Source organism: Dermacentor variabilis, chromosome 1 (genome assembly GCF_050947875.1).
Source record: "Dermacentor variabilis isolate Ectoservices chromosome 1, ASM5094787v1, whole genome shotgun sequence".
Classification (NCBI taxonomy): Eukaryota; Metazoa; Arthropoda; class Arachnida; order Ixodida; family Ixodidae; genus Dermacentor; species Dermacentor variabilis.
In genome coordinates, this window is record NC_134568.1 from 254,899,198 (window position 1) to 255,187,555 (window position 288,358).

General features: G+C 49.4%; 1 protein-coding gene across 2 annotated transcripts; it reads left to right on the plus strand.

The window, feature by feature from the left end:
* Positions 1 to 88,850: 88,850 nt before the first annotated feature.
* On the plus strand, positions 88,851 to 206,339 carry twz (BTB/POZ domain-containing protein twz). 2 transcript variants are annotated; one of them, XM_075673472.1, is made up of 4 exons: positions 88,851 to 89,438; positions 178,922 to 179,008; positions 195,328 to 195,492; positions 205,304 to 206,339. In XM_075673472.1, the coding sequence occupies exons 1-4, from the start codon at positions 89,362 to 89,364 to the stop codon at positions 206,031 to 206,033; spliced, it is 1,059 nt and encodes a 352-aa protein (XP_075529587.1). In that variant the 5' UTR covers positions 88,851 to 89,361; the 3' UTR covers positions 206,034 to 206,339. The 2 variants fall into 2 exon arrangements, with proteins under 2 accessions (XP_075529587.1, XP_075529586.1); XM_075673471.1 differs by lacking the exon at positions 88,851 to 89,438 and adding an exon at positions 131,828 to 131,958.
* Positions 206,340 to 288,358: the final 82,019 nt, after the last annotated feature.

Consider the following 288,358-nt stretch of genomic DNA (forward strand, 5'->3'; position numbering starts at 1 on the left):
AAAAAACCTTTAAAAATTCAGCATTGCGCACGTCGTGCAGAAATATATGCGACGGAAAGTCGACGACGCCAAGCCCAACGCCGATTTGTTTACGACACGCGCGCCTTCACCTTTTTCGTTCACGGTCGTCCCGTGAAATGACCGTGAACAATCCCAACCGATGACACATATTGCGAAGTAGTAGGTTACAAAGGTGAGAACACCCCCCCCCCCCCCTCCGCTTTTTTTTTTTTTAACACCGTGCTCAGATGTCAGAAGCAGCATCTGCATGTACGTTGACAAAGTAACTGTCTCCTCTTGCTTTTTGGGGAAAAGTCGCTTTTCTTTGCCTAAATGCACAGGCTACTATATCACTGCTACATCTTGTATCTTCGTGTCATCTCGGGGCATTGGAAGCGCTCTTCACGGCTGTGTTTCGTCGTCTAGGACGAAACAACGATTTAAATTAAAATTATGGGGTTTTACGTGCCAAAACCACTTTCTGATTATGAGGCACGCCGTAGTGAAGGACTCCTGAAATTTCGACCACTTGGGGATCTTTAACGTGCACCTAAAGCTAAGTACACGGGTGTTTTCGCATTTCGCCCCCATCGAAATACGGCCGCCATGGCCAGGATTCGATCCCGCGACCTCGTGCTCAGCATCCCAACACCACAGCCACTGAGCAACCACGGTGGGTAACGATTTAAATCAAATTTTGTCAACTTTCTCGGAAGGTGACGGCAGGGATATGATTATAAACACTTTCCGTGCAGTTACACGTTCATGTGATTTTTTATCTCTGAAATAAATGTGGCGTAATCGCTTTCGAGTTAACGTTGATAAATTTTATAAAACACACTTTGATGGTTTTCAATACTTGTTCTTTCCTTCGTGTATTAATATATGGAATGGCCTTCCGGACTGCACTATATCAGCACAAAATGTTAAAGAATTTCATACTCAACTAGAATTGTATTACAGGCAACGGGATAATTAGGAATTGATCATGCTTACTGTTATTCTGTGTATACTGTGTATATTTTTCATCCTCCCTGTAAATTGTGTTTGACAATGCTGTATATCGTTGTATTGTCGGTGCTGAAATTTATCTTTTTATTTTGACAATTCCTCTCCTGTAATGGCCCTCAAGTGAGGGCTACAGTACTCCTAAATAAATAGAAAGTAAATTTTGAATACAACGTTCGGTATACCAGAGGTCTTAGGGGATTGTATTGACGTGGGGTGTCGCAAATCTGCAAATCAGGTTTCAGCTCCTTTTCTTGATGCCACGAATGGTGGTGGTGACATTCGTGGAGGGCGTAGACCCCACTGTGGCGAGGACGTACTTGATGCAGCCGCGAAGGACGACAGCGAATATGCATGGTATCCGGCGGCAAGGTGCTAAAACAAGGTTGGAAAACGTGACACCCGCATGTTACCTACCTGATCCTCATAATAATTTAGTCATGCCACCCTTCGAACCAATTATAACATATTGTTGTGATCTGTTCGCCGAACACAGCGCACGTGAATATCATATATATAGCCCTAACCTCAACGGGAGCGTCACGCCCATGCGCTAACACGGTCAAGCTCCAGACACGCATGAGGGCGAAATGTCTGTAAAAGAAACAAGAGCGTACCTAATAAAGTTCCTATAGAGCGTCGACAGTATACATACACCTGCCCACAAAACTTCTCTCTCTGTTAATTTAACTCTTTTCCTGGTTAACTTACTAAGCTTCACATTCAAGCGTAAAATGTCCGAATAATTGCCTAGAGAATTCTTTGCGGCTGCAAAATAGTTCCACTTCTTGCATGGCGACCACCAGAATATTGGAACGCTTGTATGCCGGTGCACTATATCAACATAAATTAAAGAGCGAGCTAGAAAGCGACTAGAATGCGTTATTAAGTTTACGCGTTCGCTTGCGATCGTAACAGTGGCTTCATTCTGGCTCAAGATCGTACACGTGCCTAAACGGTGCTTGAAAATTGGTTAGGGAACGACTTCCCTTGGCGCTCCTATATGAAATCATGCACGGCAGATGGTCTGGCTATTTCTTTTTTTTTTTAAACCAGAAGCTGCAACTTATTATTACGTTTCCCCACAGACTTCCGGAATCAGAATTAAACAGAAATTTCATGATCCGGATGAACATTGCGGGTCCCATCCGCTGATGATGATGATGGTTCATTGGCATCCGCTTAAAAACGGGTCGGTGAAAAATAGTCACCTAGCCTGCTTGAGTTAATCAGCTATACTATACATTCTTTTCAATCTAGCAATTTTCGTATGCATCTCCTTAATCTTTTTTCCCTTCCTCAAAACTTCTCTACCTCGCTCTGCTACCTAGGCCTGTAACGGATCCGCTCCGTATCAATTCTTCTTCCTTCTTCAAGCTCTCCCTTACTTTTTTCCACCAATACTCTGAACGTCTATTGCTTATCTCGACTGCTGACCGGTTGGTGCTTCCGTCCACTCTAAGCACTTCTGGAATGTGTACGTTACCTACGGTTCTCACTGGGTCAATCCCTTCGCATTCCAGCCTGAATAGAGTCACTGTATATGCTCCCTCGGAGCGTGTACAGTGACTTTAAGCCTGAATGCTTTGGAGCGCCTCTCGACGGCTGCTGTGAGAACTACTGCCCGAGGCGCGCGGCACCGGTCCGAGCTCTGGGGCGCTATTCTGGACATTCCGCCATTTTCCTCGATGCATGACGTAGGCGCGACGCAAACAAAATGGCGCTGGTGGCCCCGTTTTGCTTACGTAACGTGACGCCAACTTGACGTTTCGCCTAAGAAATTGAAATGAAGGCACTGAATATAGCGTTATCGGTAAAGCAAAACAGTTTTCCTCCGCAGTAAAAATAAAGCAGCTATCTCAAAGCGTATGATTATTCCGTCTAAAACGCTTCTCGCTTCCGTCGTCTGCTGCGTGCAAGCCATCCTCTGCTTCAATAGCTGGGATGCGTGTCCCCGGAAAATGGAATGAGTCATCGCATGTTCGCGCCAACGCGCTTGTTTTCTTGCTTGAGACAACATACGCGACCTACCAGTGGTGATGCGCGCACGTTCTAGGCCACGTTATCGCTATCTCGTGAAACGCAAGTGACTCATCCCGACTAGGCTGGCTGAGATACGGCCGAATATCACCGATAGCGTTGCGCGCGCCAGAGATATCCACTAGAGCGACGCAAGCGCCGGCGCTGCCATCTCCTGTTCGTTTCGCTGGTTACTCGCACCGAGGGAGGAAACTTCAAGGCGCCGTCTTGCGTACATTTCTTTTTATAAATTAGAAAGAGGCCGTTGTCATAACTTTTTATTGTGCGAAAAGGCATTAATCTTGATTACAATACAAATGCAGCAGGGAAAAGTGGACAACATTGTCGAAAGTTTGCTATGTTCAACCAATATTATTTCGTATAAACGCGTTCTTTTAAAGAATGATGGCCCCAAACACAAATGCCAACACCACCCGAGAGCGATGCAAATACTATGAGCACGCGTTGTGAACAAAAGATTTTCGTTGTGCCAAACGACGGGGAAAATGTGGCGATGCGCATTCCTCTCGGCTGCCATTGCATATGGCTGTCCATTAGCATAATTCGTGCGGCTCGTCGCAGCAAAAATTATGGCGGAAAATGTCAGCGATGGCGGCCCAGGGCAACGTCACGCATCGTCAAGATGAAGTTTACGAAACAGCCCTTCCTGTGACGCTCCTCATGAGATATTCCTTCAGCCAATCAGCAAGCTGGCATGGCGCATATCTCGGATCGCCACCACATATTCGCGCAATTGCAGATGCATTACACTGGCTTCTGCACGCTACCGCTCACATTCTTTTTGAAGCGCTAACATCACAATATATCTGCCAAGGACCAAAAAAATGTATTAGTCCATAAAATTTGCAGCTCCACGTCACGCTTCGTGTCATCTTGATGAAAACGAAAAATGACATTTCGCAAAACTTCCGTTTCCCGGCACAAATTTTAAGGCACGTGAGCTCTCCACAGCCAATCAGAGAGTAAACATGGTGGATAATGGCGGCCGTGCAGCCGCCATGCGTGTCGAGAATAACACCCCTGGTGCACGTGCTCAGAATGCCCCAGCTGAGATCTGTGGCGCTATAATTTAAAGCTATTCCAATCCGTTTTTATTCCGATCTCCTGACGTCAAATCTACGTAACCGCCGACGCAAGCATCGGGCGGTGACCCGCAGCGTTGCCGGAACGGCCCAATCAAACCCTCTTCTCGTCTATAGAAGGTCACTTTGGTTTACTTTCAAAACGAATAACACTGCCTACATTGAACGGTTTTTCTTATCTAATTGGCTGTCAAGAGGCGATGAGCACGCTCAAGTGGAGAGGGATTAGATGGGGCCGAGCCAGCGCAGTGAAAATAGATAACCGGATGAAGAGGCAGGTGCCGGCGTCTGCGATTGGTCCGCTTACCCTTACTTAGCTTGCGGTGGCTTGTCTAAAATCGCGGCGGCGTGCAACGGACAGTTAAAAATGCCGCTAAAACGGATCCTGAGCAAGGACGAGTTGGCAGGGTGATGTCGTAGATGTGCAGAAAGGACTCGATAACGTTATACAGCTACGCAAAAAGTTTTATTACACGCAAATAAACCGATACTCTCCGCCAGGTGCGAATAGCCAGTGCCTGAGCGATCGGCGGGCAGCCATCTTTTATTCCTTTAGGAAAGGGGCAGACTCCAGCTATTCAGATAAAAATCCAGTTCGGCATATTAATGCATCTTTAACGCGTATACACGTCACTTTGACGCAGTGAGTTTTCGTGGTTTTGTGACGTCGGGTGACAGACAGGTGAAGTGCGTGCAGCCAGAAACCTTTTGACCAATTGCAGAGGGTTAATGGCGAAAAAGGCGTCAAATCACAGAAATAATTATTTTTCTTTTTTCCGGTCGAATCATGCATAATCAGTGTGTACACGTCAAGTCAGATGGGGAGCTGTCGCGGTTTTCGTGATGTCGCGTGACAGACAGGCGAAATGGGGGTGGTCGAAAACAGTTTTTGAACAATCGGGGAGGGCCGGATTGCAGAATTGGATTAGAAAAGCTTGGAATGGCTTTACGTTACAGCGCCCCTGGCCTGGTTTCGCTGGAAGATAAAACCTTGTCTGATCGTGGTCTCATTGTCTTTCTTCAAGGCCAGGTCGAGCCCGAGAACAGAGGTCCCCACTACGATGAAGGCCAAATGCGCAGCAGTTTCTGCACCATTTGTTCCCTTTACGGAAAGTGAATGGTTGTGTAAACTTTCGTTTCCCTTCATCTCACTTCGGCAGCAAAGTTAGGTCGTTACGTCGGCGATCTTAAGAAGAATGGTTCTCGATAACGAAGAATGAAGGCCTATAGCGACCAAGGTGGACACGCAGGCGGCTCACCACGTCATTGGCCTGGGCTGGCGTGGCTTCGCTCGTGACAGCTCGCACCTGGAAACGAACGCGCACATAAACGCTCGAAGCTGTCGTAACACCGAAAGACTAAGGCATGTATAACGCATGAACAATTATCACCCTTTCGGCTTTCCTACGCTCGCGAGAGCGTGTGCCTTGAGGCGAATGAAGTTCTCGTTGACGCTCGGAAACACACGAACGCGTCCAAACGTTTCTATGAAACTTTCTCGACTCCAAGCGGTGAGTGACAAACTGGCACGGTTCCATCCGGTGGGAACGCTGCGTCGAGCGCGAGGACCGATGGAAGCATGCGAGAGTTCTCTGTCTGAGTTTTAGCAGTGTTTCACGACAAATAACACGCGCCGAGTTCGGTTGCACCGCCAGATGAAAAATGCATGTGAGGAGAGTATCTTATAGGGCTCTCAATACGAGCAACAAATGCTGTGACCGCACTTGTGGCGTAGACTGGGCCAATCGCTGACCACGTGCTGCGTGCACACCTCTTTGTGACTTTACTTTCACTGTTCCTGTAGCAGTAACGAGTCTGTAGTTTGTGCGGTCATATTACTTGGCTCAGAAATCAAACAGCTGTGATTAGTCGTTGGTTGCGTTTGATTTGTGTTTCATTTGATGCTGATGGTACATATATATGCACTGGATGTCGCTACCCAAGGTCGAAGTGATAGCTTATCATGAGGAGTAGCTTACCTAAGGGGCTGCCGTTTCGTGGATGGCTTTCGCCAGCTGTGGCCGTCGGGAACCATGGGCGGAATTCACTAAGCTGCGCTATTCATGCGCAATTTTTTTAGCAAGGAAGTCCTTGCGCTATGATAAGGGTGCAACCGAAGTGGCCGCGCATTGAACTTACGGCGTCGTATGAGAGCGAGGTGGAAGCAAAGCTTGGATTAAATGCAGAGAAATGAAAAGAAGTGCTGTCAGTTAATAGCATGATCGCACATCATGCATATGTAGTTGAGGCTATATTATTACGGCAAATCATTGCCCGTCCCCTATTCGACAGTTTCCATTTCCGGGAGTCTGCTACGGTGCCGACAAGCGCACCCGCGCTCCCCCGTTGACCGTATCGCCATATATCGCCGTTAAAAGAATGGTAGTGAAAGCGTTAAGCATTCTTCTCACATTTCTGCAAGAGGCAGTGCCGATGGACACATGGTGACATATTTGGCGAAGAAAGAGACGCTCAGTCAGAGCAGTTGCCGGCCAGCTGTGCCATGCCAACCCCGCCTTGTATCATCATTCGAATGTACACATTTTTGCAGGTTCAGGCGGCCGCATTCCGACAGAAGCGAAATGCACATAGGCGCATGCACTTCAATTTTGGAGAACGGTAATAAATCATAGGATTGTGATGTCAGGGCCTGGAACCCCTATAGCCAAAGTGGCACCTCATAGAAGTAAAGGCTAATCAGTCAACATCACCGCAGTGATGAGCGCCAACGTTTCCATGCATTTACCAGCCTCATAAAAACACACGTTCAAGTGCATGTCAGAATACTGCGCAGAACCGTAGACGAAGCACATAGTGGTTCAACATTCCAGCTGGTTTCGAATTAAATTGGTTCAAGTCGTCGATCTTGCCACACTGACGCACTTTGTTCGCAGTAGTCACTGTGCATATAGTACGAGGACAAGGTAGGAGTGGTGGTATCCAAGCGGCACCCGACGCCGTTCTGTAAATATGCGAATGCGGCTTCGCAATATGGCGCGAACTTCGGCTCAAGAGCAACAGTCCGTTAAAATTGCGGACAAATTTTGGATGTTGCAAAACGTCATCAGTGTATTTTTATGTTCACTGCAGGATGGAAGCCTCTCCCCGCGATCTCTTATATTGCCCCTTTATTTGCGCTAGTTGACTCCGAGTTATGCCTGCGAATTTCCTGATTTCATTACCCCACCTAATTTTCTGCCGTCCTCGACAGGGTTTCATTTCCCCTATAGCACCCACTCTGTATTTCTAATGCACCACCGGTTATCGGCCCTATGAATTACGCGGCCTGCCCAGCTCATATATTTTCAATCGGATCCACACCGCTCTCTTCCTCTCTCTCAGGATTAGGCCCAACATTTTTCGTTCCGTCGCTTGTTTGACCGGTCCTTAACTTATTCTGCAGCCTCATTCTAAACCTCCAAATTTCTTCTCCATATAATAGTACTTGAAGAAAGGGATGATTGCGCACTTTTCTTTTCAAAGGCAGCGCTGATCTCCCAGTCAAGATTTGGTAATGCCGGCCGTATGCACTCCGACCCATTTTCATTTTTCGGTGAATTTCCGTCCATTGTCAGGGTTCCCTGTGAGTAATTTACCCAGATAATCTTACTCCTGTACGCACTCTAGAGACTGACTGCCGATCATAAATTCTTGTTCGCTTGACAGACGAGAAGAAAGGGAACGGATAACTGAGGGGCCCGATATTTATTAATCATATGATTAATAAATATCTGGCCCCTCTGTTAACCCCCTTTCTTCTTGTCTATTACATAACGAGGGTCTATAATCCGACAACATTGATGCCTTGAGGTAGCATGAGTGCGTTTATTGACCTGGTACACCCAAATAGATCACGTACACGTGACGCCTGCGGCAGAAAGGATGTCCCACATCCGCCGCCAAGGTTTGTCAGGGGTGGCGCTGGCTAACACTCCCAGGGTTATAGTAGGAAACATAAATACCCAGTAAAGGGGATGGGGAAAGAGCGCCGCGGTATCTCAATTGGTTTGAGCATCACACGCGTAATGCGAAGACGTGGGATCGTTCCCCACCTGTGGCAAGTTGTTTTTTTCATACGCTTTCATTTCCATTAATTTATCATTTCTTTAATTCATTTAGTAAGTGCAAGTAGTTTCCTCTGTGTTGTCCTTGGTCTCAACGTTTGTTGGCTCCTTATGTTCGCTTGACAGGTTAATCAACATTACCTTTGGCTTCTGCATATTATTATTCTGCATATCATTCTCCCAGTCTCTCTCCCAGTCTCCCAGTCTCCCAGTCTGCATATCTCTCTCCCAGTCTGCTTTATGCTCAGTAGAAGATCTTTGGCAATACTTTAAAGATCTTGTGTTGCAATGCGTGAATAACTTCGTACCGACTAAAGTAATCACTGTCCGCAAAACCCGTCCATGGATAACAAAAGAAATTGTACGCTTGGAACGCAAGGCGAAGAAGACAAGAAAACAACTGCGGAAGCACCCCTCTGAAAGTCGCATGCGCAAACTTTCAGCGCTGAGCACTCATTTAAGCCAAAACATTAAAAAAGCAAAAGACTACTACCACAATGTCACTATGAAACAATTTCTCCTTTCGTCCCCTGCAAAATTCTGGCGGCATTTTTCTTCAAAATCAAAAACCATGCCCACCCTCTGCATTAATGGTGAAACAGTATCGGAGAAATTACAAGTTGCAGAATCGCTCAACAACTTTTTCTGTTCCGTATTTACAGTTGATAACGGTGAAAAACCCATATTTTCGACATTGCAAAGCGTTCCACCTATTAGTAATATTATAATAACGGAAGAAGGTGTTCTAAAGCTTCTACTTAACATTGATACAAAAAAATCTTCTGGCGTCGATGCTATACCCAACACATTCCTATTCCGGTATGCCGAGTGGTGCTCTAAATTCTTATGTGTGATTTTTAATAAGTCGTTACAACTATCCGAGTTGCCTCATGACTGGAAGTTTGGAAAGATTGTTCCAGTGCCAAAAGGAGGAGACCCATCGCTGCTTTCTTCCTATCGACCCATTTCTATACTCTGCACATGTTCCAAACTTCTTGAACACATTATATTTAAACATCTAACAGCTTATCTTGAGCTTCATGGTTTTCTTGACCCCAGGCAGCATGGATTTCGTAAAGGGCTTTCAACTACTACTCAGCTTATAGAAACCATTCATGATTTCGCCGCTATTCTGGATGAGCAAGGGCAAGTTGATATTATTTTTCTAGATTTCGAGAAAGCGTTTGACCGGGTATCACATACCAAACTCATGATAAAATTGAAACCTATACTTAAAAATGAGTCCCTTCTTTCTTGGATTCAAGCATACCTTACTTCGAGACGACAAACTGTAAACATAGACGGAACACATTCACGTTCAAGACCTGTACTATCCGGAATCCCACAGGGATCAGTGCTTGGGCCCTTATTTTTCTTAATTTTCATCAATGATATTGCACAGGAATTGCCAGTTAAAATAAAATTGTTTGCTGACGATTGCGTTTTATATAAAGAAATCCGTAGTCCCGCTGACCAATCGCTGTTAAATACCTCGCTGTCTACAGTGCAATCATGGTGCAGCACATGGCAAATGAAAATCAATGCGAAAAAAACTGTAGCGATGACCGTGACGCGGAAACGACACCCTTTAAACAACCGGTATTCGATCGATGGGCAAATTTTAGACCGCGTGACAAGCTATAAATATTTGGGTGTAGTTATCAGCTCGGATTTAAAATGGAATGAGCACGTGTCATACATAGAAAAGAAAGCCATGCAGAAGCTTGGTTACTTGAGGCGTTGCTTAAGAAATTCACCCCATGAGATAAAGCTACTAGCTTACAAAACTTTCGTCCGCCCGATCCTTGAGTATGGGTCTGTCGTCTGGGATCCACATAGCGATATTAACATAAAAAAGGTGGAAAAAATTCAGAGAAAGGCGATCAGATTTGTATTCAATTCCTTCAGCCGGTATGCATCACCAAGTGCTATGCTCGAAACAGCAGAACTGGTTACCCTGCAAAAACGGCGATTTAAAGAACGATTAAAGTACATGTATCTGCTCTATCATGGAAAATTGGGCATCGACAAGGACACGTATACCGAGCCTCTAACTCGTCGATCAACTCGGTCTAGCCGCGCTAAGCAGCTTAAAGATTACTACTGCAAAGCAGAAGCTTTTAGAAATTCATTTTCCCCGAACCATTAGGGAATGGAATGTACTTCCTGCTGCGGTGGTTGCCTGCGACACCATCGAATCATTCTTAAAGCTGCTCAAAGAAATTGTGTAAATGACCGGGGTACATCCCTGCCCTCCTTTCCTTTTTTTTTCTTTTCTTTTCTGCTTGTCCTTCCACATAGCTGAACGCACGTGTTTTCTGATGCTTCTGCCACGGCTACACATTTTTACACACTACCACATTATATTTGTCTGACAGGATGTATGTTCTGTAATCGTTTACCACGCATGGTATGCTTATATTATTCTAGTTTAGTTTTTCTGTCTCTTAAGTGTTTGTGAACTTGGCGCTAAGAGCAATTTACATTTTCTTCTGGAATAATTTCACATTTTTAGCGCTAATTGCTACGTTTTCGCAAATGTCACGCTGCTTATATTTTCAAATTCAGTGCTATTTCATTTTGCTCACGCTTCACACCTTGTACTCAGTCTTGTTCGTCATGTATGTAACCACTCCTGCTTAAAGCCTCTAACCAGAGGCTGGCAGTAATCTTGAAATAACCTACTCTTACACTTTCTCAGTTAATTAAGGTCCTTATTCAATTGTTTCAATGTGTCCCTAGCGTTGCTGAACAGGCGAATGTCATCGGCAAGCTGAAGGTTGTTGAGATATGTGCCGTTAGTGATTGCTCTTAGTCCTTCTAAGTCTAATAGCCTGACTACTTCTTCTAAGCATACAGTGAATATAATCGGAGAGGTTGTGTCTCGTTGACTCGCCACTTTCTTGATAAGCATGTTTCCACTAGTGGATTATTAAAAGATGTGAAGAGGGAATTATCATTGAGGCAGAGTCGAAGCCTGAGAAGTTGCTGATACGCGCGCTGTGGCTGAACGTATAAGAGTAAATGGGTAAGTTTCACATAAATAAAATAATTATTGAGTTGTCAGCCGTATGCTGCAAGCACCGCGACCTTGACGTGAAGTTCGTTCAGTCCTTCAGTACGATCCATACGATATGCGCTTACACCGCTAATTACACATACATGTCGTACCTTCGTCCTAACGCACCGAATTAAGTGATCGAACTGTGCGCCGCCGGGAGAGCGCACAAGACAGCATAATTCGAGCGACGTAAATGCTGATCTCGCTGATACGACATATTTTAGCGACAGCGCTTAGCGTCGCGCACGCTTCATATTGTTCATTTCGCGATACCAGGCCACCGTGACCGGCTCTTTCATGCCGTCATGTTGACCGGACTACTGCGCACCCGGAGCGGAGCCCCTTAAGACTGTCGCCGGCTGGAAGAAAATGCCTATGAAGGGTTTCTTAGGCGATAGGAGGAAACTGTAGAAAGAACATCGCACGAAGCGACTGAAAAACATGAGTGACGTCATTTCAACCAGCACTGATGTTAGTCTGGGGTTCAGAACAATCATCTACAGCCGAGGATGACCGTTGTCTGTTGTCGCTTTTCTTTGTCGTTTGGTCTTCCGATGGCCTGTTTGTTGCATGTTACTGGCACCCGCCGTGGCTTCTTAGTGGCTATAGTACTGGGCTGCTAAGCACGAGCTCGCGGGATCGAGTCCCGGCCTCGGTGGCCGCGTTTCGATGGGGGTGGAAACACCCGTGCACTTAGATTTAAGTGCACGTTAAAAATCTCCCTCTGGTCCAACTTATTCCGGAGCCCCCCCACTACGATGGGCCTCATAATCAGATCGTGGTTTTGGCACGCAAAACCCCGTAATCTCTCTCTCAGTTACTGGCTTTGCGCATGCAAAACAAAAACATAGTGACGTCTTTAGGAGCATTATACTGCACGCTTTTTACCAAAAACGGAGTGTCTCCATTGACACTTGTCAGTGTGGTTATATATATAAACCTGTATGCATGCGTGTGTGTGTGCACTCATGCAGCATTTCTTCGCATCGTTCGTGAGGCGTGTTTTATTTTACAGCATTACTCTTCTAGCAGTCCACATGATTTTCGTGTGAATTGTGGTACGTGATTTTGTTCGCCATTTTTTTTATATGTCATCGTATTGACGTCCCGCTTCATTGACAGGATTTCCATCCGTCGTACGCATACGTTCGTTTACACCGCAGGCCACAGAATGAGCAAAACCGTGTGCACAGACACTACGTCGCTTCGACTTGTTGCTGAATCGAAACTATGAGTTATGTGATAGAAGGCTGAGGCTAACAACACGGAAGACGACAGCGAATTGTGCTACAGCAATAAGTTTTGATAATTAGAAACGTTTAGGCGTTTTTCGATTGTTTCATCTTGCATGGAGAATTGTAGCCTCAAAGCGTCAGGAAAAATAATCATCTGCCGCTCTATGAGCGAGCGAAAGCTCGAACTAGAAAAAAAAAAGATAGGAGTGCTTGAAACACATCAATGAAAAACTGGACGATTGTAAGGGATGGACGCCAGACTTTTGCTACCACCCAGCAGAGTGTCACGGGGAGTATGAAGAATTCGGCTATTGGCGTGCATAAAGGAACACAGCCTAACAGACATTAAGCAGGAGTTTGCAGCACAGCATTAATGTTCCACAGCAGCGCACGCCCAATACAATTCTGCACTATAACAGCTCAATGCACTTTGAAATGACAAATCAGAGCACGCCACAAATATATATAAGCACGCGCAATCATCGGCTATCTATTGTCACCCCTGGGCAGTCAGCCGCAGCAGCGCGTTCCAGCGCTTATACCGGCGTCAGCTCGAGCTGCGCAGACAGACATAATTATGTTCGTAAGACTGCTACACCGCTATCGTACAAATCTCTTCTTATGTCGTCATCTGCGATGGCTCTTTTAAGCCTTGTGAATCGACTTAGGAAGCGGCGATAGCCCTCACGCTAGCCACCACGGACGCCATGGTGATAATGAGCGACTCGCAGGCAGCGATACGCAACTATGCTAGCGGCCGGATCTCCCGGGAAGCGGCCCGCATTCTCCAAATTCAAGACAGCAATATTTGCCGCAAAAAACGGCAGTTTCCTCGTATGGACCCCCGCCCACACTGACCCTCCGCTCCCGGGCAACGAGACGGCCCACGCCGCAGTTCGAGGACTTACATGCCAAACCGCGGCGCTCGCCGGCAATCCCGACGTCTCGCCCACCGCGAGAGCGATGCAGGACTGGACGTGGGGGGATTGCATGACCCCTTTCAGAGACATCACGCAACACTACAGATTGAACAGATGTAAATACGCACCACCGCACGCCAAACTAAAAAAGAAGCAAGCGGTAGCCTGGAGGCGACTGCAGACACACACATATCCGAACCCGGCGACCATTAAAGAACCTCTGCTACCCCGACATTTATGCATCCGACGAGTGTAAAGCGTGGGGAGCCAGAGCGACGCTGCAGCACATGCTGTGGGCATGCATAGGTAGCGAGCAGCAGGAGCCCTCGACGAACCGGGTTTAGACATGGCAGTCTCGAACCGAGGGCCGCGTTGGGAGGCGGCCCTGCTCAGCCACGACCTCGCCGATCAACTGTGGGCCGTCCGGCACGCCGAGGAAGCCGGCCGTGTCCAAGGACTCGAGGCCGTCGCCTAGGCTGAGTAGCTTGTGGCCCCACTCCGCCCAAATCGCCGGACATTTCGAATAAAGTTTTCACTCACTCGACTTAACGCTTGCTAATGGCGGAAGCAACGAAGTTCGCACCTGTGCTACCTTCACATATAGGTCTTTTTTCGACTGCAGCACTCGTCTTTGCAGCGGCGGGCGTCGCAAGCTTGCTGATCTTAGGAACAGTTTTAGCTTTGTGAATACTTTTTTTTTCGTAAGATTTTTCTTACGCCAAAATTTGTTCGTAAGTTCCCTAAGTGAATTCCGCCCCAGATTCAAACGAACGAAGAAAAAAATTAAAACGTTAATGTTGCATATTGAAACAAGGAAACAACTTGCACATGACATCACGTTCGTGGTCTACACCGACCAAGGTCGATCCAAATAGGTCGCGAAGCTTCGGGCGAAAAGCGGTTCAGTACAGATTGTCACCGAAATCAGCAAGTGGGGTTATGGGAGCAGCGATTGAAGCGCGACTATGTTTGGAGGGAACAAACATGGGGAAAGCAAAGAGCGTTTTTTAATTCAAGCGAGACACAGTTAGATTCACTCAACGAAAATAAAATTCCTGGTCAATTTTATATATTCGTGACGAGTTAAGGAAATACAAGCTTATTCAATTTTGTTATTAATAATAAATGCATTTATTTTCTGCGCCCATCGTTACAGGGGGCGTTCTCGCCACTATCACTCGCAATGCAATGCACGTCTTGAAATGGGCAGAAAGGCGCACTCGTATAGTTCACTTGTTGAAATACGCCCCCTTCACAGTTTGTGCTTTCTTGCTTGTCGAAGTTTGTCTGAATTTGGTGGCGCGGGTAGCTTCATCGCTTTTTAATCTGTTCAGTCAAAAGTAGTGCGTTACGACCGCCAGATAATTGTGTAGTTGTTTTCGCGCGACTGCACCGGCCGACGAGCTTGGCGTCCGACGATAGGATCAGCACTCAACACCTAAAGGCTGTTTCACATGCTGCGACTGCAACGACGAAAATCGGTGCTGTCACACGCGTCGCAATGCGATTTTTAGAGGGCTCATTTCACATGATTGCGATTTCAACAATGCGACTGGTGCGACGCCCAGGGTTGCTAACTGCCAGGTTTCGTGGCACACGCTGCATAATTCTTTTATTGTAGTGAATAAAACGTTTACACTATAATATTATTGACTTCTCTTGATTAAAGGCAAATAATATGCACGTTTACTAATTTAAAAACGTTAGTTAAGATTTGTCTTGGGGTGCGCGACGGCGGTTTCTGTAGTTCAGTGCGACATCGCGCACGTAAACAGCTGTTCGCAGGTGGTTCAGCGCTGTGTCTTGTCTTATCTGCCTTCTATGACCGTTTCGTTCTGCATGCGCTACAACAATCTACAAGAAGACCTATCGACAAGCTCATATAGCTACCCTCACCGTATATGCAGTATTCGGAATGCGGCTGCCACGAAGTTGTCGTGTCAGCCCAACAAGATCCTCGCGCTACCCGTGCTCGGCGTCAGCTTCTGGAGAAATGATGCGTGTATATTGCCCGTCATTGCGCATATGTGGTGCCTGCTCCTAGCCATATTCTTACGCCAAACGCAACAAGAAGCACCAACCCGAACGCCCGCGTGTGCCCCTGAAGGAAGCCTCAAACGATCTGTGTGATTACGACGTGGAATGAAAATTGTGTCGTGAAATTCAACCTTAGCGCTAGCCTGGTTCGTCCATCGCCGTGCTTGCGCTGCGAATATATATATGGGAGCCCCCTCTAAATACTTCTAAAGGCGCAAAAGCCGACGCATCAAATGTTTCGAGCAGTTACCGTCACTTTTGTAGAAGCCTGTACTTTGTAACATAGCATTCTAAAAGACACGCTTCTCGTCCACTTTGTTGTCCCGTGTCTCGCGCTGGTAGTATACTCGGAACTTCTAACAAGAAGACCATATCAGTACGCGCTATTCATAATGCAGGATCGTAGGCCCACGGCAGGCGCACTTGCCGCAGAATTTTTCAGCTTTCTGCTCAGCCTCGCACGCCTCTCACGGTTAGCCTGTTTTGCGGAAATAAATATTATTATGATATTATTAATGTTACTAGATATTATAGTTTCTTCACTGTAATTTATAGCAATCCAGATTTCTTAAGCTAGTCATGCATTTAACCTGTATTAGGTCAACATTGTTACGACATGCTTATGAGAGTCATTTCAAGCTAGATTGCTCAGCCAGAGAAAGTACAAATGCAAGCCTCAATGTTTATTCCAATTTGGTATTCCTAAACAGATTATATTGGCAGAATTTTATGCCTGCTTGCATTTCCTGCAATTCAATGTTCAGAGCTGGAAAAACTGATTCCTTTTCTTGCTGTCGAAAAGCTGCTTCAATGTCGATAGCAAGCTATAATTGTTCGTTTCGAAAGTGTTAAGCAATGACTATATGTCTAAGCTTATCAATGCGTTTTTGTTCCACGAACAAAATGAATGAATGACGTGCTTATGTACTTAATTTATATACCTCGCAGGCTACAAGGTTGGAGTATTATGCAAAGGGGAATAAAAAAGTTGTTACAAAAGGAAGAAGGGCACAACATTAAGAAAAAAACCAGCAAAAAAAAGCAGTACCAATACATTGCATCAACTAGCCCGTGTTTTACTGGCACAACATTATACAATACTTAACAAACAATAACAGAAAAAGTTACTGTCCATGCACCCTGTACAGACGGTAAACCAGCGAAGCTGAAATGTGCAGCCCCGGTGTTTATCACTGGGTTAATTCCAATGGTTTATTCAAGTCTTTCTATATTATTGGTTATGTCTGTGTCTTAATGAGGTTATGCACATGTTTGGCTTGGGTTTATCACATTGTTTATTTGGAATGCCACACATTGCACTTTGCAAGATCACCATCATGGAAAGTGAAATGAGTGGTTCATTGTGTTAATGCTGCGGGTCCATCAAAGTCTTTCTGAATTATGTTACGCACTTATGTTTTGTAATGCGTTAATCATAATGTTTATGACTCAGTTATGCACTGTAGTTACGAAGTGACACACCGGGGCTGCACATTTCATTTAATTAAATACAGGGACACATTTTCAAACCTATTGGGAAGTCTGAGAGAGACTGCTGCATGTGCGCTCTGCTGCTAGAGAGAAACGACGTCACTATCGGCCTAGCCATTGGCCCACCACACCTTGGCTATGAGATAATAATGACATCATGATCTTGTCTTAACCGCATCCCCCTCTGTGTTCCTTCCCTGCAATAATACGCAGATAAACGTATGTTTGAAATGCATAAGCATTTCTGTGTCTACCCAGCAAGAAATGTCTCCGTCCATCATGCAAGACGAATGCAATGGCTCACACCCCCTTAAACAATGGCTCATACCCCTACACTAGGGTTTTTGGGATCGGACCATGAGTGTTTCGCCTAGGCATATACAGCTTCACTGTAAAAAGAATGAACACCTTTCTGCTAGAGACCAAGACAATCATGAGGTGTATTAACAAATGAAAGCTTATTGAACATGCCGAGTAAATGCTGTTCGACAAGCAATAAATTGAATTTACACAAAAAGTAGAAGCAAGATCTGATGTGTGTCCATACAGATCCCAACAGGAAACGCATCCATCTCTGAAAGTGTAACAGCGGCCATGCTTACACAAGATTCTCCCAGTGTATTTGCATCTACAGCATCCATAATTTCTCTAGGCAGCCGATCTCCACAGAATACTAGCTTCTTCCTCTACAATGCACTCTCCACATCTGAGCGTGCATTGTAGAGGAAGAAGCTAGCATTCTGTGCAGATCGGCTGCCTAGAGAAATTACGGAAGCTGTAGATCTAAAGATGCTGTGTTAATCTTGTCAGCACGGCCTCCGTTAGAAATGGATGCATTTCCTGTCAGGAAACGCACATGAATTTTTGCTTCTCCTTTTTGTGTATGTTCAGTTTATTGCTTGTCAGCGAGCATTTACTCAGTGTGCACATTAAACTTTTGATTGTTAAGATCATCTCGGTCTTCTTGTTTGTCCTATCTGTTCTCTGGTGCCATTTGCAACCAGGCTATTCGTTTTTTTTTTTTAGACTGCAACAAGTCACTGTAATGGCCCTCATGATACCTTATAAAATCCTTTATTTGGCCAATGTAGCAAGAATGTATAGTGTGAAGCAGTAAGAACACGGTACGCTAACTCCTAGTTAAAAGGTTTATTGTGAAAATGCAGTGATCTATAAAGGTTACCGGAAAGTAGTACAGCAAGAGAGAGAGAAGAATACAGGAAGGCAGGGATGTTAACCAGTCAATAGTCTGGTTGGCTACCCTACACTGGGGGAAGGGAGAAGGGGAAGAGAAAGAAGGGAGAGAGAATGTGTAGATACGTGTACGGACAGCACTTCAGTTAAAGTCGCTCGAGCAAACCAGAAGTTCTGAGAAAACACAAAAGTGCCTTCACTGCCTTCTGAGCCGATGATTGGTCGGGACGGTGCTCTAATATTGTCTGTTCACTCAGAGGACGATCATCTAATTTCCTCAATGAGTTGGACAAAGATTGTCTTTGTGCTTGAAATTGAGGACAATGGCACAATATGTGGTCAATGTTCTCCTCGCATGCGCAAACATCACATGCAGGACTATCAGCCATTCCAATTAGTGCTGAGTAGGCATTCGTGAAGGCCACTCCAAGCCATAACCGACACAGAAGAGACGCTTCACGCCGGTGCACACCGGCTGGAGGTCTGAGTTGAAGTGACGGGTTTAGTCGGTGCAGTCTTGTGCGCCTTGTATGTACGGTATTCCACTCTGCTAAGGAGATCGTGCGTGCCAGAATGCCAAGTTGTCTCGCGGCGTCGGTCCTTGAGAGCGGAATGGGGACGCAGCGGTCTTCTTGGTTCGACGTCCGAGCTGCCTTATCGGCGTCATCATTACCAATGATACCGCAATGACCTGGTATCCACTGAAAAGAGATATCGTGGCCTTTTTCTCTTAAGTGATGGACAAGTTCCGCGATTTCGCACGTGAGCTGATCGTGAGTTTCATGTCGGAGAAATGAATGCACACATTGCAAGGCCGGCCTTGAATCGCAGAAGACTGCCCATTTTCTAGGACTTTCAGTATTTATCACTTGAAGCGCGTCGCGGAGAGCCGCGAGCTCTGCAACTGTAGACGTAGTGACATGGGAAGTCTTGAACCGCTTGGTTATTCTCATTGCTGGTATAACTACAGCGCCGCCGGAACTGGTTGATGTAGTTGATCCATCAGTGTAGACGTGTGTGCAGTCGCTGTATTTCTCGTACAAGAGAAGTTAAGTTAGTTGCTTGAGCGCTGATGATGGCAAGTCCGATTTTTTCTGAAGTCCTGGGACTGTAAGGTTCACTTGAGTACGGCGCATACACCATGGAGGAATAGAAGGCCTTGCCGCAGGTGTGTACAGCAGTAAAACCTGATAAAGACTAGTGCTTGATGAAACCAAACATAAAAGCGGGAAAGGCAGAAAATACATATAGATATACAAGTCCAAGGGAAAAAAAACATTATGATCACCAAGTGTGCATGTGGCTGCATTCCAGGAAACTCATTTTTTTTCCAATGGCATGGAACTGGAAGAATGTGCTTGCATAAGCAAGCTGTCAGTCTGTCTCCTGGAATAACAACAGTGTTTGTTGAAAGGTGCTGGCATGCAGGATTGGCAATTGTAATGATTCTTTTCCGGCACTTGGAATTTTTCTGTATTTTCTTTCTGTATTTTATTCTGTATTTTTATTTATGTTTGGCTGCATCAAGCACCAATTTTTATCTATCCTTCAAAGATGTCTTTCTTTTTCTGGGGAAAACACAGCGAAGGCGGAAGATGGAAATTCAAGACGATGAGCAACACAAGAACAAGGTGAAAGTAGGAGCCAACGTTTCCACACGTGGACCTTGAAGAAGACAAGTCCACTTGTCGAAACGTTGGCTCCTGCTTTCACCTTGTTCTCGTTTTGCTCATTGTCCTTTTTTTTCTGGTAATTTATATAACTCTCCACATTTTTACAAATGAACCTCAGCTGAAAGTTCGCCCTCATCCATATCTAGTGTCATCCTGTTGATACTGCTTCATGCTATGCACTCTTGCAACATTTGTGTGTGTGTGTGTGCGCACGCGTGGATTTGGATGTGAGATTGGGCCCTTGGGCAGAGTTATCATTCTTCTCCTGTGCAGCCTTATGAATTCATTAGCTATAGTGCAACAGAAATGCAATGGACAGGAACGAAGTGAACACACAGAGCGCTTCGTTCTTGTCTGTTGTGTATCTGTTGCACTTTAGTTAATAATGAATACACACAAACTCATCTAGTTTTCAGTTATTATGTCGGGCTTATAAGCCTGCTTGTGTCCTGAAATATCTGCATGGCTATGTATCCTGTAATTTAATTTCCGGCCATGTGCTTACAAGCCGCGTGTCAATCTCCTGATTTTCCTGACAATCTTGCATGATGTGCAGGCCCAGACAGTTTCTGGTGAAGCCATGCAGGGTGTTTTGCAGGGTGTAATCTGCACTACAAGTGCTGCTTTGATTGCTTTCAGTTCAGCTTTTCTAGGTGTAGGATGACCTGGAATTGTACTCACTTATATGGGGTTTAGTTTTATGTAGTGTCGTACTACTGTTACACTGCTATTGCCAGATCAGTGTACTATATGTGCCTTATGTTTGCTTGCATCTTCATGATTAGCAACCTCCTCTGTGTGTTTGGCAGTTGCATATAGTCTCCTGGCCTAATTGTTTGCCCCCATATTGCACGGTATGGGCCTGTTGTGTTTCAAGTTCAGGTACTCCCGAGGTTGTGTTTCTGAAGGGAGGGGTAGTCGTCTTTGCATCTCATATGCTAGCTGGCATAGTATCTTGGGACGAGGTTCTGAGCTCTTGAGACAAAGAATTTGTGCTGCAGGCTGCAACTCTACTCTGTCTAGGTACTTGTTCGTTAGCTCTTTCTCATAGAGGTCTTCAAGCATGGTACAGTTGGAAAGACCTGTTATTACTACCCGATGCCTGTATTCGATGAGTTGTCTTTTTTGTGTGCTGCTGGTAATTCACACCGTACCATACCTTGGACACAAGCACAGCATCTGCGATTTTCTATAGTATCCACTCGTCCACCCCCATTATTTCGAGATTATTCTTTTCACCAGGTGTGGAAGTTGCGTCCAGGCATTGCATAATTGTTTCACCCACGTGCTGGCTCTGCCGTCATGGGCTTACACTAGCTGAGGATTTGTGGATGTTGACTTGCGGGAATATTTGTCCAGCTATGTGGATCACAATGTGCAGTCTGGGGTAGTTCTTGATTCTAGTCTTTCTTTTTTTTCTGACGTAGATATGAGCTGACTTATCAGAACGCGAGAGGCCAGACTGGCCAAGAAAGTCTGCAGTGTTGTCGAGGGCTTGTTGCTTCATTCTTGATTTCTGTATAACATAGCTTTCCCATAGACTGTAATACACCATAGGCTGTAGTGTTTCTTGTAGTATGCCCGTGTTGTTGGTGTGTGTGGGCCAAATGTACCTCCAACTCTCACCTGGAATTTTCTGTCTTTCAGAAAGTTACTGTTTAAGTGCTCTACCAGAAATGTTTTTGCTCATCGTTCCTCTTATTAGAGCAGCATGAGGTACTGCTGTTAAAAGCCTCTTCACTCTCTTCATTCTTTCATAAGCGGTATTACACAATGTCCTGCAATAAAGTTTCTGCTGCTTATGGACCACTCGTATCTGCCAGAAGGGACAACTCTTGAAAAAGGTTTTCTTTGTGCTATGTGTGCGACGTAGTATGAGCATTCATGCCTTTTATACATCTGTAGAACCAGCTTCCTGACAGAGTACTTGTTATACCTGATCATGCTTATTTGTGCAGTGCTGTAGAACAATACATATTGATGCAATGAATATTTACACACTCGAATTATCACGAAAGATGGTTGTTTTACAATTCTGCCCTTTGCCTTCTATTGGTGTTAGATTTTGCATAAGCATGCCCCCCTATGCAATAGTATTTTGAAGTGTAAGAGTTCAATAAAAGGTGATCAACTAAATCTAAGTGCAAGAGCTTTTTTTCTCACCTATGACTCCCATCGAAATGCGACTTCCATAGCTGGCAAATCAACCCCTCGCCTTGTGTTAGCAGCAGAATGCTATAGCCACAGTGGCAGGTGAACAAATTGAAGAACAATATTTCTGTCTATATTTTTTTTTCTTGCCTGTATGTAAGTAAAGTTTGGAATAAGTTTGTCATTACAAAAAAGCCCAGTTTGTGGTCGTTTATTGAATAAACCACATATTGTGTATAGTTGAAATGCAGAAATTTGTTCTAAAATCCTCAGGTGATACATGTTCTTGCAAGTAGCATGGTATTTCATTACTTATAAAGATAATAATCGCAGCGGATATCGTTATATGGGTTTACACACTAATATATGTGATCACAAACTTATTAGAAACTTACTAGAAACATGTAAGGCATGAATGTTTCTGCACACTTGATCCGCTGTGAACGTGCAAGAACTGCTTGTACTGGCTGACTTCACTGCACAGTTTTGATTTACTTTTCTTCAGCGTGTCGTTTTATACTGTTTTATCCCCACAAGAACAGGCCGTTTGCCTGCTTTTCGCATTGTTGCACGAGTTCTACATAATTGTGCAGGAGGGTACGTTGTCACTTTGCCGCTATAGCAAGCAATTTACTTAATCTACTAGCTCATGAGTTAATTACCTTTCAAAGCAAGTGTTAATACAGATGCAGTAAGGATACAAAGTCCGCAACATAGCCAATGTTTATTGGTTTCTGTGCAAGAAAAAAAAATTCTCCAGAGAAGAGGTACAACTTAACGTGCATGTAATATTTTATTCAAGCCACGGATTTAATGCTATTGTAGCAAATTCATTACGATAGCCTACACTTTTGCTCTGTCAAATTTAATAAGAGGCAAGATAAGCTTTCAAGATGCATCGGGAAATTCATGCTTGAAAACCGACAAGAAAATGCAACTGAACGGTACCGCGTTCAGCGCAACGTTGAAACTTCGGGTACTTTGCTGTCTTGTCATTTGCCCTTGCCGAGGTTGAAATAATTCAAGCTGCTCCGTAAGCGCGATTTTTGCATGCTACTCAACAAAAGAAAATTGTGACGACCTCGTCGTCTGCTGGGGATCGAACACCTCCTAGCACTGACAACTCGCAAAGGCGCACGAAGTAAACGTGAAAATGCACTTCATTTGCTGTGTAGCGTGTCAACAAACGCATAGCAATAGGAGAATGCAATCTGTACAAGTTTTTTATTCTCCCTTCGCGTACGTACCGAATTCGATGATCCACGTCTCCGCGATTGCACTTGTCGTGCGAGACGCCATTTTCCAAAACAAACCGGCGAAATAGCTCCGTTGACAGCTCTCCGCGCAATTTCGACGGAAAATCGCAGCGATCGGTGCGACGGTGCGACTGTGCGACCAACCGGTTGGTCGCAGCCGAAAATCGGGGGGACGGCACTGCGACTGCGATTTTCATCGCAAACGACGGAAATCGCACTTCCGGTGCGACGAAAATCGCATCATGTGAAACAGGCTATAAGCTTTCGTCGGCCTCCAAAGAAAGTATGTTATGTGCAGGGGTGCGATTTTGACAGCTGACAGCTGGCTTTTCCTGCATCGCTTTCCGCGCTGAAAGCTCTAAACGCCCGTCAAGTCGAATGGCGGGGCATTTGAATTTATAGCTCCAAAAGAAGGCCAACAAAGCAAATTTCGCGCCTTCAAAAACAAAATGACGTCACTTCTGCTTTTAACGGATATGGCGTCACATTGTTTTTTTTTTCGCCGGAAGTGTTCCCACCACATACAGATGGCGCTAAGCCCCATGAACCACCGACGGAACGCCATGTTTTGAACGTATGGGCTCCTATGGAAGCTTCGCTACCAGGTATATTTACCTTGCACCGACCGTCTTATATTGCTCGGTACAACGTTTGGATCGCTTGCGCATTATCTGTTAAGTGCAACGCGTTTGTGACAGGGGTGTACGACTGTACACCCCTGTCAAGCGTGGCGATGTCGAAAGGCAAGTGTTCGGCGTTTTGCTCTGCGTACTACGATGGTGTTGTCGGCTCTACGCGGGCACGATACGAAACGAAGACCAAACTCTGTGACGGCGTGGGCCCTTAAACACTCAGAGTCGGCGTGGATGCGACTGTAGATGGGGAGTTACTGCCAGCTACAACGCAGGTGGACATAATCAATTACCTCGTTTTCTCGACCAGCTACGTTACCTTGCAGCAGATGAAGGCGTATAAATCGCTCGATGCACGTAACTATTTCACCAGCGGCTGCAGCTGCAGAATATCGCAGCAATGCGACTCCATACAGTCGGAACGCGTCATCGTATTCCGCGAGGTAAGGCAACAACGAACGAAAACACATTCTTGCAGACCAGGAAGCGTAAACGACAACGACATATATATCGTTTTTTTATCTACGGTTCCGTTAAGACGTAGCCGATTTGCCGCGCGAGCGGATGTTGCTGTTCAGTCTTTCTAATAAACCTGTGCACAGAGCATTGTTAAATGTAAACGGGGCGCCAACCTTGCTTACCTATACCAACAGTAAAATTCAGATTGCATGGTTAGATGCCGCAACTGTTGTACGCGGTAATATAAAGCTTCGCGATGAGGTCATTAACCAAATGCAACTTGCGAAAACTAATTCCAAGTAACATTTCTGTTTTTCAGGTCAGCCATTCTCAGCGGCTTCGGGAGCCAGACCTAAAAAGGTGGTGCTTAGCTAACACAGATGGCAGCAACATAACAGCTCGAGTTCACCTGCATGACAGATGCAGGGGAAGCATGCTTGTACATTGGTGCTGTACTATTTGCTGTAAAAGCAACAGTGCGCTTAAGGGAAACGAGAACGTGCACAAGAAGAAAGAATACATGGCTCCCAGCCAAATGCCCTGGCACACAGCCAAAGCGCCTAAAAGATTTCATTTCTCGTCATGCAAGAAGAGAGTGAAACTGTGTAATCCTACGTTTGGTTCATTGCAGTTGGGCTTCTTAGCCATCTTGCTTCCTGTTCGGCAACCATTATTGCGCATATAGACATTTTTGGGAACGAAACAACGAATGCGGAAAGACGCGTACACAGCCGCCCGTGCGGCTGCCAGATCGGTTGCCACCCGGCAGTGGTGGACGCGGTCACGGAAGCCGCCAGAAGCGATGCGTGTGCAAGTTGTGAAAGTGAAGTGACTAACACGATTCTTCGTTAGACAACGGCAAGTGATATGGATATGCCAAACTAAAGGAACAGAACACTCGATAATACGTACCTGCACCAAATGGGGCTGCATGCATTTTTTATGCCTTTTGTTAATGTTTGGTACCACATATGATATGCCGCAAGTTCCCAAATGAAAAAAAAAAATAAAAGAAAGGGATCTCAGTAAACACTATGTTACGAGGAAACAACATAATAAAAGTACCCCCCCCCCCCCTTCAATTTAGAGTCCGCAGTCAGTGAAATCGAATTAGGGGTATAAACCGGGGCGCGGCAACGGTCCTTCCACAACGACGCAGCTTCGGTATAACGATCGTAGATGGCTTTCCGTGGAGGCTGGCGGTGTTCGTTGTCGGGACGCAATGTCGGCTGCGGAGTATTCCCCGGTGGATGCTCGGCGATTATCACGCACTTGGTAAGGCCCGCCGTCCTAGGACAGCGTCTCGGCGGCAAAGACCCGCAGGCTTCCGCTTGACGCTTCAGTCTGCGAAGCCCTAAATACCTCCAAGTGGTGAATCACAAATCTGTTTCGGTTCGACGGTCGACCCGTGCGGGGTGCACGTGCGGCGAGGTCGTGGAGGAATGACAGAAACTCAAGGCGGACACGGGTATTTGCATGTTCTAGAACAGAGAAAGGTATTTATTTAAAACAACAGAGTGAGATTATACAAACAAAGAAAGAGATCAGGACACGCGACAGGAAAAACAAAATAACATAAGTACTTAGAAATACGCTCTACACTAGAGACCGAAAAAAAAGAGACTGAAATATTCTACGAAATGGAAGACAATGAATTACATGTATGGCAAAGAAAAAGTCGTGGCCTTATAGGAGGGGGAAAAGAAGGAAGGGAAGGTAGTCAGGTCGACCAGACGCACGTCCGGTTCGCTACCCTACACGGGGGAAGGGGTCGAAGGGTTGAAAAGAAAGCAAGGAGAGGGAGGGAGGAGAGCACACCCAGTGTGAACACGTACGGCTGTCCATCACTTCACGACTATAATCAGTCAATGAAGCCAGTCGATTGCATGAATCGTAGCAATGCCCACGTCGCTCTTTAAGCCGGTGACGCGCGGGGCCACGGTCCGAGAATCTTGGTCCCTGAAAATGGTCTGCTGTCGCGTTCGGATGAACGTTGCGTTCAATGTCATAGAGATTGCAGAAACAAAACATGTGCTCGATTGTCTCTTCACAGTTGCATGAGTCACAGATCGGTGTGTCAGACATTCCAATAAGGAATGAGTAGTCTTTCGTAAAAGCCGCCCCTGACCAGAGGTGGCACAGTAATGTTGCATCGCGGTGGGAGAAGTTCGATGGAATCTGCAACTTCAATGTAGGATCCGGCCGGTGGAGACGGCAGTTGGAGAAAATCGGGGTGTTCTACAAAGTTTCAGTCTTAGTTTGAGCTAATAAGCGAAGACCCCTCACAGCGTCTGCCCTTGGTGAGGGTACAGGAAGTGTCAGGGTTTCTTTATGAGCTGACCGGGTGGCATAATCAGCAAGGTCATTTTCGACGATGTCACAGTGCCCCGGAAGCCATTGGAAGATGATGTTATGTCCGTTTATGAGGGCTTGATGGAGAACCTCTCTGCTCCAAAACGCGAATTTTTCATGGGTCTTACGTCGTGAGGCTGACTGTAGACTCTGAAGGACTGCCTTGGAGTCACAAAAAAACGACCCACTTTCGAGGTTTTGCTTGTACGATGTAATTATCAGCAACACGTAGGGCGGAAAGTTTTGTTGCCGTAGAGGTCGTTCTGTGGGACATCTGAACTTAATTATGACTTGTAAGGCCGGGATGATAACAGCGAATGGGGATCTGGTGGCCGAGACAGAGTCATCGGTGTAAATGTGCGTTCTTTGTTCGTATGCCTCGTTCAGCAATTATAGCGTCAACTGTCGTAGAGCAACCATTTAACGACGGGTCTTCTTCGTAATTCCCGGAATCGTGAGGCGTACTGGTGGCTGTCATAGGCACCACAGGGCTAACAGTGGTCTTGCTGCTGGTGTAAAGCCCGACGAAAGGTAGCCCTGACGTGTCGGAACAAGGAACTTCATTATATATGAACAATCGAAATTAGCCTCAACCTCAGCTAGATGCAGTGGGGGCTCCATAAAATGTCCCTGTAAATAATCACACCTAAGAAGGGGTGAGACTTCTGGAATGTGAAAGCCTGGGCGTTGAGAGAAACAGGGTACGTTGTCATGTGTTTGCGCGTAAACGCGATTAACGCGCATTTTTCGATGGACACAATAAAGCCTTGTTTGCGGAGATACGGACAAGTTAAGGTGGCTCTTCACTGTAACCTTGCGCGCAATTTAAGACTAGTCGCCGCAGCAGACCAAGGACAAATATTATCAGCGTACATTAATAGGTGAATTGTCTTGGGTAATATTTTAACAAGACCAACCAAAGTTCTTGGCGGCAAGATCTGTTTCTGGATTAGCAGCTACCTGCAAAAGAGATGCTTTTACATTGTTAAGCTGTATATAGCTACCCTCCCGTGGTGGTCGATGTCCGTCCGTCTACGCGTCGCGCCGACACGAAAAAAATGTCGCCTCCAGCTTCTGGCGAATGCTCTGTAGCTGTCAACCTAATCTACGTATCTTGGAAAAGGTCATACTAATTGGCCGCTAAGATGACTCTGTCATTACGCCGAGTTTCATTTACTTGTCATAATTAGTTAGTTCACAGTGAAGTTGTAAACGTTACAGAATTCCCGTATGCTGTCAATACATGGCCGTCTATGGACGGAGTATGGTTAAACAAAACGGCTGTGACTCTTGTTTTACCGAAACTATCCCGAAACAAATTAGATGACAATTAGTCGCTAAGAATACTTTAACGTTACACCGAGTTTCATTTGCTTTTCATGATTACGTAGTTCGCAGTGAAGTTGTAAATATTATGGAATTCCCGTCTGATGCCTGTACATGGGCTTTACGGGAGGGAAACGGACAGCCCCAATGCTTGTAATAATAATAATAATAATAATAATAATAATAATAATAATAATAATAATAATAATAATAATAATAATAATGCCTATATATACGCAGATGCGTCGACTGAACTAAAATACGCCACAGCTACGCTGCTCATCCTTCTTCACAGAGTGGAAGGGCTGATGAATTTTTTTCCTACTGAGGATGGCCCAACCTCCCAGCATTACAGTAACCGTGGGGTCCCTTAGGGCGGACGGAATACGGAGCCCAATGCTCTTCAATCTAATATTCATTCGACCCTTCCATGAACCGTTAGGCTCTCCATCTAGCCGACGACATTTGTATTTGGACGTCGTGTGTTACGTGACTTCAGCTTCGCGTGCGGCTTCACAAAGGTAAACGCCTTAACATCCTCCTCCTACCTTCCAGAACAAGAACTACAGATATCATGGGAAAATTGTGCAGCGGGGGCATTTACCCGGAAACCAAAGTCTCCATACGTGATATCCGTCGACGGACAGCTGATCTCCTACAGCACAAGTCACAGATTTTTGGGGGTGGTCATTGGCTGAAATCCCATCTGGAACGCTCATGTAAATTATGTGAGAAAACGTCTGACGGGAATTTGCCATATGTTTAAGTTCCTAGCAGGAAAGATCTGGAGAGTGCCAATACAATCTATGCTGCAAATGTAAAGGGTCTTCTGTACAGGATTCCTGCGGTACAGCCTACCCGTCGTCTCCAACAGCTGCAGAACTAACTTGAATGCAATCCTAGGCATCCAGGCCCAAGCCTTCAAGATATGCCTTGGTTTACCGCGGAGTGCGCCGACGACTGAAGTTATTGCAGTCGCTCAAGTTTACACTATAAGAACTAACATTATTATTGAAACAATGCGTGTGCCCATAAGACACTTCGCCCGGACCCCTACCCACCACCTTGCAAGTCTCTCTGTAAAAAGGCCCCACATAACAGTCAGTGCAACTGTGTTCGCGCACCGTGTCTCTCTCAGGTAAGGTTACGTACCTGCGTCAAGACTTTCGATTCATACATGGTGTGTCAGACGTACTCAAGTAAACCTAACAATCCCAGGACTTCAGAAAAAGTCGCACTTACCACCATCTACGCTCAAGCAACTTAGTTTACTCCTCCTGTACGAGAAATATAGTGACGGCACACACGTCTTAACTGATGGCTCAACTACACCAACCAGTTCCAGTGGCACTGTAGTTATACCAACAATCGGAATGGCCCAGCGGTTCAAGACTTCCCATGTCACTACATCTAGAGCTTTAGAGCTCGCGGCTTTCCACCACGCGCTTCATGTGATAAATACTTAAAGTCCACAAAAATTGGCAGTCTTCTGCGATTTGAGGCCGGCTTTAGAATGTGTATAGTCGTTTCTCCGACATGGAACTCACGATTGGCTGACGTGCGAAATCGTAGAACTTGTCCATCAATTGAGAGAAAAAGGCGATGATATTTCTTTTCAATGGATACGAGGCCATTGCGCGTGGTGTCCTTGGAAATGATGACGCAGATAAGGCAGCTCGGACGTCAAACAAAGAAGACCGCTGCGTCCCCATTCCTTTCTCAAGGACCGGCGCTGCGAGAGAACTTCGCACTCTAGCACGCACGCTCTCCATAGCAGAGTGGAATACCGCACATGCAAGGCACACCAGACTCCACGGCCTAAACCCTTCGCTGCAACTCAGACCTCCTGCCGGACTGCACCGATGCGAAGCGTCTAATCTGTGTCGGTTGTGTCTAGGCGTTGGCTTCACGTAAGCTTATTCAGCACTAATTGGAATGGCTGATAGTGCCGCATGTGATTTTTGCGGATGCGAGGAGGATATTGACTACTTATTGTGTCACTGTCCTCAATTTGAAGCACAAAGACAATCTATTTCCAACACATTCAGGGAGCTAGAGGATCATCCTATGGGTGAACAAACAGTACTAGAACACCGTCCCCACCGTTCATCAGCTCTGAAGGCAGTGAAGGCACTTTTATGCTTTCTGAGAACGTCTGGTTTGTACGAGCGGTTTTGAATCTAGTACTGTCCGTGCACGTCTCTGTACCCCGTCTCTCCGCCCTTCTCCATCTTTCCCATCTCCCTTCCCCCAGCGCAGGGTAGCCAACCGAACTCTTGACCGGTTAACATCCCTGCCTGCCTTACATCACTCTATCTCTCTCTCTCTCTCTCTCTCTGTCGCAACCATAGTTAGGATAAAGAGAACAGGGCTCAATACTCCGCCCTGCGGGACGCCACCGTATCTATAACAGTTGGAAGTCATCTTCGGTCTGCACAAAGAAGGACCTTCTGGTCAAATAGTCGCAGATCTACTGAAACAGGCCACTGATTCTAACAGCCTCCAATATTGCTGAATGCCTGTCATGGGGTCAGGATATACATTGTGGCGTTCAAGATACCATTCTAGTCGTGTAATAATTATGTTTACCATTACTTTCCCTATGCAGCTTGCCAGGGCAATCAGGCGATATGAAGTAAGGTCGAAAGGCGACTTTCCTTGTTTGAACAGCGGTATGAGCCTACTAATCTTACATTGCTGAGGAACAATGCCGTCATGCCATGAGCGGTCGTAGTATTTCAACAGCTCTTGCCGGCCCTCTTGTCCAAGATTGGCAAGGGCTGCATAGGTGATGCCGTCTGGCCATGGTAAAGATGAACTTCGAGAAGCAGCCAAAGAGGTGTCCAGTTCTTCTATAGTAAATTAAATTTCCATTTACGGAACATGAGACACAGGGACGACATTCACGTCTTCGGCGTTGTGGGTGGCACACACGCCAGCGATCCGCGCACAAAAATCATTCGCCACCTTAAGTTGCGTCTGGCGGCGGTGTAGGGCTGTGACCATGAAAGGATGCCACTGTTGTGGAAGAGAGCGCAGGCCATGAACAGTCCTCCATATGTATGAAAGTTGTCTACGAGGATCCAGTGATTTACAAAAGGACGTCCAACGTTGTTTCTGCAATTTGTCCAAACGGCGCTGGCTTTTCTTCTGTGTTCTCCTCACCATTCTCAGGTCACAAACTGCCTTCATGCGCTTCTATCTCCTTTCATCTCGTCGTCGAAGTGCAGTTAGACTCTCCAGTTCTACGTGGAAAAGGGAACGGTTTGCTGTCAACGTTAGGAAGCATGAAGCCTCTCCCATTGTCGCTGTAGTGGTATCCTTCAGGCTATAGCCAAGGTCTTCTCTGCATGCACTTTTCACGTGTAGCTTAAATTTATTCCAGCCGATTCTTCATACTGCATTCAACGATGAGGAATTGTTCAGCGCCCTTATCCGCAAGTATGCAGGAATATGGTCCCTTCCATGTGTTTTATATGTCTGAAAACGACTGAACTTGTGAACTGAAGCATCGTGATACCGTCAAATCTAGGCAACCGCTGTACTTAAGGCCCCGCAGATATGTAGGACTACCATTATTCATGAAAGAAAATTTGGTGATCAGAGGCGAACGACACCAGGGCCGGTATTTTGTAGCGATGCCTTTTCCCATTCTATGCTTTTTCGGGAATTTCGCGCTTGGCCAGTGGTTAGAGCGACGGTCTGCCCACATTATCAACGGGGTCAGGCGGCCGTGTGTGGTGGATGATAAGAATAGCATAGAATAAGGCATAAGGCATCACTACAAAATAGCGGCCCAGATTCCTGCCTCTGGAATTGATTGTCGACCTAACCGACACTAAGTGATGTGCGTTGAAATCTCCCGTTATAATCTAAGAACTGCTGGTCTTTAACAATATGACTCGAGTCTACCGTGTTCAAATCGTCCTGACGGGGATATGTAGACACCAGTGAGTGTGAATGACACTTGACACATATGTAGGCCAACATATTTATTGTTATGATATGGTTGTACTGCATGGTGGGCATACGTAAAATCCGTGCGTATGTGCACAACTTCGATGCTCTCCTCGCACGTCGACGAAAGAAATTGCTCGTACCCTGACAATTTCATTGGAATAAGTATGTTGGGTTGGCAAATAACGATTATGGGAATACGATTTGTGAAAATATATTGACAGAAGGATGAGAGGCGGCACCTCAGTCCTTTGGCGTTTCACTGTAAAATCGAAACTTGTCTCACCTCAGTGCGAAATGACAGTATCGGATGAGCCATGGTATCTACTCAAGGCTTCCAAGTACAGGACTTAGAGCATCCAGTACGTGAAGTGTACTCTGACCTAACAATGTTTCTAGCTTGTTAAGGAGCCCGTCAGTGGCGCTCATCGGTGATCGAAGCATTGCGATCACTTGTTTGTCCTCTTCAGGCAGTTTATCGGGGAGGAGGTTCAGGATTCAAGGCTGCGGATCTACACTGTGAATTTGCAGGTAGCACTAGATTTGACCACCTTGGCCAAGCTGCATTAGCCACAGCATTGCTTTTTTCAGCATTCTGGTTCCTATCAGCCGCGACAGGTTTGGGCGGCAAGGGAGATGAAGTAGCAGTGCATGCGACGGACGTGGTAGAGGCACCGACTTTCTTTAACGAATGTCGACGACGATATCGCCACTTTCTGATGGTTTTAACAGCCTCCCGATGAGACGAATGGTGTCTCGCCATTTGTTTCAAGACTGCATACTCCTTTTTAATGTTTGGGCAATCCTTTGACGAAGCTTCATGGGACACATGGCAACTCGAACATTTAATAACAATGGTCCTGCAATCTTCCGAGGAGTGGGTTTCAGCGCAGAGACACCGCACTCCTGTATTTTTGCATACGCTTCCCACGTGACCCAGCTTCTTGCAGTTGAGGCATTGTACGAAAGGTCGTATAGGATGTCGAAAGTGGTCCACCTTTGCATATGAAGGCAGAGAGTTTCCCTTGAATACTATCTTCAGACAACATGAGTTGCCCAGGCGGGTAACACTAGCAATGACAGCAACTTCACTGGCTCGTTTTACAAGAACTTCTAAGTCGGAGCTGGGAATGGCGGCATCTGCATCCTAGATGACACAAGTGACGGCTTCAGAGCCCAGCGGGATGTGGGAACCGACCTTCATTCCGTCCAGGTCGATGACGTTGCGCAGGGTATTCAGCGCGGCCACATGAGTGACATAAATCGCCAGGATGTTCTTAAGTGTATTCACTCTGATGTCTATAATTTCATTCAGCACCAATCCCTCCAGCAGCACCGAAACAGTTTGCCTGTTGAGGCCTTATAGAAGTTTAAGAACGGGTTGTTCGCACCATGTGGAGAAGGCGGACTAGGCTTACCTATGGTGCGACACAGCGCGCACTATTTTAGTGAAATTATACGTACATGAAAAACAGAAGGCAAAAAAGATCTGTACGGGCCACGCAGAGCCGATTCGATGTTGAAGGTGGACTAGTGACTTGGGTCTCGACTACCATGATAAGCCTACTAAAGGTGTGGCCGCAATCCTTGCGGATATCGACCCGCTGCCGTCGCCGCCACGAACACGTGTGCCCCTTCAACGACCGAACCGATTGATGTCCAAAAGTCGACTACCGGCATAACCAAAAAGTTCTTTCACCCTTCCGTACTTACGTCAGCCACCAGCATCCCAATGCATTCCCTAGGCGCAAGTAAAGGGCAACGCCTCGATAGCGCCAGTGTTGCGGACGGGGGGTGGCAGAAAAAGGGGGGGGAAGGTATGCGGCGACAACATTCGTCTGAAAATGGGGCCGTCTGGCGTGTTCTTGACCCAAACGTCTCCCTCGCAGGACGGAGGGCACGCAGGGACGTCACCCGTTTATGACAACGTTCTTTGAATCCTTTCGAAGCACACTGCTGTATAGTGTCGGATGGGTCTAGTTTTAATAACGTTCTCGAGGCGTTGGCGTTCACTTCCATCTTTCTTCCGGTAAACGCACGAAACGTATACACACGCACACTGGTGGCCACTGCTGTTCAAACTCCTGTAGCAGTTACCTGCACTAACGAATAATTTAATTCAAAAGGAGGGATGCTCAATAAGCTCGTGTGCACTTGTAGATCAAAATAAGTGGCTTTCGTGAAACTAAAATAAAAAGTCGCAGTTTCGCCCGAAGGACAAAGCATCGAGCTATACGAAGTAATGATAGTTTTATCGGCCGAATAAACTTGTAAACGTAGGCATACTAACTAAATTAACAAGCATGGTGTCACGCACGCACAAGCAAACATGGACACATATCACTCGATGACCGCGGAAACACGCTGTCAAAACGCTATAGTGTGGAAGCGCGGCAACAGCAGCGAGCGAATTGATTTTTGTAATGCGTCTCGCATCAACGCGAACGTTGATCCAGCGTGCTAACGCTGGATCAACGGAAAGTCCAGCGTGCTAACACATCTAAAATCATACATTCTTCCAGAAGATTTGAACCTCGTTAGTGATCTCGAAGAATAAGCGCTCAGCCTCGCAGACTAACGGCGTTACACATTTGTGTGGTCTAGGGCCGTGACCTTATAAATAAAACAAAGGGTACGCGAAACTTGGTCCCTGCATTACAGAAGGCTTGAACAGCCTCTTGTAAAAGCGATATGCCCAAAGTCATTTTATACGTTGGTGCCAAAGAGATACAACAAGAATGAGTGCGATGTCACGCCCGTAAGGAGAAAAATGCTTTTTCGGCGTTGCCGCGACGTCTCAAACAACTGTACCTTTGTCGTTACTCGTCAAGAAATGGGCTACCAGGCGATTTCAAAAACGCGGAAACCGTCGATACGCGCTAAAGCTAGCACTTTTCCGTACAGGCTGCGAGCGCCCGAACTGATCTCTTCCGCTCCGCTGTACCACGACACGAGAATATACGTCGAAGAGCGTGAACGCCGCGTTGTCTGCTCCTGCTTTAATCCAGGTTCCAAACAAGGGATGGTTGCGCTCTTTCGGTGTCGACACAACAGCGGCCATGCGGAGGAAGGCGTGTCCGTGAAATCCGTGATTCATTTGCCGGAGACCACACGTATCACGGCGTTTTCGCCGCTCGAGTGACCCGCGACGGGGAGAGGTCGGGTCGTCGACTTGAACCACTATTTCAGCCGAGCGCCATTTCGCGGCCACAGCCGAAAGGCGCCAACTATAGAACTCGACGGTGTCCTGCTCTAGCAGTGCAAGACTTAAATAAAATAAAATAATTATAAAAGAAGAAGACCTTCGACCTCCGCGTGCAGATAGCCAAGACTTGCAAGGCACGTGGTGGTTGCTGATGCTCAGCTAGCTCGCATAGGTCTCCCAGTACGACGAGAGGCTTCTGAAATAAATATTTATTTCCCAACCACCAAGCAGCTTCGCCTCCTGCAAACGAAAATAAGCAAATAAGAGTATACACAGAGAGAAGGAAAGGCGCAGCATCATTCGAAAATGATTTCCCGGGGATTCCGATTCCGAGGAAAACAGCAGCCCAGCCCAGCCCAGCCCGCGGGGAGGCCTCAAGAACAAAGGGACACTTGATTATGGACTCCGCCTTGCAAGTTGCGCCACTCCGGAAACAGTCTGAGAAACGCGCCGCGCGCTGCCTCGCCGGAGCCGACAGAAAGCGCGCGCTTCTCTTCGGGCCGTGGCGATGAAGCGCGAGGTCAAAGGTGAAGCCCAACCCTCCCCTCGTGGCAGCTGGTCCGAATTTATTTTATCATTCAGCGGAACTCGTGGCCGCATCTTTTCAGGGAACCCCAGACGGACGCGTTCCGGGAAGCGCGGCGACATCGCACTGGCGGAGGCCCAATTTATTGAGCCCAGAAGCTCAGTCCGCCCATCACTGCCACCTACTACCCCCCGCTCACCCCCCAAACGTTGCGCGCGACACACACACACACGCGCGCGGGCGCGCGCAAGCACACTCCACACCTTGAACAGCCCCCCTTCCGCGCTCAAGATAGGGCGCTGCCGGAAGCGTGCACAAGGCTTGCTCGATGCGATTGCGAACGCTACAAGCTCGCTGGCGGTGATGCCCTGAGCAGCGGCACATTGGGAAAAGCGCGCTCGCTGCGCGGAAACGTAATGACATGCGGGTGCTGCGATGCGGCCGTCTTGCACCGGCCACTTGACAGATACCCAGGCTACTCGCAGCCGCACCCTGCCCCCAGCGACCCGGTCGCGCGCGGGACCTGCATGCAGTGAGTCTAGCCAGGACTTCTGAGTTCTGGTTACTGTTATACTGCGCAAACGGGACAGCTCCACCTGGGCAGCTTTAATAGCGGGACGTTGTGCTTCCTCACTTAGCCACGTCCCCACTCATTTTGCATGCATGCCAAAACTCTAGCAGCGCCTTCAGGGTAGACTTGTTCCTTCGGAAGCATCTTTCATTGTCTTAGCGTATAGCTAGGTTGGCCACTTGAACGTTTTATTTTTGCTGTCCTCAAGACGCTTCTTGTCAGATTTCTCACTCTGTTAAAATGTAGAGGTAGCAAAACGCGTCAGATGAACGATCAGTCACCACTGTTGTATCGCGGAAAATTCCATTTTTACCGGTATTGTCTTTTGGCTAAGGCAAAAGCATTCTTTTTTTTAATGTGTGTGCTTGTCTCCTAATCTTGAGTAGTAACGTTCCATAAGTAGCTTTCAAAGTTAAAGTTCTAGCAACAAAATCACAAGAACCTTGAAAGCGTTACTTGCGCTTGTTGATAATATACGTTCTGAATTCGTGCAACACCGCAGAAACGGACAAAGACAAGCGCTGACAAGCAATGATAGTTAAGTGTTCATGTGTCTCTAACAGGTTCTGCGTTGTTATTACATCCAAAAGAACCTTGTGGCAGGGCGACAAGCTTCAAATGAAGCAAAACCACTGAAATACATACTTTAATCTCTGTTTCATTGTCATCTTGGTCAAGCGTATGCTCATCACAGCCGTTTTGATTATCAATAAGTGCTCTTTATTCGATAAACATATATAAAAGTAAAGGAGAAAGCTGTTATTGTGGACAAGGATGATCGCACATATATGTCAACATGATTCAGTTCACAACAGCCCTTTGTTTTGTTGCTCTCACGTACTAACAGTCGACGTTGATATTCGAAAGAAGAAAAAATATTAGAATACCTCTACGAGCGTTTAGACTAGTACAGTGCGGCCTAAGTGCGTCGCCTGACACTGAACCTGGCATAGACTCGAAACTCCGCATCTAATTTTGAATCCCGCCACCATCACACAAAAAAAAAACGCTACATTCCGATTTTTTTTTTTCGTTTGTTGGGGTTTCATTTCTTACCGGGAACACAAGGGCATGAAAGATGCCACCGGACACATGTACCAACCCATTTTGAACCACCACTCTCAAGTTAACGGCTTCAAACGTATTTGACTTCTTTTTTTTTCGGCCTTACTGGCATTTTCGTCCAACAGAGCCACTGTACTTACCTTGAGGACTAGAACTGCGATGTTATCCCTATTATTTTTTAAACATATGTACATTTAACAGGAAAGGGAAAGCGAGGAGCAGCCTGGCAACTGCCACCGGAAGGGGCACCACGCCTGGCTGCTCTTCAGAAGGGAGGGGACAGAAACACAGAAATGCAAGATAGGAAGAAGGGGAGTAAAGAAGAAAGAAAGAGCAACAGGACAAATCTAAAACAACAAAGTAGAACGCACATTATCGCCGGTTATTGAAGGTTACGCTACTACAGAATGTTAAATAGAAGAAGTAGTATCGACGCTACAAACGTGAACCTAAGTTATTTCCCAGTTGAAAAAGACAACAGGAATTCCTGTCGCAACTACAGAAATTTCTGTTGTACAACAGGATTTTTCTGTAGTAACTACAGATTCCTGATGGAGCCACAGACTTTTCTGATGTACAACAGACATTTCTTGTTGTGATTACAGAAGTATACTCTGTCGTATGTCTGTTGTTACAACAGAAAGCTGAAGTTCTACAACAGATTTTTGTAGTACTACAGAAAAATTTGTCATCACGAGAGGCACCCTGTTGTCTCAACAGAAATGTTCCTGAAGTAGCTCGACAAACTTCTGTAGTGCTACAGAGAGCTGTTGAAATACTACAGAAACCTATCGTGGCAACAGGCCCCCAATTGTCACAACAGAAGTGTTCCTGAAGTAACGCGACAAACTTCTGTTGTACTACAGATAACTGTTGGTGCACGACAGAAACCTATCTTTGCATTCATTCTAGAAAAGTAAATAGAGTGCGATGATCCTGATCGCGTCGAGACGCACAACCACTGGGGTACAAACATTGGTCGAGTGTCGTACACCGCAGGCCACGGAAACGACAATCCCTCACTAACGATATGCGCTGCGCACTGAAAGCGGGACACTGCAATATCAGGGGCTGAAGTGTCTCGCAGCAGCCGCAAGACGTACACGATGGACTGGCCACACGTCCTTGTCTGTATAAACGTTCACGTACGTTCACGTAGCCGATCCTCAGCTTGAGTAGCTGGGCTCTAGCGCGACGAGGCAAGCCTCGACCTCGAACACGGGGCGGGCACGTTCCATTTGTGACGCGCTGGTCTGGCTGCTGCTTGAGTAGGTGGCGATGAATCAGCCGACGAGCATCATCAAGCCTGCACAAAATTCCATCCATTCCATCCATCCAAAATTCCATCCAAACACACATCCATAGGAAAAGAAGCAGTATATAATGTTTCTATTTGTAGAAGCCGACAGACAAAAGTAATTGACAGTGATTAGATTCGAACTATGAGCACACAGCTTAACACCGGTAGAAGCAATTAGAAGCTAAGTACAAAAAGTCAAGGTGTCAAGAACACAATCCAGTCACAAAGCGGCCACAAAAAGTCAGAGCTAAAGCCAAAGCGTAAACTTTCTTTCCGCTTTCACGGAATGTTGCTGGGTGTTAAGTAAATGCCACGCATTCATATATTTTGCCATCGAAGTCTGCTTTTCGGTTGTACAGTAGGCTAAAGTTGAAGTTCGAAGTGCTGCAGCACATTTTTGGTAAAAGATACCTTCCAACAATCATTAATCTTAATCATTAATCTTAAGTTTTTATCGGGCGATCCTGTGCCCACAAAAGCAAGTGCTGCACAAGCATCGCAGTCGATCGGTATACAGCGCACGATCCGTCCACTGGCTAAGTGGGCCTGATTGCTACGTGTGGGCAATCCGTTGGGCACTGTTCTATGCGCAGCGTTTCCTACAATAGATAGTAGAGGGAACTCTGGATCTGCGATTGCTCAGTCACCATAGGAATGATGGGAAGTACGTGGATTTGTCTGATCTTCGGGTCTGTGGCTTCAGACGTTCTTGTGGCCTAAATTTCAAAGCAATCTGTGTGCGTGCGTGCGTGCGTGTGCGCGTGCGTGTATGTGTGTGTGTGTGTGTGTGCAGAAGGCAATAAGACTCTGCGAACACGCATAATAGCAGGTAATTCCAGCAGTTCCGCTTGTCCATGCGTCCTAGGCGTAATGCTTTCAATATCGGCCTTTTGTGTTATAAGTCCTGCTTTCGAATCTTGCCGTCGGGCAACTTTAATAATCTTTACTGGGTTATTTATAACGCAGTACTTTCTTGCAAATGATCAGTTCGCAAAGTCGCGAAGCAGCTTATAGCCAGGAGGACGAAGTTCAGGTAAATCCGTTTACTAATGTACCATCATTGCCATGCTATAGCTGAACCGCCTTGCTTGCAGCTCCCGTAGACACTAGCGCCACAGCTCCGTCAGTAATTGTATGAAGCTCTTGTATATTTTTTATTGCGTGAACATTATGTCTTAAAGACAAGCTGTTGAAGCAAAATGAAATCCGAAAATACAGTTTTATTCTCTGCATCTCCTTGTGAATAATAATAATAATAATATTAATAATAATAATAATAATAATAATAATAATAATTGGGGTTTTACGTGCCAAAACCACTTTCTGATTATGAGGCACGCCGTAGTGGAGGACTCCGGAAATTTTGACCACCTGGGGTTCTTTAACGTGCACCTAAATCTAAGTACACGGGTGTTTTCGCATTTCGCCCCCATCGAAATGCGGCCGCCGTGTCTCCTTGTGAAACCGCCCCCCCCCCCCCCGTAAGAAACCATGCCACGAAAGACGAAGCGAGCACCGTGGTTGTACGTATATGTTACCATGCCGTCAGACTTGTCCTCCCGTGAAAAAGAAGTCTGACTGCATAGAAACGTATACGCCTGCGCAATCGTATTTGAAGTTGTTGACAAAAGCATCGCATTTTTTTTTTAGAGTCGTTATAATAAACTTCAGAGATGAAGTCATGGCGCCGTATCTTAGAAATTATACACGACGTTAATTTCTAGCCTCTATTACCCATCCTGCAGCTCTTTATCCTTCGTGTAAGCCAAATTTGCCTACAAGACATATACACATACGCTGAAGAGGAAGTGCCTTTTCAGAGCTATATATATTCTTCTAGTTTCCGACTTACCGCACGAATTTTACTCAGTAAAAATTCAGTATCAGCGATTGTCGTGCAAGATATACATATAGTGCGCAGGGTGTGGACTTTGGCGCGACCAATGTGAGTTTGTGATTATACGTTTTCTGAGTTCTGCACTCGATCCAGGCGCACCCAAAAGAGCATACCTGATTCGGCGAGTGCGCCGGACTCGGGACATCCAACACTCTTTTACTCTTTTGGCTCGGACCCGGAAGTGTACCTTTGTATCAGACGGGAGGAATGCAAATCACGACCGTAGCTCGACAACGATGCTCGAATTGTTCACGCTCCGCTAAGAATGTTCTGTAAGGCTGATCTAGTGCGAAAAAAAAAAGTAATATATATAGCACGTGGCATCGCGCCATATCACTGTCACTTCTCTGCACTTCTGAATAATGACTTTTGTCGCATTGTCTATTTTGCTTTTCTGCTAGTTGCTGCAGTGTGAAAACAAACGAAGAATCGCATATAGCAACCGGAATTAAAAGGACCTCAGCCCGCCCACCGCATGCATAATTAAATACCGCTAGCTAACCAATCAATTCTACCCCTATGTTCTTTCTCAGATCTGGCAGCCATACACTCCCTGTAAGATGCCTCGCTGCAGGGCTACAGTTGCTGCTGCGTATACCCAGCTAACTAATAACCCGAACACACGCGCAGCGATTGAGATTCAAATGCGCATACAGTGATCTGCGTGACCTTGGGTGACGAGGAGAGAGGGAGCCAAATGGCCGGGCACTCCGCGGGATGCTCCGCAGCACCAGCAGCTCTCGTGGCAAGGCGCCAGCAACCGCGCGACCTTGGCAGACCTGGGCTGTCGTATTGCGCTACCGTTCGCGGCCGCCACCTGCAGTCACGACTCGCCTCCCACCGGCGCCGTGCGCTGGCCGAAGGCGGTCCTCGCAGCCCGCCTTAAACCTTCGAGGTCCGAGAACTCGGACGGCGCAAAGGATCGGAATCCCTTCGGCCACATCACGGCCAGAGAGATTGGGAGATATCAGGGGCTCGCTGAGCGGGCGGTGCACCTCGTCTATACCGCCGTCATGGAGAAAGGAGATGTAAGACAATGGAATTTGCTAAAATAAACCCGGCGCAACAGCGTTTCCTAAGAACGGCGTCCGACCAATGGGGAACGGGATGACAGCGACGGTACCGATCAGTGACAGTCCTTACGAGCTAAAAGCTTCGTGAATCCAACTATCAGGCATCTTTCTCTCTCTCTCTCTCTATCCGGCTATGCCACGCAGGCTAATAGTAAGCAGTAATTAAAATGTTTTTTTTCTTGGAATATGACATTATTTCATAAGTGAAACAAAGTAAAAGAAAGCCATATGCAGAGGTCATGGGTCCGGTCTCTACCGGTGCGCTTGTGCGCCATGTTTTCTTCTACTGCGTTCATCCTAGATACAGTTTTAGCTCTAACTAATGTTTCCCTACCAATAAAACGCTCATTTAGAAATAACGGTGATTGTTTAGCGGATGCCATCGTTCTTGCCTACAAAATATTCCAAACGGCATCTTGTAGTGCGCATGCGCAGCGCAGCCGACGCCATTTCTTGGTTATGATAAAACTCCCACCAATCCACTTCTGTCCGCTGGTTATAAAGCTCTCCAATTTCCTAGCTTCATCTTCCACGGTGGTTCTAACAATAATGGCATCGTGCCGACCGCTAAGTTTACTCAGAACTAGGCTTAAGAAAGACGTTTCGGTTTCGAGCAGTAAACAGCGCTGAACAACAGGACGAAGGGAGGGACACAGACCACAGCGCTGACTAACAACCAACTGTCTTTATTCTTTCAGTCAGCACATATATACTCTACCGCTATCTCAAAGCACAGAAGCAAGAGAATTCAGCATGCGCAATAAATTGCAATCAATGAGATAGGAAGGATATCTCCTTCGGAAGGGGAGAAATGGAGGGGAGGCTTACACATGCTTCGCCGCTATTATGAATGTGCAAGGCTTCTGAAGTAAGACTTGCGCGGTCATCGCGTTATTTTGACAAATAGGTCACATCTTTTTTTAAAATATGGCTTGCAGCCGCATTCATTGCAATGCCGTGATAACTGACTCAATTGTCACTGCATTACAATGAATGCGGCTCATGAACCATGAACCAAGCAGCCCAAACGCGCACTCTTCCGCAGTTTTGGTTTCAGCACGAGAGCTACGTTGGCGTTGCTTAATAATGGCCGTACACGCCTGCTGAAAGTGGATGATGTGGGTACTTTGACTGAACTTCCACGGTCAGGCAGATGCGAGTGATGGTATTCAGGGGGTGGCGTTCTCCAGTGGGAAGCCTTTACAGCTCTCAATATTAAAGCAAGCCTGATAACCAAATATTACTACGCAAATGCCCAACTTGGAGACTGATTCGTGAAATCATTTCAGGTGCAAGCATTTTGAGTCGACGACTCTGGGGCTGTCGTATGGCGCTCTCCATGGTTGACGCGGTTGCTAAAGTGCCTTTGTCTGCGAATAGAACCCATGGAGGTTTGGTCTCAGACTGGTCTGAAAGTCGAATTCCTGATTTGATAGATTTGTGCGCACCGGTTTTTACCGGCATTTTTCGGTAAGATGCCTTCAGGTGTTCGAGCTCACTCACATCTGGGAGAAAGAACTCCAATTATGCAGCTTATTCTAGCTTTGCGGAACTAATTTAAATATATATATATAGCACGCAGTATTGTTTTCTTTACTTTCTTAGTTTTGAAATTCTCAAGAAAATCGTGTTAAGGTTCGTTCTCTCTTGGGGGTAGGGAAGGGGTGGGGGCGAGACGAAGGGAGGGAGGTGGATGGGGGGGGGGTGAGGGGCCAGCTTACCGTCGAGGAGTTCTGTGCCTTACCTTCCAGTTATGTGTGTCATTCTGAACATCGGCGAACAATACTATTTTGATAAAAAAGAAAGTGTGAGTGTGTCATTGGAAAGCATGAAATGCTTTTAGCTCCCGTTGGCGTCGACCTAGGCAGGATTCCGTAAACGCTACTCAACAATAGACGGTATTCACACTATCAATCAGGTGATAGGGAAATGTGCGGAATATAATCAACCCTTATCTATAGTTTTCATTGATTACGAGAAAGCGTTTGATTCAGTCGAAACCACAGCATTCATTTAGGCATGATGGAATCAGGGTGTAGACGAGCCGTATGTAAAAAGACAAAGATATCTATGCGGCTCCACAGCCACCATAGTCCTCCATAAAGAGAGCAACAAAATCCCAATAAAGAAAGGCGTCAGGCAGGGAGATACAATCTCTCCAATGCTATTCACAGCATGTTTACAGGAGGTATTCAGAGACCTGGATCGGGAAGAACTGGGGATAAGAGCTAATGGAGAATACCTTAGCAACTTGCGATTCGCTGATGATGTTGCCTTGCTTAGTAACTCAGGGGACCAACTGCAATGCATGCTCACTGACCTGGAGAGGCAAATCAGAAGGGTGGGTCTGAAAATTAATCTGCAGAAAACTAAAGTAATGTTTAACAGTCTCGGAAGAGAACAGCAGTTTAGGATAGGTAGCGAGGTACTGGAAGTGGTAAGGGAATACATCTATTTAGGGCAGGTAGTAACCACAAATCCGGATCATGAGACTGATATAATCAGAAGAATAAGAATGGGCTGGGGTGCGTTTGGCAGGCATTCTCAGATCACGAACAGCAGGTTGCCATTATCCCTCAAGAGAAAAGTGTATAACAGCTGTGTCTCACCAGTACTCACGTACGGGGCAGTAACCTGGAGGCTTACGAAAAGGGTTCTACTTAAATTGAGGACAACGCAACGAGCTATGGAAAGAATGATGGGTGTAACTTAAGGGATAAGAAAGAGCAGATTGGGTGAGGGAACAAATGCGAGTTAATGACATCTTAGTTGAAATCAAGAAAAAGAAATGAGGGGCATGGGCAGGACATGTAATGAGGAGGGAAGATAACCGAATGGTCATTAAGGGTTACGGAGTGGATTCCAAGGGAAGGGAAGCGTAGCAGGGGGCGGTGGAAAGTTAGGTGGGCGGATGAGATTGAGAAGTTTGCAGGGACAACATGGCCACAATTAGTACATGACCGGGGTAGTTGGAGAAGTACGGGAGAGGCATTTGCCCTGCAGTGGGCGTAACCTGGCTAATGATGATGATGATGATGTCAGCGACCTTGAAGTGCCCTTGAGCTAAAAGCCAGAGCCGTTATCCGGGCACTCAAACGAGAACATACGGGCAACCTGTTAGGACCGCATTACGTGCGCTAGTTACTTCCCAAACAAGTTACAAAAACTATTGCTTCCGAGTTCTTCCAAAAATCTGTTTACAATATCACTCAAGCTGTAACTTCTAGTACGCTGAAGTCTTATTTGTAATTTCCAATAGGGACGTTCAAAAGGCAGGTACTGGGCACTATACACTTGGTTGTTATCTCTTGGCGTTGAGACGGAGTTGCCTGTGCTCTTTTCAACGCCAGCGATTTGTGAGGTCCGCGGCGCGTCTTCTACGCCGGCAGCGTCCGGCGCACCGTGGCTGTTTGACGGGGACGAGACTCGCAATGAAAGCTGCGTGGAGATTTCTTCCGAGATGCCATCTTACATCGACGACAAAAGTTTACGGGACGCGGGATTCGCGGAAAAACTGAATTCCGCGAATAGGCACATAACCTCGGCGAACTCAAAGCTTCCATACCCGTAATATCGGTCTTGAAGCCTACCAAGTTGTCTACTAAAATAGAAGCACCATGCTTTAACAGAACGGAGCTTAATATTTGTGTAAAGTCCGCGTATACGTAAACTTTTGTGGCCCACCGTGCTTCCCCTTTATTTTTCTCTTCCCCCCTTGCATAGGCTCCAAAGTAGCATCCGTGCAAGCCCTAAGATTCCGATAATTCACGGTTGTCACCATGTCCATCGCTGACACTGAGAAGACTACAGGCACCCTGCAATGCAGTTTGCCAGCGACCCGTGCGTCAGCTATTACACTTGTACCGGTACTCTAAGAGGGCTGGCGGCCGTTTGTCTATATAAGCAAACGAACGCGAGCATGTCCTTTTGCATGCATGGCGCAATGTAAGTTCAAGACATTGGTCTTCCAGAAATACAACAGTGCTGCGTCTTCGCGGGACGTAATTCCTCGTGAACAAGGCGATGTTGTGGTCGTACCGCTGGTACGAGTTGTTGGGAACTCGGCGCTGACGCCCGTTGTTGCACCTGGGTCGCAAGCCCCAAGGGTAGCGTTGGCCTAGCGGCCTGGGGTACAACTGGAAGCATCCGAAGGTCCCGGCAAAGCATGAGTCGACTGGTAACAACAAAACAACTTGTTTATTCTAACATCGCAAAGAGTTGGCGGTCAGGTTGACCGAAGTAGAGAGACGGGAGAGCACGTTACTCAACAGAAGAAATCAGAGCCCTCCCTTTGGCGTCCGGGGGCAGCTGTTTTTATACTCTCGCAGTTGAGGGCAAGAAGGAACCCCTCTATAGACGAGCACGTGACTGTACAATGGGAGAAGGTGACTCACACTGTCGTATCGCCGCCGGTCGGGCACAATGGGGAGGAGAAGGTGACTCACACTGTCGTATCGCCGCCGGTCGGGCACAATGGGGAGGAGAAGGTGACTCCTACTGTCGTATCGCCGCCGGTCGGGCACAATGGGGAGGAGAGGGTGACTCACACTGTCGTACCGCCGCCGGTCGGGCACAATGGCACATACACTCACACACGCACATGAAGACACGTGGCATCGGAACATGCCTGGACGCGCTTGGCGGGGAGCGTAGCGGCGACGCCGAACGGGCCAAAATGTCTGCCGCTTTGTTGCAGTCGCGCCGGCTAAACCGCGCGTCGTAGGCGAAACCTAAGAGACCGCCCCGCCGGGGGAAGGAGATCCCGATGGACAGGGGACTGCATCCGCTGTCCGGAGGGATGTCGCTCGATGATGCTCATAACCGAAGTCGGGCGTCCCTCGACGTTTCTTGAGCGCAGCGCACAGAGAAGGCCTCGTTCTCTCGTTCAGGTTCGCACAGGACACTGCAAAGTGACTTCGGGAGAGTTCACATTTTTGTTCTCGTTCCCGGCAAGCGTTAGAACTACGCTGAAACTCAACCGCTCAGTCAGCAAGCACGGCACAACCCTCACTAAGCCCTGCCAGGCTCTTTCCCCTTCTATACCACTGCCTAGTTCCTTACAGTAGTCTAGCAGCACTTAGAACGCGTCCACAAATTGGAAAATTGCACTAGAAAGCATGTCATCACTTTGAAACACTAAACAAAAGCAATATGTTAAAAATCCTGCCTCAGGAAAAAAAACATCAGTAACAAACAATTTTGAGGCTGATTCCTACGTTAGGGGCTTCGACTTAAGCCATCGGCGTTACCGTTGAGACTCCCCTTTTTGTAACGCACCTCAAAGGAATATTGTTGCAAAGCGAGGCTCCAGCGCAGGAGGCGGCCATTTTTGGGAGAGATGGTCTGCAGCCATTGGAGAGGGCAGTGATCCGTCTCAATGATAAACCTCGAGCCGGCTAGATAGCATGACAATTTCTGAACGGCCCACACGAGACATGCACACTCTTTCTCGGTGGCGCTATACGCCTGCTCACGACTGGTCAGCTTACGACCAGCATACAGGACGGGGTGTTCTACTTCTCCATTTTCCCGTTGGCACAGTACAACGCCCATGCCTCGCTCACTAGCATCGCACTGAACAACGAACCCTTTTGTATAGTCTGGCGATCGTAGCACAGGCTGGCTTGTTAGGGCACTCTTTAGGGCGCTAAAAGCTCTTTCCTTTGTCTCGTCCCAGACGACTGTTTGAGGCTCTGTCTTTCTTAGAGCATCCGTCAGGGGAGCCGCGATATCAGAGTACCTGGGGATGTACCTCTGATAGTAGCCGGCGACACCTAAGAACGACCGAATATCGGTCTTCGTGCGCGGTTGCGGGAAGTCTCGCACAGCGGCCACCTTTATTTCAGAGGGGCGGCGACGACCCTGACCAATCACGTGACCGAGGTAGACAACCTCGGCCTGTGCTAACTGGCACTTAGGAGCCTTGACTGTCAAGCCCGCTTCGCGCAGGCGGGTTAGCACTGCCCGCAAGTGTGCCATATGCTCAGACCAGGATGCGGAGAATATCGCTACGTCGTCTAGATACGGTAAAGCGAATTCTTGCTGTCCCCGCAACACTTTATCCATGAGGCTTGAAAAACAGTATGGCGCGTTCTTCAAACCAAAACTCAACACTTTAGGACGGAATGTTCCCATTGGGGAAATGAACGCCGCATACCTACTAGCCTCTTCTGTAAGTGGAACCTGCCAATAACCCCTGACAAGATCTAGGGTGGAAATAAACTGAGCGCTACTAACTTTCTCAAGGCGCTCCTCGATGTTAGGGATCGGATAAATTTGATCCTTAGTGATGGAATTAAGCCTGCGGTAGTCGACGCAAGGACGAGGTTCCTTGCCCGGTACCTCAACTAAAATCAAAGGGGAGGTATAATCACTCTCACCTGCTTCAATAACACCGAGCTGAAGCATTTTCTTTACCTCAGCCTCCATAATATCGCTCTGGCGGGGTGACACCCGGTACGCCTTGGATCGTACTGGCTCTGGGGAGGTAAGTTCTATGTCATGAGTAAGGACAGAAGTCCTACCAGGCCTCTCAGAGAACAGACCTTGAAACTCTTGTAAGAGCTGGTGTAGTTCGGTTTTCTGCTCACGCGACAGCGATGCTCCACTGACTAAGTCACTAATGACTTGACCGGTGTCTTCCCTGTTCGTCACTGAGCCTAGTCCCGGAAGCTCGACCGGAAGCTCTTCAGGAACGTTTACCACCATGCACACCACTGCTTCCCTTTGTCTATAAGGTTTGAGCAGATTACAGTGGTAAACTTGCTGTGCTTTCCGCTTTCCTGGCAGACTTACCACGTAGTTAACGTCCGACAGTTTCTGAACAATTCGTGCTGGGCCCTCCCACTGCACGTCTAGTTTGTTGTTTAGCGATGTGCGCAATATCATGACCTCATCGCCCACCTCAAAACGACGGGCCCTGGCTGTCCGATCATAATAAAACTTGGCCCTCTGCTGGGCCTTTGCCATTGCTTCACCTGACAACTCCTGTGCCCTTCTTAAGCGTTCGAGGAGCTTAAGCACGTACTCCACCACGACTGGGTCGTCGCCCCTGCCTTCCCAAGATTCTCGAAGCATGCGAAGCGGAGACCGAAGCGAGCGACCGTACACCAGTTCAGCTGGCGAAAACCCCGTAGCTGCATGCGGCGCGGTCCTTAATGCAAACATCACCCCAGGCAGACACAGCTCCCAGTCAGTTCGATGTTCAAAACACAATGCTCTCAACACGCGCTTCATGACGGAGTGGAGCTTCTCAACGGAATTCGACTGTGGGTGGTACACTGAGCTGTGTAGCAGCTTTACCCCACACCTTTCGAGAAAAGTTGTCGTCAAAGCGCTAGTAAACACTGTGCCCTGATCTGATTGGATTTCCGCAGGAAAACCAACTCGCGCAAATATGGACAGTAGTGCATTGACTATCTCAACTGAGCTGAGTTCTTTAAGCGGCACTGCTTCAGGGAACTTTGTCGCTGGGCAGATCACAGTCAAAATGTGTCTGTACCCCGTGGCTGTTACCGGCAGAGGTCCCACTGTATCAATAACGAGCCGTCTAAAAGGCTCCGTAATGATAGGTACCAATCTCAACGGCGCCCTCGATTTGTCCCCTGGTTTGCCCACCCGCTGACAGGTGTCACATGACCTTACGAAATGGTCTGCGTCCCGAAAACACCCTGGCCAATAGTACTCTTGCAAGAGACGGTCCTTAGTTTTCTTAACTCCTAGGTGTCCGGAGCACGAACCCCCGTGCGACAAGCGCAACAGATCCCGACGATAGCATTGAGGAACGATCAGCTGATCGAACTCCACTCCTCTGCGGTCTAGATACTTCCGGTACAGGACTCCACCTCTTTCCACAAAACGCGCATTTTTCCTGGCGATACCTTCCTTGACATTGCAGCGTATGTTTTCTAGGCTACCATCCTTCTTTTGCTCGGCTATCAAAGCCGACCGGCTGACTTTTAGCAACCTATCAAGTCCGTCTGACGTAGGCGCGATGAGCAAATCTGCAGATAGCTCTTCTAACTTTCCCTTATCGGGCATTTCTTCTCCAGTATCTGGCGCCTTCAACGCTACAGGCTCAATTTTATTCAGTTCGTCAGCTTGCTGCACCTCTGACCCTTTTTCATTGTTCGATAACGTCGGCCCCGCAACTACCGCCTTTGCAGCGAGCTCCCGAACCTTCGATCTGGTTAAGGCCTGAACGCTAGCCTCACCAAACAAAAGCCCCTTCTCGCGCAGGAGGTGATCGGACCTGTTTGAAAATAGGTACGGGTACTGGGGGGGCAGCATAGATGACACTGCCGCCTCCGTCTCAAGCGCTCCGAAAGGTCCTTCATTAAGCACCTTTGCTACTGGCAGACACACGCTATGAGCTTCCACGGCTTGCTTGATCCATGCGCACTCGCCCGTGAACATATGGGGTTCTACGTAAGAGGGGTGAACTACATCCATCGTAGCTGCGGAATCGCGAAGCACTCGGCACTCTTTCCCGTTCACGAGGAGGTCTCGCATGTAAGGCTCGAGAAGCTTCATGTTCTCGTCAGTGCTGCATAATGAAAAAAACACAACTTTTGGTGTTGTTTCCGGACACTGCGCCGAAAAGTGACCCGGCTTCTGGCACGTATAACAAACGCGCGCTTGCCTCATCTCGAACCGCTTTCTGCGTTCGGCTTCGGCTGCCGCCATCTCCTTAGGTTCGGTCGCACTGCTTTCACTCGCATCCGCACTACGTGTGTTCCCCTTTGCTCTCATGGGTGTGAACTTCGGCCTCTCAAACTTCGAGCCAAATTCACCCTTTTGACCGTCCTTAGCTCCGCGAGCCCGACGCGTCACAAACTCCTCGGCTAGCTCAGCGGCTTTAGCCACCGTACAAACGTCTGGCCTATCCAAGACCCAGTACCTCACGTTCTCAGGTAACCGACTATAAAACTGTTCCAGCCCGAAACACTGCAGAACTTTATCGTGGTCACCAAACGCTTTCTCTTCTTTGAGCCACTCCTGCATGTTTGACATAAGCCTGTACGCAAACTCTGTATATGACTCACTTTTGCCTTTCTCACTCTCCCGAAACTTCCGACGGAACGCCTCTGCTGACAGCCTGTACTTCTTTAGCAGACTCGATTTCACTTTGTCGAAATCCTCTGCCTCCTCTCTATCCAAGCGAGCGACTACGTCGGCCGCCTCGCCGGGTAACAAAGTGAGCAAGCGCTGTGGCCACGTTTCCCGGGAGAACCCCTGCTTCTCGCACGTTCGCTCAAAGTTAACCAGCAACAAACCAATGTCCTCTCCAAGCTTAAACGGCCGCATCAGGTCAGTCATTTTGAACAATACGCGTTCTCCTGCACCGTGTGTCTGACTTCCATTACGAGCGCGTTCCATCTCTACCTCGAGACGCTTCATTTCCAAAGCGTGTTCGCGCTCTTCTTTTTCTTTCTGTTCTTTAAGTTCGCGCTCCTGTTTCTCTTTTTGCTTTCTAAGTTCGCGCTCCTGTCCTTTTGACCTCTCCTCAATAGTCTCAAGGCATTCCGACAGCTCGTCATCCTCAGCCTCTAACTCAAGAATAGCCTTTAGCAGTTCTGGTTTTCTGAGTTTGTCCGAGACATCCAGACCCAACTCTCTTGCAAGCTCCAGCAATTTCGGTTTGCGCAACGACTTCAAATCCATGGCTGCTCTGAATGCTGCTTTCTCTACTGCTTACTATTGTCTTGCCGCAAACTAACCCGGCAGCAACGACAACCACAATTACCAGCTCTGTTTCTGACACTAACAAAAGCCTGGCAAAGCTCAGAAGAAGAAAGTCCCGCACTCACCAAACCTCGCAGCCAAGAGTTCAGCGCAGTCGTTCCGCTGCAGGCAACCAGTCATCACACAGGGCTCGTTGCACTGCTCCCGGATCGTCGTTGAGCTGCTCAGCATACAGTCAACTGCATATCTTCGCTGCTGGCCTCCGTTGTCGCGATCTCACCGCTGGCAGACAGTTGTTGTGGTCGTACCGCTGGTACGAGTTGTTGGGAACTCGGCGCTGACGCCCGTTGTTGCACCTGGGTCGCAAGCCCCAAGGGTAGCGTTGGCCTAGCGGCCTGGGGTACAACTGGAAGCATCCGAAGGTCCCGGCAAAGCATGAGTCGACTGGTAACAACAAAACAACTTGTTTATTCTAACATCGCAAAGAGTTGGCGGTCAGGTTGACCGAAGTAGAGAGACGGGAGAGCACGTTACTCAACAGAAGAAATCGGAGCCCTCCCTTTGGCGTCCGGGGGCAGCTGTTTTTATACTCTCGCAGTTGAGGGCAAGAAGGAACCCCTCTATAGACGAGCACGTGACTGTACAATGGGAGAAGGTGACTCACACTGTCGTATCGCCGCCGGTCGGGCACAATGGGGAGGAGAAGGTGACTCACACTGTCGTATCGCCGCCGGTCGGGCACAATGGGGAGGAGAAGGTGACTCACACTGTCGTATCGCCGCCGGTCGGGCACAATGGGGAGGAGAAGGTGACTCCTACTGTCGTATCGCCGCCGGTCGGGCACAATGGGGAGGAGAGGGTGACTCACACTGTCGTACCGCCGCCGGTCGGGCACAATGGCACATACACTCACACACGCACATGAAGACACGTGGCATCGGAACATGCCTGGACGCGCTTGGCGGGGAGCGTAGCGGCGACGCCGAACGGGCCAAAATGTCTGCCGCTTTGTTGCAGTCGCGCCGGCTAAACCGCGCGTCGTAGGCGAAACGTAACAGCGAACTATCTTGAAAAAAAAAGATGTGCAGGTGGTCGCGTTGGTGCGAAAATGTTTGATAGCAACGCGAAATGCTTGTGTCATGCTAAGCTCAGGAAGTTTTGTCCTCAGTGCTTGCCATGGGCATTTTGTAATGCCCTTGCCCGATTTGGTGCGAGTTCAGATGACACTTGTCTGCTCTCTCTTGCAGATCAATATATATATATATATATATATATATATATATATATATATATATACATCATAAAAAGCCAACAAACACTGACACCAAGGACAACATAGGGGAAATTACTTGTGGTTAATTAATGAAATAAAGAAACGATAAATTATTGGAAATTAAAGTGGATGAATATGCGAAGGTTGTGGGTTCTGTTCCCACCTGCGGCAAGTTGTTTTTTCATCTACTTTAATTTCCACTAATTTATCGTTGCTTTATTTGATTTATTAACCACAAGTAATTTCCCCTATATTGTCCTTGGTGTCAGTGTTTGTTGGCTTCTTATGATATGACTAATAAAAATCGGGCCCCTCGGTTACACCCCCTTTCTTCTCATTTATATATATATATATATATATATATATATATATATATATATATATATATATATATATATATATATATATATATATATATATATATATATATATGTGTGTGTGTGTGTGTGTGTGTGTGTGTGTGTGTTACAATACTGCCGCTCTCTGCCGAGCCTAGCAGACGGGCATGAACACTTTCTTTTCCGTACATAAACACACGTGCCAGCTACACAAAGAATGAAAAAGCAATGATATTCAACAAAATACAAAAGGTAAGGTAAATAAGGTATACAAAATAGAACACTAAACAACGCAGAATGAAATGAACAACAACCGGGGCACTTCATAGCCAAAACAAAAACGTGAAATATTTGGGAACAAACAAGTGTATACAATTTTTTTCTTCTAAGTACTGTCAGTTTGTCAAGGCTTGGTGGTAAGCTAGTCGCACTCTCCGAACCGGAGGGAATGGGGCGACAACAAACCCACCCCACGTGCGTTATATGAGGGTTCGACTGCTGACCGGCGATAAGGTCCACGCCTGATCGACCGTGAACCAGAGGCATGAGACGGGAGGCGACGTAGAAACACACACTCAATTTAATAAAGTAAAATCATGCTCGAGACATCATTAAAAAAAGAACACACAAACTACAAGCAGTGGGTCCTAGCTCGCGGAAGGCGTGCGGGTCACACAGCACACGCCCTGACGCCACTCGCGCGACACTAAGCCCACCACGTGGGAACTCCTAACACTCGCGAAATAACAAAAAAATACGCGACACAAATCAAAAATACACGCGACAATAAACGCGGCAAACACTACACTAGTAGAACATACAAGAATTAACACGCGATGAATAATTAAATGAAAGATTAAACGCGATTTAAAAAAATACGGTCCGGCGGAAAGTTCTGAGAGTGGGCTGGAACCCTAGGCTTATCTGTGGCGTGCTCGCCGAGATCCCGATCTGAAGAGCGTCGGGCTGCTGGAACCTCGCTGCCGAAGATCTGACGGACTTGCACCGTCTGTCGATCGACCGGCGAAGACTTCGGCCTGGAGATTTCAGCCTGCGGACCACATCTTCAGTTGTCTCCCGGTGCACGGCCACGCTGCTCCGTCTCCCAAACCACTCTGCCCGCTCCCCGAGCCGCCTCGTCCCTCGTCACGCTCTGGCGACCCACGTGACAAATCGTTCCGGCACGCTCGGGAACAATGGGGAGCCTTCTTCCCCATCGCCGTGCAAGCGGCGTTGCAGTTGCGGCGGCAATGGCGGCCATCTCGAGAGGGGCGCGGGCACGCACTTTGTGACACAGTTTTACATAAAGAAAATAGGGAACAAACGTTAGAAGTCGTTAATAATCTCTTGTGATGAGCTCCAGCTGTGAGACGAACAGCGATAAAGAGTTTGTCGCTGTTAATGACGAGTTAAGTTCATTCCATTCTCTGATTACCCGAGGAAAGAATGAGTACCTCAATGCGTCATTAGAAAAGGAATACTCGGTCAGCGTATGCTCGTGTTGATGCCGTGTTATTCTAGATTGCGAATATGAAATGTACTGGGTGATATCAATTTTATACTGACGATGCAGAATTTGAAACAGGGCTTTTAGTCGACCTTGTTTTGCTCTCGTCGATAATGTGTTGAGGCCTGAGGAGGCTAAGAGACGTGAAGGTGAGTCAGTAGAATGATATTTGCTATGAATGAACCTTGTGGCTTTTCTTTGTACAGCTTCAAGTTTAGCTATGTTAGTTGCTGTGTAAGGAAACCAAATTTTGTTAGCGTATTCTAAAATAGGTCTCACAAATGTTTTGTAGGCCAAAAGCTCAATGTTCGTTGGAGCGATCTTTAGGCGTTTTTTTAGATAAAATAGCTTTCGCAATGCAGTAGTTGTAATATTAGTTATGTGTGTTTCCCAATTGAGGTTTGATGTCAGTGTTATCCCTAAATATTTCTGTTGCTCAACCTTCGAAAGAGGCGTGCCATTAACGATATAGGTGAAATGAGAGGGTTGCTTTTTTCTTGTTACTATCATTGCCACTGATTTATTGACGTTAATAGACATTTGCCACTGGGAGCACCACTCGGCTAGCGTGTTAAGGGAATCAGAAAGATCGAGATGGTCGTTATAGTTGTTAATTTCTTAATATATCACGCAATAATCCGCGAAGAGTTTGATTTTGCACGCTATATTATTGGTTATATCGTTAATAAAGATCAGAAATAACAGCGGCGCGAGCACCGAGCCTTGTGGTACTCCAGATGTGACAGGAACGACATCAGATGGCATGTGGTCAAACATAACAAATTGTGAGCGGTGTGTTAGAAAAGCTGTTATCCAAGCAAAAACTTCTCCCTTCCCGATGGCTTGCTCCACTTTTGCAATTAGCTTAGTGTGACTCACGCAATCAAAAGCTTTAGATAAGTCAAGTAAAATCATGTCAATTTGAGAGCGATTATTAATACTGAGATCAAGGTCATGAACTGCCTCTGTTAGTTGAATGATGGTGGATAAGCGAGATCGAAAACCGTGCTGGTGAGGCGATAGGATATTTTCGCGTTCTAGAAACACTGTCATGCGTTTTAGAATGATGTGTTCTAGTATTTTGCATGAAGTGCTGGTGAGAGATATGGGTCTGAAATTGGCAGCATTATTTTTGTCTCCTTTCTTGTGGATCGGTATTATTTTAGCCTTTTTCCAGTCGTGTGGTAGATTAGTAGTTGCTAGTGACTTACGAAAAATCTGTCCCAGATATCTACTGCACCACTCAGCATATTTCTTTAGGAATTCGTTTGGAATTTCGTCAGGGCCGTTAGCTTTCTTAGGGTTAATGTTGAGGAGAAGATTGCGGATTCCGGCATCCGTTATTATTAAGGGATCAAGCACTGAGGTACAGGATGGTGGAAGAGAGCTCATACATGACGCGATTGGGCTGTGGCAATACTCTACATTGCCTGAATGCTTATCGCATTAACGTCGACTGTCATCGTCAGATCTGCTCTGTGGGAATCTTTTTTTCCTTCAACATTTTAGTACCTTGACCAATACATGTTTTCTGTGAATGTCTTACACTTCTTGCACTTTGAAACGGCAATGACTTAGTGCCATCTTCTCTCGTGCGTGAAAATTCCGCAATCGCCAGTCCTGTACCGCTCCGGAAAGAACGATCATCATGTAAACAACCGTTTTAACCAGCGCGACACAAGACACAGCAAGCAAAAAAAAAAAAAAAAACAGGGGACAGAGCGCTGACCAAATGCTTTATTTCCAGTGGCAGGGTTGTCAGCTTGCTTTTTTTTCCCTCTTTCAGGCCCTCCTTCCTATCTTCCATATATGTTTTTCTGTCCCCCCTTTCTGAAGTAGGCAGGCGCTGTGCTCCTTCCGGTGGCAGTTGCCAGCCTGCTCCTCGCTTTCCCTTTCCTGTGTAATGTATACATGTTTCCAAAACAAATAACAATAATAATAATAATAATAATGAGTCAAGAGTCCGGTTGGGTTCCCTACACTGCGGAAAGGGAATAGAGGAACAGAAGGGCGAGGAGAAAGAGAAAATAATGCGGCACATGTGATCACATGCACGGACAGCACTACGTGGTCAAAGGCGCTCGCACAGGTCAGTCGTTTTCAGAAAGCACAAAAATGTCTGCTATGCCTTCTGAGCTGATGATCGGTAGAGACGGTGTTCCAGTATTGTCTGTGCACTGGTGGACTATCATCTATAATCTTCTCCATGCGTTGGATATAGATTGTCTTTGTGTTTCAAATTGAGAACAGTGGCACAATAGGTGGTCAATGTTCTCCTCGCATCCGCAAACGTCACATGCGGGACTGTCAGCCATTTCAATTAGGGCTGAATAAGCTTTCGTGAAGGCAGCTCCTAACCACAACTGACACAGAAGAGACGCGTCGCGTGGGCGCAGTCCGGCCTGAGGCCCGAGTTGCAGCGAAGGGTTGAGTCTGTGCACTCTGGAACGGCTTGTATGGGTGGTGTTCCACCCCGATAACGGGAGTGTGCGTTTCAGGATGCGAAGCTCTCGCGCAGCGTCTGTCCTTGAGAAAGGAAATGGGACGCAGCGGTCTTTTTTGTTTGACGTCCGAGCTGCAGCTTATCTGCGTCGTCCTTTCCAATGATACCGCTATGGCTTGGTATCCACTGAAGAGAAATATCACGGCCTTTTCATCTGAAGTGATTTTCATCTGAAGTGAAGATAGTTGCACTGAATGTCGTGCGGGGCCTTTCTACTGCAAGGCTTGCGAAGTGGTGGGTAAGGGTCCAGGCGAAGTGTCTTTCGTGCACACGCATTGTTTCAGTGGCGATTTACGTTTCGATTGCGTAATCTTGAGCGATTGCAATAGCTTCTGCCGCGCTCCGCGGTAGACCAAGGTACCTCCTGGGGGCTTGGGCTTGGACAGTTTGGAATGTATTAAGACTAGTTCTGCAAGTGTTTGAGATGATCCGTCGGCTGTAACGCAAAAGGACCCTGTACAGTTGCAGCATGCAGTGTATTGAAGCTCCCTATAGTCTTTCTTGCAAGAAACCTAAACATATAGCAGATTCCCGTCAAATGTTCTTAACGTAATTCCCATGGGGGACCTAGGGGAGAGTTCTGTCAATAACCACCCCTAAATATATGTGACGTGTTGTATGAGATGAGCTGTCCATCGATGGATATCACGTGTGGAGACATGTTTCCTGGTAAATGCCACCACTGCACACTTTTCCCATGATATTTGAAGTCTTTGTTCACGAAGGTAGGATGACGATAAAGTGACTGCTTTTTGAAGCCGCGCACGAAGCTGAAGTCACGTCACACCTGATGTCCGAATGCAAATGTCGTCGGCATTGACGGAGAGCACAACGGTGCATGGAAGGATATCGGTGAGTCCAATTAGTGTTAGATTGGAAACCGTTTGGCTCAGCAGTCCACCCTGACGCGGACCCCATGGTTATTGTAATTCTGGGTGGTTGGGCCATATTCGGTAAGCTTGAAAAAGGATCTCGTATGTAGGCTGCTAAATATCCACAAATAGAGCTTGCCGCCAAGCCCTCCTTCTTTTAACGTGCTGGGGATCGCTTTGTGAGTTAGGCCATCATAGGCTCCTTTAATATCCAGAAACAAGGCATGCAGATAATCTTTTTGGGAACTTCTGGTGCTCGAAGTACGTTACCATGCAAATCGACAACGTCGTCTACAGAGCACCGGCCACTCCTGAATCTGGCCATTGCGTCTGGATATACCTTGTAATGTCCTATATATCATCCTAATAGTGCTAGAATCATCCTCTTCACTAGATTTCCGACGCAGCTGGCAAGCGCAATCGGCCGGTATGATGGAATATCTACAGACCACTTGCCAGGCTTGAGCAGCGGAACCAAGCGATTAGTCTTCCATTCCTGGGGAACCGTGCTTGTTTGCCAGGAGTTGTTGAACAAGAGTAGGAGTACTGTCCGAGCCTCTTCGCCCTTACATAGAGCACGGTAGGTTATGCCATCGAGTCCTGGCACTAATGAACAAGGCAAGACACAAGGCAAGTGCAGCTTCGAGTTCGTCCATAGACAAGGGGCTGTCTATGTGGGGGTCGCGTGAAATTGTTGAGTGGTCGAGCATCGATGTTCCAGCAGAATTAATTTCACCAGCAGTCCTCTTCCATCAATCGTCAACGAACAGTTCCCTATATGTGACACAAAGGTTTTCTCGGATCTGAAAACTCGCAGAACTACATCCATCTTTTTGACGTGCGTTTGGGCATGCGACGCTCAATTTTCTTTTGAGTCCGTCTGGCCAACCTTAAGTCATGTACGGACTTTGTACACCTATCTTCGCCCCACAATGCGACAAATCGCACGAAGCTTCTCCAACTAAATGCAGTAGTTGTTGCTTGAAAACGATCTCGAAAGCGAATGTGTGGCAGCGTTTAAAGCACCTTTTATAGCGTCCTCTCGGTTAGAGCCATCCTCTAGCCATGACGACAACCCTCTTTCCACAATTGATTTGAGCATCTGCCATCGATAAATTGGATGACGCCGGGTAAAAGTGAAGCCTGTCAGCCATTCCATTCTAAGATAAATGGGGAAGTGGTCACTTCCCAACGTTTCAATATCCGAAAAGCGCCTAACCTTGCTGGTGAAGGAGTGTAAAACAAAGGTGAGGACTAGGCAGCTACTGTAGACAGTCTCACGCAGACAGATAGGGCTTCTACCATTTAACAAACACTGCTCTTGTTCGGAAGCAAATGACATTAATCTTCTGCCGTTCGAGTTCATCTTAGAGCTTCCCCAGAGATAGAGGCGGGCATTAAAATCTGTAGTCATCCCCAAGGCTGTGAAATCCCTGTGATGATTCGCCGTAAACGGTCGCTGTTCAGCCAACGTAATTGAAGCCAATATATAAGCTCCAACCACTGTGAAATTAACTTGCTCTTCATCACTGTCAGACACACGTACTGGTTTTCATGGTCAGGTGGCACTGGATGGTGGACATACGTAAAATCACGTCGTATGAAAACAATAATCTTGCTGTATTCTCCGTGTGTGGCGGACACAAAGCACTCATACCCAGACAGTCTGATGTGAGCTGATAGGCTGGGCTCGCAGATGACGATAATGGGCAACTGATTCCTGAACACAAACTACCGAAAGTCAGACATGCGTGACTTAAGTTCTCTGGCGTTCCACTGAAATATGTACGTGTTCCAGACCTCGTCATAAAATGACCCCAGTCTGCCGAGCCATGATTTCAACCAAGGGGCGCAAGCACTGCACTCAAAATGTCGAGCACCTATACCGCTCTTTGCGCAGACGAAGTTTTTATATTGTTCAGTATTACGCGAACGGCATTCATGAGAAACTGCAAAATGTTGATGACTTGGCGATCATCAGCCAACGTCGCTTCAACAGTTGCTGCAGGCGTCGAGGTCGGTGCGTTTACAGGTGGCTCATCAGAACGTTGTTTTCTCGCTAACTCAGGCCATCCTTCGAGATGCGCGAGTCTTCTCGTTTTGTTTTCCTTCTATCCGCATTGGTGGTGCTATGCGTTGAGGCGGCAACCCCTGTGACGGAAGATGGCGTGTCATTATCTGCAACTGCGTTTTTTTTTCTTTTTTTGTGAACGTCGTCGTTGTCGATGCCGACGTCGCCGAAGAGCAGCAGCAGCCTCTCGATGCATTGAATCGCCCCGCATCATTCGTTTGAGGGTCGCGAATTTCTTCTGCACCCGCGGGCAATCCTTTGATGCAGCCTTGTGCGCACCACTTCAGTTAGGGCACTTTAGAACATCTGTGCAGCCGGCGTCTTCTGAATGGGACTCAGAACATCGTGGGCACACAATGTTGTTCACACAAACACCCTTTACGTGGCCGATCTTGCAACACTTGAAGCACTGTATAGCGCTTCGGTACGAGTGGTCGTATTAGATCGCGGGCATGTCCTACTTTGACGTGGAAAAGAAAGATGTCTCCTTCAAACAAAACCTTCACGCGACGTATGTTTCCAAGTCTAGAAATCTTCGTAATGAAAGTGCGATCTGTCGCTAGTTTGATTAGCATTGGCAAGTCGTCATTCGGGATGACAATGTCGACATCATAAATGACGTCCGCAGTGCCACCACTGCCTGTAGGGATCATTGATCCTCCATTGCATTATCGATCTCAGTGATAATACGTATACGTCACTTGCTGTAGGACATTTTTCCGCGAGCTTATTCTCACGTCTTAAATATGATTTCTGAGATTTTCTCGAGCAACAAAGAGAGGACATGCCTGTTTCAGGGCCTCATATTGGTCTTCGGGTCCACGGGCGTGAAGAACGCAGTGTGCAGCCGGCGCTGCGGTGCGCTCTTCGTGGTAAAACACTTGCCGACGATGACACCTGCAGCAGCTTTCTTTTTGCTGTTCTACTCATCAAGACTTTGAAGACGTCCGAGCATAACTCGGTGGCCTCGTTGTCTATCGCTTGACGCTCTTCGACGTTTCCTGGACGTTTTCCGACGTGACGGCTCTTCATTCCTTGCCACAAGAAGAGAGCGGCAGCTCCCAGACTCGAGACAACGCGAAAAATTAGAGACAAAGGTGCAGCGTTCTACTAAAGAATACACATGAAAAAAGAAAAAAGAAAGCCATCAGCACGGCAGGTACTATACACATTTCTTTGCTCGATAGGCAGAGGGTCGGAGAATTGACATACGTGTCGCCGCGTGTTGAAGATTGGGAAGGCTTCAAAGATCTCGCGTGCGAGACGTTCGCGGTACTTCTTGACTATTTTGCATTTTTGATGCGAAAGCAGCAAAAGCCCGTCGAGCGAGAAAGCTGGCGTCTGTAGCAGCAAAATGGCACTTAAATTTCCATTGGCTGCAACGCCACGTCTCATGCGCGTCTCGACGGAACAGAGCGGGCGAAAGGGTAAACTGCTGGCGCGACAGATGTCGCGACGTCACCTTCGCTCTTGGAAGCCTGTGTTATCCGCGCGTTCTTTGTTCGCGCAAGCTCTCGCCTGCGTTCTAATTTCGCCTCAGTAATCTCTATAAAGAGATTAATGTATAAAAGAACAGAATAAGTTCGAAAAGAAACACGAGCTTCGAACCTACGACCCCAGGCTCAGCGTCTTACCCACTGGGCTAAACCAGCGCCTGCTATATAGAGCAGGCCTGTGCACTCCGCTTTATGACATCATGCTACTTGTACCAAAATTTCCGTTGCCATGCACGGTGTGACTAAAGCGGTGACGTCAAAGTCACCGCGGCTTACTCGGGAGCTTCCCCACTAGATTCTATGGCAGTCGGGCAAGGTGGCATGACGTCACGGATCGAAGTGCACCGGCCTTGTGCTATTTAGGCGACGTTGGCCAAGCGTCTCTACACGCTCGCTTGCCCGCGACGAGTTCACAACTCGAAGGACCGCTCAGCGACGTTCAATTCGACATTAATGGTTTCGCATTCACAGCGCACAAGAAGGGCTTAGGTATCCTCGATTTTTTTCCTTTTTTTTTCGAAGATAGGGGAGAACCCACCCTTCTGGCAATGGGTGCCCAGATTGCTCTACGGCGAGCCTTTGAGTCAAGCCGCATGTTCACGTATAGGTTGTCATTAACACATATCCCTGGGCCGTTTGACCAACGTAACAGCGATTGCACGGGAGCGGAATGTCGCAGACAACCCGCGTGTGACACTCGCCAAAGCGACGGGCATGCCTCTTCGAGCAAGACTGTTTTGCATTTTGTTCATGATTCACTCTTCTATACACAATGTACAAAGCTTATTAGGGGCGCTAAATACAACCTTCACTTCAGCTTCACCGCTGTCTTCATTATGTTGTAGGACTCGCGGTGTGTACATAGGGGATAACTGCAATGCTTGAGTGCTGTGATGGTTGTTTCCGCTTTGTACCGTTTTTCATTTCATTGACTAACGTTACTGCAACGCTGCGCAGGGCGTTGTTCGGATAGTTAGCACATCTTATAGCTTGTCGAGAGAGAGAGAAAGCAAGGACAGGAAAGGCAGGGAGGTCAACCAGAAGAGCACCTGGTTTGCTACCCTACACTGGGGGTGGGGGAAAGGGGAATAGAAAGAGGAAAAAGGGAGAGAGTAAGCACTGAATGCGTGTGGGAGGGACACCATACAGAGGGACACTATAAACGACCTCTTAAGCAGGTGCACTTCAAGTATTGCATTAGTACACGAATCGCTTTTCGTGCCAGTGACGGGTGTGGCCACGGTCCGAGTATCTTTGACTCAGTGAACGGTCTTGAGTCCAGTCAGTGCAAAGTCGCCGCAGAGAGAGGCGTTATACATCGTAGCGAGGGCAGCTACGCAATAGGTGCTCGATGGTTTCCTCGCACCCACAGGAGTCGCACATCGGGCTCTCGGCCATTCCCAAACGATAGGAGCATGCGTTCAAGAACGCCACTCCCAGCCACAAACGGCACAAGGTTGTTTCGCCGCGGGAAAGGCTAGATGGCAGTTGTAGCCGTAACGTGGGGTCCAGTTTACGCAATTGGCAATTGAAGGCACTTGAAATCCAGAGATCTTGTGACTTTTTGCGTGCAAGTAGGCGAAGTTCCCTGGAAGCGTCCGACCTCACCAACGGTGTTGGACGCGTCTGGGTATCTTCGTGGGCAGATCGAGCAGCCTTGTCAGTTATAGGTTGTTGCCGACGATGCCACAGTGAGCAGGAATCCACTGAAATATGATGTTGTGCCCTCTTTCCAGAGCATGATGGTGCACTTCCCTGATGTCAGATATCATCTGCCCGTAAGTTCCACGTCTAATTCAGACTTGCTACTGTGAAGAGCTGCCTTATATATGTATAAAATCACAAAATACAACCCATTTCTCTGTTGGCTCTTCGGTGACATACGTCATAGCGGCATGGAGAGCTGCAAGTCCTGCCGACGTAGATGTAGTCGTGTGTGACAATATTAATCTAACTGTAACCTGCTTAGCTGGAACGACGAATGCGGCAGTTGAGCTGGTAGGTGAGGTCGAACCATTGGTATATATATGTATGAGGTCATGATACGCCTGGTGCAGTAATAGGAGCGTAAGTTGCTTCAGAACCGGCGATGGATGATTCGACTTTTTTGTAATTCCAGGAATAGTAAAATTCACTTGAGGATGTCGCAGGCACCACAGTGGAGATGAAGGCTTCGCCGCCGGTGTAAAAGATGACGGTATGCCTAATTGATAAGCCTTAATCACTCTTGAAAAGGTCGCTTGAGGTCTCCGGCTGGTAAGGAGGTCAAATGATGGTCGGGGATCCTTGACAGATGTCGAATGTGCGCTCTGAGAGAGTCGACAGCTACATGTGTCTGGATCACATGGTCTCCCGCGATGGCAATTGTTGCTGGTGTTGAGGTGCACCGAGGCAGCCCTAAACACGTGCGTAGGGCTTGACCTTGTATGCTCTCCAAAGCGCGAAAGTTGGTCTTGCATGCATTTGACAACACTGGTAGTCTGTAACGTAGGAGTCCGAGAAACTGTACCCTGTACAGCTGCATCATCGAATGAACTGGTGTACCCCAGTTTTTCCTGCAGAGAAATTTGAAGACATGTGCAATGGCAGCTAACTTCTTCAGATAGACGCAGTGAAGGCTCCACGAGAGGTTGCGGTCAATGATTACACCCAGAAAGCGATGCGTCTTAACATAGGATATAGCCTGACCATTGATTGAAACAGGATACAATGACAGCTGTTTGCGCGTAAAGCCAACCAATGCGCACTTTTCAGGAGACACACTGAGGCCTTGTTCTCGGAGAAAGGACGCCGTCATGGTTGCCGCCCGCTGAAGTCTGGCTCGTACCTGAGGGCGAGTCACCGCAGAGGCCCAGATGCAAATGTTGTCTGCGTATATTGAGGCATGAACTGTCTGCGGTAGGCACTCCTCTAGTCCTACCAGGACGAGGTTGAACAAAATAGGGCTCAACACTCCACCCTGCGGCACACCACGGCAGATGTAATGTTCCGAAGTTGGGCCGTCTTCGGTCTGTAGGAAAAAGCACCTCTCTGTCATATAGTCCCGAAGCCACTGGTACATCCGGCCACCAACTCCAACAGTCCCAAATGAGTTCAGTATGGTCTCATGGGTGACGTTGTCGTATGCTCCTTCTATATCTAGAAAAAGTGCCACTGATAGGCGCTTGAGGCTTCTTTGTTTTTGGACCCAGGTTACGATGTCAATGACGTTGTCGATGGACGAACGACCTCGACGAAAGCCCGTCATGGCGTCCGGATAGATGTTGAATCGCTCTAGGTACCATTCCAAGCGGGCAAGAATCATTCTTTCCATCACTTTGGCCACGCAGCTCGAAAGCGCAGTCGGACGATATGATGAGAGCTCAAATGGAGACTTTCCAGGCGTGCGTCTTGTCCAAGGTGGTATAGGACAGCATGCGTGATGTCATCAGGTCCTGGTGACGAAGAACGCCTGCAGGTCGCCAACGCAGCATCGAGCTCTTCGAGTGAGAATAGCACGTTCATTTCTGGTACACGTGCCTCAGGGATGTCATTCAGTGCTGCGTCGGTAATGATGACCACGGACCCAGCAGCCCGTGCACAGAACTCTTCAGCCACTTGAAGTTCCGAGCGGAGTTGGTAGAGGGCCAGAGCAGCAAAGGGCTTCCTTTGATACGGAAATGAGCGAAGACCCCTAACCGTTCTCCATATGTGCGAGAGTGATTTTCTGGGATCAAGCGACTGACAGAAATTTTTCCAATGCCTTCCTTCCAATTTATCCATACGACGCTGGACTTTCTTTTGTATGCGTCGTGAAGCCCTCCGATCCAAGACGGACTTCGTGCGCCGATACCTCCTCTCCGCCTGTCGGCGTGCCGCACGCAGCCTCTCCAGTTCCATGTCCAAGTCTGTTCGCCTTGCTGATTTTGTAATTGAGCAGATGGATGTTTTCAATGCCTCTGCGATTGCATCTGCGATAGTGTGTGAGAGGCCTTCCCGACAAGCGTCATCCATATTCTTTCTAAACTTTGACCAATCAACTGTACGCAAAACAGTAGAAGAGCGCTGCTCAACTCCTCTAATCTTTATATATGACGTAGTAGTTCTGCGGAAACCGGCAAAGTGGAGAGAAGTAATGAATAAAGGGAAAATCAGACATCCACCCGTTCGTAGCGATTGCTACAAAGGAAACCTGATTTTCCCTGATTTTCCCTTTTATTCATTACTTCTCTCCACCTTGCGGGTTTCCGCAGAACCACTACGTCAAACTCTTGCCTTTGCTTCGTGTTGTCGACAAATTCGACTTCGCCCTGCCATCTGCTAGCAGCCTGGTTAGCTCAGATGGGAGAGCGGCTGCCCCGGAAAGGCGGTGGTCCCGGGTTCGAGTCCCGGACCAGGACGAATTTTCCTTCAACTCTGAGGCTTTTCTTCCGAGGAACCCGTATGGGTTTCCTTTGTAGCAGTTGCTACGAACGAGTGGATGTCTGATTTTCCCTTTATTCAGTATTTATATATGTTGGAATATAGTCGCTTCCATGTGTTTCTATGTCCGTAAACCACTGGACGCTCGAGGCAAAGCGCCGTGACACTTAAGTCCGAGCAGCTACTGTAGGACGTGCCTCGCAGAAATGTAGGGCTGCCGTCATTCACACCGCACAAATCATGGTCGGCAGCAAAGGAGGCAGGACTCCTGCCTTTGGAGTCAATTTTAGTGCTTCCTTATAGCTGGTGATGCGCGTTGAAGTCACCTGTGATAACCCAGGGGCCATTGTTCATTAGTAATATTTTATTAAGTCGTTCGCCGTCGAAGTGACCCGCTGGGTATATGTAGGCTCCAATTAGAGTAAATGACACATTCAGGCAGACATATTGGTTGTCGTCATGAAGCTCTACCGCGTTAGCGACATATGGAAAGTCCGTGCGGATGTTGATGATTACTTTCGTGCTCGCACTGCATGTGGACGAGACGAAAGATTCATAACTGGAGAGTCTGAGTGGAGTTGATGCATTTGGTTCGCAAATGACCAGTATGGGGAAGTGATTTGCAAAAATGAATTGATGAAAGTGTGCTATGCGGGTCCGGAGACCCCTAGCATTCCACTGAAAGATCGACGCACCTTTAACTTCATGCATTGCGGAACGGGACTATAGGTCTAGCCATGATGCTTAAAAGAAGCTAGCAAGCACTGGATTTAGTGCATCCAGTATTTGCAGAGCACTTCAAGCTGCAGGTGTTTCCAGCTTGTTCAGTATGATGCGCATTGTATTAATTAGCGATTGCAGCATATCAGCCACCTGCTTGTCTTGGTCGCACAAATCACCGACAGTAGACGGCGGAGGTTGTCCAGCATAAGTTTGCTGTGAGTCTGTTGGTGGATGCTGTCGTTTCGGTAGAGCCGGCCAAGATTCTGCAGGTGTGGTCTCCTCTGTGGCCTTGTTCTTCGCGGTCCTTTCCACAGTGTCTGGCCTGGGCGGTAGAGGAGGAGATGGTGTTGTAGGAAGTGGCATGTCAACTTGTGCTGAAAGCTTGGATCCACAGAGCGCTCGGAAGAGCGCGTCAGAGCAGCTCGCAAACGTGATTTTGTGATGCCTCGTTTTACGCGCTTAAGAACTTGCCGAAGAATAAAGAAGAAGACCGTTCTTTGAGCGAGGTGCGTAACTCCAGCACATTTGCCCAGGCTTCAAGATTATATAAAATTCTAAAAATCATATCCTGCCATTGACTGTCTGTTCAGAACTTATTTTCATATTTCTTTGAAGGCGTCTAAGAAAGGTTCCAGATTCGGCTACGGGCCGAAGGCTCAGGTATAAATAGTCGGGAACGTAGTGGAACGGTTCTACTGTCGTCCGCTGTCGGCGAGCAATGAAAAGCCTGTCAAATGGCGCGGACGACAGTAAAACAAGTGAACAAGGCAATTATTCAGGCAATTCATTCAAGGCAATTATTTTATTACGCTCTTGAACAATGTGATTGTTGAAGATTGGCTTAGATTCTCGCAAAGATGATTTTTTTTAGTTCTGCTTTATCTGCTGTAAATGTTGTTAGCCACAGAGCACACTAGTTCGCTCTATTTTCATTGTACAAATCACGAAGACATGAAACCAGCTTGCATCACGACCGAATATACGTATATGCGTTTTGTGTAATTGTGCTACCTGCATTTGTGTTCATCTTCAACTTGATGATCACTTCTAAAAATTAATTGTACAGCATGTATTTCAACTACTTGATTTTTTTTCTTTAATTTATGGGTGCGTTCTTACTGCTAAAGCATTTAAAAGCCGGGAACTGGGTTTGCTGTGTCCGTCCTTGGCGTTACGATGTCGTCATGCCATCATCCTTATCATGTCGTTATGGCCACATGGCGCAGAAAAAACAAAACCATGCCCACCACCGTCACTAAGGTCAGAGATCATGCCAATGTGGCAATGTGCACTTGGGATTGGCGTACTATGCATGATGACTCTCATAGCGGTGGCGTGAGAGGAAGAGGAAGACGACGCTGTTCGATCTGTTGCCACCTCATCTCTGTAATTTTTGCATAGGTTTTGCTATTCATTAAGTGAGTTATTTATATCCTTGGAAGACGGCCGCATCTTTAAGGCGCTACTGTCCCTATGGGAAGAGTACTGCTGCTCCGGCGCCGGCATCTTTAAAGGGACAGCGCCATCCGAAAGAAGCCAGCGTGGCGGAGGCGACCATGGCCTCGCAAGGTGTGGAGCTGCCAGACATCAGGGACGATAAGCAGTCCAGTGCGTCATCATCGCTCAGTGGGAACGACACAACTATCGTCGACCCTGACGAGGAAGTGGCTGATAGGGCAGAAGTGGACACCGACGGCTTCAAGGTGGTGAGTCATCGGAAGCAAAGAACGATCGGAATCCCAGTGGTAGTTTTGCCAACAGAGAAAGGTGTTGATTTCAGAGAGCGGAACCCTATCAGGCTCTTCGAAGCCATTAAAGTACTGCTGGGATCTGCCCCGATTCGCAGCCGCTTCACAACGCAAGGTGCTCTTTATTTAGATATCGCAACGGAAGAGCAAGTTCACATTCTTCTCCGGTGCTCTCAGATTGGTGACATAAGAGTTAAAGCCCGGCTGCCCCACTCCTACATGACTAACACATGTGTTATTAGGGGAGTACCAGTGTGGTATTCGGAAAGCGACCTTCTTGACTACTTGAAACCGCAAGGTGTTCTGCACGTGAAACGTCTGATGCGCCGGGTGAAGACTCAAGAAAAAGAATGGGCAGCGAAACCTACTAACTCTGTTGTGATAACATTTGCCCCCAACACCGAGCACCCCGAAAAAATTGACCTCGGTTTTACCAAGCATGCAGTCAAAGAATTCGTTGAACCTCCTCCCCGATGCTTTAGGTGCCAACGCTTTGGGCATGTAGCCAAAGTTTGCATCAAAGCTCAACGTTGCAAACGATGCGGTGGCGCCCACAATTACAAAGCCTGCAAGGCAGATTTTGCTTGCACTAATTGTGGTGGTGACCATCCAGCGAGTTTCGGTGGCTGACCCTTCCGTGTAAGCGCCTTACACCGCCGAGTATCCTCCATTAGCGGTCCCAAACCTCAACCTACTGAGAAGCGGATACCTGGAAGTGACGAGTTCCCGGCGTTAGATTCGGAAGTTGAGTTCCCTGCGTTAGAGTCGGAAGTTCGTAGCGTGGTAACAAGCAACGTCAGTGAGCGACCTGAGCCTAGCAAGACGGCAAAGCCCTCTGTGGGTGAGTCAGTTATTCGATCTGCTGCAGCAAAAAGTGTCCAAGTTTCTCAGCGACCAGATCACAGCCAGACTCGACAACATGGAGGACATTCCCTCGCCTCAAAAGAGATGAAGAAACCAGCTGCAGTGGCCAAGAGTGGATCCCAGTCCGCAACTTTTGTTGAAGTTGTGAGGCAGTGCGTACAGCAAAATAAGGAGCTCAAAAATCAGGACCTGTCCGACCTTCTGCGAGTTTTGTTTGAAGTCCTGCGTTCATATGTTCAAGCGATGCAGACTGGCACCCTGAAGAACTTTCTACAGCTCATTCTTTCCTTTGAGTCCATGATTACCACCTTCGCAGCGACCTTTACCTTATAATATGGCTAGTCTTCTTCAACCTCGTGCAACTAAAAATCACCGAAAAGTGCCGTTTATTATGCAGTGGAACTGCGCTAGGATTATAAGTCGATTAGCAGAACTTAAATTATTTCTGAAAGAAACGTGTGTTCCAGTATTAGCCCTCTCGGAGGCTGGCCTACCAAGCGGGAGATAGTTGACTGGATATGTCGCCCATAAGAGTTGCAGCATAAAGTCATTTCCCGCGGGAAGTGCCGCCCTTTACATACGAAGAGAGATTCCTCATGTGGCTTTGAACGTCACCGATCTTCGCACCGATAGTACTGAGGTAGCGGCTGTGAGGATACGGCTTGGCTTCCGAACTCTTTCTGTTGCATCCGTATACGTGTCTGCGCGGAAGAAGGTAGCAATGGACTTGTTACTCCAGCAGCTTTGTGACCGTTGCCCAGCGCCCCGAATTATCTGCGGGGACTTCAACGCTCATCACTCTGTCTGGGGTGACAGGAACACAGGTTCCCGCGGACGCAAACTTGTATGAGTTATCGACAGTTTGGACCTGTGCGTGGCCAATGACGGAAGTACCACTTTCTTCCGGCCTCCAGCCTCAGCCACATCTATAAACATAACCTTGCATTCATCTGACGTCCGCGTGAAGTGGTCAACTGCACCTGACCGCATGGGAAGTGATCACTATCCAATTTTAGTGTTTACGTACTGCCGACTTCCATATGCGCGGCTCTAAAATTAGCCATGCTGTTAATTGGGACAAATACAGGGAGCAACTTGCATGTGTTTCTGGTGATGTGATAGACAAGATGATTTCTGGTAAGATGGTAAGATGGTAAGGGGTCAAGTTGCCTAATCATTTTCGGACTCCGGATTTAAAACTCGGGAACCTTTGCGCAGCGCGTAGAAGGGCGGAGCGACAACCGATGCGGAAGAAGTACGACAGATCCTTGAAGACGACCTTCAATAGGCTTAACTCTGCCATTCGACGCCATACGAACAAGCTCTGTAGGTCGCAGTGGGCGTCCTTCTGCGCTAGCTTGACGGTTTTCTCACCGATGACGAGAATTTGGCGAGTCGTTGGCAGTCTTGCTGGTGATTCTCGTCCTAGTAAACCTTTCGAAGCGCTTGCACTGCGCAAGCAGAAACCTCTCGTGTGCTTGGCAGAGGAATTTGCAGATGCATTTGTAAGTGCAAGTTCAGGAATTCATCCCTGCGCTCTGCCTGCAACATCTACGTCTGTGATGGACGCCCCGTTTACACTTCGAGAGCTACAGACAGCACTCAGCAGCCTGCGGCGTCGATGCCCTTATAAAAATGAACGTTAACATTCTTTAGAACTCCTACCAACTTTCTATTTACTTTATTGACAGTCTATTTACATTTACATTCTAGTAACATTTGTTCATACACAATCAAAAGACTTCCTTCTTACTTTAGTATAAAGAATATTTTCAATACACCGTTAACAGACTTTCTTCTGACTTTTGTATAAAGAATGTTTTAAATACACCGTTAAAAGACTTTCTTCTGACTTTTGTATAAAGAATATATTAAATACACCGTTAAAAGACTTCCTTCTTACTTTTGTATAAAGAATATATTCAATACACTGTTAACAGACCTTCTTCTTACTTTTGTATAAATAATGTTTTAAATACACCGTTAAAAGACTTCCTTCTTACTTTTGTATAAAGAATATTTTCAATACACAGTTAACAGACTTCCTTCTTACTTTTGTATAAAGAATGTTTTAAATACACCGTTAATAGACTCCCTTCTTACTTTTGTATAAAGAATATTTTTAATACACCGTAAAAGACTTCATTCTTACTTTAGTGGCAGAATATTTTAAGGTCCCCATCAACCTGTATTTTTCTAGCTTTTGTCTCTATAACCACTTTAGTACTGCGAAAAAAGGCTCGTTACTTTTGTGTAAAGAATGTTTTACTATACATCACCGAACTATATATATTTTTTTTGTTTGAAGGACATGTATCCTCAGTACGTCCACAGCTCGTACTGTTTGCCGAAAAATATTTAGAATGGGAAGTAACTTGAAAGTTTTTGATAAATTCTTCTAACACACATTAATGCCTATATATGACATACTCAGGAGTCAAGCCCTTCGTTTTAAATAATAGTCCCAATCCAAGTCGGTAGCCAATTGTTGACGGAGTGCTACTAGAATGTTTAAAGAAATATGTTCGTAAACTGTTAGAACTAACATTTTTAAAGGTTCTACTGGACTACGTGAGCGTGCGGTGACGTCAGCACACTACGAGAAAAAATGCTTGCGCTACACCACCTGACCGGTGTGATAGCGGACTACTATGCAGGCCGCGCACCAGTTGCAGAGCTTTATCCCGACCTTGGTGCTGGTTAATTAAAGGCCGATTTATGCTTGAGCCGTGACGCGTGCGGTCGTGCCAAAAACTGTACATTTCGCCCACGGGTTCACAAATTTTGGCATTCACTGGGCTCGCACATGCAGTGTAAACCGAATTGTGTGTACCAGTCTACGAATGTGCAAATTTTCACCCGACCACATGCGTGCGGGCAGGCGGGTGGTGTGGCGTGGGGCTCGAGCGTAAATTTGCCCTTACCACGCACTGCTATTGCAATGCCACCAATTAGCTTTGCAACGAAATAATCAGGTCAGTGCATTCTGCGATATAAATAGTACGCCCTAAGCTGGAACGTGTCAGCATAGTAGCGTCACGATATTTGTTAAAAAGAAGAAAAAAGCCGAAACTCAGGGTAACACGGCGCTGGAACGTTGCCGCTCAAATGTCCAAAAGGCTGCAAAATACAGCTGCTGCTGAGTGAGAGCGAGTATTGACCTGAGAAGCGCACAGGTCGAATAGAAAGAAAAGCTGAACTTTGTGCAAGTAACACCTTTCTGTGAAAAAATAATTAAATTACCCTTACTGTATAAAAACATGTAGCTTTCTACGCGTTCCCATTCGCACGCTTTCGTCCCTGCCTCCTACCGACGGCCTCTGCACATTAAAGGAAATAGGGCATTGCATCAAAGTGAAGGCAAAGTAACTACGTCAACTGATGTGCTTTATGGCGATGGTAGCTTGCTGTGTGTGAAAACAGATTGAAAAGAAATAATTATGCACTCTTAATATTCAGTGATCTTGCTTCACAACACGGCGACAAAATTTTGAGCTCCGACAAGGGGTCATCATGACATCTGTATCATGACATCTGTAATAATGGCATTCCGTATACCAAGAGCCAGGATGTCAAAGGCCATGCTTCTGCCGTGCTTCGCGCGTCTGAAAACTGCTAACGTCATAGCCGCCACGCTTTGGACGTGTATTTGACTATAAAAATAGTACTACAATGTGCTTCACCGTTGGGCGCCAGAGAGCAAAGTTTTGTCTTCGAAAGCAGCAAGTGCTAAAGGATGCTCTTGCGCAAAATAGAATAAACACATAATATACCCAATATGATTTTATTGTACTATGTTTATTACATTTCGAGAAAAAAGTTGGTTTTCAGAACAATAATTGCCTCGAAAGATAAAACTATGCAGCCCCTAAATGCCCAACAAAATCGAGCCGGCTGTCCGGTCAGTTTTTTTTTTTTCAACCTTGGCCACGAGGGACATTCCTCCCTCTAGGTGCAGTTCCCAGAAAGGGGTGCATACAAAAAGGCCGGCCACAGCTTTCACCGAGAGGCGAAGAATGTCTAGGTGTGAATCAACCATCGCAAGGTAGTGGGGGAGGGGGGGGGGCATGTTTCGGCTTAAAGAGGGGCTTTAGTTCCGCGGTGGTCAAGGCGAAGCAGGTGGATGGAAAGAATGTCTCGTGCCACTCCCGCGCATGCGCACAAATTTTACAGTTGGCCGAGTCGAGGCAAAGAGGGAGACCATCACAATCGCCATCAGTTGCTTTGCGACACCGGCATGGCACGGTCGGAGCGATGTAGGTTTCGTGGCGTATTGTAGCAGAAATCTAGCTATTTTTGCTTCTATTTATTCTTATGCTGTGTTGTGGCTAATTGATCGATGCAAGCCAACCAGCAAGGTGTTTGCGAAGCCCACGGTGCTTTCTTCGTTCCGTGATGTGAGCGTTTCTGGAACTTCTCTGCCAGCTGCGATGCAGTGTCGTGTGAAGTGATTTAATATTGGCACTGTCCGTGTTTTAAACTGCGCAAATAGCGAACAGCTGTTCCTCAAGACTGCTATGCACCGAAGTTTTCTCTATCTCCAAACTCTAATAAAAGGTGTGTTCTTTTCCATCATTTTTCATAAACATATTATTTTGATGTTATTTTATTTCTGTTTCTTACGCCGCATTTTGGCAGGTTATTATAGCGCGAACTGTAACGACGTGAAATGTTTTAAGAACGATTGTCTTACATTTTCCAGCTGCCCCGCGTCATGCGGTTCGCTTGAAGTTGCTATAAACAAGAAGCGTGCGAATACTTCGTTTTCACAGCGTTCGCAATGACTTAATGTGTTAAATATTGTCTGATATTAAAATCATTCTTTGCTCTTTCCTACTCTGGCTGCACTTAGTGAGAGATAGTAAAATATTGAGCGCATAGTTTCACGGTTCCCCGCAGGGGCGTCTGCGTCAGCAGGCGTTTGGTGTGTGGCGACACCACGTACGCGAGCACACGAGGGTTGGACCCTCCTGCGTGTCGCCGTGCGCGGCTTAGCCGTGTCTGGGGAAAGGGGGATCCTGGAGGTTGAGCCGATGCCGGGTGTTTGGACCTTTAAGGCCCCCCGGCGGAGGCAACACGCCTCTTTGGCCTCTGCTTCACATAGACGGCACCTCCAGGCTGACCCACCTGGAGGAAATCGGCAGTCACCTTTTCCTGTCCTTCTCTTCAATCTTCGTCTTTCTCTCTCACTTTCAATCTTTCCTGTCTTCTCTTCGCTTCTTTTTACTTCCAGACTTCCAGGTGGCGAGGGTTAACCTGGTGTAGTTATCCAACCTTGGGTATCGTATATTAGGTTATAGTGACTATGTACAGCTGGCGTCTTCGTAGCTTTTCGGCTTCGCAGCGTCCCCTTGTTGGGCTCGGTGGTGGGCGGCTGGCATAGCTACCGAAGTGATATTTATTTTGATGGCTTTTTCATCATTCCCCCGACTCCCTGAAACTTTTTGGCCAGACCAAAGAAATTTATCCAAAGTACCATGTCTTAAGTTGTGGAAACCCTGATAAAACAGCAAGAACCCTATCACCATTTGTTGTCGCAAAGTCTCTTACTGAGAATCTAGGTCCCGGCTACAAGGTCACGAAAATGGCCAGCGGTGATCTGTTGCTCGAAGTTAGTGACAAGAAACAGTACGAGAATCTATCTGGACTTGTTGAAATTAATAGTACCCCTGTCTCGATAAATCCGCATCGTTCATTGAACAGTACACGTGGAGTCGTATCTGAACAAGATCTCCTTGATTTGAGTGAAACTGAGCTGCTTGAAGGCTGGAAGGAACAGCACGTGACAAATGTCCAAAGGATAAAGATCAGGCGGGATGACAAAGAGGTCCCCACTAAACACCTAATTTTGACATTCTGCACAAGCACTTTACCAGAGTATATTGAAACAGGCTATATGAAAATAAAACTAAGACCCTACATTCCGAACCCGCGCCGCTGCTTTAAGTGTCAGCGATTTGGTCACGGCTCTCAGAGCTGCCGGGGCCGTACTACATGTGCAAAGTGCGCTTCAAACGAACATCCTGCCGATAATTGTACCAAGGCACACCGCTGCGCAAACTGCGAGGGTGAGCACCCTGCATACTCTCGGTCATGTCCTTCTTGGAAGAAGGAAAAGGAAATCATCACATTAAAGATCAAGGAGAACATTTCTTTTCAAGAAGCACGAAAGCGTATTTCTTTCCTCCGTACCGCAGGGTATGCTGGTGCGGCGCGTAGGGGGGCAGCACCGCAGCAGACTGGGGCATCAGCCCGGCCCACAAAGAGTGTGGCCACGGCAGTGTCCTCAGCCCCCCAGGCGACAGTAGCGAGCGCTGCTGCGCCGTCTCTAAAGGAGGGCCCATCGACCTCTGGGTTGGTGGCCTCCAAGGCTCTGCTTTTCGAGGCAAGGCCTACCCTGAAAACACCCCGCTCTAGTGAGCGGAAGTCCAGCGGCTCCCAGGAGTCGATGGACACAACCCCGAGCCAGAAGGCGCATCCAGCGCCTCGGGAGCAGCGCGAGTCTCGCGACCGCTCCAAAAAAGACAGAACCCGTACCATAATCACGGTGCCTGAAACGGCTCCGTAAGTCATCTCTCTAACTTAACTCCTCTTGACACACAGCATAAAAACACGAACAATATGGCTACACAAATAATACACTGGAACGTTAGAGGTCTTATCCACAACCTCGATGACATTAAAGAACTCTTACACAAACATAACCCAAAGGTGCTGTGTGTTCAGGAGACACATCTTAAATGCACACAAACAAACTTCCTTTGTCAGTACGCCATCTACCGTAAAGACCGCAACGAGGCGAATACCTCGTCTGGCGGTGTTGAAATAGTTGTAGACAAGTCCGTAGCCTGTCACCAGGTCGCCCTTCAGACGCCCCTTAAGGCAGTGTCAATTCGGACAATTCTTTTTAATAAATTGATCACTGTGTGTTGCTTATACATACCCCCCAATTTTCATCTGGAAAAAAGTGATTTTCATAACCTAATCGATCAGCTTCCGGACCCTTACATACTCGCAGGCGATTTTAATGCACACCACACCATGTGGGGAGACTCGCGATGTGACGCGAGAGGCCGTTTGATTGAAAATTTTCTTGTGAACTCCGGTGCATGCCTCTTCAACAAGAAGGAGCCAACTTATTATAATATCCATAACAATTCATATTCATCAATAGACCTGTCTATTGGCTCGGCTTCAATTTTCCCGGACTTGCAATGGCATGTAATAAAAAATCCATATGGAAGTGACCACTTTCCTGTAATGTTAAATTCAATGCCTCAACATGAAATCCCCCTACATACACCCCGGTGGAAACTAGCCTCCGCCGAATGGAATGATTTTAAGGAAGCAACTTACTTATCACGAGATTTTATCACCGATTTTAACATAGACAATGCTGTAGCATATTTTACTTCTTTTATATTAGACGCAGCTGAAAAGTTCATTCCCCAAACACAAGGTCTCTCTTGTAAAAGACGGGTACCCTGGTGGAATGAAGAGTGCAGACTGGCACGAAAGAAACAAAACAAGGCGTGGGGTTTGCTGCGTCGCTCCCCGACTGCAGAAAACCTTATTGAATTTAAACTGGCAAAGTCGCAAGGGAGGCGCACGCGGAGACAGGCAAGGAGAGCTAGCTGGGAGAGGTTTCTCTCGGGCATCACATCCTACACTCAAGAATCTAAAGTTTGGAATGGTGTAAGAAAGATAAAGGGGCAACAAATCCACCCTCTGCCCTTAGTGGACGACCAAGGGACTACCTTGGAGGACCAGGCGAACACTTCGAACATGTATCAAGCTCCACACATTACACAAAATCATTCCTCAAATATAAACACTTAGCTGAACTTAAGACACTTGATCGTAAATGCCGTCCGGATGAACCTTATAACCGTCCTTTTAACATTGCCGAGCTTAAAGCTGCATTGAGCACATGTAGAAGCTCCGCTCCGGGAGCTGATAGAATCATCTATGACATGATTAAGAACCTACACGAAGACACACAAATGACACTTCTGGCACTTTTCAACTCTATCTGGGCTGCCGGATACCTCCCATCCTCGTGGAAGGAGGCTATAGTTATTCCCGTCTTGAAGCTGGACAAAGACCCTTCCTTGGCGGCAAGTTATCGCCCGATAGCCCTTACAAGTTGTCTTTGTAAGCTATTCGAAAAAATGATTAATCGTAGACTAATACATTTCCTTGAACTGCACAATATGCTTGATCCCTATCAGTGTGGTTTCAGAGAAGGGCGGTCCACGACTGATCATCTTGTACGCATTGAAGCAAATATCCGCGATGCATTTGTACATAAACAGTTCTTCTTATCGATATTCCTCGATATGGAGAAGGCGTACGACACGACGTGGCGATACGGGATCTTACGAGACCTGTCGGGGATGGGCATCCGTGGAAATATGCTAAACATAATAGAAAGCTATCTGTCGAAACGTACCTTCCGCGTGAAAATCGGCAATGTATTGTCGCGACCTTTTATACAAGAAAATGGTGTACCTCAAGGAGGTGTGCTTAGCTGCACACTCTTTATCGTGAAAATGAACACCCTCCGTGCTTCATTACCGCCAGCCATTTTTTATTCTGTTTACGTAGATGATATACAAATAGGATTCAAATCCTGCAACCTTGCAGTGTGTGAGAGGCAAGTACAACAGGGCTTGAATAAAGTATCTAAATGGGCAGACGAAAACGGATTTAAAGTGAACCCGAACAAAAGTTCTTGTGTGCTTTTCACAAGAAAGAGAGGCCTCGTTGCAGATCCCGATATCCAAATGTATGGCCAGCAAATCCCTGTGAACAAAGAGCACAAGTTCCTAGGTGTCATACTTGACTCTAAACTAACATTTATTCGACACATAAAATATCTCAAGGTAAAATGCTTAAAAACAATGAACTTACTGAAAATTTTATCCCATACAGCATGGGCCAGCGACAGAAAATGTTTGATGAATCTTCACAAAAGCCTCATTCGATCACGATTGGACTACGGTGCCGTGATTTATCATTCTGCAGCCCCGAGCGCGCTAAAGATGCTAGATCCGGTTCACCATTTAGGAATCCGACTGGCCACTGGCGCTTTCAGAACAAGTCCTATTGAAAGTTTGTATGTAGAATCAAATGAGTGGTCACTCCATCTTCAAAGAACATACATCAGCCAGACATATTTCCTGAAAGTCCACTCTAATCCTCAACATCCATGTTTCAATACCGTTAATGATATGACATATGATACACTCTTTCGTAATCGTTCCTCTGTAAGACAGCCCTTTTCACTTCGTGTGAGGGAGCTTAGTGTTGAAATGGATGTCCCAATCCTCAAACATCGCCTAATGCCTCCAGCTAAGCTGCTACCTCCTTGGGAGTGGCAAATGATGCAATGCGATATATCTTTCCTACAAGTTAAAAAGGAAGCCCCAGATATCGAAATCCGAATGCATTTCCTGGAACTCCAGTACAAGTACTCCTACACAGAGTTCTACACAGACGCATCGAAGTCACGCGACGGGGTGTCCTATGCAGCCGTCGGTCCATCCTTCTCGGAATCCGATGTACTGCATCCGGAAACTAGTATCTTTACGGCTGAGGCCTACGCACTGTTGTCGGCTGTAAAACATATAAAGAGATCAAAACTCCAGAAATCAGTTATATATTCGGACTCCCTAAGTGCTGTGAAGGCCTTAATGTCATTTTCTAAGCACAAAAATCCAGTAATCAATGAACTATATTCCGTCCTATGTAAAGCGTATATATGCAACCAACATGTCATCATATGCTGGGTGCCGGGTCATAGGGGCATCGAAGGTAACGTTCTGGCGGACCAGATGGCCACATCAATCGCATCGTATTCTGTTAATCCTACCGCTGCAGTCCCTGCCACAGATCTGAGGCCCTTTTTGCGCAGGAAATTGCGAAACTACTGGCAACGCTCGTGGGACATGGAAAGAAATAATAAGTTGCACGTAATAAAGCCACAATTAGGGTTCTGGCCTTCTGCAACAAAATCACGCCGAACGGATGTCCTATTCTGTCGTCTACGAATAGGACACACATTTGGGACCCATCATTTTCTATTAACTGGAGGTGAACCTCCAACCTGTGGTAGATGCGGTGAGAGGCTGACCGTCCTCCATGTCCTCCTGGAGTGTCGGAAAGCCGAACCTGAAAGAAAGAAACATTTTCCGCTTGCATACCGTTATTACATCCCTCTACACCCAGCTAGGCTTCTTGGTAAGGAACCGCTTTTTAACACCAAGGCAGTTCTCGACTTCTTAAAGGATGTAGTCCTACACGTTATAAGTCCATTAAATTCGTAGAGCATCCTCGCTCCAGAGGATGCCGCTGCGATAATTGGTTTGAATAGCACATGCCTCCAGGCCCTTGTGTTTCAAGGGCTCTAAGGAGGCAGTAGTGCTCTAGCATATCTCATATAACCTGATATATTTTTAGACATCGTGCCACTCTCTTTAAATGCGTCTTATTGTTCATAGTACACTTCATAAGTCATCGCCATAATCTTATTATACAGATTTTACGCACCTCAGCGCGACCATTTTTAGGGCCCCTCTACAGCCACGTCACACCAACTTCATAGTACTCATGATTTCACTGCAAACTCATTAACACGGACATGGCGCTCTTTGGCCATACTTGGCCCTTGCGCCATAAAACATCAAATATTCATTCATAGTTTCACGGTTCACAGTGCCATAGGTTGCACTGGTTAGACAAGTGCGAATGTGAAAGAAAATAATTCGCACTTGTTTAACCATTGTAACCAATGTCATTTTGAACCGGTATTTTTTGACACTGATATTTTGTTTTCAAGTAAAAATAAACGATCACGTCAAATTACAGAAGCGTTCCATATAATAAGGCGTGCTTAAATATGCGTCAGTCCGCCATTGGTTGCTATCACTGACAAAGCATTTGTATTCTTGAATACTGCTTCAGGCTCTGTAATCTGCTTATATAAATATGGATGACACGTTTTGCACATGCTCGGTGCAGCTAGCTGGCGCTGTTACGTTCCGTCCTTCCAAAAATAACCAGCTGTGAGTAAGCGCTCGCGTGTCCACCGTCTCTGCGTCCGTGTCTGATGTGCGCGCTACAAGTTTCACCACGAATAAACCATGCAATTTACTTTTTGAGTGAGTAACTCATTTATGCAGATAATTGGTAGAGAAAACATTTTGGACACTTTCCTAATTTTAATAACACGTAGTAAATACAACGCAGCAAAGGATATGCATTGCAAAATGTTCCTCATCCTTGCCATCTCCTCTGTAAGTAAGCAGGGATGACTGTTACAATTTTAGGATTCATGTGAACCCTGTTAAAAAGCTGTTCTGTGTATGTGATATGCTAACCTGAACATGATGTTAACACTGACCATCTTGTTTCTGTGCAGGGTTGGTTCATTCTGCAAACATTCTCAGACATCAGTTCTGAATCTAAAAAATACATTATAATCGATGCTTGCTAGAGACTATGCGACAGCTGCCATGCCGCAATCAACTAAGTCATTATTCATTTATTATTTTTATTAATTTCTCTACTACTTCTCTCACAATTCTGTGTAAATATTTTTGTGTGAATAAAATTATTTCAGTGCAAACTTGCATTTGTTTTCCATGTACATGCATCTTCTAGGTTTCATACTGCCTTTTACCAACATGTTCACGCATACTGACAAATTTTTACACTATGCTACTAGGTCGTATGTGGGACAAATGTTACTAGGGGGATAATAAGACGTCAGTAGTAAGTACACAAGTACATGGAAGTAAAATATTGCCAGAGTGTTACTAAAGAGCCTAAGGACTTGTGTTGGTTGGTGGTTAGTAGAATGTTTACAGACCATCTATGAACATGCTTCAATTGAAGTACGGTAGCCAATTCTTGATGGCATACAATTCTTGATAGGATGTTATACTGGGGTGTTTAAAGACAAATGTTAATAGGTAATTGATAGGAAGTTGGCAGAACGTCTACAAACATTGTTCAATTGGAAGAATGTTAATACGGTGTATAAAGAAAGCTTGTTAATAGGGATTGGTAGGAAGTCAACAGAAAATATATGAAAATTTTTCTTTTGAAAGAATGTTAATATGGTGTATAAAGAAAGCTTGTTAATAGGGGATTGGTAGGAAGTTAACAGAATATATATGAACATTTCTCTTTTGAAAGTATGTTACTAGGGTGTATAAAGACAAATGTTCATAGGAAATTGGTAGGAAGTTTAAAGACATCCTATGAACATGTTTCTATTGGAAGTTGGTGGCCAATTGTTTCTAGGATGTTACTAGAGCGTTGTTAGGATGTATAAAGACAGCTGGTAGGATTTCAATTGACTGTTGGTAGGTTCTAGTAACAAAAGTCTAAAGAGTGTCTAAAAAATGTTGCTAGAAATTTTTATAAGGGTGTGCACCAGGTCCTGACGGCATCACCAACCAGATGATGCAGAACCTACCTCTGGAACACCGGAAGATGCTCTATAAGCTATCTCAATCGAGTGTGGGAGACTGGCGACGTTCCTCCTTGATGGAAGGTGGCTTGTGTTGTCCCAGTGCTGAAGCCCGGCAAAGAAATGACAGACTTGGCCTCATATCGTCCTGTATCACTGACGTCGTGCGTGGCTAAGCTCATGGAGAAGCTGGCAAGTAAGCGTTTATCTTGGTGGCTCGAAGATAGAAGGGCTCTGCCAATATGCATAACTGGATTCCTAACAGGTTTAAGCGTGCAAGATAGCGTCTTGGACTTGATAAGCCATATTGAACATCATAGAGCTTTCGGCCTTTCAACACTAGTTATTTCCTTAGACGTATCAAAGGCTTATGATAGGGTCCTTCAGAGCTCATTACTAAATAGTTTGCAGGTCATATGGGCGTACAGGGCTATCTTCTGCGATTCATTCACTCATTTATCAGTGATCGTAGAATTCAAGTGCGGTTAGGAAGTACCACAAGCACCGAAAGGGCGGTATCGCGAGATGTACCTCAGGGAAGTGTTCTTTCCCCAACGCTCTTTAACGTTGTAATGGCTGGTCTTCTCGCTGAATTGCAAAAACATTGCAGGCATGTCCATATGTCGATATACGCGGACGACATTTGTCTTTGGTTAACCGGATATCAACACAAGCGTTTAGCTCTGATAGCTCGAGAGGCATTACTTTCAGTTCAAAATTACCTTCAAGGTGTTGGGTTGACTCTCTCGGTGGAAACATCTGGCTTCATCATGTTTCCAGGTAGAGGAAGAAGGTATGCGCGGCTGAAGATAGACCTTGATCAATCTTGCCTTCGACAATTGAAACACAAGCGCTTTTTGGGCGTCATTATTGACTACCGTCTACAGTGGCGACGAGCTGTGGACTCGGTTGTGCCATCGATATCTTCGCGTCTCAATGTGATCCGTAGAGTTCCAAGTGAGCAATGGGGAAATCACCCTTCTTCAAGGATCAGGTTGCACGATGCACTAGTGACGAGTCGAATAATGTATCAGCTCCCTTTAATTTCCCCCTCGATATCACAGCTGGAACGACTTGAGGTTCTGCACAGAAAGGGCCTAAGAAGGGCTCTTGGCGTTCCGCAGACTGCTGCTAACAATGCAGTACTTTATGAATCTCTATCGAGGCCTCTTAGCCTAGTCGCTTCACAAAGGTTATTGATGCAAATTGGCCGCCTCAAACAGACGGCAGCCGGCCGAGCCCTTCTACAGCGCCTTCGAAAGAGATCTGAGTCCCGAGCGTATTTGGCACTAAATACTCTTGGTTACCTGGGTCTTGACGCTAGAGGTCGAACTAAGAGGTTTAAACCACCTTGGTCATTCGCGAGCCTCGATTGTTCGTTGACAATTCCTCACGTACGCGCTAAGCGGAGTTCTCCTCTGGCGGCAACGCGTTCGCTGGTACTGGAACATCTTGAGACTGAATACGCACGTCATCTTCAAATCTTTACTGATGGCTCTGTGGACAAGGTCAAAGGATCTAGTGCAGCTGCTTTTCACATTCCCTCTTTGAAGTATGATTGGTCTGTTCGCTTCACTGCAGTCGTGTCCTCCACAACGGCTGAAAGCGTTGCAATTGAGGCAGCTCTAAAGAAAACTACGGTTTTGTACGCCTCAACCTGTTGTCATTCTCACAGATTCAAAATTTGCCCTTCAAAGGTTAGAGCACGGGTTCCCTACTGATGCCTTATGTCTTAGCTCCCTACGCTCGGTGCACAATCTCCATATCAAAGGCTTCTCCATACTTTTCCAATGGGTGCCCTCGCACATAGGTATCAAAGGCAACAAGATGGCGGACAGCCTCGCCTGTCTGGGAATTCATTGAGAAGAGGGCCTCAAGAGGACAAGAGACTTTTCAGAGAAGCGGTGTTGTGCCACTTCAGTTCTCTGTGGAGCTCACCTCACAAGCCATGTGTGATCAAGGGTCTCAAAAGAAACCAAGCCACCTTACTGCTCTGCATTCGCACGGGCTCTGCTCGTACCCCTGCGTTGTTGTATAAGACTGGCCTGGCGTTATCACCATTATGTTCAACGTGTGGTGTGTGCGGTGACATAGAACATTACATAATGTGCTGTACTGTGTATAACGTGGAAAGGAGGGTGTTATTCGGGTCCCTCAAGAAGAGAGGAATTCCTCACAGTTCTCTTCAGGACATTGTTTTCCCGCGCGGGAACCGGTTGTGTAGGAAGGAGGTCTCTCGTCTTCTTTTAAATTACCTACAGGACACGGATTTGGCCTCCATATGGTGAACTGAGGAGTGACAATTTGTAATTGTGAGGTCTGTGTCTGATTATGTGATTTATTTATATTAAGCGTCGCTACGGTGGAGCAATTGCCGGCAGCAACTGCAAGGCTAATCCCACCAGTAGCCTACAACAACTCAACTCAACTCAGCCGTGGCGTCTGTGCACGTATTTTGGAGGTCACAACAAGCAGTAACTGCAGCGAACAAGGTTGTGTGCATATTTTCACGTCGTGTGACGGTGAAGAAAGCAGCAAAACTGGGAATGACGGAACTAGCCTTTCATTGGGCGAACTTCTGCCCTCAAAACAGGGTATATACACTCAAACAACGGCGACAGCGGTGAACACAGTCGGCGATCGTCGAAAATCTGATCAGCGGGTCAAGGGCGTCGGATTTTATACATCATTCATCGAAGGTTCCAGAGTAATCACTGAAGCACGCGTGTCTTCCAGAAAGTTCTACACCATTCGCGTCGCGCGATGAAATCAATTTACACAAGGTTCGGTGACAACAGACAGCGGATAGAACCATCGATAACATTCGAGAAACTTCCGATACATGCAGACGCGTTCTGCGCTGCGCTATGACACTTGTTAGGCGGTGGTGAAACGTGGTCACCCGATAGATATAAACAAGTACACGTGTCACTATCAGGTAGAAGTTCGTTCTTGAGAAGGTAGCAGTGTCCGCCGAGACAGCGTGCTCCTCTCAAAGTTTAAATCGGTGATGTGCAGGGGCGTAGCCGGGGGGGGGGGGGCTGAAGCCCCCCCCCCGAAATTTTTTCGTGCTGTCATACACCGCCGACGAAAGCAACCCCTGGCGCCGGAAATCATAGTGGATTTTGTCTAGAATGTCCTTTTCACACTCGAAAGGACACTTCAGCGCGAACATTGCGAAATCGGGCTAGATTTCGCGACAACGCCCTGCACTTCTAGTCGCAAATGCAAGGAGCCCCATCCGAGCACAAAGTTTCAAGGGCGTTTTGATGGCGAGAGGGGTCGTCGCGGCATCTCGCGCAGGCAGCGGAATCTGCGGAGCGCATGGATTTCAATTCTGAAACTTTATGGGTATGAAGTTCTCAAACTTTTGATCAGAAAGGTGCACTGACATTTCCAAAGTCGTGCTTTAGATTTTCAATTCCGGAACATTGTGTGTTTAATGTTCTTATAAACATCTGACTCCAAAGGTGCATTGACTTTTCTAAAGTCTTACATTGGACCATACAATGAGACAAGTCAAATCAACACACTGTCAGACAAGTTTGCAAAGCACGTAGCGAGGCCCGATGAGACGAAGCCAAACGAAGCGTTGTGGTGGTTCATTTTTGACGTCATGTCACAGAAAGGAATATCAACATTTTTTTCACGTGCGCCAAAGCATCCATGTCAAGACACTAAAGCCAGCAAAGGTAAATACGTTCTGATTTATTTTTCTACTTTGACTTTTATTCGCGAGGACACATTGAACCTCTACACTTTCTTTTTTTTTTCCGCTACCCGCGGGCTGCCGGAGCCAGGCAGAGCGCATGCGCTTTTCTCATGTTGCATCGACCACCACGCGGCGCACTTCGATGAGCGTTCGTATTTCTCTGGCCGAGTGGATTCTCGCCCATGGCAGAGTTTTGGACGCTTTCTGGCTAGCAGACGAGAAAAAGAAACAATGCATAGTCGCTCGCCGCCATCACTGCGGGGACTCGACGGATTGACACGCGTTCGCTTGAGCGCAACCTCTCCGAAAAATTTTGTCTCGCCGGTGTAGTATACGGAGCAGTATGTAGCAGTATGGACCAAGCGTCTCACGTTTTCTTCGATATTCCTTCGGTAGCCACATTAGGTGCCCAAAGTAGGCATTCCATTGTGGCCAACATGCTTTCCTTTGCGCGCGCGCGTGCGTGCGCGCGCGCGCGCACACACACGCACACACGCACGCACACACGCACGCACGCACGCACACAAAAAGACATTGTTTTGGCTCAGCAAATTGTCGCACGGTGAAAGTTCGATCTTGTTACTTATTTTGCGGAAAGTCATGGGCCACGGGATGCTTCAGTTGCCGGATGCTGTTATTGTATATTATTGCGATAGCAACTATATGGACACTGCAGGCGCATTGCTGCCGTCACCGTCGCCCTCATGTTCCGTATAAAGTCCAAGCGCAATAACGTGACCGCGCGCCGCATGCTGTATGTGCGAGTGAAAGCGGAAGGCCGGGGGCGGTGACGTGGGTGAGCCGACGATGGTGGCTCAGTCTTGTGTGCGGCAGGGAGAAACGCGGGGAAGAAGCGCGCCGCCTCCTGTCGCGCGCGATACATCGGGGAAGGAGGGAAGGGGGGCTGTGATCTGTCAATCTGTGGTTGCGCAACATGTTTATTTGTCTTGTTTGACGCTTTATATACAGTGGCTTTTTCTTAGATACGCAGATGTATTGGATAATTATACGTATATTTAAATATCTATTGAACTTTGTTTCCATTAGCACTTTTTTGCTCTTTATCATGCTGTATCTTAGCATTTGTAATGCACGAGGGCGAGTCAAATGAAAGTGAGCCGACCCACCCCGCGTAATAATAGTACGGTTCATTATCTGCGAGGCATGCGCATAGCACACAGGCATCTATCATTTAGAAAAGTGACACGCATGCGTGATAAAGGTTCCTTAATGCTCTCATAGACTGGGTTCAACATGGTTGCGTGACATAATGGGCACTCCAAAAGTTGAACAGCGTGGTGTCGTGAGGTTTTGACAGCTGAAGGTCGCACTCAAATTAAAAAAAAAAATCCGAAATTCCAAGATTCCCAAAAATAAATTAGTCGCTGTATGGCTACCGTGTACGCTGAACAATGCATTTCATAGGCCGCTGTAAAGCGTTGGAGACGCCGGTTCAAGGAAGGACGCTCCAAGACCGAGCCAAAGGCACAGTGCAATCACTCCCAACACAATTGCAAAGGTTGATGAGCTGATTAGACAAGAACGGAGGATAAGCATCGATGAATTGGCAGGGCATGTGAACATCAGTCAAGGTTCGGGTCACCATAGTTCATGAACATCTCGGTTATCGGCTCTTAATTGTGTGCGCAATGAACGTCCAAGATTTTTAACCACCGCCAATATATAGACGGAGAGGTTCGGTGCTGCCTTGACTCACCTCATCAGTTATAACAATGAGGGTAACGACTTTTTGTCTGCAATTGTGAACGGGGACGAATCATGGTGCCACTACGACGACCCTGAAACACGACGCCAAAGCTTACAGTGGAAACATTTGAATTCACCACCCCCAAAGAATGGCAAAGGCCGTCATTTCTGCCGGAATGGTGTTGTTGGCTTTTTTTTTTTTTTTTTCGATCGTCAGGGGCCATTATTGATCGAATTTGCTAAACCTCGAGAGACTACCAATCGCTTCCGATATTGTGAAACGCCGGATCGGCTGTGTGTCGCAATCAAGAGCAAACGACGTGGAAAATTGAGGAATGGGGTCATCTTGCTCCACGACAATGCCCGTCCCCTCGTCAGTGATGTGGTTAATACAAAACTGGCAATGTTCAAGCGGTAAACGCTGCAACAACCGCCACATAGCCCATACCTGTCGCCTTCCACATTTTGGGGCATTTGAAAAAACAGCTCAAGGGAACCAGATTATATAGTGTCGGACGATGACGGGAAAGAGTCAGTTACGGATTTTTTGAAGCAGCAACCCAAGGAGTGTTATGAGACGGGAATCACGCGACTAGTTATAGTGAGTGGGACAAATGTCTAAATGCTCACGGATACTACTTTTAAATAAAGTACCACGTTTGTCATATATTCGCATTGGCTCACTTTCATTTGACTCGCCCTCGTGTATTGTGCAGAACACCTGCTTTTTATATGTGCTCTCTGTTGCGACTATAATTTCGGTGCAATTACTCACAGTACACGACCGGTGATAGCTGCTCTTTCGCAATACATTGTAACAAAGGACAGCGTCATTGAGATTTCTCCGTAGCCATTGCATATGTACGAAAATGTAAACAAGGCTCTTGAATGACCCAGTTTCATTAAAATATTTGTCCTCATCTTGTTCATTTTACGGCCTTTACATTTTTCATATCAACGGCATGCACTGCCTTGCTGGTTTCAACCTGATATACTTCTAAAGTTGGTGTGATGATTTCTTTACTTGTTAAATAGACAGAAAACATGGAAGCATTGATATCAGTTATTTCGGGTAAAATTTTTTGAGAAATACGAGTGTATTCTTTTATGAGAAAATACATATTTTACTTGCCTTGACACTGCGTAGCGTTCAAGAATTCGTTTGCAGCATATTTGGCAATGGCAATGCAGTTATTATTCATGTATTCGATCCCTCGACAAATTCTATGAGGAGGCCGAGCTGCCCCCCAACGTGAGCCCCCCCACTCCGAACGAAATTTCTCGCTACGCCACTGGTGATGTGTGCCGGTTTCATCCCCCACCCCCCCTTAATTCAATGTGTGTAATAATGTTCGAAAACGTGAAGAATACATAAGAGGAGTGCGATTTTTTTTTTTTTAATTACGTGCTGGATCGGTGAAAATGCATTTCACGGTGTCGGTCTCAACTCTCGTAAGGGTGCATTATTAGAGTGCTCGTGAGGTGGCGAATACATATACACCCTTAGGGGTGTTCAACTCTTTCTTCGGTAGCGATCAGCAGTTCCCGATAGTGGATCTTTGGGCCACTTTACAACAGCGCATCATTACACGATGGCAAAAAGGCACGGACGAAAGAGGACAGGAAGTCTTCCTGTGCCCTCTCTTTTTCGCGCTGTTTAATCGGACAACGAGCGGCTGTCAATGCAAGAGGGAGAGACTCCGTGTTGCATTGCAAGGAAGCCGTGCTGCGGCGCCGAGGGAGGCCGGACGGCGTGGCGGACGAAGGCCGTACCCCGGAAGAGGGTGCACGGGCGAGGGGCGCACGTGGCAGAGCGCGCTCCACGTGCCCGCGAGGTGGTGTGCGCAGCGGCGTGGGGGGCGGCGGGAGGAGGAGTCTCTCCCGGGGGGAGGGGGGAGCGCCCCATGGCGGCGGCACCGCCCGCGCCAGTCCCGCTCGGACGGCCGGGCAGTTGCGTGCGGCGTCTCCAGTCGCTCTGCCGGTGTGGTGGCACGACGGCAGCGGATTAGCGGTGGCAGGAGCGGCCCTCCGGCGGCGTGTGCCCACGAGCCCCCGTGTCCGTCGACCTCAACGGTGGAGCCCGCGCTCTGCTACGCGCCGGCGGCGGCTCCGTGGACCTTGCCGGAGCGCGTGCGCGAACCCCTCAGCGTGCAAGTGTGCCACGACCAGGGTCGGTGGACGCCGTGGGAAGCTGTGCTGTTTCCCCGACGGGCCGAGCTGCCGTTGGCGGCCGCGGGCCGCGACGGCGCCGAGCGGCCCCGGAGCGGCAGCGCGGTGCTGCGCGCCGAGCGCCGCCGCACTTCGCCCAGCGCCACGGCGAGCGCCGGCGAGCACGGCGCCGAGACGCTCGACCTGTCGCCTGCCGCCAGCGGGGCCGGCCGCAAGCGCGACGTGAACGGCGCCGCTGCCATGGCCGTGGCCCGCGCAACCGGACAGCCGCCACCGGCGTCGAGCCCCGTGTACGCCGGACGCTTCTCCGTCGCTAGGTGAGCGTGCTCCGCTTAGCGCTGTCCACCAAGCCGGAGCAAAGCCGCACCTTTTACTCCCGCTTGGTCCACCGCCGCGCGCACGTGACGCCCGCGGTCGCGCGTTGACGCGCGCGAATTTCGCGAGGCTGCGCGGCCGCGGGAGAATCGTGGCGTCGGCGCGCGCGTTGCTTCCATCAAAAGTAACCGCGTTGTGCACGCCTTTAAGCACCCGCTCTCTGGTCTGTCACCGACTCGGAAGCGCGGAACCGCGCTGACACGCGATGACGTCCTTGTTTTGTTTTCAAATACCGCGTCGCGCATGTGCATCTCCGACCCGCCGTGGTTGCTCAGTGGCTACGGTGTTGGGCTGCTGAGCACGAGGTCGCGGGATCGAATCCCGGCCACGGCGGCCACATTTCGATGGGGGCGAAATGCGAAAACACCCGTGTGCTTAGATTTAGGTGCACGTTAAAGAACCACAGGTGGTCAAAATTTCCGGAGTCCTCCACTACGGCGTGCCTCATAATCAGAAAGTGGTTTTGGCACGTAAAACCCCAAATATTATTATTATGTGCATCTCCAGCTTCCTGGACACCGCTAGAAAATGTGCGATGACTCGAGAAAGTTAACGATAGTGGATTTGTAGTCATGTGGCTCCTCTTTACATTTCAATAATTGTGATTTACGCTCCCCCTGGCGAGGCTCCTGTCCACATTCGTTCTTTGTGCAATGATGCCGTAATTGATTTCCATATTGTCTGGCGCTGAGAGCATGACACTAAAACCACACCCACATTTATTCCTGTGACATGCGCAGACCGTGGCGCGAGAGAGTGTTCGGCTGCTAAATCTATTTAATGAAGTTGGTTAGTCTCAGCATTGTGAAAAAACAGCGCGAACACGGAGCATGCAATGACACAGCGGCGCTGTCCCTTAGCTCTTGTCTCGTCTTCGCGATATTTCACATGCTTTAAATGTCACCAGCTACCTCATATGTGCATCCTGTTGGTTAGTCTCTTCAGCGTCACCACAATGAAGTGCTGGTTATCCATATGCATTTTGCTCCGATCTGAACGAATAGACTAAAAAGTCCAGCTCGAAATTGTCGCCTCAAATATTTTGGACGCCAGAGAATCACTCCCGCTTGGCATGTCTTTCTTAACGGACCTAGACTTGCATAGCTGAACGTTTTAAAGGAAGGCCGTTTGATCATGGCAAGTGGATCCAGTGTACACGTTGATGACCTTACCCTCTGTACCATGACTGGAATTCATTCCCACGATCTAACTGATCTCCTGCGCGCACATCGTCTGCAAAAGAAAAGCATTTGTAACGGCGTCCATTCGTAACGTGATCCAGATGTTCCTGGCAACAAACAAAACTCGGCCCTAAGACAAGGGACGAAGAGAGCAGTGCACGACAAGAGCGCTGAAGCTGTGGGTTAAAACAACGAATGACGCCTGCTTTATACTATGTGGTGAACTAAGACTGCTAATTCGGCTATAGTTGGATTACATTCGTGGAACCAAACAAATTTCAGCGCTACGACAATTGTCGAAGGGAGAAGTGCACCCAACGCGTGTGTCGTGCACTTCTTCGTCCCTGGTCTTATAGCACTGACTTTTGTTTGGTACCACGAATCGAGTCCTACTATAGACCAAATTGCAGTCTTAACTTTGCAGATGTTCCTGTTTACAACGCGAAATTCCGTTCTTTCAAGAGCAAAAGTCATATCAATGTGGCACTTAGGGCGTGTTTGTTAATTATGTTGCGTAGGTCTTCGCGTTGAACAGGCAGTGTCAAAAGAAAAGACGCAGAACTCTTAAAACGCTGCATCTTCTCTTTTCTCCTTGTCTGTCAGCACTAGAGCTGTTCCAACTAAATGCAACAACGGCTTCCGCGCTTCAATTGCAATAGCATTGAACTGCTTGAGGTATCTCAAATGCTCTGGAGTCCAATTTTCGGGTCACCCGTAGACTTAGTGAACTGCTCGTGTAAATTTAGAGGATGGCGACTATAGGGGAGTGCTTTCAGACATTTGAACTACAGAAGCGTAACCACGGATATGCTGAATCAGCGTGAATCTGTGGTCTCGTGTGCTTTACGAGAATCGTACCGAGGAGACAGAAAAGTAGACTCAACACGACGTCTACCAGCACTTTGGGTATGGGTAAAAGGCACAGTTTACTCCTTTCCGTTACACTCTACTTCAGGAGATATGCAACAAACTGGAAGAGGAAAAAGAATCTTGGCCGTAAAGTAATAAACTCCCGGAGCTCATGCACCAACGAAGCAGCTTCACCACGAAACGTCTAAAAGGCACGTGTTTCTAGATAGAGTTGCTTATAATGACTCTCCCTTTAAGTTTGCTATTTTCGTGTTATCTGCTCATATATATACTCGTTAAGCGCAATGACAATGAGTTTGCTTTCGGTAGGTCGATCAACGAATATTATAGTGATGAGAGCGTGGCGTCTCTACGGTACGTTCCTTGAAACCTCAAAAACGAAAAAACGCTAGTCACTCCTGTTTGGATCGCACCGCTGGTACGATCTGTTGGGAACTCGGCGCTGACGCCCGTGGTTGTACCTGGGTCGCAAGCCCCAAGGGTAGCGTTGGCCTGGCGGCCTGGGGTACAACTGGAAGCATCCGAAGGTCCCGGCAAAGCATGAGTCGACTGGTAACAACGAAACAACTTGTTTATTTTAACATCGCAAAGAGTTGGCGGTCAGGTTTGACCGAAGTAGAGAGACGGGAGAGCACTTTACTCAACAGAAGAAATCGGAGCCCTCCTTTCTGGCGTCCGGGGGCAGCTGTTTTTATACTCTCGCAGTTGAGGGCAAGAAGGAACCCCTCAAAAGACGAGCACGTGAATGTACAATGGGCTAATGGTGACGCACACTGTCGTAGCGATGCCGTAGCACCATGTCGAGCACGATCTCGTAGCACCCTGTCATAGCGCTGCCGTAGCACCATGTCGAGCACGATCTCGTAGCACCCTGTTGTAGCGCTGCCGTAGCACCATGTCGAGCACGATCTCGTAGCACCCTGTTGTAGCGCTGCCGGTCGGGCACAATGACTGTAATGAGGGGATGATCCCTGCTTTCGCATCGCCTGGTTCTGGCACAATGACTGGAATGCGAGGGTGATCCGTTGCGGTCGCATCGCCGCAGTCGCGCCTGGAAACACCTGCCGATGAGCGTTGCGGTGACGACGATCGGGCCAAAATGTCTGCCGCCCCTCCGCAGTCGCGCCGGCAAAACCACGTGTCGCAGGCGAAACGCAACAGACCGCCCCGCCGGGGGAAGGAGATCCCGATGGACAGGGGACTGCATCCGCTGTCCGGAGGGATGTCGCTCGATGATGCTCATAACCGAAGTCGGGCGTCCCTCGACGTTTCTTGAGCGCAGCGCACAGAGAAGGCCTCGTTCTCTTGTTCAGGTTCGCACGGGACACTGCAAAGTGACTTCGGGAGAGTTCACATTTTTGTTCTCGTTCCCGGCAAGCGTTAGAACTACGCTGAAACTCAACCGCTCAGTCAGCAAGCACGGCACAACCCTCACTAAGCCCTGCCAGGCTCTTTCCCCTTTTTATACCACTGCCTAGTTCCTTACAGTAGTCTAGCATCACTCAGAACGCGTCCACAAATTGAAAAATTGCACTAGAAAGCATATCATCACTTTGAAACACTAAACAAAAGCAATATGTTAAAAAAATTCTGCCTCAGGAAGAAAAACATCAGTAACAAACAATTTTGAGGCTGATTCCTACGTTAGGGGCTTCGACTTAAGCCATCGGCGTTACCGTTGAGACTCCCCTTTTTGTAACGCACCTCAAAGGAATATTGTTGTAAAGCGAGGCTCCAGCGCAGGAGGCGGCCATTTTTGGGAGAGATGGTCTGCAGCCATTGGAGAGGGCAGTGATCCGTCTCAATGATAAACCTCGAGCCGGCTAGATAGCAGGACAATTTCTGAACGGCCCACACGAGACATGCACACTCTTTCTCGGTGGCGCTATACGCCTGCTCACGACTGGTCAGCTTACGACTAGCATACAGGACGGGGTGTTCTACTTCTCCATTTTCCCGTTGGCACAGTACAACGCCCATGCCTCGCTCACTAGCATCGCACTGAACAACGAACCCTTTTGTATAGTCTGGCGATCGTAGCACAGGCTGGCTTGTTAGGGCACTCTTTAGGGCGCTAAAAGCTCTTTCCTTTGTCTCGTCCCAGACGACTGTTTGAGGCTCTGTTTTTCTTAGAGCATCCGTCAGGGGAGCCGCGATATCAGAGTACCTAGGGATGTACCTCTGATAGTAGCCGGCGACACCCAAGAACGACCGAATATCGGTCTTTGTGCGCGGTTGCGGAAAGTCTCGCACAGCGGCCACTTTTATTTCCGAGGGGCGGCGACGACCCTGACCAATCACGTGACCGAGGTAGACAACCTCGGCCTGTGCTAACTGGCACTTAGGAGCCTTTACTGTCAAGCCCGCTTCGCGCAGGCGGGTTAGCACTGCCCGCAAGTGTGCCATATGCTCAGACCAGGATGCGGAGAATATCGCTACGTCGTCTAGCTACGGTAAAGCGAATTCTTGCTGTCCCCGCAACACTTTATCCATGAGGCTTGAAAAACAGTATGGCGCGTTCTTCAAACCAAAACTCAACACTTTAGGACGGAATGTTCCCATTGGTGAAATGAACGCCGCATACCTACTAGCCTCTTCTGTAAGTGGAACCTGCCAATAACCCCTGACAAGATCTAGGGTGGAAATAAACTGAGCGCTACTAACTTTCTCAAGGCGCTCCTCGATGTTAGGGATCGGATAAATTTGATCCTTAGTGATGGAATTAAGCCTGCGGTAGTCGACGCAAGGACGAGGTTCCTTGCCCGGTACCTCAACTAAAATCAAAGGGGAGGTATAATCACTCTCACCTGCCTCCATAACACCGAGCTGTAGCATTTTCTTTACCTCAGCCTCCATAATATCGCTCTGGCGGGGTGACACCCGATACGCCTTGGATCGTACTGGCTCTGGGGAGGTAAGTTCTATATCATGAGTAAGTACAGAAGTCCTACCAGGCCTCTCAGAGAACAGACCTTGAAACTCTTGTAATAGCTGGTGTAGTTCGGTTTTCTGCTCGGGCGACAGCGGTGCTTTACTGATAAGGTCACTAATGACTTGACCGGTGTCTTCCCTGTTCGTCACTGAGCCTAGTCCTGGAAGCTCGACCGGAAGCTCTTCAGGAACGTTTACCATCATGCACACCACTGCTTCCCTTTGTCTATAAGGTTTGAGCAGATTACAGTGGTAAACTTGCTGTGCTTTCCGCTTTCCTGGCAGACTTACCACGTAGTTAACGTCCGACAGTTTCTGAACAATTCGTGCTGGGCCCTCCCACTGCACGTCTAGTTTGTTGTTTAGCGATGTGCGCAATATCATGACCTCATCGCCAACCTCAAAACGACGGGCCCTGGCTGTCCGATCATAATAAACCTTGGCCCTCTGCTGGGCCTTTGTCATTGCTTCACCTGACAACTCCTGTGCCCTTCTTAAGCGTTCGAGGAGCTTAAGCACGTACTCCACCACGACTGGGTCGTCGCCCCTACCTTCCCACGATTCTCGAAGCATGCGAAGCGGAGATCGAAGCGAGCGACCGTACACCAGTTCAGCTGGCGAAAACCCCGTAGCCGCATGCGGCGCGGTCCTTAAAGCAAACATCACCCCAGGCAGACACAGCTCCCAGTCAGTTTGATGTTCAAAACACAAGGCTCTCAACACGCGCTTCATGACGGAGTGGAGCTTCTCAACGGAATTCGACTGTGGGTGGTACACTGAGCTGTGTAACAGCTTTACCCCACACCTTTCGAGAAAAGTTGTCGTCAAAGCGCTAGTAAACACTGTGCCCTGATCTGATTGGATTTCCGCAGGGAAACCAACTCGCGCAAATATGGACAGTAGTGCATTAACTATCTCAACTGAGCTGAGTTCTTTAAGCGGCACTGCTTCAGGGAACTTTGTCGCTGGGCAGATCACAGTCAAAATGTGTCTGTACCCCGTGGCTGTTACCGGCAGAGGTCCCACAGTATCAATAACGAGCCGTCTAAAAGGCTCCGTAATGATAGGTACCAATTTCAACGGCGCCCTCGATTTGTCCCCTGGTTTGCCCACCCGCTGACAAGTGTCACATGTCCTCACGAAATGGTCTGCGTCCCGAAAACACCCTGGCCAATAGTACTCTTGCAAGAGACGGTCCTTAGTTTTCTTAACTCCTAGGTGTCCGGACCACGAACCCCCGTGTGACAAGCGCAACAGATCCTGACGATAGCATTGAGGCACGACCAGCTGATCGAACTCCACTCCTCTGTGGTCTAGATACTTCCGGTACAGGACTCCACCCCTTTCCACAAAACGCGCAGTTTTCCTGGCGATACCTTCTTTGACTTTGCAGCGCACGTTTTCCAGGCTGCCATCCTTTTTTTGCTCGGCTATCAAAGCCGACCGGCTGACTTTTAGCAACCTATCAAGTCCGTCTGACGTAGGCGCGATGAGCAAATCAGTAGATAGCTCTTCTAACTTTCCCGTGTCGGGCATTTCCTCTCCAGTATCTGGCGCCTTTAACGTTACAGACTCAAGTTTATTCTGTTCGGGCGTGCTCGGAATACCAGCTTGCTGCGCCTCTGACCCTTTTTCGTTGTTTGATAACGTCGGCCCCGCAACTACCGCCTTTGCAGCGAGCTCCCGAACCTTCGATCTAGTTAAGGCCTGAACACTAGCTTCACCAAACAAAAGCCCCTTCTCGCGCAGGAGGTGATCGGACCTGTTTGAAAATAGGTACGGGTACTGGGGTGGCAGCATAGATGACACTGCCGCCTCTGTCTCAAGCGCTCCGAAAGGTCCTTCAATAAGCACCTTTGCTACTGGCAGACACACGCTATGAGCTTCCACGGCTTGCTTGATCCACGCGCACTCGCCCGTGAACATATGGGGTTCTACGTAAGATGGGTGAACTACATCCATCGTAGCTGCGGAATCGCGAAGCACTCGGCATTCTTTCCCGTTCACGAGGAGGTCTCGCATGTAAGGCTCGAGAAGCTTCATGTTCTCGTCAGTGCTGCCTATTGAAAAAAACACAACTTTTGGTGTTGTTTCCGGACACTGCGCCGAAAAGTGACCCGGCTTCTGGCACGTATAACAAACGCGCGCTTGCCTCATCTCGAACCGCTTTCTGCGTTCGGCTTCGGCTGCCGCCGTCTCCTTAGGTTCGGTCGCACTGCTTCCACTCGCATCCGCACTACGCGTGTTCCCCTTTGCTCTCATGGGTGTGAACTTTGGCCTCTCAAACTTCGAGCCAAATTCACCCTTTTGACCGTCCTTAGCTCCGCGAGCCCGACGCGTCACAAACTCCTCGGCTAGCTCAGCGGCTTTAGCCACCGTACAAACGTCTGGCCTATCCAAGACCCAGTATCGCACGTTCTCCGGTAACCGACTATAAAACTGTTCTAGCCCGAAACACTGCAGAACTTTATCGTGGTCACCAAACGCTTTCTCTTCTTTGAGCCACTCCTGCATGTTCGACATAAGCCTATACGCAAACTCTGTATATGACTCACTTCTGCCTTTCTCATTTTCCCGAAACTTCCGACGGAACGCCTCCGCAGACAGCCGGTACTTTTTTAGAAGACTCGATTTCACTGTGTCGAAATCCTCTGCCTCCTCTCTATCCAAGCGAGCGACTACGTCGGCCGCCTCGCCGGGTAACAAAGTGAGCAAGCGCTGTGGCCACGTTTCCCGAGAGAACCCCTGCTTCTCGCACGTTCGCTCAAAGTTAACCAGGAACAAACCAATGTCCTCTCCAAGCTTAAACGGCCGCATCAGGTCAGTCATTTTGAACAATACGCGTTCTCCTGCACCGTGTGCCTGACTTCCATTACGAGCGCGTTCCATCTCTACCTCAAGACGCTTCATTTCCAAAGCGTGTTGACGGTCACGCTCTTGTTGCTCTCGCTCTTTCTGTTCTTTACGTTCACGCTCTTCTTTTTCTTTCTGTTCTTTACGTTCACGCTCTTCTTTTTCTTTCTGTTCTTTAAGTTCGCGCTCTTCTTTTTCTTTTTGCTCTTTAAGTTCGCGCTCCTGTCTTTTTGCAGTCTCCCTCTCCTCCATGGTCTCAAGGCATTCCGACAGCTCGTCATCCTCAGCCTCTAACTCAAGAATAGCCTTTATCAGTTCTGGTTTTCTGAGTTTGTCCGAGACATCCAGACCCAACTCTCTTGCAAGCTCCAACAATTTCGGTTTGCGCAACGACTTCAAATCCATGGCTGCTCTGAATGCTGCTTTCTCTACTGCTTACTATTGTCTTGCCGCAAACTAACCCGGCAGCAACGACAACCACAATTACCAGCTCTGTTTCTGACACTAACAAAAAGCCTGGCAAAGCTCAGAAGAAGAAAGTCCCGCACTCACCAAACCTCGCAGGCAGGAATTCCGCGCAGTCGTTCCGCTGCAGGCAACCAGTCGTCACACAGGGCTCGTTGCACTGCTCCCGGATCGTCGTTGAGCTGCTTAGCATACCGTCAACTGCATCTCTTCGCTGCTGGCCTCCGTTGTCGCGATCTCACCGCTGGCAGACAGTTGTTTGAAGTCGGAGGCGATCTCACCGCTGCCAACCAGATGTTTGGATCGCACCGCTGGTACGATCTGTTGGGAACTCGGCGCTGACGCCCGTGGTTGTACCTGGGTCGCAAGCCCCAAGGGTAGCGTTGGCCTGGCGGCCTGGGGTACAACTGGAAGCATCCGAAGGTCCCGGCAAAGCATGAGTCGACTGGTAACAACGAAACAACTTGTTTATTTTAACATCGCAAAGAGTTGGCGGTCAGGTTTGACCGAAGTAGAGAGACGGGAGAGCACTTTACTCAACAGAAGAAATCGGAGCCCTCCTTTCTGGCGTCCGGGGGCAGCTGTTTTTATACTCTCGCAGTTGAGGGCAAGAAGGAACCCCTCAAAAGACGAGCACGTGAATGTACAATGGGCTAATGGTGACGCACACTGTCGTAGCGATGCCGTAGCACCATGTCGAGCACGATCTCGTAGCACCCTGTCATAGCGCTGCCGTAGCACCATGTCGAGCACGATCTCGTAGCACCCTGTTGTAGCGCTGCCGTAGCACCATGTCGAGCACGATCTCGTAGCACCCTGTTGTAGCGCTGCCGGTCGGGCACAATGACTGTAATGAGGGGATGATCCCTGCTTTCGCATCGCCTGGTTCTGGCACAATGACTGGAATGCGAGGGTGATCCGTTGCGGTCGCATCGCCGCAGTCGCGCCTGGAAACACCTGCCGATGAGCGTTGCGGTGACGACGATCGGGCCAAAATGTCTGCCGCCCCTCCGCAGTCGCGCCGGCAAAACCACGTGTCGCAGGCGAAACGCAACACTCCCCTTCGCTTTTCCGTATAGAGGAATAGCCTCTGAGTGTAATAATTCGCCCTTCATACGAACGCCGTTGCGTCTTCAGCGCAAACCAAGGGCGACTTTTTAGCCATTTCAAACGCAGTCTTTCTTTTTCTGAATGCTTTATAGTGCCAAAGAGCGAAAGCGTATTGGAACGTATGCGTGTCCATGTCATGTTTAAGTTTGCCTTTCACTCTTATTTGAATCACAGGCTCTAGCTTACAACTGTGAGAGGCGTGCTTTAAGCTTCCATGCTGAGCGATCCTGAAACCGTGCCTTCGTATTAGGATAGGGTTATTTGGCGGATTCGTTTCAATTATTTTGGCGGCACCTCAAGACTGGGTATACATACATACATACATACATACATACATACATACATACATACATACATACATACATACATACATACATACATACATACATACATACATACATACATACATACATACATACATACATACATACATACATACATACATCCGTACAGTCGACACTCTCGTATCATTCAATGCTCATCAGTGAATGTTTGTCAGCCGCATTAGGCACCGTCTGTCTTATTCATTAGGATCTACGGCCTCAAGTGCTTAGCCAGAAGGCTGCCGAATGTCCTCGGTTATTTGCGCAGCAGCACGATGGACTGAGCTTTCCTGCAGCAATCGAGAGACTCGTTGCCACGAAGACACGAATATGTGTATGAGCGCGAACACTGCAGGGGCAGCCTCGGTGGGCGCCGTTGCAGAATCTTCCTTGCGTGACCGCGCACAAAGACGTTGCGTCCCGCCACTCCAACCTGTTCGACCAGAGTATTAGCACCGCGTCGCGTGTCGCCAGACTGGAAAGACTGCGGCGTCGTGTGTAGTAAAAGAAATCAGTGCTGTTGCGTTCTCGAGAAATGCAACGAGCCGCGTCACCAAGTGGCAAATCCCCCGTATACACTCGCAACGCTCGAAGCAAACCGGCATGTGTGCGACAAAAAGGGAACAGAAAAGCATAAGAAAAGGGGCGTCAGCTTCTTTCAGAACCTCTTGTGTGTCCTTAGTTCCGTTTGCCGGAGCGCCCAAACCGGAGAACGCATGTCGTCTTTCTGAGATTATACAAATACAACACCGGCGTTTATCGCCGGTGAGCGCACGGCACGGTGTATCATATAGGAGCCCCATTGTATCCATTGGGGTTAAGAGGAGGGCACCGTAAAGCACGACGATGGTATAGTCACGTCATACAGAGTGGAGCACCGAAGTCGGCACAACAACGTCAGAAAAATAAGAAAATTACAGGGAGCAGCAGTTACGAGGCGCTATCTCGAGGTCCCTTTCGCAGTCCACTTATTTTCGCACTGCTATACAGTGTCGCCTTGGAAGAGCACGCATCCGCTCCCGAGATGCTTCTTTTCGGGATTCCGCCCTTTTGGCCTCGGTCAGTCGACCCGAAGGCCCCAGCTACGGCTTTCCATCCTCCAGTCCCATGGCGAGCGTCTTCTTTTTTTTCCGCGGTACGTACTGCACACATAGCGAGAGTCGGCGCGAATCTTTTTTAATACTATAATCTCTGTCCTCACACCCACCTTTCCGAAGCCCTTTCCTTCCTGCATAATGCGCGCCGCTCTGCATTGGCCGGGGAATCTTACTCAGCTGGGGATGGACACGCTCGGCTAATTTCTTAGCTTATAACGATTAACAACTGATCGCAACAGAAGGTGAATGTGGAGCAGTGGTTATAGCGCACGCTCGGGGCTTATCTATGGCTGCTGACTCGATTCCACGCACCACCACCCACTTGTTTCAGAACCGCATTCATTCCCTGTTCTTGAGTGTCAATTGAAATGACAGACGGGGCTCAAAAAAGCGGGCTGCTTCTTAACCTGGCTACAAGACAATGCGGGGTGCTTTAAAAAAAAGTAATAAGAGGTGCCCCTCCCTGGAGAAGCGGCCTCCTCCTATAAAAGCCGTTGGCCACTCTTCGCCTTGAGTGCGCGTGACAACCAGGTCGTGGTCACAATAAGCTGCAATTAGCCTCGCATGTGGGAAAGAAAGAGAAAACAAAGCGGCGATAAACTTTCCAAGCGCAACTTCATCGGGTGCGTATATAGTATCCATGACGGGACTCGCCGCCCCCAGTTCTCGCAGGGCGCCTCGTTATTCACGGACGCAGCGTAAAAGAGGCGCACCGACCCCCCGCCCCCCTTTTTCTTGTTCTTTGTTTCTTTCGCCGTGTCTTTGTTTCTTGTTAACCGTGACTCTATTTAAGCGTGATTGACAGTTCTAATTACGCCGCGCTTATTTAGCGTCCTTCGCGCGCCCTGCCCACGGTTTCAGCGATGAGTTTTCCGACAAGAGGCCGTCATCTTCACACGTGTTTCGAGGTGAAACGCCGCGGGCCAAGTCGAGCGCGGCCCAGCAGCGTGGTCTCCGGGGCTGAGCAGCCAACATCGGCGCGCTTTACTTCCTCATCGGGCTCGCGATGATGATTCTGTCGGAAGCGTGCGAATCGGCAGAGCTGCCGTCGCCCCCTCGTCAGCGTGAGGCGGTGAACGCATCAGCGCCTATCACAAAACTCGAGGAGGAGGCGAGCGCTCGATAGTTGGCTTTAGCGGAGCCGCTAGCAGAATCGCCTCGTAAGCTTTGAGGAGAAAAAAAAAGAAACCGTTGCTCTTGAAAGCTACACGTATCGTGCATACCCGCAGCGCGAGCGCGCGTAGCCGCCGATTACAGATACGGGAACCCTATTCCGGGCCTCCCCAGCTAGCTGTTGGCATGCTCCCTGCCGTCTGTATACGTGTGTGTATATGTTCGGACCCTCATCTGAATCCCTTTCTCGCCAAAAGCCTCGTAAATGGTGTCCAAGGTAGGAGGGCAAACAAAAAAGTGCATGTATAGCGCGTAGGTATATATACCTTCTCTGCCTTTCGTCGCCCAATTCTTTTCTTCCCCTTCGTTTTCCTTCACTATATAAGACTCATCAGACTGCACCTTCACGAAGCTTAACGAAACCACTGCTAATGGAGTATTTTTGTGTAGGAGCGAAAAACATAGTGCGTAAAAAGCGCACGCATTACAAACGCGTAGGTCTTCCCGGAATCAAGAAGTATAATGAAGCGCGAACAGGGACGCACTGTTTTAGAATGTGGGTCTATATATTATTAGCTTCCCCCACGCGGAAATTATAACTCTAGTAAATGAAGTGCTGTGCTTATTCGCGTTCAGTGGTTACTTGTCAGTATCAATTCTCTGAGGAAGATTATCGGCCGATTCGCAATTTTCGTCTTCCAATACGGACTCGTTCCTGTCTTCGCGATAGCAACGGCCGAACGGCCCTGTTTTAAGTCGACAAGGTTTCAGATTTCATGGAGTTTGGATTCCAAAAACTGAAAAACAGCGATAATTATTGTTGGATCTTTGTGATTTACGGGAGGTGAGAGGAGGCGATCACTTACATTATGATTCGCACCTCACGAACATGTTCAGTTTCTTAGACATCTAGTCAGATTAGGTGCAAACGCGTGAGCCGCCGCTTCGATGGATTCCGCCACGTTGATGCAAAGCTTTGGGGGTCGAGTTGGGGAGGTCCGCTATACAAATAGCGCGCCCAACGCACGCAGCAAACGCCGTTTGCGTGTCGCCCATGCGCAGGCGACACGACTCTTTTCTTTTTCTCCGTGTACAAAGGTGAACACTACACGGAGCTACACTAAACTTGCTTTCTTGGAGCATCAACTCTTCTTCCACGCAAACTATCTCCGACTCTCTGATATCTTATGAATTTATGGTCGTAACTAACCAAAATCGAGCCCCTGGGATCCGCTTATTCTCCTCGCTCAGGGATACTATTTTTTCTCTTGCAATGCATGTATTTAACTAGTCAATGAGAAAATCTTGGAAGCAGTTGAGTTATATTCGGCTTTACATGGGCTTCACGTATTACTGGTGTGATTTCTTGTCGGCAGTGCTATATATCGTTTAAGAAACGCTTTTTTTACTAGACACTGTCGATACTAATACAAGGTGTGATGTATGTTGTTCGTGGTATACCCCTAAACGCACGCATGGAAATTACTCCAGTCTATACAGGCTGCGACAAAGGTGGCGCCGGTCAGTGTGTATACGTGTACGCTCCGCTTGAAAGTATGCAGTCCGGTCATCTGTTAAAGGGAACACGGCATTAATTTTTTTTTCTGGCAAGTACGCACTCGCCCGGCTTTGCAGCAGATGACTTGTGCTTGGTGGTGCCGGCACCTTTCTACGCACTTGCGCAGAACGTTGACGTAAACTGTGCCGGCAGTTGCCGAAGTGAGAGCCACATATTACAGTGAACCCGTTTACAGTGTACCGCACTGCATACGAGTGTGTGTGTGTGTGTGTGTGTGTGTGTGTGTGTGTGTGTGTGTGTGCCGTTCTTGTGCATTGCGTCCCTTCCGCGCTGTTGGTTCAGGAAAGCTGGCGAACTAGTTGAACAGCGAGTTCTCGCACTGATAACGCGTTCTTTTTGGCAAGTGGACGCATGGTGAAATCCTTGCGTAGTTCAGGAAATGAAAGCGCCCAGACTCCCCCTTGCCTGACCTCCTAGCCCCGGCCATTATAGTCCAGTAGGATCGGGGCAAATTTTGAACTGTAGGAACGAAGCAGTTCAGCAACGTCTTTCGCGCGTTCTTTTCTCCGCGCTCATTTATTTCTGTCAAGCGTATCTGCACTAAACGTGGCGGCCGGCAAAGGATCATCGTACAGCATGATACCGTTATTTTCCCGGGCCTCATTATGCTCGTCGCTGCAGAACGTGCGGCTTGGACGGAGCGATGCACGGAGAGACAGGTGCGTGACGCGTGCGCAGCTTCGCTGCGTTCGCCAGCGCCAGCAGTAATTAGCGGCGGTTTCGCTGAAAAGCGTGACGAGTTCCCTCCTCCGGTGAAAAATGAGCGCGCGCGCGCGGGACATCTTCAAGTAGTGGTGCTTTTCAGAGCACGACAAACTCGCGCGCCCGATCGGGGCAGAGCGCGCGCGCTATCGCGCTTCCGCGCCTAACGAGCTCGCCCAAGACAATGAGCGCAATCTGCAGGGCCGCCAACAGCGGGGCACGGAGGGTCCGCAGCGGCCACCGGGCGTTTTGCTGACCGCAGAGCTCGTGATGAGGGGCACCTGTTGCCGCGATAAAGGCGCCACTGCAATTTGTCCCATTGTTCGGGCCACTTTTCGCCCCAAAAGCGGACGCCCCTGCTCAGAGGGGGAAGCATGTGCGGAGGGCAGTCAGTTGGAGAAGGGGTGAGCACGGTCACTGGAGCGAAATGACTGCGCGATCGCTCTCCTGGATGGCTTGGCAAGGGCACGCTCCATTTTGAGCTCTACCCCTCCCGCCCACCCCATTGTGCGCATTCCACGGAGGATCGGCTGCCTGAAAACAATGCACCCGGATGCAAAGTTCAGCACGTGCCAGTAATGGGCGTTAATCTTCGCGACCAATGACCTACGGAAAGCGAGACGCGTCGGCTCAGAGACGAGCGCGAGCCCATTACTCGCGCACACATTTGGTGCAGACCTGCTCGCTGTGTGCTCAAGGTGTCTCCCGCGCCTAAATATAGGCGGCCGTGCGCCCCGCGGAATCTTGGGCACAAAACGTGGTGTCCGCGCGTGACTTCGCCGTGTTCGGAACCAATTTCTGGAGCTGCAGCGCCGAAGGTTGCAATTCCATCCGCTCAACTCGTGCGTGACGACCGCTACCTTGCGGTCCGGGGTGCGTTCATCTTCGTTTGGTCAGAGTCAAAAGTTGCTCGCGGGTCTAGCAGATTGTATAGGTTAGTGCGTAGCACAGGCAATGTTACTACAATTAATACACGGGGGCTGCGATCTGTAATTTCACATCTCCACAGCGTCCTTCCTCACAGTTTGCAGCAATAGCCTCTGTACACAGTGTAGCGGGGCAGTGCGATGGTTGGCAAACGACCGTTTTCTAATCACTCCCCTCCTTTCTTTTGCTAACTATGTACTTCTGACGCCTATGCACCTCATCACAATTCACGGATAAAACTCGTCGCGGACAAATTTCTCGATCTCTGTGTAAGCAGAGGGTAGGTCTTGGAGCGTCGAAACCTGTAGGTTACGGAGTGCACTTTGCTTCTCCTTGTTTTGCATTGGCGCAGCCTGCAAACTGGGGAAGGGCGCTCGTGCGCCGGCTGGTGGGGGACGGGAAAGGGTGGGGGGGGGGTGGTATGTGATGACTCCCACCCGACGGGTTGGCCTTTTGCGGGCCGCGCTATAGAGCCGTGGTCACGGGCGGTCCCGATGGCCTCTTCTCAGCCGTCGGCGGCAGGTGTGAAAAGGCTGGCCAGCGTCGAGCGCGTAATTGCGCTCATCCATCACGGTGGAAGCGCGCACAGCCGCCCAGAGAGTGGGCCGCCCGGGCTCGTTAGCCCGCGCGCGCGGCGGGCTCGCGATCCTGCTGCTGGACTTAAGTCCACCAGCGCGCCAACACCTATGCCCCCCTCCCTCTTGCCCTTCATTGACAGTGCTATGATAGGTGGATGTTGCGTGCCAGTCTAAAAACTTAGGTCGGAAGCGTGGATCGTTTCGGTGCGTGCTCATAGTGGCTGGGCGTTACCTGCGTGTTTAACGGGCAGTCGATTGCGTAAAGACTTTGTATAGTCGCCACTGCGAAGCAGTGGGTGACGAAAAGCGCTCTTTCGTGTACATTATGCTCTCTCTCTGTACAATTTTCCTTATCTGCGAAGCGTTCCATGCTCTTGCGTACAGCGCTTTAGAGCGACATTGTCACCTCACATTGAACGGAGGGAAACGGACAAGGGTGGTTAGAGATGCGACGGGATGAAGGGGGAATAAGACGAGATAAACGCTTTCAGCAAAAGAAGCGATGGAAGGGACTCGTTTGTGGTGGTCATATATTTCTCTTGTCGCGCTTTGTGCCACCTGGAAACGGGAAAACACAGGCAAACGTGGGATGCGGTTGCGCACCACTCGTTGAATTGTCCCTGTGTTCCCGTTTCCTTGTCGTAAAAAGCGCGAGAAAGATGTGCACGTTTTCAGCAACAAAGTTACGCATGGTGTGCCTTGCGATCATGCAGCGGTCTGTTTCGCTATTACCGCGAAACCTCTGCTGCAAGTCCGACGCAGCGCCGGTCTTGGCGCGCGTATTGAGTTGGTTGCGTTAAAGGATAATTTATCATTTATTGCTCATCAGAGCAATCGAGGTCTCCCACCGGGTTCACAGAATTGGTTGCTACCCCACAACGCAAAGAACAGTGAGACACAAGATGGTCGTCTCATTTCTTTCTTGAGAGCGAAAAAAAAAAAGAAAAAAATTGACGACCTGCAAAAACCTGAAAATCAGCTACCCTATTAACCAAGAGCATACAAAACTAACACGAGGGAATGGCTGGACGTACCTGTAAAGTATAGACTGTTTCATCGGGTGAGGAGGATAGGGCGCGCGGAGAGCCTTTCCTCCTCTCTGGCTTGGGCGATCCGGCGCGGCGCTGCTTGAAAGTATTGCTGTCGCGTGCTGCGGAACGATTGCGAGATGTTTTAGGTCTTACTTTGTGAAATTTGCGCCATGTCCGTTCATGTAAGGTCGTCAGGGAAGCCTTTCGGTGCATCGGTAACTACTGTAGGCAGAAATATGCCTTGGGGGCGCAAAAATGTGACGCGCACAATCAGCCGCGGTGTGCGCGCATTATCAGTCGCGGTGCGTGTATGTGTTGTTTACTACTTTGCTTATATCGATTTTAATTCAACAAAGAAAACCGGCGTCTCTGTATTACCAGCATTAAATGGTAAATCAGCTCACTGTCTGATCGATTGGCGTAGGGAGTAAAACGAAACATAAGAGCGCACGCTCGTGCACGGCCAACCTAAGGCAACCATGAAACATCTGAGCGGCAGGCGCTATCAAATATTTGGGATACACTGGCATCGTTCTCACGCATTTCAAGTCTAGTATGCTTGAAATTACCATATGTCTACGCTAGCCTTGCTGCATGAGGTCCATGGCGCTGCTCAACATAGCGATCACTGCGGTTGGGGAGGCAGCACGATACATATATAAGCTGTGGGCTTCGGCATTGCCTTTTTGGCCTGTATACAGCCATAATATATGAGAGGGTTCGCATAAAAAGAATGCGATGGCTATTTTTGAGCACAAAATTTCTGTAATACGTGTGAGTGCGTCGTAGAGAACTGAACGAATACAACCGAAAAAGAAAATTCGGTTATCATCCTCTTTCTCTAAAAAGCAAGAGAAAACGGGCTAACACCGCACAACGATTATAAATATATAACCTCTGATGCCGTATGCGTGGACCATGCGCTATATAGAACAAAGATATCTGTAATCCAGCACCTACTACTGCTTAGGACGCTCGCGCAGTTCGTAAACGGTTGCTTTGCTGGACAAGCTTAATTCAGACTGTAAGGTATGCTGCTATTACTAGCCAAAACTATTTTATTCATGGGTGGAAATCTCATCCATCCAACCAAGTAGTCACGCAATGTAACCTGCAGCGAACAGTTTGAACGCTTGTCAAAGTATAACAGCACAGCTCCTATCGTAGCAGAGCGGTACCCACGCTGTTACGATCGTCGCGTATGTTCCATGGCTTCTAAGCTGCAGCTTAGAAATAGACGATAATACTGCAATAAGGTCACAGTAGTGATTGGAACGTTCAGAAATACACAATTGATCTTCGAGGCTGATTGTAGGCTCAAATATGCGCGCACACATGGCGCTGCGTGTTCCGTCCATCTCAACGCCGGCAGAAATTCCGGCCATGACGCCTTAAACCACTTCAGCACGTCGCACAGAACCGTTTACCACATAGAAGACGCACGTCACACTGAACCGACCGCACGACCGCGAAAACAAACGCCAGAACCTACCGCCGAGCGTATACCTGCCATGCAAAAGACCGCTTTCACCCAAGCCAGTATTTGAGGTGTGTTATCAAATTGCCCTCTCGCACTACAAAACAAACAAAAGAAAAAGATAAGAAAAGAAACGCATGCATATCGCGAGCAGAGGCTTGGCATCAGACAGAAAAGGCATAGGAGGAGACAGGCACGTGGCGACGCCGCCTCTGAGTTCTGGCACCAGCTCGCCGTGACGTCATTGATTCTAACGGCGTCTGCTTGAGTTTCGTTAATTTGTTATCAGAACAGATGGACTGCGCTGTATTCTAAGAGAGCCAAGGACTAAACTTGGCAAGGTTCAAAAACGTTTAGTGAGCCACATGTAGCGGCCCAAATGCGAAAACAAGAAAGATACTTTGTCACAATGACGCATACTGGGAGCTGGGATTTCGGCGCGAAATTCGGACTTTTGTCCTTCATTTCCTCTTTTAATAACTAACCTCGTAACGCTAAATTAACGTAAATTTATTCTTGAACGAACGCTTTTTCTTCCTAATCTTTAGTGTCTAACATCTGATCCGCTCCTGCGCATTTCAGCAAATAAAACAGAACAGCCTGACTCTATTGAGGGTGGTGTAGAGTAGGAGGTGGATGAGGTTGAACGTATATCTTGCATATAGAGGCACCCCGTGTACCCCTGCAGGCGGTCAAAATTATTCCACTACGGCGTGCCTCATGATCATACCATGGTAATGGCGCGTAATACCCCAGAATCTAAATAGAGGCATCGACGAGATCCGCTTGTTCTGAAGGACAAGCGCGGAGTAAAAGTGGAAAGCAATTTAGGGCGTCTTCCTCCGCCCCACAAAGTGATTCCACTGCTCATGTGTTAACCAGCGACTCAGCGCTTGCGCTTTGCTCTGCACCTCGCGCGAGCTGCAGAAATCCTCAGACCAGCACCACTTTCGAGACATTGTGTCCTTAAAATGTGCCAAGAGATATATTGGCGCTCTAGTGAATAGCTTATCGAAAGCGTCTATCTAGGCAAGTCGGCTAGCTCTTTCGATCTATCTAGCAGTCCGCAAGTGGAACGCCAATGCACTTGTTCATCAGATTATGGGGACGGCTGCTAAGCAGACATGACTTCGCTGCAGCTCGGCTTCGATTTCACTGTTGCAAAATGTGCTCTAAAGTGAACAAACGAAAATTTAATTGGTGAATCAATTAATCAGCCGCCAGGACATTGCAATTTGTCAACTAACGTCGCCCCCTTCGAGTAATCCACTTGGACAGGTCAAATGGCAGTATATGATCCGTGCTATATTTAAAAAATCTTTTCCCACTTTACTAGCGCTGCGGGCGTCGAATCCAACCGCAGCCGCCACTGCTGCGACACTGGGAGGGCTACTTCACTGCTGCGCCCGTCGGATAACTGCTTATGCTCTAACATGGAATGCTAACATGACCAAACAGGTGAGAATAATTTACCTTAAATATACCTTTGACGACACAGGCTCTCCGGCCCGTCTTCGTCCGTAAAAATGCGGGGCGAGTGTTGATGTCATTTACACCACATTCCTTTCCTCAATGCGGAACGTTTGCTGGGCTTCCCTGCATCGCTTTACGTGTGGAAAAGTGCTCGTATCCATTCACCACAACGAAGCCGTGCTCCCTAATGTGTTGCAGAAAATAGCTCCTATTCCTCTTTGCAATCACTCTTTCTCCAAGGTGGAGAGGCACAACAGTACAGAAAGACACACCTCGATAATATTTCTACGTCTTCGAAGCTTCCTTCCTTCCATCTCTCTCGCGCTTTTTTGCTGGCCGCTTTTCAAGTTTCAGACCTCGAAGTTTCAAACCTCTAGCAAGGCAAACGTTCAAAGGAAGACTGAAAACTGAAATGACGAGGAATATAGTCAGGAAAGGAATGTCGCTTTAAGGGAACGTTTTCCGCTCGTCGAAACCTTGCCTTAAAGCGACATTCCTTATTCAACTACAGATCATAACCTCAGCGTTAGACAGGTATGATAGCAGTAAAACGAGTCGAGAAGTGATATGCAATTACACTGTTATTAAGCGTTGTCCCAATTCATGAAACAGAGGCAAGGAGTTGTTGCTGTGCATCAGCGGCCTCCGAGATTTCGTTGGTCCGGGGCACCGCAATGCCATCGCTCGTCCTCAGACACGCGGAACGCGCAGCGCACGAGCGTAAATGCACCGAAAAGGCCTAGTTCGTTCTACTGAGTTGAATCTAGAGCGTCGACCTACCTATATGCACATACCACCTGTAAACGTTATACTAACTATACTGCTACGTTCGTCCTCATCAGAATATTGCCGCTACACGGCCTGGTTTTCATATAAGGTGGGTAAACAGGAAATCTATCCGCGGCGAGCTTCAATCCCGCGGCGTCCTGCTCAGCGACATAACAGTGTACAGCCACCGTGGCGGGCACACTTCTTGATCGGTACCCGACCTTGTACGTGACTTAAACCAACCCCCATGTGTCGCAAACGGGAGAGGAAAAAAAAAAATGTAGAAATAAACGTTGCCGACCGCGGTGACATGTAGCGCGTTTCGGCTTTTTTTTTTTTTTTTTTTTTTTTCGCGAGCCACCACGCTTCATAGGGCGCGCGCGCGCCGAATTCCCACGCACCGATTTCGGGCGCCGTCCATGAGAGGGGCGGCGCCTCTTTATCCGCGCCGGGCCGCGGTGGGAAGGAAAACAAGATCGAGCTCGGAAACGCGGTTCGGTCGGTATCGCGGAGCGTGCGGGGACGCCGCAAACGGCACAGCGTGTTTTTTGTACACTCCGCGGGTGATTAAACCTCCATCGATCTGAAAATGGATTAAACGCCGGGGTGAAAGAGAGCCGTCTCGCTCCCTTGCCTCCGACGCCGCCGGTGCCCTTTAGCGCGCCTCTCTGCGCGGTGCCTGCGCAGCGCAGCGCGACAGGCTGCTCGCCGTCTCTTCTTATTCTTCGAGCGCGCCGAGCAATTTGCGCAGAGAAAGAAACATGCGAACTGCACGCCCGAACGGAAGCGCGAAATCTTCCGCGCGTGGCGAGAACCCTTTTTTTTTTTTTTTCCTCTCCCGATTTTTTGTGGCCCACGCGCGTTTTGCGCGTAACCGTTCGGTGTACGCGCGCCAATTTAACGGCACAAAGCCCTTCTAGACTCGCCCGATGTCCTTTCTCTGCAGCGCGGTGTGCGCGTGTGTATACGGGGATTCAGTGAGGCGCATCTTCGATCAGCTCCCGAACGATCTGAAAGTGACAACACCGTGCGCTTGCAGTTCGCTTTACATAATTATAGTACAGAGACGGTTCGAGAACATTACCATTCGCCACCCAGGCGAATCTTGCGCGAAGGAAACTATCTTTCGATTATTGCCATCTCTTTCGCTGCGTTTTTAACGAGAAGGCGGGGAGGTATACGTACAGTATAGGTGACTTCCGTGATTCTGATATATCGTCCATAGAAGTGGCAGCGCTAAAGATGAATGTAAATGTTGGGAGCTCGTGAATTTAATTTGTTTAAAATTTGAAAAAGGCGTCTATGCATGGCTTCGGAATTCAAAAATTGAAGCTCGTTTGAGAGAAAGAAATAAGAAGCACATATTTGGAGTTTTAGCTATAGCATACGTCTTGTTGGTTACTGTGGGGATATCTGTCAGCACACGTTCGCGGTGTGAATCATGACGCTTGTCAAAACGGGGTCCAAGCGCAGCCTGGTTTCGGCGATGAAGCTCGCGGCATTCAGAGGGTAATGGTCAAGTGGTATCATGGAATCGACCCTGCGATCATGCTTCACTCTGCACTTGGCGTCCTCCATAGTAGGCGAAGGCCTCTTAGACGGTCATCTGCTGTGGCTTCTTCAGGGAGAGTAGAGATGGTAACTGTGGTCGAGATGATGGATAGACGATGCGTAAACAACGCTTGGAGTCCTCTGGACATGTTTCAAGGAGGCACTGTGTTGCTTTGTGAGGCTAACGTTGCAGAGTCTGCTGCTGAAAATTCGCAAAATATGGACAGCGCCATAGAGAGCCGCAGATCTAAGTTTGTTTCGCTTGTGGGAGGGTACGTACGTCAAGGTCCGCGCTTATGAGGGCTATAATAATTTCGCGCATACACCGTGTTAGCTAAGGCATGGCTAACGTTCTCTGTCGACATCAAATAAATGTACACGCACACACACACACACACACACACACACATATATATATATATATATATATATATATATCATTCGCACGTTATCTCCGCTGTTTCCGCTGTTAAACGTTATACACGCTAAAATGTAAATTAGAAATTAAAGCCTTGGGTTTTACGTACCAAAAGCACGATATGATTATGAGGATCGCCGTATAGTGGAAGGCTCCGGGTTAATTTTCATCACCTGTGCTTCCTTAACGTGCACTTAATGCACGGGGTTTTTGCATTTCGCCTCCATTCAAATGCGACCGCCGCGGCCGGGATTCGATCCCGCAACCTCGGGCTTCGCAGCGCAACACCAAAGCCACTACGCCATCACGGCGGGTTGATATTTAAATCGAATTCACCGTAAGTTATGCACCCGCCCCCATGACGCACCTGCATATCGCCAATAACTCGTTGCAATAACAGCGAATCTATGAGAAGGTGCAGCTGCTGTGCCTGCGCATTTTTGCTTGCAATTACGCGCGCGCGCATGCTGAGTCAGAGCACGTCCATGATGCACGCGCCTCGCAGATTGAAGCCACGCAGGTGCGAGCCGTGACAAGATACAGCGGCGGCCAATTTCAGCGGATGTTTCGACAGATGCGGCTATGATTTGTCGAGCGGCCCGCGCCAGAAAACCTTCCAGGTGCTTGCGGATTATGGTCCGCCTAATTGGCTGCGACTGGACGAGCGTCACTGAGACGCAGATGGGCATATATTATGCCATGTCCGGCCGCCGTCACGTGATTGGGGAAGGAGGTGTGCAATGTGAACACCACCATCCATTGCGAGCGTAGACCGGCATCTCGTTATTGGTGTGCACATATCGCGCGACGTCTCTGGGGCTTTCAGCAAACGTCACGCGACGTTGAGTAACCGCAATGATGATGATGATGATTTAGTGGCATCCCCTTTGAAACGGGGCGGTGACACATAGTCACCTAGACTGCTTGATTTAATCAGGTATGCTGTACATGTTCTTAAAGCGAAGGTCGCGCACACCCCCGAGGCGGTGTGCGCGACGTGGGTGGCTCAGAGCGTGTATATAGATGACAAGCGCTTGTAAGAGAGGAAATGCGACGGGAGAAACTCGGTTTCACCCCACCGCGTCGAATGTGCACAATGCCCTCTGAAGCTCCCTGGCCGTCGCCACTTTAGCTGCTTGACAACTGTAATTATCCGTGACTCCCCTCAGAAGCATCCCATCAACTGCAGCGCTTTCATTTCTGCTAACGTGCGAGGCCAGAAGGGGCGCAGATAGAACTGTAGAGAGGATAAGAAGGAGAGGAAGGAGAAGAGGCAGTTGCCATATAAGAGAGGGGGGAGGTGACGTGAGAAGGCAAGGAAACCCCACTACTATACGACAGCGGTTGCGGGGAAACAGGATAAGCTTAAGTTCAACGTACAGGATAGTACGCTGGCTGCTATTTCTGACAAATAAGCGCCATGCAAATATGTCAAGCGGGAAACTTACGCAGGGCGTGCAGAAGCAGAGCCGCATTAATTAAAGCGCACCGCAATGTCCAGGTGACACTACGGAAGCGGTCGACCATCAAATCAACACTTGTGTGCCCGCCGCGTTAGCTTTACGGCTATGGTATTGCTAGAGCTCGCGGATTTGATCCCAATCGCAGCAGCCGCATGTCGACGGGGGCGAAATAGAAAACACACGTGCACTTAGATTTTGGGGCACGTTAAACAACATCACGGTGTCAAATTAATCCGGAGTCCGCCACTACGGCTTGCCTCATAATCTGAGTGTGGTTTTGGCACGTACAGCCCCATAATCCAATTCCAGTTTAATACTTCTGGCACAATGCGATGTGCCATGTGAGGAAATGACAACGCTCAACCCTCTCAGAGGTTATAAAATATGGCGCACAAAAACGCCTCAAGCAAGCACCTCCCCCGGTGTGTTCTGTGTACTACGCAGACAAACAGCAGCGGTGCACGCAGGGTAACGTTTAACATCAACTCACCACTCTCGTGTTAGACTAAACGTTGAATAAATTAAGCTTTAGCCGTCACCATCACCGCTAATTATCGTCAATCAAAGCATCCAGCCAGCACGGAATACTTCGGTTACATCGATTCCCACAGTGCGTGGGATCTGCATAATTTTTTTTTATCTAGGATTTTTATATACAATTCCTCAGTCTTTTTTCACCCTTCATATCTACCTTGTACCGCTAGCTACGACTGTAAGAGATCCGGTCGTATCCATCTATTCCCTGCTTTTTTTCCCCCAATACTTTAAAGATCTCTTGCGTATCTCGACCGCTGACCGGTTGACGCTTCCGTCCACTTTAAACCCAAGCGCTTCTGGAAGGTGTAGGTTACCTACGGTTCTCACTGGGTGAATGAATCCCTTCGCATTCCACTAGGATGTGCTTAGTGGTCTTCGGATTTTTGCTGTTCCGAATATTTGCTACGGTATGTTTTTGTCCTCAGGCAACCGGCTCGAGCCTCAAATAGCAAGGCACTGCCCTTTGTGTTATTGTACAGATTTTTCCTTCTAATTTCTTTCTTCTCATTCTTGTAAATTTCCATGGTCTTGTTGTTTCCATTCCTTGCAGCCAGTTAACCGTCTCTGTTTTTCTCACTTGATTTCTGATTACTCCTGGCTGTCTATATTTACGGTTTCAATTACCTTGTACTTGGGTGCCAACTTTCCTGACCTCTTCCTCCATTCTGTATCTGCGCTTTTCACGTACAGAAACTTGTGCACTTTAGCTGCCCATTTATTTTCATCCATGTTCCTGAGCCTTTCTTGAAAAATAATTTTAATCTGCGCTTCTCTGCCTTCAAAAGAGGCCCAACCCATGTCGCCCTGCACTGACTCATTTGCGGTTTTATCGAGGGCTGCCAAAGTCAACCGGCCGACCGATCTTTGGTTAATTTCAAACCCCGACAAGATACCCGATTTTAAGCATAGAATGGCATATTTGCGAACGTTAGCACTGGCACCATTACTCCTTCCCAGATTCCACGCACCACTTCGTACTTACTGTGGCCCCACGGTGCTCTGTGTTTCATTACTGCAGCACTGCGATTTCCCTTTATTTTCGGATTGCCTTGGTGGGTGCTTGAGTGTAAGTCTCTTGCTCCGTTTATGTATATACGCCGAAGTGGTGGCGCCGCCGCTGTTCAAAGGCCCACGCGGCATCCGCCCTTCCTTCTCACCGGCCGACGCTCCGAGCGAAACGTGCCTCAGCAATCAGAGAAACGAGACTCATTTGCGGCTGCGATCCTTTCATTGCGGCGTGCTTCTGCGGCGTCCGCTGACAGCGCGGGGAGGCGGCCTGCCGCGGTGCGGGTGCTCTTCGCGTCGCTCTGGGCGGCTCTCTCCGACCTTTCCCTTTCCGATTGTCCGCGTTGCGGGATGGCGAGGTGAAAGTGTCATGCGATGCGTCATGCCCGAGAGTTCGTCGCTGCAAGCCGTTGCAGTTAACGCTGGTAGGTTCGCCAACCTATAACAGGGTGCTTGTGGTGCCATTTCGGACCAGAAGTACAGGGCAAGCCCAAAAGAAGACAAACATGCGGCACCTTAGTGTTACAAAAACATGCGTGTCTAAAGACGGAAGCCACGTTAGTTCATATTGTTTCCACTGACGTCAGAGGCGGAAGCTTCTGGTATGCGACCGGACGCGGACTCACAGAACGACCTATCTGCTGCGAAAGTACTCGCTTGCCTTCAGAGATATCTTGGCCATTTCCACCTTGCAGACCACTCGTGGCGAGTGTTCGCCCGTGATTACCAAGGGGGCGATCAGTCATGCCGGCGGCCCAGTGTGAAATGACGCGCCAGCGTCTGCGAACAGGACAGCCAGCGAGAGTCGAGGCTCGAGTGCCACCCGAAACGCGGTGGGCCCATATCGTTGCGGCGGCGCACAAAGGGCCAAAAAGAGAACGCTCGTGAGCATTCGTGCTGGGGACCTCTTTATCACGTACGCCTGGAATGGTGGTCGTGTGCTTAATTTCCGTGCAACAGCCGAGTGTCGTGAAGGTCGAAATGACCGCGCGCTGAAGCAGCATTGTACAGCGCTCCTGTTCCTTGTCTGCACCGAACTGGATCTCAATGCCCCGGCACCACCACGCCAACCGTCGCGCGCTGCGGGCGCCACCTGCGCCTTCTGGCGTCCCTGAACGCGGCTGCTCGCGCGCGTCTCGGCCTGCCAGGAGCCCGGCGGCGTCACGACGGCCACCTTTCCCATCTTCCCCTTGAATGGATGGGGCGTGCGTGAAATGGGCCAGGGCACTCGACCCGATGGATGGCGTGAGCGTGCGATACTGACCCCATCCTCTTTTGATTTATGGTGCGACAGCCAATGACCGCGTCTCGAACGCATGGCTGCCGCTAATTGCAGCCGTGTATATAGGCTGCACTCCAGCTAGGGGCAGCGCGAGACTGGCAGGGCGCAGCGGCGCAAGTTCGCTGCTGCGCGATCTTCCGACGGTGGTCTCGATAATAACATACGTATAGCAGCTCACGGCTGTCGCTTGCCCTACCTGTAGCTGTTGCCATCCAATTCTGTCGCGCTTCTGTCAAAACGACGGTGAAAAGGCGCGATACATGGCTTGTCAGGATTTGTTGCTTGAGCTGAATTTCCTGCTTCACGGGCCCGGAATGATGACTGGTTTAGCCTCGCCACCGACGTTATCATGAAGAAGCCGGGAATTCGATATGTTTTCAGCCTTTTAAACGATTTAAAAAATATATTTTTTAAGAGTAGAGCGGTTCAGAACTTATTGTAGAACATTGAGCCCTGTTTGATATTGATTCTTTAATGATGCATCAATCAAGCTCTGTATCATATTGAGCGTCTGCACCGCGCATCGAATGGTCAATCGCTCCTTGATTGTCTGATTCACCGCACATTATCTCGCATGGGAAAAATGGCGGCATTATTTATGAATATCACTACCATTTCTGAACATGCTGCTTCAGATACGTCTCCGCCTCCAAAAGGTATCACGAAACACGTACTCCCCATTTTCCTCACAATCCGTGACATGCACAAAAAGTCTGATATGGCTGTTTCGGCAATATTTCAATTGGCTCAGTTTCACTTGTTCGAAAAGTTTCCAGATTATCTCCAAGTTTTCCCAGATGCATCTGTACACAACGACGGTCAAGGCGCCTCTGCAGCTTTTTACTGCCCTTCAACTCAAGTACGACGTATCTTTCAAATACCTCATCCAACTTCGTCAACAACTGCAGAACTAGCAGCGATTAATGTTGCACTGAAATACGTGCAAGAGGAGTTCATTACATCGAAGATTGTCATCTTTACGGACTCCCGTGCTGCCCTTAGGAGGCTACAACGCAGTGAGCTTGATTGTCCACTTGTGCGCAGCATTAATGACTCTGCGAGCAAAATTACATCACGTGGGGTATCTCTCGTTGCTCAATGGATACCTTCACACGTAGGAATCGCCGGAAATGAAGTGGCTGATCGGCTCGCTTCAAGTTGCGTTCATAACAACTGTGACTGCCCAAAAATTATGTGCAAGCTTGATGACGCTCGTCTGCTGATTCGTCGCCACTTACTCAAGCAGCATCCAGATCAGCGCGTCGCAAATGGAACGCTCCCGCCCCGTGTTCGTGGTCGAGGTTTGCCTCGTCGCGCTAGAGCACAACTGCTCAAGCTGAGGGTTGGTTGCGTGAACGTGCACGAACGTTTATACAGACAAGGGCGTGCGGAAAGTCCATTGTGTACGTCTTGTGGCTGCTACGAGACACTTCAGCACCTTATACTTGAGTGTCCCGCTTTCAGTGCGCAGCGCATGTCGCTACTGAGAAACTATCATCTCCTGGGCCTGCGGTGTGCGACACTCGAGGAATGTTTATACCCCAGTGGCTGTGCATCTAAACGTGATCAGGCCCATCGCGCCCTACTAACCTTTATAGACCTAACTAACTTAGGTTCACGTTCGTAGCATGAACATTCAACATTCTGTAGTAGCGTTACCTTTAGTGACCGGCCCTACTGTGTGTGTGATCAGTACTGTACCCTAACGCTTCTTCCTTCGAAGATGGGAGGTGGCGGGTTCAAACACATTGTAGTATATATTGTGAACCGGTGATTACGTGCAGGTGATTACGTGAAACGGTGATTACGTGCAGCTTTACTTGGCGTCTCAGCGTGGAGAACACAATTAGCCGCATAGCGAACTAGCCATGGATGTGGTTGATAATTGTGGAGGCTGTTCGACGCGGCGTCACTTTAATTCCGGCTGCAGTGTTCTACTTTGGTCTTTAGATTTGTCCTGTTGCTCTCCTTTCCTCTTTCCTTTTTACTCCCCTCCTTCCTATCTTCCATTCCTGTGTTGCTGTCACTTCCCTTCAGAAGAGCAGGCAGGCGTTGTGCCCCTTCCGGTGGCAGTTGCCAGCCTGCTCCTCGCTTTCCCTTTCCTGTTACCTGTGTATATGTGTTCAAAACAAATAATAATAATAATAATAATAATAATAATATCATATCTCTATCTCTCTATCTATCTATCTATCATGTTATTTTATTAATCTTAATCGTTTATCTACGCATGCTGCAACCCTATTATGGGGCTATAGCAGCATTAGGAACAGTAAATTAGCATAAAGAAGGCAAACACACGCAAACAATTTGAAGCATTTAACATAGGCAAGTGAACACAAGGAAACAAAGACAAAAATATAGGTAAAGCAAATTACCTATTCGAAAAGTAATTTTCTATGGCCACTAAAATTAATTTAATGGCAGGGAGCGATCACTATAGGTCAATGAATTTCAGTGTTGTACGCGGAAAAACGAAAATCTATTTGAACGTGTTAGTATGAGCAACAAAAGAAAAGGCATTAGGTTCAAAGCATGTGAACTACCAGTACAATTTTCTTTAGCAAATGTGATATGACTACAGTCACAAAAGCCGGAGTTAGTGACGTGCAGGAACATAGGAAATTCAATTGGATAACACCGCAAGAGTGTTTGAAGGTTAATTTTGGGACTGCAGTGCCTGTATCGGTGAAAAACTGCCACTGTAATTATGGAAGATGAAACGAACAGATTTTCTTGGTACAGATTCAAGTGAACTTATTTCATACTGTTTGTATGGGGGGGGGGGGGGGGTATCAAACCACGCAGGCGCATTCTCTGTCTTGCGTTTTATGTGTTGGCCAACTTGAACACCGCACCGGCTTCAGATGAGCGCTTGCTGAATGTAGCCATCGCACTAAATATAGTTGAAGTCTAGCATACCCTTAAACACAGTTTGACATACTGATTTGTAAGTCGAGCTGCGCTGAAATGCGTTTTTCATCGAGGGCTAAATGTTATAATGCGAACTGGGCCCATTTGATGCGGTAAATTCAAGCGCATCTTCTTTTTGCCCAATGAAATATACGAAGGAGAATCGCCGCGGTTAAACCTTTTTGCCAGGACGGCTGTAGCGTGGTTCCACGTGTGGCAATGCTTTGCTTCGGCTCTCCGGACCTCAACTCTTTCATGGTCCCGCGTACACGAGTCCGCTGCAACTGGGCTTGTTCCTCCGATACGATCGGACCTCCTCGTGGACATCGATCAGCTTCGCATTGCCTGGCGGGCCGCCATTTCAAAGTACGAAAGGAGCCTGGACAAATCGGTATGCATCAGCCCTGCGCACTGACCGTCTCCCGGTTCTCGCTAATCGCCAATGCGTTAGGCGTAGTAAGATGAAAACTATGTGACCTTTGAAAAAGAAAAGCGAGCACGCCAAGAAGTCCGGCGAGGCTCTGATCGCTGGCGAGAACCGGCAACTCGCGAAAGCCTGGTGCCATGGGCACAGAGCCGACGATTCCGTCTCGATTTATTCCCGCCTACCCAATCACTCATCGAGCTGGGACAGAGAGCAATGCGCCTGTAGAGACGCACAGAACAGGCTGCACGTTTTTTTTTTCCTTCGCTAATTCCCGAAATGGATTGATGCCCAACGGAGGTCGCGCATGGCGCGCTCGATCCAGATTTCAGTCACGCATCTGGAATTGATTGGCTCGCTCTCTTTAAGGAGACAGTGGTTGCACAAGTGCCGATAAGGAATTGGCCCTATCGGTTCGTCCACAGCGGCCGCTCAGCTCGTGTCGCAGAAGCCGCACGTGACAATAATAAAACAGCAACCACAACCCAATGTGAGATTTGTGCCCTGCGATCGTACACGATAGGCGTGTATGCGAAGGTTCGCTTGAGCGTAACTTAAGCGGCTGAGAAAAAAAACTATTTCGTCGTCGTCGGCCAGATAGCGAGAGCGATTGGTGTAACAGGACTTGTTACAAGACATTAGCAACTTATACGCACTGCAACTTGCTTTCCTGGGCCATCTAACCACGCTGGGCAATCTTTGTGACGCCCGATCAAAAGAGTGAAATCTCTTTGCCTTTACCCGCAAGCCCAGCCCCTTCTTCTGCGCATGACACCATTCAATCTATTCAAATGCTCATTACAGACCGGATTACTCTATTATGCGGCCCGCAACCTTCCTTAACGCAGCTGGCAAAACGCTTAGTTACGAGTGCTGGCTTGCATGTTCTCGTTCTCTTCGCAACCTCCTCGTCTTACTTCGTTACATTGAGTTGTTTAGTCAGAAGGGCGTGGATACTCTGGTCACTCACGCGCCGTGTTCATAATGACCGCGATCGCCAACTATAACACGAGAGTAGGAAGGGCTCGTTACGCATTCATCACCGAACGAAGTATACCAGAAAGAGAGAGAGAGAAATGCGCCGTTTTACCTTCAGGTCATGTCCGTGTGCTTGGGAGGGGGGGGGGAAGAGGGGAATCTCGGCAGCTTCTAAACGTACCGAAATGAGAAAAGGTTTCGCTGGTACAAAAAATTAACGGGCGCAGATGCATTCTGCGAGTCGTCGGACAGCAGCAGCGCCTGCATAGAATCCGAAACAAAGGACCACGCTCTCTGCACGTGCGTGGCGTGCGTTCAGTCGTGCGGAGAAGGAGAGAGAAACATCCAGTATATATATAGGAACCCTGAAGCCAGGCTCTTTTTCGCAGATAGGCAGTCGGCGTTCTTTTGAGCGCCTCACTGCAGGAGCCTCTCCGTTCGTGCGCCATCGTCATCGTGGAGAATCGCGAGCCCGAGGGACCGAGATGAGCGCCACGCGGCTTATCGCGCCCGTTGTAGCCTCGCGATGCCAGGATCTCATTCGTCCGAGGCAAGTGTGCAAAAGGCCGCCGCGCGTCGTGTCGGCTCTTCCCTTGACCTAGAAGCTTCCGCGCGCTCCTCCGCCGTCGCCGTTTTGTCGGCAGATGCTGGTCAAAGCGGCGCGATGCGCGCGTAGTTTCACGGCCGGCTCCGGTGGGTGCATTGTACGCGCGCGATAGCAGGGACAAGCAAAACAGCCCGCCTCCCGCAGCTGCTCGAGGGGAGATAAGGAGAGAAAGAATAGGGGCAATTCCACGCCGATCGTGAGCCCGGTATAAGCAATTATGTCGTTTGACCGTCTCCTACAGTTCGGGGCAATGACTGAATAAAGCAAGTGCGGCTGTATTTGACTAGTTATTCCAGCGCTGATCTGTCAGCATTTACTGGTCTATCTTCGCTCGCTGGTGTAAAAGAGTTTGCCACCGTACACGTTTCCGGAAGCTGTGCGTGTCGAGATACGTTCAGCGTTCTCTAGGCGATTTGTGTTCCTTTAGAATAAGCTCGCGCGACCAAGTGTTGGACACGTGCAGGGACACGTGTATTTATTGTTAGCGGAACGATAAAAATGCACTCCGTGCTGATGACTGAAAAGTGCGAAGCCGGACCACCTACTCGTTCATTCGATGTCCCTGCATATGACATTGTGGGCTGTAGGCAGTTCAAGAACGACTCGGATTCTATGCAAGGCTTCAACTAAAGTGCAACTAACTGCACGCGCGTGGATATTTAATGTATGCGTCCTTACGAGGAAGCCATTGCTGAATGGAAGGCAATGGTCCTGGCGCATGTTTAGTCGAAAACACGTGCCCCCCTTCCGTACCGACATCATCTTTTCACTGCTGCTCATTACAACAATTGATACTGCACATCGTACGAGCTGCAACCACCGATAGGGCTGTGTTGCATGCTGTGTGAACGGAAAGGAGATGCGTCGGGGGTCCGGCACGGGCCGGGCCGTGCGCAACGCCGGGGCTCATAGCAGACGCAATGAGCGCATTAAAACCCACGCGGGAAGCGGATGCTGTCTGCGTGCACTTTCATGAATACGATCTCGAGCGTGACTGCGCGAAGCGGAACCTGCAGGCCGCGATCTTTTCGCGGGCGTGTTCCCGCTGATCGCTGGGCCGTTTGCTTTTGAACTGGTTCCGGAGATTAATGAATTCCCGGTGGTCGAGCTTCGGCGCATGCGGCCGATGAAACTGCCCATAAGGCATTAAGAACTCAACGCGGCCAATTACGCTCGGGTTGGCTCTTTCTCCATCTTCATCAGCCGACGTGCGAACGGAGGCGTTGGTTTGAGAACCAGGTGTCGGTTCGAAAACGATGCCACTTCAAAGCGGCGGGGGGCTGGTGGACCTTAGGTAAGAGGGAATTATTCACGGCTTCGCGCTCTTTGCCGAGTGACTTTCTCCTCTCCGCATGTGAGCCAAGTGTGCTTTCATTGTGGTGACGCTCGCCGCACGCCTTCTTGGGCGATGGACTGCTTGTTCTGCGCATGCGCGTAGCACGGACCTCGCGCCCGTATCATACACGCTGTTTGGGATCGGACTGCTGGTGCGATCTGTTGGGAACTCGGCGCTGACGCCCGTGGTTGTACCTGGGTCGCAAGCCCCAAGGGTAGCGTTGGCCTGGCGGCCTGGGGTACAACTGGAAGCATCCGAAGGTCCCGGCAAAGCATGAGTCGACTGGTAACAACGAAACAACTTGTTTATTTTAACATCGCAAAGAGTTGGCGGTCAGGTTGACCGAAGTAGAGAGACGGGAGAGCACTTCACTCAACTGAAGAAATCGGAGCCCTCCTTTTGGCGTCCGGGGGCAGCTGTTTTTATACTCTCGCAGTTGAGGGCAAGAAGGAACCCCTCAAAAGACGAGCACGTGAATGTACAATGGGCTAATGGTGACGCACACTGTCGTAGCGATGCCGTAGCACCATGTCGAGCACGATCTCGTAGCACCCTGTCGTGGCGCTGCCGGTCGGACACAATGACTGTAATGAGAGGATGGTCCCTGCTTTGGCATCGCCTGTTTCGGGCACAATGACTGGAACGAGATCCCTGCTTTGGCATCGCCTGTTTCGGGCACAATGACTGGAATGAGATCCCTGCTTTGGCATCGCCTGTTTCGGGCACAATGACTGGAATGCGAGGATGATCCCTAGGCGGTCGCATCGCCGCAGTCGCGCCTGGAAACACCTGGCGATGAGTGTTGCGGCGACGACGATCGGGCCAAAATGTCTGCCGCCCCGCCGCAGTCGCGCCGGCAAAACCACGTGTCGCAGGCGAAACGCAACAGACCGCCCCGCCGGGGGAAGGAGATCCCGATGGACAGGGGACTGCATCCGCTGTCCGGAGGGATGTCGCTCGATGATGCTCATAACCGAAGTCGGGCGTCCCTCGACGTTTCTTGAGCGCAGCGCACAGAGAAGGCCTCGTTCTCTCGTTCAGGTTCGCACGGGACACTGCAAAGTGACTTCGGGAGAGTTCACATTTTTGTTCTCGTTCCCGGCAAGCGTTAGAACTACGCTGAAACTCAACCGCTCAGTCAGCAAGCACGGCACAACCCTCACTAAGCCCTGCCAGGCTCTTTCCCCTTGTTATACCACTGCCTAGTTCCTTACAGTAGTCTAGCATCACTCAGAACGCGTCCACAAATTGAAAAATTGCACTAGAAAGCATATCATCACTTTGAAACACTAAACAAAAGCAATATGTTAAAAAAAAATCCTGCCTCAGGAAGAAAAACATCAGTAACAAACAATTTTGAGGCTGATTCCTACGTTAGGGGCTTCGACTTAAGCCATCGGCGTTACCGTTGAGACTCCCCTTTTTGTAACGCACCTCAAAGGAATATTGTTGTAAAGCGAGGCTCCAGCGCAGGAGGCGGCCATTTTTGGGAGAGATGGTCTGCAGCCATTGGAGAGGGCAGTGATCCGTCTCAATGATAAACCTCGAGCCGGCTAGATAGCATGACAATTTCTGAACGGCCCACACGAGACATGCACACTCTTTCTCGGTGGCGCTATACGCCTGCTCACGACTGGTCAGCTTACGACTAGCATACAGGACGGGGTGTTCTACTTCTCCATTTTCCCGTTGGCACAGTACAACGCCCATGCCTCGCTCACTAGCATCGCACTGAACAATGAACCCTTTTGTATAGTCTGGCGATCGTAGCACAGGCTGGCTTGTTAGGGCACTCTTTAGGGCGCTAAAAGCTCTTTCCTTGGTCTCGTCCCAGACGACTGTTTGAGGCTCTGTCTTTCTTAGAGCATCCGTCAGGGAAGCCGCGATATCAGAGTACCTAGGGATGTACCTCTGATAGTAGCCGGCGACACCCAAGAACGACCGAATATCGGTCTTGGTGCACGGTTGCGGAAAGTCTCGCACAGCGGCCACTTTTATTTCAGAGGGGCGGCGACGACCCTGACCAATCACGTGACCGAGGTAGACAACCTCGGCCTGTGCTATCTGGCACTTAGGAGCCTTGACTGTCAAGCCCGCTTCGCGCAGGCGGGTTAGCACTGCCCGCAAGTGTGTCATATGCTCAGACCAGGATGCGGAGAATATCGCTACGTCGTCTAGATACGGTAAAGCGAATTCTTGCTGTCCCCGCAACACTTTATCCATGAGACTTGAAAAACAGTATGGCGCGTTCTTCAAACCAAAACTCAACACTTTAGGACGGAATGTTCCCATTGGTGAAATGAACGCCGCATACCTACTAGCCTCTTCTGTAAGTGGAACCTGCCAATAACCCCTGACAAGATCTAGGGTGGAAATAAACTGAGCGCTACTAACTTTCTCAAGGCGCTCCTCGATGTTAGGGATCGGATAAATTTGATCCTTAGTGATGGAATTAAGCCTGCGGTAGTCGACGCAAGGACGAGGTTCCTTGCCCGGTACCTCAACTAAAATCAAAGGGGAGGTATAATCACTCTCACCTGCCTCAATAACACCGAGCCGTAGCATTTTCTTTACCTCCGCCTCCATAATATCGCTCTGGCGGGGTGACACCCGATACGCCTTGGATCGTACTGGCTCTGGGGAGGTAAGTTCTATATCATGAGTAAGTACAGAAGTCCTACCAGGCCTCTCAGAGAACAGACCTTGAAACTCTTGTAATAGCTGGTGTAGTTCGGTTTTCTGCTCGGGCGACAGCGGTGCTTTACTGATAAGGTCACTAATGACTTGACCGGTGTCTTCCCTGTTCGTCACTGAGCCTAGTCCTGGAAGCTCGACCGGAAGCTCTTCAGGAACGTTTATCATCATGCACACCACTGCTTCCCTTTGTCTATAAGGTTTGAGCAGATTACAGTGGTAAACTTGCTGTGCTTTCCGCTTTCCTGGCAGACTTACCACGTAGTTAACGTCCGACAGTTTCTGAACAATTCGTGCTGGGCCCTCCCACTGCACGTCTAGTTTGTTGTTTAGCGATGTGCGCAATATCATGACCTCATCGCCAACCTCAAAACGACGGGCCCTGGCTGTCCGATCATAATAAACCTTGGCCCTCTGCTGGGCCTTTGTCATTGCTTCACCTGACAACTCCTGTGCCCTTCTTAAGCGTTCGAGGAGCTTAAGCACGTACTCCACCACGACTGGGTCGTCGCCCCTACCTTCCCACGATTCTCGAAGCATGCGAAGCGGAGATCGAAGCGAGCGACCGTACACCAGTTCAGCTGGCGAAAACCCCGTAGCCGCATGCGGCGCGGTTCTTAACGCAAACATCACCCCAGGCAAACACAGCTCCCAGTCAGTTCGATGTTCAAAACACAACGCTCTCAACACGCGCTTCATGACGGAGTGGAGCTTCTCAACGGAATTCGACTGTGGGTGGTACACTGAGCTGTGTAACAGCTTTACCCCACACCTTTCGAGAAAAGTTGTCGTCAAAGCGCTAGTAAACACTGTGCCCTGATCTGATTGAATTTCTGCAGGAAAACCAACTCGCGCAAATATGGACAGTAGTGCATTGACTATCTCAACTGAGCTGAGTTCTTTAAGCGGCACTGCTTCAGGGAACTTTGTCGCTGGGCAGATCACAGTCAAAATGTGTCTGTACCCCGTGGCTGTTACCGGCAGAGGTCCCACAGTATCAATAACGAGCCGTCTAAAAGGCTCCGTAATGATAGGTACCAATTTCAACGGCGCCCTTGATTTGTCCCCTGGTTTGCCCACCCGCTGACAAGTGTCACATGTCCTCACGAAATGGTCTGCGTCCCGAAAACACCCTGGCCAATAGTACTCTTGCAAGAGACGGTCCTTAGTTTTCTTAACTCCTAGGTGTCCGGACCACGAACCCCCGTGTGACAAGCGCAACAGATCCTGACGATAGCATTGAGGCACGATCAGCTGATCGAACTCCACTCCTCTGCGGTCTAGATACTTCCGGTACAGGACTCCACCTCTTTCCACAAAACGCGCAGTTTTCCTGGCGATACCTTCTTTGACATTGCAGCGCACGTTTTCCAGGCTGCCATCCTTTTTTTGCTCGGCTATCAAAGCCGTCCGGCTGACTTTTAGCAACCTATCAAGTCCGTCTGACGTAGGCGCGATGAGCAAATCAGTAGATAGCTCTTCTAACTTTCCCGAATCGGGATTTTCCTCTCCAGTATCTGGCGCCTTCAACGCTACAGACTCAATTTTATTCAGTTCGGGCGTGCTCTGAATATCAGCTTGCTGCGCCTCTGACCCTTTTTCGTTGTTTGATAACGTCGGCCCCGCAACTACCGCCTTTGCAGCGAGCTCCCGAACCTTCGATCTGGTTAAGGCCTGAACACTAGCTTCACCAAACAAAAGCCCCTTCTCGCGCAGGAGGTGATCGGACCTGTTTGAAAATAGGTACGGGTACTGGGGTGGCAGCATAGATGACACTGCCGCCTCTGTCTCAAGCGCTCCGAAAGGTCCTTCAATAAGCACCTTTGCTACTGGCAGACACACGCTATGAGCTTCCACGGCTTGCTTGATCCACGCGCACTCGCCCGTGAACATATGGGGTTCTACATAAGACGGGTGAACTACATCCATCGTAGCTGCGGAATCGCGAAGCACTCGGCACTCTTTCCCGTTCACGAGGAGGTCTCGCATGTAAGGCTCGAGAAGCTTCATGTTCTCGTCAGTGCTGCCTATTGAAAAAAACACAACTTTTGGTGTTGTTTCCGGACACTGCGCCGAAAAGTGACCCGGCTTCTGGCACGTATAACACAAGCGCGCTCGCCTCATCTCGAACCGCTTTCTGCGTTTGGCTGCCGCCGTCTCTTTACGTTTGGTCGGACTGCTTTCGCTCGCATCCGCACTACGCGTGTCCCCCTTTAATCTCATGGGTGTGAACTTTGGCCTCTCAAACTTCGAGCCAAATTCACCCTTTTGACCGTCCTTAGCTCCGCGAGCTCGACGCGTCACAAACTCCTCGGCTAGCTCCGCGGCTCTAGCCACCGTACTCACGTCTGGCCTATCCAAGACCCAGTATCGCACGTTCTCCGGTAACCGACTATAAAACTGTTCTAGCCCGAAACACTGCAGAAGTTTATCGTGGTCACCAAACGCTTTCTCTTCTTTGAGCCACTCCTGCATGTTCGACATAAGCCTATACGCAAACTCTGTATATGACTCACTTCTGCCTTTCTCATTTTCCCGAAACTTCCGACGGAACGCCTCCGCAGACAGCCGGTACTTTTTTAGCAGACTCGATTTCACTTTGTCGAAATCCTCTGCTTCCTCTCTATCCAAGCGAGCGACTACGTCGGCCGCCTCGCCGGGTAACAAAGTGAGCAAGCGCTGTGGCCACGTTTCCCGAGAGAACCCCTGCTTCTCGCACGTTCGCTCAAAGTTAACCAGGAACAAACCAATGTCCTCTCCAAGCTTAAACGGCCGCATCAGGTCCGTCATTTTGAACAATACGCGTTCTCCTGCACCGTGTGCCTGACTTCCATTACGAGCGCGTTCCATCTCTACCTCAAGACGCTTCATTTCCAAAGCGTGTTGACGGTCACGCTCTTGTTGCTCTCGCTCTTTCTGTTCTTTACGTTCACGCTCTTCTTTTTCTTTCTGTTCTTTAAGTTCGCGCTCTTCTTTTTCTTTTTGCTCTTTAAGTTCGCGCTCCTGTCTTTTTGCAGTCTCTCTCTCTTCAATGGTCTCAAGGCATTCCGACAGCTCGCCATCCTCAGCCTCTAACTCAAGAATAGCCTTTATCAGTTCCGGTTTTCTTAGTTTGTCTGAGACATCCAGACCCAACTCTCTTGCAAGCTCCAACAATTTCGGTTTGCGCAACGACTTCAAATCCATGGCTGCTCTGAATGCTGCTTTCTCTACTGCTTACTATTGTCTTGCCGCAACTAACCCGGCAGCAACGACAACCACAATTACCAGCTCTGTTTCTGACACTTAACAAAAAGCCTGGCAAAGCTCAGAAGAAGAAAGTCCCGCACTCACCAAACCTCGCAGGCAGGAATTCCGCGCAGTCGTTCCGCTGCAGGCAACCAGTCGTCACACAGGGCTCGTTGCACTGCTCCCGGATCGTCGTTGAGCTGCTCAGCATACAGTCAACTGCATCTCTTCGCTGCTGGCCTCCGTTGTCGCGATCTCACCGCTGGCAGACAGTTGTTTGAAGTCGTAGGCGATCTCACCGCTGCCAACCAGATGTTTGGGATCGGACTGCTGGTGCGATCTGTTGGGAACTCGGCGCTGACGCCCGTGGTTGTACCTGGGTCGCAAGCCCCAAGGGTAGCGTTGGCCTGGCGGCCTGGGGTACAACTGGAAGCATCCGAAGGTCCCGGCAAAGCATGAGTCGACTGGTAACAACGAAACAACTTGTTTATTTTAACATCGCAAAGAGTTGGCGGTCAGGTTGACCGAAGTAGAGAGACGGGAGAGCACTTCACTCAACTGAAGAAATCGGAGCCCTCCTTTTGGCGTCCGGGGGCAGCTGTTTTTATACTCTCGCAGTTGAGGGCAAGAAGGAACCCCTCAAAAGACGAGCACGTGAATGTACAATGGGCTAATGGTGACGCACACTGTCGTAGCGATGCCGTAGCACCATGTCGAGCACGATCTCGTAGCACCCTGTCGTGGCGCTGCCGGTCGGACACAATGACTGTAATGAGAGGATGGTCCCTGCTTTGGCATCGCCTGTTTCGGGCACAATGACTGGAACGAGATCCCTGCTTTGGCATCGCCTGTTTCGGGCACAATGACTGGAATGAGATCCCTGCTTTGGCATCGCCTGTTTCGGGCACAATGACTGGAATGCGAGGATGATCCCTAGGCGGTCGCATCGCCGCAGTCGCGCCTGGAAACACCTGGCGATGAGTGTTGCGGCGACGACGATCGGGCCAAAATGTCTGCCGCCCCGCCGCAGTCGCGCCGGCAAAACCACGTGTCGCAGGCGAAACGCAACAACGCGCACGCGAGCACTCGTCATTTCCGGCGTGCGTGTCGAACTCCGCCGGTAGCTGACGGTGGCGCCGACTGCTCCTCATCTTAAGATGCAGACAGACAGCTTTATTGAAATATACAGGTGAGAAGGACGCACGATAATTCCACCGATAGCCTTTGTGGCTATAGTGGTTGGTCCAATGAAGATAGGTTACACGTCATATATGCGTATTGCCCATTGAATGCATCATGTGCATCCTATGCACATGATGCATTCTTTTTTACACTCATGAAAACAAACCATTCGCATATAAGTTGTATGTGAAAGAGCACTACACACTCGACGCATTCTTGCAATTATAAACTACACATTTTTATGATGCATATATGAGAGAAAATCCTAAACAAGAACTAAATGTGGCTCATAAGCGAAATTTTTGAGCAAGCTAGTGCAATTTACATGACAGTCAACTGAAATTGGTGGAAGCCTTTATTTCAGTATGTTTTATTCCACGTTTTACGGCCCACCAATTCAATGCCATTTCAACTTTTTAAAAAATTCTGGAGTTTTACGTGCCAAAACCACGATCTTATTGTGAGGCACACTCCTTCACAGTATACGTTGCGACATGTAGTCAGATAAAATTTCCGTCTGATGCGTGCCTGGTGTTGCGATTAGGCAAATAGAATATACCGATTGAGAAAAGAAAGTTACGATTTCTAATGGTGTGAACTAACGAATAAATTTTATAGTCACTTAGGAATACCAGCAACATTATTCTAAGGCCATTTAGCAAGGCATCAGCTTGACTTTCATATAGTGAAAATGTAATTACTGGCACAGCGCGTCTTTAAAGTTTATGTACTTGTGTTAAGTACGTTTTGAAAGTTGGTCCCCGCGGATTTCGACGCCGTAAATGACTGAACTATCTTGGTAGGTCAGGGTTTTCATTAGAGTCCCACCAAACCTCTGAAATATGCGAGTTGAGCCTACTGCTGATTGCTGCGGTAAGCAGCAATCAGGGCCCGTATAAACGCGGCAGTGTGCAAAACGTTTTTCGTGACAGCAGCTAAGAGCTTTAAAGTTGTTTCGCGGTGTCGATGCATCCCCCCTTTTCGGTGTCGTAGATTTTGTCAGGCCTTGCCTCGCCAACCTCCTCTTCCTGAGCGTCACTTTCACCATATGGCGAATTCAAATAAACTCGTGCGGCAATGTGTAGTTGGGATACGGACGCAGATTCGAGAGTGGCGTGTTATCGTTTTTTACCTTCCTTTTGTCTGTGTCTTGTGTTGCGCTGTTACGAACCTTACGATGAATCCTTATCAGCTGGTCCAATTCACCGTCTTGATCGAGAGCTGGTGTTGCCGTCAGTGCATGTACACTGCAGTGATGGTCACAGTAGGCAATATAGTACAGCGGACAAAGACGACATTGTGTGCATACGCCCACGTAACATATGTTTAACGCTCCAGGTGGCTCGCAACGCGACTTTCAGCGCAGCAGTCATGCTTGTCATTCGTCTAACAAAAACGCCTTTTTGCTGCCTTGTATGTCGGGCAACGAAGTGTCTTCGCAATGTCGCCGTCATCTTTGCTGTATGCAGTTGGGAGACATTGCGTGGGATTTTAGTATTGTTGCACCAAGTTAAAAGCGTTAGAGTGGTAGCGGTGCGGCGGGATGGCTGTTAAATGCTGTCGCATCAAATGAGCTCAAAGTTCGATGAAGCCTGATACCTTTCTTAGCCTTTACTTACTCTCGACGTGCATAAACATGCCACACCCCCCCCCCCCCTCCCCTGACCGCCACTTTGCGAGGTATTGTACGTTGGCTTGAGTTGCACACCGTATGTGGCAGGCTACGCTCGGAACTCTAGCGAGGTTGACACTTCCCGGCGCCTGGCCTTTCTATTAAAGTGTTCATTTTGCTGACTGCCCCCTGCAGGGATAGCTGTTGCAAATCTCCCCCGACGGGAGTCAGCTCCCGGCATCCATCCGTGCACGTGTATGGCCCGCGGCGATGGCGCCCCGCTGCTGCTTGCAGCGCCGACCACCAAAGCCAGGTGGCAAGCAATGACCAAAGTGGCCATCGGGAGACGGCGCAAGCTTGACCTTCAATGGGGAGGGAATACAGCCTATTAGTCCCGGCCGCGCTTGGAGACACCGCCAGAAGCAAAAAGGACTTTTCACTGAAAATCGTTGCCCTAAAAGAGTGCAATGCGACTCTCGCGCATGCGAACAAGCGTCTCCCTCGTCCTGCATGTTCCGGCACATTAGGGGTTCCGCCGTGCCGCGCGCGCCGCGGCGCTGCTTTCTTCGCTTTCGCGAAGGAAGCGCCTCTGCGGGGGAGGAAGGGCAGCATGTTTTTCATTTTTATTGGTCCGCTGTCCGCGACCAGAGTAGTGTAGCTGGTGCGAGCGCGACATGGCCACCGAACGCACCGACAGCGCTGCTGCGTGGAGCACTTGCGAAGATGCCATGTCCTCATCATCCTACTGGTCCAGGTAAGCGGGACGCCCGGTCGTTCTGTCACGATTCTGGTCGCCTGCCTCGTGTGCTGGCGGCCTCGGCTTTTCCGGGCCCCGATTCGAAGAAGTGGAATTCGGGGCTCGCTCGCGGTTCTTTTTCGTTTGGTCTTTGCGCGCTCGTGTACTGAGTATGTATGCGGTACGTCTGGCCGCTTTTTTGGCCGGCGTGCGCGCTTACCCGTGGGATCCAAAAGAGTCGGCGCCTCTACTCGGCCTGTCGTTAACTGCCAAGAGGGCCAACCGTGCTGCGCCCGGATAATCCGATCATGCCGAGCGACGCCGCCGCCTTATCAGAACCGGAAGGTTATTCGGATCCGCGCAGAGCTGGCGACATTGAGGCGTGGATCGTGTCCGATAAGCGTCTTTTCTTTTCTCTCTCGGACCTTCACGCAATTTTATCGACGAGCGATCCGCCCTAATGCATGTCAGAGCCGCCGAAAGGCGGCATTTTGCGTTTATGTATACAACCGTGCTTGTTTGCCTCTGTAAATCTGGATTCGGGGCGCCGCGGCTTCAAGGCTCGCACGCACGCCGAGTCCTGCCCGGTGCATTCCGAAGCTTGCTCTTGTGCGGCTACCGTATCCTCCGGGTGTGTCTCCCGCAGTGCTTTGCCTGCGTACGTGCGCACGCGCGATGGAACCGCTCTTTGTATGCGACCTCTCGGACGACGACACGTGCTTCGACTAAAGTGCTTGAGCCTATTTTCGCAAGGCCTCGGCTGGGAGCTGCTGCACGAGTGCCGACACAGAATACCCGCTCCTACGGCCCTGCCCGGTGAAAGAAAATAAATAGAACGATGACGTCAACCCCCTCCTATGGTCTAGAAAGGACTTCAGAAAAACGGAAGCTATAACGATGTCCGAGCGGTTTGTGGTAAACGTGCTTCACGTTTCGTGGTGTCTTTTTATATTGTTCCCAAGCTTCGTAGCTCGCTAGAGACGCCAGTGGAGCAACTTCGCTCTGAACAGCGTCACGCGCTCGAATTTCCCCAGTCTGAGGCTGTCGCAATTCGTTCGAGTGGTCAACCGGGACTCGGTAGTTGCGCAGCGTAGGCAGGTCAAGTGCACTTGGAAACAGGCACCTGGTGCCCGGGTAACCGTGATCAGTGGCGCGGTGCCCCCAGGTAGAGGCGCGGGCAGCGCTCGTGCTGACCCCTGCTCCAAACTGGGGCAGATGGGGCGTGCAATTTTTGGGAGAATCAACCCTGGTTTGCTTCTGGCAAATTTCGCCGAATGGGGCTGTCGCGTTGGCAACGGAAAAAAAAAGGCTAGAAATAAAAATACTTAGTATATAAAAATTCTACACGATCATACAAAAGCATATATAATACCTATATTATCTTAAGTCGTTCTTGGATATTTTTTTTTCAGTCTGTTCTTCTTGAATGGGGACTAATGGGAAAAAATGGCCCTGTAACAGCGCTGTTCGGTGCCCCTTCTTGCGTTTTTCCCATAACCTGCTGGTAGGCTGCCGTGCAAAGCTTTCAGGTCTCGTCCACAGACCGAGTTCGAAATTTATATTGAGGAACGAAAGGGGCGAACGCCACGTGGCCGCTACAAACGCATCCGCTCCCGAACGAGATCTCTGCCCGTGACTAAGCGAGACAGAGATCAGTCCTTTATTTAAAGGAACAGAGAGGGGTAAGCTCGTTCTGGCGAACAGGTTCTGAATGGCACTTGATCCTGAGACGGAACATAATTTCTGGGCTTAGTAAGCGGGAAAAAGAATAAGCCTGTGTGAAGGCATGATTATAAGGATAGTCAGGTTAACCGACGCCCTTGTGCTCGTGCTTTCCCTGTCATGCGTCCTCTAGGAGCTCGTTATTACACCTTTCCGCATCGCCAACGCAGGGCCTGATTGATTGATTGATTGATATCAACGGAGGCCGCTCCTTTGCCATAGAAGAAAATTTAAACGCGCTCGCAGAGCACCGTCGACATTATAAAGGGACGCACTGCTCTGGTGGCTCAACAGGTGAAGTCCGTGGTCACGATACGTTTTCTTCTGTGAAGGCCCAGTCGTCCAGTCGGTTTAGAGCAGCGCGCAAAGTCTGTATTCCATCGTCAAAGGGACAATAGACGAGCAGATGTACTAGGATGTCTTGCCAATCATGCCAATGCGAAAACAGGCGACGCCCAGCCACAAAGGACACGGTAAGGCTGCGTCGCATCGAGGTAGGCCACACGGTCGTCGAAGGCCCAGTGAATTGAGTGCACGTTAAAAGAATTCAGGTGGTCAAATCAGTCCGGAGTCCTCCACTACGGCGTGCCTCATAATCAGATCGTGGTCGTGGCACGTAAAAGCCAATATTTTAATTTTAAAAAAAGGAGTTACATTTTATTAAAATATGTTCCGTCGTCTTCCTGGCTTGCAGAAGCGGCAGGTGGCACCTACATCATCAAACGTTTGCCTATACCATCTTGCCTTCCAGTGCCCATATCCTGCCTGGAAAAATAAAATAAAATCGCTTTCTTTAGGTGCCAAAAAATCATTTGAAAAAAGATGCGTTTTCTTTAGCCGTCCTGTACATTCATAATGTATACGCTTGTCTTGTATTATAGTGCTCCAGTAAATCCTTTCGGAATTTAATTTCCGGTTTCAAAGGCTACATTTAGATATTACGTGGTGCTACTTGACATCCGTACTGTTTCAATCCCCCCAGTGTTATTTTCTATTATTATTATTATTATTATTATTATTATTATTATTATTATTATTATTATTATTATTATTATTATTATTATTTATTCACGTAAACTTATATGAACACCACATAGAAACAGAAGCGAGCTAGCCGTTTTCTCGTGAAAGGGACGCCAGCCCCCTCGCTTGAAAAGGAGAGGGAAGAGAGAAAGAGCAGAGATAAAGAAAAGAAGAAAAAAAAAAGTAAAAAGGCATCGCACGCAGATTGCGAGCTCTGCAAGCACGAGCTTCGTCCCGCGGGTGAGAATCCTAGCGTATACATCGAGTATCTACACCGCAGCGATGACGCACCGAGACGGAACTCTTGCGCCCTTTGCTTCGCCGCTTACCGCAACCCTTCTTCGTAGTCTATAGCTTCTCGTAGTCTATGCCTCTCGGACTGCTCACCGCCCCATGGCCGTTCGATGGAGACGCAGACCACCCGCCCGTGTCCTTGAATTGATTTGTTGCGCTGTCATGCGTGCCTAAAGTCAAGGGCTACGAAGAGTCGTCTGCTTAGTTTCAAGGCTATAGGATTAGTGACTGGTCTGAGACGCACTACTGTATAGTTGCAAGCGTGAGACCCGGCTACCGTGGCGCCCTTCTACGTTCCGCGCATTGATTCACATTTATTATCACCCCAAATTGGCCTGCGGTTCATGACGGCATGCATTTCCTTTCGCATATTTCTTTTTCTTTACTTCCTCCTTCGGCTTTCGAATGTATTTCTTGCGATCATTTATTCACGCAACCGACGTATCGATATGCCCCGATTACCGCACCATAATCGTGTGAATTTAATTGTACCACATTGTACTACTGTACTACTACTGTACTGTACCACAACACCGGATTTTTTTTTCATGAAATCGTAAGTCTAAAACGTCTGCCCTCTGTACAGAAATGCCGATCAAATTTTGCTGGTTGTTTCTGTTTGTCATTATGGGCCCCGGCAGACGATGCGTGTTCAGCTTGCCTAGTCGTGTACAAAATGTCTCATTTGCAGGTTTCTTTCTGTTCCTGGTGAGTAAATCGTAAATAGCAGTTGTGACAGTGCATAATCGTTGCGGAAGTCTCGTTTCTAATTCTACGCTGGCTATAGACAGTTTCATCGGGCGAAGAGGCTAGGGCGCGCGGAGAGCCTTTCCTCCTCTCTGGCTTGGGCGATCCGGCGCGGCGCTGCTTGAAAGTATTGCTGTCGCGTGCTGCGGAACGATTTCGAGATGTTTTAGATGGTACTTTGTGAAATTTACGCCATATCCGTTCATATAAGGTCGTCAGGGAAACCTTTCGGTGCATAGGTAACTAGAGCAGGCGGAAATATCTTTTGGGGGCGCAAAAACGTGACGCGTTTTATCAGCCGCGGTGTATGCACATTATCAATCGCGGTGTGTGTATGTGTTGTGAACTATTTTGCTTATATCGGTTTTAATTCAACAAAGAAAACCGGTATCTCTCTTTTAGCAGCATGAAATGGTAAATCTGCTCAATATCTGATCGCTTGGCGTAGTGAGTAAAACATAAAGCATAAGGGCGCATGCTCGTGCACGGCCAACCTAAGGCAACCACGAAACATCTAAGCGGCAGGCGCTATCAAATATTTGTGATGCACCGGCATCGCTCTCGCGCATTTCAAGTCTAGTATGCTTGAAATTACAATATGTCTACGCTAGCCTTCCTGCATGAGGCCGATGGCGCTGCTCAACACAGCGATCACTGCGGTTGGTGAACCAGCACGGTACATACGTAAGCTGTGCGCTTCGGCATTGCCTTTTTGGCCTGCATACAGCCATGATATATGAGAGATTGCATAAAAAGAATGCGATGCCTATTTTTGAGGACAAAATTTCCGTAATACGTGTGAGTGCGTCGTAGAGAACGGAACGAACACAACCGAAAAAAAAAAAATTGGTTATCATCCTCTTTCTCCAAAAAGCGAGAGAAAACGGGTTAAAGCCGCAATAGGGCCTCGCATAGTCACGCCGCACAACGTTTATAAATATATAATCGCGGATGCCGTATGCTTGGACCATAGGGTATATAGAACAAAGATATATGTAATCCAGCACTATACCACTACTTAGGACGCTCGCGCAGTTCGTAAACAGTCCCTTTGCTGGACAAGCGTAACTCAGACTGTACGGTATGTTGCTATTACTTGCCAAAACTAATTTTATTCAGGGGCGGAAACTTCATCCATCGAACCGAGTAGTCACGCAATGTAACCTACAGCGAACAGTTTGAACCCTTGTCAAAGTATAACATCACAGCTCCTATCGTGGCAGAACGGTACCCACGCTCACGGTGTTACGATCGTCGCGTATGTTCGCATCCTGTTTCTAAACCGCAGCTTAGAAACAGGATAGTACTGCAATAAGACCACATTAGTGATTGGAACATTCAGATATACACAATTGATCTCCGAGGCTGATTGTAGACTCGAATATGCGCGTACACATCACGCTGCGTGTTCCGTCCACCCCAACGCCAGCAGAAATTCCGGCCATGATGCCTTAAACCACTTCAGCACGTCTCACAGAACCGTTTACCACGTAGAAGACGCACGTCATACTAAACAGACCGCGCGACCGCGAAAACAAACGCCAGAAACTACCGCGGAGCGTATACCTGCCATGCAAAACACCGCTTTCACCCAAGCCAGTATGGCGCTGCTCATAGGCGGCGCCACTGCGTTCACAATATGGCGGCGCCTACGAAAAAACGGCCTATACGCTCGTCATTGCTTTCCGAGGAACTTATGCGATGCTTTCCCTAGACTTCTTCTCATCTGTGGAAGCTTCGTCATCTAAGTGCCTCCGTGCGTCTGTTATGTGCAAAGCCACAAAAGTGCTGCTGCGTTTCTTGAAATGCACCAGTAAAATCTTACCTGTGTGATAGATCGAGAACGCGGCGACTGTTCTACCGTCCGTGCCTGTTTGTGCACGTGTGCGTGTGTGCGCTTATTTCCTGAATCTTCTTGGGAGCCTTGCCGAAAACTTGAGAGGTGGTTTAGTACCCAGCGCTCTTTACCAAGTTATTAGAGAACTCCTACACAAACATAATCCAAAGTTGCCGTGTGTTCAAGAGACATCTAAAACGCACACAAACATTCTTCGCGAGTACACCATCTTCCGAAAGGACCGTGACGAGGCTAACACCTCGTGCGGCGGTGTAGCAATCGTTGCAGACAAGTCTGTAGCCTGCCGCCACGCAGCTTTACATATACCCCTTGAGGCAGTGTCAGTTAGAGGGATTCTTTTCAATAAGTTGGTAACTGTCTGTTACATATATATACCCCCAAACTATCCCCTCCAAAAAACAGATTTCTATAACCTCATAAATCATCTCCTGGAACCCTACATACTTGTGGGTGATTTTAACGCCCACAACGCGTTATGGGGAGACGCGCGATGCAACGCAAGAGGCCGACTCACTGAAAATTTCGTTCTTACATCATCTGGTGCCTGCCTGTTTAATAAGAAGGAGCCAACCTGTTACAGCATCCAGCACAACTCATATTCATCGATAGACATAGCAATAGGCTCTGCTACTCTTCTACCTCATCTGGAATGGAATGTGATCAATAATCATTTTGGAAGGGACCACTTCTCTATAATTTTAAACTTAATAACGCAACAAGGTAATTCTCCCCGTGTTCCCATTTGGAAATTAGCATCGGCTGACTGGAAGCATTTTAAAGAATCAACACATTTATCACCCGATTTTATAAACAATTTTAGTATAGATGATGTTGTCGCATATTTTACCGCTTTTATTATTGATGCTGCTGAAAAGTTTATTCCGCAACCGAATGGTGGTTCGCTTAAAAGACGTGTTCCCTGGTGGAATGAAAACTGTAGAGATGCGCGATAGAGGCAGAATAGGGCATGGTCATATTGCGTAGGTCGCCGAATACAGAAAATCAGGTGAATAGAGAAAGCTGGGTGAGGTTCCTTTCAGGTATAAGTTCTTACACACAGAAGGCTAAAGTTTGGAATGGCGTAAGAAGGCTAAAATGGCAGCAATAAATGCGTTACTTTTGGTGAACAAACAAGGGAATACCTTAGAAGAGCAGGCAGACTCCCTAGGGGAGCACTTTGAGCGTGTGTCAAGCTCAATCCACTACTCACAATCCTTCATGAAGTACATACAAATAGAAGAATGTAAGGCATTTGAGCGTAAATCCCCACAAAACGCACCATATAACCGTCCTTTCAGTATTGCCGAGCTGAGAGCTGCCTTGATCGCATGCAAGAGCTCAGCGCCGGCACCTGATAGAATAATGTACGACATGTTTAAGAACGTACACACTGATATACAATTGACACTACTTGAACTATTCAATACTATTTGGGCTGCCGGGTACCTCCCCCCCGCATGGAAAAAAGCGATTGCAGTCCCCGTTTTGAAGCAAGGTAAAGATCCTTCGTCGGCGGCAAGCTACCGCCCGTTAGCTCTCACGAGTTGCCTTTGTAAGCTATTTGAGAAAATGATTAACCGGCGACTGATACATTTCCTTGAAATGAACAAAATGCTTTATCCCAGTCAGTGTGGCTTCAGAAAGGGTCGGTCCACAACTGATCATCTCGTGCGATGCATTGAGGGAAATATCCGAGAGGCGTTTGTTCATAAACAGTTCTTATCGGTATTCCTCGATATGGAGAAGGCGTGCGACACAACGTGGCGTTACGGGGTCTTGCGAGACTTGTCGGGAATGGGCATCCGTGGAATAAGGCTAGGCATAATAGAAAGCTATTTGTCCAATCGTACCTTCCGCGTAAAAATCGGCAATGTATTGTCGCGTCAATATATACAAGGAAGCTGGTGTACCTTAGGGAGGTGTGCTCAGCTGCACACTCTTTATCGTTAAGATGAACACAATCCGCGCCTCATTACCACCAGTTATATTTTATTCCACCTACGTAGATGACATACACGTAGGCTTGAAATCCTGTAACCTTACAGTGTGCAAGAGACAAGTACAGCAGGGCTTGATCAAGATATCTAAGCGGGCAGAGGAAATGAGTTTAAAGTTAACCCCCACAAAAGTTCATGTGTTCTTTTCACAAAAAAGAGAGGCATGGTTCCAGATCCAAATTAAGAACTGTATGGAGAGGAAATTCTTGTGCACAAAGAACAGAAGTTTTTAGGCGCAATACTCGGTGCGAAACTGACTTTCATACCACACATAACATATGTCAAGGCGAGATGCTTGAGAACAATGAACCTACTAAATATTTTATCACACACAACATGCGGCAGTGACCTAAAGTGTTTAATGAACCTCTACAGGAGCCTCATCCCATCACGACTGGATTACGGTGCCGTGGCATATCACTCTGCCACGCCAAGTGCGTTAATGATGCTAGATTCCGTACACCATCTAGGTATCCGCCTGGCCACTGGCGCCTTCAGAACAAGTCCTATTGAAAGCCTATACGTGCAATCAAATGAGTGGTCACTTATTCTGCAAAGAATATACACAAGCTTCACATAATTTCTAAATGTTTACTGCAACCCCGAACACCCTTGTTATACTACAGTTAATGCTATCTCGTATGCTGTCTCACAATCGACCCTCTGTGAGACAGACTTTCTCACTGCGTGTGAGGGAGCTAAGCGAAGAAATGGACGTCCCACTTCTCGAACATCGTCTATCGCCTCCAGCCAAGCAACTACCGCCTTGGGAGGGGCAGCTGATAGAACGTGATATATCTTTTGTAAGAACTACAAAATATGCACCAGAGCTCGAAATTCGAATGCGTTTCCGTGAACTCCAGTCGAAGTACTCTTGTTCTGAATTCTACACTGATGCATCAAGGTCGCATGCTGGCGTGTCTTACGTGGCTGTTGGTCCCTCTTTCTCTGAATCGGGTGTATTGAACCCCCATACAAATATCTTTACTGCAGAAGCCTATGCAGTACTATCTGCGGTTAAACACATCAAGAAAGTAAAACTAGAGAACGCAATAATATTCACGGACTCGTTAAGTGTTGTAAAAGCACTAATGTCCTTAAGGAAACACAAAAATCCTGTTTTCATTGAGCTCTACTTTTACTTATGCAATGTTTATTCATGTCGTAGACATGTGACAATATGCTGGGTCTCTGACCATAGATGCATCGAGGGTAATGTGACGGCAGACCAAATGGCCACATCAATTACATCACAAGCTATTAATCCTACCGCTGCTATTCCTACGACAGATCTCAAGCCTTTTTTTGCGAATGAAACTGCGAAGCCACTGGCAACGCTTGTGGGACAATGAAACAAGTAATAAGCTCAACTTGATTAAGCCAAAGATAGGTTTCTGGCCCTCCGTTACAAAATCACGAAGAACTGATGTCCTATTCTGTCGACTCAGAATAGGACACACATATGGTACTCACAGTTTTCTGTTGACTGGCAATGAGCCTCCAACCTGTGGTAGATGTGGTAAGAGGCTCACCGTCCTACACCAACACCCTCTAAAGAACCTACACGTCCTCGTGGAGTGTCGGGAAGCCGAAAGGGAAAGAAGGAAATATTTTCCTCTAGCATACCGCTATTGTCTCCCTCTCCATCCCGCTGTTTCTTCGTAACAGGCCCCTTTTTAACGCCAAAGCTGTCCTAGGCTTTTTCAACGATGTGGTCTTGAATATTAATAGCCCAATAGTTTCTATAGCGTATCCTCTCTCCACAGGATGCAGCTGTGACAGTTGTCCTTATAGCACACGCCTTCAGGTCCTTGCGCTTCAAGGGCTCTGTTACGGTAGTAATGCTTCTTGGAATTTTTAGCCTGTGACCAATTCTAGTACATTTTAATTATTTCACAATGCATCTTTCGCGTCCTTGGCACGCTTCATAGTTATTGCCATAGTTTTATTGCATGTCGCTCTCACGCACTATACATCGACCGTCTTTTAGGCCACATTACAGCCCTGTCATATACATTGCTCGTGATTTATCGCTTCACTTTGAAATCATTACCCTTGGCCTGGCGCTCTTTGATCGTAATTGGCCCTTGCGCCACAAAACAGTATATTCATCATTATCATCATCTTTACCAACTTAAAGCGGGCAACAATTGCAGGGAACTCACAACTTCGTAGCTTTTCAATGCGATCAGATTCCGACCGGAGAAACCGTAGGCTATGTGGCCGTATTACAGACCACTATTTTCGGATGTTCCAGCACTTCCGGTGAAGTCACGGTTCTTTGCCGCCTTTATGGCTAGTCTCATCAAAAACGTTTCCACTCGAGTACGCATCACTGCACAAACACAAATTTCGCTCCAGCCATTCCTTTTATCTCGTTTCAGCAGCAGGTGAAAATAAATATGCGCTTATATTTATTTGCTCTCCTTTATGCCTGTACTTTCTTTGAGTATCTTGCATCTGATCTGCGCCGTTTACTGCGGTAAGCTGACGTCACGCCTTACGATTAGTACCAGCAGCCAGAAAAAAACCTGAGTTTGGCGCGCGCGCTGACAAATGAAGCTTTGCGTAACGGTCGCCCACTTAATGTTGCTTGACTTTTTTTTTTCTTCCCGCGTGGGTGTACAGCGCGGTGGCCTTATTGAAATGCGCAGTCTGGCCGGAGCCATACAGGGTGGTTGTCGTCAAGACACCCCGGGGCGCGGCAAACACAACCGTGGAGGCAAACCCCGCGTCTGGCCGCAGCACAGCGGCGAACGCGGTGCCTGCGGCCGCGCGGTTTCTCCGCCGGGATGCCTCCTCGGTCGGGGTTTTCAACCCGCGGGCGTCGGAGCCCCATCCTGGCGGGTCTCCATGGAAACGGCTCAAGTGCCGCCCCGAGCTATTTGTTCACCGGCGCTGCTGGCCTGGCACTCCGAGAGCATCTCTGTCTGCCCCCGGGCAGCCCGTTTCAGTCATTTCCAGCCCCGGCCGAACGCGCGAAGTGTCCGACGTGGGGAGCCCCCTGCCGGCTGCGATAGCGCGCGCAACCAGTTGCTGACCGCTGGCGGAGCACTGACTGGCCTCACCGCGTCGTCTGCGTTCTCCGGTTTGTGGGAAATGCTTCACACACTCCTTTCAAGTCGTTCACGACACGTGAATGCTTCTGGGATAGGCCGTTCAAGCGGCTACAGCCTGCAGCCATCCTAAGTTCGCGCACGGTCACAGCAGATGGGCCGCGCGCGAACTTATTCTCGGCACTGCGCTGCCTTTTTTTTTTTTTTACCTCAATCCTTCATACTTTGTCTTGCTGAACAAAACTGTACAAATTGAATCTGCGCTTTTCTCATGGCCGTTATTAACCCTATGACTGCCACCGGCCCAAAGCGTTAATGGCGCCCGCAGAGTCGCTGATCGTCATTTTGGTGCCCGGGAGAAGATTAACCGAGCAGCGGGGGTCGCCTCCTATTGTTGGAGCCTACCTTCACGACTCTCACGCCGTTGCTGCACGAGAATGCCATCCGTCTGGCTAAAAGGCCTCTTCTTCCTAGACGACAGCGCGGGAGCCGGCCTGGCCCGGTCTAATTCGAATCGACTCTGAGGTCGTGCCCCCGGCGACGACGCTGGTCTGCTGGCCAGCGCGTGAGTTCCTGGGCACGTGACGGGTCGCAGTCCAGGCGGACGATTCGCCACGAGCTGTCCATTCACTGCCATGAAGCCGGGGCAGCGGCATCCTAGCGCGGCCAGCGAAGCACTGACCCAGTTTGCACTGGGAACACCGGCTAGCAGAAGGTACCAAGCAATTAGTCACTGGGCATCTTGCTCCGCGAAGCCAAGTTGAGCGTCGCCTTCTTGACATCGCAGCTCGTCTCGGCTTCTGACGATGACACTGCGCAGCCGTAGCCTAATTCGCCTCACCGGAAAGACAATTCCACTTGTCTTGTGCGCTCATTTTTGAGGACATCAGTCACGATGTAAAGCCCATGGCCAACGTACAAGGAAACTTAAACGGGCGTTCTATCCTCGCGTTAATTGGGCTGTGATGAAGCCGGAGGAGTCATTCGCTGTAACTGGGCAAACACCTATTCCTTAAACTTGCAACAGCGCACTTAGGACGAGACAATAGCGAAACGGATACGCATAGAACACACAAGGTACTCAGTTCAAATGGACGTTTATTTATGCATCCACACACTCGGCCTTCTAGATAAGGCAGTTCTGGTTTGGCTGCAGTCTTGATGATTTTTTAAAGATATATGTATATATCCTGTTGATATTAAATACGTTAGGTATGATTTACCAACTGGCCAATATCCGAACTTCATTATGCGCCTGTTCCATTCCCGTTCACCGGATGCAGCAATGCAGCTAGAAGTCCAACTTCTGCGTGGCTCCTCAGCTGATTGTGCTATGCACGTAACGTTTCATTTTTATTTCTTTAATTGCGCTATATGTTCTTTCGTGAATTGTTTCATTCACGCACGTCCTAGCATGTCTATGACACCTCATCACGCACAGTTGCTGTGCCATAAACGCGCTACCGCGTCCATGCTTCATTCGTTCTTTCAAGGCATGAAACTGTAGATAAAGCTGAAGAGGATATCAACAAAGTAACGAAGAACCTTGACAGAGAGAACGAACCAGGGAAATTACTGCGAAAAAACCGAGTTTTGTTTGTTTACACAACCGCAGTCAAAAACTGGCGACGCGCATCTCCAGCAGTGCGAGATGCGGCCCGTTTTTGTTTGGCCCCCCTCATCTGTGAAAGCGTAACACCCCTATATCGTATAAAGTGTACTTTTAATCGTGGCGTCAGTACGTCTGTGCTACTTAAGACGAGTGACGGCTGCTTTTTATCTGCTTGCCGATAAATATGTCGCACGGTAAGCATTTCATTCAAAACGCGGACGCTCTTTTGCCCTTCATTAAATGAACGCAGCGACGCCGAGCCACGTGACGCCGAGCCACGTGACGCCGAGAATACGTCGGGAATACGTTCCATGTGGTTGGCCCCTTCGTGCATATATACGCGCAGCGCTGCGTGGCTCGCAAACTTTCGCGCAGTGATGGACGCCGCGGACCGCCGGTGCGATGAGTGCTGATCCCATGGCGAAGGAACTGCAGCAGCAAAGCCGGCGGTGACAGCGTCATCGCTATTTCATCCACAGCTGAGCGCGAGAGGTGCGTGTCGTTGAGGCGCGGCGACCTTGGCAGCGGGTCGCGCGCCTGGCTGGCCGGGTCACGGCGACCGTCTCTTGCCGAGATGACAGGCGCCGCGCCTGTTCGCGACGGCTTGAGCGGCGCGCCATGGGGCCGCCACCTGGCCGGCTCTCTGGGGGAGCTGACGTCGTCGCAGGCTGCTGCTGCCTGCGCTCCGATGCGGACTCTTGTGGCGCGCTTCCACGCGCGAGACGGCTATGTTTGCGCACGACCTGCCGAACGCGCTTGAAGACTGAGCATCGCCCGGGAACGCGGCTTTCATTCGCAGCTATACTCGCTTATTTCATTCAGGGCACACCTAAGCTTATAACACGGGACATGAGAAGCATGCTGCGGCACCTCGAAACGCAGCAATTGCCGGTAGGGAGTGGAAACAAATGAAAAGCCGGCGATCACTTATTCGAACACTTCAAATGTATTTGGAGAAAGCTTCTATTTGGCAAATTACTGCTGTCCATGGTAATCTGATTAGCATTGAAGCACTGTAGCTGCGCACCGTGCTGTCACCGTCGAAAAGCGTCATGTGTGAAGCGTGTACGCAGCAGGACGGAGTCGTCTTCCTCTTCGAGCTGCCGCTGCTGCTTGTGACGGCTGCCAATTTGGCCAATGTATACATTGGCCAAATTGCACCAGCTGCACTAAGTGTATACACTTAGTGCAGCTGAGTATAATCGCGTGGACCATTTATAAGGAACAGCGGATGAATGTGATGATGTGTAATGCTAATCGCATTAACGTCGACAGTCATCTTCTTTCTCTACGAGCACCCAATGCTGCTTGGCGTCAAAGTTGGCATCAAAAAGGTTCATTGAGAAGCGGCACATGCCCAGTGTTACATATTCCGCGACCCAAGTCTGTCGGACGGGGGATTTCGAACCCAGTTACCTTGGCGCAGCACCACGATGTTCTACCCATTAGACCATGGACTACCCAGGGACCCAAGTTGGTGGCAAAACGGTTATGCGCGGACAGACAGACATACCGCAAACTGGGTGAAGTTCCCAGATAGTGCTGATCGCATTAAAAATGATACCCTCAAAGTACGCAAATATAAACGTAGCTGAGAAGTCGCATGCGCACACCTTTACGTGAGCAGAGCCAAGGTAACAGAAGGCTTTCGCGCCTTGACTGTGACGCCGGAAAGCCCGTGTTCCCGCTGAAATGCGTTACCTTGAAAGAAAGAATACGCACAAATCGTCGCCCGCCTCTTTAAACGTATATGGCTTTCGTCTTTCCCTCATGATGTCATCGCTCAAAGCGCGCAGGACCGCTACCTAGGAGTTGTTGGTGTGAGCCTATACGTCTAGTCTGTCACTGCCACTCTATGGCTTTAGGATGGAATGCCCGAGACTAGCTGAGAATCTGGCCTCGCGGGCAGTGGCGGGAACGAAATGCGAACGACGCAGTGTTACGGCGGCAAAATGTTTCGCTCACTGTTGACGCCGATGACCGGAATGTGGATGTATATCTTCGTCTGCCTAGGGAGAAACACCGCATTAGCATTCGAGCGCTCATAAGTTTTTCATTTTGAAAGCAAACCCTGCAGTGATCTCTCGCTTCTTACTAATAGCTATCTGCGTTCGGTTCGCTCTTCGTTCGGTTCGTTCTGCGCTCTTTGTTCGCCGTAAAAAGAGTACGTTTTGAGATTATATTGCTGGGGCTCAACCTCGCGTCAGCCACCGTGCCGAGCATGTGGCACACAGCATCCTGCGGGCTGCAAATGTGACATGTTTGGCAGATGGGCATAGTTTTCTGATGCCAAGGTTAATTATTGGCTGAAAATTCCAGCACTGAGAATGGTCACGGGCGCCACAGACAGGGAGACGAGGGCCGCATGTTTGAGACCTCTGCCCTATTGAAGTAACTACCAATGAGCCGTTCCTTACTAGTGTAAACGACGCTGTGCATTTAGCGGTTAGGCACCGCAGCGTAGCCCAATAGCAACTACTTCAAATGTAACTATTGCACATAATCGCCTCTCTAGAGTTTCCGTACTAGCGCTCATATGCATCTCGTCGACTCAAAATTAGCACAGTATCGCCTGCTTCTATACTTTCGCCTTCCACCGCAGTGTCCAGACGCACGCATATCTATGAAAGCCAGTGTCGGCGCTAGAGGAAGCCGAGGGGTTGCCTATACGCCTCCATAATTAAATGAGTGCTACCATCCGTATCGTAAGAACACCCCTTGCTGAACACTGCGTTCTCACATTCCTTTATGCATGTACGGCATATACTAAGCAGGGCGATCGAGCGATCGCATTTTCCAAATGAAGTAATGTTCCCAAACTCGCCCTTTGCGTCTGCGTATGACCGTTGGGAGACATTTACTGGCACAAACTGCATCGCTTGGTGACTAAATTGACGCTGCTTACTAAAGCGCTTGAGCAGTGTGAAGGCGTAGAAAGGGTGCGTCGTTCGTATAGATAGCGGGCACTTCTTTCGTCTTCGTCGGCCCTCCCCTAGTCGTGGTCACTGCATTAGCACGCAACGCTATATATACATAACTGCCGCTAATGTTATGCATACGTGAAAGTGTGCGAAATGATGTGTGCCTTACGCTCTCGTCCATACCAAAGGTATATTCTGTCATTGCTTACGAAATTTCAAGCGATGCCTCGATTGAAATTACGTTCCGCCCCGTTACTGAAAGCTTGGCTATAACGTGTACGCAGCTTAACGAAGCGCACAAGTCCGCCTATCCATCCCCCTCCCCCAACTTCTTCTCCCCCATCTTCTGTCATGACGGCGTCTTGCAGTTTGCAGCCTTCGTGCTTTTCCCACACAATATCGAGCTTTGGGTATACCTCACCGTTGTGCGACTGCAGCGCCCATTCGATGAGACGCACCTGCAGTTGCAAATGTAGTATGTCTGACTGAAATCGAGGCCGTGGGCCAAGGAGCGTCACAACAGGACGAGGTCGACTGAGGATCTGAGCGAGAAAGCGCGCACAATCAGCGGCCGGACGTTCTGAGCGCGCACTCCAGTCCTTCTTCGCCGCCAGCGTCGACCAGCAACTCGAGCCCCGCAGAAGTCGGCGCGCGTGTCGCTTCTGCCAACGCCCTTCTTCCTCCGTCTTGTGGACGGTGTGTGTGCCCGCGGTGAAAAGTCGACTCCCCCTCCTCCCAGGCGACGTGGCGACGCTCCCCGCGTGGCGTTCTTTCTTTCTTTCTCGTTGCCGCCGGCATTTGTGCGGCGGCGATCGAGTTGATGTATGGCGGCGGGTCAGCGGCGAACCACTCGGCGCCGCCGCCGCGCACCCATCCGCCGCCACGCCCGGGTCTGCCTGGCAGCGCGCGCTGAAAAACGCGCCCCGGCGGCGGAAGATGGGCTCGCCGCTGCTCCCGCCGCTGCATCCATAAAGCGCGCACCCCGCTGGCACCTCGTCTCAACGCGCGGCACGCACGCGTCTTCTTGCTTTACGGTTATGCGCCGCATCTGCGAGAAAGGAGGCTGGACCCGCAATCGCGACATTACTTACGTTGACGCGTCAGTCCGCATAAACTATAGGCGCAGGCCGCGCTTATTTTCCGCGCCCTTTGAACGTGATCGGCGCCCCCTGGGAAGACCACCGCGTTATGGACGGGTTTTTGCCGGACCATTTCTTGTTTTCTTGTTTTTTTTCGTTTACGCCGTGAAGCTCGTCCCTGCGGGTTGCGATGAACAGGGTTCTTTAGATTTTTCGGGCGGCTGGCAGGTGTGATAACGGGGGGTGGAAGGTGTGAGCGGTGCTGGTCGCGTGACCTAGTTCTAAATATACGCAGTTTCTAGCACCCTGTCAAGCTGACTATACCCCAGGTCAACCTTATTAATTCGTAGCCCATTTACGTCTCGACGTACACGCGCGTGTATCTCACAACAAGACGACGCTCCCTTCTCTGCGTGTTGCGCCGAGTCCCCTTGCACGCGGATCTTCCTCACTCTGTGGTTTTTTAGGCTCGTTTCACTGCAAAAGCGCCCATAGGCGTCACTTCGACTGCACTTGGTGCGAAAATGCAGGCGGTATGAATCGTGGCTCGCGCCTGGTATTCACACTGCGTACAATCATTCTGCTTCGTCCACTTTCTTCAACGTTTATTGAAAAGCACTGTTCAGTGCCTATATACCATTGCGGGGTGAAATCATATAGGAGAGCGCTCCCCTTCCACCTAAGGCAGCTAATTACTTCTAGTTACCTACTAATAATTTTCACGCGGATCTCATTTCTGTCGTGCAATATGCAAGTGGCTACCGCACATTTGCGTACTCACCGTTGTGCGGCGTCGCAAGGCCTCGCACTAAATGCGTGCGTCCTACAGACGCGCGCGCCACTTGCAGCCATAGTTTGATCTCTGGACAGAAGGCCGTTTTGAATTAAGTTCGCTCTCTCCGTAGTTAAGTCGCATAGCACGAAGCGTGCAGTACTGTCGGAGAAATATTCCTCCCGGTGTCCATCTATAGGGGGAGCAGTGCACGGCTGGCGTGTGGGCAGGGCAGACGACCGGGAAAAAAGCTTTTCGGGGCACGCAGTGGGAGCCTCCCAGGAAGTGGCAGCGCGTGCCCGCAGGCGGGCCTGTCTGCATGACTCCCGCCACGTCTAGCCGGGGCCATCGCGTTTGAAGACACAGTATATATACTATACGCGCTCGCTTCCCTCGGCGCCTCGACGTAATCCGGTGCGGCCGGCATGCGAGAAGCTGTCACGCGCGACAGAACACGCCTGGTGCCCACTCTTCTACACGGCTGCAGCGACAGATTCTCTCTCGGCCGCGCCGTCACGTGCTGAAAACATCACCTGACACATCCCCGGAAACAGCTCGAGTCCTGCAAGGGCCGCCTGGCTGAGGCGGTGCGGAGTGTCGCCGGTCGGAGGACTCCTCCTGCCCAAGTCAGACGGCCCCGCACGGGCCTCGTTTGCGCTATAGCTTTTCGCCCGAAACTTGGAAAGCGCATGTTTTCTTTTGGCCCTGTCGATGGACGGCCGCGCTGTCGTGGTGGGGGCACGCCCGTGCGAGAAGCACGCCCTCCAGCCCCGTCGAGCTGGCCGCGCGTGCCGGCCCAGCCCGCGCGACCACCAACGGCGCCGCAGGGAGCGCGTATTTCAGCGCTCCTGCGGTCCCGGATGTGGGCGCCTCCGCCTCGGGGCTCCCCGCGGGGCCGCCGCCTCGGGTTCTCGCCGGCATCTTTACGGTCGCGGGCTGAGATTGTCATCTGCTGCGCCTAGACCGTGACGCCTTTGGAGTGCCGCCCGCGTTCGCCCTTTATTTACGGTGCGGCCAGGCGTACTCTGTGTTACTCCTGGTGACCCGAGACGAATCCGTGTCCAGCGGGGCCAGCAGAAGCACGGCGTTGTTGCGTGCTCCGCTTTTGGAAGGAAAGCCGACGAAACTATTCTTCCGCGAAACACATGTGTGTCAAGACTATCCGATCTGCCGCACGACGAGTCGTACCAACACTACTAACAAGCTTCCGGCAGTTCGGCCCATCGTCCGACGGATCGGATGTTTTCGGCACACATGTGGTTCCAACGTTAGGCAGTGAACACATAGTACGCGTCATCCCATAATGGCGTGCGAATCGTCGGAAAGTCGGCTGCTGCGACTGTTAGAACCTGATCGAATCTGTCAAAAATTTGCTGGATGCGGTCGCAGGTACCGTGTGCCTTCTGCTTAGTCTTTTTGAGTCTGCACGTGGTCATGAGCAGATAACACTATCGCGATAGCCATGATTATCCGAAGCAAAAATGTTACCGTCTGGAAGGTGCGGGACACGAGCAGTGTTCACCGGCGAAACAGATGGGAGAGCTTGGAAGCCAAGGCGACACCGGTTACTCCCGCAACCGCAGCTCGTCGCGAAGGCGCGGTCGCGTTGCGCTCCTGTTGGGCGTCTTTTGTTCTTCGAATCCTCCGAAGCTCGTTTCGCAGAGGAAGCGACGCCGCAGGCGGCATCGCCGGCCCAGACGCACTCGCGCACTGCCGGAGGCGACCCCGCGGCTTCTCCGCGCCTACATGACCCGGAGCGCCCGCGGCGGTGGTTTAGCTGTATCGACTCGGCGTCTTCTGCGGGCACGCGTGCATGTTTCGCCGCGGAGAAGAGGAAAAACTTTCCAGCGCACCAAATTGTGTCCCGCGGGCAGCTGTCCCGGGGCGGACGTGCATGGCTCCCCCGCCGCCGCCCCGGTAAACTAGCCCAACCTGACATACGGCGCCCGGGGGGTGGCGGGGCACTCTTATCGCGTCGCGCCGCAGCGTCGCCCGCGTTGCCCGAGGCCAGTCGTCAGCACGATCCCCCCGCCACGTTGCGCTGCCCCGCGGGGAGAACACGGCTCGCTAACCCGACGCCGTCCCGTACGCAGCTGTCTTCTTCTTGCGCGCGGCGACGTCTCGCGCTCACTATTTTGTGCCACGATCGCCTGCGGCTCGCCGCAGAATTCCGGAGAAAAGAAAAAGCGAGAGGCGACGCCGCGGCTGAGCCCCCAGGCGTTCGTCGCCGATGGCCCCCGGCGCGTTGGCGGCTAATGGCCGCCGGAGGGGCTGCCCCCTTCGGACGACGCGGCTAATTGCGAGAAATGGCCGCGCGCCGTGTCTCATCCGGGGGAGCGAGCGCTTTAATTGGGAGCGTGTCTCCTTTGTGCGCGTCGCGCGCTCTATACGCTGGCTCCGATCCACGGTTGGATCCTGAGAAAGCGCTCCCTTATCGCTTCGCCCCATCTCGTGTCGCGCTCTTCGCGACTCGGGTCCGACGTTCGTCCGCGTATTAGCATAATCTGTTCATAAGGATCGCCGCCGAGCCCTTCATGGTCCTTTTACTACCCGCCGCGCTCCTTGAGACCGACCGGCGCGCGCTGTATCGGCCCGCATAGCAGACGCTCGCCTCCCGTGCGTCGTCCCAGACGCGGCTGTGTAGTGGAATGTGGCACTCTGGAAAAGTGTCCGCCAGCGTCGCGGTCTCTGCCGGTGGCGCGATTGGTCGAGGCGGCACACCCGCCTCGTGGTGGCCGCCTCGCTGGCCGTGATGCCACGCTGTTCTTAAGAGGGCCATGGTATATATGAAACATATATACGAACCTAATCCAACAGTTTATGAGCTATGCGGGCTCTAATTCACCAGAATCGGTGATTCTAATTGTGAGCTGTGTGCTATTCCCACCGGCGGCATTAATAGTTTAGTATATTGCTTGTGATGTCAAGAACCACATTTCGTTGTTGCATTGTGTGGCCGCGCTAATGCGAGACTTGCGCCTCCATGCTTATGCCGACACATACCCGCAGCGGTGGCTTAGCGGCTATATGCTGTATTGCGCTTCTGTGAGCACGAGGTTGCGGGATCGAATCTCGGCCGCGGCGGCCGCATTTCCATGGGGAGACAAATTCAAGAGTGCCCGTGTCCCGTGCATTGCATGGGGGCACGTCAAGGAACCCCTAATGGTCAAAATTAATCCGGAGTTCCCCCACTATACGCTGTGCCTCATAATAAAATCGTGGTTTTGGCACGTAAAATCCCACAATTCAGTTCAATTATGGTGACACCACGCTGTCGCCAACGAACAGCTGCTCACTAACTAGTATACAGTACCGCTGGTAAGCCAATCTACCGTACTACCGTATCACGCTGAAATGAACGGGAAGTGCATATATATAGCCGCAGTTGGGCCGTCGTCCTCCAGAAGATTGGTCGCTGAGAATGATAACGCTGCTTGTTTCAATGCCTGTATACTTGTATATCATACTTTGATTGTGCTCGAGCTAAAAGGAAACATTATGGGTACTTGTCGACAGCCGTACGTGCGGGCTTTCGCTGATGTCTACTTTGAGCGAAGTTTGTTGGACATAAAGCGCATTCTATTCCTTTTTTTTTTACACGCGCAGGTACACAAACTCGTGCTATTCGTACTAAGCAATTCCAGCGGAGGCAAGTGCCTTTTGGCTTTAGTGTGCGTCATAATGTTCTGAAGTAAATGATTATTGAAGTCGCAGGGACCGCGCGGCATCAAATGACTAACAGTGGACTCTCATTTTTATCGAATATGGTCTTGCGTACTCAAGGACGCTTCTCTGAGTGAGGAGATCGAGTCTAAACAGCTCAGGGTATGTGCACTTATTGCTGACTTGGCTCGCTATTTTCGGCAATGCGATGTTTGTATTTAGGGTCAAGCGTATCAACCCTCGTGAAATACAGAGTTGGGTAGCCAAACATAAGCAGCCTCCGTCTAGACCATAAAATTGACTCATATGTAAGGGTTCTCACTTGTACATACGAAGAACACTATTCACAAGGATCCGTAGACTGTCACGCCACCCCGCGGCCACCGGCGAAAATTTCTTTTTTTTTTTCAAAGATCATAGGAGTAACCGCATTCGGCGCGGCGGTTGTGCATTTGCTTGCCTTCTTCGTGGCGGCCAGTAGGCTTGATTATCTGCTTTTGCAAGATGAAATCAAAAAGCGATCGCACGTGTTGCATGCCGTAATGCACCAACATAGCTGTGGCAAGTGAAGTGAGCCTCCACTCGTTCCCCAGTGATGCGGCATCGAAGAAAGAATGGGTTGTCAAGTTGCGAACTGGCAAGGCGGTCACACCACCGATGAGGGTATCTAGTATGCATTTTGTCGGCAGCGACTTCTTCTGGAGCCACGTAGTTAAGAAAACGAAAGTTATTTGCTTATGTGTATTCTTTCATCTCATTTTCTACGGGCAATCGATGTGTTAGAAAACTAGAGCTTGCGACGGTGTATTGCAGCAGCGCGAACAACGACGTGGCTTTGATCCCGAGTATATGTAGTATGTGGGCGAGTGCCGGAAGTATTCGCTCATGCTTCGGTGCCGGAAGTATTCGCTTGCCGCGGTGTCTTGTTTAGCAAGAAGCGCATGTTTTAGTTCTCGCTGCACCCCGTGCTCCGCCGCGCGGCCAAAGCTCAAGCTGCGCACTTTTGGCCAGCGCGACGAGAACACACGAGCATTTAAGATAAAAACTGTCATGTTTGACGTAATAGTTCTGCGGAAACCAGCAAGGTGGAGAGAAGTAATTACTAAAGGGAAAAGCGAGACCTCCACCCAGTCGCAGCAATTGTTACAAAGGAAACCCATACGGGTTCCTCGAAAGAAAAGAACACGCGCTGACAGCCAGTTCTTTTTTCGTCCATTTTATTTCCCTTTAGCTTATCATTTCTACACTTAAATTATAACAAGAAATATTTTCCCCTGTGCTTTACTTATCTATTGGCTTCATATAGTTGTGACTAACAAAAGTGACGCCGCCTTACCCGCGAAATTCCGCGAAAGGAATTCGCGCTCCTTACTTTAATATGACAGTAATGCCGTACTTATGACATAGCTCCGTGAGGTTGGGCTTCACCGCGGGAGTGCTGACTATTACGACAGGGAACATCGATGGCGCAAAGGGCAAGCATATATTTACAACTTATACAAGCTTGCGACGATTCGGACGTCTCTTTCTGACAATGGGCCTGAATGGTCTTAATGAGGGTCCCGCGGGCAGCCCTGGCTGACTCATCGGCGAATCCATGCTGTTGGGCCAGCCGGTGAATCTCTAAAAAATAGGGAATTTAGCGCCAAGAACACGATCTCAGCGAGTGGAGGACATAAAGACAGTACAAGCCTACTGTGCGGGAGAACGGCATGCAGAAAGGGCTCACTCGCCGCAAGCGTTGCAGGTATGCCCACTTGCAACCCTGGAAAACAGAAATGCTGGGGACGTCTCCCAGTTGAGGGCAATGAACTTGCATTTGAGGAGCGCGGGACAGCCACTGGTCGCGGGCTCACCGAGCTGTGGCAGGTACGACTTGTTAAAGGAACGAGAGTGCCTGCCGTTCACTACAATTACCCTGCCTAAGAAAGGTGTGGGACAATGGCAGCCTCGCCGCTGGCTTCTTGCTTGCCGGCGGCGTCCCATCTTGGCACGCAGAGGAAACTCGTCAGGACGGCCGGTACGGGGAAGCTATGCGTGCGGTGACAGTTGGCGTTGCGAAGCCGAGCTTTGTATCTTGTAGCCTGATCATAAAGACATTGACACGCTTATCACCGCGTTTCAGTATTTCTTTTAAAAAATATTGAAAAGGGGGGTGGTGGGGCACTCTATGGACAGTGGGGCAAGCGGACAGTATGAGGGGATATTGTGTGGTGTGGAAGAGGTGAACATAAGAGACAGGGAAATAAATTAGTATTTGGGTACGCCAGTGCTGTACCCCATTGTTCACACACTGTATCTGGAGCACGCACAAGACATTTCACGTACCCCGCTGAGACTGCGTCACGCATGACGTTACCTGCTCGTTTTTTTTTTTTTTTCCATTCGGCGATTGCACATGCTTGGCCTAAGCAGGTCGGAAACCACAATAGCAACAATGCGCGCTAAGATGCTCTCTAACAACACTTTCGACATTGTGCCTTTTCTCGAAGACATCGGCGTCGTTCGTTCAGGAATGGACCAGTTTGACCTATAATGCATACTGCTCACACGTGTACGACAATGGTACACTGTAAACGATGCCGTTACCAAACGGCACGAACTTATATTTATGTTTGGTTGGGGCAGTCTTGTTTATAATCTGAGCTAGTGTTGACCTGTGTTAATGTCACTGCGGCTTCGTTGTCCTTGTAAGGTAAGGATCGAGCACTAATTTATTTCGCCAAGCAAGTTACAAGTGCGGTGGGGTGCTTCCGTAGATTGCATTTTCGAGCAATGCACAAATGTCATCTTTTTTCGTTCTTATGTTTATTGTGGAACATGTTTATACCTACTCCCAGGAAAATTAATTTTCTTTTGTTAATCCTGTTTGATGAGTCAATTCCGTGCTCTGATGCGCTGAGAAACTTGTCTGAAACGAAGGCTTTTTTTAACATAATTTGTGATAAATCGGCGACGCGAGCGGCTGTGAGTGACCTGCGTAATGGCCATCACTATTATAATGTTAAGAGGTGTATTACACTTCTGCAATACCACACAGATCAGTTTTACCGTAAGCGGAGGCTTGGGAGCCAAAAGAGAAGCAAAAAAAAAACATGGTGGCGAAACCGCTTTGAAATTTCGACGCTTGTCCCGACGACGTCAGTTCTTGACAGCGTCTCCTCTAGACTGCTTAATTACTTATGAAAGATTGCATTTCCATAGGGACGAAATACTCAATCTAGCAATCTTTTAGGACTCGATTGCAGCATAAAAACGGTCCGAATGCGTTGTGAAAGATACTGTGAATACTGTGAAAGATACTATGAAATCCGCGACCACACTTAGGTAATGCACCATTAACTATCTCAACGTTAAGGTTTGGCTTCAGAGAGGAAAGAAAAGTCATTCTCCCCGGCGAGATTGTAACTAATAAACTTCCGTTTGCGAGCCGATTGTTCTCTCCAATGCACCATGACAGTTTTGTTGAAGTGACGGAACAGCCGTAGCATGCTATGCAGCTCGTCGCACCTGAACAAGGCAACGAGGCGCGCCATTTTGTGCTTGCCTCGTAGATGACTAGAATAGTCTGGCGTTCCACGCACTGGAACGCTCTGAGCGACAGTGAAAAAGTCAGATTTCGTTAGTGTTCGTAGAAAGATTCGTCGTCTGATAACTAACAATCCTGACACACTTGGCAGAGACATTGTCAGCGAATGAGCCTTCTCTACACATCAAAATATGGTGTCAACACGTCAACACATTCCAAAAGACGTAATCGTGTTGTGAAGTTCCCTCGTAAACGCATCTGTGTGAGAAAACGTGGGTGCCTCGCGGTTATTGCTACTAGATCACGTTCGCTATCGATTGGTAAGGTCTGTCATAATTTTTATGTGTGGTCCTTTAAACTGCTGCTTCTACATTCAACAATTTATTTTTTCGCGTGTTCGTTCGTTTAGAGGTGGCGCTCTCAACGCCTGAACCTTGTTGCTGCCTGAGCGAGCAGCCAGAATTCGATGCGTGGTCTATCTCCTTCAATTCCAAGTTACAGTCGATGACACTACCGGACTAGAGAACATTGCCGGTGCGCCTCTCATAACACTGTTGGCTAAATTAAGTTATTCTATATAGAGTTCAGCTCAAATGTACCATTTCGGATTTCCTGGTCTGTCGAGTTCCAAGCTTCGACTACCAACAAACAAGGAGACAAATTTGATGTTTACATTATTCATTGTAAGTTAAACCCGCCGTGACGACTTAGTGGCTATAGCGTTCTGCTGCTGAGTGCGGGGTCACGGACCGTTCTATTCCCGGCCACGGGAGTCTCATTTCGATAAATGTGGTATGCAAATAAGAGAGAGAGAGAGAGAAAGGACTGACTGTCCACCTTTATACGACAATCGAAGAATCCCAGGTGGGCAACATCATTCTGGAGCCAACTATGGCTTCTCTCGTACAGCCCCTTTTTTAGCCTCCGGGTCTTTAAGCCGATAAAATCAATCTTATTTGTTACGCGACACAGCGGTGTGCCTGGCTATCCCTTGCCTATGACCAGCGACTGAAAGCTGGCGCAGTATATCCTGTATACTATATCCGCACACCGCAGACTGGTGTATGCGGCGTCTAGTTCGAGAAGTGAACGCCCTGTCTCTCCTCTTTTCTCGCTCCTCTGACACGCACGCGGGGGAGGCGTCACGTGTGCGGTGCTGTGCCAAAGGTGGGATGGGCGGCTGCGGTGGGTCTTTTTCATTACAGCCGTCGGCGGGACGCTTCGTTTGCGAAGCGGAAAACCATCTTCGCAGTCATCGGCTTCCTTTGTACGCGGCCGTCTCATGGTCTACTTTCGCGCGAATAATGGACGCCCTGGGCGACAAAGAGCGCAAACGAGCGAGCGCGCGCGCTGATGAAAGCGTCGTCGTCCTCGTCACCCCCCACCTCGGATCCCCGCTGCCGCCGCCGATTCGCTGATTGCACGCGCCGGACTTTCATTAGCCCTCGCTTGCCAAGGAACGTTGCCCTGCGCTCGAGAATCTTCGTTCGCCGCTCACGTCCACTGTTGTTCTATTTTACTTTACTGTGTGCGTTTTAGTTTTCTCAGCTTACTCGGCACATCGCGTCGTGACGGGAAGGCGGGAGGGGGGGGGGGGATGTGAGAAGTTGACATCTATTGGGTCCACCCTCGAAAAGCCTATTCGAGAGCGTTGCGTCAAAGGGGGGAAGGCGGTCGTTTCGTAAGCGCGGCGCGAAACGCTGTGGAAGCTGAAGCTGTTACGCGCTATGCGCGAGGACGATTTTGCAGGTGGCGCCTCTTTTATCCGCGCACCCCGAGCTCGAGCACGTGCGTTTGCCACACCGTGAGGTGTTTGCTTTCGACGGCTCGAGGCTCTGAAGGTGCGTGCGAGCGCGTGGGCCGTGCCGGCGGCCTTGTTGAAACTTTTCCCGTTCCACAGGGCGCACTGTTAATGCTGAACCGGGACTTCTTCCATAAAAGCACTAATTACTTCTCGCTGTGATTATAGCCAGTCGTGACCTTACCTAACATTGGAGTGCTCAGTGCAAGCACCGGCACTAGGCACCACTAATGCATTTTCGAGTTGAATTCCGCTCCGTTCTGAGAGAGAAATCAATTTTTTTAGCAGGGCGAGTGGCATTGCCAAATAGTAACTTTTTTTTTTCTTTATGGGTGCGGGTGGAGGGGCGGGAGTTGGGGGGGGGGAGGGGTCGTGTGCGCTTTCATGAACCGTTCACCGGCGTCCGGAAGTTGTCAGAATAATTCTTGCTCGAATTTATAACCTCGGTAGTGTTAAAGACATTTACCAGTTCTGAAATATTCCAAAATGTTATTTTTATATTCGCTTTTGCAACTATACCCGCAGGCCTGAATGAAATTCTTGGTGATTTGCATGCACAGTCATGTCTTCTTCCTTTCTTTTTTGTTGTATTTTGTAAAGACAGAAATCGATTAACGAATAGTGAAATTTTACTTGATGATAATGATTATGGATACGACACGTTTATGCATATGCACTGGTCTTGCACGACAGTGTATGGTTTGGAAACGATGTCAATATGGCATTTAGTATAGCTAGGGCTCCGTGTTTGAGGAGTTTATTTTTTTTTAATTCGGAGGGTATATTTCGGAGTTTATTTTTTGGCGGAAATTCGGCGTTTATCGCAGTTTATTTCTCGCAAATCCCCAATTCTTCGAAATTCGGAGTTTAATTTTGAATTATTCTCAATACTCCCAAAGCTTAGATGAAATGATATCTGAACACGAAAACACTAGAACAGGCGAAGCGTATTGTAGTCATCTGGAAGATTTAAACGCACAAACACCTTACACACACGCACAAATACTTGAATACAAGACACTTACGTTTGCGCATATTACAACCTTAAAGCTTGTTGTAATAGACGCAAGCGTACTTTACGAGGCTGCTGTCACTGATAGAAGCGCGCTCCTTTCGATCGACGATTCGCAGCTTTGAAAATGCCCTTTCAACGTTTGCGCTAGAAACTGAGAGAGCCAGAAGACTCAGCGCGCAGCGAGAAAGCACTGGCCACTGCGAAGTCTCCAAAACGACAGGGGTTCAACAGCGCTACCGATTTCATAGCTCCGATAGTTCGCAATATAACTCATGAGCTGGCTCATGTCGTCAGTTTAAAGAAACACTAACTTAAAAAACGGCGCATAGGTTTCGAACGCGCGCGGTAGCTCATGCTTCACATTTGGATTCACAATTTGAACACTGTACCAAAACGATTCACTGGTGCACTGAACTGCATCGCAAAGGTTCCTCTCGACTGTGTGTCTCCACTTTGCAGCGACAGCAGCGTAGTATCCATGAAGGTCTGCGACAGTCGTTGAGCGGTCATTATCGTCAAGGAGATCCAACAGACGTGTGGCATCTGATGTGAAGACCGCAGGTGGGTCACGCCATTGACCGAGGCGCGCGTGCAAACGAACCCCCAATATGGGTAAACCTGGTGCACCAGAGTACTCTCTGCCTCAAGTTACATAATTATAGAGAGCGCAACGTACGAATTCGTCTTAAGAAACCTCAGCTTTATCAGCAAGTTGTGCACAACTTCAGGCGATGAAACAAGAGTTTTGAGCTTCTCACACTCCTCCCCCCTGGCATCGTCGCTTCTCAAGAAAAACAAAATGGCACGCCAACAGTCCAGAACATCTTCTAGGGCTTCATAAAAAGAGAACCACCTAGACGGACATACAGTCTTCGGCGACTAGATGGTCATGCCCATGGTCACGCACAGAAGACCAAACTTACGGCACAGCTCCCGTGACGACTTCAACAGGGCAGGAAAGTGCACAACAAAATCGTGAACTACCTTAAATGAGCTCGTCTTAGTTCCATCCCTCCAGAGCGTTGTTAAGTAGGTGACACGGATCTTTGAAGTGAAGTGCCTTGAAATCGGGGCTCGAGAGTTGCAAGTCCTTGTGAAGCTTCTGCATGTAGGAAGCTGAATCGGAGCACAACACAGCTACATCAACTAAGCCCTTTCCAACCTTCTAAAGAGTGGTTTGTATCAACATGCCGATTGGTACTGCGTTACACTGCTGAACTACTTGCAAGTCCATCATGAGGGTCCTACGTCCAGGAAGCTCATCGCCGTAGAAGGTTGCAAGCACCGCCGCTGCCGGACGTCCTTGGAGTTCCGGCGACTCGTCGATGGTGATGGAAATGGGGCGGTCTTTCATCGAAGAGCTTATCGTTGCAATCTCTTTCACACTGACCTCGTGTAGGTATTTCCGATATAGTTGATCACTGCCTGGCATCATGGGTACCGTCGAACACTCAGTTGCTTCGAATAAGGCTGCCAAGAGGTCCATCAGGCTGGTGCAGTGGAAGCCCAGATTGACGGAGTGCACGGCAAAACTGCCGCGGGATGTCATTCGCGTCTTGTCTGTTGGATTGGGCCCGTGTGATGCATTCTTTCGGCGATAATTGCTGTGACGAGTTGCCTAAGGGATAGGAATAACAACACGATTTGAACAAATCGGGTTGCGACCATGTGAAGTCTGTTTAGACACCTGGCATAGAAGGAAGCGTGCACAATAGACGGAGAAACCGTGTCAGGATGCACGAAGCATGCTACATACACTCTCACATAGCCGTAAATTCAGAGTACCAACAGTTAAAAAAGGACTCACCGGTGTCTATACGGGGCTTCCTCAGCTGGACGTGGCGTTGTGATTGTAAATGCTCGGCAATGCTCAAGGCGCCCTTGCCGTTGGCAATGCTGTCACACGACAAAACTTGCACACAATGACTCCTTCAGATGACGTTGACTCTTCAAAATCACTAAACTCCTTTATGTAATCGCTGGAAAGCTTTCGCTTCCTTCCCATTTTGCTTGCCCAAAATTTATGTTCACGCGCTACAGAAATGCGTCGTGTGAGCATGCCATGCTTTTCGCCAGCAGGCTTTCCGCGCTCGATTCGGCCCCTGGTGTTCGAGTGCCGCCAGGGGCCCGTATATCAAGAAGTCTCGCGCTCCCGGGGGTAGCAAGCCCTTCGTTAAATGTGCGATGGGTGCGGTCTACGAGATATTGCTGACGTGAGGTAAAGTTTGTATCGGCCAAACCGGCCGATGTATCAGTGACCGCTTAGAACATGCCCTTTTTTGAAACGCTTTTGATAAAGAACGAAACAGTCATATTGGCCGTTAAAATCGAAGTTTCTCGGTTAAATTCGAATGGTCAAAAATTTTACCGGCGAATGCTTATCGGATTTTTTCGGATTTATTCGAAAACAGGGAGCCCCATGTATGGCATTGGGCGATAGCACCGTTAAAGTTTAATTGTTATTGAAGAGAACCCGCCAGCTCATAAAGATCATCATCATCAACAACAACAACAACAACATCATCAATCATCTCAAAGTCGGACATGCCCCCCCCCCCACCCCCCGTCCTTAAAGACACCTGGATTCGTGCCTGCTTGCACGTGACTTCGCGGATGCCGTACCGGAACACCGTAGCTTTCAAGGCACTGCTGGAAATACGCATCAAATAGCGGACGTGATGACTCGAACAACGCCATGCTTGCAAAAGGGTTGACGGGCCGGCGCCGCCATGTTAGCGAAAGGGGGGTGGGGTGGCAGTTTGCTTACGGGTACACGTACTGAAACATGCCGATGGGTGTATGTGCACGAGACTTCCGCACGCGGCTGCCGCAGCCGAAGAAGTGATGCCATCAAATTGCCGATAAAAGGAGCAACCGCACGCTCGCACGTCGCGTGCGTCCTGACGAGTGCGCATAGTGTCGCGTGCTGCGCGCGACCTGCGTGCGCCACCGCGCCGCCCGAGCGACGCCGATACACCTCTGCGGTGGTGAAAGGAAAACGCGCCGCTGGCCGGCGGCGTTGGGCCGACCCGAACTGGCCAAAGAAAGGTGCGCCTCGTCGGTCTCCTCGGGCGCGCGCGCTCTGGTGCCGTGAAACACGGTCAGGCACCTCCCTTTCTGTTGGGGAAGCTGCTCCGGAACAGGACGCTGGTCTGGCCGCGGGAGTGGACCACGATGAAATATGGGCGCCGCGGCCGACCGTTCTGCTCTTCGAGGATGTGCCATGCGCGGCGCCTTCGACGCTGCCCCAAGAGGCTGCGCCCGGACGCGTGGCGGACGGGCCTGCGCCGCTGTCCTCCAACGGCCACGCGGATATCGCCAATTTTTTCGGCACCTCCTTCTTTCACATTATTTCTTTTTTGTCTATTCTCAAGATGCTCCCTTACAGCGTGAGATAGGATCGAAGGCACTTGCGGAGTTAAATATTCGCGCGACGGAGTTGGCGTTTTTGCGTCGGCGCGTCACCGCCTGATAGCGGATATATATACAATGGAGTGCGCTGCAATGCTGCCTCGTGGGTAACGGGTCTGGCACGATAACGGGGGTTCTTAACAGGCGTACACCGACGAGCGGTGACGCGCTGTAGTCTAAAGTTGTTCTATATCGTGTTTGGACCTGGACTCTTGTACGATCTGTTGGGAACTCGGCGCTGACGCCCGTGGTTGTACCTGGGTCGCAAGCCCCAAGGGTAGCGTTGGCCTGGCGGCCTGGGGTACAACTCGAAGCATCCGAAGGTCCCGGCAAAGCATGAGTCGACTGGTAACAACGAAACAACTTGTTTATTTTAACATCGCAAAGAGTTGGCGGTCAGGTTTGACCGAAGTAGAGAGACGGGAGAGCACTTCACTCAGCAGAAGAAATCGGAGCCCTCCTCTGGCGTCCGGGGGCAGCTGTTTTTATACTCTCGCAGTTGAGGGCAAGAAGGAACCCCTCAAAAGACGAGCACGTGAATGTACAATGGGCTAATGGTGACGCACACTGTCGTAGCGATGCCGTAGCACCATGTCGTGGCGCTGCGCACGATCTCGTAGCACCTGGTCGTGGCGCTGCGCAGCACACTGTCGTGGCGCTGCCGGTCGGACACAATGACTGTAACGAGAAGATGGTCCCTGCTTTGGCATCGCCTGTTTCGGGCACAATGACTGGAACGAGATCCCTGCTTTGGCATCGCCTGTTTCGGGCCCAATAACTGGAAGGAGATCCCTGCTTTGGCCTCGCCTGTTTCGGGCACAATGACTGGAACGAAATCCCTAGGCGGTCGCATCGCCGCAGACGCGCCTGGAAACACCTGGCGATGAGTGTTGCGGTGACGACGATCGGGCCAAAATGTCCGCCGCCCCGCCGCCGTCGCGCCGGCAAAACCACGTGTCGCAGGCGAAACGCAACAGACCGCCCCGCCGGGGAAAGGAGATCCCGATGGACAGGGGACTGCATCCGCTGTCCGGAGGGATGTCGCTCGATGATGCTCATAACCGAAGTCGGGCGTCCCTTGACGTTTCTTGAGCGCAGCGCACAGAGAAGGCCTCGTTCTCTCGTTCAGGTTCGCACGGGACACTGCAAAGTGACTTCGGGAGAGTTCACATTTTTGTTCTCGTTCCCGGCAAGCGTTAGAACTACGCTGAAAACTCAACCGCTTAGTCAGCAAGCACGGCACAACCCTCACTAAGCCCTGCCAGGCTCTTTCCCCTTTTTATACCACTGCCTAGTTCCTTACAGTAGTCTAGCATCACTCAGAACGCGTCCACAAATTGAAAAATTGCACTAGAAAGCATATCATCACTTTGAAACACTAAACAAAAGCAATATGTTAAAAAAAATCCTGCCTCAGGAAGAAAAACATCAGTAACAAACAATTTTGAGGCTGATTCCTACGTTAGGGGCTTCGACTTAAGCCATCGGCGTTACCGTTGAGACTCCCCTTTTTGTAACGCACCTCAAAGGAATATTGTTGTAAAGCGAGGCTCCAGCGCAGGAGGCGGCCATTTTTGGGAGAGATGGTCTGCAGCCATTGGAGAGGGCAGTGATCTGTCTCAATGATAAACCTCGAGCCGGCTAGATAGCATGACAATTTCTGAACGGCCCACACGAGACATGCACACTCTTTCTCGGTGGCGCTATACGCCTGCTCACGACTGGTCAGCTTACGACTAGCATACAGGACGGGGTGTTCTACTTCTCCATTTTCCCGTTGGCACAGTACAACGCCCATGCCTCGCTCACTAGCATCGCACTGAACAATGAACCCTTTTGTATAGTCTGGCGATCGTAGCACAGGCTGGCTTGTTAGGGCACTCTTTAGGGCGCTAAAAGCTCTTTCCTTTGTCTCGTCCCAGACGACTGTTTGAGGCTCTGTCTTTCTTAGAGCATCCGTCAGGGGAGCCGCGATATCAGAGTACCTAGGGATGTACCTCTGATAGTAGCCGGCGACACCTAAGAACGACCGAATATCGGTCTTTGTGCGCGGTTGCGGAAAGTCTCGCACAGCGGCCACTTTTATTTCAGAGGGGCGGCGACGACCCTGACCAATCACGTGACCGAGGTAGATAACCTCGGCCTGTGCTAACTGGCACTTAGGAGCCTTGACTGTCAAGCCTGCTTCGCGCAGGCGGGTTAGCACTGCCCGCAAGTGTGTCATATGCTCAGACCAGGATGCGGAGAATATCGCTACGTCGTCTAGATACGGTAAAGCGAATTCTTGCTGTCCCCGCAACACTTTATCCATGAGACTTGAAAAACAGTATGGCGCGTTCTTCAAACCAAAACTCAACACTTTAGGACGGAATGTTCCCATTGGTGAAATGAACGCCGCATATCTACTAGCCTCTTCTGTAAGTGGAACCTGCCAATAACCCCTGACAAGATCTAGGGTGGAAATAAACTGAGCGCTACTAACTTTCTCAAGGCGCTCCTCGATGTTAGGGATCGGATAAATTTGATCCTTAGTGATGGAATTAAGCCTGCGGTAGTCGACGCAAGGACGAGGTTCCTTGCCCGGTACCTCAACTAAAATCAAAGGGGAGGTATAATCACTCTCACCTGCCTCAATAACACCGAGCTGTAGCATTTTCTTTACCTCAGCCTCCATAATATCGCTCTGGCGGGGTGACACCCGATACGCCTTGGATCGTACTGGCTCTGTGGAGGTAAGTTCTATATCATGAGTAAGTACCGAAGTCCTACCAGGCCTCTCAGAGAACAGACCTTGAAACTCTTGTAATAGCTGGTGTAGTTCGGTTTTCTGCTCAGGCGACAGCGGTGCTTTACTGATAAGGTCACTAATGACTTGACCGGTGTCTTCCCTGTTCGTCACTGAGCCTAGTCCCGGAAGCTCGACCGGAAGCTCTTCAGGAACGTTTACCATCATGCACACCACTGCTTCCCTTTGTCTATAAGGTTTGAGCAGATTACAGTGGTAAACTTGCTGTGCTTTCCGCTTTCCTGGCAGACTTACCACGTAGTTAACGTCCGACAGTTTCTGAACAATTCGTGCTGGGCCCTCCCACTGCACGTCTAGTTTGTTGTTTAGCGATGTGCGCAATATCATGACCTCATCGCCAACCTCAAAACGACGGGCCCTGGCTGTCCGATCATAATAAACCTTGGCCCTCTGCTGGGCCTTTGTCATTGCTTCACCTGACAACTCCTGTGCTCTTCTTAAGCGTTCGAGGAGCTTAAGCACGTACTCCACCACGACTGGGTCGTCGCCCCTACCTTCCCATGATTCTCGAAGCATGCGAAGCGGAGATCGAAGCGAGCGACCGTACACCAGTTCAGCTGGCGAAAACCCCGTAGCCGCATGCGGCGCGGTCCTTAACGCAAACATCACCCCAGGCAGACACAGCTCCCAGTCAGTTTGATGTTCAAAACACAAGGCTCTCAACACGCGCTTCATGACGGAGTGGAGCTTCTCAACGGAATTCGACTGTGGGTGGTACACTGAGCTGTGTAACAGCTTTACCCCACACCTTTCGAGAAAAGTTGTCGTCAAAGCGCTAGTAAACACTGTGCCCTGATCTGATTGAATTTCTGCAGGAAAACCAACTCGCGCAAATATGGACAGTAGTGCATTAACTATCTCAACTGAGCTGAGTTCTTTAAGCGGCACTGCTTCAGGGAACTTTGTCGCTGGGCAGATCACAGTCAAAATGTGTCTGTACCCCGTGGCTGTTACCGGCAGAGGTCCCACTGTATCAATAACGAGCCGTCTAAAAGGCTCCGTAATGATAGGTACCAATTTCAACGGCGCCCTCGATTTGTCCCCTGGTTTGCCCACCCGCTGACAAGTGTCACATGTCCTCACGAAATGGTCTGCGTCCCGAAAACACCCTGGCCAATAGTACTCTTGCAAGAGACGGTCCTTAGTTTTCTTAACTCCTAGGTGTCCGGACCACGAACCCCCATGTGACAAGCGCAACAGATCCTGACGATAGCATTGAGGCACGACCAGCTGGTCGAACTCCACTCCTCGACGGTCTAGATACTTCCGGTACAGGACTCCACCTCTTTCCACAAAACGCGCAGTTTTCCTGGCGATACCTTCTTTGACATTGCAGCGCACGTTTTCCAGGCTGCCATCCTTTTTTTGCTCGGCTATCAAAGCCGTCCGGCTGACTTTTAGCAACCTATCAAGTCCGTCTGACGTAGGCGCGATGAGCAAATCAGTAGATAGCTCTTCTAACTTTCCCGCGTCGGGATTTTCCTCTCCAGTATCTGGCGCCTTTAACGTTACAGACTCAAGTCTATTCAGTTCGGGCGTGCTCTGAATATCAGCTTGCTGCGCCTCTGACCCTTTTTCGTTGTTTGATAACGTCGGCCCCGCAGCTACCGCCTTTGCAGCGAGCTCCCGAACCTTCGATCTGGTTAAGGCCTGAACACTAGCTTCACCAAACAAAAGCCCCTTCTCGCGCAGGAGGTGATCGGACCTGTTTGAAAATAGGTACTGTTGCGTTTCGCCTGCGACACGTGGTTTTGCCGGCGCGACGGCGGCGGGGCGGCGGACATTTTGGCCCGATCGTCGTCACCGCAACACTCATCGCCAGGTGTTTCCAGGCGCGTCTGCGGCGATGCGACCGCCTAGGGATTTCGTTCCAGTCATTGTGCCCGAAACAGGCGATGCCAAAGCAGGGATCTCATTCCAGTTATTGGGCCCGAAACAGGCGATGCCAAAGCAGGGATCTCGTTCCAGTCATTGTGCCCGAAACAGGCGATGCCAAAGCAGGGACCATCTTCTCGTTACAGTCATTGTGTCCGACCGGCAGCGCCACGACAGTGTGCTGCGCAGCGCCACGACAGTGTGCTGCGCAGCGCCACGACCAGGTGCTACGAGATCGTGCGCAGCGCCACGACATGGTGCTACGGCATCGCTACGACAGTGTGCGTCACCATTAGCCCATTGTACATTCACGTGCTCGTCTTTTGAGGGGTTCCTTCTTGCCCTCAACTGCGAGAGTATAAAAACAGCTGCCCCCGGACGCCAGAGGAGGGCTCCGATTTCTTCCGTTGAGTGAAGTGCTCTCCCGTCTCTCTACTTCGGTCAAACCTGACCGCCAACTCTTTGCGATGTTAAAATAAACAAGTTGTTTCGTTGTTACCTGTCGACTCATGCTTTGCCGGGACCTTCGGATGCTTGCAGTTGTACCCCAGGCCGCCAGGCCAACGCTACCCTTGGGGCTTGCGACCCAGGTACAACCACGGGCGTCAGCGCCGAGTTCCCAACAGATCGTACCAGCAGTCGGATCCAAATATCTGGTTGCCAGCGGTGAGATCGCCTACGACTTCAAACAACTGTCTGCCAGCGGCGAGATCACGACAACGGAGGCCAGCAGCAAAGAGATGCAGTTGACAGTATGCTGAGCAGCTCAACGACGATCCGGGAGCAGTGCAACGAGCCCTGTGTGACGACTGGTTGCCTGCAGCAGAACGACTGCGCGGAATTCCTGCCTGCGAGGTTTGGTGAGTGCGGGACTTTCTTCTTCTGAGCGTTGCCAGGCTTTTTGTTAGTGTCAGAAACAGAGCTGGTAATTGTGGTTGTCGTTGCTGCCGGGTTAGTTTGCGGCAAGACAATAGTAAGCAGTAGAGAAAGCAGCATTCAGAGCAGCCATGGATTTGAAGTCGTTGCGCAAACCGAAATTGTTGGAGCTTGCAAGAGAGTTGGGTCTGGATGTCTCAGACAAACTCAGAAAACCAGAACTGATAAAGGCTATTCTTGAGTTAGAGGCTGAGGATGACGAGCTGTCGGAATGCCTTGAGACTATTGAAGAGAGGGAGACTGCAAAAAGAGAAGAGCGCGAACGTAAAGAACAGAAAGAGCGAGAGCAACAAGAGAAAAAAGAAGAGCGTGACCGTCAACACGCTTTGGAAATGAAGCGTCTCGAGATAGAGATGGAACGCGCTCGTAATGGAAGTCAGGCACACGGTGCAGGAGAACGCGTATTGTTCAAAATGACTGACCTGATGCGGCCGTTTAAGCTTGGAGAGGACATTGGTTTGTTCCTGGTTAACTTTGAGCGAACGTGCGAGAAGCAGGGGTTCTCTCGGGAAACGTGGCCACAGCGCTTGCTCACTTTGTTACCCGGCGAGGCGGCCGACGTAGTCGCTCGCTTGGATAGAGAGGAAGCAGAGGATTTCGACAAAGTAAAATCGAGTCTGCTAAAAAAGTACCGGCTGTCTGCGGAGGCGTTCCGTCGGAAGTTTCGGGAAAATGAGAAAGGCAGAAGTGAGTCATATACAGAGTTTGCGTATAGGCTTATGTCGAACATGCAGGAGTGGCTCAAAGAAGAGAAAGCGTTTGGTGACCACGATAAAGTTCTGCAGTGCTTCGGGCTAGAACAGTTTTATAGTCGGTTACCGGAGAACGTGCGATACTGGGTCTTGGATAGGCCAGACGTGAGTACGGTGGCTAGAGCCGCTGAGCTAGCCGAGGAGTTTGTGACGCGTCGAGCTCGCGGAGCTAAGGACGGTCAAAAGGGTGAATTTGGCTCGAAGTTTGAGAGGCCGAAGTTCACGCCCATGAGATTAAAGGGGGACACGCGTAGTGCGGATGCGAGCGAAAGCAGTCCGACCAAACGTAAAGAGACGGCGGCAGCCAAACGCAGAAAGCGGTTCGAGATGAGGCGAGCGCGCTTGTGTTATACGTGCCAGAAGCCGGGTCACTTTTCGGCGCAGTGTCCGGAAACAAAACCAAAAGTTGTGTTTTTGTCAATATGCAGCACTGACGAGAACATGAAGCTTCTCGAGCCTTACATGCGAGACCTCCTCGTAAACGGGAAAGAGTGCCGAGTGCTTCGCGATTCCGCAGCTACGATGGATGTAGTTCACCCCTCCTACGTAGAACCCGATATGTTCACGGGCGAGTGCGCATGGATCAAGCAAGCCGTGGAAGCTCATAGCGTGTGTCTGCCGGTAGCAAAGGTGCTTATCGAAGGACCTTTCGGAGCGCTTGAGACGGAGGCCGCAGTGTCATCTATGCTGCCCCCCCAGTACCCGTACCTATTTTCGAACAGGTCCGATCACCTCCTGCGCGAGAAGGGGCTTTTGTTTGGTGAGGCTAGCGTTCAGGCCTTAACCAGATCGAAGGTTCGGGAGCTCGCTGCAAAGGCGGTAGTTGCGGGGCCGACGTTATCAAACAACGAAAAAGGGTCAGAGGCGCAGCAAGCTGATATTCAGAGCACGCCCGAACAGAATAAAATTGAGTCTGTAGCGTTGAAGGCGCCAGATACTGGAGAGGAAAATCCCGACGCGGGAAAGTTAGAAGAGCTATCTACTGATTTGCTCATCGCGCCTACGTCAGACGGACTTGATAGGTTGCTAAAAGTCAGCCGGACGGCTTTGATAGCCGAGCAAAAAAAGGATGGCAGCCTGGAAAACGTGCGCTGCAAAGTCAAAGAAGGTATCGCCAGGAAAACTGCGCGTTTTGTGGAAAGAGGTGGAGTCCTGTACCGGAAGTATCTAGACCGCCGAGGAGTGGAGTTCGATCAGCTGGTCGTGCCTCAATGCTATCGTCAGGATCTGTTGCGCTTGTCACATGGGGGTTCGTGGTCCGGACACCTAGGAGTTAAGAAAACTAAGGACCGTCTCTTGCAAGAGTACTATTGGCCAGGGTGTTTTCGGGACGCAGACCATTTCGTGAGGACATGTGACACTTGTCAGCGGGTGGGCAAACCAGGGGACAAATCGAGGGCGCCGTTGAAATTGGTACCTATCATTACGGAGCCTTTTAGACGGCTCGTTATTGATACAGTGGGACCTCTGCCGGTAACAGCCACGGGGTACAGACACATTTTGACTGTGATCTGCCCAGCGACAAAGTTCCCTGAAGCAGTGCCGCTTAAAGAACTCAGCTCAGTTGAGATAGTTAATGCACTACTGTCCATATTTGCGCGAGTTGGTTTTCCTGCAGAAATTCAATCAGATCAGGGCACAGTGTTTACTAGCGCTTTGACGACAACTTTTTTCGAAAGGTGTGGGGTAAAGCTGCTACACAGCTCAGTGTACCACCCACAGTCGAATTCCGTTGAGAAGCTCCACTCCGTCATGAAGCGCGTGTTGAGAGCCTTGTGTTTTGAACATCAAACTGACTGGGAGCTGTGTCTGCCTGGGGTGATGTTTGCTTTAAGGACCGCGCCGCATGCGGCTACGGGGTTTTCGCCAGCTGAACTGGTGTACGGTCGCTCGCTTCGATCTCCGCTTCGCATGCTTCGAGAATCATGGGAAGGTAGGGGCGACGACCCAGTCGTGGTGGAGTACGTGCTTAAGCTCCTCGAACGCTTAAGAAGGGCACAGGAGTTGTCAGGTGAAGCAATGACAAAGGCCCAGCAGAGGGCCAAGGTTTATTATGATCGGACAGCCAGGGCCCGTCGTTTTGAGGTTGGCGATGAGGTCATGATATTGCGCACATCGCTAAACAACAAACTAGACGTGCAGTGGGAGGGCCCAGCACGAATTGTTCAGAAACTGTCGGACGTTAACTACGTGGTAAGTCTGCCAGGAAAGCGGAAAGCACAGCAAGTTTACCACTGTAATCTGCTCAAACCTTATAGACAAAGGGAAGCAGTGGTGTGCATGATGATAAACGTTCCTGAAGAGCTTCCGGTCGAGCTTCCAGGACTAGGCTCAGTGACGAACAGGGAAGACACCGGTCAAGTCATTAGTGACCTTATCAGTAAAGCACCGCTGTCGCCTGAGCAGAAAACCGAACTACACCAGCTATTACAAGAGTTTCAAGGTCTGTTCTCTGAGAGGCCTGGTAGGACTTCTGTACTTACTCATGATATAGAACTTACCTCCCCAGAGCCAGTACGATCCAAGGCGTATCGGGTGTCACCCCGCCAGAGCGATATTATGGAGGCTGAGGTAAAGAAAATGCTACAGCTCGGTGTTATTGAGGCAGGTGAGAGTGATTATACCTCCCCTTTGATTTTAGTTGAGGTACCGGGCAAGGAACCTCGTCCTTGCGTCGACTACCGCAGGCTTAATTCCATCACTAAGGATCAAATTTATCCGATCCCTAACATCGAGGAGCGCCTTGAGAAAGTTAGTAGCGCTCAGTTTATTTCCACCCTAGATCTTGTCAGGGGTTATTGGCAGGTTCCACTTACAGAAGAGGCTAGTAGGTATGCGGCGTTCATTTCACCAATGGGAACATTCCGTCCTAAAGTGTTGAGTTTTGGTTTGAAGAACGCGCCATACTGTTTTTCAAGTCTCATGGATAAAGTGTTGCGGGGACAGCAAGAATTCGCTTTACCGTATCTAGACGACGTAGCGATATTCTCCGCATCCTGGTCTGAGCATATGACACACTTGCGGGCAGTGCTAACCCGCCTGCGCGAAGCAGGCTTGACAGTAAAGGCTCCTAAGTGCCAGTTAGCACAGGCCGAGGTTGTCTACCTCGGTCACGTGATTGGTCAGGGTCGTCGCCGCCCCTCTGAAATAAAAGTGGCCGCTGTGCGAGACTTTCCGCAACCGCGCACAAAGACCGATATTCGGTCGTTCTTAGGTGTCGCCGGCTACTATCAGAGGTACATCCCTAGGTACTCTGATATCGCGGCTCCCCTGACGGATGCTCTAAGAAAGACAGAGCCTCAAACAGTCGTCTGGGACGAGACCAAGGAAAGAGCTTTTAGCGCCCTAAAGAGTGCCCTAACAAGCCAGCCTGTGCTACGATCGCCAGACTATACAAAAGGGTTCATTGTTCAGTGCGATGCTAGTGAGCGAGGCATGGGCGTTGTACTGTGCCAACGGGAAAATGGAGAAGTAGAACACCCCGTCCTGTATGCTAGTCGTAAGCTGACCAGTCGTGAGCAGGCGTATAGCGCCACCGAGAAAGAGTGTGCATGTCTCGTGTGGGCCGTTCAGAAATTGTCATGCTATCTAGCCGGCTCGAGGTTTATCATTGAGACAGATCACTGCCCTCTCCAATGGCTGCAGACCATCTCTCCCAAAAATGGCCGCCTCCTGCGCTGGAGCCTCGCTTTACAACAATATTCCTTTGAGGTGCGTTACAAAAAGGGGAGTCTCAACGGTAACGCCGATGGCTTAAGTCGAAGCCCCTAACGTAGGAATCAGCCTCAAAATTGTTTGTTACTGATGTTTTTCTTCCTGAGGCAGGATTTTTTTTAACATATTGCTTTTGTTTAGTGTTTCAAAGTGATGATATGCTTTCTAGTGCAATTTTTCAATTTGTGGACGCGTTCTGAGTGATGCTAGACTACTGTAAGGAACTAGGCAGTGGTATAAAAAGGGGAAAGAGCCTGGCAGGGCTTAGGGAGGGTTGTGCCGTGCTTGCTGACTGAGCGGTTGAGTTTTCAGCGTAGTTCTAACGCTTGCCGGGAACGAGAACAAAAATGTGAACTCTCCCGAAGTCACTTTGCAGTGTCCCGTGCGAACCTGAACGAGAGAACGAGGCCTTCTCTGTGCGCTGCGCTCAAGAAACGTCAAGGGACGCCCGACTTCGGTTATGAGCATCATCGAGCGACATCCCTCCGGACAGCGGATGCAGTCCCCTGTCCATCGGGATCTCCTTTCCCCGGCGGGGCGGTCTGTTGCGTTTCGCCTGCGACACGTGGTTTTGCCGGCGCGACGGCGGCGGGGCGGCGGACATTTTGGCCCGATCGTCGTCACCGCAACACTCATCGCCAGGTGTTTCCAGGCGCGTCTGCGGCGATGCGACCGCCTAGGGATTTCGTTCCAGTCATTGTGCCCGAAACAGGCGATGCCAAAGCAGGGATCTCATTCCAGTTATTGGGCCCGAAACAGGCGATGCCAAAGCAGGGATCTCGTTCCAGTCATTGTGCCCGAAACAGGCGATGCCAAAGCAGGGACCATCTTCTCGTTACAGTCATTGTGTCCGACCGGCAGCGCCACGACAGTGTGCTGCGCAGCGCCACGACAGTGTGCTGCGCAGCGCCACGACCAGGTGCTACGAGATCGTGCGCAGCGCCACGACATGGTGCTACGGCATCGCTACGACAGTGTGCGTCACCATTAGCCCATTGTACATTCACGTGCTCGTCTTTTGAGGGGTTCCTTCTTGCCCTCAACTGCGAGAGTATAAAAACAGCTGCCCCCGGACGCCAGAGGAGGGCTCCGATTTCTTCCGTTGAGTGAAGTGCTCTCCCGTCTCTCTACTTCGGTCAAACCTGACCGCCAACTCTTTGCGATGTTAAAATAAACAAGTTGTTTCGTTGTTACCTGTCGACTCATGCTTTGCCGGGACCTTCGGATGCTTGCAGTTGTACCCCAGGCCGCCAGGCCAACGCTACCCTTGGGGCTTGCGACCCAGGTACAACCACGGGCGTCAGCGCCGAGTTCCCAACAGATCGTACCAGCAGTCCGATCCAAACAGTACGGGTACTGGGGTGGCAGCATAGATGACACTGCCGCCTCTGTCTCAAGCGCTCCGAAAGGTCCTTCAATAAGCACCTTTGCTACTGGCAGACACACGCTATTAGCTTCCACGGCTTGCTTGATCCATGCGCACTCGCCCGTGAACATATGGGGTTCTACGTAAGACGGGTGAACTACATCCATCGTAGCTGCGGAATCGCGAAGCACTCGGCACTCTTTCCCGTTTACGAGGAGGTCTCGCATGTAAGGCTCGAGAAGCTTCATGTTCTCGTCCGTGCTGCCTATTGAAAAAAACACAACTTTTGGTGTTGTTTCCGGACACTGCGCCGAAAAGTGACCCGGCTTCTGGCACGTATAACAAACGCCCGCTCGCCTCATCTCGAACCGCTTTCTGCGTTCGGCTTCGGCTGCCGTCTCTTTACGTTTGGTCGGATTGCTTTCACTCGCATCCTCACTACGCGTGTCCCCCTTAAATCTCATGGGCGTGAACCTTGGCCTCTCAGACTTGGAGCCAAATTCACCCTTTTGACCGTCCTTAGCTCCGCGAGCTCGACGCGTCACAAACTCCTCGGCTAGCTCGGCGGCTCTAGCCACCGTACTCACGTCTGGCCTATCCAAGACCCAGTATCGCACGTTCTCCGGTAACCGACTATAAAACTGTTCTAGCCCGAAACACTGCAGAACTTTATCGTGGTCACCAAACGCTTTCTCTTCTTTGAGCCACTCCTGCATGTTCGACATAAGCCTATACGCAAACTCTGTATATGACTCACTTTTGCCTTTCTCATTTTCCCGAAACTTCCGACGGAACGCTTCCGCAGACAGCCGGTACTTTTTTAGCAGACTCGATTTTACTTTGTCGAAATCCTCTGCTTCCTCTCTATCCAAGCGAGCGACTACGTCGGCCGCCTCGCCGGGTAACAAAGTGAGCAAGCGCTGTGGCCACGTTTCCCGAGAGAACCCCTGCTTCTCGCACGTTCGCTCAAAGTTAACCAGGAACAAACCAATGTCCTCTCCAAGCTTAAACGGCCGCATCAGGTCAGTCATTTTGACCAATACGCGTTCTCCTGCACCGTGTGCCTGACTTCCATTACGAGCGCGTTCCATCTCTACCTCGAGACGCTTCATTTCCAAAGCGTGTTCGCGCTCTTCTTTTTCTTTCTGCTCTTTAAGTTCGCGCTCCTGTCTTTTTGACCTCTCCTCAATAGTCTCAAGGCATTCCGACAGCTCGTCATCCTCAGCCTCTAACTCAAGAATAGCCGTTATCAGTTCCGGTTTTCTTAGTTTGTCTGAGACATCCAGACCCAACTCTCTTGCAAGCTCCAACAATTTCGGTTTGCGCAACGACTTCAAATCCATGGCTGCTCTGAATGCTGCTTTTTCTACTGCTTACTATTGTCTTGCCGCAAACTAACCCGGCAGCAACGACAACCACAATTACCAGCTCTGTTTCTGACACTAACAAAAGCCTGGCAAAGCTCAGTAGAAGAAAGTCCCGCACTCACCAAACCTCGCAGGCAGGAATTCCGCGCAGTCGTTCCGCTGCAGGCAACCAGTCGTCACACAGGGCTCGTTGCACTGCTCCCGGATCGTCGTTGAGCTGCTCAGCATACAGTCAACTGCCTCTCTTCGCTGCTGGCCTCCGTTGTCGCGATCTCGCCGCTGGCAGACCGTTGTTTGAAGTCGTAGGCGATCTCACCGCTGGCAACCAGATATTTTGATCTGGACTCTTGTACGATCTGTTGGGAACTCGGCGCTGACGCCCGTGGTTGTACCTGGGTCGCAAGCCCCAAGGGTAGCGTTGGCCTGGCGGCCTGGGGTACAACTCGAAGCATCCGAAGGTCCCGGCAAAGCATGAGTCGACTGGTAACAACGAAACAACTTGTTTATTTTAACATCGCAAAGAGTTGGCGGTCAGGTTTGACCGAAGTAGAGAGACGGGAGAGCACTTCACTCAGCAGAAGAAATCGGAGCCCTCCTCTGGCGTCCGGGGGCAGCTGTTTTTATACTCTCGCAGTTGAGGGCAAGAAGGAACCCCTCAAAAGACGAGCACGTGAATGTACAATGGGCTAATGGTGACGCACACTGTCGTAGCGATGCCGTAGCACCATGTCGTGGCGCTGCGCACGATCTCGTAGCACCTGGTCGTGGCGCTGCGCAGCACACTGTCGTGGCGCTGCGCAGCATACTGTCGTGGCGCTGCGCAGCACACTGTCGTGGCGCTGCCGGTCGGACACAATGACTGTAACGAGAAGATGGTCCCTGCTTTGGCATCGCCTGTTTCGGGCACAATGACTGGAACGAGATCCCTGCTTTGGCATCGCCTGTTTCGGGCCCAATAACTGGAAGGAGATCCCTGCTTTGGCCTCGCCTGTTTCGGGCACAATGACTGGAACGAAATCCCTAGGCGGTCGCATCGCCGCAGACGCGCCTGGAAACACCTGGCGATGAGTGTTGCGGTGACGACGATCGGGCCAAAATGTCCGCCGCCCCGCCGCCGTCGCGCCGGCAAAACCACGTGTCGCAGGCGAAACGCAACAATCGGTATGGATGTAGGGCGAAAAAAAAAAACGAAAGTTGTAGGACTATACGCAGGACGGCCGCACATGCGCTTATACGACTGACCAGTGCATTCTCGAACACTTTTCCAAAAGGCATCGGTGGCGCATACAACTGCGGCACGCAGGCCCGACTCGTGCGCAAAAGTTCCTCGGGAGCGTCGATATCTATAGTGCTGGTTGTATACCGGCATTCTCGTGCTCCCCATGTTTAGAGTGCTCACCCACTGCGTGCGTTCGCGTGCTCTCTGATCCGCAGCAGATCTTTCGTCAAGAAAAATGCTTGCTTCGCGCACAATTCGTACGGAAAGAAAGAAAGGGGGCATGACAGAGCCCTTCGTTTCACCGCACATCTTGAAGAGCTCTTTACCCTCTACCTTTGTTCCTGTCAACTACAGAAGACTTGTGACTTGGGATGCACCTGCATTGTTTGTAAATGTGTGCACGTCCAGACTATAGCTTGGCATTCCTCGCTTCACCCTTTCTTCTTTTTTTTTTCTAAGTATGAATGTTCCCCAGTTAGCTGAAAAGTCATTCTATATATATGTTCCCCTTGGAACTGTGGCTGAAGAGCTACAGGAAGCATGCCGTGGTTGAACAAACTGTCGTGCGCTATCTGCGCGGATAGGAGGTCTGGGGTCAACACACTCTCAGGGCACTTAGTCAGCGACGTCCAACCTTTGCTACCTTCATCCTTTGTTTCCTTGCTTTTCTCTATCCCACCTCAGAACCCGGTATACTCCCGGACGACCCATGACAAGCTTATGCGTGACACCTAAGGTGCGCGTTAAAGAGAGTAAAGAAAGTATCAAACTTCGCGAGACAAATGTTTGCAGGTGTTGCTTTGTCGGTAATGTTGCAGCTTTTCTACGTCCTTTATCGGAAAGATAACTTACGAGCTTCAACAAATCCTATTGTAAGGGGTCGACTGCATGTGCACTCCTCTTTGTTTTCTAGTGCACCGAACATCTGTCATCAATAATCGCTCTTGTCATTCATGAAAGGCAGTCTATCATTCTCGAGTGACTTCATTTTGACCTTGCGCTGTCCTTCTGATGGATCATCGTGGGTGCTGTTTTCTCGCACAGTGTGTTCCTATAGCCAGCCGTGGTAACGTTTGCAATATCGCAGCTTCAATGTTCTGTATCTGCTGTTCACAAATACAAGCCCATGGACGCTGGCGCAGAAAAGCTTTTTCGGAAAGAGTTACGACGGGGCTACAAGGGCACGGGGCATCCGGACCTTAAATTATTGGGTTTTACGTGCCAAAACCACGACTTGATCATAAGGCACAACATAGTGGGGGCTCATGAAATTTGGACCACCTAGGGTTCTTTAACGTGCGCCTAGATCTAAGTACACGGGTGTTTTCGCACTTCGCCCCCACCGATATTCGGCCGCCGTGGCCGGGATTCGATCCCACGACCTCGTGCTTAGCAGCCCAACACCATATATCAACTAAGCAACCACGGCGGACATATCCGGACCTTTCGTAATATTCCTGCACGGTGTCGACTCCGAGCAGGCACTCTCTCCCCAAGTTCAGCGGCTCTTCAACCTGTGTGTGTATATATATATATATATATATATATATATATATATATATATATATATATATATATATATATATATATATATATAGTCATCGCGACCTAAAGTTGAACGAATGACGCGCGTATGCCTGTAGTGTCGCCGTGTGGAAGGCTGTCATCGTTTCCATCTTATACTACGAATGGCGGCCGCAGTGTTGTGACAGCCGGCCGTGGCGAAGGGCGCACACAGTGTGCCCCAAGGCCCCGGCCAGCTAGGTGCGTGTGCGCGCGCGGACGTTGTACTATACGTGCATCGGAGGCCTGCCTCTTGTCCTGACAGCTCGGCGATAATCCGCGATGGCAACTGACCTTCGCGCACTTAGTGTCGCCTCTGCGGTGTGTCGATCTGCCTCGCCCGAGTGTGATGCACACGAGGAAGTGCCATGCAAAAGAAGCATTTGTTTGGCAGCCAACAAATCGGGATTCCGTGTAACGCTATACGCAAAACTGCTACTCGCGAAATGGGGTGCGCCGAGTATATCTTCGGATCCCGGTTCGTGGGGATCATTTGGCAGCAATGCCCATATCACATTCCGCAGGCATAATTCGCTGCCAATCTGCCGTGATCTTAATTTGTAAAATACGTGTTGCTGTGTTTGTGTCATTTCGTGCCACGTCGATACGTGTGATGCTTTCTTACCGCGTTTTCCGTGTTTTACGTCGCCGGAGCCGTTGAATAAACTCCTGCTTCGTGTAACTCTAAAACCCTACCGAAAGGCGATTTTCGCCTCTGGTTTGGCTGGTGGAATAGACGGAGCTGATAACGATGTGAGAGATTTGAGGCTGTTTTATAGTGGCGTTGCTCTAAAGGTTGTTTGTATTCGTTGTATTTACCACGGTTATATAGCAGAAATTGGTGGTTGATCCCCGTCTTTCTTTCCATTCTGGTTTTTCGCAGCCCCCTCCAGGACGTTCCTAAAGATGGGCTTACAGACTTCATTCCCAAAAAGAGCCTAAGGAGAAGCGTTGCAAATGAAAGTCCAAGGTAAGCATTTCTCCACATTGCGGGAGACCCGTATACCGAACATTAACTGTATAGACCCTGCAACACTAGATTTCCCTAAACTGCAATGGTTGGTGAATAGCGCGTTCTCTCGGTGCCAAGACTGCAGCAGCAACAATGCTGCGTTTAGTAGATGTACACCAGAGCGCACTCTATCGGTAATCGATGGCGGACAGCACGCGCTGGGCCGCTGTCGAGATTAGCGTCAGCGGTTTTGGCGATAGCGGCCTATATGCAGACAGCCAAGCCCACCCTCAGCTCCATCGTGCGCGCCGCCGCCGACGAGGATGCGTGCATCCTTTCCCGCGGCAGGGACAAACAGCCGCTCCGATATAGCGAACAGCTGGATGAAAATAGCAGGGGCTCGCGATGCCTCGCTGCCCGGTGCGCGAAAGGCGCCGCCCAGCGCCAGGCCCCCTCCGCCCCGAGGTGCGCCGCCGTCGCTGCAGGTGCTAGCGGGAAAGGCTTGACGGAGGACCCGTCCGGAACGAGGAGAGGCGCGCGAGCTGGGCCCGGGGCGACGGTTGGGGGAGGGTGCCGCCGCCTTGAGCGCCCTGCCTGAGCAACTCAGCCCGGGCGCGGCTAATAGACGGTTTCTCGGCGCGTCGTCGTCGTCGTTGCCTCGGTGATCGACCGCGGTGGGGCCGCTTCGCTTTTCGGCGTGGCGGACCCCGCGGAGATCCAGTTCATTAGAGAGAGCGCCCGGCCAAAAATGGCTACGGGCGACTCGGTGCGTCTACACAAACGCCTCTCGTTTATCGGCCATTGCTAAAATTGTGGCTTCCTGCGGCCCTTACGCGGCGCTACAGGAAGAGCGGGACTCTGCGTTAAGACTTGCCCCGCTTAAAGTTCACGGGAGGAAGATGCGTGTCGGTGCGTGTCCTTCGGTTTCGTTTTTTTGCTGCCCGCAAGGAACTCCTCGAGCCACGCCTATAGGGCTCTCGCGGCGCCGTAGGGTCATACATTCCCGTGGCGAACACTATAGTTCTTGTACTGCCGTTACCGCGCAGCATACGCCCCATGTCGTCTGGCAAGATTCTCGTTGGAGCAGTACTTTCCCAAATGGCTACTGCGGCCAGTAAAAGCGCCCTGCTCGTACAAGAACTATAGTCCGTGGCTGGCAGTCGATCCGCGCGCAGCGAACAAGCTTGCGTCTGAACCGCCGAATTGATCCGTCTCCTCTCCGCAGCAGCGCCGCGTCAAACTGAGACAGCCGGCGGCACGACCGCAAATACGTCAAGACGCGACTCACGTCCGGGTGTTTGTCAACAGTTCCGCGGACAGTGGCCAATCCGGGGCGATGGCGCTTCCCCAGTGCGTCGTCGTGGGCGTCGCGTGGCCGTTGCCCGCAAGTGAGCCATCGCGAGGCAGTGTGGGCGGGGTGCTGCGGAGAATACAGATGCGCGTCCGGGCGCCAACCGTTATCGCAGGCCTCCATGGTGCAGCTAGGCGAAGCGCTCACGTTGCGCTGTAAACAGGGCCACGCGCGAGCGAGCACAGCGGCTGACTTTGCACCGCTCCCGATATGCATGCAGCGCCGACCTAAGCAGCATGCAGCCATCGGCGCGAGAGCTGCAGCTGTTCAAAGAGAGGCTGTGATTTCGGTAGCTGGACGGTGTTGTATTCGTTCGGGCTGGTGGGCGTTCGGAAGGCGAAAGCTTTCTCAATGTTCCAGCTGGCCAGACAAGGACGCCTACATTTAGGTCAGGTCTGGTTTCGTTAGGTTGGGTTCAACGAGTAATTGCAACTGCGTGGTACACGCGTTCGTGTGCAGGTCCGTTGGCCAATGGGAAATCGCACAGCGTGCACCGCGTCAATTTCGTAAACTACGCTAGCGGGGTCAGAAAATAGCAGCTCTGAGCATTGCCTCGAAGATTGACTGGTCGCACCAACGTAGTCGCTTGAAGCAAAATTGTCAGCCTCAGGGCCACTGCTTTGAGCGTTCGCGCCCTCCGGGGCAGTTAATACGTGCAGGTTATCCTTATTTATATCTGAGGGAACGTCAGCCGTTTTAGCGCTTCCGATCGACGGATGGGTTCGATCAGCTCGCACTGCTCCTTGTGCGGCCCTCTTCGTCGCCCAAACGCACCTCCTGGGCGCGGCTGCCCACCTCATCCAAAGCACCCGTTGTGCAGGCTATTATGTGCCCCCTTCAGGCGCCAGGTAGTTCTGCCTATCGAAAATTCCTTTGGCGCGTGAATTCCTCGCATTTACCGCGCTATTCGAAGCACGCAGCAGCGGAGCAAGCCTGAGCTGTGACTTAACACATAGACACTGAGTACAAAAATGTGCAGTCCATGATCGAAATCATAAAAATAGTGGGTACGGGGAAAAATCGCCTCCTTCACATTTGGCGTGCGGGGAAAACAACTAGCCGTTTAAAGGATCGGCCTGAAATAACGCATAAACAGCGAAAGTAAAACAGAATCTGGTCACATGACCGTAGACTGAGGCGACCCGGCGACACGCTTTTCTCCAGAACACACTTGTCCCCCGACGCCGAGTTTACTACACTGACTAAAAAACTGACAGGCGCTTCAGAATACGCCAAAGAGGGTGAAGGCGAAAGCCTGCGCGCTCAAGAGACATTCATTAAATTACTTGGCATTCCTATTCGAATGCTTCATCCCTTATAACTTGTTTTCTCCCATCAAAGGTCGACGGGGCGACTCCCACCAAAGGCCGTGAGTTCGAGTGCCCTAATTAACTTCGCCTTAACACCGAAGGTCGTGGGTTCTAGTGCCGGAATGAACTCCATCTTAGTCAACTTAGCACCCCCCCCCCCCTTTTTTTTTGCATGTCGAGTGGCATCAGAGCCAACTGTGGACGAAGACGACGACGAACGCGCGAACAGTGGCACGAGCGCGTGTCTGCGCGAGGCGAGCTCACGTGACTTTCCGTACCGCACGCCTGAATAAGAAGTATATTTAGATGATCTCAACGTATCTTCGAGCATGATTATTTCTTTCGACGTTTGTGATTCTACGGCACAAACATCATGTGTACAACTGCAGGCGCGGCGCCCGAAGGGCCTTTTAGATACGCGGCTTCCGAGAACTCGCGACGTGGAACACCTTCTCGTGCTCCAGGCAGACGTCAGCATCGGCCTAGTTTCTAATTGTTTTCTTTCCGCGGAGGTCGCCGTCTCGGCCGGCGTCTCGCCCGTGCATGTGAAGCAGCGCGATGCCCAGACGACTTCCCGCAGTGGGCGGAAAGGGGGGGTCGTCTGGGGCCGCCGGGGCGCCACGGAGGCGTCCGTGCTGCGCCGATAAGGGGACAACCCGGTGGGACTTGACCTGCGCACGGCGACCAAAGAATGATCGCGGCGCGTATACCGACGGCGCTTCTCGGCTCTTCGTACGCTATTGGCCGATCCAGCGGACGCCCACGATGTGTACAGCCTGGCAGCGCCAGCGACGCCGCCGAGTATAGAGCCACGTATGTGCCGACCGACGACGCGAACCGTTAAGCTGGCGCCGCGGCTGGGCCACATTTATTTATTTATTTTGTTTATTTATTTTGCATTGACGAGAAACAGCGTCAGTGTTTCGTGAGATGCGCGCAATATCACCTCTGCGAACGGCTGCAGTTGCATCATCCGCTACCACTCAGAGCTTTCGTGTGTGTGCTTTCGTCTGCTTTCGTGTGTGTGTGTAAGCCCTTCAAAGTGACTTCCTCTTTGTTTTTTTTTTTTTGTTTTTTAGTTATGTCGTTCGAAATTAACTCACTCGAAAAGACTGCTTTACAAGTCCTTTGAGAATTTGCACAGTTCGTACGGCTTCCAAGGCGAGACGTGCACGAACTGTGCGATGTATTGTATTTTTAGCAATGGAAACAAATAGAGAAAGAAAGCGCACTGCATCGAGGATTCGTACTGCCGTGATAGATGACGATGATGAGGAACTCACGTTGTAAATAGAAGAGAATACGGAAGTGAAATTTTGTTATTATTTACCGACAGAATTTCTCAAACGTACACGTACCTAATGCTCGACAATCGTAGGTTCCCTTCTGATGGTATAGTCTATAATAGAGAATTGCTAGAAATTCACGCGACGCCACTTGGTGCCTTAAATAAGCGGTGCCTACCATGAAATTTGACGATATAAAAAAATAGACATTTATTATGCACTTCATAATACACATTAATGATCGATAGTTGATATGACGAATGAAATAAAAATGGTTGCCTTCCAGCTGATCGCAGTGAAATGCTGCAAAGAGCAATAACTCGGTTTTTCCAGATGCAAATGTCAAAAATGAAAAAAAAAAGCGGGGTGGGGGAAGAAAAAAGGACAGTACTAGAACCCAGTACCTCCATTCGAGAGGGCAGCCACTGTGAATTGTGTCATATGACCTGCAAAGTTTGGAAGGGATCGAGCAACCTAATTTGCTCTTTTTATAGCACCTTGCTTCGGTGGTGGGGTAAGGCAGAAAACTTGTGAAACGCGCTCACTTCCTATAAGATAACCGCCAAACTAGTGCAGCGGTTGAGAATGCTAACTGAAGAAGGATCGTTTCCACAATGCGTTCGCTGTGACCTGTCGCGCGCAGCGAGACCAATATCCAAATTAATCGCGTCTGCGCTATACTAAAGGCGTGAGAAGCTTAAATAAAATTGTGGGGTTTGATGTCCTAAGACCATGATATGATTGAGGCACGCACGCCGTAGAGGGGGACTACGGAATAATTTGGACCACCTGGGCTTCTTTAACGTGCACCTAAATCTAAGCGCAGGGGCATTGTCGCGTTTCGCCCCCGTCGAAACGCGACCGCCGTGGCCGGGCGTGAAAAGCTCTACAAGAGCCCGCGTCTGAACGTTGTCCATTTTAGGACGAACACCGGTAAACTCGTGCAGAGACGTCAAGTGCTCACTTCGTAGATTGACCCCCGTCGTTGAATAAGATGCTGTGTTGCGTGCTAATTCATAGCCGTTGTTTTAACTTTGTTGCGTCTCGAGCCATTCCTGTGCCATGCTAGAAGAGCACAGTGGGGAGACGTCGCTGCCTTCGACTACTGCGGAAGAAACTGTTCAGCTTTCAGGTCTGCTTCACCTGCCCCGCTTCCGCTATAGGTCTCTATGCATCCCCCACACGAGACGGTTGCGCCATTTCGCTTGGGGACCAACAAAAAAAAAGAAAGAAAAAACCGACCGCTTGGAGTGGCGCCCATCGTGCTTCCGACTGATGAAGGATAACGCTGCCAGTAAAAGTGACGTGTTAATTAGAGAGAGCGAGGTTTGTTTCAAGGTAATGAAGAGCAGAGGGCTGTGGGGGTTATAGCCGTCCCCCCAGGGGATTCTCAGTTTAAAAAACCCAGTTGATGCAGCAGGGACTAAGTGAAAGAACGAGGAATGAGAGGCCACGAAGTGGCGGATGGAGGGAGGAGGAGAAGAGAGCGCTTGTCGCAAGCGTGCACAGTTGTGCGCCGTCCTTCTATATTAACGTCCCCGCGTCAGAATCGACGAAGTAGTGCGCGGTTGGACTATTATTGCGATCCCCGCACTCGAGGGGCTCGCGCGGCACTCGTGGATCGCTAAGCGCGTGCAACGCGAATCGGTCTAAAATTCATTCTCGAAAGATTTGGAAGCCACACCAAAGGGCTTCACTGAGTAGCTTGGCCGAGTGTGGGCCCTGAATACACGTCACGTGGCAGCCCGGAGGCACTTATATAAGTACATAATTGCAATAAATCCTTCGGCACTTCCCAGAAGCCGTTGTGCTGGACACTGCGCGTGACCACTGGAGTACTATAGTGACAGTGGCTTTGAACTCTTGAGAGGACTGCTAGGACGTACTATATACAGCAGGCGGAGTATCTAAATATGAAACGCCCTTCTGGTACTTTCTTTTTGTGTGTGTTTGTGTGTGTGTGTGTGTGTGTGTGTGTGTGTGTGTGTGTGTGTGTGTGTGTGTGTGTGTGTGTGTGTGTTCTGGAGCAAGTCGGCTCACAACTAAGAAAGAAAATGTTGCACGAAAAAAAGACAAGGACACGGTTCGCGCGGAAGTCGACGAGCGCTACGCTTCCAACTAAGTGTTTATTAGAAAAGAACGCCACGATTAAACGGCTCTTCAAGCTATTTTTGAACCACCTCTGGGCAGTATAGTTTTCTCGTATTTCTTTCCACCTTCTACCACGCGTAGGATAACTTAAAGCGGAGAACACTTTTAGTTGTCAGCATTTGTGCACACGTGCCTACTGCCAACAATTATGTTAAACGATATTAGGGTTTACTGTTAGTGTGGGCACTGCAACCGTCTCGATTCCGCCACAAACGTGGTCCTGCTAGCGCTCGTCGATTCTCGGTGGTCTCCCACTGAGCGAGCCGAATTTGCTACTTAGCTTTGGTCATGTGACGAGATCCAGCGACATCATTAGGATCATCATTAGCTGCAGCCTATGCTTGTGTCCACTGCAGCACGAAGGCCTCTCCCAGCGATTTCCAATTACCCCTATCTTGTGCTAGCTGATCCAATTTGTGAATGCAAATTTTTCATTTAATGACACCACCTAATTCTCTGGTATCCTCGACTGCGCTTCCCTTCCCTTGGCACCCATTCTGTAACTCCAATGGTCCACCGGCTATCTCCCCTATGCGTTACATGGACTGCCCAGTTCCTTTTCTTCCTCTTAATGCTAACTATAAAATATCGGCTACCCCCGTTTGCACTCTAATCGACACCGCTTTCTTCCTATCTCTTAACGCCTAACATTTCTTTCGTTCCATCGTTCAATTGCGCGGTCACTAACTCCTTCTCAAGCTTTCTTGTTAACCTGCAAGTGTCTGCCCTGTATGTTAGTACTGGTACAATGCAATGATTGTACTTTCCTTTTCAGGAGTAGCGGTGAGCTGCCAGACATGATTGGTTAATGTCAGCCGTATGTGCTCTAATCCATTTCTACGCTTCTGTAAATTCCTGAGAGCCAGCGTCATCAGTATTACATGACCAATGACCCACGAAAAAGTAATGTCTTCCGATCGTCAGCGTTACGTTTCACCCTCCCCCTCCCCCCCCCCTACCGCTTTCTGCATTTTCGCTGTCAATCTCGCGCTGTAGTTCGAGAATCTTTCGTCTCCGCCTTTTTCGACCACTACTTATAACTTGATCGCCGGCCGCTTCTAAGTGCATCAGCATATAGTGTTCGACGTCGACGACAGTCAGGGAAACCCAAAGGTTACAACCTCAGCAAATCATTCTCGTAGACGCTTTTAGTTATGCGTGTCCCTTTTATGCCCACGCGTGTGCAAGTTCCGTGAAGTTTGCTTACGTACTACGCATAGCGCGCACGGAGCACGTGCTGCCTATATATGGGACATCGCATTATTGCGTCATCATCTCCCTCAGTCTGAAGCGTTAGAGCGAGCTACATGCATGAATGTTGATCCGGACCACTCTTTGACCTTTTTATACATTAAACTGGTCAGGTTCTTTCTGCCCATACCTCGCAAAGCACCGCCTTTGCCGTTCTTTCAACTTGGCCCATACCATCGGCGCAGGCTGCCCCGTGGCTGGCGAGACGGGTATATCTTCATCATTCTTTTTTTTTTTTCTTTCTTTTCCTTCGATGCTCTCGTTCCAGCCCGGCCCGCGCACAATTTACGAGAGGGGGGAGGGGGGCAAAAGCAGCCCACGAGCGATGGTGCCCGCACGTCGATTGCGTGGTCGCCCGGGGAAGCCGGCTCGAGAGCGTAAAAGCGAATCTGCCCTCGGGCGGCGACATACGCTTGCATTCCGCGCCGGGGCCGCCCGGGGCGCATTCCGAGTCGGCCGAAGCGAACAAACATGCGCCGCGGCGGCCGATGTGCGCCCCGAGGCGGTGCCGGGCCACTGCACGGGGCAGCCGCCGGCTGTGCCTTCGCGCTAGTGTTTCATTTGCGGGCCGGGCTTGAATAGCGCGTCTCATGTCCGCGGGACCCCTGTGCCCCGGAGGCGCACTTTCTCCCGCCCGAGGGGGAGCTCGACGGTGCAAGGCGCTTGTGCGCGCGCCTGTGCATGAGGGGGCGGCAGCGGGTGAGTTCTTCTTGCCGTATGGGGGTTCGAAACCACTCTCGGCCCCCACGATGACCAGAGCTATGAAGGGCCAGCGAACCCGAGACCACATGCCGTACCCTTTCTCGACGTGGGCGGCTCCCATTCTCGTTATAAGGCGGCGTGGGCGAGCTGTAGAACAGGGAAGCGCCTAACCAGAACCAGCTCTTGACAGAGGTTCGCTTGATAGTAGTATGCGGGTGTGGAGGCAGTAGCTAATAGGATCGCTGTTACACGGGCGACGTCTCTCGCGGTGCTAGCTGGGGAGCAGTGTTTATTATTACGCGGGAAAGTGGTTGTCGGCTGTAGCTGGCGTTTTGCACGCACAACCGTTCGCTCAAAGGTGATACTTGTAACGCCGCGGAAGTGGTTAGAGCAGAGGCCCTACACAGTATACACTTTCATACTTTCGTGACAACACATTGCTGGACGCTGGGCGACTCGTCTCTGTGTCAGCGCGAATTTCGTTTGGACAGAACTGTTGCCGGCCAAGTTTGTCAGGCTACACTTTCATGAACCAGAATAAATTTTAACACATGCGCTAGAGCCCAGTCCGTCACCGAACTTAGAGATAGAGCTGGCCTCATGACTGTCAAGCAGAAAATGCAGCTTAACAAGCTGACATTCTTTTTTCACGTATTAAGCGGAGACTATAAAGTAGACTTAGAAAAACACATCGCATTATAGAGACCTGCTAACCCCAGAACAAAGCATTCAAAACATATTGAACCACTTAATTATAGAACAGGATCATTCAAAAATTCGTTCCTGATTCGAAGCATAGACGATTAGAACAACCTGCCACATGATATAGTACAATGTACTGATTTACACTCTTTTGTAAAGGCTGTTACCAATTATTTGTAAACGGTTGAGAATACGTTTTGTTGTTAGCTGTTTGTCGGTTGCAGTTGTTTTGGCGCATTACTTTTTCGTTAGACCCATGTAGTGCTATAACTTGTTAATTGTAACTCATGTTGTTTATTGCTTCGTAATTGCTTATATGCTGTGCCTTCCTATCCTGATTGCTTTCTATTGAATTGTTTAAACATCTACTATGCCTCGTTTGATGACAGCAACGTAACCGCAACACCTGTCTTGGCTTGTGCTGACAGTATGAATAAATAAAAAAAAATTAGCGACGATTACGTTACTTCCTAATGCGAAATTTGAGCGCAGCAAATAAGCTGTTTCACCTTTTCGATAGATTGAGGCAAAGAAATCGAGCAACACATGTATGCGCTATCACAGAATTTTTTTTTTATTTTTCACACGTATTCCTTTAACAAAGACTCCACTAACAGTTCTTGACAGTCATGAAGGAAGCTTTGTGGTCGGAGAAATAGACTGATATATGTTCGACTTGGTACACCAATGCTTGATTCTCAAAGACGAGATCTATACAAGTGCCTCGCGAGGTTGTCACAGCCGTGGGACGCGTTACGAGCGAGAGGAACGGGATGTTCTCCCGCATAAGTGTTAGGAAATTGCTGTTTGTCTTTATGTCAAGCCGCCACCGACCTGGCTCTCTGATTGCCACCGCACAGGGCGAACGGCAGCGGCAATTTCGGCTCGGGCGGTGCACATATACAGATCCACCGATCTGGCTCTCTGATTGCCACCGCACAGGGGTTGCATTGGAGGAGGAGCGAAGAAAGGAATTAAGTTCGAGCCGGCGCTTTGACAACCGGAGACTCGCAGGAAGAGGGGGGAGGGGGGCGGCGTGTACACCCAGCGGCAAACGATGGGGGCAGAAGCGCGCGCAGCAAGCGGACAACACGATAAAGGGAGGAGGGAAGAGATAGCAGCGACTGACTGATGCAACTGAAGAGCACCCTATCCGCCACACAAAAACAGGGGAGGGGGGGGGGGGGGGACCCTTTCCTCCTCTTTCTGCATGGCGGCGACGGTGTTCTATGCAGTCACGTTATCTTGACTCTCTAGCGGCGACAGCGGCATCCAGCGGTATCAGTCGGTCGCTGCTAGCGCTGGGGGGATGAAAGGGGGGCGGAGCTGGTTACGAGGCCGACGACAACGCCGACGACGACGCGAAACCCAGGAACGGACGCCAAAGAGCTGCGCTCTAAAATGTGCGCTTGGCTACCTCGCAATGAATACGGCAGTAAAGAAGAGAAAGAGAAACGAAGGTGTGATCTTATCGGTGCACACGGCGGTGACGTGGCTAACAACGACGCGCGCACAGACACGCACAGGCGCGCGCACACCAGCCGGTGGCCTTAGAGACACTCAAGCCGACGTCGGTAGGGTCCAAGAATTCTGTTTCCCATGATGGGACGGTTGTCGAGTGCGTATGTGGGACCAAAATCGCCCAGCGCGTTGCGAGAGCGATGTCCTTCGCGCGCTGAAGCGAAGGCAAGCCCGAGACAACATATTTGCCATTAATCAGAAGATGCTTCTCAAAGAGAGCACGCTGGATGAACGGAACATATACCGCAGGGCGCGTAAAGATAGACCGTCCGAAGCTCTGTCGATCAGCTCCGTGTTTACAGACGCGCTTGCCTGTGGCGACGCGTGGGCGGCAGTGTGGCTGGTGGCATATTCGGTTCGTTACGCTCGCTCAGCTCAGCCTCTGTATATCGAAGCTATATATATATACACACACACAACATAAAACAATTTATGCGCCCGATGGAAAGAACCTGCCGCTATATGGAGGTTACTGCGGAAATGTCGCTTGGCTGGCGCAGTCATCAGAAGCGCTGAGTTACCGATCTATTGAGATCTGTAGAGTTGCGAATGGACGTTGCCACTATTCGCGAGCATTTCTCAAACCTAAATCCTTCGCGCTGTCTTTGAACTCAGCGCAGATCTGAAAGTTATCGGTGTCATTTTAGACGACTCACTGAAATGAAGCGCAATAAATTTTGGAGCTCGCGTGCTTTCCTGGGTGAGTCAAGGATTTTCCAAACGAGTAACTTCAGTCCGTCCGCCTCAAGTGCAGTTTTTTTTTGTAACTGCAGTTTAATCGCGGCATCTCGAAAAAAAAAGAACATTTAGTCAAGCGAATCTGCGAGGCTTTCATCATCCATATCTTCCGCAAGCTCTTCGCGATCGTATTTAAAAATTTTAGTCTCAACCTTACGTTTTTCTTTCCGCGTACATAAGTTTCCTACGCTCGCCATTGTCTACTGGATCTTCCCACGCAGTTTTTACTTGCCAGGGACCATAATTATTGGCCTTGCATTTCATTTTCATTCTTCTTGTCTTTTCAGCCATCGCGCGGAGTGACCGTTCGCCATGATAACGGCGGCGCAACGGCTTCCGAGCCAATGACGAAGCGCCAAAAGAACGGGGAAATGAAAATACAAAATGCGGCTCCGGGATTACATTTCTCGCCGTCACACGGACCTACACTGTAACGTTCATGACGAGCTGGTTACCGTCGATATTTGCGAGCTGGTATTGTTGAGCGCGAAAGAAAGATCGGGCGATGTTAAGGAGTACGAGAAGTCACGCGCTAGAGCGTTATAGAGCTCTAGCCTCGCAGAAAGGGGAAAAAAAATAAACACGTATTCTTCTCAGGATAGCGTGCGTGTATCCATTCAGGTGTAAGGCCCAGAGCTGTGTCAATTCCGCAGAACGGAGTGTGTTTACATGTACGCTTCGCTCCCGCCGCAAACTGTAATGATGGACGGGCAAGGAAAAGTGCACATGCTGCATCTGTGTCTCAAGCAAACCCGAACGTTTCTCGCTCCCCCTTTCCCTTCGAAGCAGCGCGCGGTGGTGGCGAACGCAAAAGCGCCTCTCGTCCGTATTCTTCCGTGCCGGATTACGACTGCAGAATGGAGGAGGAGCGCGGGCACGTTTGCGGCGGTGTGTATAAGAAGGCAGAGACTAGTCCTTTCAATTCTGTCGTTCTTCGAACAGTTCGGTTCCGACCGCCTCCTTGCTTGAATCTTCGATGAGTGCTTATCGCTGGCCGTGCTGTGCTCATGCGGAGCACGACGATCGCGACATTTCTCGGAACGAAAGCCAGCACGCTCGAACGCTCTGCTGCCTGCCAGCGCGTATACGCACGCTGCTGCGCGGCGGAGGCCGCCCGGGTTCGTGAGAGCGCCGAGAACGGGGCCGACGGGCGGGACTTTTTTTCTCCTTCTTCGTCGCCCATACTGTACCCTGCGCGATCTCTCGCTGCCAGCCGCACAACGGCAGCAGCACGTTTGAAGGGCTTCGCGGAGTTCCGCGAAACCGCGACATCGGTCAGGCGTGTGTGCAGTTTTTTAGCAACGAAAAAAAAAAAAGTAGAAACGAAAACCTGTTTTCGTCCTCGCGTCTCACCCCCGTCAGTCGCATCCATCTTCGGGCCATTATGCAAACAGAGGGAAAGCCGCGAGTGATCGTCACCGAGGCACAGGCTGTCCTCTCGAGGCGCGTGCGAAATCCCGGCAGCAGCCGTGGCGGCGACGGCCTCGTCGTCGACCGGCTCATTCGTCAAGGCGCCCCCGGCGCGTAGCTATTCTTCGTCATGATTAGCGATACGTTATCGAAAACAAGGCTTCCGCGCGCATGCGAGCCCGGGATGGCGGCTTACGCCTGGCTTGGCATCCGCCTGGCGGCGACCCGGCAGTAAGTAGTCGACGCCGCTGTGTGTAGCGGCTGCGCCGAGACCGACTGCCATGAATCATTTACGCAGACTGTGGCATTGTCAGGCTCGGAATGTCTGTGCGCCGGCTGTCACGCCTGTTTATGTACACGGAACGGGTGCGCGGATTGTCTTCTCATGAAAAGAAACTAAGAAAGCTAGTTTCTCTTCCTAAGCTGTATCGCTTGCGTCGATCCGGTATGACGGTGCATAACGTGCTCTACGCACACTTACAGACGCGCTCACTGTCGCGTAGAGCGTACGAGCCGTCCACCGGAGCTGGCAGCTCGTCCGCTCTACGCAGAAGTGAACTGGTCTGTACAACTTTAGGTGGGGGTGTTAAACGTTGCCGCGCGACAATGGTCGACAACCGCACGAATCTGTTTCGAACGTTAAACTCAACTCGGTTTTATTCTTGTATCACACAACAGAGATAGGCGCGATGCGTTGAATTAGTTTAAACCGACGACAGTAGGGGATGCGACTAAAATGTGCGTTCATGTATGTAAGACACAAGATACTTCTATAATTAGACAAATCAGCCTGAAACGTATACGTAGTACATGTAATCCTTGCCAAATAATGATTTGCGAATGATACGTGCTGCATAAACAACTAGAAACGTCACATAGCCGTCTACAGCAAGCAAATAAAATTATTAAATCGAGAAAGCAATGCAAGTCGTCGAACATCAGGTGTAAGAAGAGATTAAGCTAAAAAAACTAAAGAACAGGTTATCACAAATGAGGTGACGAGAGAATCCACGCTTACCTAAATCGTGCATACATTATTCTCAGCAACGGTCAGTAATATTAGTGTACTTTGTGTTAATCGCTTGCTTGCTCATATCCAGTAATCCACTTGGCTTTGGCGCGCTCTCGCCGTATGTAATTCATGCTGGCGCTGGCTTCATGACAGTGGGATCTGAATAAGTACAGCGGTTAGCGGATACATCTGTAGGTACTTCCAGCGGAGAGGGAGATAAAGAAAATGTTTAGTCTGACCTCAATATGAGGAAAGAAGAAATAACGAAGTGTCGGATACAAAGTATTATACATAAAACTTGGTTGCCCCCGCTTTAATTTAATGAATGTTCTGTTATAACGAATTCGTGTAGGTTATAGCGAAACACACTTTTGCTGGCACTGTATATATAGCGTATTACTGCTAGCTTTTATATATATATATATATATATATATATATATATATACATATAAAAGCTAGCAGTAAAGAATAATAATAATAATAAAGCCTGCAAGAGCAGCTCCTAACTGCTCTGTTGAGTCATCCAATTTACAAAAATTTATATTCGGATGGTTGCGTCATAACGATAACAAACGCGGCTAATCTTGAGCGACAGTTTGATCACTTACTTTGTGACCTCCTATAGCCACAGTGCCGATGCGGCATCACGTTACCTGTTAAAGGAAAAAATCGGCAGCGCCAGCTTATCTTGAGCCCCTTGATTAATGGAGCCATTATTATTAATCGTTAATAGAGTTGCTCGGAAGACCCGCACTGGAAAAACGCGATACTTGCCGGTCGGCCGTTTGTGTCTGAAGACTTGCCACCTCTATCTTATCTGTACTGTATGGCTACGAGTAAAAATCAGTTGTTTAGCGCGCCTATAACCCTGTTTGTATGTTTTGTTCCGTCGTATGTTCTGTTTGGCCGTGTTGAACGAAAACAGACTAGTCCAGCTTCGAACGCTTGTGAAGTGGATGTGCGCGTGGTGCTTTGTTTACGTCTGTGTTTGCTTTCCACGTATTAAAAAATAAGAATTAACAAAATATCCACGTTGTGACCTAGTTGTCAAAGCAGTGGATATTTCAAAGCCATCTTAGCCAGATTGAGACCCTAGGTTGCCCACTGGTAACTTTTTTCTTGTTTACAGCGAATTTTTAATTCCGCGATCCGTCCATTTTCACCAGATATGCCTCACCGTCGGCTCCCTCATCCATTGACCTCATTTCGCTGTCCCTCCCCCGCCGCCTTCTGATGCCGTGCTGCGATTGGTCGGGGCCAGTGCCCTCACGCTCCTTAGTTATTCTCAATTGCTATACTCCACCGGTGTGTAGTAATTGGAATGTAGTGTAGTAGACCGTGGCGTTGGCGCCGCCGCCATATAAACAAACATTAGACTTCTACAGGGCGGCTTAAGAGGGCGTCATAAATGAAATGCCTTTCTTTTTTTCGGCTTCTCCAAGGGGAGTCATTTACTTTTTCAGGCTAGGACTCGGTGATTGAGTACTAAATGCTAAAGGCGAAAGTTTGGCAGTTCTGGTGATATTTGCCGCCGGGAAAATGATGGATGATATCTTAATACATTGTAATTCCCTTCAGCCCCAGTGCACGAGGCAAGCGCATAGGTCCAAATAGGAATTGTATTTAAAAGCTGCCAAGGACGGAGAGAGAGAGAGAGAGAGAGAAAGCAGAGATGTTAACCAGTCAAGAGTTCTTTCGGCTACTCTACACTGAGGGAAAAGAGAATGAGAAGAAAGCGAAAAGAGAGGGTTTATAGAGACATGCACGGACAGTACTAGAGTCAAAGCCGCTCGTACAAGCCAGACATTCTCAGAAACCACAAAAGTGCCTTCGCTGTCTTCTGAACCGATGATTGGTGGGGATGGTATTTTAGATTAATAAACAAGCAGTAGAGCTAGTTAGGAGGAGGCTGAATGATTGACAGAGAAGGATGACAGAATTAATATTTCAGAACATGAATGAAATGTTGGTCTCACAAACGTTCCTTTGTAACAAGGTTACACCTGTCCCCACCCGGATACAGAGCCTCTAAATATATCTCCATCCCCCAAAGCCTCGGCAACTGCTGTCGGAGCAGGTGGGAACTGTCTGTGGAGCTGTTCTTGTTTGCCCCCGCTCGGTGCCAGTAATCTGCCTGGAGGTTGGCTTCACTACTGGAGCAAGAGGTGTGCGGAGAAAGACACACTGCGGGTTCGAACACCGAGGCTGCTGTTGCAGCGCACGTACCCCTCCGATAGAAGCATGCAAGCATGAACAGTTGTGTTCATTGCATGAGAAACTGCGTGTCAAGGACTTAATGCTGCAAGTTGCGCCTTCATACTGCACTGGCAATGCCCCCGACTGCGGGCGGCTCTTGCGTCGAACAAACGTGTAGGCAGGTTGGTCTGACTCTCAGTTAGCGGTTTAGGTGACACATAAATATGGGGGCTAATGTTCTGCAAAGGTCCTGCCGCGATAAGCATGTGCAGTCAGTTAGAACCTTGCAGAGGTGTCGATTTCCTCGCGCTGTTTAACAAACCCAGCTGGCCTGAGTTATATAACAATGTTCGGCCAACTGAAACGCGTATAGGAAGCCTATGCTTGTCTGCATATTTTTTGGCAACGTACAGGTAATTCTGCACAGCTGTTAATTATGGGGCGCTGGTCAGTTTTGCCGCCTGGCAGGTCCCTTTACCACAACTCCGGCGTGCGTTGTACGAAAGTACGCCGTTTCAAATCCATTTGAAGACACCGTCTCTGGAAAAAAGGAAAAAAAAAACGTCAAAAAATTTGTTATCGGAAAACAACAAATTTATAACGCTGTAACATCGCGCGATTATTCTAGTTGCTAATGAGTGCATATGATGGACGTCTGTGCATGCTCCCTTTGTGTGATCAATTTGTGCTTGTCCTCGGCGTGCAGGAGTTGGATGGACCCGAAGCTGATGCTGTCCGCCTCGCCGGACACCAACTTCAGTCCCAAGATCTCCGGCATTCCTTGCGTCGCCGCGGCGTCGCGATACACGGCACCCGTGCACATCGATGTCGGTGGCACAATCTACACCTCGTCGCTGGAGACACTCACCAAGTACGTGCTTTCATACGGGGTGATCATTTTTAGGTTCTATGGAATATTTAAAGGATGGCCTGTTGCGCATTACCTATTTCTAGTCCTTGAGCTGCTTGTTCAGTGAAACGGGCATTCGAAACAAATATGCAACTAATTAACATAAATTCACTAACTGGATTCTTAATTAATTATTCTACGGCACCTATTGTAATTTACGAATTGTAGCCGATAAGTTTGTCAGGAGTATCCGCTTGCAATGAATTTCCCGAATGACACAAGATTCGAGACTTGAGCTGTCAAACTCGCCGTAACAATGCGCTGTTGGGCCACTTACCTTTTTTAACAAAACGCGCTTTTATGCATTGAAGCACAAAAGCAACTGGAACGCCCATGTATTCTGTCCCACATATTGGAAAATTATATCTCGAAAAAAAAAAGGGGGCTCTTGGTTTCAGTTCCTTAAATTACGTCATGCGCAATGTGCTCCCTTTTTTTTTTTTTTCACTGTTTTCCCTTCGGCCTGTCTATCAATCTTCCTCCGTAAATAAGCGAAACAAACAAAGCGTACACACGCACAGGAATGCTATCAGCAAGATCAAATAAACAGTGCAATTGTAACAGCCGTGGCGACAGTCCCAGAAGTGCGAAACGGACAAGAACTGCGAAACGCGTAGAGAGAGAAAGCTATGACAGCTACAGTTCGGGGACACAAAAAACAAAGGCGCAGAACGCAGCCCTCTTTGGAAAGAGAGAGAGAGAGAGATTTTACTGTTTTTGCCTCGTTTTCTACTCCTATGACAGGCAATCGGCGGTTGACGTGGCCACGAGCGTTCGCTGAGGCGCAGGGGAGGGGGGGGGGGGCGAGCCTCTGGTCAGTTTCGTCCCGACAGATGAGTTCGATTACGCGTTCGCGAGGGAGAACGTTTGAGGCGGCTTTGACAAACGAGCGATCATCGGGCAGAGTTCAGCGCCGCCCGAGAATTATCAATGAATAGCTTTGCCGCTGCTGGCCTGAAGCGAAAAAGAAAATGCGAAAGTACCGAACAACGCTTGCCGGCGTTTGGTCGCTCCGGGGCGAACCCGCATGCCGTGTGTGCGGCCACTCTGCGTTAACACGAGGCAAAAAAAAAAAAAAAAAAACGTGAAGAGCGGCGGCAGCCCCTCGAACTCGGCAACCCCCGGGGCGAGCCGCGGAGGCAGGCGGCGACCGCATTCATTAACAGCGGCGCAGCTCGGATGGCCGCAGGCGAGAGCGGCCGTCGCCGGGACCGGATTAGGGGAAGTCTCCGCGGGGCGTCTCCACCGGCGCCGCTGCTTTGATCCCGCGGCGGGCTGGGACCGCGAGGTGCGCGAAACCCCCGGCCCGCGTTTCCTTCCGGCGGACTGTACCGGCGCCACCGTTTCTGGTTGACACCACCATACACGCCGTGCAGTATACCAACGCCGCTGTCACTGGACCGTGCCCTACCGTGGGCACAGCTACCCCCCAGACGTGGTCCGCATTTCACAATGCTTTCACAGAGCCGTCGTAACGACCGGCATCGTTGAACCGTCTGTTCGTAAGAACTTTATTCTTCGTTGTTGTTTTTTTTCTTCTCACCTCTCGCGCAATGCAGTCAAGAAATAAATTTATTGGCAAGAATAATATTCTCCCATTTGGAGTTCTTTTATTACTTTGTTCTTTTTCTGTTTGGTAGGCCTCCGTACCTCGGCATTCTACGTTTCCCTTCACCGCGGTTGTGTTGCGCGCGTCTTGGACGCAAATTATACGCAGTGAAGCGGTCGCTTACGCGATGTAGTCGGCTGCGCTCGTCGACCCCAGGCGCACTGCGTTTTCTGCTAGCTGATTTGGAGTTTGTATAAAGGACGTTAGCGTGAAGGAAAACCTGTACTGCAGAGAAGCTGACCTCGGAACTATGAAAAAGGAGCAAGGAAAGATGGGAGTGCTTTCAGTTCAGCGCGAATATAAAATCTGCGCGTAATATAAATCGGTAACGGGTAAAACGAACATTTGGACACGTTTTAATGAACTAGAAATCACTTGCGAAAGCCAAGGAAATTGGGTGCATTGGAACGTGTTCATCCCTAATAGAAAAGGAAAATCATTTTTATTTATTTACTTAATTAATTTGTCCGAAATTTTTTTGTACCAAACTGACATCGGGGACCGGAGTGAGACAGAAGCTGTTCCGGAATTATTTCAGTCACCTTAGGTCACCTTTCGCCGTATGTTCCGCTCATATTTAGAACACTGCTGGGATCCAGAACACGGCAGTTCTGGTCACACCGTCACGTAGTCGTACGAGGCACCCGGATCTGACTACGCGCCACGTACCAGTGTTGCTATCTCGCCTACAGTGCTCGTCTTAAACTAAACACAGCATGGAGTGCTTCACCATCGCGCAAGGCTCCAACGACAGCTCTAGTGGCGTGCGCAGCCTTTATTCTTGTGACGGCTTGCTGCACGCTCATATGTGGCACCTCCTATCGACCTAAGTACGTAGGACGTACAGTGCAGCGTGTGAAGAAAAAAATGTGCAGAAACCATCGACTATGCTTGTCAGTATAAGCGAATAGCACGAACAGACGAACGAACGTTTTCTTTGCTGAGTACGACCATCGACCACCACCGACCAACCGCAAGAAACGACCAAAAAGAACTAAAGAAAGCCAGTCGTTTTAAAAAAGAAACGCAGGGGGGAAATAATTACGAGACGGCTTTTTTGTAGTGCAACGAAAGGGCAAGTCAGTGTGCACGTGAAAGTTACGCAAACTTAGTTCAGGAGCGGAATCTGGCTGGCCTTCAAACGTTCTCTCTCGTTAAAAAAAGAAGAAAAAGCCATTCTCCTTGGTTCGGATTTTCGCAGGAGTTATTCAGCACAAATCGCGTCGAACGTATTTCCGTCGAATTTCCGTCGTCCCATCGTCGAACGCAGGAAAAGCTCGATTCTACGCTATATGCGCGATCGCCGCGACGCAACCGTTTAGGTCGAATTCGTTTCCCGCGCGATCGCCGATTTATGCGTGCACCCGTGCGGCGCCCACTCCTGGCGCGACATAGCAGCCTCTTTATCACCCATGCGCGAAGTCGACGCGCTGACGCCACGCGCCAGTGCGCGCCAGCGCGCCGAAGAACGCTTGGGAGGCGGGCTCCCACGTGGCTGCTGCTTCGAGCGCGCCGCCGTGGTTCAGTCGTTGCGGATCGAGCGGACGCTGCGTGCCGGGCGCCCGAGCAGCAGTCGCGTGAGCGGCGACCGCCCATCGCTCGAAAGGCTGCAATCAGCCGCGGCGCTCCGAAAGCCTCGTGATCGCTCGCGCGCGTACCGCGTCGCTTCTCCTTCACGCGCCGCCGACATCGCGCGTCCGGTCGCGGGGGCAGTTTGCGTCTCAGCGTGGCAGCCGTGTCCCGGCGGTCGAGCCAGTCGTTGTCCTTCCCCGGATCGCTCCTACTCCGTGCTCCAGAATGGAACTTGCGATGGGACGAAGTAGAGCGCAAATACGCGTTGTGCGTCCAGGAATGATACTTTAAGAAATGGGAGCTGTAGCCTTCATTTTGTTCCGTTAATAATTCACCTCATTGCGCCGAATAAAAACAGCTGGACCTTTCATTTTTTAAAAGAGCAATCTCTTAACTGGCCTATAGTGTTTCTCTTCGGTAGCCTTTTAAAGCTGTATTCGTCGGGCAGACATACATCGTATATTTAGCGTCGTTTTGTCTCCATTCGGTGTCGTTTCGTCTCCACTCGACGTCACTTCAACAGCCCGAACAGCTTTATCCGCTTCGCACATTGCGCGTCCGGGAGGAGGTGCTTAATAGGAGCCGAACTGAGCCCTGGTAAACTCGAAGTGATCTTTCGCGCGGCTTCCCGTAGCCGATATGCACAGCCTTGACATCCTGAGATTCGGGCCAGGCGCCTCGGGCAGGGTCGTGCCAGCGCGGCAATTGAGCGGTTCAAACGATCGACGACGAGGCGCCCGGTCCGCTCTCCAAAGCCGCGAAGGGGCGCGGTCAATCTCTCTCCCATCATCACGCGCTCACGAGCCGTCGCTGCGGGCGCCGGCTGTCGTCCCCGCGCTGCCGCCGTCCTCGCCGTGCGGCAAGCGCAGCTTCGCGTCTCGAAGGCGAGGCCTAAACTAAACTTTGAAAGGGCGCAATTAGTTAAACGTCGACAGACGCGTTTACCACAGAAGAGGCGTTTCGTCAACATCTGCTCTCAATATGTGCTCGCGTGTACCGTGCTCTAGACGCACGCTGAAGAAGCCCAGGTATTCAAGATTGATCCGGAGTCCTACATTACGGCGTACCTCATAATACGATCGCCTTCTTCATTCTTTGGCACGTAAAGCCCCAGAATTTAAAATCTGAAGGAATGTGGGGCGTTTCTTGGCACAAGGACCAGGTATGGCCAAAGAGCGCCAGGTCCGTGGTGATGAGTTCGCATTGTACTTATGAGTTTTATGACGTTGATGTGACGTGTCTGTAAAGGGGCCTTAAAAACAGTCGCTCTAAAGTGCGTAAAATTTATATGTAATAAGATTATGTTGATGGCAAATGACGTGTACTATGATCATTAAAATCCATTGCGAAAGAACGATACAATGTAGAAAACATGTCAGATGATTGAATCGGCTAGAGCACTACTGCCTCGTTAGGGCCCTGGAAACACAAGGGCATGGAGGCATGTGCTATGTAACAAAATTATCACAGTGGCGTCCTCAGGAAACAGGATGCGCTACGAATGTAATGTACTTATAACATGTAGGATAACATCAATAAAAAAACCGAGGACAGCTTTAGTGGTAAAGAGCGGTTCTTGGCCAAGAAACATAGCGGGGTGAAGAGGGACAGATTAGCAATATGCAAGAGGAAAATGTTTTTCTCTCAGCTTCGGCCTCCCTACACTCCAGGAAGGTGTGAAGGACAGAATTTAAAATAGTTCGTCTTGTCGCGCTGCATATATTATACATAGTTTTGTCCCAACTAACAGGGCAAGAAGCGTTACGGTGAGAAATTGTATTAATAAAATGCGATTCAACCAAAGTCGACGCGAAGAAAGACAACGTCGGCGTATACACGGTATGTGTATCTATATGTACAGAAATCGAGGCTTTAAATGTGATGCAATGTTGCATAATTGCGTCATGTTCTTGCATTATTCGCATTATTTTCTTCGTCCCGTGATCAGACCTTAATTTTCTTGCCGGACCCTCTATTTTTTTTTCTTATTTGTATTCATGTTGAGTGTTTCCGTTCTTCCTTTCTTTCTTTCTTTCTTTTACATGCATTTACGTGCACGTTGAATCCTTTCGCATCAACTTTTCTTTACATACTTTCTTTTTTCTTCTTTTTCTCAGCCGACCAAGAGGCCAGATGAGCTGATTACTGGAATAGTGAACTCTGTGGTGCAGTGTGGTTAATTCGTTACCATATTGGTGCTAATCGCGCCCTTACCGTTCATGTCATCAACCCTGCGACTCATTCTCGCCTCTTGTCTTGTTGAGACCTACGTATGCGACTCACTGTGCGGTGCTCTGGAGACACGAAGGGGCCGTTTCTTTTTCTTTTCTTTTTTCTACCAAGGGGATTAGATAGATACTCAGATGCCACGTACGCCAAGCCCGTCTGAAGTCGCCAAAGAAGACCTCCTCCATCCCCACTCCTTTCTTCAATCTAGTGAACATGAAGTTAGCGCGTGCTGTCGACCTGCATGCAAAAGTAACGAATCAAATTTTGAGTTCCGCGCCTGCGTACAGTGACCAATTTCGCTTATCGGGTACAGTAAGTTGCTTTCATCGGCTAGTTGTAGTTTCATAAGTACCTCTATACTGAGCCGTCTCACACGCCATTGCGTCGGTGCTTATCCCTACCACCCGACTCAATGAACTGCCTTCGTACGTGGTGTCGCAGTCACTGCAACAGGTGACTTCGTTCGCCAGCGTTGGCTGACACACGCATTCTTCTGGCCATTGCGGCGCAGGCACAAAGCTGTGTCGAAAGTATAGGCGATATTTGCATCGCGTTGTATATAGTCCTGCCAAAAAAAAAAAGAAACAGAGGAGCTCCGTCTAAACAAATCGATGCATTGTTGGCGTGCGAAGAGGCCGTGACCGTGTTGGACGACAATGGTGCGCAGTGACAACGCTGTTGCGTATTCCCGCTGGAAGCGACTGTTTCTGTTTTGGGGGTGGGGTGGGGGGGGGGGGGGGGGCATCGTTGCGAAGTAAATATCCTAGTTGAAGTTTGACGCTTGTCCCTTGTGTAACTCGTTTCGTCCCGTCTAAATCTCGCGCCGATATAAACCGTATTTCCCAGTCGTCTTCAGCAGCGCGGGCCAACGTCTCTCCTCTGGAGCAGCGAAGCGCGCCATCATCATCCGCGGTCGGGCGAGCGATGCGTGCTGCGGCCGGCCGCATCTGTGAACGCTTTGCACCAGGGTAATTACTTAATGGGCGTCCAATTGCGCGCGGGCACCGGCGGCCCGGCGAGATTAATGGCGGCCATTCGGCGGGTCTCGCCGTCCGGCCGCGGGATCCACGTGCCCGGCCGGCGCCCCGGGACGCGCCCGAGGCGCGACAGTGTTGCGCTGCTCCTCCTCTTCGCTCGTGGCGGACGGAGCCGTCCTTCTTGCGAAGCGAGAATTTTCGCGATGACCGGGGCCGCTTCGTCTGATTTCCGTGAGTGGGCGCGCGCGACAGGCCTCACGCTCGCCACTGCGGCCTGTATACGCCGCACGGGCATATCATGGAGCAGGAGGAGGCCTGCGCTGACGGGAGCAGCCCCCGCCCCCCCCCCCCCTTTACGCTACGCCTCTGTGGAAAATCTATATGCGCGCGAATTGTGAACTAGTTTTCTTTTTTTTTTTTTTTTTTGAAGCCTGCAAAAGGTTTTTTTCAAAGCCTGAAAGAAGCTCGCAAAAGCGCTCGAAAGGTAGCGCGCGATGAGCGACAGAAAGATGGATCGGCAATTTTTCATGATGGCCTACAATTTTCAGATTGGCAATATTGTTCTGATTATAATATTTGATAAGCTAGTTAACTTATAATAACTAATTACATAATTAGGCAAAATAAAAGAAAATAGGCCGACTTGCTCCACGCGACGGTAAACAATATTACCTTGGTTCTTCCCAGCTACGTGGGCGCCCTATGGCTTTTCTTTTATTTATTTATTTGTTTATTTATTTCTATGCTACATTCGGCTGTGTATATTCAACTTCCAATATTAAATAAACAAGATGGCTTGTTGCTGGAAAACAATAAGTTTCCCTTGAGAACTCTTACCAGTTTTAAAAGTTGTTTTCCGCAGACGTTGTAAGAAAAGGGCACTGGAAATCTAATGACATCTTCTACATAACCGTTTCAAAGTGCACCGGCGGCACTGCACAGTTATATAAGACAAGATTTTGGCTATAATGTGCGGATAAGGCTACTCTACGGTCTATTCGTATTGAAGCTGGTTTGGTCCCGTAATAAACTTTAGTAGCTGCCTTAAGAGGAAGCTTTAGCTCGGGCCCAACTCCTACGCGGCCTATTCAAATACATGCAAAACGCAAAAAACGTTTTTCTCAGGTAACCCCCGGACCGATTTCAATGAAATTTGCTGTATTTGAAAGAGAAAGTTCAATACTAGTGACTGTAAAGCGGAATTTCGATTTAGAGCCTGAATTTTGTTAAAAAGATTTTCAAAAATGTGAAAGTTCGAAAAAAAAAACATTAATACAAATTAATAGCTTTGCACCAAGAAGAGATAGCGCAGTTCTGTAAACGGCATCCACTATATCATTGAAAGCGGACAAATTTGTTACGTTGTGTACAAGGGTTCTGCAAAAGCTGTATTTTCAAATTACAAAATTTTTGACATTCATGTGTAACATATGAATTTTGTCCGCTTTAGGTGTACTATAAGAGGCAATTCACATAATTGCCATATCATTTTTAATTGCTGAGTTACAGAGTTGTAAACTTCATAGTTTCGTTTTCTGAAAATGTTCTGTTTTTGCCACTTTCTAATAAAAAATGAACGGTCTAAATAAAAAATTCGAAATCAAGTCATTAGATTTAAAATTTTTCTTTTAAATGCAACAAACCTCGCCAAATTTGGTGCAGTTGTTGCCGAGAAAAACGGATTCTCCTTTTACATGTATTTAGATACTAGCACCCGAGCTAAAGCTTCCTCTTAAAGCATTTTTCGTAGCGCTGCTGAAGGACCGGATGAAACGACACGATAAAATTGCACAAAAGTTGCCGTGCTCATCTTCACGCTCGGAGGTGTGCCTGTGCAGCGTAACAAAAACGAAATCGCTGTCCTCGCATAAGACTTGTCTTTGACGATGTTAGTGCAGGCAGCTAGGACGAGTGCAGCAAGGGGCCATTGTCTCCCGAGTTTCACATTGGTCCCGATCTCTCCGTTCACTTTAAACACGTTCTTCTGTCGGTTGACACGCCTGACTTCTGAGCCAAGGAAAAGCGAGAGCGCCAAGGTGAGACTGGATGCCGCCACTGTGGGCGGCGTTGTCTGTATAGCAAAAACAGCTCTTCTTTACAATCTCTGAAAACACAAGTCTGGATGGGTGAAAGTGTGTGCAGGACCTGTGCAATGGCCACCCTTTCTTCCCATGCACGCGTTTAGGTGCGCGAACGCTCGTGCGACTGCTACTTCAATCTGTCCTGCCCGTCGTCGCCTTTCCCCCGTTCCCATGCGCTCCTTCGCATTTTAAAGCGACGTGGGTAGCCGTCGCCGTTCTCTCAAGGTCGGCGCTTCCCAGTCTCACGTTTGCGCGTTGGAAGCTTTTTCGTTTAAGCTTTATCGCGTCGCAGGCGAAACTAGTGTAGCAAACTATCTTGCGCCTTCTGTTTTCTTTTTTCGATGCCTCTTTTGCGGGGATAAAGTTTAAGCCCTGTTTAATAGCCACCGTCTGGCTCTGACGTAGTCCTCGGCAGAGGAGTGGCAAGCAGGCCCGCTCAGCGCGCGCTGAGCGGGGCGATACCGAATTCTCGCGAGACCACCGTATAGCTTAGACGTCTTTGTCTTTTCTTCTTTAGAATAAATCGCCGCTACGACTCATTAATAGGAGCCTGTTAATTTGGACCCATGGCAGGTCCAGTGGCGTTGTGTAGGGCGGCGCTTCCCATGCACCCGCTCATTACGCGATCGTCGACGCGCCCTTCCCTCCCGGTGTAGCGGAATTCGCTGCTCGGAAAGGGAGCACCCCCCCCCTCCCCCCCGAGCGTCGTGGGAACAGCAGAGCCCGCGTTGCTCGGACTCTCTCGAGAATGCCGCGCAGTGACACAGGCCACCACTATATAGGTACAAAAGCCGTCAGCGTTTTCTTTTTTTTTCGTGGCTCACTTGCGTAAACAACGAGTATAGGGCAAGTCATCAAGTAACATCGCTGTCGGTGCCGTCTAACTAAAGCGATCCGCATCGCGATATGGCGGTATATCACGACGTTGGTTTCCCGCTGCGTGGAGTCGTGAGAGAAATGACCTCACAGGAAGAAGCCCCGTGGTGTTGTACTCGGTAATCGCCAGGCAACTGTGGACGCATGTTCGGGCATGGCGCAGCGCCTGCCTCAGCAAGGGCGTCTTTCGCACCGGGGATATGCACGCGTAGCCCAGATTTACCTTGCCATGCGAAAAGGCGGCTGGTAATATCTGGCGTTTCACGACATGCATTGTGTTTAAAGGGAAACCACAACTGCGAGAGGTCGGTCGTTGCCTTCATTTTATGTAGTTCGACGCAGCCATTTTTGCATCTTTGAGAAAGCAACTAACAAGCTGTGTCGTGTAACAAGAGCGTGACGGACGAACCCTTGTTGTGTGTGCGCAGGCACCCGGAGTCTCGGCTGGCGCGCATGTTCAACGGCAGCATTCCGATCGTGCTGGACAGCCTGAAGCAGCACTACTTCATCGACCGGGACGGCAAGATGTTCCGGCACGTGCTCAACTTCCTGCGCACCAACTCGCTGGCCGTGCCGGACAACTTCGCCGAGCTCGAGCTGCTCTACGAGGAAGCGCGCTACTACGACATCCCGGCGCTGACGCGGCAGCTGGAGGTGCTGCGCGCCCAACGGCAGCGGCGCCCCGCCCAGCAGCAGGCGCCGGGCGGCGCCGTGGCCAGCACGACAAGCACGTCGCCGCTGAGCCCGGCGTCGGCGCAGCCCAAGCGACCCGACCAGACCAACCACTGCGACGGCCTGGTGGCGCCCTCGGAGCCCGACGCCGAGCGCTTCCACGACTCGGCCTTCCAGTGCCTGGCGCTCAACATCAGCCCCGAGATGGGCGAGCGCATCGTCATCAGCGGCGAGCGGTCGCTCGTCGAGCACGTCTTCCCCGAGATCTCGCAGGCCCTGATGGACGTGCGCAGCGGGGTCGCCTGGAACCAGGACACCAAGCACGTGATCCGGTTCCCGCTCAACGGCTACTGCAAGCTCAACTCGCTGCAGACCATCACGAGGCTGCTGAACGCCGGCTTCCGGGTGATGGCCTCCAACGGCGGCGGTGTCGAGGGACAGCAGTTCAGCGAATACCTCTTTGTGCGCAAGAACCTGCCCGCCTGACGAGGTGACAGTGCGCGAGAGAACGGGGACGCTGCCGCAGGCCTGCGCCCCGGCGTAGTGGACTGGCTTTTACCTTCTACCCGCTCCGGAAAGGAATGGGGTTCTCGTGGGAGCGGTGCGATACAGCCTCTCTGTGCCACACTACACGTTACACACACACACGCACCACTGCGCGCCCTTTTCCGCCCTCGACGGGCCCTGGGCGCGCGCACTCTGTAATACATGCTTCATCGCTGGAACACGAGCCTGTGTATCTTCGCTGTCATATGGCGGGCCACTCTGCAATAAAGATCTCAGACCGCACCATCTGGATTGCAACTGGTATGCTTCCAAGGTGCGCCTCCCGGCGAGCGTGCATGGGTAGGGCCCCTGTTATGAGGTACATTTTTTACCTGCTATTGCATATGCACTCATTACATCTACGTACATAATTAAAACGGCTCTGGTCGTAAAAGATGTAAGCATGCCGTGGCTTTTTTTAAAATCTGAAACTCGTACAAGCAATTTTTTCCCTCACATGGCACGATTATTACGTGCAGTAAGGCTTTGCACTCTGCTTAGTCAAAGCCTTGACATGAACTGTTTCTTCAGGGTCAGATGAGCGGCAAACATACGGTCAAAATAATGTTCTGGTACGACTGCTGTTTGGGAGACTGTTCCGTACGAGGCTACATTATCTCTTGTCATGAGCCAGGCGTATTCTTCTTGTGGAGTGGGAAACGAGCTTGTGGTGCTCCGGGTAATTATTTTCGGCACTGTGAAATCATGAAGTGCTAAGTGGTAGCTGGAACATCATTGCCTCTAGCCCCGAAATTTTGGGACGTATTTGTAGAGACTGGTCCTAAGCAAATATTTCTGCTAAATGTATTACCTCACTACTGATATGCTTCAATTCCGCAGTTGAGACATGTGCCATAAAGGGATCAAATACAAATTTATTAGTCAGACTTAGTTGATTAGCCAACATATCGCACTGATATTTGTCTTGCGGAGTAATGTCCAGCTACTCATGCAAACCAGCTGCAGTGTCAGCCCCGGGTAGGCTTAGCCTAGCGTAGACAGCATATGAAATATTGCGACGCGCGAACGCTGGCGAAATATGACGAGCAACAGGATGAGATACGTGAAAACCTTGCCGCACTGAACTTTCTCTTTTTTTTTTTTCACTTAAGGATACCTACAGAGCCCAGCCGGGGCATACAGTGTAAGGGGGGCGATGCATGAAAGGTATACATAGCAATCGTGAGTGAAAACACCGAATGTAAACAACGTAAATAATGTAAGCGCAGGATCAATTGACTCGAAAGCGAACAATTGACATACACAGCAAATACCATAGCAAAAGTTAGAATTTTTATAGTAAGGATGCAAGGAATATACCGTAACACTACAAGAAAGCCTATCCTTTAAGCGCAATGTACACAACGACATCGATGAGAGAGTGAGCTTGCTAAAACACTGGCGAATAGCCAGAAAAAGAAAAGACAAATCAGGTAGGACAGCCAAAAATAAAGTGAGTCTGCGCTATATGAAAGTTACGTTAGAACTATTTAAAGAAAAAGAACTACGAAGAGATATTCATTTCTGTTGAGAAATGATCGTTAAGGCGATCACGGAATTTAGGGGCATTATACTCAGACATGATGTAATCTGGAAGGTCATTCCATAGTCTAATAGCTCGTGGTAAGGCTGATGACTTAAATGGATCAGAATTTCCGTAAATGCGCCTAAGCTCATGTCATCCTGCAATCTGAGTAACCACCGTTTGGAAGGTTTAAGATAAACAGATGACGGCTTACTATTGTAAGAAAATTTGTGAAATAGTGATAATAGGCCAGTGTCACCACGGATGGTTAATAGCTCAAATGAAAGATCCAGTTTAACTTCTGCTCTGCTTGATTGAAAGTTCTAATTGCTTTAAGTAAATCGACTGGTGCTGTTTGGATAGCCTCTAGCATATCAATTAAATAATGATAATGAGGACACCAGATGGCACAAGCAAATTCAAGCTGAGGACAAACTAAAGCTAAGTAGGCTTTTTTATGTATATTGGAATGACATTTACTTCGGTTACGGCGTAAGTAGGCTAACTACCAGGAAGCATTAGCACCGATAGAGATTATATGTGAGGAGCAAGAAAGATTCGCGCTTAGATTAACGCTTAGGTACTTATATTATGTGGCTCTAGACACCGTGTTGTTGCCAATTTGATAGATATAGATAGAACAGTCAGGCTTACGGCTAAATGTGACCAATTTGCACTTCGTTACATTCGAGGTCATTAACCAGGTTTTACACTAACTACTTATAGGTGCAAGGTCTTGTTCGAGCATTTGGTGGTCATTATCATTGTTAATGGTACGGTATATAGTGCAATCATCACCAATAACGCGAGTACAAGATATGTTATTGGGCAAGTCGTTAATATAGATGAGGAAGAGCGTACGCTGCCCTGCGGCACCTCAGAAGAAACGCAACAAAGGGATGATGAATAAGTGTTCCCAGCTGTGAACTGCTGCCGATTAAGGAGAAAATTACGGAGTCATGTTGACGTTAATGAGTCAAGTTCTAATGCCGATTGTTTAAGAATTAAGCGGCAGTGAGAAACAAAATGAAAAGTCTTAGCGTAATCAAAGAATAGACAAAAAGTCTGTAGTCGACTGTTCATGTTATAACGCTGGTTAGTAGTTCAAAAAGCTGTGTTACGCATGAAAAGCGTTTCCTAAATCAATGTTGATTAGCGAAAAGAAACTGTAACACTCTAGATGCGAGTAAATTTGAGAGACAATTATATTTTCCAGCATCTTGCAATAAATTATCGCTAAGTAAATAGGGTGGGAGACAATTTGAGAGACAATTTGAAATTTGAGAGACAATTATATTTTCCAGCATCTTGCAATAAATTCTCGCTAAGTAAATAGGGTGGTACTGTTCGCGCGAATTTTTATTTCCATATTCATGAACAGGTACTATCTTTACATTCCAGTCAGTAGGCAACTTTCCAGTCATTGGTGATTGTCGAATGATGGGCAGCAGGGTCCGGCTTGAGACGAAAGCAGCGGTCTTTTAAATTTTGTAGTTAATATCGCCAATGCCAGAAGGAGACATATTAAGGTCTTCTATCGTGCTGGAAATACATTTTATGGTGATTTCAACGGTATTCATGTACCTGGTAGGCTGAGTTCGTCTTCTCTTGTGAACACAGATGAAAAGAATGAATTAAAAGCGTACGGGCAGTGAATGTCACAAAGAGGAACGCGTTTCTCATCATGCAAGGCAATGTATAGTTATCGTCGTGACCCGCACTTATTTGCCGGAACTCCCTTGGGTTAGATTTAAGTATAGTGATGGTGTGTCATGAGAAAAATATTTATGCTTGGCAGTACTTACTGTGCTTGGCAGTACTTATGGTGGAACTGTAGTTCATTGATAGTATTGGCACTTTTACCAGACAGAACGAGAACCTGCAATTTTCGCCGTTTTGTTTAGCCGCTCCTCTTTGTTTCTGAGCCGACGTAAGACCTTCGTAAACCAAGCATTAGCTTTGTCGTTCCTTAGAGTAATCAAATGGGCGTGTTTTTCTACTAACCCAAACATCTTATCTCTGAAAAGTACCCAATTTACTTCAATAGAACGCTGTAAAGAGAAGGCAATAATATTCGGTTAAGGAAATTACCAAGTTCGGCGTTAATGACGTTGTAGTTAGCTTTATTGTAGTCCCTAATCTTCTTTGATATGACACTTGTGAAGGGTGATGTATAGAAATGTTCACTTGTCGTAGTTCGTGATCGCTGAAACCACTCAAATAGTCGATATGGCCTATAGGCCGGAGACCAATCAATGATGGCACCTTGTCACTGCGAATTCGTTTAGTGTAAAATATTCACTTTCGCGTTGTCACGTTATGCTGAAGTGCGTCTTTATGGCGTGGGCGGTGCATACGCAGAGCGCGCCCATGTGGCACGTACTGCTCCTCCCGTCGCCGACTGTCGTGCCACTGACAGGGCACCAAGGACGCACTGCGAAGCGTTAAACCTTATGTTAGGCAAACATGAGTTTTGTCCGAGAAGAAGTCTTGTTCAACCTGCCCAAGAAGGTGTCTTAGGTTACGTACCGCCCCAGTGACATGGGCCTACCACTGACGACAAAAAACTTACGCTTCCCGTTACACACTCTGTATCGGCCACTATATCATCCCGTTTGGACGGTAATTCTGACCGCCAACGAAACAAAGCGCGTCCTCCTCCCCAGTTTTTACGCAAAGGCACATTTTGAGGTGCAACAGAGGCGAAATTCCCCAGCAAAAAGTCCCCACATTTCTCTCTAGGGACATTTTTGGTCGGGCAAACGCGGAACAGGAAGCTCCTCTCCTGCCACGCGCTTTTATCGGTGAAGTGCCGGATGGTGCATGCCGAGCCCGCACCAAGGATGGTGCAGGCTCCTTGTGTCTATACAGGGCGAGACATTGGGATGGAAAGGCTAAGAGGCCGGCCTCAATAGAATTTCTTATAGGCGAGTCAACATTAGGGGAGGAGAACTTGAAAAAGAGAGAAAAAAGCGTTGATTGCGAGGACGAAAGTGGTAGTGGTTTGAATGGACATGAACACCAAAGACTCTTCAAAGCCTAAAATCTAGACCATTCTCGTACAGGAGTTCGACGCTAACTTTCTCAACATCACGCCAACGACGAGGGTACGGCCAAGGTCCCAAGAGAGCATTTTCGGAAAAAGCGTTGGTTGTTGCACTTTAAAAAAGAAGCCTTATCAGTTATTGTCTTTCCACAGCATACCGTGGGCGTCTGCACAACACGTGTTGTGCGGTCTCGGGTATATCGCGATCCTCGCAAGACTGTGCATGGCCGATGAGGTGTAGATATACCTGCGAGTGATGCCACCCTATAGTGGAAACCTGCGCTGCAAATCTGCGTGACTTCTCTTGATGGTTCGGGGTAACTTCAGTCGCATGGCCGTGTCGAGTACGCGAAGACTGTTGATGACGGTGACTCGGCTACGCCCAGTATGTCCCAGAATTTTCGCAAAATAGGGCACAAACTAGAGCATTACTGTGTGGTCGAGAAAATGGGATACCTACGCGGCATTATTGTGAGTCATCTTCGCCTCGTCACGTGACTAGCGCAAGAGTAGACACGGGGCACAAAAAGGCGACAAGGACAAGCGCAAACTTCCAACAGGTGTTTATTACAAAAAAGGTTATCGATATATATACTCTCGCATACTTGATCGCAATCAGTTGCACACGTGCAAGACAACATGGTTATGACAAGCAAACAAGAGCGCACCATGGCGGGGGCAGGCCTTAAGGTGGTCTCCCAGAGACAGTCCCCAAGAATGCAAATTCTTTAGCGGTCAATGCTATAGATGGTTTGCTGACGCAGTTGTCTCCTGCAATAGCCGCGGTCTCAATGATGAGTCTGGTGTTTTCCTGCCCGTGCCTTGCAATTATTTCTGTTTTTTCAAAGAGTGGCTGACATTTACATTGGGAGCAATGGATCCCACGGAAACCTTCTCTCCATTTTTGAACTTTCTGATTGTGCTCCTGTAGTCTGACTTTTAAGCACCTTCCCGTTTGTCCCAGAGTGGCCAGGAATTCATCGAAATGGGATACAATAGCCAGGTCTCAGGGCGAAGTCGTGCAATTCTACCACTTCTTGAACAAGAAGGCACTAGAATGTTCGCTTAATGGCAGAGTCAATTACTTGAGCGTTGATACGTTTCTGTCTACCGTGAAAAAAGGGGCTCTGTGGTCAAAGTAATGATAACGCCATTGGTTTGGTAACATCAAGTTTGGGCAGCACAAAACGCTCTCCAACAAGGAGGTCGACAGCGTGTGCGCGCTGAGACCTTGTGTTTCAGTGACTACTGTCTCCAATCATTAAAAATAGGTGAATCAAGTCGTGCGCCACTGAAGTGACGTACGAAAACTTGTGCGACAAGTGCCTATAAACTAAATATTTATTTATTCTTACTAATCAAGGCACACGTTCTAATCGCCTTATAGACTCAGTCTCCACTTGTAGTAGGAATCCCGAGACTATTACCCTCGGTTTGGGAGATTCGTTCACAAAATATGCTACGAAGCTTAGTCGTCGTATGCCAGGCTTCCAGGGAAAATACATAAACGGGACAACACTACGTTTCTCCGGAACCTCTGGGACATATTCAGTATATGAATTCCTGCCCAATGCTAGTGGTTTGATCACTGACATCAGTTCCGCAATTGCAATAGATGCAGCGAGATAAATGTGTAAGTCCTGTTTCTTGAATATATTCGTTGATCGCATTCGTAACTATCGCACAAACTTTGGGATTGGCAAGCGCTCTGAATCTTTGCCAGCAAAAATTACGATTTCTGTCTCGAATTCTCCCGTTTTTAACCTAAACGATGATCGCTGCAACTTCCCGCGTGCAGCGCGCATTTCACTGAGCTTGTGACGACGCTTCCTTCGCACGAAACAACGAACACAGAATCAGCCTGGCCGATGCAAGTATTGCAAGCACGTGCGCGGGGGAGGGTACGTAACGTGTAGCCGGCACTTTCCGGTTCAGCGTGATACACTGTATTCATTTTTCTTCTCTTTGAGACTGCGCGCTGAACCGTGCGCCTATAGCGACAATTTCGTATCCCGCTGCAGCCAAGGAAGCTGCAGAGCCAAACCACACGAGAGTACTCCCGTATGTAAATCCACAACTTGGTAATAGTTCATGAGGTATTCAATCAAAATTTTATTTTTCCTCCCTTGTACCTACAACATTTCCGGAAGATGTTATGTTCGGTCCGATCTTCGTGAGGCACGCCGTGGTGGGTTTACTCCGGATTAAGTTTGACCACCTACGGTTCTTTAACGCGCACATAAATCTAAGTGCACGACCGTTTTTGCATTTCGCCCGCATCGAAGTGCGGCCGGGATTGGACTCACGACCTCGAAGCTCAGCAGCGCGGCGCCATTGCCACTGGACTATACCGCGGTGAGTAACCGGAAGATATGCACGCTAGTGCGTTTGTGTCTGTCGCAGTTTATAGTGAAAGGAGGCGCGCACGGTGAAGCCGCTCGCTCGGGTATACATGGCGGCCCCAGTTCCTCACGCCTCATCACGAATTCGTAACGGTATAAGCTTTCACCGTCTGTAGGCCTAGTATGGACGCCTCGCCACGTAAGCAACTCGTCTGGAACAGCGTGGCTTGAAACATGCAAGCTAATTTTTTTTCTCCTATTTTTGCCTTGGGACGCTGTGGATATGAAAAAAAAAACAGAAAAAGAACATGCAAACCTAAGGAAGGCTGCGTCATAACTTGTTCTTCTCCATTCATTGGCTCATTTTGCTCGTCACAGTATAGGAGAAGGGCAAAGGCCATTGCTAAGTTCCTTGCTGAGAAATTTGTTTTCTTCCGTAGGGGCGCTAGGCGTCAAAACCCTATAACCAGTGGCCGCGTAAAATTAATCCTGCTTGGCGTTGTGATACGTATGCAGAAGCTCCACTCTCATAGCTTTCCCTTCAGACCCACACGAAGTTGTCAGCTACTATAGTGAGCATCCTAAATAATTTGTGACTAACTCTTTGCCCTCTCCGCGGCTACACGACGTACCACGACCATCAAAATTCACAGAATGGTACCGTCTAAGTGAGACAAAAAGTAACCATTACCATAACTTGAAGCCATTTTCACATCGCGGGGATGGCAATCAGTAATCTAAATGAGCACGTGCGACAAATAGGTAGACTAAGTAGACAGCAGTGTAGCTTTTTAGGCTTGTTGGTCCACGACAAAGTAGACAATCGGCGAAAAGGAAATCGAATAATCTATAGAGAACGCGTCGCAATCAAAACTAGCGAACTTGCGCGTTCAACCTTGTCAGGGTCTCTGCTCCCCGGTCGTCGAAATCTGATCACTCACTGCCTGGAAAACTAGTATATCGTTTCACTAGCAGGTTTCGTATATATGCGACAGATATTAGGCGCTGTCCTGTACAGCAATCTTGTAAGACGCGTTGTTAGAGCGAACTGCACGAAAACACAGACCTGCTACGGCCACTAGATTATTTTGGTAGCTTATTGTTTTTTTTTCTTTCTGTTAGTGCGTGCGCAAGTGAAAGGCGTAAAGGAAATTTAGGTCACATGACAAGGTGACATGTCATCGCCCGAACAGAAGCAGACAGCTTCTAAATATCGAAATCCAATCCGAAGTCGTGTGCTCGCTGAACGCAGAGGTCGTACATCACTTCACACGTAGCCTGCATCTTGCCTTTCTTACCACTACTATTCATAGCTTGGGGAAATGAGGGGGCGGGGACATAAAAACGCGGGTTGCGGCGAATAAAATATGTTACTTCACTGAGCATCTCGGAGCTCACAATTTGGCCTAATAGACCGCGTAGTTTAAGAAAGAAAGAAAGAAAGAAAGAAAGGAAAAGGAAGAACAAGTGAACCAACATTTAAGGCGTTTACCGGTGCTAGCATTCACCTCTTCGTGTACTGACGTCATGTGTAGGTGGCAATTGGCCGGAAGAATTTGCGGCGAGGCGCACCCGGCTGTGACCTGCTCACGCCGGAAGGAAAGGGAGAAAATGTTCTTTCTCTAGACCTGTTTTTGGGCAGAATGACAAACTTGGGGCTAAAAAAAAGAAACGGCATAGAAAGCCCCTCCATCCGCGCGTCGAGATCTGGTAGGTGGGTGCAAAAAAGTTGGACAGGGCTCAGAGAAAAGGGTGCTCTGTTGTTTCATATACGCACTGGCCTCACTGTCAGTAGAGCCCTCCATTCACGTTTGCTCCGACTGGAGTGGCGCGTGGTCTGAGGGGCTTTAGCTGCCTGGGCCGCTTCTCTCAAATCGGTAGCATCTTCAGGGTCGTACGCACTTCTGTTCGGTCAATGCGGCCTGCTCTCATGGACGCGCTTAGTCGACAGCCGCGAGTACAGCGGAACTAAGCTAGCAGTGAGCTCGCTAATGATGATGCGTGCGTTAAAAAAACAAACAGCGCTATTATTAAAAATTGCAAACTGCCGTAGAATAGCTGTCTTCGGACATCCGCAGAGACGCGCAAGAGTGGCGGTGTATGCCGAGAGGCGAGTTGAGCACGGCCACAGTTCACGCTGCGTGAGCGCGTCTTTGAAGTGTCGCTGCGCTGCCAGCAGTCAAGCGGAAATGCGAGCGGAAGAAACGAGCCGCAACTCGGAGCTGTCCGCAGGCCTTCCTGGAACTCTAGCTGCGGCACGCACGCCGCGTGGGGGAAGATTCTCTTGTCCGGAGGTTGTACGAACAAGTGGAAAAGTTGCCCGCGCAACGCCCTCTCATTACTCAGGGAGCGTATAGCGCCCGCGTTGCGGAAACGCCGTGGGCCGCGTTGGGAGAGTCTTGCTCGCTTCGCCGCCGGGCACGTGCGACGGTGTAGCCAAGACCGGCACAGCGCCCGGCCGCGCAGCAGCGCCGTGGCCGAGCGAGCGCCAGTGGTGTTTCGCGTCTGGGCCCGCGGGGCGGCTGGGCAAAAGCGGCCGACGCCTAATTAACGCTCGGGGTTCCGGCAGCAGCCGGGCTCCCTCCCGGATGACCCCGGGGGGCCCCCCGAGGGCGGGCGCGAGCCTCAATCAGCGACGCGCTGCCGCCGCGAGGCACGGGGGCGCGCCTCGTGCACGTCGCCTTCTGTCGGCGTGACGCCGGCACACGCCCGCGGATGAAGAGGCGGTCACGAGTGTCAGAAAGAGGAGTCGTGCGCATATCTTAAGGCACGAACGATCGGATCGAAATGAAATGCGGACGATTACGTGCGAGCCAGAACACGCGTACTCGTCTCTGCATACACGTTCGCCGACCGTGGGCAACTGCACGGCCCGATTGATGTTCCGACCTATGGAGGGTCGTGCTTAATGTGAATTCAGCAACTGCTTACGCATTGATTTCACACCACGGAATGCGAGTAGTAACACATAATAGGGCGTTCGCGTTTCCTGCCTATCCGACCTGCAGGCGCGTCGTCAAAATCCACGTAGGAGGCGCTGTAGGAGTTTGAATGTGCACCTAAAATACGCTGACGCCGTCCGGTATAGGGAAGGCCGTGAAAATGGCAGGGCATTTTGAACGACTACAGAGGCGCGCCTGTATCAACATTCGCTTTAATGCGGTGCGTGCAGCCAATGTCTGCGCATGGCCACACGCGTACCGAAGAGCGAATGCTCTGCTACGTTCTGGCACGCTGGTGCCCAGTCAGGTCAGCACCTGTACACATGTGCCAGGCATGTGCCACAAGATGAGCGGTGCATTTTCTGAAGCGAAATTGCAGCTTGTGCTGGCTGACAGAGAGTGAGCGGTAACCTACGTACGCTGCCAGGCTGTGCTTCTCGATGACGTCTTCAGCTCGTGCCAGGACCCATGTCTGGATGTCTCGGTCGGTGCTGGTGAGAAGGGCCTCCCATTGTTCCTCGGTAGGGGGTGGCGAGGCGAGGTCGGCTTATGGTATGTGCTGGCTGAAAACTTTACTCCGCTCGCTAGGCTATGTGCTACGGCGCAGATGTTGGCACGCTTAGCAATAGCGCTCGTTGCCCATTATGGCATGTGTGCGTGTATGCTCACTCGACGCGTTCGTGTCATCGTCGAGCATGCTATCTCTCTAGAGGACAGGGCAGGCTGTCTATTAAAATATTAAAGTATTCGAGGAGAAGTTGCAACCGTCTCGCACGTGGTGTCTGAAAAAAGGTTGATAAACGTTAGCTTTAGGTAATTTGGCACCATAGCGCAGTTCTTTTTACCGTGCCGGACGATAGAAAACTGAAAAAATCGTAACTACTTAATTACAGGAATACATCTCCATCAACTCATTTTGTTCATTTTCGCGTAGCTATTAGCTAAGCAAACTTTCATTCGCATCTTTCAAGCAAGTTTTTACAAGACTGGAAGTGTTCCATGCGTTAGTGTAGCTTTGGTAACGAGGGGCAGAATAAGCATGTAATCGTCAAAAGGTTACCTCGTCTGAGAGCCCTACTGAACGTTCCGCGATAGCATCCCGCTACCGTCGTTCGCAATAGACGCTCTGTGTTTGTTTCCGTCGTCGAGGGAGCCTTCATGCGTATTGCACGCTCACACGCGTCTGCCGCGGGCGCACGTGCCGGTATTTATTGATACTAATGGCAGCGGGCGCGGTTCTCGCGGCGGCATCCGATGTGGCCCGTACCGCGGCGCCCCTGACCTGCGGCCGGTGTCCAAATCAATCAGCTCATCTCGAGCTGGGCCTGGAGAATGCGCTCAGCGGGTGCGCGCGTTGCCCAGGGGTAAGTGAAGTGGAGGAGCACCGCGCCCACACGCCCGCGGCTGTGGTGGGCGCCGGGAGCCCCCGGGGGACGCCGCCTGTTTGGCCCCGAGGGGGCTCCAAGGACACCTGCGTCCCCCCCCCCCTCCTCCCCCGCGCGCCCCGGGGAACCTGCTCGCTGCCGGAGGTCCGCGAACCCTGCCGGCGCCCGGGGCCTCGAAGCCATCCCTTCGCCATACCGCGAGTAATTGGCTGCTGCAGAGACAAGCGCGCCCATTCTCCTTTTTATTTTCGATGACGCCCTGTCAGTGCGGGCCGGGGCAATAGTTTTTTTCGGTGCCCCCTCCTCCGCTTTATTCGCTCCCCATTGTCGCTGCTGCCGCGGGCGCCCCGGAGCGAGGCCGGCCGCTGGGTGCTCTCTCTCGAACTGGTTCCCTCGCAAGAACTTGGAGCGAAAGACGCCCGAAACACAGACGCAAGGAATGGGCCCGTGATAGCTGTGCCTCCCCGCTGTCGACAGGGCCCTCTCGGCGGGAGGCGCCGTGCCCTGCAGCGACGGCGGAGCGCTCTTCGCTCATGCGCTGCCCGGGAGAAACAATGCGCGCCATGCTCTCCTCGCTCACGCGCCCGAGCTGGCCTCTCCTTGACAGCCGGAAACTTATTGCTTCAATATCTCTCGCGAGCGTGCACCTACATAGGCGCATGCCGGATACTTCGAGCCTACGTTCGCGGGGGACGAACGCATGCACTGTTACGAGTGCACTCTCGCATGACGCAGGTAGGCGCGTTGGCGAACGCAGGCCGATTGGTGTTGTGAAAGGAAGCTTCAGTGTTACCATTTGCACAGCTGGCAGGCGCCCTATACTATATATATATATATATATATATATATATATATATATATATATATATATATATATATATATATATATATATATATATACAAAATTTTACTGTATAAGCTTTAAAGAACCTTTTCTATAAACGCACGGGAAAAATTATTTCCTGCAGAATATTAAACTATGTATTAATGTTTAATCTCAGCGTTGTTCTCTGATTTTATGACTGGATTGATGGCGGTTAGCTGCACATTGCTTAACCTTGGAACTAGCCAACAGCTGTTAAGCTTGAGCAGCTGCAATTGACGGCCGTCTTACTTACTCGTTTGTCGGGTACGGTTATTTCAACTTTTTTTTTAAAGTTTAATCGTCAATCGTTGTTTATTTCAGCCGGCACGTGTATAGCTTCATCTTCAGGAGCTGTATTGGTTGTTTGTTTCATAAAAGTATTGTGCAAGGCATGGGCGAGTCTGTTGTTAATTCAGCATTACAGCATATTCGTGGGCTGTAATGCGACTGGTTAACGACAAGAGCTCCGCCAGAAGGGCGTGACCTGCCAAATGAACCATTTCTAAAGAAATAGTGCTATCTCTCTCCTTTCGTAGTTGTATACCGTGGCGCAATTCAGATGCGAAATATAATCTTTCAACATAGTGGAATAGCACATACTTCTAAAATGTACTGCAAAAACAGAATGTCACGCAATGAGCGCTTTTTAAGCTGCATGTATAGAAAGGAACTACAATTTACTTTTAATAGAATTTGCATTGTTTGGTCATTTTAACCACACAGCATTACACATCTAATCTCATTAACGCCACAACTTGTACCACTGGGTCGGCGCCTGCACAGACAACTTGGAATACTGTGTCTGCGCCGCTGGTTCGGTGCCCGAACAGGCAACAGCATTGGCCACTGGGCACATGCACCTAGGTCTGTGCCCATTATTGGTCAATCGCCCAGAAACGATATATGCAACACGCACACGCAAATCCTGAAAATTTCTCCAGTGCTACGGGTTTCTATGCGGGTTCCTCAAAAGAACAGCAGCCTGACGCCTTGCGCGCTGAGCCACGAATTCCTTCGGGCAGGGAGGGTTCAATGCCGCCGGTGCAATCTCGGTGCGCGCAAGATGATTCAGCGCGTCCAGACGGAGAGTGGAGCCCGGCTGCACTCTCGTACATGACCCGTTTCGGCGGTGGCAATAACGTGGGTTGCTACATTGCTTCGATGTTCAACGCACAAACCGTCGATGAGGTCTGCCGGATCTCTTCAAAGCGAAGCTTTCCTTGCCTCTTTCTTCGACATTCCGCTTCTGCTGCTGTGGTCCCGCACGCTACTACCGCCGGCCGCGACGGGACGTGGTCGAGACGTGGCCATATCACAAAAACATAAACGGCATGCGCTGTAGGTGTTTTGTTTCATGACATTCGTTTATGAGCTGTCATTCTCAAAATTCCGAGGAATAACTTTGTAAGGAATGTTAGACAAGTTATGCGCCACGTGGAGGGCCTGCGTGGTTGTGGTTCAGAATGAGTAGAGAAATTTAGATTAGGGGACGCAAGCCGCTTGCGTCCCCTGACCTAAAGTTCTCTATTATTCGCCAAGCGACGCCCGCGGCGTCGACACCGTATTTTCTGCGATGCGGGGCCCTTAACGCTATCGCGTTTAGTACACGACAGGAGTGTTGCACAAAGGAAAGACGATCCGAGAAGCTCGTGTCAAGATTTATGCTGCGTCCCATCTGCACAATGCCCTCTGGACGCCTAACAAGGCGTGACCCGTCACAAATGCTGTGCAGGAGCTGCAGCGCTTGTCTCCGTGCTCACCCGCAACAGCAAAGGCAGAAGACGGAGGAGGTGGGGAGAACGTTAGCAAGAGAATAAAGAGGGAGAGAGGAGGAGGAGGTAGTTTTGTAAGCTACAACGCTGCAAACCATAATAGCGCCGAAGCGTGCACTTCGTGCCGACGACACGAAGACTCGCCTAAAGCGTCGAGTGGAGCGAGAACAACAAACACAAGCACAGCAGGCAATGTAACATTTTACACCCCGTCACAGCTGTCGTATCCCGTCAATGTATCACCGCCAAATAACGTCAATGGACGCACACAGCAGACAAAGCTTCGATTCCCACAGTGCGTGGCATCTGCATATTTTTTTTCCTTCACATTTACTGCAACAAACGGCTGACCTTGCTCGACGTGTAGCGAAAACGTGTACAGAGAAGCCTACAACCTAAGAACGTTTTCCAATAATGCATATGCCGTCAGTCTGCCTGATATATTAATAGGTATATTACCCAGACGCTCTGGCCTGGCGGCCCACGCGCGTGCAGTTACGTCGCTTGAACTTGGCTACCACTCGACAATTCCACTGATATTTGCTTTTATTTTAATGCTGTAGCAATATACGGATAATTAAAGGGTGATCAGTGTTGTAGGTTACCATCAAAAATGACTTTGTGAAAGGGAAAGGCAACTGGAGGAGAGGAGGGAAAAGAGAATTTCTATTAGTCAAGGCTACTACAAAGGCAAGTCCCTTTAACGAAACGTTCTTTCCTGCCTAAGGCCCTGCCTTGTTCGCCCGCTGTCGAACACTTCTAGGGTCCGGCTTCCTGTTCATGCTTTGCCTTGTTTCTAGTTCTGTAGACGTGTAATTTTGTTTATATAAAATCTAGAGATTGCTTACCTACACAAGTGTCGTCAACTGGTCTACTTCATTTAGTCTAATTGTTGTCCGTGCTTCCAAATGGGCTGTTTGCGAATAGTCCAATGGCAATAGTGGACAAAACTGTAACACCAAAGTCAACAGGCTATCGTATATATTCTCTAGAATTCACAGAAAAACGTCTGTAAGACCTCCTCTAGGTTGTCTAAATATCAAACTTCGCGGTATTGGTTACTCTCGAGAACAAACCCCATATATATACACCTCGTGGATTTCATTCCCCTGTAAGAAAAATCACTCCCTCTTAACCTATTTTATGGTGCGGCTGCTTAAATTCCCGCGCTATGTATGGCTGCCCGGCGTATGTTTGACTTGCGCTAGAGGTCACTGGTCTAAATAAATTTTCGCCAGGGCACTCTCTTTGTCGACGCGGCAGCGTCTTTCAAAGTGTTCGTTTAGCCTTGACAACTTGCTTTTTTTATTTGGTATAGCTCCTTTGTTTGTTTCTGTCTGTCTGTCTGTCTGTCTGTCTTTCTGTCTGTCTGTCTGTCTGTCTGTCTGTCTGTCTGTCTGTCTGTCTGTCTGTCTGTCTGTCTGTCTGTCTGTCTGTCTGTCTGTCTGTCTGTCTGTCTGTCTGTCTGTCTGTCTGTCTGTCTGTCTGTCTGTCTGTCTTGTCTGTCTTGTTTGTTTGTTTGTTTTAAATTATGCGAACAAGAACAGCGACGAAGTTGCGGAAATACAGCTATGCAAAATATGTCTAGGTTGCTGCGACGCTCGCGCGCGCCGTTGTCTCTGCCGCGTTTCATTCTCTCCTCTTGCCGTGGTTGAACTTCCTTTAAAGACGTCAGCTCCCTATAGATTCTGACAGCCATTCGCATAGGCGACAACGCTACGGAATGACGGGTGTACCGGCCAGTCAGGAGAGCGGACTATTTGCGAACATATATAGTACGGCCTCAGGTGCCCCAACTCAAGAAACTTGTTAACGCCCTAATCCGACCATTGGCGCTGCACTCTTGGCGTTGATGGCTCGCCCTGTAGCAAAAATGTAGTGATTAAAGTGTATCCGCTGAGGTCCTCGTGGCTAGCGGTGGTGGATAAAACGACAAAGCGTCTTGCGATTCCGACGACTGCGGTGAGTTTGTCAACGCCTACAACGACGCTACGTCAAGCAGGTACGACGAATAGGCAGAAGCCGCCTGGCTCGAGCTCCCATTACGCGAATGCCTCCCTTGCGAATAAGCCGCGTTGCGTGCGTTGATGGCGGTGACGCAGCACGGTTGAATGAGTCGTCTTGTTTTAAATTTTGTTCGGTGCCTCTTCCTGCTTGGAAGTAATCAAAACTGACTTAAGGACCAATGTTTACGCACACCACCCGACATGCCAAGACTCCTTGCAGCACACCTATATGGGCTTCTAAGAAAGACAGCCACCCCGCCATGTAGATTTTGTCATTTCTGAACTCGGAGGGGTAAGGCTGCGGCGTTAAACAAGCAGTGTCCCCCTCTTCAGTGCGCTAAAGTGCTTGGCCGAGCTGTACCGTTTTTAAGAGATGTCGCATGAATAAAGAATCCCCTCTGTAGTGTTGAGGCACCTATCGGCGTTGAAGCTGCAAGGCGAATGTGCACATCATCGAACCGCCAAGAACCGTCGCCACGGCGGGAACGATCGTTACACATCGCTACCATTTTCTTTACAGCGCACATCACCCAAAAAGCACCGCTCGCACTTCTTTGGGTCAAACCAAATTATTTCACGCCGTGGCCAAGCCTGCGCCGCAGCAGCTTCAGTGTGAATCGACTCTCGCTGCTATTTCGTATCGTGCAGTCCACATATACCTGCATATGTATATGCAATGCCGTCAGAATTTATGGTATTGGTTGTGTACCGATTGCGATTGCATTATGACGTGTTGGCGAGTCCATAGGTGCAGCGCACTCGGGAAAGAGAGAGGCTGTCCTTTCCTTGTCGCTATATGAGGAGGAAGCATGCGCACCGAAACTGGGTTGTCTGGGTGAGCGGAGTGGGCTAGCGGCCACGAGTTCTAAACTCCGGCGTTGCTACATAACTGAAGACGCGCACCGGGCGGAGGAAGGTCAAAGTTGACGAAAGCTAACCGCCCAAAACATTGCACGACGTTTCGTCGTAGACAGCGCTGCGGCAGCGCACTTGTTTTGGTACGCCTGCGAAAGAGCGCGCAAATACAGAGCTCTCAACATCATCACCGGGCATGCCGGGCCCGTTCGCTCGCGGGGTCTGCTCGAGAATCACGGTGGCCAGCGGCTGCAGAGGCGAAAAGAGCGCCCAAGCTGTCACGCTCTCTTCGGGGCAGGCCAGCGGCGGCTGTCACTGTCGTCGTGACCATGCCGATGCAGCCTTCACGGCCACGCCCGCTGTCAGCTTGAGCCGCGGAACGCAGCCGTGGTCTCACGAGGGCGCTGGCGGTACGAACACGTTTTCTACACGCTGCCGAGCTTGGATGTGTTTGCTGCTGCTGCTAGCTGACCGGTTTCGACTGCCTGGATCGCGCGGAAAGTATATTGAGCTCCCTCCGCCGCCCACCGCGTGCTTCCGATGTTGGCGGTGAAAGTTACCTCCAAACACTACGTCAGCCACACTGACGATTTGTTCAGGAATACACGTAAGGCACTGTTACTTTGTGTATGACATGAACTAATCAGAACTCAATCAGAGCGCGTCTTTACATGTCTGCTTGAAGGCCCCTGAGTATCAGAACGATCTGCCCAGACGAAGAGCGGAGAATATTAACATGAGAGACAAGAGCTATTAAAAAATGGTAAAGTAAAAACAAAGCCACTTGGGGGTAAAGTGCCCGCGATGTGTGGTTTGGAGTCATGCAACCGGAAACACTAGGAAATAAGGTTTTTGAAGAAGAAAAGAAAACGGTACGCAAGCATAATTATCAGGAACGATTACAACGTACATTTGAGTTTCAGTGATCTAACTTGCTCTGTTCTACCAGTAAAAAAAAAAAAAAAAAAAACTCGAAATATCGTGTGGCAAGGTACGGCGACTTAACCCGTCGCGCTCGTTGGTTTTTCCGAGAAAAAATAAAAGCGTGCGAGACATCCAAAATACGATATAGATACGCGCTCACGCGCCGCTAATCAAGCGCTCCCAAGCGAATAGCCACGCATACAAGGCTTCACTAGCGGCGGCAGCTCGATACAGGGCTTCACACTATACGTGATGGTCGCGGCATCATGGGAGCACGCCGCTGACGCATTGATAAGCGTAACGGGGCCGTAGGGGGAGGTGGGAGGATTTCGAAGCCGGGAAACAGTGACAGCGCACTTGGGAGAACCTGTCAAGCACCGTTTGACTCTCTATCTACGCCGAAGTCATCTGTACCTGGACGTCGGGGGTGACACGGCTTCAGCTTCGCGCTCGGCTTCAGAAGGCGGCATTATCGACATCATGCTACCTTCGTAAACAAGGTTCTGAAGATGACGTGGGAAAAGTGCACAGTGGTGGCGTTTACCTGGAAAGCCAATGTCTGCATACGACCTATCAATCAACGGACAAGTGATATCGTCCAGGAAAAGCCACAGGTTCTTGGGTGTTGTGATTGACGGAGACTTGTCCTGGACTCCCCACATGAACCACGTGAAAAAGCGACTGATTGCTATATGTCATCTCTTCAGGTTCCTCGCAGGAAAGAACTGGGGGGGAGGGGGTGTCCACACAATCTATGTTACAGCTGTATAGGGTGTTGTTTTTTAAGTTCCTCCGGTATACCCTGCCTATTCTATCCAACAGCTGCAAAACTAATTTGCGTACAGTTCATAGCATTCAAGCCCAAGCTATGAGGATATGCTTTGAATTACCACGCAGTGCGTCAACGGCTGAAACTATTGCCACTGATCAAGATTATTTAATCACGACGCACGTCACCGTCGAGACATTGCGTGAAGATGTCAGACACATTGTCCGGACCCTTTGCCAACACCTCGCCGCACTCACCTTGGAAAGATCCCGCACGTTATTTAGCACAACTGTCGGTGCATATCGTGCATCGCTTACATCGGGGTACCCACGTGCGGCCAGATCGGTGTCTCCTCCATGATGTGCCATACTAAAGTACACCTCAGAATTCCACAACTTCAGGAAAAGTCAGATCTACCACTGCTTCCACTAAAACAATTGAGCTTATTGCTGTTGCACGAGAACTACAGTAGCCACGTACACATATGTACACTGACTGATCAACCACATCGACCAGTTCTGTGGGTGCTGTGTTTATACCGACAAGAGGAGTAACACTGCCATTCAAGACGTCACATGTGACGACGTCCATGGCTGCAGAACTCTAGGCTCTGCGCAGTGCGCTTCAATTTATTGACACAGCGAGTCATGGTACATGGGCCGTGTTTTCCGACTCGAGACCGGCTTTACGCAGCGTGTAGTCAATTCTCAGACGTGGAGCTCACGAACAGCTAACATACGAAATCGCCAAACTTCATCACGACGTCAAACAGAAAGGCCACGAAATTATTTTCCACTGGCCACCTGCCTTTGCGGGATCAGTGGAAATGATCAAGCAGATAAAGCTACCCGAGAGTCACATCAAGAACAACACAGCGTTCCCATTCCTCTTTCCGGGGCGGACGCTGCAAGACAGCTTCGTCACGTGGCATGCAAGCCCTCTTTAACAGAGCGGAACACCCCAGATATAAGGTGTACCAGGTTGTACGAACTGAACCCTTCGCTCCAACTCCGACCTCCACCCGGGCTTCACCGACGTGACGCATCGGTTCTATACGGCTGTGATTGGGAGTGCCTTTCACGAAGGCGTACACTGCTTTCATTGGAAGGACAGACATTGCTGCATGCGACGTCTGCGGCGTGGAAGAGAACACCGAACATTTATTGTGCCATTGTCATTGATTTCAGTAGGAAAGACCAACATTATCTATCGCGTTGCGACGATTGGACGACCGGCCGTTGTCTGTACAGGTGCTACTTGAAGGCCGTTCCCATCGCTCGTCGGCCCACAAAGCTTTGAAGCCTGAGGGCGACTGGCCTGCGTGAGCGCCTTTGATTCGCTCAGGCTCTCCGCGTGCGTGCGCGAGCTCACCGCGGCTTTCATCCCCCTCCCCTCCCTTTCTCTATCTTATCTTTCCATTCCCTCTGTTCCGACCCCCAGTGTAGGGTAGCCAACCAGGAGAGAGAGAGAGAGAGAGAGAGAGAGGCAAAGGAAAGACAGGAAGGTCAACCAGAGATTATCTCCGGTTGGCTACCCTGTACTGAGGGAGGGGCAAGGGGATGCGATAGGTGAGAGAGAGAAGGATTTAAAAAAAGAAGAAAACTACACCCACACGCACGTACACAAAAACTGTTTCTGCGGACACTGTCACGCAGCTCGCAAAGGCGTTCCTAGTGTTATGCAGTGTCACCGTACAATCCTGCGTCACACAGTGAAGTCACAATCTGTCAGAAAGTCCAGTGTCTTTTAAATACCGCAGCAGCGCCTTCATAGCCGATCGCGCTGATGTTCGCGTAGGCCAGTTTCCAAGGATCTTGTTTTCTGTCATTGGGCGCCTGTCCAGTTTGTCTAGGGTGGCTGAGAGTACTGCTCTTTGCTGGTTGAAACGAGAGCACTGTCAAAGAAGGTGCGCGATTGTTTCATTGCACCCGCAGAAGTCGCAAAGTGGGCTGTTGGACATTCCGATAAGAAAGGAGTGCGCATTTGAAAATGCTACTCCAAGCCATAGACGAACTACAGTCGGATACAAATTTAGAAAAAAAGGGGAGGCCCCGCCCAGATGACCGAAGCGCGACAGCCGATTGCCTCCGCGACTAAAATAGTCCCGCTCGAAAAATCGTGCTCCTGAAACGCGTAATTCTCGGCATAAATAAATACTTTTGTATTTTGATGACTGGTTTATTAGAGCTCTCATGTGCTACAGCACATGCCGGATAGCGACAAAAAAATAACCCCGTGCCTTCTACAACGCTGCCCGTCGTCTGCTCTTTAGCTTCATTGCAAGTGACAAAAGTAGAAAGAGCAGCTCTGCATGGCTTTTGCGCTTGTTCGCATGTACACGGCGTATCTACTACTCATTTTCCAAGCTTAAAATGAATCAGTTGCTATTGAAAAAGTACTTATATAAAACAATGCATTTATCGCAACCATTATGTATACAAACCTGGGGCGAGAATACGGTCGAGGCAGGGAGGTACAAAAATGCTTCATTCATCGTTTTAAATAAATACTCTTTGTTTTAAATAGCATAAAATTTCTATTTTTTGGTTTGTGTTTTCACAATTTCACAGCACGCATTCTACAGCTTGCGCGTGCAGTGAGCCCTGGTGGACAGCAATCAATCGACGGTGCTACACAACGTTCGAACGCCGTCGCTAGACGCTCGGCTATCTCACTGCTGACAATGATCGTTCACGCTAAGTTGACAGCGACAAATCTTTGCGTTGAAGGCTTCTTCTGTAATTTTCTTTCTGTTGAGACACTGATAAGTTTGTTTCATGCGCGCACACTTTCTTATTTCTCCTGAGAATGGTTTTGCTACATCACTTCACCCCGTCCGACGAAAAACACAGCGACACGGTTCACGAACACACCCACCGCTAACAGTAGGCACCACCAGTCTTTGGAAAACTTTTCTCGTCGTAACTTCACTCGGGAGCGAAATAAAACATGGAACAAACACGCAGGATGTGTGTTCGTAGCGGTCGCCGAGGGATCCTGTTTTCAGGCAAAGCGTAGCGCAGCGCCAGCGATGCTCGCTGCAATGTTCCTACGCCGGATCACGGCTCAGAATAAACGCACACGGCAAAAATGCCGCATCGTAAGCTCGCAGTAATATTTCCGGCATAATAGACCATCACGAACAGTTCTGGAATCCACTCTGACGAGGGCCTGAAGCACACAGCTGACGCGACCTCGCCGCGGTCGGCCATCTTCTCTGTCGGCGGGCTCACCGGCCGTCCGGCTGATGACGTTAGTCCAGAGAGCGCGCCCATAGGTGGGTGCTCGTGTGCCTCCGCCTCGGAGAAGTAAACGCCCCCTTTTTTCTAAAGTTGTATCCGACTATAGAAGGGCGCAGTCGCGTCGTGGAAGATCGGGCGCATACCTCGTTAACATATCTGCCTTCTCTCTTTATTTCCTCCTCTTCCTTGTAGGGCCAGCATATGCTATTGTCGATTACTTAAATCACTCTTGCTTGACGTGTCAGTGCGTAGATAATAACGGCAGATATCAACGGTACCACGCCAGTGACCTGCTCTTCAAGAAGACAGCAATGCCCTTCACGAATTATCTGAAGGCTAAAATTATCCTCGCTCTGCGGGCGACGCACGGCGACAACAGAGAGGCAGCCAAGCTATATTCCAGATGTGGCATTGTGGAGGACGCCCTAGTCCGTCAGTAATACTTCGAACATACGAAGTCCTTTGCGAGACAGGTAGCTTCACAAGAAAGCGGCACAGGACTGCGACGTTTGTTTAAGAAGCGGAAACGGATGTTTTGGCATTCTTTGCTGATAACCCTCACGGTAGTGTGCGCGACGCCAGTGCGGAGGCAGGAACCTCAAGGTCCGTCAGCGTGGAGGATTTTAAATAAAGGTCATATATGCACCCGTACCATTTACATCTTCATCAAAAACTTGGAGACCGAGATATTGAAAACAGACTTGACTTTGCCAATTGTAGTTCCACGAAATGTGAAGAACCGCAATTTCTTACTCGCGTACTTAGCACGGATGAGGCTAATTTCTCCAGAAACGCACAAGTTAATCTTCACAACGCACACGAGTGATAGGAATCCCCAGTAGCTGGCACAAGCACGACACCAATACCAGTGGTTGTTTAATGTGTGGTGCGGTATTTTTCATTGCAACATAATCGAATCCATCTTTTTCGACAACACACTAACGACGCAACGCTACGTCAAGGACATCCTCGAGGGCCCCGTGAATGACGTATGTTGCAACGTTCGACTTGCGCACCTTCGGAACATCTGGTTTTTACACGGTGGTGCTCCTGCGCATTGTAGTAGTCAGTCTCCAGCGTGGCTCGACAAGCTTTTTCCTGGACAGTGGATTGGCCGGCACGGACCTGTACCCTGGCCTGCAAGGTCGCCGGACATGACATCGCTGGGCTTCTTCTTGTGGGGCTACGTGAAACATCGCGTGTATAGCAGCGAAACTACGACACAGGACACCCTAAAGGCAATAATAAGCAGAGTCTGCGACGAGATTCCAACGTCGTTGATCAAAGCTGCAACAGCGCAAGTGTTGGAAAGAAGCAAGTACTGTATTACTTCAGATGGTGATCTGTCTGAGCACGTGCTGTAAGCGGCAGTGGAAAATAAGCTCAACACTGATGTATAACGTGACTGTTTAACGCACCTTCATGGTGTCACCCTATCCTTACATAAAAAGAAAAGCTTGAGACAAAGAAATAGGTAAAAAAAACTGCTGTTCTCCGGAGTTCAAGAGACAGAAAAGGTAAATGGCTAAACTAGTTGCACCTTTGGATGTCTCTTTGTGGGCGGCTGAGATGCCTTACATGCTTTAGGTGTATTTTTAATTGAAATAAATAAAAATAAACTAAAAATAAGCTGCCATTTCTTTCTTTTTTCGTGCTGTCTTGCGCACTGTTCTTTTTTTAACATTGTTTGATCTTCCTTTGTTTCATGATACGCGAAGGTCAAAGCTATCCTGAGTGCCTCATTATCGAGCACGACATTCTTGCGTCAGCAGATGCTGACGCTAATCGCACCACGCTAGTTAGGTCGCAAAACCTCTCAAGCTATCCTACATGACGAAGCCTTGCAGGATGCGGCGATAAACGAATGCAGCCGTATATCTTTTAAAGGTTGCTTTAAAAAATTAAATTCTGGGGTTTTACGTGCCAGAACTACTTTCTGATTATGAGGCACGCCGTAGTGGAGGACTTCGGAAATTTGGACCACCTGGGGTTTTTTAACGTGCACCTAAATCTAAGTACACGGGTGTTTTCGCATTTCGCCCCCATCGAAATGCGGCCGCCGTGGCCGGGATTCGATCCCGCGACTTCGTGCTCAGCAGCCTAACACCATAGCCACTGAGCAACCACGGCGGGTTAAAGGTTGCTTGGAGGCACTTGAGTATCCCGGCGCGCGAGCGCGCATCTATATCATATTTCGCTGGCTCCAACCGGGCGCAGTTCAGCCCGAAATGAATGCTTGATTCGGAGGTTATTTAAGGTTCCCCCAAATTTGTAATTGGCATGTTTGCGAGTCAAGCAATAATTAAAGTTCACTAATTAAAAGCAATTAATACTTCGTGGTGGAAAAAAAAATACTGGTGTAAGTACACACGACTGCCGCTACTATGCAGTCGGTACGATTTCTCTAGAGCTCTTGGGTTTTTTAAACCTTGGTCCATGTTAACTGGGACACCCAATCCTTCAATAACATGTAGTTGTAAAATTCTGGCCATTCTTTAATGACCAATTGCAATGTACCTTCTCGCAAACCCCCATTACCCAAGTAACCGAGAACTAGATCAATGAACTGGTATTTTGCTTCGTTACCATATGCCTCTTAGAATTAAAAGCGAAACGATCTAACAAGAACTTTGCCTTTCGCCCTGCGTTTGATGATTGCTGTGGCGTAAGGCAACCGCATAGCTCACGTGTATCTATGTTGATGTCTTATACGCTGTACGAAGAAGCACGACGTGGTTCTAAGGCGTTGGCTGTACATTTGTGTAAGCTCACCATACAGTGACATACGGAGCACATCTATAGTCTTCAGATTCCTGTAGACCGATTCGCTTATGTATAGATAAAGAAATTTAAGTACACGGGTGTTCTTTGCATTTCGCCCGCATGGAAATGCGGCCGCCGTGGCCGGGATTCGATCCCGAGACCTCGTGCTCAGCAGCCCAACACCATAGCCACTGAGCAACCGTGGCGGGTGGGTACAGCATTGTAGTTCACGATACTCAGAGGCAAAATAATCTGCACCACGGACGAGTGCGGCGGTAATGTAATAATCGGATCAGTATGGGCGCAGCCAAGTCAAATTCAAGTAGCACAAACACATCTGTTGTCATTTGCCTTCAAGACAAGATCCGTACAAAACTGGTCTGAAAGAGTCAGCTATCACGATACGTCGTGAGGGCGATCTGTTCGCGTATGCTCACGCTTTCCCTAAACTCGTCTTTCTTTCGTTTTTTTTTTTTATTCGTAGCAGCCAGCAAGTAGCGTCCTGAGCCTGCGCACTGCGGTGTGTTTTTTCGCAGCTGTCTGGCGTGTCGCTCGCACAGCCCTCGGATGGAGGTCAAGTGCCGGGCCTTTCTTTCCTCGTGCGCCCTGGCCGTACGCTCTCTCGGTACGCCGTGTCCCCGCGTCTCCGATGAGTAAAAAGCGGGCATTTCTATCGAGCCAGCTACGTCACGCTCGCCGGCGCGGTCCGGGCCGCGAGCAAGCGCGCGGAATGGAGTCATCCCGTCACTCCGGCGTGCCATCCTCTGTCCAGGGAGCCGCGGAAGGAAGAGGCAAGGGGTGGTGACCTGGGACCGCCGCCGCGTGCTGTCCGTGTGACTTGTCGCGCACGGGGCCGCATCCTCCCCCCCCCCCCCCCACCCTGACCGTGCGAAGAAGCTCTGCGGGAGCAGCTTAAGATGTCTCCTCCCGCCGCAGACGTCTTCATACGGGGGCCCCCAGAAAGAGCGAGTTTCGCGACGTCATTGTCCTCGCAAGCACCACCGCCGGCAGGGGGTTTGGTCAGATTGACAGGCGTGCGCGATCGGGCCGACAAATATTTTGTTGCGACGGCCCAGCGCCCGCTCCCGTGGCCGGGGCGACACCGGCCGGCAGTCTCGTGCGCACCGACGGGCCGCATAATCCGACCGCGGGTGCCCGTCACGATAATGCGCGAGAACGGGACCCCCCTCCTCCTTTGTACCGCTCCTGTCAGGGATGCGGGGCTGTGATTAGCGAGAGCGTCTGCTCCCCTTCTCCTCCACTTCCCCGCGCAGTCCAGGTCAAAGTCGCACTCTTCGGACGCTCTCATTTCCTGCCCTCCGGTGTCCCGGTGCGCCCGACAAAAGCGTGCGCGCCGACTCGGCGCGCTTCCTTTGTGCCCTCGCTGGGCGCTGCTGAGATTCCTCGGCGCGGATGTGCCACGATGCCATTGCGATTCGCCGCCTCCGATTCCCCGCACTGTCGTCCAGAGTGCCTGTCACGCTGGCTTGTTGTTTCTCATGCATAAACTTCCGATGATAGTTCGTGAGTGGCGATCGGGAAAGGGTGGTGGATGAGGAGCACAACGCGTGGTAATAGAAAATAAAAGAGGAGATAGGTGCTGCATGGGGCGTACTCGCAGGAACTCTGAATTCTTGTCGAACCTTCACGAATGCAGTAACAGCGCTTCTGATGTCTTTGCCTGAGTGCACCCTTTCAACATCCATGCTCCTTCTGATAAGGTTGCTGCCAAATTTGAGACTTTTGGGGAGTAATGATGCATTGAGTGGATTCTAAACGCCGGCAAGTGGCCTCCTGTGCTCCTGTTCCCGTTTCTTGTGTTTATTTTGTCCGCAACTGATGTACCAGTTATGAAAAGTTGATAACAGAAGTCACGTGAGTCACCCAGGCAAATTGAAGGAATTAGACCGTGTACTTATAGTACGGGATGGGGAGGAAAAAGAATGTTAAAAGGCGCCGATACATTTTGTGATACAGTTAATGAGTGTACTTATCTACGTCCTGCAACGCAAACTGGCAGCATTGTCTAAATATTTCTAAGATTCGTTGCAATTAAAGATGTTTGTGCGAGAAATAATGGCCGATTGCAGTGTCGTGATATAGGCGGTTCGATCGGATTAATTGGTACGATCCCATGGTAACAAGCAGCGCGAAATTGGCAAAGTAAAACTATTATGCAGATCCAACGCGCACGTTGGAACGCCTTCGCAACTGTGAACGCACTTCCTGGTACTGGTTGAACTACCCCATAAAACGTGTGTGTCTTAATTGTGCATCGTTTTTGCTTGCCGGCATTCTCGCCATTTAGCTTGGTGGTAAGCATATATAGGCTGCATGTTTATCCAGCGAAAAGACAAGGATGTAGTAACGTGTGGGCAACGACCTCTCTCTCTCTCTGTTTATCTCTGTGCGCGCGTGTTTGTGTGTGTGTGCGTGTGCGTGTGCGCGTGCGCGTGCGTGCGTGTGCGTGCGTGTGCGTGCGCGCGTGTGCGCGCGTGTGTGCGCGCGTGTGTGTGCGATTGCGTGTGTGTGTGCGATTGCGTGTGCGTGTGCGATTGCGTGTGTGCGCGTGCGTGTGAATGCGCGTGTGTGCGTGTGAATGCGCGTGTGTGCGTGTGTGTGCGCGTGTGCGTGTGTGTGTGCGCGTGTGCGTACACGTATGTGTGTGTGGTGCATGTGTGTTCATGCGTGTATGTGTTCGTGCGTGTGTGTGCTCGTGCATGTGTGTGTGCGTGTGTGTGTGTGTCTTCGTCGTGCTATTATCCCATGTAACACGACGTGAACGTGCAGTTTTTATCTGCAGCTGTCATGGCGCCCGCCGTCAATCAAAACATCTCGCCATATTTTTAAAGCAAGCTTGCTATCAACGTGCTTTTGTTTTTTAAATGTTTACGCCCATAACCCCCCCCCCCCGCCCCCGGTACCTTTCTTTTATATTATTATTATTTCTTTGTTTCCTTTTTTCCCCTTCCAGAGCCACAGTGAGTTTCTATGGGGGAATGAGTAGGAAGGTTAGGGTATAGGAATGTGATGCACAGAGTTGCTGTTCTTAATCCTGGGGCCTTAAGCGTGGCGCCTCCGAAATACAGAAGGCTGGTCTCAGTGACTGGAGTTCCGGGATCTTCAAGGAATTCGTTCTTTCAGCGACTGCCATAGCTCGTTAGTGTCCGTAGCAACACCTGAGCCATCTAGGGCGTGCGCGACCTCTGCATTGGGATTATTCGCTTCCATTAGCTTCCGAGTTGCCAAAATTGAAGCGCGGGTCCAGAACTTCTTGAGCTGGCTAGAGGAAGAGAGTGTGTGTGTGGTGAGAGAGCGGGGCAGCGGTGGGCTGATGAGCGGGCGGCCCACGCAGCGTCGTTCACACGTCGTCGCGGTGGCGCCGACGCAAAACCTCCAGCTACTGCGGTTGCTCTGAGGTGCGAACCGGCGACTAAGTGAACACCTGAGGCCCCAGCCATGATTAGAGGCGCGGCTGTCGGGCGTGTACTCATTACTCCGGCGTTCGTTTATAGAGCACTCGCGCTCACCAGGAAATCCTGAACGTAGAGCGGTTGGTGGTTACGCAGGGGGCTTTTGTGCACCGAGCTCACTGATGGCTGGCGTCAGCACACTTTGCGTTTTTCGGAGAACACACAGGCAGCACAACCGATCCATGTATCCACGCCTCAGCCCAGGCAGGAGCTCCGTGGGTTTCTCTGGACATCTCATCTATGTTTACAGCATATATATATATATATATATATATATATATATATATATATATATATATATATATATATATATATATATATATAGTTAGCACTATTACCGTATTTCATCGTTTCCAGATGTACGTAGCCATCATCATCCCTGATCTCCTGCTTCATTGCGCATGAGCTGCACGTTTCCTTTTTGGAATAAAAAGTTCTGGGCAGCTTGGTTGGTCTCGGTTTTACAAGCGGTGGAGGTAAGTCGAGACCCCAACGTCTTCTCGCGTTCGCGTCCTCTCTGCAGCTACGTTTCGGTCGCAGTCTGCGCCCGGCTACCTCTACAATGATGGACACTTCCAACCCCAGCTTTTCAAGCGCCCCTAACTCTCTTGGACTGGGACGAGCCATCAACGCGATCCCCATGTCCTTGCGGGACTCCGCGGTGATGTAGACGAATGACTCGACAACTACGACGGCGTGAGTTCGTGCAATCCGTGGACCGACAGACATAAATTGATGCACGTCGCATTTTATTTGACCGATGTCGCAAAGAAGTGGTATTTCAACTACGAATCCTACATCGCGGATTGGTCGAAGTTTACCACAGAGATGCGGCAAATCTTCGCTTACTCGTCTGGCCGTGCAGCAGTCGCCAAACAGAAGCTGGAATCACGCCTCCAGCTTCCGCACGAGTCTTACACCTCATACATAGAGGCAGAGGCGTAGCCAGGGGGGGATTATGGGCCTTCAGCCCATAAGCACGACTTTGGAAATGACTTTAGATTTTCAGTTCCGGAACTTTTGTGCGTTTAATGTTGTTACAAACATTTGACGCCAAAGGTTTATTTTTTTGAAAGGTTATTTTAAAAGGTTTTTTATTTTTTAATTTTGACTTTTATTCGCGAAGACCACATTGGAGCCTCTTCAATTTTCTTCTTCTCGCTAGCCGTGGTCTGCCGGAGCCAGACAAAGTGCTCGCGTTTATCTCACGTTGCCCCGACCACCGCGCGGCACGTTCGATGCGCGTTCGTTTTTCTCTGGCCGAGTGATTTTCGCCTGGCAGAGTTTTGGACGCTTTCTGGCTAGCAGACGACGAGAAAAAGAAACGATGGTCGCTCGCCGCCATCACTGTGGGGACTCGACGGATTGGAACGCGTTCGCTTGAGCGCAACCTCTGCGCAAAGTCTTGTCTCGCCGATGTAGGATACCTAGAAGTATGCGGATGGTTCTCTGTGGACCAAGTGTCTCACGTTTTCTTCGATATTCCTTGGGTAGCCGCATTAGGTGTCCAAAGTAGGCATTCGGTTGTGGCCAACATACTTTCCTTTGCGTTTCTTCATTCCGGTGCCCTCGCCCCACAAAATAAAAAAGAAAAGACGTTGTGGCGCAGCGCATTGTCGCATGGGGAAAGTTCGAGTTTGTTGCTTCTTCTTTTGCGGAAAGTAATGGGCCCCAGGACGCTTCATTTGCAGGATACTCGTGTTATATTATTGCGATAGCAATTATATGGACCCTGCTGGCGCATTCCTGCCGTCGCCGCCGCCCTCATGTTCCGTATAAAGTCCAAGGGCCATAACCTTGTGACCGCGCGACGCATGATGTATGTGCGAATGAAAGCGGGGGGGAGGAGTTCTTGACTGACAAAGTTTCATTAACATATTTGTCCTCAACTTGTTCATTTCATGGCCTTTACATTTTTGTCATATGAGCGGCATGCACTGCTTTGCCGATTTCGAACTGATATAGTTCTAAAGTTCATGTGATATTTTCTTTACTTATTGAATGGACAAAAAGCATCGAAGCATTGATATCAGTTATTTCGGGCACAACTTTTGGTACATACGAGCATATTATAATACATACTTGTCTTGACAGTGCGCAACGTTCAAAAGAATTCGTTTGCAGCATCTTTGGCAATGGAAAGGCAGTTATTATTCATGCGTTTGATCCCTCGACAAATTCTATAAGGAGGAGGCCGAGCTGCAACGTGAGCCCCCCCCCCCCCCTTCAGTACGAAATTTCTGGCTACGCCACTGCATAGAGGATGTGTTGGCTCTGTGCCACCGTGCGAACCCCAGCATGACGGAAGCCGAACGCATTTGACACATATTAAAAGGCATCGGCTCTGTCGCTTTCAACGCCTTAATCGTGCAAAATCTGGCTTCCGTCCAAGATATGTCTTGCCCGTGTCAGCGACTAGACGAGCTGCATACTCTTCGACTTCAAAAGCGCAGCAGCGATCCACAGGTCCCCCTTATTCTGATCGTGCTCACAACCACACAGTCATTCGCGAAGGGCTTACAAGAATTAGTACAGTAAAAAGTACAGTGGGCAAGACCGCAGAAGCGCTGACAGGATGCTTAATCGCGTCTTGTTTTTCGTGCAGTTTTTTTTTTTTTGCTGTTCACCTGGTATCTTTCAACGCTGGCTTTTCCTAGAGATTCTTCGAAATGGATCCTTCCGTTGACCATGCGCTGCATTCGAAGCTACGGCCTGTGCTCGCGTATTATGGTCTGCGTCCGAACTGCCCCGTCAACTCCCCGTGTGACAAATTTGGCAAGTGTAATAGTAGTCCTATCGTCGCGCCATATGCTTCGAATTTATATGTGACGTCATCGGATGGCCCAATCGGAGCATGGTCTTGGACAATAATGTCATCGACACAACGCTTAAAAATCCTGGCTTCCCTCGTCAGAGGGCAAGACCGCAACAGCGCTGGCAGGACGCTTAATCGCGTCTTGGTTTTCATGCAGGTATGTTACTTTGAACACGCCCATTGCTTTAGATCAGGTGATCGTTTGCTGCTGTTCTCTTGCGCACAGAGCTTTGTCTTGTTTATGCATGCACTGTACCACGAAACTCACCTGGTGCTCAGCGGTGATGGATAATCCCGGCTCTACGAGAAAGACGACTCGTAAAGCCATAAATTCAAATGATACTTGGTGCTCATCTGAACCTGATGAGCACGATAATGACTCGAACATTTCTGGAATGCTGACCGAGCTATTCGCTTGGCAGAAACTGATGGCTCGTGACATCGCTGACATCGAGCTTTCCCACCAAACTGTCAACAAGCGTTTCGACGCTCTGGAATCCCGTGTGGCCGCTCTTGAAAAAACCACCGCTGATACTATAGAGTCTCCTTTGATCATTTTGGTTCTGATGTACGCTCATTATCTCGTGCTGTTTCGGAACTGATCAAAAGGAATGATGACCTTGAAAATCGTTGCAACAATATAATTTTGCATTCACTTAACGGACCTGATGCTGAAAACACCAATACGCTTTTGCCTAATGTACGCAGTTTTTCAGAGAAACTTCAAATTGAGTGCCATGGAGCCAATAGGATTTCTATTGTATTGGCACTAAACGTGAAGGTAGATCGCGCCCCGTTAAATTACGAGTACTAGACTTAAGCAATAAAATAGAAATAATGAAAATTGTCTTAAAGCTTAAAGGAACCAAATTTTACATTACTCAAGATTTCTCAGCTGATGTACGTGCCATTAGCGAAAAGCTATGGACAGCAACCTTTTCTTTTCGTGATCGTGTTCTGTGGTGAGGTTTCATTATGACCACGTTTTCATAGATGGCGTCCGCTATAGGTGTAATGATACACCTAACGGCCTAGTTGACGATTCAGGTCTCGCTACAAACACCGTAGTGTATAATTCCAGTGTTTCTGAAGGCTTGTCAAACACTCCCCCGTGTTGCGTTTCGCCTGCGACACGTGGTTTTGCCGGCGCGACGGCGGCGGGGCGGCGGACATTTTGGCCCGATCGTCGTCACCGCAACACTCATCGCCAGGTGTTTCCAGGCGCGTCTGCGGCGATGCGACCGCCTAGGGATTTCGTTCCAGTCATTGTGCCCGAAACAGGCGATGCCAAAGCAGGGACCATCTTCTCGTTACAGTCATTGTGTCCGACCGGCAGCGCCACGACAGTGTGCTGCGCAGCGCCACGACCAGGTGCTACGAGATCGTGCGCAGCGCCACGACATGGTGCTACGGCATCGCTACGACAGTGTGCGTCACCATTAGCCCATTGTACATTCACGTGCTCGTCTTTTGAGGGGTTCCTTCTTGCCCTCAACTGCGAGAGTATAAAAACAGCTGCCCCCGGACGCCAGAGGAGGGCTCCGATTTCTTCCGTTGAGTGAAGTGCTCTCCCGTCTCTCTACTTCGGTCAAACCTGACCGCCAACTCTTTGCGATGTTAAAATAAACAAGTTGTTTCGTTGGTACCTGTCGACTCATGCTTTGCCGGGACCTTCGGATGCTTCGAGTTGTACCCCAGGCCGCCAGGCCAACGCTACCCTTGGGGCTTGCGACCCAGGTACAACCACGGGCGTCAGCGCCGAGTTCCCAACAGATCGTACCAGCAGTCCGATCCGAAACATCTGGTTGCCAGCGGTGAGATCGCCTACGACTTCAAACAACGGTCTGCCAGCGGCGAGATCGCGACAACGGAGGCCAGCAGCAAAGGGATGCAGTTGACTGTATGCTGAGCAGCTCAACGACGATCCGGGAGCAGTGCAACGAGCCCTGTGTGTCGACTGGTTGCCTGCAGCGGAACGACTGCGCGGAATTCCTGCCTGCGAGGTTTGGTGAGTGCGGGACTTTCTTCTTCTGAGCTTTGCCAGGCTTTTGTTAGTGTTAGAAACAGAGCTGGTAATTGTGGTTGTCGTTGCTGCCGGGTTAGTTGCGGCAAGACAATAGTAAGCAGTAGAGAAAGCAGCATTCAGAGCAGCCATGGATTTGAAGTCGTTGCGCAAACCGAAATTGTTGGAGCTTGCAAGAGAGTTGGGTCTGGATGTCTCGGACAAACTCAGAAAACCAGAACTGATAACGGCTATTCTTGAGTTAGAGGCTGAGGATGACGAGCTGTCGGAATGCCTTGAGACTATTGAGGAGAGGTCAAAAAGACAGGAGCGCGAACTTAAAGAGCAGAAAGAAAAAGAAGAGCGCGAACACGCTTTGGAAATGAAGCGTCTCGAGGTAGAGATGGAACGCGCTCGTAATGGAAGTCAGGCACACGGTGCAGGAGAACGCGTATTGTTCAAAATGACTGACCTGATGCGGCCGTTTAAGCTTGGAGAGGACATTGGTTTGTTCCTGGTTAACTTTGAGCGAACGTGCGAGAAGCAGGGGTTCTCTCGGGAAACGTGGCCACAGCGCTTGCTCACTTTGTTACCCGGCGAGGCGGCCGACGTAGTCGCTCGCTTGGATAGAGAGGAAGCAGAGGATTTCGACAAAGTAAAATCGAGTCTGCTAAAAAAGTACCGGCTGTCTGCGGAAGCGTTCCGTCGGAAGTTTCGGGAAAATGAGAAAGGCAGAAGTGAGTCATATACAGAGTTTGCGTATAGGCTTATGTCGAACATGCAGGAGTGGCTCAAAGAAGAGAAAGCGTTTGGTGACCACGATAAAGTTCTGCAGTGTTTCGGGCTAGAACAGTTTTATAGTCGGTTACCGGAGAACGTGCGATACTGGGTCTTGGATAGGCCAGACGTGAGTACGGTGGCTAGAGCCGCTGAGCTAGCCGAGGAGTTTGTGACGCGTCGAGCTCGCGGAGCTAAGGACGGTCAAAAGGGTGAATTTGGCTCCAAGTCTGAGAGGCCAAGGTTCACGCCCATGAGATTTAAGGGGGACACGCGTAGTGAGGATGCGAGTGAAAGCAATCCGACCAAACGTAAAGAGACGGCAGCCGAAGCCGAACGCAGAAAGCGGTTCGAGATGAGGCGAGCGGGCGTTTGTTATACGTGCCAGAAGCCGGGTCACTTTTCGGCGCAGTGTCCGGAAACAACACCAAAAGTTGTGTTTTTTTCATTAGGCAGCACTGACGAGAACATGAAGCTTCTTGAGCCTTACATGCGAGACCTCCTCGTAAACGGGAAAGAGTGCCGAGTGCTTCGCGATTCCGCAGCTACGATGGATGTAGTTCACCCGTCTTACGTAGAACCCCATATGTTCACGGGCGAGTGCGCGTGGATCAAGCAAGCCGTGGAAGCTCATAGCGTGTGTCTGCCGGTAGCAAAAGTGCTTATTGAAGGACCTTTCGGAGCGCTTGAGACGGAGGCCGCAGTGTCATCTATGCTGCCACCCCAGTACCCGTACCTATTTTCAAACAGGTCCGATCACCTCCTGCGCGAGAAGGGGCTTTTGTTTGGTGAAGCTAGTGTTCAGGCCTTAACCAGATCGAAGGTTCGGGAGCTCGCTGCAAAGGCGGTAGTTGCGGGGCCGACGTTATCAAACAACGAAAAAGGGTCAGAGGCGCAGCAAGCTGATATTCAGAGCACGCCCGAACAGAATAAAATTGAGTCTGTAGCGTTGAAGGCGCCAGATACTGGAGAGGAAAATCCCGATTCGGGAAAGTTAGAAGAGCTATCTACTGATTTGCTCATCGCGCCTACGTCAGACGGACTTGATAGGTTGCTAAAAGTCAGCCGGACGGCTTTGATAGCCGAGCAAAAAAAGGATGGCAGCCTGGAAAATGTGCGCTGCAATGTCAAAGAAGGTATCGCCAGGAAAACTGCGCGTTTTGTGGAAAGAGGTGGAGTCCTGTACCGGAAGTATCTAGACCGCAGAGGAGTGGAGTTCGATCAGCTGGTCGTGCCTCAATGCTATCGTCAGGATCTGTTGCGCTTGTCACACGGGGGTTCGTGGTCCGGACACCTAGGAGTTAAGAAAACTAAGGACCGTCTCTTGCAAGAGTACTATTGGCCAGGGTGTTTTCGGGACGCAGACCATTTCGTGAGGACATGTGACACTTGTCAGCGGGTGGGCAAACCAGGGGACAAATCGAGGGCGCCGTTGAAATTGGTACCTATCATTACGGAGCCTTTTAGACGGCTCGTTATTGATACAGTGGGACCTCTGCCGGTAACAGCCACGGGGTACAGACACATTTTGACTGTGATCTGCCCAGCGACAAAGTTCCCTGAAGCAGTGCCGCTTAAAGAACTCAGCTCAGTTGAGATAGTTAATGCACTACTGTCCATATTTGCGCGAGTTGGTTTTCCTGCAGAAATTCAATCAGATCAGGGCACAGTGTTTACTAGCGCTTTGACGACAACTTTTCTCGAAAGGTGTGGGGTAAAGCTGCTACACAGCTCAGTGTACCACCCACAGTCGAATTCCGTTGAGAAGCTCCACTCCGTCATGAAGCGCGTGTTGAGAGCCTTGTGTTTTGAACATCAAACTGACTGGGAGCTGTGTCTGCCTGGGGTGATGTTTGCTTTAAGGACCGCGCCGCATGCGGCTACGGGGTTTTCGCCAGCTGAACTGGTGTACGGTCGCTCGCTTCGATCTCCGCTTCGCATGCTTCGAGAATCATGGGAAGGTAGGGGCGACGACCCAGTCGTGGTGGAGTACGTGCTTAAGCTCCTCGAACGCTTAAGAAGGGCACAGGAGTTGTCAGGTGAAGCAATGGCAAAGGCCCAGCAGAGGGCCAAGGTTTATTATGATCGGACAGCCAGGGCCCGTCGTTTTGAGGTTGGCGATGAGGTCATGATATTGCGCACATCGCTAAACAACAAACTAGACGTGCAGTGGGAGGGCCCAGCGCGAATTGTTCAGAAACTGTCGGACGTTAACTACGTGGTAAGTCTGCCAGGAAAGCGGAAAGCACAGCAAGTTTACCACTGTAATCTGCTCAAACCTTATAGACAAAGGGAAGCAGTGGTGTGCATGATGGTAAACGTTCCTGAAGAGCTTCCGGTCGAGCTTCCGGGACTAGGCTCAGTGACGAACAGGGAAGACACCGGTCAAGTCATTAGTGACCTTATCAGTAAAGCACCGCTGTCGCCTGAGCAGAAAACCGAACTACACCAGCTATTACAAGAGTTTCAAGGTCTGTTCTCTGAGAGGCCTGGTAGGACTTCTGTACTTACTCATGATATAGAACTTACCTCCACAGAGCCAGTACGATCCAAGGCGTATCGGGTGTCACCCCGCCAGAGCGATATTATGGAGGCTGAGGTAAAGAAAATGCTACAGCTCGGTGTTATTGAGGCAGGTGAGAGTGATTATACCTCCCCTTTGATTTTAGTTGAGGTACCGGGCAAGGAACCTCGTCCTTGCGTCGACTACCGCAGGCTTAATTCCATCACTAAGGATCAAATTTATCCGATCCCTAACATCGAGGAGCGCCTTGAGAAAGTTAGTAGCGCTCAGTTTATTTCCACCCTAGATCTGGTCAGGGGTTATTGGCAGGTTCCACTTACAGAAGAGGCTAGTAGGTATGCGGCGTTCATTTCACCAATGGGAACATTCCGTCCTAAAGTGTTGAGTTTTGGTTTGAAGAACGCGCCATACTGTTTTTCAAGTCTCATGGATAAAGTGTTGCGGGGACAGCAAGAATTCGCTTTACCGTATCTAGACGACGTAGCGATATTCTCCGCATCCTGGTCTGAGCATATGACACACTTGCGGGCAGTGCTAACCCGCCTGCGCGAAGCAGGCTTGACAGTAAAGGCTCCTAAGTGCCAGTTAGCACAGGCCGAGGTTGTCTACCTCGGTCACGTGATTGGTCAGGGTCGTCGCCGCCCCTCTGAAATAAAAGTGGCCGCTGTGCGAGACTTTCCGCAACCGCGCACAAAGACCGATATTCGGTCGTTCTTAGGTGTCGCCGGCTACTATCAGAGGTACATCCCTAGGTACTCTGATATCGCGGCTCCCCTGACGGATGCTCTAAGAAAAACAGAGCCTCAAACAGTCGTCTGGGACGAGACCAAGGAAAGAGCTTTTAGCGCCCTAAAGAGTGCCCTAACAAGCCAGCCTGTGCTACGATCGCCAGACTATACAAAAGGGTTCATTGTTCAGTGCGATGCTAGTGAGCGAGGCATGGGCGTTGTACTGTGCCAACGGGAAAATGGAGAAGTAGAACACCCCGTCCTGTATGCTAGTCGTAAGCTGACCAATAGTGAGCAGGCGTATAGCGCCACCGAGAAAGAGTGTGCATGTCTCGTGTGGGCCGTTCAGAAATTGTCATGCTATCTAGCCGGCTCGAGGTTTATCATTGAGACAGATCACTGCCCTCTCCAATGGCTGCAGACCATCTCTCCCAAAAATGGCCGCCTCCTGCGCTGGAGCCTCGCTTTACAACAATATTCCTTTGAGGTGCGTTACAAAAAGGGGAGTCTCAACGGTAACGCCGATGGCTTAAGTCGAAGCCCCTAACGTAGGAATCAGCCTCAAAATTGTTTGTTACTGATGTTTTTCTTCCTGAGGCAGGTTTTTTTTTAACATATTGCTTTTGTTTAGTGTTTCAAAGTGATGATATGCTTTCTAGTGCAATTTTTCAATTTGTGGACGCGTTCTGAGTGATGCTAGACTACTGTAAGGAACTAGGCAGTGGTATAAAAAGGGGAAAGAGCCTGGCAGGGCTTAGTGAGGGTTGTGCCGTGCTTGCTGACTGAGCGGTTGAGTTTTCAGCGTAGTTCTAACGCTTGCCGGGAACGAGAACAAAAATGTGAACTCTCCCGAAGTCACTTTGCAGTGTCCCGTGCGAACCTGAACGAGAGAACGAGGCCTTCTCTGTGCGCTGCGCTCAAGAAACGTCAAGGGACGCCCGACTTCGGTTATGAGCATCATCGAGCGACATCCCTCCGGACAGCGGATGCAGTCCCCTGTCCATCGGGATCTCCTTTCCCCGGCGGGGCGGTCTGTTGCGTTTCGCCTGCGACACGTGGTTTTGCCGGCGCGACGGCGGCGGGGCGGCGGACATTTTGGCCCGATCGTCGTCACCGCAACACTCATCGCCAGGTGTTTCCAGGCGCGTCTGCGGCGATGCGACCGCCTAGGGATTTCGTTCCAGTCATTGTGCCCGAAACAGGCGATGCCAAAGCAGGGATCTCATTCCAGTTATTGGGCCCGAAACAGGCGATGCCAAAGCAGGGATCTCGTTCCAGTCATTGTGCCCGAAACAGGCGATGCCAAAGCAGGGACCATCTTCTCGTTACAGTCATTGTGTCCGACCGGCAGCGCCACGACAGTGTGCTGCGCAGCGCCACGACCAGGTGCTACGAGATCGTGCGCAGCGCCACGACATGGTGCTACGGCATCGCTACGACAGTGTGCGTCACCATTAGCCCATTGTACATTCACGTGCTCGTCTTTTGAGGGGTTCCTTCTTGCCCTCAACTGCGAGAGTATAAAAACAGCTGCCCCCGGACGCCAGAGGAGGGCTCCGATTTCTTCCGTTGAGTGAAGTGCTCTCCCGTCTCTCTACTTCGGTCAAACCTGACCGCCAACTCTTTGCGATGTTAAAATAAACAAGTTGTTTCGTTGGTACCTGTCGACTCATGCTTTGCCGGGACCTTCGGATGCTTCGAGTTGTACCCCAGGCCGCCAGGCCAACGCTACCCTTGGGGCTTGCGACCCAGGTACAACCACGGGCGTCAGCGCCGAGTTCCCAACAGATCGTACCAGCAGTCCGATCCGAAACACCCGGCTAAGTCGTCTTCACATTGACATACCCGCGGCTCTTACAAGCTTACTTTCTTGAATTTGAATGCAAGAAGTCTAGTGATAAGTTGCCACTGCTTCTTTCCCTGGTAACCTCATATTCCCCTCATTTCCTTGGTATCACTGAAACCTAGCTTCACGATCACATATATGACTCTGAAATCACTCCAACCGGCTGTGTAGCTGCCCGATCAGACCGCAAAACTGGCAAAGGAGGCGGAGTAACCTTCTTTTCAAGTCTGACTTGAAGTTTTCGGTTTTTTATCCTGCAGAAGATCTTGAGTCTGTTTGGTGTGAATTATACCTGGGCAAAAAGAGCAATCAGTCTTCGTTTTCTATCATCCAGCTGCCTCCTCACCCGATAACCTTTCTCTTCTTGCTGATTATATGAACACGCGCAGTTTTCATATATCTAGTTTAATTCTAATGAGAGCCTTTAACACACCGGATATTCACTGGCCCTCACTTTCGCATCGCAGTTCTTTAGGTAGCGAACTAATCAACTTTTCTTTATATTTTGGGCCTACGCAAGCAGTTGATGGCGCAACAAGACAGAACGCACTTCTTGAGTTGGTGCTTAGTTCAGTCCTTGTTGATAAGCTGTGCGCGTGTGAAATTACAGACGGAATTCCAGATTACAAGGCAGTGTTTGTATCGCTAAATTGCACAGTCTGTGAACCATGTGCCGAAATTCAAACTCTTTTTTTACTTTAATCGGAAGGTCTCAAATCATTTAGCACACTTAGTAAAGATTGTGACATGAATACACTAGTTCGCCAATTTGAAAACATTGCAGAGCTGTGTATTCAACGCTTTGTTCCATTAAAAAGTAAGAAAAAAATCGTGCCATCCCTTGAATGGCTGGATAAATTTTGCAATTATCAAGCTGCGTTAGAAGACAGACGTTGAAAATGCAGCAATGACCCTGATGCCATTGCTAGATTAACATCTGCCAAAGAGAAACTACATTTGAAAATGAATCTGGCCAAATATTTTTTCTTTCATGTCGAGCTGCCAGGATTACTAAGAATAATGCTCAGAAATTCTGGCGTTCTGTCATGCCTGCTACTGATTCTTCATCTTCATTTACTATCAATGATGAAAGTGTAAATGATGATGTGCGTATCTCCAATGCATTCAATTAATATTTCTATTCTGTGTACGCAAACGATTGTTCTGTCTACCCTGCTTTTGATAATGATTCAGATTTTTCTATTTCCGACATTAAAGTTGATGTTACTGGAGTCCTTAATTTGATTTCAAAGTTGGACACAAAAACATCTAGTGGCTCTGATGGTATTTCGAACTCGTTTTTACTTCGCTATTCACAATGGACATCACGCTATATTGAAATTCTATTTAATAAGTCTCTTCATCGTGGAAGCTAGCAAGAGTAATACCCTTGTATAAAACTGACAAGACAGACCTAACAAATTACAGACCAATTTCTTTAACTCCCCACTCGTGCAAAATGCTGGAACATATTATTTACAAACACATAAGTGATTTACTGAGTCGACCAACATTCTAACTAATGTTCAGCATGGCTTCAGACGTAGTTTCAGTACTATCACGCAGTTAACCAACTTCACCCATGACACTGCTTATCAATTAGATCTCGGTAAACAGATTGACGCTATCTTCATTGCTTTTTCTAAAGCTTTCGATTCATTAGTTCATTCTCATTTCTTGCAAAAATTCAATGCGGTACTAAAATATTCCTGTCTGGTCGATTGGATTGCTAGTTTTCTTTCTAACCAGTTCCAATACGTCGACTTTAGTTCCTCAAGGTCATCAATTCTTGAAGCAGGCTCCGGGGTTCCTCTAGGATCAGTCCTGGATCCTTTGTTTTTTATGTATGTCAGTGACCTACCGAAAAAATTTGTCTTGCAGCATTCATCTTTATGCTGACGATTGCGTCTTATAAGACGTGATTGACTCTGCAACTAGTTATAGGTAATTTAACGATTCCTTTGTCTCTTTCGATGCTTGTTGTGAAAATGGAAAATGAACATTAATTTTTAAAATACGGTTGTTTTGTCCTTCACAAAAAGAGCGGCACCAGTAATTGCGACATATTCCTTGAATGGATCATCATTAACCAGAGTTCGACAACATAAAATACCTTGGCGTAACATTTACTTACAATCTCTCATGGTCTGCATACATTGACCAAACAATGCATGCAGGACCTAAACAACTTGGATACCTACGTCGTACTATGCAGAAGGCTCCGAAGGCTACTAAACTCTTAGTGTATAAAACTCTTGCTCGCCCCATTATCAATTATGCCGCCAGTGTGGCCCCCTCATAACCAAAATAACATAATGAAACTAGAAGCAGTTTACAAAAAAGCCGTCCGCTTCATTTTTTCACCGGTATGACCGCTATTTCTCACCCTCGCCTGCCCTCCCTATGCTGAAACTAACATTATTTTCAGCACGTCGTGATGCGGAATCATTAAAATTTTTGCACAACATAATTAACATGTGCTATCATACTTCGAACACAGCTTGTGTATCTTTCGCCAAGCCTTCTTGCACGCGTAACTTCCAGGAGCTTAATCTTAACGCTTTCTATGCCCGTACGGCTTTCAAGTACGGCTTATTTCTCCGCCCTATGGAAGTATGAAATTACACTCGGCGCGGTGGCTTGGCAGCTATGGTGTTGCGCTGCTAAGCACGAGGTCGCGCGATCAGATCCCGGCCGCGGAGGCCGCATTTCGATGGGGGCGAAATGCAATAACGCCTCTGACCCGTGCATTGGGCGCACGTTAAAGACCTCCAGGTGGTCAAAATTAATCCGGAGTCCCCCACTATGGCGTGCCTCATAATCAAATCGTGGTTTTCGCACGTAAAACCCCAGAATTCAAGTATGGAATTCATCTGGCTGCTGTCATTCATTTCCGATAAGCGAAATGGAAAGTGCTCGTTATGAAAATCAGTCTGTGTAACTGCTTAAGAGGAAGCTTTAGCTCGGTCCTGTTGCGTACTCCAGGGTAGCGTACCGTACTGCTGCCGAGAAGTAGCGACGCCTGCCTATCGAAGCTCTACCGACATTACTTATTGGGTAGCGTGGCGTTGTCGGCGGGCTGCAGGCATCCGGTAGATCATGGCGACCAAGCAGGGGCGAGACGAATTGCTAGTGCGAAACTTGCACTGTTTATTCAAAGGTAGTTGAAATAAAATAAGAAGAGCATGAAGTATGAAGTATCAAGTATGAAGTATCAAGTATGAAGTATCAAGTATGAAGTATCAAGTATGAAGTATCAAGTATGAAGTCTCTAGCATGAAGTCTCTCTAAGTACATTTCGGAGCCCCTTAAATAGCTCTCTACAAGTGTGGGCGGGATCTTGCTTCCGTCGATGACACGTGACAGGCACGGAGAGAGGGCCCCTCCTCCTGCAATACCGAGCACGGGAAAGAAGTCGATCCTCTTTTCGACGAATCCGGGGAGAAGGTCGGGTGAATGACCTCTCCGGAGCCGTGGGGTCCGGCCGAGAGAAGGTGGAGGGGATGAGGTAGCACAAACGATGCCACGGCCAAGAGAAGGTGGAGGGGATGAGGTAGCACGTGGGCTCCGGCTCAGGTGGTAGGGTGAATGACCTGTCGCCACGTGGTGTCAGACGCCAACCCTAACAGTCCCAACTCCGACGCGGCCTATTCAAATACATATAAAACGCAAAAACGTTGTTCTAAGATAACCCCTGGACCGATTTTAATGAAATTTGTTGCATTTGAGAGAGAAAGTTAAATTCTAGTGACTGTTGGAAGCAGAATTTCGATTTAGGGCATGAATTTATTTGTAAGAATTTTCAAAAATGCGAAAGTCTAAAAATATAGAAGCACGAAGCTTACAAATTCATAGCTCTGCATCAAAAACAGATATCGTGCTTCTGTAAACGGCATCCATCAGATAATTGAAAGTGGACAAATTCGATGTGCCATTTTACATCTTATCTAAATTTGTTACGTTGTTTACAAAGGTTCTGCAAAAACTGTATTTCGATATTACAAAAGCTTTCGAGATTCATTTGTAACATATCAATTTTGTCCGCTTTAGATGTTCTATTAGGTGCAATTCACAGAATTACATTTCAATTCTTGTTGCTGAGTTACAGAGTTGTAAACTTGATAGTTTCGTTTTTGAAGATTTTCGATTTTTGCCAATTTTTAATAAAACTTTACAACCTAAATCGAAAATTCGAAACGAACAGTCGCTAGATTTTAAGCTTTTCTTTTAAATTCAACAAACCTCGTCAAATTTGGTGCAGTGGTTGCCGAGAAAAACGAGTTCTCCTTTTACATGTATTTAGATAGGAGCACCGGAGCTAAAGCTTCCTGTTAAGTTTAGTTTATGATTTAGGTGTATGTATTTCACTGTTTCGCTGTTTTTAGTATCGAAGAAAACGATTTTCCAGTGTTTTGGCTGTTGCACTAATATTTAATGTTGCTAATGTTGCAAAAGTCATTGCTGATTTCACTTAATTGTTTGTTCACCACTGTATTAACCCACTCCTGCAATATCCATCCTACGGGGCTGCAGTATGTACAAACGATGATAATAATTCAGGCGTTCTCCTGCTGCCTGCATCCCAAGCCCAACCTTCTACTTGCGGGAGGTCCTACAGAGCAAGAGTTGACAGCGATGACTACACACCCACGACGCCTCTAACACTCCTGTAGTGTGCACAACAACCACGTACGCGGACGTTGCTTCGCTACCGACCCCTACCATGGCCTCTGTGCCTACTGACGTTACCTGTGGCTAAAGCCCCTCCATCCTCGCGCCACCGCCGGTCGGCGGAAACGTGTATGGAGGGGCTTTACTTGTGGCCATTTGGCTTCGATGGGCACCAGGGCGCTTGCTGCGCCGTCCTACCCTCGGAGGTGTGCACCTCGTCCGGTTTGTTTTTACTGCGGTGTACGCGGCCATATGTCTCGCGTCTGCCGCCGTCGCCATCAGCATGAAAGACGAGGCTATGCTTTGTACGAGAGCGACCGTACCCGCCGACCTGACACCTACTATCCCAGACCGCATACTCGTTCCCTGAGCAGCGTTCTCCGTCTTCACCAGCTGCCCTCAATTTACCTCATATAGTTCCCGTTCGGCCAGACGTCGTTCTCCTTCGCCCTGTACTGGCGCTCTACATCACCCCTTCGCCCCACTTCCCATCTTGCGGACCAGTACTAGGAAAACTAACTGTTGCACTTTTTGGAGGGAAAACTGCTTCCTATCGGTCATCGAAAATTCCTCCTCTTCACCCGGCCAGCATGCTTTATGTAACTGTTGAAGGCATGTTCCCATGTCAGCTCTCGTCAATACCGGTGTCGCCGTTTCTGTTCTTATTAGCGATCCGTGTTCGCGGCTTCGGAAAGTAAAAACGTCTTATCTTGGACCTATTTTTGCGCGGCGTTAATAATAGTGTATTCGTTCGCCCTGGTGGACAGTGTACTGTTCGTGTTCATCGATGGCATTCGCCACCACGTTGAGTTAATTGTCCTTCCCGCGTGTATCCATGAACTTATCCGGGGCTGCGACTTCCTACATTCTGCTTCAGCGGTCATTTCATGTAGAGACAATTGTACATATCACACCTATTACGGACTCCTCACCTTCACGCTTGAACTAGGCTGTCACTGTAGACTACGTCCTGCGTCCTGGTCACCAAGACATTGTAGCAGTAACATCCAGACAGATCGCCGACGGAGACGCTCTGGTCTCCCTTTTTCTTCTGCTGTATTTCTCGCGTAATTCCCATCGCCGCTTGTCTCGTCCGATTTTTCACGTGGTCGTGCTCTTCTATCTGCCTGAACATAACCGCAGATCCTGTGACGATGCCCAAAGGGATGACTGTGGCAATCCTCGCCGACACTCAACCTATCTCTGTAGTCACGCTCTGCCCTTGTCCATAAGCAGCACCAATCTCAGGTTTGGATGATTCTTTCCCTCCCCCAGTCGTCATCGGTTCTGACCTGACAGCCGTTCAGTCCAAAGCCTTACTCTGGATGTCTTGGCGAAGCACAAAGCCTCTTTCGATAGCTGTTCCCCTGTGTTGAGCCAGACTTCTGTGGCCACACACCCCATACAAACAGTTGGTTCTGCTATTATACGACGACGCCCCAATCCTGTATCGCCGTCCGGAAGGTCATCTAAGAACCGGTTGCTGACATGCTTGCGCGAAAGATAATACGGCATTCATCTAGCTCCTGGGGTTCTCCTGTGGTTCTGGTAAAAAAAAAAAGAAGAAGAAGATGGCTCCGTTAGCTTTTGCGTCGTTTATAGAGTGCTGAATAAGATCCCACGCAAGAACTTATATCCCATACCTCGAACTGACGACACTTTGGACACACTACTAGGGGCGGAGTATTTCTCCAGCCTTGATCGTCGATCAGGATATTGGCTAATTCCGATGAATGAGACTGACAAACAAAAGACCGCGTTTGCTACACCGCACGGACTTTATGAACTTAACGTGATGCCACTTGGGCCTTTGTAACGCTCCAGCCACATCTTGATTCTTTAATCTCATTTATTATACGTCAAAGAACCCAGATATGGGGTATTACACGAGGAATCGGCTCAATTTAACAAAACGGTGATTCGAGAGCAGCCTTGAATTGATGTGTGTCGGAGTGGTGCGTGGCGTTGGCAAGCAGACTGTTACATACATATTTTTAAATGTATAGTATGCTTTTGTACACTATTTTGTGATGCCTGTAAATAATAAAGAGCATTATATGACTGGTTCTTTGAGTAACCGATGCTTGGGGGATTAGCACAGAGCTTCACGAGTGGCCCCTTATATTATCACAAGCAATACATTGGAATCATGGGGTGGCACAAAACATACGTTTCATTTTCTCTTCATTTGCTGATCCACATCTACAAATCTGAAAATTAGTGCAGCAACACTGGGTGACCAACAGCAGTCTTCATTTGCATGCTAGATCTAACTTGCAAAATATAGGTCTATTGGGGCATATATTATAAGTCGGTCTACTTTCAGCCCCAACAGTGTGACATATTTCGAATCAGCTTTTTCCTCTGAAGAAAAAAACACGTTTCTTATTCGACAATGACTTGGTGAAATGGATAGGGTAATTGAAAGCTACACTTGCAGCACGCTAACAAACATCATTAAACAGCATCGCACTTGCATCAATACAAGCTGGCTGATTGTAAATCTGCATATAGACACGTACATGTAATAAGAAACAAGCAGTGAAATAGAGAGAGGTGTATTTTCTTTCACATTGTAGCAGACGGCTATCCTGACTCCCTTTAGGATAGGATGCATACTCGTACTGTAACGAGTGTGACCTAGCTGATTCTCAGGCAACAGTCACGATGGTTGTCAGTAATTTGCAGATAGTTGCCGTTGCTTTGTTGCAGTGTGCCTGTACACTATCCTAATTTACACCTCTGGAATATTAAGAAAACATGGATGCCTGTTGAGAAAATGTAGAGCAGAAAAACATGGACTGACAAAAGAAACCAGATGACAAACAAGCATTCGTCTCATTCTTTCTGTCTGTGTTTTCTCTGCTCAGTTTGTCAACATGTGGAACAACAAGCCCAAACAGCCGCAATTTTGAAGAACGCCTGGCTTTCGTCATTCCATCTAATACTGGGGTCGCAGAGCCACTTTCCATTGCAATCAAGCCTGATATGGATCAAATTTCTTGATTGCAATCGACAGTGACAGCTGATAACACTTCCAGTTAAGCGATCCTCGCGGAGTTTCAGGTGTCGCAGGTCTAAGGGACTTGTCAAATTTGTCAATTTGCTGTAAGAATTTCAACATAAAACTTATATTATTTTAAGGAAAATATTTCGCTTGTCATTGTGAGTAGGGCCGTTATCGTCAGCTGATTGTATCACACTGTTCTCGACATATTCTTACTCCTCATTATGATTCGCTCTATTAATATGCTATTCCTTCATTCTCTCAGCTTTCTGTTTCATTTCTATATTTAAGATTTCAGTAGTCTTCAGTATGTAAACAAGTGTCCTCAAAAAAATTCAATGCTACTTATAGTCCTTGGATCCACACTAACCTTTGGCTAAGCATCGAGACAGTGTTACCGATGTATTGTATCAAACAAATGGTCGTCAGCTTATGATCGCGATAGAGAGGCTCGAACGTGATGCACGGATTATTGATCCTAATGGAGCAAGATCACGATTGAAAGTGACCGTGTGGCACCGGTATAATTGCAACGTGAAAATACAACGAGAAATCAATGAGAACGCATTCAACGGAAAAATTATTGGCAGTGCGCAACGGGAGTTCCGTTGAGCTCTCGTTGTAATGAGTCAGCTGGTGTTGAAATTCCATGTGATTTGACTTGAATCAATCATAGTACAACAAATCGACAATGAAAATTCCGCACGGGGTTTCACTCTATTGTAGTAAGTGTGGGGGTTTGCTCGATTTAGAACACATGCTTTGGCGCTGCTTGGCGTTGGATGGTTCTCGAGGTGAACAGTGGTGGCAGCGGATGCTGCACAGTCAAGTGCTGGCGGACCAACTCAGGGCTGTCCAGAGGGCCCGTGTGACGGCAGAGGGGCTCGTCCTCTCTGTACCGACGTGGGAGCGGCCCGCATCAGTCCCAGACTGATCCCTCAGGACCTAAATAAAGTTATTCATACCATACCATACCCATTTTCGTAAGGGCTATAGATGGAAGGTAGTGTGCGTCGGGGGAGGGGATACACGGCTTTTCTGTGGTTAACGCGGCTGGACTGGCGATGAGCCGGTAATATAGCTGAAATTTGAAGTGGCGAATAATAAAACTTGTGAAAAAGACACAATGTGGAAATATGAGGTTGCGATTGTAAATTACTGAAACCGGCAGGGATTTTTTTTTTTCTGGGCGCATGGTAGACCATGTTCTTCGTGGACAAAAATAGGAGACCTGCCTCTGTTATCTGGATGATATTCAACGATTAGACGAAGTTCTCAAGTGCCTTTCAAATCATCATCACCAGCAGCAGCAGCCTGGTTACGCCCACTGCAGGGCAAAGGCCTTTCCCATACTTCTCCAACTACCCCGGTCGTGTACTAATTGTGGCCATGTTGTCCCTGCAAACTTCTTAATCTCATCCGCTACGCCCCCTTCTACGCTTCCCTTCCCTTGGAAACCAGTCCGTAACCCTTAATGACCATCGGTTATCTTCCCTTCTCATTATATGTCCTGCCCATGCCCCCCATTTCTTTTTCTTTATTTCAACTAAGATGTCATTAACTCGCGTTTGTTCTCTCACCCAATCTGCTCTTTTCTTATCCCTTAACGTTATACCCATCATTCTTCTTTCCATAGCTTGTTGCGTCGTCCTCAATTTAAGTAGAACCCTTTTCGGAAGCCTCCAGGTTTCTGCCCCGTAAGTGAGTACTGGTAAGACACAGCTGTTGTACACTTTTCTCTTGTGGGATAGTGGCAACCTGCTATATCATATCACTATAATATTACATGGTTCCATTTGCTTAAAGACATCTTAAGTGGAAGTCAAGAGCATTGTACTCTGTCCAACTCCGTTGCTTAAAGGGACACTATAAAGAGAAATCTTAATCAGATTAGACTGATCAAATACACTTTCTGCAGCCTATTTTCGTTAATTTAGCCGTAACAGGTTGTTTAGCCGAAAGCAGCATGAACGTCAGTTTCACTTTTTTGAACTTCGGGCCGAACCTTAGCGTTGGTACGTCAGCGTGGCGTCACGAATTTCAAGTTACTTTTCGCACTTGCACCGCGTTGTGGTTCAGTAAAAGTTCTCGAAACTTATTATGTTTAGTCGCTGGCGCTTTGAGAGTACAATATAGCATGTACTTACCGATAAAGAAGTTACTCGAGCAGACGCAGTCAAAAGACATGACGTCACGGTGTGCCGGTCCGGGAACTTCAAGGCGGCGTCACCGCCCGTCTTCCGCGTTTCTCCTCGCTGTAAGAGTGGCTTGTTTTGTATTGTAAAAAAAAAGGTAATTTACTGATACGGCTCAAATATTTTTCTCTTTGCTGTCCCTGTAAGGCCTGTTCATGCATCCTACCTGCGTGAAGCATCGATCATTCGTTTGAACTATATTTTTGAGCGCAGTAATGTCGTTGAACGCAAGCGCCTAGTCACGTGGTAGGTTTTTCAGATCTGGCGCGCGTTCTTTGGAGCGCCGAAAAAAAAAAAAACGAAACCGATAGCGGAGATGGCAGGGAAGGAAGTCTCGCTTCCGGGTGCTGGTAACTGGGGAGAGCCTCTGCTGCGGGGAGGGTCGCTCGCACCACTGCTTTACGACATTTAATTTACCTGTACCCTTTCAAAAGATTGGCCGCCCTTCCGCTACTGTGAAGAGGGGTGCAAGCGAAGCTCGGGATCCTCGGCTCTTCGTTGTCGTAACACCTCGACGTCGCGCTCCCTTACGGCGAGGTCAGCACGTCGACGACGAGCCCTTTCTAGAGCGAGTTCCCGGTGTTGCGTTTCGCCTGCGACACGTGGTTTTGCCGGCGCGACTGCGGCGGGGCGGCAGACATTTTGGCCCGATCGTCGTCGCCGCAACACTCATCGCCAGGTGTTTCCAGGCGCGACTGCGGCGATGCGACCGCCTAGGGATCATCCTCGCATTCCAGTCATTGTGCCCGAAACAGGCGATGCCAAAGCAGGGATCTCATTCCAGTCATTGTGCCCGAAACAGGCGATGCCAAAGCAGGGATCTCGTTCCAGTCATTGTGCCCGAAACAGGCGATGCCAAAGCAGGGATCTCATTCCAGTTATTGTGCCCGAAACAGGCGATGCCAAAGCAGGGATCTCGTTCCAGTCATTGTGCCCGAAACAGGCGATGCCAAAGCAGGGACCATCCTCTCATTACAGTCATTGTGTCCGACCGGCAGCGCCACGACAGGGTGCTACGAGATCGTGCTCGACATGGTGCTACGGCATCGCTACGACAGTGTGCGTCACCATTAGCCCATTGTACATTCACGTGCTCGTCTTTTGAGGGGTTCCTTCTTGCCCTCAACTGCGAGAGTATAAAAACAGCTGCCCCCGGACGCCAAAAAGGAGGGCTCCGATTTCTTCTGTTGAGTGAAGTGCTCTCCCGTCTCTCTACTACGGTCAAACCTCACCGCCAACTCTTTGCGATGTTAAAATAAACAAGTTGTTTCGTTGTTACCAGTCGACTCATGCTTTGCCGGGACCTTCGGATGCTTCCAGTTGTACCCCAGGCCGCCAGGCCAACGCTACCCTTGGGGCTTGCGACCCAGGTACAACCACGGGCGTCAGCGCCGAGTTCCCAACAGATCGTACCAGCAGTCGGATCCAAACATCTGGTTGGCAGCGGTGAGATCGCCTACGACTTCAAACAACTGTCTGCCAGCGGTGAGATCGCGACAACGGAGGCCAGCAGCGAAGAGATGCAGTTGACGGTATGCTGAGCAGCTCATCGACGATCCGGGAGCAGTGCAACGAGCCCTGTGTGACGACTGGTTGCCTGCAGCGGAACGACTGCGCGGAATTCCTGCCTGCGAGGTTTGGTGAGTGCGGGACTTTCTTCTTCTGAGCTTTGCCAGGTTTTTGTTAGTGTCAGAAACAGAGCTGGTAATTGTGGTTGTCGTTGCTGCCGGGTTAGTTTGCGGCAAGACAATAGTAAGCAGTAGAGAAAGCAGCATTCAGAGCAGCCATGGATTTGAAGTCGTTGCGCAAACCGAAATTGTTGGAGCTTGCAAGAGAGTTGGGTCTGGATGTCTCAGACAAACTAAGAAAACCTGAACTGCTAAAGGCTATTCTTGAGTTAGAGGCTGAGGATGACGAGCTGTCGGAATGCCTTGAGACTATTGAAGAGAGGGAGACTGCAAAAGAAAAAGAAGAGCGTGAACGTAAAGAACAGAAAGAGCGAGAGCAACAAGAGCGTGACCGTCAACACGCTTTGGAAATGAAGCGTCTTGAGGTAGAAATGGAACGCGCTCGTAATAGAAGTCAGGCACACGGTGCAGGAGAACGCGTATTGTTCAAAATGACTGACCTGATGCGGCCGTTTAAGCTTGGAGAGGACATTGGTTTGTTCCTGGTTAACTTTGAGCGAACGTGCGAGAAGCAGGGGTTCTCTCGGGAAACGTGGCCACAGCGCTTGCTCACTTTGTTACCCGGCGAGGCGGCCGACGTAGTCGCTCGCTTGGATAGAGAGGAGGCAGAGGATTTCGACAAAGTAAAATCGAGTCTGCTAAAAAAGTACAGGCTGTCAGCGGAGGCGTTCCGTCGGAAGTTTCGGGAAAATGAGAAAGGCAAAAGTGAGTCATATACAGAGTTTGCGTATAGGCTTATGTCGAACATGCAGGAGTGGCTCAAAGAAGAGAAAGCGTTTGGTGACCACGAGAAAGTTCTGCAGTGTTTCGGGCTAGAACAGTTTTATAGTCGGTTACCGGAGAACGTGCGATACTGGGTCTTGGATAGGCCAGACGTTTGTACGGTGGCTAAAGCCGCTGAGCTAGCCGAGGAGTTTGTGACGCGTCGAGCTCGCGGAGCTAAGGACGGTCAAAAGGGTGAATTTGGCTCGAAGTTTGAGAGGCCGAAGTTCACACCCATGAGAGCAAAGGGGGACACGCGTAGTGAGGATGCGAGTGAAAGCAGTCCGACCAAACGTAAAGAGACGGCGGCAGCCAAACGCAGAAAGCGGTTCGAGATGAGGCGAGCGCGCTTGTGTTATACGTGCCAGAAGCCGGGTCACTTTTCGGCGCAGTGTCCGGAAACAACACCAAAAGTTGTGTTTTTTTCAATAGGCAGCACTGACGAGAACATGAAGCTTCTCGAGCCTTACATGCGAGACCTCCTCGTAAACGGGAAAGAGTGCCGAGTGCTTCGCGATTCCGCAGCTACGATGGATGTAGTTCACCCGTCTTACGTAGAACCCCATATGTTCACGGGCGAGTGCGCATGGATCAAGCAAGCCGTGGAAGCTCATAGCGTGTGTCTGCCGGTAGCAAAAGTGCTTATTGAAGGACCTTTCGGAGCGCTTGAGACAGAGGCGGCAGTGTCATCTATGCTGCCACCCCAGTACCCGTACCTATTTTCAAACAGGTCCGATCACCTCCTGCGCGAGAAGGGGCTTTTGTTTGGTGAAGCTAGTGTTCAGGCCTTAACCAGATCGAAGGTTCGGGAGCTCGCTGCAAAGGCGGTAGTTGCGGGACCGACGTTATCAAACAACGAAAAAGGGTCAGAGGCGCAGCAAGCTGATATTCAGAGCACGCCCGAACTGAATAAACTTGAGTCTGTAACGTTAAAGGCACCAGATACCGGAGAGGAAAATCCCGATGCGGGAAAGTTAGAAGAGCTATCTACTGATTTGCTCATCGCGCCTACGTCAGACGGACTTGATAGGTTGCTAAAAGTCAGCCGGTCGGCTTTGATAGCCGAGCAAAAAAAGGATGGCAGCCTGGAAAACGTGCGCTGCAATGTCAAAGAAGGTATCGCCAGGAAAACTGCGCGTTTTGTGGAAAGAGGTGGAGTCCTGTACCGGAAGTATCTAGACCGCCGAGGAGTGGAGTTCGATCAGCTGATCGTGCCTCAATGCTATCGTCAGGATCTGTTGCGCTTGTCACACGGGGGTTCGTGGTCCGGACACCTAGGAGTTAAGAAAACTAAGGACCGTCTCTTGCAAGAGTACTATTGGCCAGGGTGTTTTCGGGACGCAGACCACTTCGTGAGGTCATGTGACACCTGTCAGCGGGTGGGCAAACCAGGGGACAAATCGAGGGCGCCGTTGAAATTGGTACCTATCATAACGGAGCCTTTTAGACGGCTCGTTATTGATACAGTGGGACCTCTGCCGGTAACAGCCACGGGGTACAGACACATTTTGACTGTGATCTGCCCAGCGACAAAGTTCCCTGAAGCAGTGCCGCTTAAAGAACTCAGCTCAGTTGAGATAGTCAGTGCACTACTGTCCATATTTGCGCGAGTTGGTTTTCCTGCGGAAATCCAATCAGATCAGGGCACAGTGTTTACTAGCGCTTTGACGACAACTTTTCTCGAAAGGTGTGGGGTAAAGCTGCTACACAGCTCAGTGTACCACCCACAGTCGAATTCCGTTGAGAAGCTCCACTCCGTCATGAAGCGCGTGTTGAGAGCGTTGTGTTTTGAACATCGAACTGACTGGGAGCTGTGTCTGCCTGGGGTGATGTTTGCTTTAAGGACCGCGCCGCATGCGGCTACGGGGTTTTCGCCAGCTGAACTGGTGTACGGTCGCTCGCTTCGATCTCCGCTTCGCATGCTTCGAGAATCATGGGAAGGTAGGGGCGACGACCCAGTCGTGGTGGAGTACGTACTTAAGCTCCTCGAACGCTTAAGAAGGGCACAGGAGTTGTCAGGTGAAGCAATGACAAAGGCCCAGCAGAGGGCCAAGGTTTATTATGATCGGACAGCCAGGGCCCGTCGTTTTGAGGTTGGCGATGAGGTCATGATATTGCGCACATCGCTAAACAACAAACTAGACGTGCAGTGGGAGGGCCCAGCACGAATTGTTCAGAAACTGTCGGACGTTAACTACGTGGTAAGTCTGCCAGGAAAGCGGAAAGCACAGCAAGTTTACCACTGTAATCTGCTCAAACCTTATAGACAACGGGAAGCAGTGGTGTGCATGATGATAAACGTTCCTGAAGAGCTTCCAGTCGAGCTTCCGGGACTAGGCTCAGTGACGAACAGGGAAGACACCGGTCAAGTCATTAGTGACCTTATCAGTAAAGCACCGCTGTCGCCTGAGCAGAAAACCGAACTACACCAGCTATTACAAGAGTTTCAAGGTCTGTTCTCTGAGAGGCCTGGTAGGACTTCGGTACTTACTCATGATATAGAACTTACCTCCCCAGAGCCAGTACGATCCAAGGCGTATCGGGTGTCACCCCGCCAGAGCGATATTATGGAGGCTGAGGTAAAGAAAATGCTACAGCTCGGTGTTATTGAGGCAGGTGAGAGTGATTATACCTCCCCTTTGATTTTAGTTGAGGTACCGGGCAAGGAACCTCGTCCTTGCGTCGACTACCGCAGGCTTAATTCCATCACTAAGGATCAAATTTATCCGATCCCTAACATCGAGGAGCGCCTTGAGAAAGTTAGTAGCACTCAGTTTATTTCCACCCTAGATCTTGTCAGGGGTTATTGGCAGGTTCCACTTACAGAAGAGGCTAGTAGGTATGCGGCGTTCATTTCACCAATGGGAACATTCCGTCCTAAAGTGTTGAGTTTTGGTTTGAAGAACGCGCCATACTGTTTTTCAAGTCTCATGGATAAAGTGTTGCGGGGACAGCAAGAATTCGCTTTACCGTATCTAGACGACGTAGCGATATTCTCCGCATCCTGGTCTGAGCATATGACACACTTGCGGGCAGTGCTAACCCGCCTGCGCGAAGCGGGCTTGACAGTCAAGGCTCCTAAGTGCCAGTTAGCACAGGCCGAGGTTGTCTACCTCGGTCACGTGATTGGTCAGGGTCGTCGCCGCCCCTCTGAAATAAAAGTGGCCGCTGTGCGAGACTTTCCGCAACCGCGCACCAAGACCGATATTCGGTCGTTCTTGGGTGTCGCCGGCTACTATCAGAGGTACATCCCTAGGTACTCTGATATCGCGGCTCCCCTGACGGATGCTCTAAGAAAGACAGAGCCTCAAACAGTCGTCTGGGACGAGACAAAGGAAAGAGCTTTTAGCGCCCTAAAGAGTGCCCTAACAAGCCAGCCTGTGCTACGATCGCCAGACTATACAAAAGGGTTCATTGTTCAGTGCGATGCTAGTGAGCGAGGCATGGGCGTTGTACTGTGCCAACGGGAAAATGAAGAAGTAGAACACCCCGTCCTGTATGCTAGTCGTAAGCTGACCAGTCGTGAGCAGGCGTATAGCGCCACCGAGAAAGAGTGTGCATGTCTCGTGTGGGCCGTTCAGAAATTGTCATGCTATCTAGCCGGCTCGAGGTTTATCATTGAGACGGATCACTGCCCTCTCCAATGGCTGCAGACCATCTCTCCCAAAAATGGCCGCCTCCTGCGCTGGAGCCTCGCTTTACAACAATATTCCTTTGAGGTGCGTTACAAAAAGGGGAGTCTCAACGGTAACGCCGATGGCTTAAGTCGAAGCCCCTAACGTAGGAATCAGCCTCAAAATTGTTTGTTACTGATGTTTTCTTCCTGAGGCAGGATTTTTTTTTTTAACATATTGCTTTTGTTTAGTGTTTCAAAGTGATGATATGCTTTCTAGTGCAATTTTTCAATTTGTGGACGCGTTCTGAGTGATGCTAGACTACTGTAAGGAACTAGGCAGTGGTATAAAAAGGGGAAAGAGCCTGGCAGGGCTTAGTGAGGGTTGTGCCGTGCTTGCTGACTGAGCGGTTGAGTTTCAGCGTAGTTCTAACGCTTGCCGGGAACGAGAACAAAAATGTGAACTCTCCCGAAGTCACTTTGCAGTGTCCCGTGCGAACCTGAACAAGAGAACGAGGCCTTCTCTGTGCGCTGCGCTCAAGAAACGTCGAGGGACGCCCGACTTCGGTTATGAGCATCACCGAGCGACATCCCTCCGGACAGCGGATGCAGTCCCCTGTCCATCGGGATCTCCTTCCCCCGGCGGGGCGGTCTGTTGCGTTTCGCCTGCGACACGTGGTTTTGCCGGCGCGACTGCGGCGGGGCGGCAGACATTTTGGCCCGATCGTCGTCGCCGCAACACTCATCGCCAGGTGTTTCCAGGCGCGACTGCGGCGATGCGACCGCCTAGGGATCATCCTCGCATTCCAGTCATTGTGCCCGAAACAGGCGATGCCAAAGCAGGGATCTCATTCCAGTCATTGTGCCCGAAACAGGCGATGCCAAAGCAGGGATCTCGTTCCAGTCATTGTGCCCGAAACAGGCGATGCCAAAGCAGGGATCTCATTCCAGTTATTGTGCCCGAAACAGGCGATGCCAAAGCAGGGATCTCGTTCCAGTCATTGTGCCCGAAACAGGCGATGCCAAAGCAGGGACCATCCTCTCATTACAGTCATTGTGTCCGACCGGCAGCGCCACGACAGGGTGCTACGAGATCGTGCTCGACATGGTGCTACGGCATCGCTACGACAGTGTGCGTCACCATTAGCCCATTGTACATTCACGTGCTCGTCTTTTGAGGGGTTCCTTCTTGCCCTCAACTGCGAGAGTATAAAAACAGCTGCCCCCGGACGCCAAAAAGGAGGGCTCCGATTTCTTCTGTTGAGTGAAGTGCTCTCCCGTCTCTCTACTACGGTCAAACCTGACCGCCAACTCTTTGCGATGTTAAAATAAACAAGTTGTTTCGTTGTTACCAGTCGACTCATGCTTTGCCGGGACCTTCGGATGCTTCCAGTTGTACCCCAGGCCGCCAGGCCAACGCTACCCTTGGGGCTTGCGACCCAGGTACAACCACGGGCGTCAGCGCCGAGTTCCCAACAGATCGTACCAGCAGTCGGATCAAAACACCGGCGGCGTTCATGAAACGCAGCCTGCTCTTCGGCATAACGTAGCAAACGCGGCCTACCCATCTGACTGCCGGGCTTGAACTTGAAGGCTTGAAGGCAAGCGAACACATTGGCGGGAAACGGCGGTCGCGAGGCAAGCGAACACGTGTCACATCCTTTCCCTCCTCTGGAGGGAGTAGACGCCTGTGATTGGCTCGCGCCTTGCACTGCGTCTACTTCTTCATGCATATAAAACCCCGCTTTAAAGGGCGCGTATGATGAACCGACAGTGGCTGATTTTCTTTTTCCTTTTCTTTTAACCACAGTGGCTGAATCAGCGCGGTGGTCTCGCGACCTGGAGGTCGGTGGTTCGAATCCGCAGCCCGGCAAGCAATTTTTATTTTCACGCGGCTTGAGTTTTTTTTTTTTTCGTGCGGCAACACCAACACCGATGCCGACACGAGTGAGGCAATACAAGCTTCGATTGAAAAATTATTTCCGGTGGCAAATTATTATCTAGCGAAAGAGGCGCCATACACTTTCGTTATTTACTATTGTTTTGCCTAGAAAACTTCGAATGCTCACTCGTGATATTACGTTCTCCTTGTGGAACGCAGGAAGTTTTTAAAACAACCGGCTGCACAACCTAGACTCCTCTCAACGCCTTTGCATTCCAGCTGGACTCTGCCGTCGCGAAGGTACCCTGCTTTGTCGAATATGGCTAGGGGTGGCCTGCACTAAGTCCTTTGCATTCCGAATCGGATTGGCCGACGACGCCTCGTGTAATGACTGTGGTAGCGAGGAGACTCTTGAACGCCTTCTCTGTGACTCTCCTCGGTACAATATACAGAGACGATCGCTCGAAATCGCGATAGCGCGCTTTGACCGAAGACCTCTGATAGAGGAACTTATTTTACAATGGCCGACATCACAAGCCATCGCAGCGGAGGGCGACGAGGGTACTGTTGCAGTTTTTAAGAGCAACAGAATTGGACAAGCGGCTGTAGCCTGAACAGATGTTTATAGTGCTGCAAGTGCTACTGTGCTGTGTGGTGACGGTATGCGGTGACAGTGACCGACTGTGATTGTATGTCTGCGCCTTTCTTTCTTTATCTCTGCTTTGCTATCACTTTACCTCCCCCTCCCCTCTCCCAAGTGTAGGGTAGCCAACCGGATCTTCCCATCTGGTTAACCTCCCTGCCTTTCCCCTTCCCGCTCTCTCTCTCTACTATTATTTTGCCTATTCTTCGAACATGAGGAAGAAACAGGCTCTATGGTAAGTTTTCGAATATATAGCGCCTCTTTTGACAGCGTCGGATGCGTTGTCTTTCCTGCTGTAGAACGCTCCATGAACGTCCCAGCACCGCCCTCATCGCTCCTCGGCCCATAAAGCGGTGAAGGCACTTTTGTGCTTTTTGAGCACCACGGGCTTGTATGAACGTCTGTGAGTATTAGTGCAATAACTATTAGACCGCACGCGTCAGCGAACTCACCGCTAATTTCCTTCTTTCCTTCCCTCCTCTCTCTCCCTGACATCTTTGTTTTCCCCTTTCCCATTCCCCCGGTGTAGGGTAGCCAACCGCACGTTATTCTGGTTAATCTCCCTGCCTTCCGCTTTTCTCTTTATTTCTTTCTTTCTTTCTTTCTTTCTTTCTTTCCTTCCTCCCTTCCTTCCATGAACGTCGCTTTACAACTTCTATAGTGTATATAGCCATAATTTCCGACGGGGCCTCGCGAGTGATGCAACTCCGTCCCTCCTTAGGGTTCCTCGGCATCTGTGCGGAATCAGCTACGGCGCGCCAGATTTTCACGGCGAAGAACTGAACGGGCCAAGAGACTCGATCCTGCGGATAATGTCGCGTATACAACTATGATCACGCACCTTTTACTCGTGAGACGGGAACCGTGCGCATCCGTTTTAAAACGAGAGACAGAACATGAAGTAAGCCAAACGGCGAGAATTTCATTCCAATGTGAATATGTGTACAATCGCGAGCGAAAGTTTGTAGACGTTGGGCGCCTTGAAGGCGGGTGAGTGGGGAGAATGGGGAAAGGAATGAAAATCGGGAAAACACTGTAGCTTAAATTCGCTCTATTTGAAATACAATGTGCGCGTGCGTGTTCGACCGATGCCCTCAATTCTGCGCCTGTTAGGAAGGATAATTGTACTTCTCGCCGATAGCGCGGCTCTCGAAACTTTTGTTCTCAATCTGTCTGTCTGAAAAACATGTATTTACACATGTTTTGCACCAACACTAGGTGGGCTCCCCCAAAAGGTGGGCTCCCCCTTACGGGAGCCCATTGGCGTCGGCCGCCGCCCGGGCCCGCTCGACCAAGGCCCGTCGGGCCGTCAGGTCACAGCAGTCGAGCAGGGCTGCCTCCCAGTTTCTCAATGGCGCACGTTTGCTACAACGCGCCTGCGCGCACTTACAGCTTCCACCATTCCCGTGAGCCCCGTCGAAACCAGGAGGGGCACCTCCTTCGGCTTTACTACGGTCTCCCCTTTTTCTCGCAACTGTAACAAACATCGATGAAACGTTCCCGTGTGACGATAAGCCGGCTAAAACAAAAGCGACTGCTTAATAGTGCGCGCGGCAAATGGCGCCGCTGCGGTGCGGGCGACAATAGGCGCGAGATCCCTATACGGTCCGTCCGAAGAAAGACCCACGACCGCTCACCTTTTTTTTTTTTTTTTCGCAGTTCGGAGAGTACAAAGAACAAGCACTCCGTGTGTGCAGCGGCTTCCGTAAAAAGGGAGCGGTAATAAGAGCTTTTCCCCCTCTCTCTCTTCCTCAGCGCTTCCCTCATCACGCATCGGTGACCCGCTGCGGCGGCACCACGGCACGGCTCTCGCGGGCCCTCTCGCGAGTGCCCGGCAAAGCAGAGGACGCCCCGGCCATCGTGCTATTGTCAAGAGCGGCTCGGTGAAACAATTATGCTTCGCAGCGCCTAATTAATGCACTCGGCGAGGTTCTTCCTCTAGCACGGCAGTGTGTGCGCGGTCTGGCACGTTTGTTTCGTTTTTTTTTTTTCTCTCCATCTTACCTTCGGCAGTCACGCGAAAGAGAAAAGAAAACGCCGAATCACCTCGATAGTATAATGCTCACTGCAGAGACTTCCTCTTGGTTCGGAGCTTTCATTCTTCAGCGTGACTCGCTTTCGCTCCTTTTCACAATAGCGTGAAGGCGCACCGCGAAACTGCCTCGCTCGATCCGCTATATTCCGGTTCATTCACTGATGCGATTCCGAAAGTAAAGAGCTAATGAACAGGGCGCGCCGATGTGCTCATTTGGCTGGCATGGGGACCGGGAACAAAAAAGCAACAGTGCTGGGCGACTTTGCGCCCGAAACGTAATAACATTCAGAGGGTGGCGGGAAATTTTTACGTGATTAGAAAATAAGAGGTGGGCGGAAGAGGCCTTTGATGTCGTTGGATTTTGTTCGCCAACGTCTAAGCACTATAATCTGATTGTAACCTTCAGGGTTGAGTAAAACCGGGATGCGGATAGTGCGGTGAAACTAGTGCGGCGCATTACAGCTTGGGTTTGTTCCCCTGCAGCTGAAATTTGACAGCGTTTCATTGGCAAATGTATATACCGTGTGATCGTTCTTAAATCTTACGGAATTGTTTTTAAATTGCCTGTCGCAGGTAACATAACTGTAGTCCTTGACCTCGATTATTCAGAGAGGCGGACATTACTTGCGTGACAAATCGAAACAACTATTCAACGAATTAACAACGATTCACTAATTAACATCTTAATTACTTTACGGCCCATATTGCCATTTAAGAATTATAGCCGGTGAGTTTGCAAGGCGTATCCACTTGGAATGAATTCCTAGAATGACCCCAGTTTGCAGATGCGTGCCATCAGAGTCACCGTAAAAATGTATTATTGCGCCACTTGCTTTTAAAGAAATGCTCTTTTATGCACCGAAGCACCAAAGTAACTGGAACGCCCATGTATTTCGTCCCACACTTTGGGAAATAATATACCGAAACTGGTCTCTTCCTGGAAATTCAAGTGAATACATTGTGATGTGCCTGAAGCGAAACCTTCCTGAAGACAAGGAACAAGACGACCGTGATTGGGGATTTGGGAAGGGAAGAAAAGCGAGTTAATTAGAATGGCGGACTAAACAGACCGTCTCATCCTTACTTTCCTAAAGTTTTGGCGCAGTCGTTACAACCTGAAGCTGATGCGGGTTCAAATTGGAAGCAGCCGACACCATGATGGACGCGGATACGTCCAGAGTTACCAGATCGACGCTGAAGAGCCAATCAGCTTGGAACCGAGCCAGCTCAACGGAGTTCCTTACCTGGGTCGCGACCAAGTTGGTTACAGCTGTGGCCAGACTCCTTGAGCAAGGTACCGTGATGACTTGTGTCAGCATGGAAGAGGTACGTTAAGTTCTTCCAACCAGTTCACCTAAGAGGTGCTATAGATCGTCAACCAGACTTAACCGCAGTAATTCTGCAGCTCATCCAGACTCAATGCGAACAGCTATAAAACCAAACACAGTTTATGTCTGCGAATCGTACAAGCGATGTAGCGCAGGAACTATCAGCGAGGCGACACCGTAGAACCAAACATGTTCGACCGGACATCAGCAGTTCCAACTTCGTGGATGGACTTTTACGAGCACGCTTGTGTGCAGAACCAGTGGGTAATTGGCGAAGGCAAGATACTTAACTTACGCTTCTATCTGTATCGCACTGCAAGGAAATGATATGAAATTCGGGTTTCGGAACACGTTTAGTGACGAGTGGACTGAATGGAAGAGCCTTCTCTCCTGTTCTTCTTTAAATGTAGTACAACAGTGGGAAAACTCAACTGCGTATAAGCACACTAGTAGCAGGCTCCATGACTACTGTTTTGAAAAAAAAAGGAGACTACTTCAACTTTCCGATCCCAATTTACCAGAAACATCAATCGTTCCTCTTCTGTTGCTTGGTACGAGTAAAGAGTGTCAAATACAACTACAAGCTCGGCAGATCAAGGCTGCAGAAGGCGGCCTTTACTGTCTAAAAGACATTGTTGAAGAAACCACATGATTGCGGTGGTCAGCATGGAAGCATCACCATCAGACAGCCAAACAGCTATGGTACAATTCCACTAAATGCACTACATAGGCCTAAACGTCGGAGTGTGGAACCGCCAAATATACCCACCCATAGTGCATCTCAGCGGCCCGGACTACATGAAAAATTTGCTAGTGTATATCTTATAAAGAACAACATTCTCCGGGCGAGAATGATCGTAAATAGAAAGGAAGTAGATGTTCTTGTGGATACAGGCGCATCCGTGAGCTTGATAAACTCAAGTTTGGTAGAAAGAAGTCAAATCCGCAAAGACAAGATTATAGAGGTGCGCAGTTATGATGGAAAATCAAGGCTCCTAGAGAACTGGGAAACAATTCCATATGAATTTAAAGGTGTTACTATCCCTATTGAAGAAATAGTAATGAACGACATCGAGTTCTTGTTGATATTGTCAAGGCCAGATAGGAAGCTTTTGAAGGTCAACATCTCTTGGCAGGACGAATTGACTATCGATCACGTGCGACGGGAGGATATCAGGGGAATGAGCGGAAATCTCCGAGTTGTGAAAACGTCAGAGCATGTTCCCAGTACTTACCCAGAACTGGTATGAATTGGGTCTTACCCTCCTGCAACGTCATTTATTGAAGTGTCATTTAAATTACGAGACACAGCTGTTGTCCGTAAGAAACTTTATACTCTCTATCACACGAGAAAAAGATGTGGTTGAAGAAGGAACGGTAGCAGATGCTTGCAGCGGTAATTATAAGACCATAAACGTCGGCATGTGCTTCTCCCATTACAATATAGTGCCAAAGGAAGATGGAACATTCAGGATTTGTACTGATTATCGTATGAATAATAAACAAACAGACCTGCTTCCATTTCCTATGCCCCGCATTGACGGCATTATTAATTAAATAGTGGGATGTCACTGGTTTTTAAGAGCTGACCTTTGTAAAGGGTATTGACAGATACCACTCCAGCAATACTACAAATATACACAGCTTTTGTGACCCCATTCGATATATATGAATGTAACAGGCTCCCATTTGGCTAGAAAAATGCAGGGGCTTTGTTCCAGAAAATGATTAACCCCATGTTGGAACCTCTCACTGGTAAATGCTGCAATGTGTACGTCGACGACACTGTTGTCTACTGTCGGACATAAGGCGAACTTGAACTGCACTTATTGCAAGTTTTGAATGCTTTGGCAAAAGCAAACCTGAAGATCAATTTTAAGAGAGCTTTTTAACAGGCTCCCATTTGGCTAGAAAAATGCAGGAGCTTTGTTCCAGAAAATGATTAACCCCATGTTGGAACCTCTCACTGGTAAATGCTGCAATGTGTACGTCGACGACACTGTTGTCTACTGTCGGACATAAGGCGAACTTGAGCTGCACTTATTGCAAGTTTTGAATGCTTTGGCAAAAGCAAACCTGAAGATCAATTTTAAGAGAGCTATTCAAGACAGTGGTTTTTATGGGAAGGACATTTGACGGTTATACAAAGAGTACGAAGGAAGAGCCAGTGCAGAAGATTAAAATTTTGATGAAACCTCGTGACTTGCACCCTTTGAGGGTTTTCCTTGGTCTAGCTGGACATTTCAGGGCCTTCTCCCCCCCCCCCCCTCATCAAGGACTTCGCCACGAAAACAAGATGTTTGACAGCATTGATGTTTGGACATCAAGATGTTTGGAGCAACGAATGCGAAGACATTTATCAAGAACTACTGAAAACAATATCGTCGGATCCTGTCTTAGTACTCCCAGGCTTCAAGAAACGTTTTGAGATGTGTATTGGCGCATCCCTGTATGGAACCGGCGCAGTCCTCTATCAACGAGGTGCCAGTAAAGCAACGAAGTGCCAACAGAATGTAAGCGGATATTACTGATACACCTTCAACAAATCCGAAAAGGAGGCATTGGCCGTTGTCATTGCATTGCGGTACTTTCGCCCTTGCCTCGACGGTCAACGCTTTAACTTGCTTACGGACAACCAAGCTTTGACTTATTTGCTGAGCATTACTCAACCGAAGGGATGGCTTGCTCGTTGGGTCAGCGAAATTCAGCAGTTCGCCTTCGACGTCGTTCACCGTCCCGGAACGAAGCTCCCCCACGCAGACGCTTTATGTTAGGGAGACTGAATTAACTAAAAATCAGCATGTCGCAAGTATTTGGGAAGACACAGAGGATACACTGTCGAAGGATGGAAAGTTCGAGGTACCAAAAACAAGTCGCCAAAAGATTTTGATGCTTTATCACGACAGCCCCGATTCGGGAGGGCACGACGGCTTTTGGAGGACATGCCTGAAGATGCAGCAGCGGTTCACATTGAAAAATATGAAAAATTATGTACACTATTATGTAAAGGCTTGCCATGATTTCCAAGTGAGAAAAGCAAAATATATGCCGAAAGGAAAAGAAATGATCATACCTGTGTACTCCAATGTGCCATTTGAAGTTGTGCATCCAAACTTTGCCGAGCTCAAAAAGAGATGGGAAGGAGGGCGTAAGACGCAAGCTTTTCTGGTTGCTATTGACCAATGTAGACGAACGGCAGCCGCGAAACCAGGAAACGAAGACTCCAACGCTGTCATTTCTCTTCTGCGACGGGAAATGTTTAAAAAATATTAGTCATTGTCACCGACAACGGCCTAGCATTCAGAAGCGAAAGAGCACTACACCCTACCTTCCTGAGGGTAACGCTCTGGCAGACCGATTGATTCGCGATTTGAAGACACACATAACATTATATCCAAACGTTCCTGGCGGCTGCAAATGCGCTTTGGAAGCTGCTGTCCAACATCAAAATCGCTCCATATACGGCTGGCCCAGGTTGCACACCTGATTTTGCAGCCTGTGAAACCAGCCCATGGCTACCGGTGGATCATCACCTGGGAATAGTAGGCAAGGTAATTCTACAAGAACGTGCCAAGACTAAAGAACAGCAGCAGCAGTGCAAGCTATCAATGAAGAAATGTTACGACACCAGACATCGGTCTAAAATTCCAGATATCTAACCAGGGCTCTTAGTCCTTGTACACAAAGGACTGGAAGGCTCGAAGTCGCCATTCATCGGCCCCTACATGGTGACCAAAACAGTGAAACAACTACGCGTTCTGAAGACCATTTATTACGAAGCACCAGGGGAGAATATTGAATCCAACGGCAATGTAATTCCATTTTACCCCAGGAGGGGAGACAATCAAAGCGTGTGTTCCAATTCTGGCCACCATCGGAGAGAGTCTATGGAAACAGCTAAGGAGACAGCCGAGACAGCCTCAAGGCCACGTAATGGAACGCGTTTCGAGCCGTCTGGAAGTCGTATGGAAGACGCTTCTGCGACGTGACGCCACCTCGCGGCTACAAGAAAAAGTTGAGAACAGCAAACATTATTTCTGTATTTTAAGTCTTTGGGCCTGCGAACCTATGAAAAGCACGAGGTAGCTTACATTAGGGGTGTAGAATAGCGTGTCAACGTTTTCTTGTGCGCAGATAACCTTCCTGTCGGCTTTCCTAGTGTCCTGCTCAGCCGCCATCTTGTTTGGACAGGAATGTAGCCTGCATCATTTTTTACTTCAGTGCTGTCTTTGCGACACTGTCTGCTTTGACTTCTTCGTGAGAATTGGAACGAGACTTAAGATGGCCGCTGTCCGTTTAGCCATCTCACTTTGCCGTCTACGGCGAGTACTGAAACACAGCCAAAGCCGCGAAGGGTGTGAAGTGCCTGAAGCGGAACCTCCCTGAAGCTACGGAAGACGACGACCGAGACTGGGGCTACGGGAAGAGAAGAGGAGGAAGTTCATTAAGATGGCGGACTAAACAGACCGTCTCATTCTTATTTCCTTACATACCTCTCGCAAGCTCACCTTCTTAACAATTCGTAAATTGCAATATGGACCATAAAGTAAATAATTAAACCAATAATTTGTGATTTTTGTAAATAATTGAATATTTGCTTCAATTTCTCATGCTGATAATGTCCGCGTCTAGGAAAAATCTAGCCCAAGAACAAGGATTATGCTATCTGCTACAGGCGAACTTTTAAAAATTGCTTAAAACTTTAAAAAATGATCACTTCGTATAAACAGGTAAATTGCTTATAATCCTCTATATGCGTGAATTTAAATTTCAGCCATCTCTATTTGTCTAGCGACTCGATGTGAGCTCGGCAAGCATTGCTCCCGTCAATGACACACCCTGCCTGCTACGTGTGCTTGGGTAAGTCCCCCACCAAGTATAGGTTCATTGCCAACATGCTAGCATGCGGGCTTTAAAATTTTTCCAGGCAATATTAGAGGGTCGTCACTATAGTACCTTTACACCAGGTGTACTGACCTGGTGTAACGTTTCCCACGGATATCCCTGCTCCCTTCCTGCCTGTGAGGATGCATGGATTAATTTTACAGTACGCTCCGCTCTTAAATGGAACACATGAGTGCAGAGCATGTGCCAATTGTCCCCTCTGGCAGGCAACGGGGCAGAGCCAAGAAACAAGCGAGAGGCACGCTCTTCACTGATGCACAGATCGCCTGGCTTTGTAACAGATTACTTGTGGTTGGTGGTGCGGGCAGCTTTCTACACACGCGTGAATTTGTGCGCTCACATAACTTGAGCTCGCGCTTGCACGGCAGTTAAAGCGCCACCAGAGTGAGCCTTACTAAAAAGTGTTCCCTTTAACAGTAGACCGTACGTAGTTTTTTTTCCAACGTACCCTGTGATGAAGTCCACACTCAATATGGGACTTTCACCGAAGGCTATTTTCACCCGAGTGCGCGCGCCCGCGCTTTCAAAAGGTCCTTGAAACTTCGCTAATTATACGTGCTGCATGGTGCAGAGTATACGGATATCCCTTCATTAACTATCGAAATGAGGTTAGCTTGCCTCTTTATTATTGTTTTTTTTGTTCCTTTTATCATTAGCAGTTTTCTTTCTCGTACGCGTCAATGACGGCTTGCCCTCATTTACCCCGTTACTTCTAGTGACGCGACGTGTACTCTATAGGTCGCATACAGGTAGCTATTGCATGGGAGTGCACGAGCCAACTGCATCCGATCAGAATGTACGGTGTGCGCCGCCTACAGAGTGTCATGGCATTCCGCAAACAACGACATGGTTAGTGCTGGTTACCCGTTTGCGTGCGCCTAAATTACCGTATAACTTAGCTTTGTTTCACACAAGCACGCGATGCCATTCTTCCGAGCTTCCTTTCGGTCTATATATTGCCTGCTGGCCTCTTCGCAATTGAGCTTTCCGCCAAATCTTTTCAAATCTATGCGGGGCACCTTAAGGTTGCGTAAAACGGCAAAATAGTTTATGTACTACTACTTGTTAATTATACCGGTCGCTACAGAAAAAACGAAAAAAGAAAGGAGCACTGGCAAACGTGCCATCGAAGTGCTCCGCCACTGTTCATATGCCGCGGCGCGCATGCTCTTACACGCACATAACAGGCGCGAACTGCCGACGAATTCCTCGCCGACTGCGAACGCGGGCCACCGTTAAGGAATCCCGTAGGGCGCCAACGCTGTTCCGGGCAAGCCCCCCGCGCCCATATACGGAGCGGCTCTCGCCGGGCTGCGGTTCCGCCGCGCGCCTCCGCTGTCGACGCGGCCCGGGGCGGCCCAGCGCCCAGTCTATCGCGGCCTCGCATCAAGGATCCCGGGCCGAGGATGCGTGCCGGCCGCCGCATCCCGCGGCCAATATCTCATCGATAATCCGGTGGGAGGCGCCGAAGGAAGGCCACCGGCGCTTTGGCCAGCGGCCGATGGGGCGCCGATAAACCGGCCGCATCGGCAGACGCGCGCCCCGGCAGATGGCCATCGCGCTGATCTCCGTAAATCACGGCACGGCCCCGCGCCGGCCGCAGCGAGAAAAAGCGGCCGCGCGAGGGTCGTGCTGCGCGGCCATGCCCGCGGCTCGCCCCACGGCGCGGCTCGCGAGGAATAATAGCAATCAGTGAAAGGGCGCCGCTCGCTTCCTGGTTCTGCCCCATTGCACGCTTCGCGGTTAGCGTTGCGGCCTTACGTGCGGGTGCCGACAGTTTCTCCGCCCGCCATCGTCTGGCTGATGAGTGTCGCGTGGGGGAAGCCTATCTCCAAAACCGTATTCGGAGTCTCGAGGGGCGCAACCTTGGGAGTCCTTTTCAAACACACCCGCGTGGCGAACAATGAGCAACAAGCGGGCGCATCTGCTGCGGTAGGCTGGCTTGCGGACGATTCGCGCGCTGTGACGACTCAAGCGATGTTAACCATACACCAAAGATGCGAGTCCCGATCCCGTACTTTCATCTTATCCCTCCCGCAATGTAAGGTAGCAAACGGATTTTTTTTCTTCCTCGTTAACCTCATTGCCTTTCACCATATCTCTCTCTCTTTCTCTCTCTCTCTCTCTCTCTCTCCTGAAAATCAGCTCCAGGCGCTGCACTGTGCCACTCTTTTCAGCGTTGTAGCATACGGCGCCAGCACCGCGCCATTCGGTCTAGTGCAGGTTGAAACCGCGTACGTGTTGCCCCTTGCACCAACGGGAATAGTTGTGCTGGCTTCGACTGTAAAGTGGCGGAACTCGTTCTGTACGAGCACGGAACTGCAGTGGCGCTAATCTAACGTGAACGAGTGCGTGCAAAGCAGACAGGGTCGCTTTTGACTTGGCGGTCGGTGAACTTTCCTCCCACAATTTTGTGAGCCAATTTCCTAAGCTTGTAGCAGCAAGATGGAAATTTAACGTGTGTGGACTTCCTTTGAGCAGCAATGTGCGTATAGGCTAGCACGGCCGCGGAAAAACGCAGTGCGAAAGTAAGTTAACCGGAGCAGCAATACATTGCACCACACATTTTGAGCATACGCATTACAAAAGGCAACTGCTAGGGGTATATAGGGTTCCCTCGAAACAGGCACGCTCACAGGTAGACTTCAATTCTGAGAAATGCAAATTGAACCCCGTGTGCTAAATCGGTTCGTGAAATCCTGCAACCTCGTAGTAATTGAAGGCTTGCTTTCGAGGTGACTCATGATATTCACTTCACAGGTGCAGTATATGAAATCGTGCAAGATGAAAGTTCAACGGGCCAATCGTTTAAAGTAAAACGATGCCCCAATAAAACGTTGTCGAATTATGAAACTCGGACACATTTTGCCAACACTTTTGAGTAGAATGCTCGAAGGAGGCTTATACTACTGCTCTATATATTTACGCCGTTTTAGAATAAAGAAATGCCGTTGAGATATTTCATGACAATTTTTCACCCTTCTCCAGTCACCCTCCGACACCGGGCGCACAAAGAGCAACGCGCCATCACGCAACAAGCGATGGTCTGTCAGCGGCAGATGTGCTTCGCGAGTATAGAAGTGCAGGTCAACGTCACGCGGCCAGCGCGTCTGGGGCTCCCGGAGTTCCCAATTCCGAAATCGGAACCGTGAAAGGCGCAAAATGTCATCAACAAATATCTCAACAACGCATGCGAGCAAGGTAGTGGTTCACAGGCAGATGGAGGCTTGGAGTGATTGACCGTATTAGAACAAGGGGAGTCGCCGGAGCCAACGCTTCGACAAGGGAACGTGTCGTTCGCCAGAAGCAACTGCTGCTCTGAGGAAACGTTAGCTCGAGCGACATTACTCGTCCTACCACTGCGCTTCACTTCAACAACGGGGGGGGCCTTTTAAAACCGCGCAGTTTGCTCTCGCCCTTACGCGGCGAACCCCTGCATAAGTGAAATAATTTTAACTCGGGTCTCGTGACTCAAGGTTCCCATTACGCCACTTTCAAAGGCTGTCCTTAAATTAATAATAATAATAATAATATTTGGGGTTTTACGTGCCAAAACCACTTTCTGATTATGAGGCACGCCGTAGTGGAGGACTCCGGAAATTTTGACCACCTGGGGTTCTTTAACGTGCACCTAACGTGCACCGAAATGCGGCCGCCGTGGCCGGGATTCGATCCCGCGACCTCGTGCTCAGCAGCCCAACACCATAGCCACTGAGCAACCACGGCGGGTTGTCCTTAAATTAAAACAGAGTCCTCAAAAAAATTGCCAGGGAAAATTTGGCCCACCGAGAAGTCACTGAAATTGTCCGGCGTGGCCGACGTCGCCACCGACGGTCTTCCAGGCAAAGTACGGTTGCTTTGAAGGAGACGTCTATGTCCCCACTACTTTCCACCCTTCCAGTGCCGCACGCACTATAAGTGGAGACAGGAGCCGGCAAGGCTAACTTTTCTGAATAATGGTCTCTGCTATAGTATGCGCAAATTATCAAGGAGTCGCGGCCTGCTGCTCCTTCTCTAACATGCGCTGTACCTTCTTATGCTGAAGTAGCATTTGCAGATCGACAAGTCATATTCGTACTAGGGTCGTTCATGGATGTCCTCCATGTACAGTACTCATCCATTGAAACGCGATACTCGGACCACATGGCTGCCGGCGCTTTTCGCATCGGCGGTGGGCGCTGGGTGATCGCCGAATGCAGACAGCATGAAGGCTCTCGCATTCGCGTGATACAAAAATGCATCAGTTCTGTGTCCCCAGTGGCCGCTGGTGGGGACACTGACAGCCACGTGCTCCGATAATCGCGTTTCAGTCGCTGAACACTGTACTCTTAAACAAACAGCACACAGTACGCGTGCCCAAACTGCAATGTATGTACTGGCGTACACTGAGTGCAGTGCTGGCATCCCTTAAGTAGGACCATTCTGCACAAGCTACTATCATTTAGTGGTGCACAGAAAACCCAAAAGTGTCTCACCCATTGTCAGCGCAGAGGATCGTAGGCTTCCTTCGGACAACTGCCTGAACGAACGACTATACCCACTTCAACGTGTTGTTGATTTATTTCGCGTTTGGGTTATGATCTCCTCTCTTCTGGTCTTGTACTCTTTATTTCTGTTCCTTTATCTTTTATCCTGCTTTCACAGGGTGACGAACTGGATAACGCGATCTGGTTAGCCTCCATGCCTCTCCCTTTATTCCTTTCTCTATAGGCTTGAGTTGTAAAGTCAGTAGATAAATAATATGATAACTATATATATATATATATATATATATATATATATATATATATATATATATATATATATATATATTACGGCGGCACAACCGAGAGTGAGTGAGTGAATAAACTCTTATTGGGTGCAGCAAAACGCGATAAAACCCGCACCCGGTTAATGCCACGACGGGACGGAGAGATTTAGTCTGCCGGCCCAATCGCGGACGCGCTGGACGGCCAGGATTTGGTCCTCAAAGACGGGACTTCGCAGGAGCGCGTCCCACTCTTCTTTGGTGAACTTCGGGCCCAGCGACCCGCACTCCCAGAGCATATGAGGCAAAGTAGCAACTTCATCACAGGCCACGCAAGAACAATTCGTATACATATCGGGATATATACTGTTAAGGGACGCCGGATTTGGGTAGGAGTTCGTTTGCAAGAGTCTAAACGTGACCGCCTGCGGCCTGCTTAGCTTGGAGTGAGGCGGCGGGAAAACCCTTCTCTCTAAGCAAAAGAAATTAAGTTCGTTGTGCGTGATAGGAGCGTCTCTGTGTCCGGGGAGAGAGTAGCCCGATCCGAGGGTAGCGCGGTCGGTAAAGCGACGCGCAGCCTCGTGGGCAGTCTCGTTGAGGTTCAGAGGAACCCCCCTCAATCACAGGGAACCAAAGGATGGAGTGTAATGCCCTTCCGGCCACTTTCGAATCACTATACACCCTTTCTTTCCTACCGTCTTGCATGGCGAGTGCAATGGCCACTTGCTCGGCCACCTCGGGGTTCGTCGTCCGGACGGAAGCACAGTTGATGACTTTGCCCAGCGTGTCCACGACGGAAACCGCAAAAGCCTTGCCGTCTCGGTATGCAGCCGCGTCCACGAAGCTTACTTCGATCTTGTCCTGGTTTATTTGCTTCAGTATATTCAATGCTCTTGCCTTGCGACGACCTGCGTTGTGAACGGGATGAACGTTGCGGGGTAAAGGGGCGACCACGATCTTCTCCCCTATTTATCTGGGGATTTGGGTGTTTTCAGCCAAGTTCTTGGTGGGTGCGAGTCCGATCTCCTAGAGGATACGCCTGCCGGCCGGCGTGGTGGACCCAGAGTGGTGCCAGTCAGAAGAATACGATTTGACGTGTGTAGGTGGAATCGGTCTCGACAGTCATCTTGTTTATGTATCATCGTCTCTCTTGTAAATATTGTAAATACATCTTTATATGTGACTTTTGCAACGTAACAAATTGCTAAAAGGTACGGGGTACCCGCGAGAAAAAAACAACGGAGCTCCTGGACAACATGACGGACGAAGCCGGACCTAATATGGCACGACCCACATCAATGCCTACAAGCCCGACGGTTGTGCTGGCTCAGCCGCGGGATCCAGGAACGTTCTGCGGTACCGACCACCTCGACGTGAAAGACTGGATCGCCACAATAAATGGGATCTGACGATGGTATTTGCTAACTTGGTCTTCTATCTACAAGGCACGGCGAACGTGTGATATGACAACCACGAGGAAGAACTTAACGACTGGGACACGTGCAAACAGAAACTGAGGGACTTGTTCGGCCGTCCCGCCGGGCGGAAGAGCATCGCTAAGAAAGAACTATAGCGATCCGCGCCCAGACGTCCACAGAATCGTACGTCTCTTACATCCAGGACATGCTCGCTCTGTGCCGTAAGGCCGACAGCGATATGGCTGAGACAGACAAGGTTTGGCATGCACTGAAGGGGATCGCTGACCTGCTCATGTGTAACCTGCTCATGTGTAACCTGCTCATGTGTAAAAATTGTGAACAGTACAGGAAATCATAAAAGAGTGTCAACGCCTTGAGCAGACCAAGAGCCGCCCCATTGCCACGCCGTTCGCTCGTCTGCGGAACACAGCTGCGACATCCTCTTGTGATGACAGGCTAGGAGTACAGCGACCATCTTCATCAGATCACCTGACGCGGCTAGTGCGGCGAGCACTTGAAGCCATGGCTCCTGCAGCCCTTTTTTCCCGCCCTATATGAGCCGAACAACTTGCCTACAGCACCATTTGTGCAGGCGCTATTCCGCGAAGAACTCGCTAATCTTGGAGTTCATTCTGTATGTTCCGTTGGCGCACTCTGCAGGCAATGGTCAGGCAAAACCTTATAAGTGTCCGAACTGTCAAGGGCCCCACGACGCCTCATCAGAGGAATGTCGAAGAGTTAAGAGAGAACTCTCCATCTTGAAGAAAATAGTGAGGGACCGGTCGACTCATCGTGAAGCAGCTGCTGACGTCAGGCGACGTCGTTCTCGTCGCAGACGCTCATCAAGGAATTCTGCTCTCCACACACAGAATACGCGTGCCGCAAAGCCTCTTGCTGTCGAATCCGCTCCAACCCCAGTGCAGAATGTGTCCAAACCGCGTATAGATAACGGAACAGCTGAAAAGAATGCCGTGGATGAAGAATGGCCACCACTTCCAAGGATAAGCCCTGTGAAAAAACCCCAACAAGGAGAGGCACCACAATGCTCCACCCCTCTCCCAGATAAGCTGACAGAGCATGACCGCCGAATTGTAACAATGCTCAAGTCTTTGATAAATGCGATTCGCACGCTTGTGGGCAACTCGAATACGCCAACAGTTCGAAGCGCAGTGCAAGTGTTGGATGCCCTAAGCCCAGTGCTTGCAAATCTTGCGTAAGCACAATGGCTCTTCCACTGCCTTCACTTCGTGATGAAGTGCGTAGTGCGACGATTTTCCAGTGGAATGCCAGAGGACTTAAATCACGGATTTCCTGTATCCGCCAATATGTTTTTACGAACCGATTTCCTGTAGTGGTAATATGTGAACCGAACGGATCAAAAGCGCTAAGACTCTCTGGATACGAAGCCTTTATGGCGTCGATGTGCGGGCAATCCAGTAAAGTGATTGTTTACATCCGTACAGAACTAACTTACATTCCCCACTCGGTGCAGCCTCATGATGGGAACCAATACGTGTATCTCCGCATTACAAAGAATAAAGTGGCCTTCACCCTTTTTGGCACCTACATCTCCCCATATAGTCGGTTCGACGGCGACCGACTGCAGGACATCCTGACGATGACTTCTGGACACTGGATTATCACGGGAGAATCTATCTAGAATTGGTGGACGCATGTTTCGGTGGATTCGAAGCTATCTTTTCAAAATATCCTTCTTTGTGCACAGTGCAGATGGCCGAACCACTGACCACAACACTGGACGTGGCGTCCCTCAGAGTGGGGTTCTTAGCCCCACTTTGTTCAATTAACCTTGCAATCCTTGGACTTGCCGACATTTTACCACATACAGTAAACCTTTCCATATATGCTGGCGACATATGCATATGGGCGTCAGCAGTTACACGTCTCCAGGTGCGTGCACGGCTCCAAAAAGCAGTGACCCTAACATCATCGTACCTGCGTGCTCAAGGCCTCAGCATTTCGACCGAGAAGTGCGCCTTAGTCGCTTTTACCCACAAGCCCATGACTTTGTACCCCATTTCTATTGACCACCAACCAATTTCCTACGCGAGAACTCACCGATTCATAGGCGTTATTATCGACAGAGACCTTTCATGGAGCCCCCACATCTCATACTTGAAGGAGAGGCTTACTTCTATCGCCCATATACTAAGGTTTCTTACCGGTAAAACGTGGGGCACATCCGTGGCATCTATGCTTCAACTATACAGGACGCTCTTCCTAGGGTACTTGCGATATAGCACACCCGTGCTGTCCAATGCTCACAAAACTAACATCCATGTCCTACAGAGCATTCAAGGCCAAGCATTTCGAACATATCTGGGGCTACCTCGAAATGCGTCAACCGCAGCAACAATTGCCACCACGAGAGACCACCCAATAATGACCTATATAGCTATCGACGCACTCCGGGCGCATGTTCGCCATATATCCAGAGTCCCTGACCACCATCTCGCTCGCTTGCCTGAGAAAAGACCCAAGGCAGCGTTCTCCACATCAGTTGCGGCTAACCGGCACTCTTTGTCATTGAGGCACTCACCCGCAGCAAGAACGCCATCCCCTCTGTGGTGCTTGAAAAAGTCTCCTGTGTACCTTGCTGTTCCAGGAATAGTGAAGAAAGCTAGCCTGACCACCACGGCTCTCAAGCAGGTCACATTGGAACTTTTGCATTGTTCATACGCTAACTGAATACATGTTTACACGGATAGTTCCTTTTCGGAAAATTCGACGGCCATTGTTATACCATCTCAATCGGTCGTCATCAAGTTTAAGACTTCACACGGAACGACATGTGCAGGTTCCGAACTGGCCGCTCTTCACGCTGCTGTCGAATGCATTGAAAAAGAACCGCCCAATGAATGGGCAATATTTTGTGATTCGAAAGCAGCCCTCCAGAGCTTGCGAGGTTTACGACGTGGCAATTATGAACAGCTGGTGTCACAAATCAACGAAACTTGCAATTGCGCTTCTGAACGAGGACACGATATCATCTTTCAGTGGCTACCGGGACATTGTGGCGTCGTTGGTAATCACCTCGCCGATGACGCTGCCCGACGTGCCTAGGCTGGCGCACCGACACTCCTTATACCTTTATCGAGAGTAGACGCTGCAAGAGAGCTTCGCAGTCTCGCTCGTACGGTCACGTTAAGTCATTGGCATGCACCACAGAACTCTGAAGTGTCGTTTATACAGCCTCGACCCATCACTGAAACTTAAATTACCAACAAACCTTTCACGACGTGGCGCAACACTGCTGTGTCGGCTCCTACAGCTATCTTATTGGAATGGCGGACTCATCAATGTGCGCCAAGTGCAAGTCTAAAGAGACCATCAGTCATCTTTTGTGCCATTGTTCTCGCTTTGATAATCAACGTCAGACTCTCCAGTGGGCCTTGAATAGACTGGATGACAGGCCATTTACGGAAGCGAAGATCTTGGGAGCATGGCCTCACAGTTCATTAGCCCACAAAGCAGTTCTAGCGCTTTTTCACTACCTGAAGGTAACAGACTTGAGTGCCCGACTATAGACATCCTACACCTTATTGCATGTGAAAGTGCGGTATAGACTCACGTTTTCTCTCCCTCTCTTTCACTCCCATTCCCCTCCCCACGTGTATGGTAGCAAACTGGACTCAGTCTGGTTAACCTCCCTGCCTTTCCTTCTTCCCACCTCTTTCTCCCTCTCTCTCTCCGTTGGCGCTTCACACCTGTCTCATGCTTCAGGTCCATCGACTGGTGTGCGGTATCCTGCACGCTACCGAAATCCAGCCGAGTGGCGAACCGCAGACTATTGGCCAATCTGTTTTGCCTGCCGGCGTATCGGTCACATTGCTTGCCATTGTAACAACCTTACTGTCTTCTCCCTTCTGCGACCGCCATTCACCAGTTATCACCCCGAACAGAGCGAGTGTCGTTACCAGCCTCCATTGGCACCACAACAGCCAAACAATGACGCTCTTGCTCCTTGGAACAGTCTCTCGTCGTCATGCCGACGTCACCAGTCCCGTTCGCCACCAGCTCGTCGACCATAGCCCCTATCGCCGCAGGCTCGACGCCCACCGTCCTCGATGCAACCCCGACGCCAGTCTCCGGAAAACTAAGCGATACAGCTCCCGGAGGTGATGCTGCATTGACGACTCGACCGCAAAACCTGATCACTTCGCCGACCAAGCAGAACTTGATGGACATTTTAGTCGATGGCGTCAGTGTCCCAGCACTCATTGACACTGGCGCGCACGTACCCGTGATAAGAGCCCAATTGCGCCGACGCCTGAACAAAGTTCTCACACCCGCTGGATCACGCACCCTCCGCGTTGCCGACGGAGGAACGCCTACCGTGCTTGGTATGTGCACCGCTCGCGTTGGCATCGCAGGGCGCCTAACGACTGTTTTGTTCACCGTTTTGGAACAATGCCCTTACGACGTTATACTCGGCTTAGACTTGCTATCGTCCCATTCAGCCTTCGTTGAATGTGCGTCTAGTGTCATTCAGCCTGAACTGCCCCACGGTTGCTATAGTCCACCAATCACACAATCACGGTTATGCTCTCCTGAAGACATCCGCCTGTCACCTCAAGACACTATGTACGTCACTCTACGGTCGTTCCCATCTGTTCCTGACGGCATCTATGTACTGCGTCCCACCGCTGACATACTGCTTGAAAGTAATTTGGCTGTTCCCCATACCATGCTCACTGTTACAGGCGCTTCATATCCTTAAGTTCAACTGTTCGACTCAAATTCTTCTTAGAGGCATGTCTTTGGGCGCGACATCTCGCCTGGGAATGATTGCGAGATATCGACTGTTGACGCCGGAATTCTGTCGCCGTCTACAGGAACCTCCGATTCACCGACTCTTACAGACGAACTTGGCAACACGATTGCACCTGATCGTCTTTCGGCACAAACTGCTGACTTCCACCGTCTCTTGAAAACTTACCGCGACATTTTTGATCTTGACAGCCGCCCTTTTGCCCAGACATCGGTGTTCACCCACTGTATTTACACCGGAGACGCCAATACGATACGCCACAGGCTGTACCGTGTTTCACATGCTGAACGACAAGTAATATAAGGAGAAGTCGATAAGATGTTGACTAAAGGTGTTATCGAGCCATCATGCAGTGCGTGGGCGTCCCTTGTTGTCCTTGTTAAGAAGGACGGCAGTTGGCGCTTTTGTGTGGATTGCAGACACCTCAATAAAATTACACGCAAGGATGTCCACCCCTTCCCGCGTATTGGTGACGCCTTGGACTGCTTGCACGGCGCCAAATACTTATCATCGTTAGACTTCCGATCAGGCTATTGGCAAATCTCGGTAAATGACATGGACCGTGAAAAAACTGCTTTCGTAACGTCTGACGGCCTCTACCAATTCAGGGTTATGCCGTTCGGCCTTCGTAATGCCCCGGCAACCTTCGAAAGAATGATGGACTTCTTAATTCGCTGCTATAAATGATCCACATGTCTGTGTTATCTAGACGATGTCATAGTCTTTTCGCCAACTTTCACGAGTCATCTAACGCGTCTATCGGCTATTCTTGCTGTGTTTCGATGCGCCGGCCTGGAATTGAACTCATCGAAGTGCCACTTTGGACGTCGTCAAATTACCGTTGTTGGCCATCTCGTCAGTGCCATTGGCGTTCAACCCGGCCTTGACAAGATTCGATCGCGCTGTCCCTAACTTTCCTGCTCCGTCTTCCGCCGCAGACGTAAGAAACTTTGTTGAACTACGCTCCTATTTCCGTCGTTTTATCAATAATTTTGCCGAAACCGCTCGCCCACTCACCGACTTATACTTAAGAAGGACGTTCCTTTCCCATGGGGCCTTGCTCAAACCAAAGCCTTGTCCGCACTCGTACACTTGCTCGCGGCTCCCCCATTGCTGGCTCATTATGATCCATCTGCTGCCACCGAACTTCACACGGACTCCAGTGGCCATGGAATTGGGGCTGTACTTGTGCAATGGCAGCGTAACGCAGAGTGCGTAATTGCATACGCCAGCCGCCTCCTGTCACCCGCCGAGAGGAATTTTTCAATCACCGAACGGGAGTGTCTGGCGTTAGTTTGGGCAATCACCAATTTCCATCCTTACTTGTAGGGCCGCACATTTTCCATGGTTACCGATCAGCACACCTTGTGCTGGCTCTCCTCACTTAAAGACCCCACTATACGATTAGGTTGATGGGCGCTACGGCTCCAAGAATATTCATTTGCTGTTTTATACGAGTCAGGCCGTTTGCACAAGGACACCTACTGGCTCTCCTGTCATCCTGTCGACCGCCCTGAATGTGACGCGCATGACATCGACTCTTGTGTCCTGGCCATTTCGGACCTGCACGAAATCCGCACTGAACAACGGCGGGATGACTGCTTACATGCTCTCATCGATCGTCTCAATTCTGGACATTCGGAGCCTGCGCTGCGCATGTTCGTGCTCCGCGACGATCTTCTCTACCGTCGCAGCTTACGCCGTGAAGGACCAGAATTTTTACTCGTTGTACCATGCCATCTCCAGACATCAGTTCTCGAGCAGTTGCATGACACCCCCTCCTACTGCAGGCCGCCTCGGCGTTTAGCGTGCTTACGATCGCGTACGGCGCCGCTTCTATTGGAAAGGCCTGTACCATTCTGTGCACTGCTACGCTGCAGCCTGTGCGCTCTGTCAGCGCCGCAAAAACCTGTTGTGCTACCCGCTGGACTCCTTCACCCCATCGATGCACCCTCAGAACCATTCTTTGGCGTCGATCTCGATCTTCTCGGCCCTTTTCCGACGTCGAAAACTGGCAATGACTGGGTTTTTTTTTTAATGCGAGGGTAAATACGTCAGGGCATACAGGGATATGGGATGTGGGTGAATAAGGATGATTAAATGAATGAAAAAAGATTTCCTGACCCAATGAAGTCCAAGAGGGATCGATAATGCGGTCCCTGCGTCCAAGCAGTGTAATCGCTCGGATTATGCGGGGAGAGTCCCGCTGCTGCGAGGTGCCGGAGCCTGGTCGGTTTCAGTGCAGGGCAGACCCACAGCAGGTGGTGGATGTCGGCTTCAGCATTTCACGACTTGCAGAGTGGACACTCAGGAAGAGGATATAACGGGCGAAAGTGCGGCAACTTCCTAGTCATGGCAGGAGTGAGGGCAACCCCGACCCGGATCCTCCGAAGCGCAACCTCCTCTGCCCGGGTAAGACCGCGGGGGAGGTTTACCGCACACGGAGGTATGAGAGCACGTGTGCGGCGCCGGAGGTGCTCCTTTCTTGTTAAAAGGAGGGTGGCATCATCTAGGTGAAAGACTTGAGGCAGTGACGATGGAGAAGTCGCTAGACGGGTCGCAGAATCCGCACGGCTTTGGAAGCTTAGAAGGTCGCGTGGGATCCACTCGACAGATATTGGCTGCGGGATGCGTGCCGCCAGAAGATCGATCTGTTGGCATATGTCAGGGCTGCGACTGACGCGTCGCAGAAGCCGCGTCGCCTGGAGGGCATCAGTGCGGATGATGATCCGGGCCGTGGGGACCATGGGAAAGGCGGCCACAGAGCACAACGCTTCTCGGACAGCAAGGAGCTCAGCACAAAAGGAGGAAGGAGTTTCTTGGATTTGAAACTGGGTCGTCTTATTAAGGGCAGGTGCGCATGGGCAATAAATTGCAGTGGTTGTTTCACAGTCCTGAATGCTTGCATCAACGTAAAGGACGATGGAGCCAAGCGGCAGGTGGGCATCTTGAGCTATAATTCGGTCACGAAGCGACGACGCCGCGTGAGTTGATGTCGGGCGATGTATATCAGTTGGCTTGTTATCACTCAGCTGTACAAAACTCCAGGGAGGAAGAACTGGCGATGGTGGTGGTAGAAGCGAGTTCGAGAAAGCGTAAGCCCTGAGAGCACACGTTGCGTGTGAAAGGCTGGCCTTAAGCCTGCGAGCATCACGTCGCTGCTGCACCAGCTCATCTAGTGTGTTGAGCTGTACATTTTCTTGGAGAGCCACGATCCGGGTGATGCGGGGAAGGCAAGTGATGACCCTCATCGCCTCGCGATTAACAGCCTCAAGGCGAGCCCATTGTGCCCTCGTCAAATGCTGGAATTGGGCTTGATAAACAAGGCGTGGTTGCACTACCGCCTTCACCAATTGTCGCGCAACATATGAGCCGGCGCCGCCCGTTTTAGGAGCAATGCGCCTAATCAGACCCAACGTCTGAATTGCCTGCTTTTTAGCGCTGGAGAGCGAAGCAGTTCCGGTTCCCGACTCGTGTACCATCAGACCCAGAATTTTTATAGTTGAACATTGTTGAAGAGGGGTTCCGGATAGATGAAGACGAATGGGTGTTACAGAGAGTTTACGCCGGCCCCAGCGATTGGCGACTGACATGTAAGCAGATTTGCTGACGGAAAGCCTAAGGCCAACCGAAGAAGCGTAAGTCGCCGTGATATCTAAAGCTGATTGAAGGGCAGCGGCTTGAGTCTGTAGGTCGTGATGAGTGCTCCATACCGTGATGTCATCAGCGTACAACAAGAACTTTATGTCGGGTACATCGTGTAAGCGCCATGCAAGCGGGATGAAAGCAATATTGAATAATGTGGGTGACAATACAGATCCCTGGGGTACGCCACGAAGAGGGACAAATGAACCGACGGCGTCACCACTGAGGCGAATCGCAAAATGTCGGTCTTCAAGGAAAGATTTGACAAAATTCCGTACTCTAGGGGGAAAATGCAGCATGTCAATTGAACCCAAGATGGCAGCATGACTGATGTTATCATACGCCTTTTCGACGTCCATAGCGAGGACAGTACGGACACTGTGGCTATGAGTTGACAATAAAACCGAGGATGCCAAGACAGCCAGCCGATCTTCAGTACCTATGGATGGACGGAAACCAATTTCGGCAGGGTGGTAGAAACCGTGGTGCTCTAGCCACCACGACAGTCGTGTGGCTAGCATTTTCTCAGCAATCTTGCACAACGTTGACGTTAGAGAAATGGGTCGGAAGTTGCCAAGGTCAGTCGGCGGCTTGCTTGGTTTCGGAATCGGGATCACAATAGCTGATTTCCAGCCTGGAGGGACAACGCCATCTAGCCATACCTTGTTAATGGTGTCGAGGAGTTAAAGCAGCACAGCGGAACTCAGGTTCTTGTAGGCCTCATAAGTAATAGAGTCTGGACCGGGTGCTGTCTTGTGACTGGTACCATCTATCGCTGCAAGCAACTCAGGCATGGTGAAAGAGCTTGCAGTCCCCTCGGAGTCTGCTGTAGATGTTAACCTGTCGATATGTGTCGGAATGCCTGCCAAGGAAGCACCATTGGCTGTTTGAAGCAACACGTCGTACTGCGGGAAAAACTTCCGGGCTGCTTCTCTGGCGAAATCATCCGGCGACAAGCCAGCAGCGAAGCAGGCTGTGGCTGCCGCGTCTGGACGACGGCAACCGTGTTCCATGGCACGGAACGTTCGCCAGAGAGAAGCATTCGATGTCTTGGATGAAAACCGCTCACACCACGTATGCCAGTGCCTCCGCGAGAGGTCGCGTTCATATCTGCGGGCCTTAGCAGTAAGGAAATTCAGTCTTGTACGTGCTTGTGCAGAAGTGGGGTCTCGGGATGCTGCCAGCTCAGCTTGTCTGCGAGCAGCCCACAAGTTGAGCATGCCGATATCCAGTGCCGGTTGATCGACGTCTACCCAGCTGATGGTTGTAGCTTCATTGAGCGCGCTTTGTATGCGGTCAACAAGTAGCGGTGACGGGTCCACAGAGGTATCTTGGAGAACGGAGCGAAAGGTGTCCCAGTTGACCACAGAACACTTGCGGCGCAATCGGCGGGCCCGCGACGGATGAAGGCCGATGATGATAGGGTGGTGGTCACTACCCCAGCAGTCGGGCTCCAGGTGCCAAGTGGGAGTGCCGGGACCCGACCACCACGTAAGATCTGGTGCGCATGTTGTACGTCGAGCTTGAGGCACAGCCCTCGTTGCTGAATCGGGATGGTTCAGTAGTACAAACAACGCATCCGCGAAGGCGTCCCGCACACGCCTACCTCGAGGGCTAGAAGAAGGGTACCTCCAATCTGGGTGAGGGGCGTTGAAATCACCACCAACTAAAATAGGACGCGCTGGGTATTGGCGACGGACATTCACTAACCAGCCCAGATTAATTCGTGAAGAGCCACTGGCTGGTCTTATGTAGTATGACACTACCACAACAGTTGCCTTGGGTAACTTCACAGCTACTGCCACTACCTCTTGATACGAGTTACACCAGTTTTCAAGAGAAAGGCAAACCTGAGGATAGCGTGTATCAACATACACTGCCGCCTTTCCTGGAGGGGCAGCTGGGTGCACGCGACGGTCACTCATCGAAGGAGACACGTATCCACTGAAGCACGGAATGGCAGGCAAGGCGGTGGTCTCCTGTAGTAACAGGGCCCACACCTGCAGCTTGTTTATACGTAGACGGGATTTAAGCTCCCCCACTTTCGTGGAGAGCCCTCTACAGTTCCACTGAAGCACGCCACAAACACCTGTGCCCGCCATTTTGATTACGAGTCCAGGCGTTGTAAAATCACAGATGTCAGGTTGGATAACTGGCTGACCATGAACCGCAAAAGGGATGTTGTAGAGTTATCCGGCAACGGAGCTGAAGACCTGATAGACTCTGCGACCGATACAGCAGGGCATGACAGAGACGATGATGCAGCGGAATCGATAGTTGTAGTGGTGTGAGATTCCACTGCACGTCGCCGACGCGCAAGTAATTCACGGTGC

Coding starts and splice junctions, on each gene's coding strand:
- twz (XM_075673471.1), top strand. CDS start 131,879: ATGGCCACCGAACGCACCGACAGCGCTGCTGCGTGGAGCACTTGCGAA. Junction 131,959..178,921: donor TCATCATCCTACTGGTCCAG/GTAAGCGGGACG, acceptor GGTTTTTCGCAG/CCCCCTCCAGGACGTTCCTA. Junction 179,009..195,327: donor GTTGCAAATGAAAGTCCAAG/GTAAGCATTTCT, acceptor CTCGGCGTGCAG/GAGTTGGATGGACCCGAAGC.